This window comes from Canis aureus, chromosome 38 (assembly GCF_053574225.1).
Source record: "Canis aureus isolate CA01 chromosome 38, VMU_Caureus_v.1.0, whole genome shotgun sequence".
In the NCBI taxonomy this organism is placed as follows: Eukaryota; Metazoa; Chordata; class Mammalia; order Carnivora; family Canidae; genus Canis; species Canis aureus.
This window is the reverse complement of record NC_135648.1, coordinates 7361775-7613548: the sequence shown is the minus strand read 5'-3', so window position 1 is coordinate 7613548 and position 251774 is coordinate 7361775. Positions and strand designations below refer to the sequence as shown.

The 251774-nt window shown below is 41.4% G+C and overlaps 5 long non-coding RNA genes across 10 annotated transcripts; 3 read left to right on the top strand and 2 right to left on the bottom strand.

Moving 5' to 3' along the window:
- Positions 1–32938: 32938 nt before the first annotated feature.
- On the bottom strand, positions 32939–163334 carry LOC144307076 (uncharacterized). Of its 3 annotated transcripts, none has more exons than XR_013374048.1 (6): positions 163189–163334; positions 155878–155943; positions 154163–154276; positions 106825–107005; positions 72394–72534; positions 32939–33100 (listed from the first exon to the last, which is right to left on the bottom strand). It is a non-coding gene; the product is annotated as an uncharacterized LOC144307076 (long non-coding RNA). The 3 variants fall into 3 exon arrangements; XR_013374049.1 differs by lacking the exon at positions 32939–33100 and adding an exon at positions 47005–47134; XR_013374050.1 differs by lacking the exons at positions 32939–33100; positions 72394–72534 and adding exons at positions 85612–85965; positions 92047–92204.
- LOC144307077 (uncharacterized) lies at positions 81500–98624 on the top strand. Of its 2 annotated transcripts, XR_013374051.1 has the most exons (5): positions 81500–81610; positions 81970–82120; positions 85154–85297; positions 94497–94669; positions 98343–98624. It is a non-coding gene; the product is annotated as an uncharacterized LOC144307077 (long non-coding RNA). The 2 variants fall into 2 exon arrangements; XR_013374052.1 differs by lacking the exon at positions 81970–82120.
- Positions 92270–93316, bottom strand: LOC144307074 (uncharacterized). Of its 2 annotated transcripts, XR_013374046.1 has the most exons (3): positions 93237–93316; positions 92810–92933; positions 92270–92575 (listed from the first exon to the last, which is right to left on the bottom strand). It is a non-coding gene; the product is annotated as an uncharacterized LOC144307074 (long non-coding RNA). The 2 variants fall into 2 exon arrangements; XR_013374045.1 differs by lacking the exon at positions 93237–93316 and having other exon boundaries at positions 92810–93228.
- Positions 163335–163497: 163 nt separating the features above from the next.
- Positions 163498–181836, top strand: LOC144307075 (uncharacterized). Its single transcript, XR_013374047.1, has 3 exons — positions 163498–163767; positions 164365–164533; positions 181191–181836. It is a non-coding gene; the product is annotated as an uncharacterized LOC144307075 (long non-coding RNA).
- Positions 181837–186597: 4761 nt separating this feature from the next.
- LOC144307078 (uncharacterized) lies at positions 186598–212777 on the top strand. Of its 2 annotated transcripts, none has more exons than XR_013374054.1 (3): positions 186598–186802; positions 203583–203746; positions 211060–212777. It is a non-coding gene; the product is annotated as an uncharacterized LOC144307078 (long non-coding RNA). The 2 variants fall into 2 exon arrangements; XR_013374053.1 differs by lacking the exon at positions 186598–186802 and adding an exon at positions 192544–192754.
- The last annotated feature ends 38997 nt before the right edge of the window (positions 212778–251774 follow it).

The following is a 251774-nucleotide window of genomic DNA, read 5'->3' as shown; positions in this document are numbered from 1 at the left end:
AGCTGCTGGCATTTCTATGTCAGCCACAGAAGCTGTGATGAGGAGAGCAAGGAAATGCATGGAAAAGGACAGGTGATTCCTGCACAGCTCCCTCCGGAGATCTGCAGGCAGCATTTCCCCCAGGAATGTTCCTCTCTAGAACTCCATCATGTGAGCATCACTTGCCTGTCCACTGGGTCATAAGCCTTCCTTCTGCAGGCTCAGGTAAGTCTACAAGACCCCCAGACAGACCTTCTGTCCCCTCAATGGAACCCGCCAGGGTATGTGTGTGTTGTGAGCAACCTTGTCCATTGCATGGACCTGGCACAGGCACAAGCCAGCTCCATTCCAAGACCATGTGACACTGGCAGGGTTACTCACTTGGTTGCCCTCCAGCAGGGGCATCTGGGGACACCTCCCTAGAGTGACTACAGCGTTTATCACTGGAATGACTCAGCCCAAGCCTCCCTCTCCCTGAAAAGGGAATCTGAGGCCAGGGCCAGGGGCGGGAATGTCGATTAGACCCATCTATGGCTGCAAGAGCAGGGACTGCCCCTCACCTGGAAAGCATGAAGGACAGGGTGAGTAAAGGTCAGGTCAGTGGCTCAGAAACTCAGAGTGAAACATGAGTTTATTCCAGAAGCATGGGTGACAGGTGGGGCTTTGTGTCCAGAACCCCAAGGAGGATTCTGCTCAGTCACCTAATGACAAGATTTCATTTCAGATTTCCATTCGTTCCATCTTGCTGATTTCACTTCCTGCTTTATCTTGTTTCCGTCATGTCAATTACTTAACCTCAGATGAGAGGAGTTGCTAGAGCACAGTCTCGGGTGGGTGCTGTCTGGTTTCCCAGGCCATGACAAGACACAGCTTCCTTCGTCTGAGCAAGGTTGTATTTTGTCCAGATCACAGAGCTGAACCTGCACAGTCCCTTCTGTTTCTGTCATTTATGAGTTTAGGTCTCCTCCCACCAACGTGGTCCTCCAAGAACCAGCCTCCTCTTAAGGCTCTAACCCGCTGTGGCATTCAGCGCAAGGATGAGCACATGGTGGACACTTGCTCAACACTTGTTGCTCAGTTTTTCTCAATCCAAAATGCTCCAGGGAAAAGGAGTCTTGCAGCCCCACCAGTTGCCAAATCCAAAATCTAAACTTATTTACAAGGAGGTTTTTAAGAACAAAACTGAAGCCCTCATTGTGCACACCATCTCTAATGCAGTTCCAGAACAACCTCTGTAGTCTCACTGGCCATGTTCCACCTGTGGGCCTCCCGGTTAGCTATGAGGTGCTCTCCTCATGTCACCACTAAAGCTGTTCCTAGAGGTCTACGATAAAAACCACTGCTATTTGTGTGACACTTAGTCACTTCTAAAGTGACTTCACAGGCACTGTTACTTAGTGCATCGCCATCTGTGGCAGCATACCTGTACCTCTCGAATCTTCCATTGTGAAGAACACACTTGGCTCAGAGACCCGACGCTGCCCTGGAAGCCACGACATGTTCGCAGTGTGGTCTGATGGCCTGTTCAGCTTCTCCAGCTCCAGCCCTATTTTATCCCACAGGTGTTTCTCCTCCTAAATGTTGTTCCTCCTGTGATCCTGTCTTCACAGATGCTTCTTGAAGGACCCCCTCTCTCCAGCCTGGCTCTCATGGTCCTTTTCCTGGGCTTCCAGAGCAACCCAGATCTCTCTCTCCACCAAAGGGCTGCCCACACTGCTTTGTGCTGACTCTATGGGTCTCCTCCTTGGGCCTGAACCACTAGCCAGGACGTAAGGAGATGAAAGCCAGCAGAGTGGGTCACTACTGCAGGAAGCTGGGGAAGGTCAAAGGGCTTGCCTGGTGCAGGTACAGTCAGCTGCGTCTTGAAGGAAGGGTAGACTCCAGATAAAGAGAACATGGTGGCCAGCATGTGACACAGAGGTGAACAGCATGGAGAAAAAATGATGATCTCTGGGAGCCTGATGAATATCAGTATGGCTGGAATGGAAGTGCAGAGACATGGCAGCTGGATTGCAAATGGCAACCTGAAGAGTTTTGACTTTATCCTGTACATAACAGTCCTCAAGCCAGTGGGGGGTCCTCTGAAACCACTCTGAAGAGCACTGTCCATTACTCACCGCTAGCCATACATGGTTAAATACATTTTAGTCTAAAGTAATTTAAATTTAAAACAAACTAAAAATACACTACCTCAATCACACACGGCACATTTTAAGGGCTCAGTAGCTCCACGTGGGTATGGGGGCATGAGCCCATGGTTGCCCCATATAGAACAGCACAAAGAGGAGTCTGGGCAGGGAGGGATAAAGCATAAGGAAGGTAAGAAAGCTAGAGGCCAGAGATGTCAGGAAATTGTCACACAGCTGACAGTGGAAGAGCTGGACTTGAAGCCTGAATTTTGTCACTTTTCACCAAAATGATCTCTAGATTTTTGTCTTTTCTCAACTTCCTGGAGCCAGTTGGTAAGGAATTTCATTTATGGCCAGATCCCAGCCCAGTGCTGCATGAGAGGGGATTCCATGGATGATCCGGGGCTACACTGAGATAACATGGGTATGAATCCCATTCTTTGTTCGGTCACTGCAGAACTCGGTGAATTGCATCATCCCCTTCATGCCTCAATTTCCTCACTGCTTAGTGGAGAGGATGCATTAATTTACATCTACAAACATAATATTAATATTAATTTACATCTACAAACAAAATATTGAGAAAATCTAGAAATCAATTAAGCAATATGATTTTTTTTTTCCTAGAGAACATTTTTCTTTATTTCTTTTCTGTAATTTAAAAATACCACATGATGAATGTAAATAGTTTTTTTTGGGGGGGGAAGTGCTGAAAAGAAGATGTAGAAACAAAAGCACATTAAAAAATGATAGTCGTTTACTTACACACATGAGTCTAAGTTTAAGAACAGTGGTCGTCAACCTGAGCTGTGTATTGGAATTTCTTGGGAACTTTTTAGTTTTGGTGCCCTGAAACCCCAGACTAATGAAATCAGGATGTCTGGAGGGGAGACCTGCACATGAATCATTTTTAAAACTCTCCACATGATTCCAAGGTGCAACTATGATTGAGAAGTACAGTTTTAGCTCACCAGGTTAAAGAATATATACCCCAGGCATGGATAGAAAAGACACAGATCACAGGTTGTCCATTCATATTGAGAAAAGAGCCATTTTCACAAATGGCTAGCACTTGTGCAAAGTCACACACAGATATCAGCCATTGGAAAGGTCAAGGTGGAAGAGGACTTTGGCTGCCTCCATTTTGACCTCAAACATTTTAGTTGGGTTCTGGTTTCCAGCTTGTCTCTGGGCTCAGGAGGAAGACCCTGTGGGCAGAGCATCTCCTGATGGGAACCCAAACTGTCCCCTCAATCGGCAGGGTTGGCCCTGAGCCAGCAAGACTCCACTCACCCGGGATTCACCCCCAGACAATGATTTAACCTTCACCGCCTACCTGCACATGTGCACCCACCTCTGCCCCACGTTTTCCTTCCATAAACCTAGAACTATTTTTGGAAATTTGGGGAAGTCTTTGAGATGCTAGTCCACTGTTTTCCCAGTGTTGGCCTCACTGAAATAAATCCCTTTCTTGCCTCACCTCTGTTGTCTCTCTGCCCTTGGGTTTTGTCAGTGGCAAGTGGCCAGACCTGGGCTGTTTGGGAGCATGGAACCAGCTGTTCTTGCTTTGCTTGTATCCCTGTGCACTGGCTACAAAGATAATGCTGTTTGGTAAGGAATTTGGAAGTTGCAGCAACTAAGCTAAGATCTCACTTATTTGGGGGATTCCATGGGGACAAGGTGACTGGCATAGTGCTTGTCCTTTGTGCTTTCCTCCTGCCTGTCCTGTTGGAGGTGATATACACACTTCTAAAGCAGGGCAAGAGGCCAGTTTTGTGTTCGCATAAGGAAATGATGTAATGTTACATATCTAATGTCCCTCTCAACTTCAAACCCACTCCCAACAGGTAACCACTGAATATTGCAGATGTAATACTTGTGCTTATACAATTTATATCTATATCTATATCTATATCTATATCTATATCTATATCTATATCTATAGACACACACACACACACACGTACACACATACACACCCTGCACACCCTTGGAACTTCTCCTAAATAATTAATCGTGGATACTCTTCCATAGCAAGACTTTAAATTTCTCTCATTGTCTAATAGATATCTAGCATTTCCTAGTTCCAGTCTATAATGAAATTTTTGGATGTTCACCAGTTGGTAGTAAGGTTTGTCCTCACCATTTTCTATTTCACATTACACTGCAATAAACTCATTTGTATGTTTCTCTTTAGCTTTTGCACAAATGTAGAGGATAAATTCCTAAAAGAATGATTGCTTAGTTTGCCAAATTGCCCTCCAAAAGAGGCTGTGGTGATTTACATTTTCTTCCAATAATGCAAAGAAGTGATGGGCTCCCCACCACACCCTTCTCAACACTGGACTTTATTATTATTTTTTAAGGCTCACCTAATGGATATTTAAAAGTGCTTTGCAAATGATTAAATGCTAGGCAAGTACCAGGTCTTATGACCAGTAACCTTTTCTGAAGCCCCATATCGAAAGTAGCTGTCCAAACCCCAGTGGGGCAGTACCCTCCAAAGGGTCCTATTCTATAAACTGTCATTTTCTGGAAATAATGTTTCTAGGTTTGGGATCCTAATTTCTTAAGCCAAAATGTCAGTCTTCCAGGATGATGGGGTAGTAACTATGAGTGGGAGGGGCCCTCAGGCAAAGGCAGTGATCACTAGTCACAGAGCTTTTCCGTCCAATAATCCAATACCACAGTAGACAGGCCACTGGTGCCAACCAAAATTTTATTGAGCCACTTAGCCGGGAATAATTTGTGAGGGCCTCTCTTCTGCTCTGTCTTCTTCAAAATCTCCATTCCATCTATTTTCTCTCTTTTCATTTTTTAGAAGACTTTATTATTTATTTATTTATTTATTTATTTGACAAAGAGAGATTGAGAGAGAGAGAGACAGACAGGCAGCATGAGCCAGTGGGTGAGGCAGGGAAAGGCAGGGGAAGAGGGAGAACCAGGGTCCCCGCTGAGCAAGGAGCCTGATGTGGGACTCAATCCTAGAACCCTGAAGGTACACACTTAACTGATTGAACCACCCAGGCACCCTTCTCTTCTCATTTTTACCAGTTATTTTGGGTGCTGTCAACTGGAGGCCTTTGCATTTACAAACTCACTGTTTTTAAAGCTTAACCCAGTGGACTAAAGGACTGTCTCCTGTTGACTTCTGCTCAAGAAGAAAGGAAATCTGACCCTAAGCTTCTTTTTCTGTACTACAGGATGCATTCATCCTAACACCACCACCTGGTGAGCTCTTAATTCTCCTTCAAGAACTTGAGAACCATCTTTTAAGTCCATTCCTCTGTGGAGTCTTACCTGATTATTACAGGATTCATCACTCTTGCCTCTGCCTTCCACAAACTCTGTATACATAAACCACATCTTCTTTATCCATTCATCTTTCGTTGGACACCAAGGCTCCTTCCACATATTACTCAGCTATTAGAAATGACAAATACCCACCATTTGCTTCAACGTGGATGGAACTGGAGGGTATTATGCTGAGTGAAGTAAGTCAGTCGGAGAAGGACAAACATTATATGTTCTCATTCATTTAGGGAATATAAATAATAGTGAAAGGGAATATAAGGGAAGGGAGAAGAAATGTGTGGGAAATATCAGAAAGGGAGACAGAACATAAAGACTGCTAACTCTGGGAAACGAACTAGGGGTGGTAGAAGGGGAGGAGGGCGGGGGGTGGGAGTGAATGGGTGACGGGCACTGGGGGTTATTCTGTATGTTAGTAAATTGAACACCAATAAAAAATAAATTAAAAAAAATAAATAAATAAAAAAAACTCTGTTTACACTTCCAGGCAATTATGTGTAGCCCAACCATTTACTCATGTGCATCTTTCCCCACCCTCATCTCCCAATTAAGAATCCCTCAGCTGGACCTAGGTCTTATTTATCTTTGTATCTCTAGTTGATAGTACCTGGCAAGTTTTTCCAAATAGATTTTTTCTCATTTTTGAATCCCTGCCTGGGTTGGACATAACAAAACAAATAATAACACTCATGGGACATGTGACATAAACACTAGTGCTCCCCATGTATCCCACAAGCTCCTCCATACTTTCCAGCCTCCGTTGCATTTGTGATGGGATCATGTGACTGATTCTGGTTTATGGGGTGGCGGGGAGAGTGAGTGAAGTAATGCGTGGTGTCTGCTCTCTGGGGCAGTAAAAAGGGGACGTGAGCTCCATGCATGCTCTCTCTTCTGCCACGATGGCTGGAAGCAAAGAACTCAAAGACAGCAAAGTTGAAAGCTGGAAACAACTCAAATCTCACCGCTATTAGAAAGTAGCCCCCAAGCACAGCACACTGACCTCTATCAGACTATACTGAAAGTGAGCAACAAATCTTTGGGGTCTGGAGGTTTGTTGCCACAGCAAAACTTAGCAGACCCTGACTAATATAGCGTATGAGTTTCACAAGGTGCAAATGTAGGTAGGAGAGAAGCTCGTGGAATAGATGCTATCATTTGATAGTGAAACCTTTTTATAACCTAGAGCAAGTCAGGATTTGTGCCTGGACTTGATGATTGCAAATACAAGCCATTTTCTAAGAGAACAAAAACATCCTCATTATATTGATGGAGAATACAAGGCACAGAGAAGTGAAAGTATTGGCTTCTGGAATTTTGAGTGAAATTAGCATTATCTAAATTTCATCTAAGGTATTTCTGATCACTCTTCCTGACTGGAATTTCCCCTCCCCCAATATTTGTGTCCACGGGGATTAGTATTCTAGGAATAAGATTGGCCTATTTAGAAATGGGACAGACTTTGCATGTCTAACACTAATTCCACTGAAGAATATCTGTTTTGAAGCAACATGGTGGTAAAAAGGTTGATACTAAGTTTAAATTTTATTTCCAGGCAGACATTCTGAGCCCTGGGGGAAAGATTGCAGCTGCCCTGTGGCCCAGATAATGCAATATCAGGGTGAGCAAGGACATCTTAGAACATTCTGATCTCCTCCCCTGAGACCAATTAAAATCTGTAGGCATCTTTCTTGTTGACCAGACTGACTTACTAATTGAAACAGAATTGTAATATTTTCATCAACTTTCTCTTATCCCTCTCTGCCTTGCCAGCAGAGAGAAAGTTTGATGATCATAGATCTTCAAGCTTATGAGGCCCAGGGAACAGATCTATTCTCACCTTAAACCACTATACCACCATTATACATTGAACAAGATCCTAACAAGGGTGGTGCAAGATTATCCCCAAATATTGGATAAGGAGAAGCTAAACACCAAGACATCACCTTCAGGATGCCCGATGAACAACAAATCTGTCATTTAGCAGCTGCTATTCCAATAAACCAGCTTGTGACCTCAGCCTTCTTAATTAACTACCCCTCTGCCTGACTGGAAAAGCTTCTAGTAACAAAAGACAAAATGCTTGCTAAAATCCAACAATATATCTTTCCTAACAAGCAAGAAGGTATTCTTCTGAACGTGCAAATGGCCTAGTTAACCTTAATCTACATGGAAGATTCACATCACTATTATTTACTAAGGAAATATGAATTAAATCCACAATGAGATTATTCCAAACAGCATCCAAGCCTCTGAAAATGGGCTACACATTTTAGATTGTGTGAGATTTTTCCACTTCAGTATGAAGATCTCCATGTTAGTTAATTCCATGGAATCATTTCTTTATTATCTGAATGGCCTCAGAAGTTAGCCATTTGGGGCAGGATTCATTATAGCAGAGAGGAAGCTTTGGTAGACAAGTATCAAGGGAGAAAAAAGTAAAACCTCTCTGTGACAAAGATTTCAGCCTTAGGACCTGTTTCTGAGTTTTCTAAATGGAAATCTGAAGCAGGGGCTTGGTTGGGAACAGCTATTTTAGCCTTGATGATGCCTCTTACCACAATGTAGGGAGACAAAACTGTATCAAAATAAAGACTGTAGGGGAGGAAAACATTTATATTACTCTTCAAATTTCTTCCAGCTGGTTTAGGAGTTAAACTGACATGAGTCATATTAACAGGAAAAAATAAGTTTCATTACGTGTGCACAGAGGCCATACAACGAAATGAGACCCAAAGAAATGACCTAAGTAGACAGTTTTTATACATTTGAAAGAGAAAGAGAGAGAATAAATTTATGAGAAACTGACATGCTTGAGAGCTCTAATTAGTAAGGGATTCTAAGCAGAATTTGGGCTGAGGTAGTAGATTAGTAAAAAGTATCCAAGTTTGCTTCTATAGCTTTCTCACCCTTAAAATTTCTATCTCTGGTAATAAGGATGTCGTTTTACTTCTTAGTACAGGAAGGGCATCCTTCATGTGGGAGATCCGTTTCCTGCTTTCAAGAGGTAAAGGAGGGCCTGGGTGTTCTTGTATCAACCATTTCACAAATAGCTTCAATTCAAAATAACCAATATGCCATTGTGGCATATTTTGGGACAGTCTGCTCTGGTCCCCTACATGATCATGGAGGAAGGACAGAGATGAAGAAGGGTACATGTACCTAAAGTTCTCGGAGAGAGTAGAGTTGGAGCTACCTAGAGATGAGATCTCCTATGCAGGCTCATCAACTGTCATGATGATCCAACCCAGCTTTAAAGTTTAAGAACCTAAAATTTTTTTTAATAATAAATTTATTTTTTAATTGGTGTTCAATTTACCAACATACAGAATAACACCCAGTGCTCATCCCGTCAAGTGCCCCCCTCAGTGCCCATCACCCATTCACCCCCACCCCCTGCCCTCCTCCCCTTCCATCACCCCTAGTTCGTTTCCCAGAGTTAGGAGTCTTTATAAGAACCTAAAATTTTTTATCTGGAATCTGTTCCTCATTCCACCATTGGATTACCTGGTGACCTTGGGATGCTAAACTAGCTTCTCCCAGTCTCAGCTTCCTCACAAACATCTTGCCCTAAACACCCTTAGGTCTTCTGTGGCAACAAATCCCTTTGGTGATGAAAAACTGAATGTTTCCCTTTAAATTTGAGAATAAGCCAAGAGTGCCTGCTCTCATCACTTCTATTCAATATTGTACTAGAAGTCCTAGCCAGTTTAATAAGGGGAGAAAGATAAATAAAGACATACTGTGAAATAAAGAAGAAAAAAATCACTTGTATTGCAGACAACCCAATATCTGTAGGGATAATCATGAAGAATCCAACCTATATGATTATTGATCTTCAACAAAGGTGCAAATTGACAATTTTTACAACAAATGATGCTGGAACACTTGAATATCTATATATGAAAATAATAAACCTTGACCTTTACCTCAATAATATACAAAAATCAACTCAAAATGGATCACAGATCTAAACATAATGTTGAAGCTATAAAAATTCTAGAAGAAATAGAGGAAAAAATCTTTGTGTACTCAGATTAGTCAAAAATTTCTTAAATAGGATATATAAAGCATACACATGATAACTGAACTTTGTCAAAAATCAAACACTTTGCTTTTCAAAAACACTGTTAACAAAATGAAAAGGCAACCAACAGACTGAGAAAAATACTTTCAAAACATGTATCTAATTTAAATCTGGTACCCAGGGATACCTGGGTGGGTCAGTGGTTGAGCATCTGCCTTCGGTTCAGGGTGTGATCCTGGGTCTGAGAATTGAGTCCCACATCGGGCTCCATATGAGGAGCCTGCTTCTCCCTCTATGTCTCTGCCTCTCTCTCTTTCTCTCTCTCTCTCTCTGTGTGTGTGTCTCATGTATAAATTCTTTAAAAATCACTAAAAAAAATATCTGGTGTCCAGCATATTGAACTCTTACAATTCAATAGTAAAATGACAACCCAATTAAAAAGTTGGCAAAAGATTTGAACAGGCACTTCACCAAGGAAGATATATTAATGGCAAAGTACATGGAAGATTCACATCACTATTATTTACTAAGGAAATATGAATTAAATCCACAATGAGATACCATTTAATTCTCATTAAAATCGCTAAAATTAAGTGTTGATGAGGCTGTGGAAAAACTGGAACTCTCTCTGCTGATGGGAATGCAAACGGTATAGCCACTTGGGGAATACACACATGTCATACGACCACGCTTCTCCTTATAGGCATTTATCCAAAAGTAATGAAAATGTATGTTTGTAAAAAGATTCTTATGTGAATGTACATGGCAGCATTATTTAGAATATCCAGAACTGTGAAGAATCCAAATATCCATCAACCAGAGAATGTTAATACAAACCGGTATATCCACACAATGGAATACATCTTAGCATTAGAATGTAACAAACTACTGATGGATATAACAACATGGATGGATTTTAAAAGAACTGGTGCTAAGTGAAAAAAGGCAGTCATAAAGATTGCATACTATATAATTTCATTTACATGAAATTCTAAAAAGAAAGTATAGTGATAAGAAAGAGGTATTTCTGTGGTTGCTAGAAATTTAAGTAATTGTATTGACTGCAAAAGGGCACAAAAGTTCTGTTTGGGATGATAGAAATGGATGCTTATGGTGCTTTCATAATTGTATACTTTTGTTAAATCTCACTGAATTGTCACTCAAAATTGGTAAATTATATGTAGATTATTTCTCAAAGCTGATTTTATATATATATATCTACATATACATATATTAAATTATAATATATAATAATATATATTATTTTAAATGACCATATTTAGTATAAAAAGATTATAGACCAACACTGACAGGAGATAAAAATTCTTATAAAGAGACTCAGGATTCTAGTTTCTCCTTATGTCCCTGGTATTCTTCCTTCTGCCTCTCTGGGATGGTAAGAAGGTGAAAGACATGGCCTCTTTAAGGCACACCAGACTCTTCCAACATAAGTCTTGTATAATACAAGCTGTCATTATTATTGCACAGATCTACAGATGGACCTAAACCCTGTGCCCTCAGGCAAGGAATCTGGAAGCATTGCTGCCAACTCAAACAGTTTATCAAAATATTTTTCTGTTGAGAAATCGAGCAGCCAATCCAGGACTCTTGGCTGGCAAGGGAATCATCTTGGCTAAAGCACTCCAGCGCTTCTGCTGAAGCAAAAGCCCATGGGCTTACTAACGACTATGATGCAACAAAACTTGTATTGCAGGGTAGAAGGGCAAGAAACGGGGGCATTTTCTTCTGCCATGGATCTGTTTACTTTGCATTTGTTGAATCAAATAATTATTGAGAATATAGTACATGCCTACTACTGTGGAAGACACCAAGGAGAAAGGACAGGGAACAGACACTTATTGGTCTGTATGACATGTTACATCTTCAAGGTGTGTACATTTATACTTAACTTCTTATAAATTGATAACTTCAAATACATACATCAGAAAGTAAGAAAGAATGAAAATAAATGAGTTAAGTACATGACTCAAGATGTTGGAAAAATAAATAAAATACCCTGAAGGAAACAGTAGGGAAGAATTTGTATAGATAAAAGTAATTAATGAGTTAGAGAAAAAACAAAAAACAAAAACAGAAAACTAGTAGGACCAACAAACAGATTCAAAAGTTGGATCTTAGAAAAAAGTAAACAAACAATAAACCAAAGAGCAAAAGCAAAAAACTAGGTCAATTACTAGATTGCCTGATCAAGAAAAAAGTTGGATAGCTTATAAAAAAACAAAAAAAGAAAGAAAAAAAGAAAAACTAGTTTGTGGGAAATAACTACAAGAACTGAAGAAAACAAAATAATCACAAAAGACTCTTGCTCAGTTCCATGTAAATAAATTCAAATTTTAAAACTTCTAAATTCATTATAAAACATGAATACAATATTGGTAGCAAAAACCAACAGTACACAAAAAAATAACATTTATTAATTTAGACACTTATTCATTTAGATGAAAAAATCCCAAATAAAATATTAGTGACAACAAAAGCAAATTAGTGGAACATTAAGAATCATATACCATTAACAAGAATCATATACCATTAACTTCCTGTATATACTCCAGGAAGTAAAACTATTCTGGGATAGTTTAATATGGGAAAATATATCAAGAAAATTTATCTTAATTGTATATTGAAAGAGAAAAGTGAAATAATCATCTCAGATGTTAAAAAGATATTTGACATTACTCATATAATTGAATTGATAAAAAGCACTCAAGAAAAGAATAAAAAAAGACACATACTATACATATACATGTGTACATATGTCAGGAAAAAAATGTATATATGTGGACTGGGAGTCACATCCTTGGCTCACCTGGTTCTCAAGTTTTCAGGTGTAGAGTGAATCTCGCCACTGGTTTTCCTCAGTCTCCAGCTTGCAGATTCCATAATTACATGAGGTAATTCCTCAAAATAAGTCTTCTTTTAGAAACAGAACCATCCTACTGTTACTATGGAGAATGCTAGCCAATACAGATTTATAAAATAAGCCCAATAGCCAGCACCATACTTAATGGGAAAACACCACACATATTCTCCTTGATACCAGGGATAAAAGAGATACCAGTATTGTGGAAGCAGACTCAATGGAAGCAGACAAGAGAAGGGTAAAAAAATGAAAAGATAAAGCTATTTGTATATCTAGAAAATCCAAGAGAATCAACTGAAAAAGGATCATATATATGAGAGAATTCAGTGAGGTTATGGAGGACAAAATTAATTTGCAGAATTCAATGAAACATGCAAACACCAACAAATTAGAGAATGGAAGATCCCATTTATACTAGCAACAACACGTAATAAAATATCTAGAAATAAGTGTCATAAGAAATGTGCAAGGGCTACACTATCTATAAAGCACTTTTAAAACAGCCTCTAATGACCAGAGACACAAAACATGTGACTAGGCAAACCATGTTTTTAGGAAAACAGGAAAACACATCATCAAAAATATATCAATTTCCCTACGTCGATTTAAAGTTGTGATGTCATGGTCTCTGTATTGGTAAAGCTGCGGGGAAACGCTCACTCACACACTCCTTCATTGCTGGCAGCAGTTTCAATTAGTATAATCTCATAGAAGGCAATTTGGCTAATGGTGCTTACCATATTGGAAGTAAATACACTCTTTGGATGTGGGGACCTGTCCAATTGGTGTTACAGATATAGTCATGCAAAATAACATAGGTGCAAAGTCATTCATTCCATCACTGTTCTTAATAACAGCAAAACACAGGAAATAGCCTACCAGTCCGTCAGGGGGATGCATTCATACAACGGAATAGAGTGCACGGGTAAAATTCAATACAGAGAAAAGAAAAGAAAGCTCCAAGTATGTGGGATAGAAATAAGGTCAAGGCTAGTACTGAGAAAGAAAATAAAGACAAAACAACGGCCAGAGTAAGTTATTGTTCATGTAAAAGTTTGTAGGTCTAAGGAATTAAATATTCATATTTACCTGGATATGCAGAGAAAATCCCAGGGCAGATACACAAAAAGAAATTAGTAACAGTTGTGCTGTTCTGAGGACAGGAGAGGACACTGGGGAAGATAAGGCATGGGAGTGAAAGGGAAAATGTTAAGAATATGCATTTTGATCATTTGAATGTTTGGTCCATATGAGACCAGTATGATTCAAAATGCCCAAATCAAATTTTTAATAAAGATAAACAGATGAAATAAAATACAATAAAAGTTAAATTTTCAAAAGATTTTATTTATTAAAGATAAACAGATGAAATAAAATACAATAAAAGTTAAATTTTTAAAAGATTTTATTTATTAAAGATAAACAGACGAAATAAAATACAATAAAAGTTAAATTTTTAAAAGATTTTATTTATTTATTTGAGAGAGAAAGAGAGCACAAGCTGGGGGAGGGCAAGGGAGAGAGAGAAGCAGACTCCTCACTGAGTCCGGAGCCCAGCTCACTGCTTGACGTGGGGCTTGGTATGGGGCTCAATCCCAGGACCCCAAGATCATGACCTGAGCCAAAGTCAGATGCATAACTGACAGAGCCACCCGAGCGCCCCCAATTTTAAACTTTTTAAATAAATTCAAAGGGGAAAAAAATCTGATTAATAAAATATTAACAATTATTGACTAAGTGCTTCATATGTGCTGTGCCCCGTTTGGGGCACGTTACATGCAAGTATGAGATGGGTACTCTTACTATCTCTATGCACAGAAGTGCTCCTATTAGCCTCATTTACAGATGAGGAAGCCAATGTAGACAGACATGTTACATGTTCAAAGTCACAACCAGGCAGTTTTCAGAAACCTGCAGTTTTAACTGCTTAGCTAGGCCACTTCCTGATATATACCATGATGGTACAGCCAAACAGACGCACACCACCACACCAGGACACCTGAGGTTCGATACTTTCCTGCTTACTAGCTGATAACTTTGAAAGTCACTCAGCATATAAAGTTTGGGGCACCTGGATGGCTCAGGTCATGATCCAGAGTCCTGGGATCGAGCCTCGTGTCTGGTTCCTTGCTCAGCAGAGAGCCTGCTTCTCCCTCATCCTCTGCCCCCTCCCCTGCTCCTTCTCTCTCTCTCAATCTCTCTAATAAATAAATAAAATCTTAAAAAAGAAAAAGATTTGATACATTTTTTAAATGGTAATGATTATACCTACCCCGCCTCTAAAGTTGCCAAGAGCGTATGTGTTTTCATGCGATGGGAAAGCAGATGGAAAGATCCAGAATTTAAATATGCTACAGGACATAGATCAGAAAAGTTGCAAGAATCCATCTTTCAGACAAGAGGGGGAAAAAAAAGTTAAGAAGCAATCCTGTTTTCCCACTGATTTCCTGTGTAACTCTTGGGGAGATGTTGCACTGGGAGACATTCTAGACCCTGGCTGTAATGAGATGACATTTAAGGAAAGAAATGATGTATACTGCCAAGAAAAAATGGTAACTTTCTAAGAAAATATCAACAGTCACATCCAAAATAGTAACAACTTTAAAAATAGTGTGACACAGGAGGAGCCAGAACTCGGCTCGCGGGGACGGCAGAACAGCTGGGAGCAGAGAACAGCCCAAGCTGTGGGGGTGACAGGGGCCCTTTCTGGTGATCCTTCTAAAATGGATCCCCTTGGGCTGCCATTAAGTGAGTTTCCAATAAGTGGGAGCTCTGGCTTCTTGGGAGGTAGGAGGCATAGTAAGGAGAAAGCTCTCCTTGGGGATCTAGCACAGTGATTTTACACTGAAATTTAGCTTTGAAAAAACAAAATGCCTTTAGGGAGCCTGGATGACTCAGTCCATTAAGTCTCAGCCATCGACTCAGGTTGTGATCTCGGGGTTCTGGGATCGAGCCCCACCTCCAGCTCCCCCCTCAGTGGGGAGTCTGCTTCTCCCTCTCCCTCTCCCTTTGCCTCTCCCCGCCCCACCCCCATTCATGCATTCTCTCTCACACAAATAAATAAAATCTTTAAAAATTAATAATAATAAAGTGCCTTTGACACTGTGTGCAGGTGCCAGTGTGACATACTGCTTACACCGGAAGTCTGGGGCGGGTGGCTGGGGGCAAAGAGACCTCAGATTTACCCACTACCTCCTACTCCATCACGTTCAAAGTGAGCTCAGTGGTGGTTATTTTGGCCAGAGATTACCAGAACAGCTCCCTCAGGACCCATGATACCCCTCCAGAATACTCATGCTCGGGGTGCCATCCACAGAACCCCCTCTCCCACCCCCACCAAGTAATAATGCTACTCACAGTTGGCTTTGGTTATCTTAATGCTTCGGGTGAAAGCGTTGGGGGTTTACTTCATCTACATCATATGCACACATAGTCCCAACACTAAAACCGGACAAGTATTGATTTAAATATATTTGCCAGTCATTAATTAGATTTGGGATGTATAAGTATTGGTACTCCTTTACCATCGTGTAAGGCTTCCAGAGATTTCCCCTCTGATCCTCACAACAATGCTGTGAGTGAAACCAGCTGAGTCCATCCTGAGGATAGACGCAAAAGCCTGGAGAGGTCCATGTCATCTCCCAGGACAGATAAGGAATTAGAAACAGAGCCCAGACAGTGTCTAGGTTAGGACTCCCACTACCACCCTCTTCTCTTGTGTCAACAGAGGTCTTTCAATTCTCAAGATTCTGGAAGCTGGAAGGTTTGTTAACTTAGGCTCAAAGTTGTCCCTGTGGTGAGACAGCCCTAGGGTGCCAGAGCACCCTGCACCCTTCACCAACAGGGAGCTCCCTTAGGGCAAGACAGGCCCACAACCAGGAATGGGTACATGATATCCATCTCTTGGTGTGTTAAAGTGGCAGAAGTTTACACAGTTTGGGGATCTACGGGGGGGGGGGGTAGTTCTGCATCTCCCTTCTCTCTCCTGATTATTGACATCCTATTACTCCTTGATATTACTCCTTGAAGGGAGTTCTGCATCTCCCTTCTCTCTCCTGATTATTGACATCCTATTACTCCTTTCAGCAAATTAAGATGAAAACCACTTTGCTGCCCCAAATTCCTCATTGTACTCTAATTTGAATGTTGGCTATTTTTATTTCGTAGTCATTGATTCAAAAGCCTGCCTATAAGCCGCAGTGACCATATATAAAATCAAATTGGCCAATGAAATCATCATAGACAATGGCAGCGCCGTGGCAGAGAAGATTGCACGTCTGCTCCTATCTGGCTTGACAGCCACTGAAGGACCCTGCTCTTCAAGGGAATCATGTTTCATCACATGAAGATGCAGACTGCCCCACCACCACCACCACCGCCACCACACACACACAAGCACACTCACCACCTTGGGAACAATCTGGAGTCAGTCATTTAACAAATATTTGCAGAAGACTTTCTAGATGCCAGGCTTTATTCTCGATATTGGGACACAGCAAGTGACAACACAAACAAAAACCCCTACGATCTTGGTGCTTACATTTTAATGGGGAGATTTAGAAAGAAACAAATTTAAAAGCTAAAAATAGACTTACCTGCTGTCATTCCCCCAAATCATACCTTCTAACCCCTCTGGGTCTCCAGTTTCTAGAACTATATTTCTTCCTTGGTCTTGGTTTACTTAGCAGTTAGCTCTATTAAGTCACCTTGTATGTCACTATTCTCCAAACACTGAGTTGGCCCCAGTTTGGTCATTTCCAAGAGATGGTGCATTCCCTTGAATCCCATAACATGGAACCCTCCCTCAGGGATACTCAGTGAGACATCTTGGGAATTGTGCTCAGATGCCCCATTGCCTTCCCCCATTAGCTGGATTGTGAGTGAAGATGGCTCCGATGTACCCAGGACACCTGACTGGCTGTATAGTTGCTGCTCAATGCTCCTTTCCACCTTTGGTCAGAACCTAAGTCTTGTCAGGCCTTAGGTCTTTGCAGTGGGAACATCTCTAATAAAAAGTCGGTCAGGAATTGATAAACCAGGGAAAGGACTTAGAATTTCCACAGTGGGACCTACAACTCCATTCTGAAATCGACTACCTACGATGGGTGGGGTTGGCAACTTAGCATCACCTTGGGCTTTGGTTTTCTTTGAGGCCAGAGCTCACCTTCTGTTCACTTCACCCCGGCCTCTCTGGAATACCCCTCTGCAGTCACTCATGTTCTCTCTCTGACTTTCCAGGCTTTCAGTGTCCCTGCCCTTCCCCTTCTAACATTATCCTTTCTCCTCAACCCAGCTCTTCCGGGCCACCGCCCAGCACACCCACACGTGGCAAGAGTTATATGCTCCAGTTATCCCCACACACAGGGAAGAAAGTAGAGGCTTAAAGAGGCAGAAGAGCATCCTACTGGTTATAAAATGGATTGGAAACAGGAAAGAACCCAAATTCGTGTCTCCAGCCTGGGTTTCTTTCCTTTGTTCTGGTCCACATTCCTGAGGACCCGTAGGAACTTCCTAGTGACCTAACCTTATTAGGAGCAAAAGTGTCAAAACGTCTTCTTTCCTTAATCTTTCCCTTTTCATCTGCTGTGACTAGGGCATTCTCTCTTTCTCTCTCTCTCTCACCTTCACAGTCCCCACCTCTCTCTCTCACCTTCACAGTCCCCACCTCTCTCTCTCTCACACACACACAAAACTTCAGAATGATGGGGAGGTAGGAAGGCTGAGATATGGAAATTAATGCATTGCAGATCTCCATCTTCTGATGAGGCAGCCGGAGGGGCAGCTACAGATGCACTTTTGCTGGCTAGAAAGATATTTGACTTCTTGGGCCCCTCCAAAACCTGAGTGTGAGCACTCCTTTAGATAATGTCTACAAGGATTGCCGAGGTCTTCAAAGGTCAGCATTACACCGCACTGCATGACTTTAACAAGGAGACCAGCAACAGCTTACACCTTGACAGCCAAGAAATTTTTCATCTTGGCCAGTAGTCAAAAAGGGAGGAGAGTGGAAGACGAAAATCATCCTGAGGTCCACCTCGCTCTGCATATGCGTACTGATGTTAAATGCGTCAGATTGGTTTCAACAGCAGCTTATGTGTTAACATTTGCGAAAGCTACTGCAACCGTGGAGATTTGCAGGCATCAAAGAGCAGGCTGCAGTGAGCTGTCCTGAACCCAACTAAATTATTGATTACTGAATTTTCAAGAACAATTCACCTTTGGAGCACGAGGCTCCTATGCAACAGCTGGAGGAAATAACCCAAACGATTGAACAGAACCCACCTAAAAAAAAAAAAGTGTCCTGCAAAAGGACAGCTTAATAAAATGCATGTGTTCAATTGATCCTGGGGAGAAATTATTTTGCTCTGGCAAATTACATTTATATCCAAACATCATCTTTTCAAATAGAATTGTGTTCTCAGCCCAGCATCACTGGGGAAGGCAGACAGTGTCCTGAATGTTCAACAATATACCATACAGATTCCTTTTATTAAAGTCTCATTTCACTGGGATAGCTCCTTTGAGAGAGATGTGCAAAATAACACTAGGAAATCAGTGAACCAACACCACATAATTATATCACGCATATTAAATATTCCTGCTTACGCATTCACTACGCATTTGGCCTGCACTTAATGCACCAGGAAAGCAAGGACGTCAGTGGCTCAGCAGCTTGAGAGAGTTCTGGGTTGTTTTTTTTTTTTCTTTTTCCTGCTTCCTCCTTTCTTGCTGTTTAAATCACATAAAAGAGGGAGCAAATCAAAGTTCTTCCATCCTCATCGCCTGCCTGCAATGCCGCCACTTCAAAAGTGCATTATTGGGTCTTTTCCTGGACAGAGCCATGATTAAATTGATGAGAAAGAACAGCTAAGTCACCAAGCCCAGACTTTGCTCATTACCTTTCACCCTCTCTACCCCAATCCCAGCACCAAGAGTGCCTCAGGCATGTGCTGGGCTCCTTTAGGTCCTGCTTGATTACTCTGGAAACAGGAAGATAGTGCCAGCTGAAATTTCAGACAATAGTAGGATTTCTTATTTCAACGTTAAAAGGGAAATGGTTGCCTATTATGGTAAGACAACCACATACAGTTTGTCTTAAAAATGATGGCAGACGAGAAGCCTGAGCACATAATTTTATACAATTATGGTGAGATTTAGTATAAACCAAAAATATTGATCCCAAATTCTTGTAGCTGATGAGATGTTCATGCTTTCATTCATTTAAATATATTTAAGGAAAGCTACTTTGTACAGTGCTCTGTGCCACGTACACTGGAGATTTGGAGATTTGACTTCGAAAGAGATCCTGCCCATAAGAGTCTGGTAGTCAATTACCAGACAGAAGAGCCGTGTATGGATGACCCTGACAGCAGATAGCCACCAGCGGGGACGTACAGCACAGTGGGAGTCCAAGAGAGGGAGAGGTTCCCTTGGCTCGGTGATCAAAGGAAGGCTTGAAGAAAATGCTTTCTGACCTGGGCCTTGAAGCACTAGTGGAATTGCACACATGGAAGATGCAAGGAGGAAGAAAAGAAAATTCAGGCAGAAGGAGTCCTACATGCGAAGACCAAGCTGGGGTGATGAGTCAGGAGCAGTCAGCAGAGTTCAGGGGAGGAATAAGTGCCTGAAGTGAAGTAGCAGATGAATACTGGATCCAGGAGGTTTCAAAATGCCCAACAAAATGGCTACAATGATGCTGGCAAGGCTGCAGAGAAAGGGGAACCCTCGTACTATTATTGGTGGGAATGCAAACTGGTGCAGCCACTCTGGAAAACAGTAGGGAGGTTACTCAAAAAGTTTAAAATAGAGCTACCCTATGACCCAGCAATTGCACTAATGGGTATTCACCCCAAAGACACAAATGTAGTGATCTGAAGGGGCACCTGCACCGCAAAGTTTATAGTGGCAGTGTCCACAATAGTCACATATGGAAAGAGCCCAGATGTTGTCCAACAACAGATGAATGGATAAAGATTATATATATATATATACACACACACATACATGCAAGGGACTACTACTCAGCCATCAAAAAGATGAAATCTTGCCATTTGCAACGATGGAAATAGAGGATATTATGCTAAGTGAAATAAGTCAATCAGAGAAAGACAATTATCATATGATCTCACCCATATGTGGGATTTAAGAAACAAAACAGAGGATCATAGGGGAAGAGAGGGGAAAAAATAAAACAAAACGAAATCAGAGAAGGAGATAAACCATAAGAGACTCTTAACTCTAGGAAACAAACTGAGGGTTTGCTGGAGGGAAGGTGGGTGAGGGGATGGGGTAGCTGGGTGATGGGCATTAAGGACACATGATGTAATGAGCACTGTGTGTTATATAAGACTGAGGAATCACTGACCTCTACCTCTGAAACTAATAATACGTTATATGTGAATTAATTGAACTTAAATAAAAATTTCAAAAAACAACACAATAAAATAAAATTTGAATAAAAATTTCAAAAAAATACAATAAAATAAAAAAGCCAAAGTGCCTGACAATTCCAAAAACAAAACCTAGGGGCAGTCCTTATCCAGCAGTTGTCCTGCTTGGTGTCATGTGACCCTGTTATTCTGCCTGGAGGTGACCCCTTTGCCTGGAGAGCATCTCCTGTCTGCATTCCTATGACTGGCTGCCTTCTGTTGCCCTGGAGCTTCTGCTTGCCTGTGGGGAGCCTTGTTTGGCCGGGGTAGCATGCCTTCCATGACAGAGTTAACACCCCACTCAGCCAGCCCCTCCTCCCCTGTCTGTCTCAGCATCCCTGTGTTCCATTCCAAAATTCCTACAGCACAGATATGAGGGACTTGCCTCAGTCAGGCGTACATTCCCAGCTTCTTCATTTGTGACTGGAGAGGACAGCAACCCTGCAACAAGTTCAGAGGCCCGGGTCTACTCGGGCCTTCAGCTACTGCTCATGGTACAGGTCACTCCCAGAGACAAGTGACAGCAGAGGTTACTTTTACCTCGAGTAAGTATATTATGTTTCTTCCATGTCACAAATGTCTACCAAGATTTAAGACGATAAGGAAATGCGCAATGCACTTTAGAAATTATGCCAGAAGTGGTAAAAAATAGGAAAGTGTTAACGCTTACAGGGACCACCTGCAGTTCTATGGAAGATTCCTGCAAGGGGAACAGCTCATAAGGCAGCAACTGCTAATGAATGAGATGTGTCACTCTCTCAGAACGACATGCCCTGTCTGAGATCCATCAAGCAATAATCTACCTCAGTGCTCTGCACCCTCGAATCCCCGGCAGTATGTCAACCAGGAAAACACGATCTTCTATGTGTGAAAACCATCTGTAGCATGTAGAACACACTGTAAGTTCCCACTTACATAAATTTATCAGGATCACTACAAACACATTCACTGGCCAAGGGCAGAGTTTTATGTTTATAGGATACATGGTCTGATACAAAGGACCAGTAGAGATGGGAATCTTCCAGATAATGGCTTTAGAAAGACCTGCACATAGATATTTTAAAACCTTTTCCTAAAACGCTACCACAAAGTCCTCTCCTTATGCACAGTGTCTGATTATTTTAATATATTAGTATTGGCTGTAAGCTCCTTTCCCTGGGCAAGGGCACACAGCTCCAGATTGCTGCGCTCTCGGCTTGCTATCCTTTTCATATGACGAGTTTGTCCCAGCGGTTAATTGATTAACAAGACATACTGACTCCTCAGTGCCCGTCACCTGGTTACCCCACGCCCCCGCCCACCTCCCCTTCCACATCTCTTTGTTTCCCAGAGTTAGGAGTTTCTCACGGTTTGTCATACTGTTTTACACACTTATCACACACATACACACACCCAGACGCCAAATGGCCAGGATTCAAGCTTTTCATTCCTCAGTGAAGTAGATGCCCAATTTTTTTAATAATAAATTTATTTTTTATTGGTGTTCAATTTGCCAACATACAGAATAACACCCAGTGCTCATCCTATGAAGTGCCCACCTCAGTGCCCGCCACCCAGTCACCCCCAGCCCCTGTCCTCCTCCCCTTCCACCACCCCTAGTTCGTTCCCCAGAGTTAGGAGCCTTCCATGTTCTGTCTCCCTTTCTGGTATTTCCCACTCATTTTTTTCTCCTTTCCCCTTTATTCCCTTTCACTATTATTTATATTCCCCAAATGAATGAGAACATATAATGTTTGTCCTTCTCCGATTGACTTAGTTTTTAAAAAGATTTTATCTATTTATGGGAGAGAGAGAGAGAGAGAGAGAGCAAGAATAAGGGGAGGAGCAGAGGGAGAAGCAGACTTCTCACTGAGCGGGGAGCCTGATACAGGACTTGAACCCAGGACTCTGTGATCATGACCTGAGCCAAAGGCAGATGCTTCACCGACTGAACCTCCCGGGCATCCCCTGTGCCCAATTTTTATAGCTGTTATTTCACTGCTGTATTTGACTCCTCTTTTTTTAATTCTTTTTTTTTTATTTAAATTCAATTTGCCAACATATAGCATAACACCCAGTGCTCATCCCATTGTGTGCCCTCCTCAGTGCCTGTCACCTGGTTACCCCATGCCCCCACCCACCTCCCCTTCCACATCCCTTTGTTTCCCAGAGTTAAGAGTCTCTCACGGTTTGTCTCCCACTCTAATTTTTCCCACTCAGTTCCCCTCCTTTAATAGCCACAAACTTAAATATGATTCACACTTACTCATCAATAATTTGATGTGTTGTTAGCCTGATCTTACGTGATTCTTGAGACACTTTAGAAATTCTCTCTCCTTCCTTGTATATGGTCTTCCACATCCCAACTCTATAAAAGTACTAAGATTTCCCACTTTTTCAAAGGGAGGAATAAGACAAGTGAATCAACCTAGGAAGATGGGCCATGGGCCACATGCACACACACTAGCATGCCCAGCCTCATCAGCCTCGGACATCAAATAAGCTCACTTACCGAGGGCACTCCAGGTCATTGTAAGAGTCCCAGCTGCTCCTGCTCCAGCCTTTCCATCAAGCTGCCACACTGTTCCCCCACCACCGAAGTCCCTGGGGAAGATGCCACTTCTCTGGTCATCACCTCTGCTCCCACAGACGCTGTCCTCTCCCCCGTCACTCCATTTTCGACATTGAACAAGTGCTTCCCTTAATGTTCTCTGCAATAGAACTTTTTGAAAAGGTTTTACTAAATGTCCAGGAATAAAGAAATGAACATAGCCCGGCAAACTGAGGTTTGCAAGGATGTGCATATCTTACTGTGCCCAGAGCCAACAGGTCTAGAGCCTGGGAAATCCTGACTTCCTGTGGACCTCCCACTCAATCTGCACGTAACATTCCTCCAGTGTTCCATGCTGGGCTGCCTCGAGCCTCAGGCCTGCTCCTTCAGCCAATGGGATGCTCTCCCTCCTATTCCCTCCCCTGGTTAACTCTGGGTTAATCTTTCCTATGTCTTAAGTGACCTTTTTTCCAGGAAACTGCCATGATGAGCCTCTCACCACACAGACAACAGTGGCCTTTTTACATTCATCACTTAGTGTGTCCTTTTATTTCATAGACATGTTTTATTTTTCATATTTAAAAATCTCTTTGTTACCCAAAAGAAGGGAAAGTAGAGTCTCAAAGAAATACTTGCACACCCATGTTCATAGCCGCATTATTCACAACAGCCGAAAGGCAGAAGCAACCTAGGTGTCCCTGGATAGATGAACAGAGAAACAAAACGTGGTCTGCACATACAATGGAATATTATTTACCCTTAAAAAATGAAGGAGATTCAGACACATGGTACAATATGGTTGAACCTTGAGGTCATTATCTGAAGCGAAATAAGCCAGTCACGAAAAGACAAATACTGTGAGTGTATTCACAGGATATGCACAAGGTGGGTAATCAAATTTATAGAGACAGAGTGTAGAACAGTGGCTTTCAGGGTCTAGAGGGGAGGGAGAGATAAGGAGTTACTACTTATTGGGCACAGAGTGTCAGTCTGGGAAGATGAAAAAGTTTTGGGATGGATGATGGTGACAAGTGCCCAATGGGAATGGACCTTCCACCACTGGAATATACACTTAAAGTGAGTCAAACAGTGACTTTGATGTCATGTGTTTTTCACCATGATTGGTTGATTAATTAATTAATTTTAGAGACTTCATTTAATACTTATCTCTCCCTCTAGATCATAAGCTCTTTGAAGATGGGGACTATGTCTGCTTTTTCATTGCTGTATTTTGTGCCTACCATACTGTAATCAATATGTATTTTTTGGAAATTAGATAAATGAGGGAATGATTGGGCTAAGTCATCCCACCTTTACAAGGATCCAAATGTGTCTGTGTTCCAGAGTTCACACCACCTACTGAGACTACCAACCCCACACAGAAAAAATATCCACTGTGTAATCTCCAGCACTCAAATTTCCATTTCTTGCCTCAATAGCTGTTCATTGTCAGGACTCGTAATGATGCACATACCTTCCTTCCCTGACCTGTCCAGGGAATCCCTAGGAAGTGTAGCCTCCTTCTCTGGACTCAGAAGGATAATCTTATTAGAATATGAGATCAAAACATTAGTACATTTCCCCAAATTTTAATCATTTCATTTGAAAATAGCCCTACAGGGGCACCTGGGTGGCTCAGTGGTTGGGCACCTGCCTTCGGCCCAGGTCGTGATCCCGGGATCCAGAATCAAGTCCCACATGGGGCTCCCTGTGGGATAGCCTGCTTCTCCTTCTGCCTGTGTCTCTGCCTCTCTCTCTGTGTGTGTCTCTCATGAATAAATAAATAAATCTTAAAAAAAAAGAAAAGAAAAGAACCCTACAATTAGGACAAAAATTTCCTATGGGGATAGCAGTGCTGAACTTTCCTACAGTATCAAGTGTGAACAGTGTGGGACAAATCATTTCTGCAATTTCAATGCTTACTTAGCTGTCAGTCATTGCTCACGCCAAAACCTACAACTCCGTAAGAACGTGTTACAGATTTTAGCACAGGGTACCCTAAACTCACACAAAGCCAAAAATATTTATATCCCCCGTTCCTCTCCTCTAAAAAATTCTAGAACATTAAAAAAAATTAATATAAGGGAAGACTCCTAACTCTGGGAAACGAACTAAGGGTGGTGGAAGGGGAAGTGGGCGGGGGATGGGGGTGACTGGGTGACGGGCACTGAGGGGGCACTTGATGGGATGAGCACTGGATGTTATTCTATATATTGGCAAATTGAACACCAATAAAAAATAAATTTATTTAAAAAAATGAATATAGCCCTGACCCAACTCTGTATTACAATTTACATGACCAAGCAAGACACTTATTTTTTACACCTTTTTATTCAGGTTAATGACACTTTTGAACGTTGACTCAAAACTTGCTTAAAAACTGATAATCAAATGGCATATTCTAATTGATCCTTCTAGAAGAAAGAGATAGTCTTTCTTTAAAAAATATTGGTATTTCCAATTTTAATTAGGTATAAATAGATAGCAAGTTTAAATGGCAGGTTGTATAGTTTTTACCCATCATGGTTGCAAAAATCTTTTGATTTGACTTTTAACTAAGACACGCATTCCTTATACATATGCCGGGTAAGGGAAGATGTTCACTTTTTACCAAATCCCTACTCTTTTAAATATCTATTCAGTTCTTATAGAAAGTATCCGCTCATATCAATTTTATTATAGGTATTATATATTTATTAAAAATTTCTTTAATATCTTTTTCCAATATTTAGTAATACCTCTTTCAAATCTGAATTTTTATAGTGAAAGGAATCAGCAACCAAGAACAGGATATTGCCCACCTCGTGTTAGAGCTTATGGTAACATTTTGAAAGCCTGTATCTTGAATCTATAAACTTGGAAGTTTTCTTGTTTCATTTCCTCCTTGAAAGGAAATACATGCATTGTCTTACTGCAGACATAAAACCAGAGGAGACAAATCCATCTCTTACTCCCACAACTCTCCCAGACTCTGAGTTCCCTCTGAATCATACTCTGAGACCATCCCCAACAGGAGTGACCTAAGCAAACCCTGCCCATCTGTCATCATCACACACCCCACAATGACACCAAGACTGTAAAAATTTAATCTTGTGCAAACTAGAACCCTCAACATTAGAAGCCACTGAAATATAAAACTAAATCTTTTACTGTTTTTGAAAATACTCCAGGTAAATGGCATTACTTCTCCCGTGGCCTGATGATGCCTCTTGTTGCATTTTCCCCACACTGTGGTTCACATGTGGAAGGAGTATAGCCAGCACACCTGTGTGAATTGGGGACTGCTAACAATGGAGCTGGTGAGAGCTGTTCTTTTACAGCAAGCATCCCCAAAACTCAGAGAGCCATTTAGTGAGGTGATACTGCATGGAGGTGAAGTTCTCATTCTGGAACCAGCCAGGGATCTGTCCAGCTACTCCACTTACTAAGCACATGACCTTAAGCAAGTAACAGTAGTGCCCCCTTCTTCATGGTTTCACTTCCTGCAGTTTGTTACCTAGAGCCCAGAAACAGATGATCCTCCTGACACATCGTCAGGTCGATAGTAACCTACCACTACATCCCAATGCCTACATCATTCCCCTCACTTATCAAGTTGGTCTTTTATCATCTCACAGCATCACAAGAGGAAGAGTGATTTTAGTATATTAAGATATTCTGAGAGACAGCATGAGGGAGAGAGAGATCACAGTACATTGTTGTAATTGTTCTATTTTATTATTATTGTAGTTAATCTCTTACTGTGCCTAATTTATAAATGAAGCTTTATCATAGGTATGCATGTATAGGAAAGAATAGTATAAATAGGGTTCTGTAGTATCCAGTTTCAGGAATCCACTGCGCGTCTTCATATAACCCCCATAGAAGAGGGAGGGCTGCTATCTATGGTATATTTCCACCTCTGTTCCTTTATCTATAAATTGGGGATGATTGTTGTCTCCACCTCAGACAATTGTGAGAACAAAACAAATAGCGCTTGTAAAATGCTCACCATTTTACCTAGATACACTAAGCAATAAATGATAGTTCATTACTAGGATAATTCAATAAATGTGTTAACAATAAATGTTAGCTCACATCATTATTTACTTCTTCCTAGAATTGATTTCTAGCTCCCAAGCTTTTCAAGGACCTTGGCTTGAACCTAATCTTTTAAATTACACCTCACTGCCTCCTCTTGTCCTCAGTTACCACTGGAAAAGAAAATGTCCCCTCCTTATGTTCAACTAGTTCATTTTGGGATCTATGACAAATTGAGAGGAGGAAGCCAGGTGAGGGCTACTTCACAAATGGGAAGGCCATTCTCTCACTGGTTTACTCTACCTGAGGGGAAAAAAAATTCACCTGAAAAATGAAGGGGGAGAAAGGATCTCCTTCAATATTTGCGTGTTTTATTTTACTTAGTGAATATTAAGATTCCTTATACTGGCTTCTTTTCAATGCAGGCAAGTCATGTGTGCATATGTGTGACCCTAAGCCCACTAAGTGGCTAATAAATTGATCCACTGATAGTTTACCCAAAGAGTTCTTTCAAGGAAGAGAAGACTCTGGGCAGTTTCCTTCTTCCTAACACAACTCAATCTTACTTAGTTTTATTTGGGGTTCCCGGCATAGGGCACACAAAGGAAATGAAGCAGAAGTGGGACTTCTCAAAGCTTACTTTTTTGTCATTGAACTACTGAGGCATCAGAAGGTGAATATGGCCATTAGCTTCGCCAGATTAGAGCTTATGTTCAATTCACCATCGACTATAGAAATTGCAGTGAAGCTCCAAATAAGGCAAAGAAAAGGCACTGAAAGTAAATTCAGCGAGAGGAAGTTCCATTTCACTTTATCATCCTTTTCCAAAAGAAAAACCCTTGGGAATGGGGTGTGGAGTGAAAATAGGTGTAAGGGCACACAAGTCCCACGTGATTTTCCCAGCACACCAACCTAAGCAGGTGGAGTATTCTGAGGAGGGCTGAAGTGACAGATGGTCCAACTATAGCCATTTGCACTATGAAGCATGCTGGCAAGTCCTTCCTACAGTCTTCCATGTCAACACTTGTCTCCTCTCAGTAACTGCTCCAGCGTGCTACCTGTGGGGCAAGGAGAGCACTCACACATGAAGGCTCTTCTGCTATGAGGCATTGCCTTCCACCGTCCAGAAGCTGTGCCTTGGGTTTAGGGTGCAAAAGGCCACTAACAATCCTCCTCTCTGCTCAAGACCTGGAACACAGACTTGGAGTGGAGCTGGGAATGATGGCAAGTGGCATGTCCCATTCTCTTTTCTGCCTTTCTGGGGGGTTTTCTGAGAAATAGGAAATGCACGGATATAAGCTTGCAGTCACAGACTGACAGGGAGAAAAGTATGGGATGGGTTGCAGGGGATGGGTTCACTATCTTTGAGGGGCTAGCAGACAGATTTCTGAATAGTACTCATTTACTTGAGGCCTCTGCTCATCACCTACTCAGTACCTATACTATCATTCTCATCACCACCTGACATAATCATGCCTTCACTTGCTTACCTGGCAACTCCAGTCAGAGTGTAGCGCGTCCCCCCCGCCCCCCACTGAGAACCAAGGCTGCTTTGTTCACTGCTTTATCGCAGCACCTAAGACAAATCCTGGATCGTAGCTGGTGTTGAGTGGATAACTACAGAGTGCATGAGTCAGTCTATTGCAGCTGTTACATAGTTTGCATACTAGGCTCCTGGAAACAGAAAAGGATGCCAGACATCAACTTCAGAATCTCATTTCCATTAATGAGAAAACTGAGGATCAGATTTGATTTGCTCTAAATCTCACTGAGCCCAGAAAAGCAAACTGAGGCTCAGCGGACCACTGACCTACCTTTGTGAACATAGACAATTGGGCTGAAAACAATGATATATGACAGGGTGATGGAGAGAAATTGGACAGACTTTCCTGGACAATCCTGGGACATTGCCCAAATGCAAAGGGGACCACTGACCCCAGAGAAAGGGAATGAGTGAGGATGAACAGGTGTCTGTGCCCTGTGTCATACAGGCTGCACACCCAGGGATGGCATGCAGTACAGCAGATGGCTACCCTGAGACATCAGAGCTGCTGCAGCCACACAAGGTGAGTGCCCGTGAGGACCATCGTAGTAAGTGGAATTCCAGAACTCCACTTGCCAGAATGCAAAAAGGAGGAACGAAACTTGGATTTAGGTGGTGTGCTTCCCCAACTGAAAAATGAGCCACGAAGAAGAGGTCTCAAGTTGGTCTCATTGCCTAAGGACATATGATGGAGATTGTGTCTTAGCCTTCAACAACCACACAACCATATTGTCAAGGACTGTCTTACATCCACATATAAGAGAATATGGTTGCTGTGTAAGCAGGAGTGTCCCACACTCAATTCACCCAGTTCAGAACTAAGTAGGTCCATAAAATTCTGGGGCTTTGTCAGTAGGACCCTTTATCACCCTTCAAGTTAGCACTTTTAAGCAAGTATGGCAATATTTTGGCTTCCAACTAATCACTTATTTTTTATATTCCATTTTCAGCATAAAGACCTGAAAAAATAATAAGCTTAATTTTGGAAATATTTACTTATATTTAAAGGTTTATTTATTTATTTTAGAGAGAGAGAGTGCACAAGCAAGGGGAAGGAACAGAGGGAGAGGGAGAGAATCGTCCATCAGACTCTCCACTGAGTGTAGAGCCTGACTCAGGGCTTGATCCTAAGACCCTGAGATCATGACCCGAGCTTAAATCCAGAGTTGGCTGTTTAATCGATTGAGTCACCCAGGCTCTCCTGGAAATATTTTTTAAATGTCAGGGAGGATCAAGGTGTTTTATAGACAATTGGCTAAATTGTCTAAGGGTATTCATATTAATTGGGGTAGAAATGAAGACATGAAAGTCACAAGAAGGGTGCCAAGAACTGAACTATGAAGAATACCAACATTTGAGAGACAAAGAATGGAAGGAAACCAAGGAATTGCCAGAAGAAAACAAAAGCATGATGTTTTTCTGGATGAGTTGGAAAGAATGTTTTAAGAAGGGACTGGCCAATAGTGACTCCTATTTGCGAATGTATTATTCAACAAATATTTATTGAATATCTACTATGTGCAGAGATTGTTCTAAGCACCAAGAATTCAACTGAGAATAAAACAGATAAAGTCCTTTCTCTCATAAAGTTTATGACCCTGTGCAAATTCACACAGATCAAGTCAGATAAGGAAGGAATGAAAATCATCATCAAGTGTAGCCATCAGCTAGGTGGTCACTAGGGAATTCCACACAGGCATGGAGGAACGGATGCAGACAGAGGGGTTTCAGAATTTACACAAACTGAGGCAACAATCAGACTGGACTGTTCCTGCTAGCTGTTAAGAATAACTAGGGCAGAGAGTGGAGAAAGAGCCAGCAGGGAAAGGAACCAAAGACCCAGGAAAAAAGATAAAAACACACAGAACAAATCTATAAACACACACATGGGTAAATATAGCTTGTTGTGGCGCAAATTCTACTCCAAGAATAGGAAGGAGGTTGAATTTGGCACACACTCTCTGAGTGCCTTATTACATGTTGGGCACTCTGCTAGATTCTGGAGGATACTCCTTGATTTTAAGGATCTCTCAGTCTAGTACAACAATGGAAAGAGACTAAATAAAATGATCGTTATTATGTGCTGAGTGAGAGGCTGTTCTAAGCACTTACAGGCCTTATCTCATGTGATCTTCCTAGCAAACCATGAAGGAAGGATGATTACTGTCCCCCCTTTGACAGATAATGCCACTGAGGGACATAAAGGTGAAGCACCTGATCCGAGAGACAGCCAGGTAAATAATGGAGTCAGGAATGGAATAAGACAGTCTGAGTCCAGAACCAGAGCACTCACCAATGGAAGCTAATCATCCTTGCTTTTGCTTGTCACACATGCAACATTTCCCCTGATCTAATGTCTGTTTTCAGGTTAGGGGGCTACTTGTCAAAACCTAGGCCCTCCGAGTCAAGCTGCTAATGCATCAGGAATGTGAGTTCAAAATGAATATTTGTCCTATTTTAGCAAACTCAGCATGGCAAATGAATTACCTGTTCAGGAAGATGAGCACACAGTCTGCTGGGGATTATTGTTTGACCCAAAGAGCTGGGACCTAACCAATTAATCTGTTTCCAAAACTGTGATGATCATGGAAGGTTCTAATCATTCTTTCAAACAGAAGATCTCTCAAGACCTTTAGAACACTGTGACTCTCGCTCCACCTGACTCAACCCATATGAAAATAGTGGGTTATAGAGAGACCCAGTGAAGTAAGCAATAGTAAACATATGGGAATGGGAAAAGTGGAGTGGAAGACTTTAAGGCTGTTTTATTCCCCAGAGAACATCAAGTTTAAGAAGAAAATGGAAATACAGTCCCGGAGGACACAAACTATTACACTCAATCAAGAAATATCCCAAATGCTTAAATGAGCAAGCCTAAGTATAATAATATATTCCATTCAAACAACCCCAATAAATCAGACTAGCAATTTAAAAAAATTTTTTTAAAGAATTCTAAAGTTAATTTAAGAAAAAAAGAAAACTTAAAAATAAAATAAAATAATGCTAGAGCGGAGATGGTACTAGAGAAAGAGACACTGTCCTACCAGACAAGAAGCTTGTTATAATCAAGCTACAATAGCTGAAATTTTGGGGTTCCGGGACAGAACTAAGCTTATAGATCAACAGAAGAGGAAACAGTCCTGAGAAAGACACCAGCGTATGGAGGAATTTTGCATGTTTTTATGGTGTCATTTTGAATCAGTAGAGAAATGAAAAATTTTCCAATATGGTATGAGGACAGCTAGCTAGCAGTTTGAATAAAATTTAATTTAGATTCTTACCATGGGTATTATTCCAAAATAAATTCAGGATGGATTAATTATTTAAATGTAAATCAAATGCATAAAAACACTAGAAGAAAATTTACGTGGAAATTTTTACAATTCTGATGTGAAGAATTTTCTAATCATGTCATCAGAGTGAGAAACCATGAAGGATAAATTTGAACGTCTAAGAATTCAAAACATTTGTATGGCAAAACCCCTTTGTCACCGACATCAGAAGAAAAAAAAATTAATAAAACATATGGCACAGCCTCTTTGACAGGATACTGAGAGAAAAAAAAAAAAAAAGATGTTCATGCTTCTCTGGAATAAAATGCAGTTTCAAGAAACACTTCTTGAGGACACACTCGGTCAGGTGCTCTTACGTGCCAAGGACACAGCTAAGCAGGGAGATGAGTTTCCTGCTCTCACTGAGCTTATGATCCAGTGATGAGTGAGGCAGATAGGAAAAAAAAGTCTTTAATGTCACCCAGAGATGAGCAGTATGATTAAAATGAAGCCCAATGCTGCCTGAGAGATTAGTGGGGGCCGGTGAGGAGCAGGGGGTCAGGGAAGGTCATTTTGAATAGGTAATCATTAACTGAGGTCCAAAGGACAGCAAAGAGCAGCAGAAATTTGGGGCAAAGGTTTTCCAAGTGGGGGAGCAGCCAGTGCAAGGCATGATGTGAAGGAGGAAGAACTAGGCCTGTATGAGGGGGTGAGAGAAAGCCAGGTGGGAGCCTGGTAGGAGTAGAGGCTGAGGACTGGGTTCAGGCTGCAGGTCATATTTTTGTAAGTGGTGTTACCTTTTATTTTACATGTAAAGGAAATCATTGGACCTTTCAAGTAGGGCATTGACTTCTGGCTCCTGGAAGGAGGATGCGGCCGCCTTCAATTGCTTTGAGATTTCCAACGGTCTACCGTAGCCACGGCACGTGGTGAGGTCCTAGGTATGTTCTCCCCAAAATCAAATCACAACATAGGAAGAATCTATTCAAAACAGTAGAATGGAAATGCCAGTATCCAGAAGGTTCCACGAGGTATCATAACATAAAGAATCGCAGAGCTCTTAACCAATTCTGAGGTACATCTACTATCTTCAGCCATTTGCTCTTTCTTCCACTTCATCTTTTTATTTTTTATGCTTTGCCAGCCCAGTGCACTTGAAGGCCAATTTTATATACACTTTCTATTTCGAAATCTGAGCTCTTTTTGAAATCTCACTGCTTTACACGAAAGTACGCGGCTTTTTTTTTTTTAATTTAAGTTGTCATGAATATGTGAAAATTTACCACAAACTGAGATTTTTTTCATTTCTCCAATTAACCAAGAAAAATAATGTGCCTCTTGGAAAGAGTTCACATGTGACTGGGAAAGAGACTTATATAGAAATGGACATAAATGTCAGTGTTTGTGTGTGCACACATGAATGTAGGTGGGGGGAGTGGAGATGTGCAGAGGACCACGACACACACCACCGGTGACAGACACCTACAGCTAGCCCAAACTCAAATCCAGTTCCTCATGACCCAGCTGTGACTCCATCCTCCCTTTTCTCCCACTCAAGAAAGTAGTTCTGAGGCACCTGGGTGGGACTGTCAGTTAGCATCCAACTCTTGGTTTCAGCTCAGGTCATGATCTCAGGGTCATGAGATCAAGCCCCAAGTCAGGCTCTGTGCTTATTGGGAAGTCGGCTTGAAGATTATCTTACTCTACCCTCCCCCCATGCAAGCTCTCTCTCTCTCTCTCTCAGAAAAAGAAAAAAAAAGAAAGAAAGAAGTTCTGTGAATTGAGGGAGATTAAGAAGGCAGATGAATGTGTTGAAAACTCAGCAGAAGAAATGAGCCCACTCTGCTGTTTGCCTTGAATCAAATCATGATAGAATTCATTTCAAAATTCCAAAGGGACATGAAATTGTTTTTTCCAGCAAGCAAAAGCCCAAAGGACAGAAACCCCTGAAATATGCTGTGTGATAGTAAAACAAAAGTTACTACAAACTGTATAAATAATTAATAGAAACAACAGGTAGCAATAAATGATAATTTAGGAAACTCATCATTCGATGAATTGATTTTAGGCAAATAGGTCTGCTCCACTCAGGTGTGCTTCTTACTGTTTGAAATCTCATCCTAAGCATTTACGGAGCCTTACGTCTTGTACTGAGAGTCGAGAGAATGTAAAGTTGTCAGACCTGAGACAGAAAGAGAGTGGGCACATCTCTTCCTAAGTTTCTGGAGCCCACAAAGGGAGCATTGCTCCCAGAGCCTACACCTGGAGCAGCTGCCTCTCCACACAAGCTCAGACATTTGTTTTGCTTAAAGTCTAAAAAAAAGTACAATTTTGCAAAATCATGGTTTTTTGCTTATTTGAAATGATATCACAGCAAGGCTATTGTATTGTTACAGAAGCTCAGAATATATAAAGAAAGTAGAATGTTAGAAAAAAATAACAAAAATCACATTTTAGTTTTTAACATCTTCATTCTTTTTTTTTTAAGATTTATTTATTTATTTATTTATGCATGAGAGACACAGACTGAAAGAGAGAGGCAGAGACAGAGGCAGAGGCAGAATCAGGGAACCCAATGTGGGACTCGATCCCGCATCCGCATCCGGGGATCACGACCTGAGCCGAAGGCAGACAATCAACCACTGAGTCACCCAGGGTTCCCAACATCTTCATTCTTTTTTTTTCTTTTTTTTTTTTTTTGTAGTTAAATCAAAGTAAAAAAAATTTTTTTTAATTTTTTTTTAATTTTTTTTTTCATTCTTAAGTGAAACACTCGTTCTGGGAGCTGATTTTTTTCTATTATTTCTAAAACTTTTTAAAGGAGTTGTCTCCATTCCACTGTGCCACATTCACTTGACAAACCCTGAGTATCTGCCATGTGTCAGCTAAGTTTGACCCCATCAAAGGCTCAGAATTCCTGCTTCCTTGGGGTCTGTTAGCACTAAGACCAAGTACAATGTCAGTGTAATTACCACCAGGATGAATGTTCTCCAGACAGGACACAGAGGATTAATAGAGCCTACCCTCTCTCTCATGGTACCTTTATCTCCTTTCCTCTCAAAATAAAAAGTGAAAGTCATCTTCAGTTAAACTTGATCGCCATGATTATACTGATTCCAGTTAAGTGAGCTACAATGCAGGAAATGATGCTTATGACTAGAACATCCGACCTCATGGGTGCTGATGTATAATTCAATAAACTCATAAGCATAGAAGTAAAATAATCAAACCTATTAAACCACCCATCAGGCCTGCTGACACTGTCAATCACATACACAAAACATTCACACCACACATTCAAATACACTTGTGTATGTAATTGAAGAGAAGCAGAATATGCCACCCCAAAATCTACCTTTTGGCATAAGGATTATTTAGGGCTGGTTATCTTTAAGAAATAACAGACACAGGAGAAACTCTGAAAAATGAATGCCTTTCCGTGAAACATTTACATTTATGAAGGAAATCTCCATTTGTAAGGACCTCTTCCTTACAAGGAAGAGGTTCCAAGAAGAGGAGGTTAAGTACATCTCTAGAAACTCTTAGCAATGAAGAATGTGAGGACTTAAATCTTTGAAACAGTCTTACCCCAGTTGACTATGCTTTTCCTGGCTACCTCCCCTAGCTGGCCTGCCCCCACCAACATCTTCTCTTGTCTTTAGCTGGCCATCATACATAAGGTGATGGCCAGGGCTATTTCAGGGTGTTACTCCATTTTCCTGGGGCTCTCCATACATACAGAAGGTGGACATGATATTAGACTTCTGTCCATTTTTCTCCTGTTAATCTGTCTTTTTATTACAGAGGAGGGTCTCAGCAAAGAATCTAGAAGGGTAGAGGGAAAATTTCCTTCTCTACAATATACATCAACACACAGACACAGGCACATCACACTCACATTCATACACCAGCTCACATATCTATACCAAAAACCTCCCATGCTCATTTCCTACCTGACAAAGGAAAAACAAAAATATCTAGATGTGGAGGTAGAGTTTCTTATTACTGGAACTGCAAGCATGTCCTTTTCTTCCTATTGCTAATCTCCCCATCCATCCTAAAGATTTGCAGAAGTACAGAATGAGACACATCCCAAAGGCAGGGGGTGGGTGGGGAGCAGGGATGCATTTGCTTGCTCCAGGCAGAGCACCTCTGTGAAAGAATTTCAATGTGAAATGAAGATTCTCACAAATGTATCCTCAGAAAATCAGACCTTTAAGAACTGAGAGATTGATTTCCATTAAATGTATGCTTTACGGAAGACTGAGACTTATCTCCTGACAGATGAACATCTGTCAAGAATCTCTCTCCATCCTTAAACCGACAAATTGACTGCTTCAAGTCTGGCTGGACTTTGCCCTCTCTGCATTCTTTGCCTTTAAATATAGCGCCAACCCCAAGCTTCCCCACAGCCTCACTTGTAGCTTGCTCCAGTGCGCATTTACTGAATTATAATTCCTCCACTATTCCCAAAGAAACCCAATTTTTGGTCATTTGAGCTGGCCTCACGTTACCTCTGTATTGAGGTTGATACTTTCTTCGTCTGCAAAAAAAAAAACCTCACCCTGAGAACCGTACTGATGTCATCTTTGATTTCTGTAACACTTCTCTTTTGAAAAATCAAAGCTTTCACACTGAACCAGCTAGTTTGTTCACTACACTTCAGTATTATTGCTTGACTTTTATAGAAAGCAAACACTAAAATGTCACTTGCAGGTGATGGGGATGAGCAGTGAACTCCGGTCTCCTAGCTGCTAGTGCTCTTTCTGGAGATTCTATAGTGACTATAGCCAAGGGCCTCCAGACAAAAAGAAAGAAAAGGGAGAAAAGAGAGGGATGATCTAAGCGAGAGTCCCTATCATAATCAGATGATGTTGAGTCTCCTCTTGGAAGAAAAATTGATGAAAAATCTGTCATCCCAAAGGCTTATTTCTGAATCTGAACAGTTCTTCAAGTATGAAAATCTCTGTGGTTCCAAACATTAACATCATTTGCCCAAAATATGTAAGAAAAATAACAGGACCCATAGCCCAGTTGCAGGGTAACATAAGGATGGGGACTCTGCTCAGGGAGGGAAAATCCCAAATAGTAGTATCTGGAAGAGTGAGTGGCAAAACCCAGGGATGAGCTCCAATATGCCCATCCTTATTATTGTTCTTCCCACCCACACTACGCACTGCCTCTTCTGATACTGCAAGTCTACTTTACTGTACTTTATGGTCAGCATTTGAGAAGCCCCTGCCCTATGCCTAGATAAAAATTAATTCAGAAGTATTTAGTGAGCACCTACTGTGTACACCTCACTATTCCAGGTATCAAGGGAGAGTGTCAAAGATAAAAGGAGATCATCCCTAACCCCAAGGAATATGTAAGCTGGCTGAAAAGACAACACTATACCATTAGCCAATCTAAGTTGTACATTCAGGAAGAGAAAAGGGAAATCCAGAAGTACCAAAGAAGTCATGAAATGCTTCATGAAAGAATAGAACTGAATTGGACCCTGATACCTCATTCTTACTCCTAAAACTCTAAAATTAAGCCTGGGTCCCCCACCTGCAGGGGCAGCACACAATGGTGGAGTGGGTGGTTTGTGGGCTTCCTCTTCTGTGCCTGGCTTAAATCCTGAATCTGCATATAACTATGTTTGTGGCTTCAGGAAAGTCATTTAACTCCCCGAGTCCTAGTCAACTCATCCATAAAATGAGACTACAGGGCTAATGTGTGTCAAGGCTGCATTAGTGTCCGCCACATAGCAGGTGCTCAACCATGGTAATTATCAATATCCGGAGTTACTTCAATATGCTGAGAGGCAAAACGTTTCCTATGTTAGCTGCAATCATCAAAATTTACCAAATACCTTCAAGCTTTATGTTTAGGGCCGTAATTCCCATGGTTTGCCACACATTTGGAACACCTGTGGATCTTTACACTCATAACTGGGTCCCACCTCATATGGTCCGACTAAGTGGATCTGGGGTGCAATTTAGGCATTGAGATTTTTAAAAGCTCTCCAAGTCCCGTGATGCTAATGTGCAACCAAGTTTGGAACCACCATGTTATGGTGGAAATCGGCTTCCTATTCCACTGGAGGCCCCCAGCGCAGCAGACCAAGAATCAGGCATGGGAAGCACTTCTTTACATGGGTACTTTTTTTCATTCTATTACTCAGAGAAACAGGACCAATAGCATAAATAGATCCTACCCACCTATATAAACTATGATCCAATGAAGGTCAATGGTTATTAGTTCTGATCCCTTAGAGAGAACACACATACATACCCCCAAACAAAAGCGAACCAGAGAGAGAGCATTTCTAGCTTCACCTCTTCACTTTAAAGACAAGGAAATTGAAGCCCAGAGGGACAGTGACTTGCCCAAAGTCACAGAGCAAATGGCAGTTCTAGGACTAGCTCACAGGACTTCAGAAGTTGACCATAAAACCCATATGATGGTTTGCCAGTTGTATTATCCGGCCTGGGGTCCTGGGTGCCCCAGACATTCTGAAAGTTGTTCTGGCTCTTGCTATACCCTGTGAGATGAGCTGCTGATGGCAAAGGCCAGGACTCTTGATGTCCTTCCAAATAGTAGAGCCAGCCCTCCAGGGAGCGATGGTTCATCGTGGGCCTGGATGTACATATTTTGAAAGGGAAAGCAAAATAAATGGGAGGCAGATCCATGAGCTAATTGCTTTGAGATCATTATAATCAATATCAGTTGCCCCAGGCCAAGGCTGCCTTTGGCTTGTCAGGCTGCTGACATTTTGTGCTCGGTCAGCCGGCTCCTCACTTCAAAGTGATAACATTATTGATTTGCCTCCTGTCCCATTAAAGCCTCCCTCTCACCTCCCAAGGGATAGATGATGCCCATGCTTGTGATTTGCTCAGCCACACACTCCTTAGCAGGAAAGGCTACATGATGAGAGGCTCACCTTTGTGATTTCACACCCCAAGATTCTATCCACAGCCTAAAAGTGCCCTTTCACACAAATCATACTGCCTGATTTCCCTAAATGCCCTTTTCATCCCTCTCTACATGTCAACCGTTTAAACACATTCCCTGACACATTCTCTGCCTCTTCCCTGATGATGCTCAGCTCCGAGCTTGCACTGAAGGTGAGCGGCGTGCCAGTTGCTCTCGCCCCTGTGCCAGGGGGGTGTCGGGAAGATCCTGGGCCTTGTGGTCAGACGGAGCTGGGTTCAAATCACTGCTTCACCATTTACCAGTGCTATGACCTTGAACAGTTTACCTAAACCCCATTCTGGACCTTCAAATCCTCATCTTCGAGAGGGCGATTAATAATATCCACCCCATCACTTTGCTGAGCTTGAACATGAGATCATCTATAGGAAGCAAGCACTGAGCTTGGTGACCCATAAGCAAGTCTTATCTGTTCCTTCTTCTCCTGCTCCTTCCTGATAGACTGTGACCACCTTCAGGCAAGGCCCCTCTTTGCTCATCTCTGTGTGGCCCTAGCACCATATATGGCATGGGGGAGCCACAGTGGATGTTTGTAGAACTGGGGACAGCAACGCAGATAAACTTTTCTGGATGATGACACTGCCTCCCGGAGTGATTAAGTGGCCCTTGCTGGTGATAGAAATGAGTATGCTATGTTCCAGCACGTTAATCTTTCTCTCAGTCTTGGTGCTGTTAATTCCGGAACAGTCTGAACACAACAACCGTGCCGACTTAGTGTGGTGCTTGTTGCACAACTTTCCCTCAATTAACTGGTCTTTGATTAATGGGTACCACAGACTCCTACCATCGTCTACACCAGCCCCGCTTTGCTTGCTGCAGCTGCCCCCCTCCTTCCCCACATAGCCACTCCTGGGTACCAAGCAGACGCTGCTCAGAGCAGAGGTGCTGACACAGACGCAGCCCGGGTTACCCCCAAGTTACCTGCACCTGGGACCCAGGGCTCTGCTTCCAGCTGCATTCCAGCTTCTGCACAAATAACACTTCACAAGCCAAAATGCTTTCACGGGCTCCAATTTTTGAGACTAATTCTCTCTTCTGAATTCTTGTTCTGTATCTCAGCCCAGGGGGCAGACCCTTTCACCCAAGGGCAGATCCAGACGCTACCTGCCCATTGGTCTGAATTTCTGTCTCCCACCTGAGTTCTCATGATTAGCTCCACTCACCTGCTGGGGTCCCTGGTACTGCGCCATCTGGAAGTACCTGCTGCGGTCATTATTGACAGAACTGCTCAGAGGGCTCATTTGCCCGCTTAGACTCTTCACCTCTACCATCAACCAGGTATGCCCCTTACGTCCTGCCTGGGTCCCGGCTCTTCACCTGTGCAGACCCTTGGCGCACACACTGCAATGACTTTCCTTCCCCAATACTATTCTTATTTCTCAATTTACCTTTATCTTACAAATCCCTCTTACCACATCACCGGCTACAAAATACACACTTGTCCTTTCATGTCAATTTAGCAACAGTGACATTTCTTTTGTTTCTTTTCTGATAACATATATTTAACAAATAAAGATCATGTAATAAAAGTAAAAATACCAACGTAAAAAGCAAAAGTCCTCCTTTAAGCCCTGCAAAATCCCACTAACCTGCTGACAGATAACCATGGTCAGAAATGCCATGTGAATACAATGGCTGAATAACATTTCTATTTTTTTTTTCTCCAGACTTCCGAATTTGCTCCCCCTTGGCCACTGCTAGACCAGGTGTACAAACATGGGTGTGAACACACATTTAATTGCTTGATATGGGAAAGGCCACAGCAAGACGACAAGGTTCCTCAGGCTTCCTATTTCTGGTTTCCTTGGTTTCACTGGTCCTTGGTACCTAACATTTGGTAATACTGTGTCTTCAGTGTGTCCAAAACTGGCATTCCTATAGCTGAAGCCTGGTGCTAGAGCAGGTGGGGTTCTCCAGGGCAGAAACACACCCCAGGTTCAGCAGCATCCTTAAACACAGGCCCTAAAGCCTGGCCTCAAATGTATTTTAGCAGGTGGTGCAATTCTGAGCAATATTCTTAGTGTCCACACTGTACCTTATCACCTTCCTTTATGAACCAGGAATGGTTTGATTAGGAAGAAGGTAGGACCCTTCCTCCTTCACCTGGGGGAAAAAAAAAAAAAAACAACCAAGAGTAATTCAAGATCTCTGCTGTGGAGTACTGTGGCAAAGACCCTTGCCTGCAGCAGAAGAGATTTTGATAGCTCACATCAAGGCTAAAATAATTTCTGTCCAAGAGGTCCCAAACATCCCTCTCTGCCACATTCTCTTTAAACCCAGAGATTCTGTTCTAGCAGCTACAGTTAGCAGCAAATGCACTGCAGTCAAGGGAAACAAAGAGACCTTTACAAGTCTCACATCCTTATCCAATCTAAGGATCTTGGTCCCTTGATCAGCCATTTGGGCTCCCCTTGCCATTTTGCTCATGCTAACTGGATTTGCGATGTCTCGATTCTTTCTTTGCAAAAACAGCAGTTACCCTGGACCAGGCACTGTCCTAAGCACCTTTCACTCAGTAATTCATGTAATCTGTACCAAGTCCTGTGACATAAGGGCTAGGATCTGTACCCAAAAGTGGAAGCCTGGAGGCAAGTTTGATAGGACAGTTCACGCAAGCTGGCACAGCTAGCAAAATCATATTTGAACCCAGGCGGTCTGAGGCCAGCACCCATGTAGTGGACCAACTGTGCCAGAGCAGCTGTCAAAGCCCAAGCTCTAGAAAGCCATCTCTATTCTCTGGGACAAACATCATCTTGCGCGTGGCAGGCAACTACTGAAGAGCAAAGGAATCTTCTGAATATGTAGACTCACTGACGTGCAACCCAAGGGTCATGCCTCCCTCTGACCAAAAAAAAAAAACAAGAATGAATGCCTCTGGCCTGAACCTGAAGTTTTAAGCCATTTGAGATACCCGATAGTCTAGAAAGAATGTTCATCAGAGCTAAGACAAAGAAATATAAGGCTAATACAATTTCGACCCACTTGTTTATGACTTAAGTGAAGTTGTTTCAATCCACTTGTTTATGACAAGGAAAAATATAATGTGATGTTTAGAAGTAAAGTTGTTTTGATATAAAGATGAAGTAAGTTGTGTCAGGGTAGCATCATCTCCTGCTGTCACCAATAAGAACTCAGAAGCTCAGCCATTGAGGGGTCCCACTGAGGGCTCAGCAATAAAAACATGAAGAAGCAACTACAACAAGGGGATATTTAGACTATAAATACTGAGAGTTTGTGAGGACTGTCTGACAGTGTTCCATCTGGGCAAGCCTGTATTTTGTTGATCGAAAATAGCTCTCTGAAGACCTTGGGGGCAATTAGCTCTTGCAGTGCTGAAGGCAACTCTTTTATGAAGATCATCTTGCCTGGCAACACCAGCACCCTCGTTCCTCAGCAACACATTCTAGCAACACAGGACTTTTACTTTTGTGCTGGCAACTTTCCATTGGCTGAGCCACGCCTCCGAGTACCAACTCCTATAAAGGTACACATCAACTCATTTGGACTTTACTCCTTTCACTCTCCTTTCCTGAACAACAGTATGATCAATAATATGATCAATCGCTCACTATTTGGGATGTATTATTTCTTCATTGGCTTGCTCAGAGACACTTTCCTGCTATGGGCTTGTGAAATTCCCACCATGCACCTATGTTAAATAAACTATTGGCAAAGGCTATCTCAATCTCTGAGCATTAATTTGCCCCAAAACGTAACAGTCTCCACCCAAATCAAAGACCACTGTGTGAACCTCGTTAAGAAGCCAAAGTGCAGACCTCATCCTGGAGGGACACGTCGCAGAGTACAAATGAAATCACTATGATTTGAACACGCAGCTCAAAGGGTGAGACCAACAAGGAAATAAGAATAAAACAATTTGTTTTGAGGACCTACTATGTGTTGGGCTCTTCGCTTACATTATTTTTTAATCCACATGACACAGAGAGATCATCAATGTTCCCATTGTAAAGATAAGGAAAGCTGAGACAAAGACCTTCCAAGTCACGGAGGTAGTACTGGTAGTGCAACTAATCCTATTAAAGTCTATTTAAATCCAAACAATTTTAAATAAACATTGGATAATTACATAAGTGGTGTCAGGCAGACTGGGACAATCCAAAAAGAATGAGCTACACTTTAGTCTCACCCCCAGCCCAGCAGCTGGAAAGCAGGCCCACAGAGACTCTACATGGGAGTCATCGGAAAGCACCCAACGAGGAAGCAGGACCTGGGAGGGTCCCGGCAACTACAAGAAGCTGAGATTGGCAGCATTCTGCAGCCACTTAGTGGCTTTGTTTGTGTTGGTTACCAAAGGCTTCTGTATGTTCTGAATTTCTCCTCAGTTGCCTGTCAGTGGCAGGGGCTCTGTTTTCTTCATTGGGTCCCCACGATGTCTAAAAAAGTGTGTCGTATCATAGCCAGTAGGATTGGAAATGGCATTAGGAATGTGACGAAGATAAATGCTGTGAAAAAAAAAGAAGAAGCTAACGTACCTTCAGCCTCTTAGCTCAGTACCTGGCGAGTTTTATATCATTTGATCCTCAATGAGTGGATGAGGCTGATAATATAATTACACTGATCTTAGAGATGAGGGAACTGAGGTAGAGAATATAAGTGATTGCCGGCAAAATGGACAACTATTACGTTGTACAGCAGGAATTGTGAAAGTAGATCTGCCCAATGTCAAAATCCATACCCAACCAACACGGGCCCTGCACTGCATCACAGTAGTCATTGAAAAAGGCGTCTATTAAGATGAACATTCCGTATGGTCTTATTTCAGCATGAAGAGTTGTGGACTTCAATAGAGTAATAGTACCGATCTTGAATTTTTAGCATCTTATACCTTCCACAGCACTCTTATAAATTCCTTGTCTTTTAAGGTGACAGTACTGTCCATCCGTAGGGTAGCTCTTTCTCTCGGTGCTGAATCTGTTTATTATCTAACCACTTGTTTCCTATCAATCATTCCTTTCTGTGTGTCAACTCTTTACCTTGTGTTCTGTTTCGTTATTTAAACTTTCTTGGTATTCCCTATTTCCCATATCATTTAGAACAGTATCTGGCACATAGTAAATACACAATAAATATTTGAAATGTGTCTTGCACACAGTAGACATTCAATACATTTTCATGGAATTAAATATATTCTCCTCACTCAATACTCTCACGTTTGCACACAGGAGACTCTATGCTGGAACTAACCTATTTTCTAAATGAGAAATCTGAGACTCGGCCACTGGAAATGTATGGCCTTGGACCACACAGCCACTTCGTAATTTTGTAAGAACCTAAATGTCACATCCTGACTCCCAGTCCAGTGCTCTTTCCTTCCCTTATTCCACTAGATCACATGGTATGAATAGTAGCAGGGTGATACAACTGGAGTTGACATCTTTAATCTGTCTTGAAGTTGAATCATCAAGCCTGGGAACAAAAATACAGCGCAAGAATCCAAGAAGGCTTCCAGTAACACCCTCAGCCAAGGAGCCAGGAAGTGGAGGCTGAGGATCAGGGAGGGCTAGGAGAACTTTGAAGGTCTCTCAAAGCAACTCTGTGCTTCTGGCTTTGCTTTTTACAGTGATTTGCAGAGCAGCTTTTAGAATGAAAATGGCCTGAGGGCTTGTTCCTGGAGGCCAAAAAGGAAGACAGGGCTGTAGTGCTTACTTTGCAGCCTGATTTAGGAGTAGGGGAGAATTTGGCAGGGGCCAGAGGGTAAAGGAACCACAAAAATGGGTGGAAATAAGGTGAATTGCAAAGGCTCATAACAACATCAGAAGTTGTCCTAGACACCTGCACCCCGATGTTTCTAGCAGCAATGGCCACAATAGCCAAACTGTGGAAGGAGCCTCGGTGTCCATCGACAGATGAATGGATAAAGAAGATGTGGTCTATGTATACACTGGAATATTACTCAGCCATTAGAAATGACAAATACCCACCATTTGCTTCGACGTGGATGGAACTAGAGGGTATTATGCTGAGTGAAATAAGTCAATCAGAGAAGGACAAACATTATATGGTCTCAAAAAAAATGAGTGGGAAATACCAGAAAGGGAGACAGAACGTGAGAGACTCCTAACTCTGGGAAACGAACTAGGGGTGGTGGAAGGGGAGGCAGGTGGTGGGTGGGGGTGACGGGCACTGAAGGGGGCACTTGATGGGATGAGCACTGGGTGTTATTCTATATGTTGGCAAATTGAACATCAATAAAAAATAAATTAAAAAAAAAAAAGAAGTCCTAGAAACTTAATGGTAGAGACCTTTGGAGTTTCCTCATGGGGAGCACATCCCCAGCGAGGGAGCACTGCGTGCCAGGCACCCTGTGCGACAGGCACACTGCTTCCCCCATAGCCATTTAGAAAATATCTAACGGTCCATGAACATTGAGCTAAGTTTTTCATACTTCAGAGAGGTCGAGGAGATACGGCAAGGGTTTGAGAGTGCAGAGGAGAAAAGATCATACTCCCTCTATCCTTCAGAATTCTTGGCTGAGACCGCCTGCAATAAAAGATAGCTTATAACAAGATTAAACAAACGGAAGCTTATTAACATTGTTTTTTAAAAAGGAAATCGAGGTCCAAAATGGAGTTAATTGTCCCCAGGGCCCCAAACCCAGACTTGATTTAAGTTCCAACCTCTCCCAGAAATGTGACTTTTAGACAATCTAAAACTTCCTAATCAGCACTAGCAAAGTGATTTACAGAAGACCTCTGCTCATCCCTTCTCCCAAAAAGAATGCCTGAAACAATCTTTCTTGCTAATAGCTATCTTGCCCTTCTCTCCTTCTCTGTATAAAACACTTCTGTTTCGTACAACTCCTTGGAGTGAATGTCAAGTTACTAGAATGTTGCCTAATTCGTGAATCTTTGGATAAAGCCAATTAGATGTTCAAATTTACTTAGTTGAATTTTTGTTCCTAAACAACATGTACACTTGAGTAGCTCGCTGAGATGGCCAAAGCTACCTACCACCCTACAGCCATCTTCAGCTATAAGCAAAAGAAAGGTGTCCAGGGGTAAGGAGAGGCTCCCTATAGGATGGTACCAGGAAAAGCACAATAAACAAGGATAACGTTTATTATGCAGATTTAATTCTACCCCTCTCCTTGGATGAACATTTCTTGTGATTTGGATTTAGAGTCATTCTCTCCTCTTGAACAGAGGGACCCGCCCTTACAAATGGAGATTTCCTTTAGAAATGTAAATTTCTCTCACAAAAGGGTAACTTCCCTTCTATTTTCTGAACTTCCCCTGGGTCTGCTGTTTCTCAAAATTATCAGCTCAAAAGACATATTTCAGGTGGTGTGTTCTGCTACCCTTACAAAAGCGTTCCTGTTCTTTAGTCCTAAGGAGTAAGAGACCTGGGCTACATCCTTGGGTGGGGTCGGGATGGAGGTAAGTGATGGGAGGGGAGATTCACAGGAAGAGAGGCAGGGCATCCAATTTGGGTAAATTGGTTTTTCCTAGGGTCTAATGCATCAGATCATTAAGTGAAAAGGTATTTTAAGTGACACCTATGGGGAGTATTTTCAGTGCGATCAAACAATATAATAAACCATTAAACAGTGGCACAGTGACTTTCTAAACCGGGACTTCAAAGGATTAACATAATAGAAGCAGAATTAAAACAAATGAGGCTCATCTTGCTTTCTTTCCCGAACACAACTAGAGAAATTAAATACAAAGGCAGTATGATAAACAATTATACAAAAACAGGTGGAGGCACTTAGAGATCATTCATCGTCTCTCTGAAATTCTCTTTGGGACTCCCACTGATGTAGGCAGGCAGGCACCTAGAGAATGTCCCACAGGACTAGCCAAGAGGGCCCTTGCTTTCAGGAAGGATGGAAATCAGACTCAAGCCAGCAGGAGGTGAAAGCAGATTTTATTGAAGATATATATAGGCAGAGAGCGAGATACAGAGTGTCCTGGAGATGGGAAGGAAAAGAGCACGTGTCTCCTCTGCTTGGCGTCTGGTGTTTTTACTGGTGATTGTGGCCTGGTGCACATGTCCTCTCAGGCATCCAGGAACTAACTGGTCAGAACAAAGACAGTGTCCAGGTGTCCTTCATAAGTCATTTGTTCCCTGGGGCCAGGGGTCTTGGCATCAAGGTGCTTGGAGTCAGTGGTTTTGGAAGACCTTTATGACACTCCACCCCATCACTCATCACTCCTTAGATGCTAGCTATTGTGCTGGAAGATATCATTTTCTCTTTGTCACTTACCAGGACAACATATGCTATCTGCATGCCAAGGCATGTGTAGAGTTGAAGAGGGGGTGGTTTGCAGGTTTGGGCAAGAATAGAAGCTGGAGCAAAGGGGTAAAACAGCTATTTTTATGGGGTCTCTTTGGTTTCGCTCTCTCAATCACAACGCTGTACTATTCTGATCTATTTGACCCTAGTATCTCTCCCCCTTTAATCTTCTTCTGCTGAATTCTTTCTGATTCCTCTCTGCCCTCCTGGACATATCTGGGTTCTCCTAGAGCTAAAACTTCAGTTCTTTTTCTCCTGCGACAGAGGTGACATGGCATCTTGGAACATCATGTCTTGTAGCTCCCAAAGCCTGGCATTACCACTGGCCAGCTGGTGGGCCCGGCCAAACCAGTTAATCTCTCTGAATCTCCAACGTCTCATCTTTAAAAATAAGTCACACAATATCTGCCTCAGAAGGTTTTTAATAATGATTAAATAGAGAGATGGCTTCTAACATTCCTGCCACCAGGTGGGTGCTTCACAAAACCAAGGTGTACCTAGCAGCATTGTCTTACTTTATCTCAAACTCTGCTAACTTCAAATAGACTTTTCTGTCTTTAACTGCTTGCCACAGCACAGTACTATATTTGTATTTCTGTTGTGCTAGAAGACACATAGCCTAAAACTTGCCTTTTTCACCATTTTTAAGCGTACGGTTCAGTAGTGCTAACTACTCACATTGTTGAGCTAAGTCCAGGATCTGTTTTGTCTTACAAAACTGAAACTATACTTGTGAGATAACTGCTCATTTTGCCCTCCCCCCAGCCCATGGCAACCACCATTCTATTTCCTGTCTCTATGAATTTGACTATTCTCAGCACTTCATAGAAGTTAAATCATACAGTATTTGTCTTTTTGTCCCTGGCTTCTTTCACTTAACGTAACGTCCTCAAGGTTCATCCATGCATGGTACGTGCAGAATTTAGTTTTTTCTTAGGAATGAATAATATTTCATTTTATTGTATACCCCATTTGTCTATCCATGTATATCCACCCACCAACATTTGAGCTGCTTCTATCGCCTGGCTGGTAGGGAGAATGCTGCAATGAACATGGGTGTACAAGAATCTCTTCCAGACCCTGTTTTCAGTTTGGTGGTGGGGCGGGGGGGAGCAGGCATATGCCCAAACATGGTATTGTTGGATTGAAATGGGGTTTTGAGCGGGGGAGAGGAGAGCTTAGTTCAGGTCTCACAGAGTGGAAGAATGAATCTCCCAAACAAAGGAGAGGGAGTAAAGCAATAGAAGTTTACTAAGCAAAGATACAGAGAAAGCTCTTAGAAGTGAGAGGGGTCTGGACAGGGTTGCCACGGAGGGCTTTTTTGGCTGGCCTTTTATAGAAAACCTGACTGGGAGGGGTGAGGGCCTTGAGATTTCTGTTGTCATCTTGAGTGAACAACAAGACTTGATTACTTGATAGCTAAGGAAGATACTCCTTAGTATTTTGGAGCCAGGGGGCCAGATTTACTGCCTTATCTCTGTTGCATCTCAGTGACCTTGGGATTTATGGGAGCCTGACCTTGGGGCCTCTCAATGTCCTTGGGACTTGTGAGAACCCAGAGATTTGTGGGACCCCAACTCTGGGCCTTTCCCTTATCCTTCCCTGCCTAGCCTCATTTTTCCCTAACTCAGGATCATATGGCAATTCTATTTTTAATTTTTTGAGGAATTGCCATGCTGTTTTCCATAGTAGCTGGACCATTTTACCTTCTCACCAATGGTGCAAGGGTTCCAATGTTTCAACAGCCTTGCCAACACTTGTTAATTTCTGGGTTTTTTTTTTTTTTCTTTCTGAGTTTTGATCATAAATAGCTGCCCTAATTGGCATGAGGCAATATATCATAGTGGCTTTGATTTGCATTTCCCTCATGATTAATAGTATTGAGCAGCATTTCTTATAGTTGTTGACCATTACCATATTTTCATCTTTATTAAGTTTCATAACATCACTTTGTTTTTTTTTTTTGTTTTTTTTTTAATTTATTTTTTATTGGTGTTCAATTTACTAACATACAGAATAACACCCAGTGCCCGTCACCCATTCACTCCCACCCCCCGCCCTCCTCCCCTTCCACCACCCCTAGTTCGTTTCCCAGAGTTAGCAGTCTTTACGTTCTGTCTCCCTTTCTGATATTTCCCACACATTTCTTCTCCCTTCCCTTATATTCCCTTTCACTATTATTTATATTCCCCAAATGAATGAGAACATATAATGTTTGTCCTTCTCCGACTGACTTACATCACTTTGAATATACTTAAAAATACATGCACTTTTATTCCTCGAACTTCCTTTCCCAAATTTCCTGTTCTTTGTAAATTTCCCATTTATCCAGACTAGAAATATCATCTTAATCATTTACTATCCCGAATGACTCTACAAGCCCTCACATTCTTTTCTTTGTAATGATTCTTACTTTCACACAATTCCTTCCACTTCTGCATGACTTTCCTCATCAGGAACCTACTGTGCTTAGTACAATGTTGTCATGCACATGGTGACTTCCTTTTCTCCATTAGCTCCTATCCATCATGAGCACCGTTGACAAATTAATTCACTTTTAAAATACCACATTTATTTTATAATTACTTTGATCGAGATTTAGTAAAAATTGTCTACTATCCACTCCAGAGGTTCTTGGAATTTGTCTCCCATAGAATGTTTTCCCTTATTTGGCAGAAATATTCTGCTGATAAAATTTAATAATGGCAGTCATTTCCCAAATCACAAAAAAGTTAAGTTGACGATTAAGAATTTTTTTTCAATTTTTAACTTTTCTCCTACTTTTGCTTTTTTAGTTTTCCATGCTTGCCACTAATTGACGGGCAGATGACAGGACAATGAAAAAAAATAGTCCATAATTACAATTAATAGAAAAGCTCAGAAATCATGAACTTTATCTATTTGGGCAACTGAAGCTTTTCTTCATTGTCATTGTAGCTACTTGGTTTATTAGTCAGTATATAGACGTGGTTTCCTACTCGCGAAAAAAAACGGTGTTGGGAAAATTTGACAGCCACATGAAACAGAACGAAAGTGGGCCACTATCTTACACCAAGCACAAAACTAACTCAAAATAGATTAAAAACTTGAATATAAGACCTGAAACCATTAAACTTCTAGAAGAAAACATAGGTGGTATGCTCCTTGGCATCTGTCTTGGTAATGATTTTTTTGGATTTGATACCAAAACCAAAGGCAATAGAAACAAAAATAAACAAGTGGGACTATATCAAACTGAAAACCTTGTAAGGGGCGTGTGGGTGGCTTAGTCAGTTAAACATCTGACTCTTGGGCAGCCAGGGTGGCTCAGTGGTTTAGCGCCACCTTCGGCCCAGGTCATGATCCTGGACCCCAGGATCGAGTCCCACATCAGGCTCTCTGCATGAAGCCTGCTTCTCCCTCTGCCTGTGTCTCTGCCTCTCTCTTTCTCTCTCTGTGTCTCTCATGAATGAATGAATGAAATGTTAAAAGAAAAATCTGACTCTTGATTTCGGCTCAGGTCATGATCTCAGGGTCCTGAGATCAAGCCCGTAGTCAGGCTCCTAGCTCTGCACGAAGTCTGATTGGGATTCTCTCTCTCCTGCCCCTCCCTTCTGCTTGCATGCTCTATATAAATAAATAAATAAATAAATAAATAAATAAATAAATAAATAAATAAATACACAAATATATAAAATCTTTTTAAAATCCCTGAAAACCTTCTGCAGAGCAAAGGAAACCATCAACCAAACAAAAAGGCAACCTAATAAATGGAAGAAAATATTTACAAGTCATTTATCTGATAAGAGGTTAATATCCAAAATACATAAAAAGCTTATACAACTTGATAGCAAACACACAATACAATTTAAAAATGGGCAAAGGATCTGAATAGACCTTTTTCTAAAGAAGACATACAGATGACCAATAGGTACATGAAAAGATGCTCAACAACACTATTCATCAGGAAAATGCAAATCAAAACCTCAATGAGATATCACTTCACACTTATGAGAATTGTCATCATCAAAAAGACTAGAAATAACAAGTGTTGAGGAGGATGTGGAGAAAAGGTAACCCTCATACACTGTTAGTAAGAATGTAAATTCATGCAGCCACTGTGGATAGCAATATGGAGATTCCTGAAAAATTAAAAACATAATTGCATCTGATCCAGCAATTCCACCTCTGGATATTTATCAAAAGAATATGAATACACTAACACAAAAAGATATATGCATCCTCATGTCCATTGCAACATTATTTATAATTTTAACATTATAATTTATAATGTTCTTGGTATTTATAATAGCCAAGACATGGAAAGTGTCCATTGATGGATACATGGATAAAGACAATATGATCTATATGTCTATCTATCTGTCCATCTACCTACCTATCTATAAAGGAAAATTATTCAGTCACAAAAGCAAGAATTAAATCTTGCTGTTTACAACAATATGAATGTACCTTGAGGGTATTATGCAAAGTGAAATAAGTCAGATAAATAAGAAAGACAAATTCATAGCACATGATTTCACTTACATATGGAATCTAAAAACAAGCAAGCAAACAAAACCAGTCCATAGATACAAAGAATAGATCGGTGGTTGCCAGAGGCGAGGGGTGGAGGGAGGTGATATGGGTGAAGGGAGTCAAAAGGTACAAACTTCTAGTTATAAAACAAATAAATAATTCTTGGGGATGCAATGTCCAGCATGGCAACATAGTTAATAATATTGTGTTGAATGTTTGAACATTGCTAAAAGAGAGTATTCTAAAAGCTCTCATTACAAGAAAAATATCTATAACTATGTACAGTAATGGACGTTAACTATATTTATTGCAAAGATCATTTTGCAATATATACAAATATCAAAGCATTATGTTGTACACTTGAAACTAACATTATATGTCAATTATACCTCAATAAAAATAAAATAAAAAGCATTAGATACAAATAAGAAAAAGAAATTGCTAAATGTCTCCCAGGATCTATTCAAACTCTCTTCCCTTTAGCAATAGAATCACCTGAATTTTAGTATGGTACAAGTTAGCCCAAATAAATACAGGATTTGCTAGCTATCCTTGCAATTAGGTGTGGCCATACGATGTAGTTCTGGCCAATAAGTGGAAATGATGTTTACAACTTCCAGATTATATCTTTAAAAAGAAACTTTTCTTGGGGTGCCTGGGTGGCTCAGTCGGTTAAGCATCTGCCTTTGGCTCAGTTCATGATCCCAGGTCCTGAGATCGAGCCCTGAATTGGGTTTATCCGGTCTCCTTCTGCCCCCACTGCGCTCCTGCGCTCTCCCTCTCTCTCTCAAAATAAGTACATAAAATCTTTAAAAAGAAAAAAAAAAAAAAACTTCTAAATGTCACATGTGTAGCAACCAACTTTGACCCAGAACCACCTTTTACTTTAAGTCTTTCAGTGACTTTGTGGTAAAAAATATCCTACCAACTCTGGACAACTCCCCTTTGCACTGTTAAATGAGAAAGAAACAAAAATTTTGTTATATTGAAATTATTGTAACTTTGGATTTTCTTGATGTAGAAACTTAACCCCCCTCCCCCACAAAAAAGTCTCAGGCATTATATTTAGGGTTAGATATTTTATATGATTTCCTAAAAGATGTGTAAAGAATTAGAGAAGGTTTTGCAATGGCTGGCAAGATCCTGGGAGAAGCCTGTTTTGATTTAGTGAGTTTGTATCTCAAATAAAATAAAGCAGTTTACACAATAGTTACTGCAGCCCATCCCCCATTTATCTGCCGATCTTGAGGTAAATTAAACAGCTGCTAACCCCACCCTCCTGATGCCACAGCCTCTAAGGAGGTGGGCCAGTCTTTAGGCAGCTCGGCATGGCTGTTCAGGTACAGAGACAGGCACAGGTATGGACTAGGAAAAGGAGCAGCCCTGGACAACTGGGATGGCCTTACAGTCACATTGTTTGCATGAAGACCCCCACTAATCTATTGTTTTAATTTTCTCCCTGAATAAAGATCATTACAAGAGGACCCAGGGCATTTACATTGTCCAAATAAAGCCATAAACACTTCATCCACTTACAACCATATTTATCTGGGGAAAAAAAAAAAAAAGATCATCAATTTTATGAGATTTTCCTACCCTGTAATGAAAGAATGGAGTAAAGTAATGATAGACCTTTATTCTTTCTTTCTTTCTTTGTTCTTTCTTTCTTTTCTTTCTTTCTTTCTTTTTCTTTCTTCCTTTTGTCTTTCTTTTTTCCTTCTTTTGTTCCCTTCTTCCTTTCTTGCATTTTTTTCCATTTGTGAATGATATAAAGAATGAATAATTCGGGTAAAATATGTAAGCGCAGAAATTAACCCTTACATACACAGTCAAGTAGTATTTGACAAGGGAGGTGAGAATACTCAATACCGAAAGATATTCAATAAATGATGTTGGGAGAACTGGATAATCACATGCAGAAGAATGACCTCCATCTTATATCACTCACAGCATCTTATAACACTTGAAATTTATTTGAAGGCTTAAACATAATACTTTAGGCCATGTATCTCCAACAAGAACATATAGGGGAAATAAAGCTCCTTGATATTGGCCTTGGCAATGATTTTTTTTTGGATATTACACCAAAAGCACAAGGAATAAAAACAAAACTAACAAGCTTCTGTGCAGGAAAGAAATGATCAACAAAACGAAAAGACAGCCTACCGAATACAAGAAAATATTTGCAAATCACATATCTGATAAGGAATTAATATCCAAATATATAAGGAGCTGATACAACCTAATATTTTTTTTTAAATCCAATTAAAAAATGGGCAGTGGAACTGAATTTCCAAAGAAGACATACAAATGGCCAACAGGTACATGAAAAAGTGCTCAACATCACTAGTCATCAGGAAAATGCAAAATAAAATCATAATGAGGTATCACCTCATAGCTGTTAGAATGGCTATCATCAAAAGGCAAAGGATATCAAGTTGGCAAGGATGTGGAGAGAAAAGAACCCTTTGGAGGGAATGTAAATTTGTACAGACATTGTGGAAAAGAGTATGGCAATTCCTCAAAAAATTAAAAATAGGATTTCAAATGATCCAGTTAATCCCACTTCTGGATATCTTATCCAAAGGAAATGAAACAGGGTATCACTGAGATATCTGACTCCCATGCTTATTGCAGTATTATTCACAATAGCCAAGATAAGGAAACAATCTAGCAACATAAGTGGCTGTCTTAGATGAATGGATAAAGAAGATGTGATGTACATAATGATGAAAAAGAAGGCATTTGCAACAACATAGATGGACCTCGAGGAACTGTGCTAAGTAAATTATAAGTCAGACAGACAAAGACAAATACTGTATGATTTTACTTTTATGTGAAATCAAAAATGCCAAACTCATGGCAACAGAGAGCAGAATGGTGATTGCCAAGGGCTAGGAGAGTGGGGTCATGTGGTGATGCTAGTCAAAGAGTACAAACTCCCCCTTATAAGATGAGTAAGTTCTGGGGATCTGATATAGAGCACAGTGATTATGTTAACAAGCCTATATTATGTACTTAAAATTTGGTGAAAGAATAGACGTTAAATTCTCACTACCAAAGGAATAGTAATTATGTGAAGTGATAGGAGTGTCACCTTGTTACCTAACCCTACTGTAATAATTTTACATTTACAATTTACAATTTAGTTATAAATAAGTGTATCAAATCAATACATTGTACACTTTAAACTCACACAGTGTTATATGTCAATTATATCTCAATAAAACTGGGGGGGGGGGAACCTGTTTATTTCTATATTTCATCTAACAAGATGCAGCTATCCTGACAAGGGAAGAAATTCCCAACTTCTCCCCAAAACAAGGGGATACAAAGTCCGAACTGACTCTGTATCCAACACCAGCTACACTTTGCTCAAATGCTCCCAGTGTCTATTGCTTAAAGTTAAAATTGTAAAGTTGACTTTGAACGACTTGTGTATAAAACAAAAAAAGAGGGGGCACTTAGGTGGCTCAGTGGTTGAGCATCTGCCTTCGGCTCAGGTCATGATCCCAGGGTCCTGGGATCCAGTCCCACATTGGGCTCCCTATGAGGAGCCTGCATCTCCCTCTGCCTGTGTCTCTGCCTCTCCCTGTCTCTCCTGAAAAATTTTTTTTAAAAAATCTTTAAAAAAATGAGAAGAAAATGATTAGCCTATATAAATATACATATTGTAAGAGAAATATGCAAAGTTACCAGAGTCCCCATCTATAATTGGTCAGAATACCCTCCATAATTGATATCTATGGCTTTCTTCTTCCACTAGTCATCCCACATTTCTACCTCCTTCAGCCAGAACTTCCCATGGGTCACGACCTCTTTTAGAGTGAGATCCTGGTTTGTTCATCTGGCTTCGGGGGAGTTGAAGGACTTTAGGGCTAAAGAAATTAACTAGCTGTGTAGGCCAGTCTCAGATGGGTGATCCATACAGACGCTGATATTGCCCAAGGAAAGACAGACATTGATGAGGAACAAGCACTGAATCCAGGAAAGTGAGACAATGTCTCAGCCTGGACCGAGGCCTATGAGGGCTACGTAGGAGGGCCACACTCTACCACAAAGAGAACTCTGATGTACAATTTAACTGCAGCCAAAATACACGCCAGACACTTTTTCTCCACCCTCCATCCCCATAATCAGGATGGAGCATGTAAGGAACAAAACAGCTGCTCAGAATTTTAGGGATTTACCAAAAAGAACAAATGTCTCCTATAGTGTGGGCTGTGTCATGCCATTCTTCAATGAGCTGAGATAAGTGATTCATGGATTTGAATCACCCATGACATCTGTCACATGGAGTCTCTAAAGCTGATGTGGATTTGCAGTGAGGCGTGCCCTGCTCTGTTTAGGTCTCTGTGTGTGAGGGTGCGTGTGTGGAGGGGGGAGAGACTCATATCATTATACATTAAGGAGTTTGATGCTTTTTAATTTTAAATAGTTGGAAATGAAAAAAAGTGCCAAATGAACCTGAATGCTCAGATTTAGCTGTCCTTTCTATCTTTCTAGAAAAGAGATATTAATAAACTCTGACTCCTGAGCCACCCTCTGGACTTTTACAGAGGCCCAAGGCATACTTCAAGTGGATATGGGGCAGGATCTTCACAATTTAAAGCCAGAATAAAAATATATTTCATTCACTTTGCCTAGGACATGTATTTCAGTTCCCTAGGCCTTGGAATTCATGTCATATAGAATCCCCTAGAAACAGCTGGGTTGTTGTGATAAATGGATGGACATATGCAAAATCCTCTGATAGCAGGCTCTGTAAGTATTGGCTTCTTTCCCTTCTTTCCATCGTCCTTATCAGTAGGAGCAAAGCCTATTCTTTTTTTTTTTTAATTTGTATTTAAATTCAATTTAGTTAAAACATAGTGTATTATTACTTTCAGAGGTAGAGTTCAATGATTCATCAGTTGCATATAGCACCCAGGGCTTATAACATCAGGTGCTCTCCTTAATGCCGATCATCCAGTTACCCGGTTCCCCCACCCCTCCAGCCACCCCAATTTGTTTCCTAGAGTTAAGAGTATAAAGCCTATTCTTTTTTCCATAAAACCCCAAGGGCAATGCATTAGAAAAGCCCCCCAAAATTATAAATTGTGTCACTGTATCATCCTACTCAAAAGCATCCAAGCCATCAACAGGACAAGGTTGGGTTCAAGTATCAGCTCCCCACTTACTGGAAGTGGGACTTTTGGCAAAAATCCATGTGCACAGTCTCAGTTTCCTCCTCTGAAGAATGAGATAATAATGACAGATGGTCATCAAAGGAAAGTTTCAATAAAAGAATACATATAAAGTACTTAGCACTGTTCCTGGCATGTAGTAGTGTACACTCAGAAGCCGTCAGCTAGAAGGTCTGCCTTTTAATGACCTTCACTTTCATCCTAATTTGCACAAAACAAAGCAAAAGACAGAGAAATCAAAACAGTTTGGGAGACCTTGCTTTTGTCTTAATAACAGAAAAGCTGGTCTAAGTCCTTAATTCCATTCTAAGTTCCCTTGACATCTGTGTCTCCCACCACCTGCCCTGACTTCACCTGGAGATTTTGCTCTCTGTGTTCCACACCATCTTAGAGAGTACAAATATCACAATCACATGATAGTGAATGGGTAGGTGTAGGGGAGGAGCTCCCTGAGAGATGCCCATACACACATGTACATGCACATACACACAGCCACACCCACACCCACCTTTACAAAACCAGAGCAGAGGGCCCAGAAGCCCATTAAAGATAAAAATGTTTGTTTTCCACATTTGGCTCAATTCTAATGAAAACATCTGGGTGTCACAGTGATGGTAGGAGCAAATCTGGGTAGCTACAGAAAGCACCTCCAGACCAGCCAGGAAGCCAGAGCCCTACGGATGCATGAGGAACCAGTTCTGGAGGTGTTAGCACCAGGGAGATGGGTGTCACCTCCTACATCTCTGAGATTCTGCAAGAGTATAATTTGGAGGGTTATAGGTCTTCTTGGGTTTTTTTTTGGGGGGGGGGAGGCGCAAATCTACTTATTAGTTTTTGAAATAAAGTAGTCCTTACGTCTGTGTCTATATTTGTCTGTGTGTAGTTGTGTGGGGTGGTAGTAAAGATGGGATCAGAATCACTTTGAAGACTTTGTCAGAATAAATAGATAAACATTCCCCTACCAGCTCCTAAAATGCCAAGGTTTCGATTCATCTGTTGTTGAAGGTCTTTTGATGAAGAGTCTCAGGTAATTCTGACACGCACACACTCCAGCTGAGATGATCAGTAGCAAAGTATCAGCAAGGGCATGTTTATTTACTCCCAAACAGTTTATTTAAAAGTAGAAAGATAAAGCAATCCAGAACCCTTCCATGCAGGGTAAGGGCATTCAGTTCACAAGGGGCATCCATGTTTCCTGTTCATATTTTTCTCCCAAAGCCTACTCGATGCCTTCCCTTCCCTTTTTCCCCTTGTTCTCCTTTTCCCTATTCCTCTGTCTGTTACCCATTTCCTTTCTCCACTTCGCTTCTTCCTATTAGTCCCTGTGGACACTTGCATTAGGGAAGTCTACATTTGCCACTGGCTTATTTTTTTTTAAGACTTTATTCATTTATTTAAGAGAGGGAGAGGGAGAGAGAGAGCACAGCAGAGGGAGCAACAGAGGGAGAAGGAGAGACAGACTCCCTGCTGAGCAAGAGCCCAACATGCGCCTCAGTATAGGACCCTGGAGATCATGACCTAAGCCGAAGGCAGATGCTTAACCAACTGAACCACCCAGGACACCCAACCACTGGCTGATTTAAATACCTTCCCACTAGGTGCATCTCTGGACCCTCAGGTAGCACCTTCGCTGTGATGCTGTTAACCTGTCTGTGTTCCCCACAGTGGGTCAGGGAGGGGGCTGACCTGAGCCTGCTCTCTCATCTTTGGTGACACATTGTCCTGTCTGGGCTGTTCCCTACCATTTCCAGGCTTCCCTCACTCACTGCTGGTCTCCTTTCTGGGTGCTCCTGCTTGCCCAGGCACCCCTGCGGAGCACAGCAGTTCTCAAACTTCCTCAGATTCCCCCAGAAGGCTTGTTAGAGCAGTCTCCTGGGGCTCCCTCCCTCCAACTTCCTGATTTGTAAGACTGGGTGGGGTCCTAAGAATTTGCTTTTTTCTCATAATTTCCCAGTCACTGTTGGTTCAGGCACCACACTTTCAGAACCACTGGTGAACAGAAGAAGAGAACATAAGCACCAAAGTCACTTGACTTCCATTATGAATTTAGCCACTGACGGCTGAGTCACCCAGGCAACTTATTTGCTTTCATAGAGGCTCTGTATCCTCAGCTGTAATAATATGATAATAACCTCACAGAACTATTTTAAGGAGTAAACAAGATATTGTCTTTCTGGCTTTCTGTGTGAGAAGCAAAATTTATTAAATGGGATCTGAGACATTGAGCTTCCTTCTAGCCATGATGAGCCAATGCAGGTAACACCAGTCCCCAGCACCAATGCTGTATGGTGGTTAGGGATGTGAGTAACCACTTAAATGCACAAAGTCTCAGTATTTGCCCACCTTCCCCTGACACTCCGGCTCCCTGCCAACGTGTAGTCCAAACAGAGAAGGGAAGAAAGTCACTTTCATCTTCCTGGTCCTCTTTCCCCTCCCTCTCTCCCTCACTCATGACGTTCAATCTGGAATCCTGTAGCTAATTCCAAGGAGCACATTTTGTCCTTAGAAGGAATGTACAGGGCTTGCATTCCTGTGCTCAGAAGAGAGTGTGGTCTAATGGGTAGGAAGTGGGAGCGGTAGGGTGGTGGGTTCTATTTAAAGCCTCCCCACTGAGTCACTGAGGCATCCAAGAGACATGGTTTCACTTCTGGGCCTTCGGTTTCCTCTTGGTAGAGGGAGGAGTGATATCCCCTTCTTAGCAGGGTGCTTCTGAGGGCAGAGAAGTCCGTGTTTGAAAGCACTTGGAGCTGCGGAGTTATGTGGTCATATCAAATGTGGACTCTCTGGAGGCACCTAATTCCTCCACCTTCTCACTACAGAATGCTTATGTCCAGATAGTCAGGCATGTCAAGACTCTATCCTGAGTCACCTGAAGGCCTGTAGCTTGGAAATATTCAAGATAATGAGAATTCTGTAAGCACTCCTGCTGAGTCAGCATGCCCCTTCCCTGAGGTTTGGGGCAAGCAAAAGCAGGGAGCAGAGGGACCCCTGGCCCAGGACCCTGATTGAAACATGTCTGGGCCCAACTATGTCTGTTCCATCTTTGGAACCTTGGACCAGAGCCCTCACCACTCTGAGTCTCGAACTCTGGTGATCCCTGACACCCCACCCCTTCTGACCCTTTGACATCCCCAAGGTTCTATAACTCAGAGCCATGAGGTCTTATCCAGGGTGACGGAGAAGTTGAGGGAGACCGTGGAGAATAGCTCTTGGTTTCCATGAAGAAACAACACAAGGCATGCATGCAGTCTTTGCCTTCCCCTGGAGAGGTTGCCTATACTGTCCATTCACTAGTTCACTCAGGTTTCTTGAGTCCTTGTTTGCCTTGGGCTGGGAAGAGGGACCAGACAAAGGTCCTGCCTTCAAAGTGCCCCCTCCAGCAAGAGCAGCAGGTCCTGGAAAATGACCGCACAAGAGCACAGTTAACATCATCCAAAGGCTTAGAAAGGCCTTTAAAGAACAGAGGGAAGAAAAAGGAAATAAGGAGTCATAAGCCACAGGAAAAGCAAAAGGTAGAGAAAAGGCTATTGACTCTTCCTGCCAGATACCAAGCTGGTTGCTTTATATACATGAATTTATTTATCTTTTCATCCATCTTATGTGGTAGATTTTTTTTTTTTGCACAATTTAAAGTTAAGAGAAAGTGGGCATAATAAATTCCCTGATGTTCCCAGATCTAGTACTTGGTGCTTTACATCCTGTATTAACACTACAATGCTCCCTCCTTAAAAACATGACACTTGATCCGGCCTTAAACAATCACTAAGGTTTCCCCCAACAGAGAACAACCACAGTTACTCAGGTAGAGGGAGCTAAAGGAACGAAATTATGGCTATCAAACTGAATCAGAGACCACCGCTTAAGGGCAGGGATGCAGGCAGGTGGGAAGTGGGAGCCACCTCGTGTGTCCCATAAGCAGCTCCAGGCAGTGACGAGCCGTGGAAATAGGGAACGTGATCTGATTTTGCCCTTTACAGCTGCTGCTTTGATAGCCCTGTGAAGGATGATGGAAAAGTCAGATTCCCAGGCACTGATGAAATGCTATGGGTGGGGGGATGAGGGACCAGTAAAGAGATGATGACAGGAGCGCAGCAGAGAGACATGGAAGGCTGGAGCCATATCTGTGACATTTCATTAACTAACAGGGATGCATAGAATCCCAGGGGGTGTGTACTTGGAATTCTGAGAGTTTCCAGGAGACCTGCCTGAGACTCCAACCAGGATCCTTGGGACCACTTAGTAGGTATGCATTTAAATGAGATCAGTCCTTAAAGGTTTGCACATTCCTAAGAGGATGTTTCAGAAACAGACTGGGTCCTCAAAGCTTCAAGGCTCATGGGGATTCGGGTCTCCTTTGGGAAAGACAGAGGGAACCTGGATTCAAATTTCTCTGGACTCTGCCAAATATACATCCTTTAAATAGAAGGAAGAGCTGGTCTTGACTGAGCAGGCCTTTGATGCTCTATTGTCCAGAAAAAGAGCGGAGTTCTCAGGCACCAACTGTACTTGCCTGACCCGGGAAGAGAACCAGATACTCCAGATACTGGTCCTGTTAGACTGGATGGTCTGAGGCCGAGGACTCAAGATAACTGGGGCCACAGCAGCCCTCAGAGAAGACAGGGCTTGAGTCCAGCCAACCCAGAGGAGCCGGGGGGAGCTGCCGGGGTGACAGGGAATAGCACAGTGACGGAGCATGGCAGCAGAGAAGTGACTTCACAGAGCCATCACATGAGAGATAAACACAGGTCATGCTGAGGCCTCGAGGGGCCCAGCCAGAGGCCAAGAGGATGTGGGAAAAGTGATACGTGTGCACCCACTTGTGAGTAACTGCGTTAACAGTAAAAGGGGTCACTAAATGGAAATGATGACATTTCTAGTTCTAGTTCTAGGGCCTGGTTTCATCTTTATGTTGACCAAACATTCACTTGTCTTCTTCATCTCTCACCCCGTCTGTCTTCTCTTCCATGCACAGCTCTCTAAGGGCTCGAGGGTGACAGGGACCACACAGCTCTCTAAGGCCTGGAGGGTGACAGGGACCACGCACAGCTCTGTAAGGCCTGGAGGGTGACAGGGACCACGCACAGCTCTCTAAGACCTAGAGGGTGACAGGGACCACGCACAGCTCTCTAAGACCTAGAGGGTGACAGGGACCACGCACAGCTCTCTAAGGCCTAGAGGGTGAGAGGGACCATGCACAGCTCTCTAAGGCTTAGAGGGTGACAGGGACCACGCACAGGTCTCTAAGGGCTAGAGGCACTGAGGAGATCCCATCCCAGAGCTGGCCTGGCACCAGTTGCCTTCCCATCCCATGTCCCTTCCAAGACAGAGGCCAGGAGATGCTGGGGCTGGACTCGCAGACTGCCCTGCACGGTCCCTTCTAGTTAACACAATCTCTCACTTGTTTCCTTCTCTCAGCCCCCTACTCTTCTGTCCATTTATTTTCATCTTTTTCTTTCCCCTTTCTCTGTTTTCTCTTGCTTCTAAAATCTAGCTCGTGTGAGTAACGTTCATATGGTTATGAATACAGTCGGTTCTTTGTCATCTGTGATAATGAGAGGCGGGTCATGTGGATAACCCCAAACTGCAAACACTATTCATATACACGACTGAGGAACATTCCAGTCTGACTAACAATCTAATATTTGGTTTGGGCTGCACTCACTGGGTATCCATTAGCTCGTTAGCAGGAAGGGCATAGAGAGGTTAACCGGGCAAGCCCCGGGAAGGGCGACAGTACAGACACTGGCCAGGTCTCCTCCACTGAGCAATCGCCTGTGTGCACATCAGACTTTGTTGGTTTGTGTGATGAACGCTGCAGTGGCCTGTGTGGAGAGTGTGGCTGGGGACAGGGTACAGGCTGTCATAGGAGAAGGTGATCCTTTGCCAGAGGTTTGAAGAGACTAAGCCTCCAGACTAAGCCTCCAGAGACCAAGTAGGGTCAGCCGCTCAGTTCCAGGGTGGCTCAGCCTGCAGGGACAGGGCAGGGACAGGGCAAGGACTCCTCTCCAGATTCTGCTGTCAGTTTGATTCCCTGTGGGTGGCCCTGCATTAAGGAAATCAGCCCTCTTGGACATTTACAATACCAGACAGGACCCCATAGGAAATGTAAATTAGCTATACTCTAACACTCAGAGATGAGCACCATTAACGTTTTACTTATTTTTATTCTCTTTTCTAAGGTGACAAATGATGATTAGATAGATGGATAGATAGATGGATGGATGGTTGGATGGATGGATAGATGATAGATGTAGATGGTAGACAGATGTTCCACATAATGCTTTATATTTTACATTTTCTTTATACAATCTTGTAAGCATTTTTATATCATTTGATTTTTCTAATGTCTATTACATCTAATTTAATGCATACTGAATAATTTATAATTTATTATAATTTATAATATATATTTTATATATTATATACATTATTTTTATATATTATATATAAATATATATTTATATATTATTTTATATATGATAATATATTATATTATTATATATATAATAATTTATTAAATTTCTATATTATTGAGGGGCACCTGGGTGGCTCAGTGGTTGAGTGTCTGCCTTTGGCTCAGGTTGTAATCCCAGGATCCTGGGATCAAATGCTGTATCAGGCTTCCCGCCTGAAGCCTGCTTCTCCCTCTGCCTGTGTCTCTGCCATTCTCTCTGTGTCTCTCATGAATAAACAAAATCTTAAAATAAGTAAATAAATTTCTCCATTATTGAGATATTGTTTCCAATTCTTTGCTTATTGTACATGATATGGCAAAGAAAATCCTCCTGCATGCATATTTCTTCGAATTGCTGAGTTGATCCTTAGCAGAGATTCCTTTAAAAATGACTTTACGTGTAAAGGGGAACAAAGAGTTTTAAGGCTCTTGAATCAATTATCAAAAATTTTTCTAGCTCTTTTTCATGGCTTCGCAGAGGTGGTGGGCTGCTTTGGGATGAAGCTGAGCATCTGTTTCCCAGCCACGGGCTGCCGGGAATTCAGTGCAGTGGATGATGTTTGCAAACTTCTTATCTTTTATGAGGAGCAGAAGTTGCTGCTGATACTCTGGGTGAAGAATGGAAGGGTTATGTGGTGTGAATTCCTGTTGGGAACGACAAGCCAGGTTCCCCATGAAGCAGGGTGTCTCCACCCATGGCCATATCCATCTGCTACTGAGTGATGGGCATTCCTGTTACAGACCAAGGAGGACTGGAGAACGAATGCACACATCTGTGGATGCCCATCTGAGGGTTCTCAATTTCTTGTAAAAACAAGGAGGGGAAGGATATCCCTGGACTCACTCATAGGACTGCACCTCGTCATCTGGGGCCCAGAAGAGCTCGTAGAATGCACAGACCAGTCTCTCTGAAGAAGACACTGCCTCCCAGTATGTTGTGAGAAAGCCCCAAAACAAGGAAGATAGGACACCTAGGACCAATTAGCCCAAATTCTGCATCTTGTTACTCGAGGGTCCACACAAATGTGGGTGTATTGCTCCAAACAGTGTACTAAGAAGAATAAGGAAGGGCTGCAGGTTATGAAACTTTTGACCAAAAGAATGAAGGGGCCAAAGAAAAATGCCAGGAACAGATAACAAGAGATGGAGCCTATCCTCTCTGAGGGCTTCTGCCTCTGAGTCCAGTCAAAAAGGGGATGTTTTAAGTCTGAATGAGAATGGCCATCAGAGCTGCCGCCCACGAGTTCCCCCTGCTGCTGGCGCCTCCAGTCTCCCTCCCTCGACGGCTGCCATGGCTGAAGGGGAGGCTAAAGGAGATAAAGCCAAGGTGAAGGATGAGCCACAGAGAAGATCTGCAAGGTTATCTGCTAAACCTGCTCCTCCAAAGCCAGAGCCCAAGCCTAAAAAGGCCGCTGCAAAGAAGGGAGAGAAGGTACCCAAAGGGAAAAAAGGGAAAGCTGATGCTGGCAAGGATGGAAATAACCTGCAGAAAATGGAAAGGCCTAAACAGACCAGGCACAGAAAGCTGAAGGTGCTGGAGATGCCAAGTGAAGTGTGTGCATTTTTGATAACTGTGTACTTCTGGTGACTGTACAGTTTGAAATACTATTTTTTTTATCAAGTTTTATAAAAATGCAGAATTTTGTTTTACTTTTTTTTTTTTTTAAGCTATGTTGTTAACACACGGAACACTTCATTGTTGTTTTGGGGGAAGGGCATGTCACTAATAGAATATCTCCGAAGCTAGATTGATAACAAGAGGGAAAAACACCTTCCCCTTCTAGTTTTAAGAAACTTCCTCTTGGCTCCCAGGAGGAGGGATTCCTCGATGTTGACACACATGAGCCACCTTGGTGGTGTGGAAAAACTAAAATTCATTTTTTTATGTACTCTTCTCCCTCTCTGCCTTCAACATAGACTTGACTCCCTTAACCCAGAGACCTGTTGGAACCTGACTCCATGAAATGGTTCCCAGTATGTCAGGAAATCTGGACTTTACAGTGTCACCATTGAGATGGCGTCCCTCAAAAGAGTTCCTTTTTTTAGCTTGTGGATCTTCAGATTGATAATTCTGCCATTTTCATTTCATTTCCTGAAACTCCGGGTCTGCTTGTGAAAAGTTGTTAAACAACATGCTAAATGTGAACTGTCAACCCTCACTCTAAACTTGCCCTGTTCAGAGCATCACATGAAGACTTCATGGGGTTTTATAGTGGCTTTCTGATTTTGGTAGTCCATTGAAGAAGGGAGTTTGAAAGTTGTTGTATACTGTTAACAATTGGCCGCCCAAGTCCTGCCTGAAATACCATGATTGTTTATGAAAAGTATCTTTAATAAGGCTGGATACAGTTTGGCTTGGAAAAAGAGAGAGAGAGAGAGAGAGAGAGAGAGAATGACCATCAAAAAAGAGAGAAAAGTTTTCTAAGTAAGTGGCAACAATTTATTGGGGGTATAAGTATTGGACACTTGCCAACATTAAACATTCTGTTTCATGAGTAGAATTTAACATAGGTAAAAATGTGATTAAATATAATGACTTTTTTTGTTTTTTTTGTTTTGTTTTTAATTGTATTTATTTATTCATGAGAGACACAAGGAGAGAGAGAGACAGAGACATAGGCAGAGGGAGAAGCAGGGTCCCTCCCTGCAGGGAGCCCGATGTGGGGCTCAATCCCAGGACCCCGAGATCACAACTTGAGCCAATGGTAGATGCTCAATGACTGATTCACCCAGGTGTCCCAATAATTCAATGTTTTAATTAGGATTTCTTTGAATTTATTTTGAGAACATTTTTCCCATGCTTATAGAACTCTCAGTTTATAATGCTGCCCATTTTTCTATTGGTGATTCTTATTTACATGAGCTGTTCTTTTTTTTATGAGCTATTCTTAGGAACTTTATGTGAGCTGTATATTTATACATATGTATGTACATTTGTATATTAATCCTGGGCTATGTGCACTGCAAATTTTTTTCTCCATTTGTTTTTGGCCTTTTGATTTTGATGATGATTTTATTATTTAAAATTTTTAATTTAATTGTCCTCAAATCTTTGCCTTTACTTTGTGACTTCCTCCATGCTTTTATGTTTATAATTCCCTCTCCACTTTAAAGACTAGAGAATATATATTCATATTTCCTACATGCTTTGCTTTATTTCTTATATTTAATTTTATGATTCATGTTTATTTTTTGTATATAGTATGAAGTAAGGAATTTACTGGAGATCATTCTCCAAACTCTTTCTTGACTAATCCATTGGTTTATGATGTTTCCTTATCACATATTACACTGCCATACATGCAGTACACACCTTGATGTATCACCCAGACTCCCTCCCCCCTCAGGAATGAAAGACTCACTCCTCCAGCTGCAGAAGACAGCCCTTCCCCCAGCTAAGGAGAATTCTGATGGCCCTATCAGCCCCTCCCCATGTGGCTGAAGCCTGTGTTGGGATTGAATCAAAGCTCAATTTCTCCCTTTGCCTGATTTCACTTCCATTCCCTACTTGCTTCCATGATGATCCTAAGAACACTCCCTATCCCACATCCTGCAACCTAATCATCATCCCAGAGTCCCAGGAACACAGCCTGTGACACACATACATAGCGGCCCACAATCTATAACCCTAAACTTCTGAAAACTGAAAGCTGTTTATCATGAGTTTGGAGCCAACATTCATTTGGGAGAAAAATATGATCTATATCAGTAGGAGGCCGTTTATAGTTTTGATGTATCCTGCCCAGTTTTGTTACAGAAATATCAGTGTATTTGATTATGGAGTAACTGGTCCAGACTCCACTGAAGGTATTCAGTATTATTTAGGATACAACCAAATTACCTTTTAAATTCCAAAATGTTAAATTCCAAAACACATCTGGCCCCAAGAGTTTCAGCTAAGGCACTTGGACCAATACTGAGTGTATTTTGAAACTTACCTAATGCAGGTGTCCTTTTAATTCTAATATCATCATTAAACATGGTGAAATCTAATAATTAAAGTCTCTCCTTCAGCACTGCTATTCTTTTACAAAATAATTTTGTTATTCCCACCCATTTTACTCTCTGAAATTAACTTCAGAATCATTTACCAAATGACTCTTCAGACTGAGATTTTCACTGCAATAACATTAAGCCTAAAAATTCATCTGAGGAGTAATATCTTTAAAGTACTTAACCATCCCATGGAAGAACATGAGAAACCTATCCCTTTGTTTAGGCTTACTTTTATATCTTTAGCTGGATTTAGGTGGATTTTTAAATTCCTTCAGATAAACTCCACATATATTTTGTTGAGTTATGGCCATGAATTAGCATTAATCGTCATTCTGAAAGACACTAAGCCATTTTTTCTCCATTAATTCTCCTCATTGTTTCTTATTTGTTCATAGAAAACAAAAATTTCTTCGAACTTTTACTCTCTATTGCCTCCCTGAATCGACTGAATGGTCATGTTTCCCCCACAAATTCATATAGTGTTCAAACCTTCCCCCTCCACATGATGGTATTTGAAGCGGGGCTTTGGGAGGTAAGTCTTGAGAGCAGAACCTTCATGATTAGTGGGATTAGTGCCCTTATAAAAGGTATCTAGAGAGCTTTCTTGCCCCATTTTACCTTATAAAGGAAATCCGGAGAGCTCTCTTGTCCCTTTTTACCACGTGAGGGCATAGGGAGAAGGCAGCTGCTCATGAACCAGGATGTGGGCCCCCACCAGGCACTGGATCTGCTGGCATCTTCATCTCAGACTTGATGGCCTCCAGAACCATGATAAATCACTGTGTGTTGTTTAAGCTCCAGTCTGTGGTATTTTGCTCTACTAGCCAGAAGGGACCAAAACATTTCCTTTCTGAAATTACTTTAATTCTAAGAAATTTTCAAGTGGATTTCCTTGAATTTTTCCTCTATATACTTACGTCGTCTGCAAATAATGATAATTTTGTTCTCTCCCATTGAATATTCATGCACCCTCTTTCCATTTTCTGCATGTTGTGCTGGACATTCTGTTCATAACAATCTGAAATAATGATGGCAGGGGCAGGAATTCTGGTCAGCTTTCCAATCTTAATTGGAATTGTCCCTAGTGCTTCACTATTAAACATCACACTGGCTGATACTTCATGACACTTATTCTTAATCATCTACAGAAATATGTTCTCAGCTTTCTAAGAGTTTCTTTTTCTTCCATGAGAAATAGGTTACATTGTATCCTACATTTTTATATCTGCTGAAATTACTATATTTGTCTCTTTTGAAATACTGCTATGAAATAATATATTGATCAATTTCCTACTGGTGAACCATTCTTGAATTTAGGATAGACTATTTTACTGTAGTGGGTGAGTTGCACCAATTCTTTACAGAAATATGGATTTTCACATACATTTTTATAACTGAGATCAGCTGTGAGGCAGTAGAATCACCACGTGGGAAACAATTTAAAGATGAAGATCACAGGACTCAGAAGCCATAACCAAAAAGATAAATTTGTCTTTTGAATAATTTTAATTCTCTAATAGAAAACATGCCCCTCAGCCAAAAGACAATAGAAATTTGTTAAAAACAGCGAATTGGAGATCAATTCCATTATTTTCAAAGTGCTCAAGCAATCTATCACAAGAAGGAGAAGAAATCCAGTAGTAAAAAGAATAGTTGCAAACAGGTAGTTCACAGGGGGTAGAAGAAAAACTGTAAGTGGACAATATAATTTGAAACAATTCCCAAACTCTTTGATAATTAAAGAAATACAACTTAAAACTAAAACAGATAGCATTTTAAGTCTATTAATATAGCAAAATTCCAAACATTTGATGAAGACACCCGGTCCTGGCAAGGATGTGGGAAACCAGGTACTCGTATTCCTTATTGTTTCTAGGGAAGGGCTTGGCAATAGGTACCCAATTAAAAATCCATGTATATTAGATCCCAGCAACTCTGCTACTAAATATTTACCACATAGAGGTATTCACAAAGTATATGTAGAAAGTGCAAAAGTAAACCAAAACAACCAATATATTTACCAATCAGTCTTAATTTTGAGACATATCTTTTTGAGGCGCCTGGGTGGCTCAGTCGGTTAAGTGTCTGCCTTCCGCTCAAGTCATGATCTCAGGGTCCTGAGAACGGAGTCACTCCTGTTCCCTGCTAAATGGGGAATCTGCTTCCCTCTCCCTCTGCCCACCCCCAACTTGTGCACTCTCTCTCTCTCTCTCTCTCTCTCTAATGAATGAATAAAATCTTCAAAGAAAAACACACACACACACACATATCCTTTTGATGGGATAGTATGTTGCCATTAGGGAAAAAAATAGATTTCTGTGTACAATATATAGAAAGTTTGCAGTATAACTTATTGAACGAGAGAAAGCAACTTGAAGAAGAATGAGCATATTCTGGCCACATTTTTACACTTATTGAAGATGGATAGGTAAAGATAGATACTGGTATATGCATCTTTTTTGTTGTTCACACCAGAAGATATCTTTGGGGACAAAACTTGAATAAGATGGTGGCGAGAGAAGGGGGATACGGATGCTTTTTACTGTGTACTCTCTACACTGTTGGAATCTTCCACATTTCTTCTATTAAAGTGTAATATGAGCAAACATTTTTCTAAGACTTTCAAAACGCATTTTCTTTTATATATTTTTCTATATTAAATTGATAATAAGAATTTAATATTATTCGGCCCCATCCTTAAGGACTCTGATCCAATGGGGAAGAGTGGGACCCACAAATCTGAAATTTTTGCACATATTCCCAATACATTTAATGTAGGTAGCTGAGAAATATACTGAAAATCTCAGTTCTGTAGCTATGCTACTTCATTTTACCTCATTCAGATATTGATACCAAGGTTAAGTTATCGTAATAAATTATTTGCATGGCACTGAGGACCATATGGAAGTGTTGAATCACTATAATTTACACCTGAAACTAATATAACACTATATTAACTATACAGCAATTAAAATGAGAAACTTAATAAAAATTAGCATAAATAAATGATTTGTATAGCTGTCCATGATTTTCTATTATCTGAAAAGTTTTTTTTTATTTTAAAAATTTTTTAATTGGAATTCGATTTGCCAACATATGGTATAACACCCAGTGCTCACCCATCAAGTGCCCCCCTCAGTGCCCATCACCCAGTCACCCCATTCTCCCACCTCCCATTACACTACCCCTTGTTCATTTCCCAGAGTTAGGAGTCTCTCATGTTTTGTCATCCTCTCTGATTTTTCCCACTCATTATCTGAAAAGTTATATAGCATCAGAATTATCAATGCCTGGACAACTGGGGGGGAAAATTGCCAATAAGACAAGTGTCTTTCTGGAAATAAGTCTTTGATACCTTATTTATTTTCTCCAAAGCTAATTTTTCTATTCAATCTTCTATTTATTTTTTAAATCACATCAAGTCAATTATATTTTCAGTCCAAATTATTCAGATTTTCAAATTTATTGCCTTAGAATTATGCAAATAAATCTCTAATAGTTTTCCTCTCTACCATGTCTATTTTATAGCCCTTTCTTATTTCTCAATTTTATTTTTGAATACTCTCTCACTTTCTCCTGATTATCCTTATTTTTTTTTAGATTTTTAAAATTTATTTATTCATGAGAAACACAAAGAGAGAAAGAGAGGCAGAGACACAGGCAGAGGGAAAAGCAGGCTCCATGCAGGGAGCCCAATGTGGGACTCGATCCGGGGTCTCTAGGATCAGGCCCTGGACTGAAGGCAGCGCTAAACCGCTGAGCCACCCGGGCTGCGGTTATCCTTATCCTTATCCTTATTCTATTTTTATAAATCTTATCCTAAATCTATTCTATAAATATTCTTAAAGACGTGCCCCTTGAACTTTCTAATCAACACTAATTATTCTATTTCCATTCTCTAATTCTTTACTGTCTGCTTTTATTCTTATTTATTTCCCCTATTTTACTCAAATTTGTTTTGTTGCTTTTGAAACATAAAACTAGGGGCACCTGGGTGGATCAGTAGGTTGTGCAACTGACTTTCGGTTCTGGCTGGGGTCCTGATCTTGGGGGTCATGAGATCACCACTCCCCCCACCCCCCAGCCCTTGCCCCAGGCTCCCAGCTCTGAGTGGAGTCTGCTTGAGATTCTTTCTCTCTCCTCCTCTACTCCTCCCCCTGCTTGTGCTCTCTTTCTCTTTTTGCTTACTCTCACTCTCAAATAAATAAATAAATAAATAATCTTTGAAACATAAAACTGTCACTCCTAATAAATCACAAAAGTACATAAATTACTTGTTTTGTCTATAGATATACTGTTCACTTCATATGATAATTTTCTAAATAACTTTCCCAGTATCAGTTCACGATCTGTAGTGAAAATTTTATTTTCCCTTTTCGCTCAGTAGTTGTTTAAGAAATTTTAAGAAAATTATCACATGGTTAAATGCGTTTGCTTGTTTTAGTTATTTAAACCTGATGAAGAGCCAAAGTTATCAGAAAATGTAATTATGCTCTATCTGTATTTTCAAATCTGTTGAGGTTTTCTTTGTATCCCTAAAAATCCTGTATTTATTTTGTGAACATTCTACATGTATATTCTATTTTCAGTAGATATACATTAATTCATTTTTATTAAATAATACTTACTATTTAATCCTGCCAAATTATATTATCTAACTTAAGTCCTTGATTTTCAGTCCCCTAATCTTTCAAAATATGAGAGGCACATGGTAAATTTTCCTACAAGTTTACATCTGTTTATTTCTGTATCCTTTTATTATATGTGTATTTTTTATTTTTGAACTCAATTTTACAGTCTTTAACTTATTAAAATATATGTGTGGCATGTTTCAGCTGCTTTATTTTAGTTCATGAAGTCATTCATCAAATATTCATTTAATGCTCACCTGTTCAGTAACAGTTGACAGAGCCCCTTGATACAGTTCTGGCCAGTAAAATGAAGCACGATTCTGCTGGAGCATCTGATTCTCCACTTTCTCCTTCTTCTGGCCTGGATGTGGTCAACCAGCTGGAGCCACAGCAGTTTCCTTGTGAACAGGAGGGCAGGATCAAGACTTGTAGATATATCTCTAAAGATGATTTATTTCCCAAAACAACACCAACAACTAACTACCTCTGGAATCTTTATTATAAGAGAAAAAGTAATCCCTATTGTTGAATATACTGTTTATTGGTTATGGTGTGTTTATAGTTGAATACATTCCTAACTAATATATCTTTATATCTACTTCAAATTTTTCAAAGACATATGTGAAACTACAATTTTTTAATTATAAAGGCAGTACACTGCAATAATTCTCTATGCGATAAAACAAATTAGGATATTACTAATTATCTGCATTCTCCAACCTTTATAAATGTAATTTGTGAAACCAAAATTTCATTTTGGTTGAATTTGTTTATATCATGTTACTTTTGCACTGAATTTTGGAATCATAATTGTAACAATTATTTAGAATTAACATTTTTTTTCTCAATGTTATCAGTTTACACTATGGTTCTTTAATGGTTGAATTTGTCCATTCACGGGTAAGAGTGTTTGACTCATCTTCGGAGCAGCTGTCATGTTTTCGAGCACACATCCACAAGAGTGCTATTTTTCTCCGAAATCCTTCCATGATTAAAAATGCCTTTCTTTGGCCTTTAAGCATGAACATTTCAGACAACAACCTTTTGTATTACTGTAAGAACTCTTGGGTTAACATTTTTCATCAAAACTCTGCCTTTTTAAAACTTTCTTATAAAGTTTTATAAAATATTAGGAAGAATAGCCTAAGGGCAGCACAAATTTTCTTCTTTGTTAAACTACATGTTTTTCAATTCTTTTAAAAAAAAAAAAAGAGTTGCAAGAATATGCTAGTCTATCAATAGTTTATCCTGAAAGATGGTGTAAGCTCCTTGGATCACAATCCACATTTGTGAAGTGCTGCTAATGCTGCTGATAATGGTGATCGTTTTAGATCAGTCAAGTTTTCGTCTATGTATCTTTCCTTATTCTTTCTTTTGTTTTGGTCTCTCTCTTCTGAATGTTGCTTGCCTAAAATTGGTTTTCTGTTCTCTATAGCAAATTCCTCTCTCTAATTTTTTAAGATCTTTTTTCAGCATCTATAGCCAGATATATTTGTCTACAACATATCTCCACATCACCATTGTCTCTATATCACTGACTTGACTTGATTCTCTGCATTACCTATTCTACTTACTACTTTCAAGGCATATTTTGATTCTTCTGTTGCATTTTTAGGTTCCCAGAATTCTCTTCCTGCCCCTGTCAGATCCTTTTTCATGTCTGCTGGCATTCCCGAAGCCACTTTTATCTCATCTCTCAACTCTTGCTTCACAAGCTCACGCTTTCTCCAATTTGTTGAGAACGTAAAGAGAATGTGGTCTAGGTGACTTTTCTTCTCTTCTGCGTATGTTTTTTCTCATGTGGTATTATCCTTGGACAGTATAGATTTATGAACAACTGCACTATTTTTTATAGGCTTCATGTTATCTTTTTGTTTGTTCATCCTTGACTAATGGAACTTGAGGATTTATTTTGCCACCTGAGTATTCCTTAATGGGTTGTTCTTAACAGACATTAGCAAATAATTGACTGATAATCTTCTTTTCTGGTTGTGATAACTTGGCATCTGAATTATCATAGTTGCTTTGATGGAAAAGTGGAGTAAGGTGAATCAAGTACAGTTTTCTTGCTGCCACACTACCAGACACTTTGCCTTTTTCTAAAAAGGGAAACCCCATGGTTCATGGATGCAAATAAAAGATTGCAAAACCATGTTTCTTTAAATCACCTAAAAGTGATTAAAGGGAAGCCAGTAAATTTGATTGCTGGTACACTATACCCAATCTGCAGTAGGGAAGCTATACAGGAGAGTGGTTCAAGTAGGTTTAGGGGCTTCTTGGGTTTCTGCCTCTTATCCACTTCCACACAGTGAGACCACAGGAGACCCACATGTGTGAATCTCAGTTCTCTCATGTGTAAAACCATGCTAATTATACCACCTCATAGGGTTATTGGGAAATTAGGTAGAGTACTATATGTTGTATGCCTCATATTATTAACGTATGTTAGGCATCGTTGATGCAGAAACCAGTATATGACAAGTATTCAAGAAAGTATAACAACTACAAATATTTTGTTAGTTGTACAATATTTTGTAAGACCTGATATTTTTTATTTTATTTTATTTTTTTATTTTTATTTATTCTTAAGTAAACCTTCTGTACTAATTTCTTGCAAGTGCCCCGTAATCAAATTCCAAAATGAACACAATGGCACTTTTTAAAAACAATTTAATTAGCTTTATTCACATAAAAAAATGCAGGATCACAGGCCCATTGCCAGCCACTAGTCAATCTGAGCAAGCTAACAAGAATATGGAACCATTTCAAGAACCCTTGGATTTACTTATTAAGAACACATTCGATTTTTGACTCAATTTTACATACTGGTAAGTAGCTTAAAAGATTCATGATAAAGTCTTTTGACAGACAAAGAAAGGCTAAATGTTACCCAGAATTTTATTTCATTTTTATCAGGTGGAAATGCTTTCCCTGTTGACATTTTTGCCAACTTAAGTTCGCAGAAAGAATGTTTTCAGTTAGTTACAAATATCAAAATGGATGGTCACCTCAGAGGGAGGGAAATGGGGAACCAGAGACCCAGGGGGCCTATGAACAACTGCAGGAAGCAGCACTTCCTTCTCTTTGGCCAGCCCTCCACATAAACCTGATGGAAGATACAAATAAAATTTGGATATTCTTCTTCAGATTGAAAAATTAGAGACACTTAATAACTGCCTGCTTTATAATTAAATTGATTTCTTTAAAACTTTGTGGGAAATACTTATATTGAAAATCCTCTTCCTTAGGCGTTTCATAGCTTCATGAATTACTGTTGGACAAGACTTGGAGGGGATGGAATGGCTTGAAGCCTTCCACTGGGGTTGAACAGCCCCTGGAGACCACAGGAGGGGTCGTGTTCTGACGCCTCAGGTGTTATCCTGAATTGAGGGGAGCTGCAGAATCAAAATCCTTTTACATCTTTCTGCTCAAGAGAGCCACCTACTGTGTTGCTTTTACATTGTCCATGTCCACCCTAGGTAAAAACAATATTATTTGGGGGAGAAATTACATTTTTAATGATTCAAACATTTTAATGGCTTTTTTCATTCTCACAATAGAAATGTATCCATGACTTTAGGAAAGTGGTTCCTTCTCCCTGAAGTGTAACAAATTCTCAAAGAAGAGTATTTGACTAGATATGTAAAATGTCAGAAAGCACTAGTAATTAAAATCTAGCCAAGATAAAGAAAAAAAAGTCTTCCCAATGATGGGGTGAGTTAACTACTGGGGAGAAGGAGGAGATGAAGCACACCTAACTTGAGCCACATCCTTGTATTTCCCAATTGGCTGTACCTGTAAATGTGTAACATTTATCCTGCTCTTTGGAAGATGGCATGGGATGTTTGATGACCACCCTCCAGGTATCTGAAACCCTACATTGTAGGGTCATGTCAAACCAGCCACCACAAACTATGTGACTTTACACAAATCCATTTATTTCTTGAAACCTCAGGTTAAGCATCTTAAATATGAGGGCAATAACTAAATCAGAGGCCCAGGAGCATTTGTTTAAATAAATATGGCCAGAACCCAAGCATATGAAAAGATATAAAATTGGAGCACTACTGAGGAACCCTAACGCTCTGTGGGACTCTGTTTGCAAACTAGGAGACCAACTGATTTTGTAGACATTCTGTAGCACCAAAGCTCTATGGTTCTAAATGGAATATGTTAACCACAACAACAACCAGAGTCCTGTGTCTCCATCTGTACAAGGTGTTTGTGAAGTCCAGCACAATGGAAATTGATCCACATTATGTCATTTTAAAGATGAAGAAAAGAAAATAACAGGGAAAAAATTAGGTCCACTCTAATTAAGAGTCAAAGAGGAAGAAGGTGGTTAGTATTTTTGGTTTTTTTCCAGAGTTCCAGCCTCTCCTTTGAACTGGCCATGCAGGACACTGAGCCCCTTCCAAGGAAAAGAGATGGAATGTGCCAGAGCACTCACTAACATGAATGTTCTTCCACTTGAAGTCTGTAAGATCGACTTGTACTGACACTGGAGAGAAAAACTGCGTAGTATGAGCCCTTTGTCCTCATAACAGGTTTGTCCTATTTCTTGCTTTGTGAACTAACATAAATCGAACAGAGCAATGCACTCAAACCACACTGGACTTGATAATATAAAGGAAGAATCAATGGGGAGTAAGTGTGCAGCCTACTTTACAAAGTCAACAGATCATAGAAGCACTGTCATCCCTCACACTTCCTCCCCCAGATGTGGCCTCCCAGCCTCTTTTCTTCTTGGGACATGCAGGGAATTTTACAGTAGTTCATGACTTGTGGTCACTTAGGGATTTGGAACTTTTTTATGGAACCCTTATTTTTAACCATTCAGGTTCCATCCCCTTTCTTTAGTTAGTCTTGATGTATAGCTGTTTCCATATTTATCCTTCACATGCCCAAATTCCCTAAATATTCAGAGATACAGCCAACTCTCAATAGATGCCTGTTTGATAATAGATGTATTTTCTATATTATCTCCTGTTGTATAATAGATCACTCCCAAACTTAGTGGCTTTAACAATAAATATATGTTATCTCACAGAGTTTCTGTAGATCGTTACCTTGGAAGCTGGGTGATTTCAGCTGGAGGTCTTCCATGAGGCTGTGGTCAAGATGTTGGCCCAGGGTACAGTCACTTGAACCCTCATCTGAGTCTACAGAATCCCCTTGCAAAATGACTCACTCACAGGACTGTCATAAAGAGTCCTAGATTCCTAATTGCTGTTGAAGGGAAGTCTTAATTACTCCACGCCAACCTTTCAATAGCACTGCTTGAGTGTCCTCACAACATGGTGGCCGATATCCCCTGGCATGAGTGATCCAAGTGACAGAGATCAAGAAGGAAGACATCATGCCTTTTATGATCTAGTCTCTTAAGACATACATCATCACTTCTAGAAAACTCTCTTCATTTAGAAATGCTGAAGCCATGTCCAAGGGGTGAGGATGGGAGGGGGTGACATTCAGTCTCCACCTGTCTAAGAGAGGAATATCGAGCAACATGTGAACATATTTTAAAACTTCCAAAATCTCTTTAGGATAGTTCAGGATAGAAATGATTCAAAAATGAATCATAAGGGTAGCAATTCAAATGACAAAAGAATTCTCTGAAGGACTCTGTAAGTTGGCAGCAACAAAGTACACGTAAGTATTGGTTTTCAGATCATTGCTTACTTGACAATGAGATTGGGAACCAAAGGATCTTTAATTGAAATGTTAGCATTAGAAGAAACTTTGTAATAATCTTGTAAACTAATGGAAAAATTATTTAATTCACAGAGATTTTCAGGAACACACCTGATGTTTATAAGAAATACACCTTACAATTTTTCTGCTATGATGATGAAAGGAAGTCAAAGGTGTTAATGTAAGATGCTGATGAAGATGTTAATGCTTCTAATATAACTGGTGGTGAAAGGAATGCATAGATGGCTGCAATAATCCCTTCTTTGAGACTATTTTTGTTATTTTTGCCGTATTGTATAATAAAATTCTGGAGAGAAATACAATGGCAAACACTGTACAGTTTTCATTGCACGTGTCAGGGATATGGGGTGGAGGAGACCAAAGTTTCATATTAGTTTACAAGACCAACAGTTAATTCCTGTCAAAAGTAAATAAGTAAAATTCCATCAAATGAGATCTTTTTGGCACAGAGGCAAACAATCAACTTGTGTTATTTTTTTTTCACTTTTCCAACAGTGTGTTTCATCAACATACAACTATAGTGCCCTCTTTCTCTCCTCACACCAAAAATAAAAATAATTACAATTACAATAAAAGGCTTTTTTGGCAAAGCCAAAGACGTTTACACTTATGAAACAAACTATTTTTAAGTTCCACTGATAGACTTGTGGACAAACTGCCCGAATAAATACTGCTCTTCCTTAGCCAATGACTGGGTGTGATGGATTAAATACCAAACAAGAAAAAGTAACAAGTCTCCATGACACTCTCCATGTTTTCTGGCATTTCTCTCTTCGTGGGGATTGTTCATCTCCCCCGTCTTGAACTGTCTGGCTATGAGCTCTGTATTTCCGCCCTGAGTGACACTTTTGCCATCTGTACCTGTTTGCCTCCTACTGAAATGCACCAAGTGTGTTCCAGACACCAGTGAATCTTTTGCCTCAGACAGGTTTTGATTTACTTAGCACCTATCAGCTAAGAAGGCTTCAGTGTCTAGAGTTGTGTGACTGTAGAGAGTTTTAAGAATGGAAGAGGTTCTTTTATAAAGTCAGTTCTCTCCTGTTATCTCTGCAGCCTTGCTCTCCCAAGTGAGGCCCATGAGCTAGACAGCTCAAATGACCCAAATCTCTGATGCCACTGCAGACCCGTGGAATCAGAATCAGGGCTTCTTAAGAAGATCCCCCTTAGGTGATTCCTATATGTACGTAAGTTTGGGAAGCAGTGCCCAAACCATTTCAAACTCAAAAACATTTACATTCCACATAAATGAGAAAGCTTTACACATAGACTAGACCATCAGATGGTTTTCCTTGTTGGGTCATACTGGGAAGCTCACCATAGACTCAGGCTGCAGAAAAGAAATTACAAGATGTTAATGTTCACATGAGGGTGGCTTCCCTCCATGTGTGGTGGGAAACTGAGCTATGCAACCGGACCATCAGGCCCAGCCAAGCCAGTGTTGTAGCCAAGAACTCCTAGCAGAGGTTTGCAAACAAAATCCTTCAGACAGATGAATTCTGGCTGAAGGGAAAAGCACGAGGCCACAGCATACACCCAGTTTATGGGAAAGGAGACCAAATTCAGACACATTTAGCTCTGTTAGCTTTCCTGGGTTCCCCCAACTTCTTATTTCTCCATTGAGTTATTCACAAACAGGATGACCATTTACAAATCTATGTACAAAGGGCCAGTGCTTCACTGCTGAAAAGGAGCAAAGGCATAGCTACTGCCATCCCCAAACCAAAAAGCTCCATTTGGAACTGAATCAGAAGCAGAGCTATACACTCACATCTGCAAAGAGCAAACACTCGTAACATTGAAATATTTGAAAAGCCACCATAATTACTGGCTAACAAGAAAAGCATAATACAGATTCCAACTAGCTCTCAGTAGATCTCAGCCCCTTACTTTCTTATTCAATATTCCATGACACCAACAAGGCCTGAGAGGGTAGCATTACCCTCTCCGTTTTACAGGTAAGGAAGGAGGTACTGAGCGGAGAAGTAAATCTCCCATTGTGACAGCTACCAAGTCCCAGAACCATAACTACATCCGGGCTCTGTGATTCCAACGCAGTGTTGTGTCCTCTCTACACACTTCTACACACCACTTGAGAGATTATCGAAGGCTTATCCCAACTACTCCTAAGCAACTAGTCACTCTTCCTTGTGATGGAATTGCAGAGTGATTTGGAAACTGCAATAAATAAAGCCCCACCCCTTCCCCAAGTCACTACTCAGAGGTCACTTCTATTCTTAAGTAAATTAAAAATAATCAACTTTGAGATAATAGGAATGTAGCCACTAGTCTTCCTCAAATCAGCCAGACATGAAAGACTTCATGCTTCATGCTTCCTATTTAAGCCGTCATTTCCTAAAGCCTTTGGAGTTGGGTTTAACTATTCTAGAGTCATTTTTTATTCAGTTTTGCAAATGTGGCTCACAGGATTGTGTGTTTCTTCAAAGGCAATGTATAGAACCCACCCAAACTCTAGTCTGCTTGAGATTCTCCCCCAGAGAATGCATCGTTGCAAGAAAACTGGAGCTGATGTCCATGGTCTTCCCAGGGCAGTCTCTGAAACACAGTGGCCAAATGGAATTAGGCAAAATTTATGGGATAAGACCCACTTAAATCTTACAAACTGGTATTGTGCTCTTAACTATGCCAGGCACAGTGCTAGGCCTCCGGGACCCCAAACTGAGTAAGAATATAAGCATGAAATGGCATAATGTGAGTTGGATGGTATGATTGAAGTACATGGATATTAGTGGTAAAGGTGTGAATGGTGATCAGTAAGTCACATTGAGGGAGGGCAGGTAAATGGTTGAGCCGAACCTTGAAAAGTGAGTAAAGGTGGGGAGGGTATTATACAATCTATACCAGGACTGACAACTACAGGTAAACCCAACACCAACCCCATTACTGTGCCCAGCACAGACATCATCAAATTATCATAGGCTTCTTTCCTTATCAACCAAGACATGGTGGTCTCAAAATCCTAATGCTGGTATTTTAGAGAACACTCCCAGTCTGTCCAAATGTCTACAAGTTCTTTGCCATCTGACCTCGATCCGTGGCATCTTCTTCAGGCATCTTTGTTTTCAGCAAACCAATTGTATTGACTTACTCCCATAATGTTTCAAGAGAGCTTAAATAGACCTATGTTTGGAGGAACACTTCTCCATTTTTAATGTTTCCTTCCAAGTGGAGAGAACTCCACTCTGGTAAAACTTCTGGTCTCTCTCTGCCAGTTTTATTTATCCTGTCCCAGTAAAGGAGGATTAAATTAGCTGATTATTAAATTTGTGAAGAATAAACTAGACAAGCACAGTTCATCTCCTCCCATTTTCCTTTTGGAGGGATGAGTTCTCAGTATCTCCATTCCTTATGATTTTTTCTGGGCAAGGTTTTTGTCTTGTAAGTAAGGCCTCCCTCACTGAGGTGGGATGTCCATCAATAGGGCTATAGTTATACTGCATAGTTACATTAAACCACATTTTCCAGGAAAATGAGACAAGGAAATAGAGTTATATCTCAGAAGATTGTATATAATATAGAGATTTTTTAAAAAGTCACTGGGAGAGTAAGACGGAGCTCCTTTCTGCATTCTAGAGTTATGTACTTCATTCCAAAAGCATTATGAAACTGTTTACTCCAGAGAACCATGGTCAGGCTAGAGTTAAGTCTGAAAGAACTTTGCATCTTAAGGAAGGACTAGTCCATCACTCAATCTAGGGCATTAGTGTTCAACAGAAGGAAGAGAGACAGCACACCTCGAAGGTCAGTTACTGCTTGAGGCTGAGCCTTACCCTCTTGGCTGGGGACATTGATATTTTTTTACCACAGGAATGCCATAATAGGCATACAATTTCTGCCAGCTTCATACATTAGGGCAGAAATGTGTAGATTGTTTTCATAATGGCCCATAATAAATCATGTCTCCCTATATCCATGCCTCTTTGCATCATAAGTTTGTCACTCTGACCATCAAGAGATGGTCATTTCCTTACCCTTTGAATTTGACCTAGCAACTTGCATTAACCAGCAGAATGCTGCAGACTTAATACGTATGACATTTGCCGATGAGACTTATGAGGACTGGCACCTGTTTTTTACCCTCTTGAAATTCCCATCACTAGCCCAGGAGAGACTACTGCATGATGAGAACCATCTAGAACGACAGTGAAGATGACAACCAGTGTCAAGGCTCCAGATAGATGAGTGAACCATCTTAACTCCTCTGAGCCTGGTTAAGTTGCCAGGTGATTACAGCCATATGGGTGACCCCAGGTAAAACCAGCAGAATAACCACTCAGCTGAGTTCAATAACCCAAAGAGTCATGAGAAATAATAAGTCATTGTTTTAAGTCATCCCATAATTTGGGATGGTCTGTGCCCCTGCGAAGGCCAGTTGGTATAAAGAGTGTGTTTCTCTGTGGATCTAAAGGCTTTCTGAAGAATCTGTCCCCTTATCCAACATAGAATTCCAGTATCTTTATCTTCAACCCCCTATAAATGCCACAGACTTCTTCTTTTATTAGACAATGACTTTGTCTCCCTCTATTCCCCTAGGCTTCTTTACTGGAGCCTACTTAATTTTGCATCAAGAATTTTTAGGAGAAGCTACAGTTGGCTAAGTTCATTTCCCTTTTTTATTGTCCTCTTAATTAAAGGCATATCCCCTCTCTGAGATTCATACTCCACCACCTAAAATCTCTTTTCCTCTTCTCATATTGTCCAGAGTAATTGAACTGCAATGGAAGAGGACATACATTTCTTGCAAGAGGAAATTTTTTTTTTTTTGACAAATCCTTATCTTACCAATGACACATGCCACTTTGGCTGTTCCTAGCTAGGCACAGGGACTAACTATTGTTAATTAGAGATAGGCCAGCCTCGAAGGGATTTGACTCTGGTTCCAATTTGAAATGGGGCTTGTGTGTTTGGATGTGGATTTGGATTTAGACTGTACTGCAACTTTCCTTTGCACATTAACTTAAAGCTCTTTTTCTTAAACCCAGCCAAAATGTTGCACTCCTTCTTATGCATGGGAGCACACATAGCAAAAAAGACAAACTTTTAAGTGTAGATAAAGGCTTTGAGTTGATATCTCCCAGCTGAAGGAAAATTGAAGATTCCTATTTGGAATTGCTCTGCCTTTCTAGAGCCTTAGTAGAACCAAACCTATGTTGTTTTTGTTCTGCGATGTTCAACGGTCCAACTATATTTTCATGGATTCAATAGATTATTTTGGAAGTCTTACAAACTGCTATCAACTGACTGTTTACTATGTGTATTTGCTTATCTAAATCAATCAGAAGGGTAGAGGTATTATCTCTATTTTGCAGATCAGATATATGAAGAGAGAGAAGTTAAGAAATTAACCGTGTCATGCTGAAATGCTATACTTGGTCTTAGTTCCTTAAAGAGCAAACCACATAACACAAGTAATCCATGAAAAGTTCTTCTACCATAAATACTTACATATTAACTATGTTATTCTGAAATAAACTGCAACTATCTAGCCCTACCTTACACACATCACAACTGATGCATGAATCCTAGAATCTTAGAGTTCAGAGATCTTGTCCAATTCCTTTATATTACATATAATGAGACTAAAGCTCAGCGGGATGAGGTGGGCACTTGACGGGATGGGCACTGGGTGTTATTCTGTATGTTGACAAATTGAACACCAATAAAAAATAAATTTATTAAAAAAAAATAAAGCTCAGTGGGAAAAAAGTGTGACCAGCTCAAAGTCACACAGTGGGCACTGGAAAACCTGATTTACAAGCAGTTGGGGTTTGCACATTAAGGCATGTGGTGCACAACAGTAAATGAGGTTGTCCCTTGGAAAAGATTGGCTTGATCCCCTATGAGGTTCACACTGAGAATGGCATTTATCTTGCTGAATACTACTTCATCCATGACATGGCCCCCATCTTATAGACTGTGAGATTCATATTTATTTTTATGCAAGCTGGGGGTCTAGTTCTAAGAGATGGAATCACATTAACCTAACTCACAGACTGAAATAACAAACCAGAGTGTAGATTAATTTACACCAAGGAATACCTTTATCCCTCCTCTGCCAAACACACTGTATGACAGTTAAAATATTAAAATATCTTTCTGAGACACATAGTCATTCTCAAAAGCAGGACAAACATATTCATGGGAGAAAAGTAGAAGAGAATACCCAGAGATAAGTAGAAGTGGAAGCCACCTACAAATCTCCAAGACCAAAAGCAGGAAGAGGCAGCTGGGAGTTCATTGCTTTCAGCCTAACACAGAGGTCCTCAACGTCACCACCATTGACATTTGAGGCCAGATAATTCTTAGGGTTATGGGGTCCTGTGCATTGTAGGATGTTTAACAGCATCCTTGCTCTCCACCCCCAGCACCACCCTCCCTCTTTACCTCCCACCAGTCCCACTACATAAGCAAAAATGTCTCTCATGGCCAAAATTGCTCCCGTCTGAGTACCACGGAGACTCACCTACCACTGAGGTCATCTAAATATTACAAACGGCTAGGCTCCAGAGCCAGACTCACTTTATAAAACCAAGGGTTGAGGTAGAGTATCCTCACTTTTGAACAGAAGCAACCAAACTGCTATCACCATCTGTCTGGCCAGCTGTTGTCACAACACACTCGGGACAGGATGGATAGAGACAGCCATCTCACCAGAGACCCAGCTAAGTCTTCCACTGGCACAAAGCACCAGATCGGTGACTCTCTCACATCCCCATGAGCCACTTAATGCCTCCAGTTTTTATGAGGCCCTATGTCACTTTCATCTCCTCTGGATTAACATCAATAACCTTGAACCCAAACCCCCAAACCAATGATCTCTGCATCATAACAAACTGCCCAAAGCCCACTCAGACTATGATTTTAAAGCCCAAACTATATTGTACTCATTATGGCATCATTAGCTCACCTGAGAATCTGGTACAGATTAGGTGTCAAATAAAATGTTTGTTCATGGACGAAGGGATGAATGGCCTAGTCTGAAGTGAGCACCTATAATGTATGAGGTTCTGAGCAAGGTTTATTAGATTATGAGCTTTGACACCATATACAAACCTGGATTTAGACCCTGATATGCTTCTCACTATTTGTGGTACCTTGGGACTATGACTTAAATTTCTCTGAACTCTAATTTCTTTTGTAGTAAACAGGAATAACAATGACACTTAGCACGTTGCCTGACACACAGTATGCCTTTCATTTTATTTTCTTATCCACTAGAACATATAATGATATTTAATTCTGACATCCTGTAAATTGAATCTTTCATTAGCATTTTTATTTTAGGTATCAGAGGGAGTAAGTGATTTGCCCAGGGGCACAATGCTATCAGCGAAAGGATTAGGATTCACAGCTGGCCATTCTGACAGGCTGCATCCTGGGATCTTCACAACACCACCCTATTCAGTAAACTCCTAGAGTCATTTTCAAGTAAGCAACAGATTACCTTGGACTGCTAATTGTTTGAGTCAGGGTGCTTTTTATTTACTTTCTGGAAAACTTCACTTTACTTACCCCATGTCTGGGAGGATGCAGAGAGAGCATCTCCTTCTTGAGCAGACATCATGCCTCCAAGCTCTACAGTCTAACTGGCACTATCACCTAGGGGCTCCTACCCTTCTAGAACCAGGATTGGGAGGTATTGTTTTATTTGTTAAAGTCAATGAGGTTTTATTTCTTATTTGTGCAAAACTTTTATTTTGATTTCCATGTCAGAATTTCTCTGTTTTAAAGATTTTATTTATTTATTCCTGAGAGACACAGAGAGAAAGGCAGAAATATAGATAGAGAGACAGGCAAGCTTCCCACAGGGAACCCGATGCAGGACCCAGTCCCTGGACCTGAGATCATACCCTGAACCAAAAAAGATGCTCGACTGCTGGGACCCAGGTGTCCCAGAGTTTCTCTGTTTTAATGAAATTCAGAGTTAGTTTGGATTTGGGATTCACTGCATCCAGTTATTTGAATTGACTGAACTCATCCAGAGTTGGCTCCATCCATCTCCCAAATTCACGATGTCAGCTCCATCAGGATGTTAAGAAGCTGAATGGTTTTCATACAGCAATAAATTCCAGCACCACCAATATAGATTTGAATGTCTGGGAAGAGATGGGATTGAGTAATTGTAAGATCTTGACTCTCGGCGTTCTTATTTCAACACTCTCAATAAGAAAATGTCACTTCACCAAATAAAAAAAGGTAACCTAATAATGTTTACATCAAACACAGCTCATCCATGATTCCTGGCAAGCTTTTTCATTGGCAAGAGAGCCCAGCGATACGGAACTCCTTGGAGCGGTGAATCTGAGTTTCAAACTCTGCAATAATAAACACCTACAAAGAAAGTCATGCCCACAAAAGAGCCCATGATGCTGTCATGGGTTCCCAAGAGAGGGAACCAGGACTGAACCAGGGCCCCAGCTGTCCTCTGCTTTCCCCTAGTCCCTTGCATTTCTTTCTTAATCCCACCATTTCTTCTGATTCAAAGGAAGCATATAACCCAAAGGCTCTCTTGTTTCTTTTTCATTGGGACAAAAGTTTCTTACGAATGCCCCCCAGTACAATTCCTCATTGCTCTTCTTTTCTAAGAGTTACTGCTCTTCTCCTCACCTTTACCAGAGGATCAAAAGTGATGCAGCCAAAGCCTGTCCTCCTCCCACTTAGACTCTCCCCAGACTTGAACCTGCGAGGCCCTGTTCATGCTCTCAGGCAAAGCACTGCTACAGATACAAGTGACAGCTGGCTCGTAAGACCTCACAAACAAGTTTTTTTTGGGGGGGGGTCTTGCTAACATGCATTGAAACAAATAAGGCAGAGCAATTATCACAGTGGTGATGAGGGTAAGCTCCTTCTGAAGATGTATGTTATTTTTATAAGTGAAGCAAACTCAAATGTATTGGTATTTTGGGGGGCTTGGGGGGGTTGGTTTTTTTTGGGGGGGTTGTTTGGTGTTTATTTGTTTGTTTTCTTGAGAGACAGCATGTGAGCAGGAAGGAGCAGAGGGAGAAAGAGAATCTTAACCAGGCTCCACACTGGGCAGGGCTCAATCTCATGATCTTGAGACCTTGATCAGAGCTGAAATCAAGAGTCAGGTGTCTAACTGACTGAGCCACCCAGATGCCCCTCCAGTATTTTTTCTGATTTGGGTTTTTCCAAATGACTTTGTGCTCTGCATGTATTCAGGAGGTGGCTCTCACATGGAGAATACGTTTAGAAGCCAATATACTATAGTCGTCACCATTCTTGACTTCCCTGGGAGAATTTTTACATCTACCTAGCACATAGGTGATGAGCATTTCCCTTCATCAAGACCCCTTGGCCTTTTGTCACTACTGATGCCCTCATCTGAATTGGAATGGCCAAGTTCATGGAGCAGATGAAGGGAGCCACTCAAATAGCTTTAGGCCCTAAACAGTAAGGTTTAGCCTTCTTTCTCATAGCTGTGCTTTGTAGGAAAAAAAAAAGAAAAAGAGTCTAAAATGTTTCTTATGAAAGCTACTATAGCCTGAATTATGCCCCCTTAAAATTCAAATGTCAAAGCTCTGCCCCCCAATGTGATGGTATATAAAGACAATAAGGGTTAGATGAAGTCATGAGGACAGGACCCCACCCCCAGTCCAGTTAGATTTGGGCCCTTATAAGAAGAGGAAGAGACACTAGGGCTCTCCCTTTTCCTGCTATCCCAGGGCACAGTGAGAAAGTGGCTGCCTATAGGCCAGGAAAAGGGGCCTCACCAGAAACCTTCCATGCCAGCACCTTGATTTTTAGCCTGTAGTACTGTGAGAAATAAATGTCTGCTGTTTAAGCCACCTGGGCTATGGTATTGTTGTGGCACTCCAAGCATACCAAGATGGAAGCAGATGGAAATCATCACTTATGCAAAAGTAGCCTTGATTTCCTAATCGTAAAATAGCCCTGAAAAGTCAGGAGGCTGGAGAAAGATGAAAAGAAAGACTGAGCATGCTGAGTTCTTCAGAGCCAACTATTAGGCTTCAGCAGGCCCCTGGCCCATGAACACCGCCCATGGGAAGAGTGGAAACATGCTGGGGTGGGGTGGGGGTAAGGGGGGCGTGCTCAGGGAAACTGATCAGGAAGGTGGTACCTCAATTCCTTGGGAGTCTCTGGAGAAAGCTGATCTTTTTAATGTACCAACGAACAAACAAACAAACAACAAAAGCTAACCCATTGAAGACCCAACTATCTCAGGTTCTGCAGGAAGGGCTTATTTTTGTTTCCAGGGAATTGTTTTCTTACTGTGGAGGCTTTGCTGCCTCCTGCCCAAGAAGTGGTTTTGTTTTCTCTATAGGCATTTACCAGTCTCTTTTGTTGCAGGAAATAGAGAGCCACACAGGCCATCTCAGATAATAGGGTTTTACTGCAAGGCACAGAGAGCATTAAGGAAGGAAATAAACTCGGGAAAATGGAGAATGGACCCCTCCCCCTTTGACAGTAGGATCTCCCCAATCTCCTCATTGGGAAGATTCCACCCTCCCAGCTATTTCTCCTGTCCCTTCCTCTATGCACCATCCGCCTCATGCTTTACCCTCTCTCCACCTCAATAAATATTTCAGAATGAGTGAATGAATGAATGAATGAATGAATGAATGAAATGCCCATCCTTTCTATTCCTTCCTAATGTGGCCTTAGTCACAGCTTTAGCTTTAGAACCCATTTTGTCATCATTGCTTTGTGAAACATGTGTGTGTGCGCGTGAATGTGTCTGCATGTGCATGTGTTGTTTTAACTACAATTCTGTCTCCTACCTTCATCTAATTTTCCAAATTAAATTCCAGAAGCCAAGAGAGAAAAAACAATTGACCTTGCAAATCACTATTATCACTGCTTCTACAGAGATTTTTCATACCAGGTCACTCTTGTCTGGTCAGTTGGTTGGTTGGTTGGTTGGTTTGGTTTGGTTTCCAGATGGTAGGGGAAGAAAGAAGCAAGATCCTGGGGCTTAGAACATATCTACATTGGGGCGCTCACCACTAAGATTTCATGATTTAGCAAATAAAATTGCAGGATGCCATATTTGGATATACTTATTCTAAAAATCACTTATTGTTTACCTGAAATACAAATTTAACTGGCTGTTATGTATTTTATCTACTCCCCACCAAACCAGTTTGAATGAGGCACCTTCCCAAAGATGAGATCGCTGGGTGGCCTGAGTGATGTGCCCAGTCCCCCATCCTTTAATGGAAATCTGTCTAAAATACATATGTGATCAATGGGAGGACTGAGTGACTCAGTTGGTTAAGCATCCAACTCTTTATTTCAGCTTAGGTCATGATCTCAGGGTCCTGAGATGGAGCCCCACATCAGGCTCCCAGCCAAGCATGGAGTCAGCTTCGGATTTTCTCTCTCCCTCTCCCTCTCCCTCTGCCCCTCCCCCTGCTTGCTCTCTCTCTCAAAAAATAAAATTAAATAAAATACATACACGATCACTGTTTGAACAGACAAAAGGCATGAAGTATACAATTAACCATTTCCTGATAATACGGGGTCATCATTGCATCAGTTTTGGGTGTGTGTTCAAGGCCTCTTGTTGCATGTACTGTTAGCCTCTGCACTGGAACTTTCATTTGGGAGGGCCTATTTTTTCAGATGTATGCTAGCTATGTTCTCGCTGTCAGTGGTCACAGCTTGCTGCTGGTAGTATGTTTGCCTCTTTTGCTTTCAAATATAGAGAGGTTTTTTTTTCTTTTGGTAATTATTACATTTATTATATTTTTTATATATTTGGTACTATAGTACTATTTATGTACTTAAAATACGAATACATAGAGACTCTGAGTGAGGGCATTAGGAATTTTATGAGATTCCATATTAATATTGCACTTCACAGTTTCAAAACTTGTGAGTTCTAATACTTAGATTTTATAGCATTGGCTCCTCAGAAATAGATTTGCTCCATTTAGAGAAGGAAGACTGCACTTATTTATTGTTGCTGAGTGGTGTTCCAGATTCTCTGCTTTATGTGACATACAACTTAGCAGTGTGTTTCAGATGCATGACATTGAGGTAGCTAAATCCCCAGTAAAAGAGGTTATTACCCTATTTTTAAAATATAACATTATGTAATCCTTGATTCCCCAGGCTGTTCCTGAGTGGGGAAAGATGACCAGGGTTAAAGATACCAATTAAAAGCATAGCTTTTTTTTTTTTTAATTTCTGAGCTTCCACTATTGCAATTGCTGACACCTCAAAACTGCACCTGACCAAGCTCCACACAGGGTGCTCCTCCTCTTATAAGCCCTGCTCCATCAATGGTACCACCATCACCATTGCTCAAGCCAGAAACCTGAAGGTCCTGCTAGACCTCCCTCCTCTCTTAAAATGAATAAGTCATGAAACTGGCCAATTTTGCCTTCTGACTACATTAATCTTTTCATTCTTTCCATTCGCACTCACCTGTCCCTGTCCCTTTTTAAATCTGCTGGGACTATGGAAATAGCCTTCTATTTACTTCCTTCTTTTAATTTAGGGCCTTCTGCCCCCACAAATCAATTGTGCACACCATCATTGGAACATTCTTACAAGATAAACCAACCCATGTCACTGCTCTACCTAATTCCCCACTGGCTCTGGGAACCAGACCCTTCCACACTCGTGGCCTTCATCTCCCACCTTAGTCTTCTGACCTTGAACTTTATACTCTCTGAAAACTGCTTGTGTTCTCTCTCCCATGCAGCACTATTTCACACCTCAGTAGCTTTGCTAATACTGTGTTCTCTGCCAGAAACACTCTTAGCAACTCTACCGCCTAGCCAGCTCCCACTAATGCCTTTCTAAACTCAATCGTTCTCAGCTTCATCCTCTCCTGACCCCAACCTCAAGCTGGGTTTACATGCTTCTCCTTTGTGTCCCCACAACATCCGGGATAGCTCCTTCTTATAACACTGCACAACATCAAAATTTTTCATGTGAACTTATCTTGAGCTAGACTATGAGCCTCCTGAGGGTAAGGATATTCCTCATTTCCTCTGTCCTAAATGCTTGAAACAGCACCTTTCACACAGGAGACGATGATGGTCAGTGGATCTGCCCATGGAGACAGAAACATCTAACATGTTCTTGAGAGCCCTTCAGCTCTCCTCTCCTCTCCTCTCCTCTCTTCTCCTCTCCTCTCCTCTCCTCTCCTCTCCTCATGAATCTCTGCTGGACATCTGGCAGCCCTGCTCTCCAGCTGCTCCTGCCTCTGCTGATGCCAACAGTGATAGGTCAGGGCAATTCCAGCTACAACTCATGCTGTAGCCATTAGGTATTACTCTTTCCCTCATGGCATTACATTTCTTCTAAGGCACCCAACCATGGAGGCTTAGTGTTGCCATTTCTTATAGTCCCTATGATGTAATAAAATTTATTTTGTTATAACCCAGCTCCCTATTATCCAAAATTAGAAAGTATTCCCTGAGGAGTAACTTGAAGAACAATGTGAATGACATCCTCCAGTGCCTCCCTTCTCACCCCTGATCACCTCTTGCTCCTTGTGGGTGCCTGTCCTGCCCAACTGGAACAGAACTGACATGATAGAGCTCAGTTTTACCATCTTAGTTTGTGCCAACACTCAGATACCTTGTATAAAGTTTGAACTTCACCCTTCTGGGTCCCTTAATTCCAGTACCTTAAAATGTCAACTATGGCTTTTCCCTTAGAGCTCCGCTAATTTTCGTGCAAATAAGATGCATCTAGACTTCTCTCTTAGGTGATCAGTTCTCTGCAGGGGATTGCCCCCCAATCCCTGACCCCTGCCTAATTTTCTGACCTTCCATACTTTTACTTAGAAATGGCCTCTTCTACTGGAATAAAGCAGATGCCCCTTCAAGGTGGATCAGACCCTCTCCTGAACTGTGAGGCCCCTGAGGCATTATTCCCAGCTCTGCTGACAGAATGTGTCAATATTCTCAATCAATGACAGTTGGGTTATAGAATAACTCTAGAGCTTTGCACAAAATCTGGGTTTTCCCCACTCATGGACTGTACAAGTGTCTGAAGATCTTATATTCCGCAGTGAAGTGTAATTATACAAACAAGCTCCCTGATGACACTGGAAACAGAGTTTGAAAACTTAAAAACCCACAACTCCTTAAGTGTATTCTTCAAAGTCAGATGATTTATATGTCAATCATGTATAAGGTTTGTGTTTTAGTTTCCCAGTGCAATCTCAAACGTCTTACCCTTTGGTGACTTTTCTCTTCTTACACATCTATGCAGGCCTCTTTTTCCTGGATACAATGCATAATGGCACTTACAAGAAATCGTTGGTCTCTTTCTTCAAAGTAGAACACAATGAAGTTCGTGGCAGATAGTGATTCATGGTTAGATTAATTAGAAACTAAATGAAGGAGACCAGAGTATTTAGTTATCTATTAATGCATAACAAACTACCTCAACACTTAGTAGCTTAATACGACAACCATTTTATTATGTCTCTCAATTTCGTGGGTCAGGAATTCACACAAGGCTCAGCGGCATAATTCTTAGGTTCTTTATGGCATAAAGCAAGTACACTTGGGGGTTGTCCACAGGCAGATGGGCTAGTCTGGAGAGTCAGCTTCGTTCACAGATCTGGTACCATGACAGATGCCTGGGAGGCTACACTCAGCTGGGACTGCCAAGGGGAGGATGTACACCGGGTCATTCCAAGACGGTCACCTCAGAAAAATCGGACTTCCTGTGGGGCTAGCTTCCCACTGAGCAACTGCTCTGAAAGACAGAAGGTGGAAGTTCACAGTCTGTTGAGGCCACAGAGTGTCACTTCCACCATTGCCGATTGGTCAAGCAGTCCTGGAGCTCACATAGGAGGGGACGTAGACCTGACCCTTCAATAGAAGAAACAGAAGAGAATTTGCAGCCATTCTTTGATGTACCTCCAAGAATGGCTCCTGAGAGAGTGGCAGAGAGAACATAACCTCATTCATTGCCTCAGCAAATACTTACGGGGTGCCCACCACTGAGCACAAGATGATATGCTGGGCTCTAGAACAAGTCTGTGAGCTAACTCGTGGGTCGCAGACCAGGACAGCTCTCAGACCAGGACAGCTCCCAGACACTGACAACAGATCTGCAGTGTTTGTTTTTAAATACTTGAATTAATCATCAAGGCTTAAAAATCTGTGGGTGTCACATAAAATCTGAGTTCTCAACTTTAAGGGATGAAAAATTAATCTTGCCAGCACCTGGCTGGAACTGCCAAAGAGCCACATGCAGCTTGAGGGGCCTGGCCTCAGGCACAAAGGAGCACGTGGCTACAGGGAGTTCCAGGCCTCACCACCCCACCCCCCGCCCCCAGTAATGTTCCTTCTGGCTGCTTGTGGGCCCTTCAGCCCACCGCTCCCCCCTCCACTGGCAGAAATATGGATAAAACCTTGTCCCTGTCAGCTGTCACCAAAGCCATAGCTTTTGGAACAATGGCTGAACTGGCCACAATGGCCACAGCTTCTAGAATCATTTACCATTCCGTGACACCATTCTCTAAGACAGAATTCTTTTTTTTTTTTTTTAATTTGAGAGGGAGAGAGAGATAATGACAGAGATAATGAGCGAGAGCATGAGCTGGGTGCAGAGAGAGAAGCAGTCTTCTCATTGAGCAGGGAGCCCGATGTGGGGCTCTGTCCCAGGACCCTGGGATCGTGACCTGAGCCAAAAGCAGACACCCAACTGACTGGGCCACCCAGGCACCACTCTAAGACAGAAATTTTAGAAGTGACATATGGGCAGCAAAAATGGTGTAAGAAATAGTTTTAAGGGCAGCCCGGGTGGCTCAGCAGTTTAGCGCCGCGTTCAACCCAGGGCCTGATCCTGGAGTCCCGGGATCGAGTCCCACTTCGGGCTCCCTGCATGGAGCCTGCTTCTCCCTCTGCCTGTGTCTCTGCCTCTCTCTTTCTCTCTCTCTCTCTCTCTCTCTGTGTGTCTCATGAATAAATAAATAAAATCTTTTTAAAAAAAAGAAAATTAACTTAAAAAAGAAATAGTTTTAAGTGACATAAAAATGCATTTTTATTTTAGCAGACTTGTTTTTAATTCCATGTACCTGAAGAAAAAATATTACCAGCACATCAAACCACGTGATGGACACTAATGATACAAATTTCATATTTTGAAAAAAAGCTTATGAAACATTTCTTGCATATAAAAATGTCTACTACATGTAAGATACAAAGAATAATCTAATAAACGTGCACACACTCACCAAACAGCACAGAAACAGAATGTTATGAATGACCAGTCGTGCTCCTATACCTCTTTCCCTGATCATGGCTTTTTTTCCCAAAGTAGCCAAATTTTAGGTTTTTGTTAGTGTCCCTCCATTGTTTTCCTTCACAGGTTCACTATACCTATATGCATCTTGAAATAACATGTTTAATTTTGAAAGTTTCAGAATTATAGAAATGGAAATGTCCACATGTATTTGTGACTTGCTTTTTTTTTTTTTTTTTTGCTCCTGGTTACATTTGTGAGATTTGTCCATTTTGAAGCCTATGGATGTCATTCATTCATTTTTATTGTGTTAAGTAGTCCACTGTATGATATATTGCAACTCATATAGTCATCCCTCTATTAATGGTCAATGAAATTATACATTTTGGCTGTAATGAATAATGTCATTATGAACATTCCCCTACAGGTGCACAAGTGCAGCAGTTTCTTTAGGGTACATGCCTGAAAAGGAAATATCTGGATCTTAGAAGATGCTCCTCCTTATCAAGTATCCCAAATATAGTATTGCTAAATCACTTCACCAAGTGGCTTAACCCTGCTCTCAGCCATGCATGAAAACACCTGCTACTCTACATCTTGGTCAGTACTCAGTATCACTCGACTTTTTAGCATGTACCTCTCTGGGGTATCAAGTGATATTACATTATAATTTTAATTTGAATCTCTCTCATTACCAATGAGGTTGGGTATTTTTTGTCTGTTTATTCTAAATTCTGTTTCCTTGTAAAATATCTATTCATATCTTTTCTATTGGGATAGTTTTCTTTTTTTATTGAAGTGTAGGAATTCTTTATGCATAAAACACTAGGTACATTTGTGGGGAGTTTTTTGCTTTATTAGTAGTGTGTTTTACTGGAAAGTTTTCATCTTAGTACAGTTAGATTTGTCAAATTTTTCATCAATGTTTTGTAGTTTTTAATTGTCGGCTTACCCTGAATCAATAAATACATAAGACAAAAATTTCCCTAAATATTTAAGGTTTTGTTTCTCACACTTAAATCTTTAGTCTTCCTGGAAATTATTTTTATATATTGTATAATGTAGGTACCCAATTTCACTTAATATGGATAATCAATTTTCCCAGCACTATGCCTATTTCTAGCCCAATATGCAAGCTTTATCTGACACCAAGTTTTATATGTGCAAAGGTAGGTTTCCTAGCTCCTGAATTTATTTTAGTCGTCTAGTTTTTTTTTTTTTTTAATCTCTGTACTGCTGGTACATGGCCAATTAATATAGCTTCAAAAATATCACATAAAGAATATTTCCCTACCCTGTTTTTCTTCAAGAATGTTCTTTTTGGCCATTTGCTTTTTATTGTGAATGGTATGCTCTTTTTCTTTTTAACTGTATATTCAAAATGCATATTGCTGACATTTATTTATTAAATTTATTTTTAAAATTGACATCCAATTTTTAAAATACTTAAATCCAGCAACCTAGCTATACTTCTTATTAATTCTGATAGTTTGTCTATAGACCATCTGAGATTTTTGGGGGTAGGACAAAAATACTGCCTTCAACTGATGATGGTTATGTTCCAGAAGTATCCTTTTCTTGTTTCTGATTTTAAGGAGAATGCTTCTAATTAATTACCATTAAGTATGATGTAGCTGAAGGTCTTTTGGTCAATACCTTTTATGAGGTTAAGGAATTTTCTTCATATTCTTAGTTTGCTAAGAGTTTTTTTTTCCATGAACAAGTGTTATCTTTTATTCCATGTGTTTTCTTCATCTAAAAAGATCAGCATATGGTTTCCACGTTATAGCAAATTTGCATTCCTTGGAATAATTCAATATGATTATGATATTCTGATATTTGTAGAATTACCTTTTCTGTACACTGTTTGCTGAAATACTTTGCCAAGGATTTCTACATCCATATTTATGATTTAGATTGGATGGTGATTTTCCCTTTCTATACAGTCATCATCTGGTTTTGGAATTACAAAATGAGTTGGGGCATTTCCTGTTTTTTGCTATTATCTGGAAGAATTTAAATAATATTTAAATTACCTTGAGTAACTTGATAGGATGAGCATTGGGTGCTATACTATATGTTGGCAAATCGAAATTCAATAGTATATATATATATATATATATATATATATATATAATAAAATATGTAATATAATAAAATAAAACCTAAAAATTAATAAATATAGGTATATAATAAAATATATATATTAACATAAAATAAAACCTAAAAAAAAAAGTAAATAAATTACCTCAAGTATTAGAAAGACTAGTCTGAAATGTCATTAAAATGTTGTATTTTGGGGCACCTGAGTGGCTCAGCTGGTTAAGCATCTGCCACTGGCTTGGGTCATGATCCCCAGGTCCTGGGATCAAATCCTGCTCAGCGGGGAGCCTGCTTCTCCCTCTCCCACTTTCCCCACTTGTGATTCTCTCTCTCTCTCTCTCTCTCTCTCTTTCTCTCTCAATGTCAAATACATAAATTAAATCTCTTGGGGAAAAAAAGATGTTGTATTTTATTTAGGGGAAGATTTTGATATTTATTCATTCAAAAATTTTGACAATTATAGCACCATTCAGGATTTCTGTGTCTGCCTGAGTTAATTCTGGTAATTTATATTTTATAGCAATTTGTCCATCAGAGAAGAGGTCTAGGCTAAAGACCTATCTATCTTTTTATCTCCTGCATCAAGAGCCAACACCAATTGAATAAAGGTGCTAAAATAAAATGTAATGAACCAGTGATACAAAATGATCAGTCACCTGCCATGCTCCCAGACATACTAATTCATGGGCTTCTCAGGGGACACGCCAATGAATCTTGAACACAGCATAGTGAGGGCCAAAGCCTGCCTTGGTCAGTGGCTCATTTTAAGTCCTTAACTCAGCACTAAAAATTTTAACTGGAAATTGAAGCTAATAATCCTGATAAACTGCTCACTTCACTGTGTAAGTGTGCAGATGTAAGGTGATAACACACACACACACACACTGCATTTTGGAATACAATCACTCAAAATTACTAAATGCAGAGGAATTAATGTACAAACCAAGTCCCTTTCATCCCATCTTTAGGTTTCTGGTTCACATACAAAGGGGTTTGCAAACTCTATTAATGTCTCACAAAATGTAGCCACTGGCATGATGCCCACCTTAGCTATTCTCTACTGATCATTGCTTCCAATACACAGTGTATTTCAAAGAGTCAGACAGATTATGCAAGGTCAGACACAGTGCTGGGCCATCCTTCCTGGTGTCTCATGTGGCTGAAGCCGTATTCTATGTGGTCATAGGTTTACTAAACAGCTGTGCTGGAGGAGAAAGAGCTTGAACTTTGGAGTCTGGAGACCCAAATGTAACTCCAACTCTTCTACTTCCTAGCAAGGGACCATAGACAATTCACAGAGCTCTTATGGGCCTCCTTCCCTGTATAACAAGAATGAAATCATCTCCCTCACAGTATAATGAGATTGAAGATTCTCACCTCCTTTGTTGTAAATATGAAGACTAAAAGAGATATTTGTACACATGTTCTTAAAACTGCTATGCACAATATAAAATAATCTTTTTTTCCCTAATGATAATCGAATAATATGAATGAAAAGCAGGATTGTATAATGGGCAAAGACTGAATCTTACAACAAGAAAATATAGGTTTGAATACTTAGTGCTGCCTCATTTAAGATGTGTGCTTTTAATCAAGGTACCCTTTACTTTGAGAAGTAAATGGGAGCTTATACATAAAGTGTTGGCAAAGAGAAATAAATAAACAATATTTTATTTTATCATCCCACCCCCGACCACTACACATTTGAATTTGACCAAAGAAAAATACACATATTTATCTTTTAACTTGTTCTGTTAATTTGTTCAATTGGTTCCAAACTGATTTTGAAAAAATCCCAGCCTGATGGAAGAAAAAACACATACGGCTTTGGAGTTCTAAGAATGTGTGGGTGAGACCAGTTGACCTCTTTGGATTAATGCTTGAACTCCACATGTGAAGTCTTTGCTCTGTGTCTGAGCAAGATCTCTCAGTAATTTAAAGACGTTTATCTCCCCAAGATTAGTTAATGGAGGATGGACTTGGGAAAGCCCGGTGATAAAATTTCTTCCTCAGATTTACCTGATGTTGAGCTTGAGAGGGGGCTTCCTCCAGAAGCCATTAGGGAAACCTCATCCATAACTAAAACCAAAACACCCTCCACTGTGGATTTGCAGATTCACTGAATGGAGCAGTTAGAAATTAACTTGTTCGGCTTCTCTCTTGCCTTTAGCCATCCACACCCAGAAAGAAAAACACCATCCAGCAGAAGCTCAGTGCTGAGGTGTCAGAATCAGTAACTACTCTTCAGAGAATTCAACTGAGTCATTTGGAGATGATGGTTGACTAGAGATATTTTATCACTTTCTGACATTTTAAGTTAAATCTCCTTTAGAGAAATTGTGGAGTTTGAAGTTGCTTAGCAAAAGTCTGCTAATTCTCTGTATTGTATTATCAGCAATTTGAGGACAGGGATCAAGTCTCCTCATTTATTTTTAATCCCTGGGGTGGCACTGACACACAGAATTGCTGCTCAATAAACATTTCTTGAATGTTATTCTTCTCTCTGAACTCAATTTGCATTGTGTGGACTTTGGCACCTGCCCCCCACTTGGCCTCCTATTCTTTTCCCATTTACTACCTCCTTTCACTAAAAATGACTAAGGCATTCTTCCAAGACCTGGCTCAAACTCATTTCTAGCAGAAAGTCATCTGAGATTAACCATACCTTCCGTGATCCCCTCCCCCACATTTGGCATTCCTTCAGCCTCAGAGGGTTTAGGCTGCATATTGGTTGCTTTATACAGGTCTTCCAACTGACTTATTTATAATATCTGTTCCTTTCCAGTTACAGAAAGATGAATACCTGGAATTGTGTTAGGCATTTATCACCTTCTCAAAAAATGTGCATTAAAAATGGAATGCATAGAGAGAAAGAAGAAAGAACAAAAAAATAAGAAAGGTAGAGGAGTATTCCTAATGTATGAATGCCTAATATACACTGCTTCTGTAAATGCAGCATCATGGCAAATCAGATGAATAAAATAATTGCCATTGGATTATTCTTCAATAAGATAAAAACAGAACACAGAAAACCAAGAGAAACCATAAAATACAGAGAATGAAGCACATATTGTTTGCCTCTTTACTCAGTTTAACTTCTCATTGTTATAGGGATTTCACAAAGGTGACCACCTTCCAGATATTTTTTATATTTGTCAAACCATCATTTGTTCTTGTAAAGAAAATCTACTTTATTATCCCCCTTAAATGCATCCGGAAGTACAAATTGAGTCAACAAGCAAGGGAGTTGGGATTAAAATCTGATACAATCATTAGCAGGTGTCTTAGTCAGTTCTGCAGGATGAAAATCCAAGACCAAGATGCCAGTAGACTTGGTTCTTAGTGAAGATCCTCTTCCTGGCTTGTAGAGAGCTGTCTTTTCACTACATCCTTACATGGCACAGAGACTGAGCTCCAGTCTCTTCCTGTTTTTGCAAGGACACTAATTCCATCATGGGGGCTCCACCTTCATGACCTCATCTAAATTTAATCACCTTCCAAAGGCTCTACTTCCTCACACTATCACATTCAGGGTTGGGTCTTCAAATATATGAGTTTTAGAGAGACACAAATATTTGTGAATATAGAATATTCACAAATGTTCTATAACACCAGAAATCTTCAGTTGGTCCAGAGGCCATGTGAGGGTGATGTGGCAATGATGTCTGCCATGAGGGTATTCACCAGCACTAATTCATGCAGACGATGATGGCTGGCTGGAAACAGGCTGTTCTTTCCTCACCACACTGGATTCTTCTTGAAGCCGGGTGCTCTGTAGAAGAGAAAATGTTCCTCTTCATTTGTTTTTTCACTGAACAATTATTTATTACTTATTGAATCTCCAGTATGTGTCAGGTGCTCTTCTAGGTACCTGTGTTGGTCCCTCTGGGAGCTTATGTTCTAGCTGGGAAAGTCAAGCGATATAGTAATAAACAAATGGGCAAGATCATTTCACAATGATATATATAATGAAGGGTAGTGTGATAGGTCATTATTCGACTCAACATACGTGACTGTCTGCTCCTTTGCTAAGGTTCCTAGATAGGTTCTCCAAGTTTGTCCTCAGATGATTTTATTTTTGTCAATGTCAGGAGAATCTCACCTTTTCTTTCTGCCATCTTCATCCTTTTCCTTCCAGCTCACATTTATTGAAGCACTGGGTTAAAATGCTTCGCTATTCAGTATCTTACTTAATCCTGATGACAGCACCATGAGTTTAATATCATGAGTACAACCATTTTACAGATGAGAAATCCGGGGCAGAGAATGTTTTAGCAACTTGCCTAAGGCCATACAGCAAATAAGTGGTGAAGCCAGGGTATAAATGTGTGTCCTCTGATTCCAGAGCCCTTAGCAAAGTCAATCTGTCATCATTTTCCCCAAGGCAGAGTTAGCCCTTCCAACAAAAGGAAGCACCAAACAGATGTCCTCCATCTCCCCAAAGGATAGAAGAAGGATTTGTATTACAGCCAAGGGATATAAACTAGACATGGTAAAGAATATCCAGCCATAAAAGCTAAAAACTTCCTAGAGAAGTTTAGGAAACTTTTTCCTCTGGAGATTTAAAATGGGGGTTGCCGAAGTACTACCCATGGGTGAAATCCAGCTACCTGGTTTCATAAATAGTGTCAGTGGCACACAGCCACACTCTTTCATTTACATATTGTCTATGGCTGCTTTCACATTACAAGGATAGAATGGAGGAGTTGTGACAAAGACCATATGGCCCACAAAGCCTAAAATTTTTATTATCTGGTCCTTTATAGAAAATATTTGCTGACTCTGATCTAGAATAGCAGGATGGATTTTGCCTGGGTTGGCTTAAGTATGGTTCTTCCTAAAGCCAAAGAATGGTCTTGTTGAAACTCTAATGTCCTTCTCAGCTCTAGGACTAAAGATGTATTTCTGTGGTCCAAACAGGCCATTCCTAATTGGTGGCACTCTTCTAGCCACTTTTTCCAGCTGCCTTCCAGCTCTGATTTGGCTATGTCCTTATATTGCGTTTAAAGTATATGTAGCTGGGATGGCTGGGCGGCTCAGTCAGTTAAGCATCCAACTCTCGATTTCAGCCAAGGTCAAGTCACAGTCTCGAGGTCCTGAGATTCAGGCCCATGTCTTGCTCTGTGCTCGTGGGACAGTCTGCTGGATATTTTCTGTCTGCCCTTCCCACTCACTTTCTCTCTCTCTCAAATAAATAAATAAATCTTTAAAAATAAAATAAAATAAAGTGTATGTAGCTGACAGAAGTTTCCCAAATTACACTGTAGACTACCATAAGCACAGCTGAATTGTGGTGGGGCCTGGAGGGCACCAGTAATAAATTCAACCCCCCAAAGGAATTTAGTGTGGCACTTGCACTGATGTTAACTCTGCTTCAGTTGCCATTTGGATTGGGTGTGAAGGGATGACAGGTGTCTGTTGTCCCATCACAATAGTGATTAATATTCTTGCTATGATCTCCATTATTACAAATAAGGATATAACTTATTTAATTTTATCTTGGATAAAAGAAAAACTGGTTGTTAAGAACATCAAGTATTAATTGCTAAAGAAGTCTTATTGATCAAACCGGAGGAGCAGAACTGAGCCATTAGTGAATTCCTTTGGAAAAATACTACACACATACACACATACACACACACACACACACACACACACACACACCCTGGGACAAATGTGCTAACTGCAAACATTTTCCATTCCAAAGAACTTCATGAGCATTTTCCCAATTCAGTTCAATATTAGATGACACTCTTTTTTTTTTTTTTTTTTTTTTTTAACCACCCCTGAGAAACTGGCCTGGGAGCCTTCTTCTCACAAACTGTTGTAATCTTAAACAAGTGACTTCATCTCTCTGAGCCTCATTTTCTTCTGTGAGATGTGGCCATAAGAATGGATGCTCTTTTCCTACACACAGAAGAGCCAGCATGCTTGTGAGCCTTAAATGCCCTCCATCCACCCCAGCTGGCTCCCTCCAAGCCACGTCTCAGCACAGTGCAGTGAAAAGACATGAACTTGGGAGCTGGCCAGACTTAGGTCCAAACTTGAAAAGCACATTTTTATTTAGCAGTTTGGGCCTCATGCCCCTCATTGAAATGGCAATCCATATCCCCTACCTTCTGCCGAAGACCCTCTATTACTCAGCCTTGTGCACCACACCCTGCATTTGATTATCTTCCACAATCAAATCAGAAAATTAATATTCCTGGTTCCTCTCATTGCCCTCAAGGAGGTGTGTATTCCCAGGTCCCCCCAGGGTGGTCTGCACTGTGAGCTGTGTGTCTGTATGGACTCCTCTCATAGGCAATGACTTCCTTGAAGTCAAGTGCTGTACCTTAGGTCAAGCACTATGGGGACTTCCGCATCAAAAACACTCCCTGAGAAAAGCCCATTGACATCTTTCCAACCAACTTGGGCTCAACCTCAAAGTCCCAATTACAATTTCAAAGGGTCTGCCCAAGCCAGTCTCTGCTGATCTCTCCAAGCCCCATTGTAGGCCATTTGTTTCCCTTCTTTTAGGTTCTCTGAGGCAGGTTCCATCCCCTTGTTTTCTTTATACATATGGTTCCCTCTGCCAGGAAGCTTCTTTATACACAGCTTCCAGCAGCTGGCCCTTTGCAGACCTGAGCTCCTGTCCATTTATTCATTCATTTAGCAAATATTGCTGATTACTTTGTGATCAGTGTCTAGACTCTAGACAAAACTCCCTGCCCAGCTGGAGCCTCTACTCTAGTGGGAGCCAATAAACAATAAACCAATAAATACAGACCATATTGGATGGTGATACATGCCAAGGAATAAGATATGAGAGGGAGAACTCTAGGCCAGGATATAATTTTATAGGAGGGGGTTGGAGAGACCCTACTCAAAGAACAATGGATGAGCAAGATATATAGGAGGAGTAGAAATAAGCCATGTGGGGGTTTGTGGAAGGATCAGTGAGTGCAAAGGCCCTGAGTCATAATGGACCTGTTGGCAGATGGAGGAAGAGAGGAGTAGGAGATGAAGGCCCCCAAAGCAGAGGTCCAGCTCTTACAGGGTCTTGTCAGCCACCATGAGGACTCTGGCTTTTATTCTGAGCGGAATGAGCATTTTAAGTAAAAGGATCCAACTTCCATTTGGAAAGGGCCAGCTGGGTTGTTGTGTTGAGATTGGGTTGCAGAGGAACAGGTGCTAGGAGCTTTCTCCCCTAACAAGGTGAGAAATGATATTGGCTTGGACCAGGGAGATAGAAATTAAAAGTAATCAGCAAATGGTTGGGTTCTGGATATACTTTAAGGGTAAAATCTATAGGATTGACAGATGTGCCAGAAATGCCAAATAACAGTAAGAAAAGATTCCAAGATGATGCCAAGGTTTTGACAGGAGCCACAGGAAGAATGCATTTGCTCTTTGCTAAGATGGGCAGCTGAGGGAGGAAAGGTCCGGGTGAGGTTGGGAAATGATTCTGGTTTAGGATATGCTAAATTACAGATTTCTAGTTGACAGTCAAGTGGAAGAGCCAGTGTACATCTTGATATACAAATTAGGGGTTCAGGGAAGAAGGGTAAGGTGGTTGCTGGGGTGTGCCAGTCTTTAGAAGTCAAGAACAGGAGATTGGATCACTAAGGAGAAGGAAAAAGAGAAGTGTGTTACGTAGGAGGAAAACCAAGAGAGTGGCTTCCTAGAGGCCAAGTGAAGACAGCATTTCAAGAGGGAGGGACTGATCAGCTGTCAAAGGTTAGTGATAGAACAAGCAAGACAGGGATTGAAAATTGACCAACAGGCTTAGCAAAATGGGGGTCCCTAGTAGCCATGCCAATGATATTTTCTCAGAGCAGCCACCTGAACGAACTCCTTCTTCTACTCTCTCCCTCACAACACTGTATTATTGCTCCAGGGTCCTCCTCATGGTTTCTAATTAGTTATATATTGTGTGTCAGTATCTTTTTTTCTTTGATTCACTCACAATATTGATTAGAAGCTCCAAGAGGGCAGGAACAGTGCCCGTTGATCATCAGTCAATGCCACACTCTGCTGGACATATAGTAAGCACACAAGAAAAATTTGTAAAAGAATGAATAAATGAATAGACAAAAGGTAAGCATTTGGGGCACCTGGATGGCTCAGCTGGTTAAGCATCTGACTCTTGATTTTGGCTCAGGTCATAGTCTCAGGGTCATGAGATCGAGCCCTGAATCTGGCTCTGTGCTTAGCGGGGAGTCTGCTGGAGAGTCTCTCTCTTTCCCTTTGCTCCTCCTCCAGATCTCTCTCTCTCTCTTTCTCTCTCTCAAATAAATAATCTTAAAAAAAAAAAAAAGGCAAACATTTCTGCTACATCATGCCCATTTCACCATTTCACTCTAGAGTAATTTCAGTTTTCCCCTATCCAAAATATTCCCCACTGGCCTAGGGCAACCTCAGATTCTATCAATAAATTTTAACACTCTGAATGCCATTTAATCCCTCCTACATACACGGATGGGGACATAGCTATTATTGGTCATTTTGCCAGAGTGTGATTGCAGTTTTCTGGTTGTTTCTGGCTCATGGTTTCAGAGCAGGAATGGGAATGGAGTCCACTCAGCATGAGGCTGCTTCCTGGAAAAAGACTCAAAGGGAAAGCAGCAGAGATAACAATAAACTACTCAAAGGTCCATCTAGGGCATGTCTTACTTTATAAAACTGAACAGAAAATGTCCAGTGAAAGTTGACTCGTGCCTTTAGGCAGCTCCAAATTCAACCAAACGCCAGGTGACACTGAGTAGTCATTTCTCCAACCTAGGTTTTGATATCAGCTATAAAAATTATGGAGTTGGCCTTGATAATCTAACAAGACCCTGCTGCTTTTAAAGCCAAGGCTTCTGTGACTCAGGGTTGACGTCTGTGACTAGGGGACAACTTCTGTAACTAGGTAGGGCTGGGCGGGGGGGCTTGCTCTATTTCCATTTCAGCTGACTAATGGAAATAGAGCAAATAGCCACACAGATACGTGGTGGGGGGAGGAGGGTCACAACAGCCCCAGGAAGTACTAGCCAAGCATCTTAGCACAGCAAAAAAATAATTTCTTAAATTTATTTAAGTACTAACAAAAAATTTCAATGGCTCTGGTTTGCCTCTGGACAAAGCACTCTAAGAGTGATCACATTCTCCATACATGTCAAAGGTCATAAAATCCATTCTTAGTGTTGCCTTTGGCTGACACTGAGTATACAAAATTGAGTTTGGTCTAGTCCCCATGGTGATAACCTCCTTTAGCCACCTTGCTGGTATCTATAGTATAGACTGAACTATAGGCAGTTTTTCCCATAGTGGAGACTGGCTTGTACTGGACCACATTTATGTACATGTACAATTATCTATGGCAAGATATTCATGAGCCAGTGGACAGGGTGGAGTCTATGACCTCACTCCGGATCTGTGTTTGGTGGAGATTGAGTACAAATAAACAGATAAACAAGCGAGCAAACACGACCACGAAAGAGAATGAAGTCAACTGGATCAGCAACAGAATCCAGCCTGTCGCTCAGCTTCGTTAGCACAGCCCAAGGGCAGAGGAGGAATCATGTTTTTGGATGGCAAGAGTGAGATAAGAAATTTGAGGATCACCTGCTGCTGCTGTCAGGCCTCCCATAAGTAACAGGAGCCCTGGCCCTGGGCACCCAATGTGAATGTGTTTCAGGTGGTGCGAGTGTGTGCATGTGTTCAAAGTACTTGTGGACGGTACACTTAATACGGTGCTTTTCTGTCCAGGAAAACTATATCCCCACCAGAGCCTGAATTATTAAAACCTTGAAGTTCCCCACATCTGCTACGAGCCTCATATCACAATTTCCGCTTGCTCTTGGGTGCCACCCTCTGCATCTGAGGTTACAAGCATGCCCAAGCCCTCCACTGCCAAGCCTGGAGTTGGCTTTGCCATCCTTACAGCCAAGACCCAGGGAGCACGATTCAGAGAGGAGCCAGCACACACTGCAGGGCAGTGAGCTGGCCGGGCTGTGGGGGGGTCTCAACGCTGGATATCCAAGCCTCTCACCCGAGTGTAACCAGAGCCCTTCAGAGAGAAGCCAGCCTGAGGTGCTCCAGCAGCTGAGAAATTTCTCCCGTGGCCTATTATATTCGAAGTTCCTCTTGCTCAGACCACCACCATTTAGATGGAAACTGAGTTAGGTCCAAACAGGATGAACCAAACTTCTGTTCAAGCAAAAAAGTTGGCCCAGGGCTGCAGAGCTTTAAACGGACCATGAATAATGCTTTATTGCCTCAGCACCAGGGTGAACTCACCCCCCACACTCAGCCTCACCTTTCACGGTGTTATTTTTAGAGATCTCATTACACCCCAGCTTAAACTAAAAATATGTTTCCCAGGAATAGCAAAAGCTAGTTTTAATTGTGCGCAGTGACACAAATGCCCATGGACTCTGATTACATATGATGTTTCATGTATTTGATACCTCCTTTAGGAGCAAGGGGGGATTGATTTATTTCTTTTTTTTTTCTTTTTTTTTTTTTTTTTCAGAACAGTGACTAGATTGGCTTTGGGGGCTCTTGGGCTCAATTAGCTTTTTCTGGGCTAGAGTTGTTTCCACCGGTTGATGCTTTGGTTTCACACCATTTGGTGTGACTTGCACAAAACTAGAGGTTCCAGGAAGCCCTGTTCGTGAGAAGCTCACCTCCAAGATCTGATCCAGAAACTGACACAGCCTTCCCTGCCCACTGTCCCAGCGCTTGGACATGGAGGTCAAGCCGGAGAGGAGCTTTGGGATCTGGCAGATTGGCAGCTGGATCTCTAGGCTGCCTCTCTACCTCTGCAACTTTGGGCAAGTTATTAATCTTCCTGAGTCTGCTTCCTCACTGAAAATGAGAATAATAAATGTTGTATGGATAAAATGAAATAATTTATGTACACAGCAGGAGCCTAATAAATTATCACATTACTTTTTTATTTAACTAACTCATACACTTGTCAGGCCAGTAGGAGCATTTGTTGAATGCTAACAAAGGCCACACCGGGGATACACCATGTGGCGATGTCAGACCCTGACACGTGGATGTGGACGCAAATGGCTCTGCGCAGGGCGGGGGGGGGATGCCACATTGGACTCAAGACACCAGCCTGGACTCTGGGGCTCCCAGCAAAGAAGTACTTTATCTTGGGGAGAGAAAGTCTTGTGAACACAAGCTGGGCCTTGGAGGATTCCTAGAACAGTAGGGCTCTCTCCCCTGGCACACCTAGGGGTTAAGGACGAGAGGCACCCAAGAGGGAAGCCAGCTCTGTCCTCCAATTACCAGCACCACTCGGGCAAGTTGCTGAAGTTTTTCTCCTTAGTTTCTGTATCTGTAAGATGGAGCTCATGACAATACCTGCCTCACAATGTGGCTGCGAGGATTAAATGAGCTAGCCCACTTAGTGCACATGTCTTTAGCGTGTTGTCTCCAAGTAAGAGGAACGCACAGGACAATGAAAGGAGCACCACGTCCTACTTGGGCCAAACCATGGAGTACATCATTAGGAAAGTCAGACTCTTGTGCATCCTCACAGAGTTAGGCTCTGCATTCCCTTGTGATGTCCTCTAGATCTTCAACAGTATGCATTCAACCTTTCCCCCCAGCTGATAGGTTCCCTAAAATCAGGAAGTTCCGTCGTCCCCACTCAGAGAAACTCCACCTTCTGTCCTCAAGGGGATCATTTTCCGTTCCTGTTTTCAGACTCCTCTGGTTTCCTCAACATCACCGGACCATTCTTGACATTGTGATAAACCTCACAATTTCATGATGCCAATGAGATCATTCAGTCTGGTGAGAGGGAGGCAGGTTTGCAGAATTGCTCTCTAAGGAGAAGTCCACAGGCCCCATCTCACCTATGTAGATTCTCAAATCCCAATACCTTACCCAGAAAGTAGCTTGTTCATACTGGACCTAACAGCCACGTTCTACATCATGGCAGCAGGGAGGGACTGATGGATGCCAAGTCATGGAGGACCACAGAGACACAGGGTTTCTGAAAGAGTCAACACGTGTTTAAAAGGGGATTACAGTGGGGTGGGGCACCTGGGGGGCTCAGTCAGTTAAGCAGCTGGCTCTGGATTTTAGCTCAGGTCATGATCTCAGGGTTTGGGGATCAAGCCCCCCATCAGCCTCCGTGCTCAGCAAAGAGTCTGCTTAAGGATTCTCTTCTTCCCTCTCCCTCTGCCCCTCCTGCCGCTTGCACATGCTCTCTCTCTCTCTCTCTCTCAAATGAATAAGTAAATCTTTTTAAAAAAATAAATAAAATGGGATCACAGTGAATATGAATACTTTTTATAATGGATCTGCTACTGCAAGATTCTCTCATGATCTTTTGATTCTCTCAAATGATATTATCATTTGGGTTCTTTCCAGAGCATATGCCAGTATCCAATACCAGGAACCTTTTATAGCTCCCCCCCCCTTTTTTTTTCTAGAGAGGTTTCAAAGAATCACAAGCGCCCATCTCACTGATGTGTGAAGGAACAATGGTTTTGCACACCGATGTGAATAAAGAACAGAAATAAGTAAGAAAATGAGAAAGCAAGATGACACATGGCCCCACGTCCAGGACTTGAGTGATGTTACCCTGTGAAGATCGCAGATTCCCTGGGTGTTGTTCTCAGATAATAGTTCTACTCTTTCTCCCCAAATCTAGAAGCACATGTAAGACCCCAAGCAAAACCAGCAAATGCTTCTGGGGTGTTGTTTGCCCTTTATAGGTCTCTTCTACCACAGTCTGTCCCTGCCACATTGACCTTCCAACCAGAGGGCTCTGCCCCCAGCTGCTTACTGTGAGGGGCAGTAAACCCAGCCACAGGGAAGACTCTGCCCAAGTACCATGTCACAAGTCTACTTTTAGGTTCTTCTGCAATGTGGTGGCCCATGTGCCCTGGCCTCCTGAGACCACTCAGGAGTGTCTGAGGATAACAGAGATGGCCCAGAGTAGCAGCCAGGCAGCTGAGGCAGAGAAAGTTCAACTGCCCCATCTCCACCCAGGAGGAGGCCTGCTGCCCAGAAGCAGCCTGGCTGGACAGCTGATCCTTGCTAATCCCTACACTGTAGAGACAAACTGGTTGATTTTCATCTATCTATGACTTCGTGTTGTTCTTCACATCACCTGCTTTATTTTCAAGCCTGTCAACAGTCTTCTCAAAAGGTTGTACCCACAAACAAAGGCCTGGGCAGCTCCAGGAAGCACCACAGCAGACACAGGCCCAGAGGGCAGAAGGGAAGGAGAGTGGGAAGGGCAGCCACCCCACACCTGGGAGATCAAGTCAGGAAACCAGGGCTTCTTGTTTTCTTGAGTTTTTCTCTACTCAAAGCAAAAATGAGGCATAGGTTTTTACACTGTGACCCCTTCTGGTAAGGCTTGAAAGCTGGCTATAAATCCAAGATGGACCACACACTTACTAAACTATATTTATCAAGTTTCTTAATAAAGCAAAAGACTCAGAAATGTTTAGGAGTCCACTTTTTTTTTTCTGACAGAGACAGAAGCCAGCAACAAGCAGTTTACTGTTGTTGTTCAGTTGCCAAGTGGGTGATTCAGTTAAAATAGGATCTGCCTCACATCTGTTTATATGAACCCACAAGGTTGCTATTTGTAAAGGGGCCCTACTTGTCTGACCTGGGTTGTTGCTACACTTTGTTTTGCAAGATTGTTCCATGGTATCTAAAAGAAGACTCACAGTCCCATCATCAAGGGTGACATTTGCTCACATGCCTTGCTCCCCTTGATACCATCGCATTTTCATGACAAATACCGGATGGGCAGACCGAGGCCGCCTCTGAAGATGGCTGTTGTGCCAACTACTTTTTCTAAACTGACCAGTTAATTTGATTTAACAATTGAGTTCAAGATCATTAATGTCAGAATGTTAGCATGAAGCGGGTTTTAGGGATTGCATAGGACAGTTTCCTCATATTCAGTTGAGGAAAATGAGGACTGATGAGCTTTTTTGGGGGGATGAGCTAGGACTCAAAGGCAGGATTACCAGTTGATCACACAACCCAAGGAGGTATCTGGCATCTTGAGATATGGCCTGCTTCGGAAACTTCACATTTGACTAGTTGAATGTGTTACACAGTGTGGGGGAGAGGAAAACCTGGGTGTCCCCAGTGATATGAGCAGAATTCTGGGTCCTCATTGTCTACGGGGGTCCTCTTGAAGCTGGGAAGTAGCATCCAGAATTTCTTTCAGCCATAAGCCAAGTGGAGAATTCAGGAAGACTACAGAGGTGAAACATCAGGATAGTCCAGGGACTCACAAGTGATACAAAAGCAAATGGGCAAAGGGCCCTTTCTGGCAAGTTCTAAAGTGCTCTCAGGTATTTTAGTGTGACAAGATGTTAAATTGGAAGTTTTAATTGGGTATCAAGACATAAATATGGGGCATAAAACTATCCAAAAGGCCACTCAATAGCCACCTCACATTTCCCTGACCCTCTCTTTAGAGAAAGCTGTGCCCTGAGTGCCACCCATCCCTCAAAGTCTTTTCATGAAATCTCAAGGGAAAACTTAATTTGTTAGAGGCCACCTCATAATTAAGGGTATAACATGAACTGGCACCTTTCTCTCAACCAACAACCCTTAAAACGTGAGGGATGGCTGGCAGGGGAGAGGTGACAGCACTAGGCAGCTTGCTCTCTTTGGGTTTGGCAGAGGGTTTCCAAGGACTCATTGTGGGCCATGTGGGGAAGCCGGCACAGGGGATGTCAGCAGAGAAGTCAGCAGGGGACTTTCTGGTCTCCAGGGGCAGATGGGGAGGGGGGAGTCTGTGGCCACTGCAATGGAGAGCTTTAGAGGGTGAGAAGATCTGGAGGTAAAAGGCCACCAGTGAGCGGGGAAGGCTTACAAGGAAACTTAAGAGAAGCCACCAGCCTTCAACTCTCTGTAGGCTTGGAAAGCTCAGAGCCAGCTGTCTGCAGTTGGGCTCCCTTGGAGCAGAGTCTACCACAGGAATTCTTGTGAGAGGGTTACAGAGGAACAGCTGTCAGGGCAAGGGGAGCTGAGGAATCAGGATAGGATGGGGCAAGCACAAAACAAGGATAAGGTCTCCGTGAGAAGCTAGCTCCTCACTGGCCCCACAGGGAGCACTAGTCTGTCCTGTGGAAAGGGGCCAGGCTTTACCTCCATGTCACTTGGTCATTGGCTGCTGCTCATAATGTAGAGGGAGGGGGGAAGCCAAGGGGTAGGAAGGGTTGGGGAGATGCAGAGTCATCACCGAGGAAGGTGGCTTTATCTGACCAAGGGCAAATTCTTCCAAAAGTGGGGAGGAGGCAACTGTGGGCCATTAACCTCTGATACTCATAGCACCTGGGTACGGACCCTGGAAGGAGCATTAGCAACATTCCTTCTGCCCACTTCGTGCCCATCACCTCAGAACTTTGTGGTTCTCCTTACTCTTTCCATCCCTCAGGGGTCAGAGACAGCTAGTAAGTGAGACAGGGAGGAGGGAGACAGAGAGGAGTGGACCTTCTCTACACAAGTGTGTATACACATACACACACACACACACACACACACATATCCCTTTCCAAAGACAAAAGACCCACCTATAACAGAGAGCTGGAGGAGAAGTCATAACTTTGAGCAAAATCAAAAGTTTTGATTACTGCATAAGACTGAACATTTCAAAATGCTTCATGGTCATAGGACATACATCTAGACAAGGGCACCTGCCACAGCTCAATGAGTGTTCCCAGAACCACCTTTGTAACAATCCCCAAGGTGAAGAAATGGAATCTCCAGCCACCAAGAGGCTCCCTCCCAGTCCCTGTTCTCTTCTTTCTACCATAAGGGTAACACCATCATGATAATTTTCCAACAGTAGAGATGACTTCTGCCATCTTGACAAAACCTGGGATCCCAACCTATCTGGAGCTTAAGTTTATTTTTTTTAAGATTTTATTTATTTATTCACGAGAGACACAAAGAGAGAGGTAGAGACACAGGCAGAGGGAGACACAGGCTCCCTAAGGGGAGCCCAATGGAGGACTCGATCCCAGGACCCTGGGATCATGACCTGAGCCGATGGCAGATGCTCAACCACTGAGACACCCAGGTCCCCTGGAGCCTGAGTTTATAACTAATGTTGTCACTCACAAACAGATCTTGAAACTCTAACTTCGATGCCTACTATCGTGGAACTAAGGAAGGTAGTTTTCATAATAAAAATGGATTAGAACCAGATTTTTATCTCCTTGCTTATTGTGGAGGGAATGGGGGGAAAACGAGGGTTTCTTGTCGTGTTTCTTCCCACCCCACCTCCACCTGCCTTCCACTCCCCCAAAGGAACACACAAGAAAATCTCATTCGTAAAGGTCCGCTCAACGCCAGCCAGGGACAGAGGGCGTGTGTTTCGGATGTGCGTAAGGTCCCATTGTAGGAAGCGGGGGCCTAGGGGAAGGATGATGTGGGCCTTTGAGATCACTGGTCCCCAGAGGGGCCTCTGGAAGACTAGCCAAGCCTTTTGTTGCTTTTTCCCACATTTTTGTCCAGTCAGTTGTTTTTCTGAGAGAGTGGGGGATGTTAGGAAGTCAGGCCACTGCGGAAAGCCTTTGTTTAGGAGAATTTTCACCAAACGTATCATTTTCTAATTGGGGCTATTTGCTGTGGCCCTTTTGCCTGACTGTCTGCATTGAGTGAAGGTTATAATTATAAACAGAGTAGCATTTCCATTGAAAACCCGTCATGTGGTTTCCCTGACTCATCCTAACAAACCATGAACCCCTCAAAAGTAAAGGGATTTTTTTTCCCTAAAGAAAGTACTAGGACGATGACCTCAGTTGACATTGTGGAATGATTAAATGCACTTGTCGTCCAATATTTTAAAATATCGCATAAAAAAGGCAGGAGAAGAGGTGAAGCCAAATGGTGTTTGTGTATATGCTATGAATACAACATGGATATTTACTGGAGACCTTTATTTTTTTAATGATGCCAACATTGGACTGCCATATGGCGGTACCAGAATTACTCAAATACTTTTCTCAAAGGAGACTAATTTTCATGCAAATGTAATTTCACTTCTAGACAAACTAAGAAGGACAAAGAGGAATGAATTAAATAAAAGGATACTTGGCAATTCTGCTTACATGATATGGGGGAGTGGCCGATAGAGTTATTACTTGGGGACAGAGTAGCTTCTCCTGCCTTGCTCAAGTGAAAGTGAAGGATCTCAAAAGATTGAGCAGGATCCCACAGCCTGTACGGTTAGTGAAATTCCCACTCAGAGCAGCCTCCCTGCAGATGGGGCGAGGTTTCACTTAGAGGAACTGCAGGCTGCCTTCCATTCATTAAAGATTCCATCACGTCTGGGGGGAAGAAAGACATCTCCAACCACTTAGGCCTTGAGGACATTCTAAGTAGTCCAGACTCCAGGAAGGTCAGACTGGGGAGGAACCTCCAGGGAGACCCACATGGGCACATTTCAGAAGGAAGGGGGCACTCTCCAGAGAGAGCACCAGGAGGACAGGGGTAAGCCTGGGCAAGTTGGGCAAGTCACCTGGCATCTTTCTATTTCTATTTCTTTTTAAGATTTTATTGATTTATTTGAGAGAGAGAAAGAGAGCAAGAGCACAAGCAGGGGAGTAATGGCAGAGGCAGCGGCAGAGGGAGAGGGAGAAGCAGGCTCCCCACTGAGCAGGAAGCCCAATGCAGGGCTCCATCCCAGGACCCTGGGATCATGACCTGAGCTGAAGGCAGATGCTTAACCAACTGAGCCACCCAGCTGGCCGATGCCCCACCTGGCATCTTTCTAAAAATACTTGCTCTTGGGTCTAATCACAGGCCGACTGAATCCGAATCTGCAGGCTGGAGCCACGACCCTGTAACTCTGATGCATGTCCACACTTGGAGAGTGGTGCTTCCAGTGGAAAGCCTTCCTTTCAGAGTTGATGACAGTAAGATTCAAGAAAATGAATTCCTTGTTGGGAACCACCAAGGGGCTAGTGACAAGAGTGTCTACGTGGAACGTTTAGTGTTCTTCCCATGTTGTGTCCGCAGCACCACGTTGCCTTCTGGAAAGGCCCATCACTTTGCCATGTGACCCAGAGTCTCACCTCCCTGACCCTCATTTGTTCTCATCTGTAAATTAAAGAGTGATAAGAAATACCAAAGGAGGACTTTAAAAAAGATAAAGAAGTGCTTTTTAGGAATCCAAGAAAGAGAAGAGCAATTAAAAAAAAAAAAAAACCAACTATCCATTAGTGGGCAAGAGACTTTAGAACACTCAGCCCTCTCAAGAGAAATGGGAGCAGTACTTCAGCCTGGGATGGGACAGGGCTTGGGGCCACCTGAATTTGTCCTTTAGCTGTTACTCACTGGCTCGCCCTTTCTTACCCTCACCCTCAGACTACTTTAGTTTTATCTAGTTTAATAATTTTTTAGGTGGGAAAGGGCAGAGGGAGAGAGAGAGAGAGAGAGAGAGAGAGAATCTTAAGCAGACTTCCTGTTCAGTGCAGAGCCCGACATGGGACTTTAATCCCACGACCCTGAGATTAGGACATGAGCCAAAATCAAGAGTTAAATGCTTAACCAAATGAGCCACCCTGGTGCCCCAATGTAGTTTAATAATTTAGTGATGGTTAAAGCTGCTGTCATTACACTGCCAGCCGAGTCTCTCCCACTTCATGTGCGAGCCTCTCCCTGAAATGAAGATCAGTCTAAATTCTTCAGAAAACCACCAGCTCCTCACATGGTACCCACAGAAGATGGACTCATGGGTGGTCACAGAAGCACGGCACTGGAAGATACCCCAGAGGGCCTTTCATTCCACAGGTAACAATATTTATCCAGTGCCCACGACATGCCAGTCACTCTTCTAGGCTCCAGGGTTATACTAGTGTGCAAGAAAAAAAAATCACCCCTGTCCTCTTGATGCTCAGTTTCTATCAGGTAAGAGTAAATTTATAAATAAGTGTCTGAGCTCAGGCTTCTATAACAGAATACCACGGACTAGGTGGTTTCAACAAGACATTGACTTCTCACAGTTCTGGAGGCTGGGAGTCCAAGATCAAAGGGCCTCAGTTTGGTTCTGGGTGAGAACTCGCTTCCTGCCTTGTGGGGTCTCGCATCGCCTTTGATTGGTACAAGCATGTGGAGAGAGAGTGAGACAGAAAGAGACCAGACACTAGGTCTCGCTTCCTCTTCTTACGAGGGCACAAATTCCATCCCGAGGGCTCATTCCTCCCGACCTCTTCTGAACCTAGTTGCCTTCCAAAGGCCCCAACTCCAAATACCATCACACTGGGGTGAAGGCTTCCACAAATGAACATGTAGGGGACACAAATATTCAACCCCAAACAGCAAGAGGGGAATCTGAGGTGATTCTAGATTCTAGATTGGGATGATGAGGGAGCCCCACTGTGGGCTGGGCACAAATGGAAGGGGTGGGACAGCGGGCCGAGGGTTGGCCACAGAGAGAGCCAGGAGAGGGTTGGAGCTTCATAGACCAAGGAGACAAGGAGACGAGCAGGGGTTGGTTCTGCTGAGCAGGTGATGCCCCAGGACAGTCTTGAAGTGGGAGGTGGCCGGGGTCTGACTCATGTTTAACAATAACCAAAAACACACCATAAAGGGATGAGCATGGAAGCAGAGAACCAATCAGAGCTTCTGGGGGAAGGGTGTTGGTGGCTTAGACGGGCAGAGGCCACAGCTGCAGGATGCACTCAGGTCACAGGTTCTCACCTGTGGGGCAGCAAGCATAACCTTCTTCTATACCTGATGGTTTGCACCAGTTCCAAGTTGAGGATGCATTTGCATTTCCCTGGGGATGGAGAGTCACAAAAACTCCACCTATCCCAGTCCTCTCATCCCCTTGTTGTCCAGATCGGGGAAACTGAATCCGGTAGGGTAGGCACCTCCGCAGGTGAAAGAGACCTTGGAAGAAATAGGAGCAGGGGTCCCCACGCTTCTCCATGCTGGGGAGATTCATGGTGACACAGCTTGGACCGCAGCAGGTCCTGCTCAGGTGGGCAGAGCACCCTCCAAATGTTCCCCGGGGCCAAGTAATAATACAAAAGGGGGTCACAGCAGTGGGGGAGACGTAGCTAGGGAGACAGGACCCACAGTTCCTACGTAAAGGCAGAGCCACTACTTAGCTTCAACCCAGGGCGGTGGCGGGGTGGGGGGGTTCGCCCTGCCGGAATGCACACAAGCAAGGCCCAATCCAATTGGCTCTTTGTGAAAAAGCCAGAGGATGCCGCTCCCCTCTGGCCTGAAATCCCCAACTTTTTATATTTTGGCACAAATTCAAATTCCTTGAAGGAAAGCGAAAGGGAAGGAAGAGAGGGCGGGTGGGAGGGCAGGAGGGAAGGTGGGAGGAGAGGAGGGAAGAGGGAGAAACAAGACCTCTGAAGCGGGTCGGCCACCTGTGTGCTTGGGGACCTGGCCAGCCCACAGCCTCGGGGGGGGGGGGGATGATTAGGCCAACAGGGGCTTAGCGCTCCCCACCACCCACATTGAGGAGCCCAGGCCCACCCTCCTCCCAGGGGCAGCTTGACTCCTCTGTACTCGGAGGAAGTCCCCTTGGACAGTGGAGAGCTGGACACTCTGCACCAGTTGTGAAGGTTGTGAAAATGACCTGCTCCGGGAGCCTGATCTGTGTTAGGGGGGGCTGCAGCTCGGAACCCCCAAGGGGGAGGCAGGTGAAGTCAAGGGGTAGCAATGCAGAGCAGGGTGGGGATGCTTGCTCCCCGGCACCTCCCTTGTAGCACACCTCTGCCTGGGAACCCCACCTTCCAGGAGCCCACCGTCCCCCCACCCCACTGCTAATATTTTGAATCCCTTTGGGCCAACGCCAGGCCTCTGGTTCAATGCTGGGGCGCAAAGCAGACCCCCTACCTCTTATCCAAGGAAGAGCTGGCACAAAGCCCTCTTCCAGTCTTGCCATCCATGGGCAGCACCCACTTTTGCGCCTCTGCTTCGGCTTTCTCACCATCAGCGGCAGGGGGAGCTAACCCCGCGGCAGAGCCAGGGAGCAAACAGCCCAAATTCAAGGGGCAACTCTGGGCTGCCAAGAGCAATTTCCCCCTGTAACCTGTCAGGTGCAGACAAGCTGCATGAAGCTCATGTAACATTTTCACCATATGCCGTTTGGAAATAACCCTGTTCCGCAGAGAAAACCTTCAAAAGACTTTTTCTTTGTAAACAGACCTAATATAAAGACATGCTAAGTCCCGGAGCCCAGAGGCTGTCAAAGGTTTTACATACAACCAGTTTTGTCTTATCTCCTGGGCACCGTGGGGTCGAACATGAGCTATAGCTAAGCGCTAAATTTATTAGACATATGTCAGCATCTGTCTGAAGGCCTCCCTGCCACTTGGGCCACTCTGGTTTGGGGAAAGACTGAGTATCGTCTGGAATGTCTGAGCATATTGGGAAGGACTGGGTTACATGGGTTTTGATTTCTCTGCTTTCACCGAGTCAGAAGTAAGGAAGGCACACAAGTACAGATATTGATCACCCGGAAACTGTTTCGAAACATAACTCACACACACATACGCATACGTGCGTGCGTGCACAGGCGCAGACACACTCACAGAAAAAGTCCAGGTGAATAAACATCACAATGTTTGCAGTAGTTATCTTCACGTGGTGCAATAAAGGATGATCTCTTTTATTTTTGTGTATGACTTTATTTTCTAAATGTTCTATGACAAATGTTTATTATTTTGGTCATAAGAAGAAAAATTGATTAATAAAAACTCTGAAAAAACCAAGCCTACACAATGAACTAGTTTGCTAAGTTTATCGTAACAAAATACAACAACTAGGCAGCTCAAAGCAGCAGAAATTTATCCTCTCCCAGTTCTGGAGGCCATTGGTTTGAAATCAAGGCATCGGTAAGGTCGGTTCCTTTTAGAGCTTCTAAGAGAGAATCTATTGGTGCCTCTCTCTTGGCTTCTGGTGGTTGCTGGCAGTCCTTGATGTTTGTTTCTTGACTTATAGACACGTCACTCCAATTTCTGCCTCTGCCTCCACAGGTGTGCTCCCTATATGCACGTCTGGGCCTCCACATGGCCTTCTTATGAGGTCACCCATCTTTGAATTTGGGGCCCAGTCTTGGATTTTGGGACATCCACCCTAATTTTAACTGTTTATACCTGCCAAGACCTTACAGGATATGACGAGACCCTAGTTGGACATGAATTTGAGGGGACACTATTCAACCCAGTATCCATAACAATGAAGGGATTAATCCCCCTGAAGACATTTAGGTGACCATTGACCCTATGAAGCCTTCACTCCCGAGAAGGGGTGCTTTAGCCACCAGGTTTACATGGCCAGCCTCTCCCTCAGCCTCTGTTTGGGTTGAGGAGTGGGGCCAGAGCTAGAGGACAGGCATGTGCCCACAACACAGGCCAGAACACAACGTCTGCAACCTGTCAGACCCACACGGACCATTGAGTCCTGGTGGGACTGCCGGTAACAATGGAAAGCCTGGGCGACGCGGTTCCTGGAGGGCCGCATCTCACTCAGCATGTAGTACACCTTGTAATGTGTGTAGATGCTATTAGGATTAGTGATTTACAAAGTCCTTTCAAAGCATCACTATCATGTATTTTCTCTGTTAGTGGATACGGAAAGTAGAACAGCTGTCGTGTGAGTCTGTGAAATATTTGATGATAAAATGATTTATCGTAACTCAAAAAGGCTGGGAATCCCTATCCCACACTTTTATCTATAATAGGCTGTCTGTAGGAGGAGAGGTCTCACCATGATGTTTTGTGTATTTTGTTAACAGGTACTATGCCCAGTCCTTCATAACCATTTTTCTCATAATCGTCAAAACAATCCCAGGAGGCATTCACCCCAGTTTTTCAGATGGGAAGACAGGCTCAGAGAGACACACAATTGTAGGGAGCCCCCAAATCACACAGCTGGAAATAGAAGAGGTGGGATAGGAGTCTGGAGGTAAAACATGCACTCTAGGGTGGTATGACTCTTCCAGAAACTCCGCTCGGTGTGTCTCCCCTTAGCAATGGAGAAACCAGCTTCTCTGGGACCACAATGTGGTTCCCCACAGATTGTCTCTCCCAGAGGAACATATTAGGGGTGTGGCCTCTGGGAGGGATCCTTAGTAAATGCCTTGCTTTTCAGTGCTCAGGCATTGCTGAGAACACAGTCCACCGCAGCTTTCTGTGCTCGGCGCATGGAGCCTAGTGAGACAATCCTTCAGAGCTCAGTAACCAGAAAAGGTTGGCTTCCTCAGAAGAACTGATACATTTTCTTCTTAGGGACAAAGCAAATAGGGTTTGCATTTGCTGTATTCAATGCCCGTCCACTCAATTGCGGTAACTTGTGGTATCTGCCCCTGCCAGCTCTATTTTCTGGGGTCCCTCCAGTAGGCCAAGCCCCACATAACCTAGTGGGTGCCCCAGAGCCTCACACTGCTGACTCCAGTCCTCAAACTCCTTGCCTTTCTCTATTCTCCCCTCTTGAAGATTCCTCTGGCTCAGGTACTGTCTTAGATCCCTGTCTTCAAGTGAGTTAATTAAACAGGCAAAAAATTAACTGCCAAATGAATTCATGAGTTATGCCCAGCAGGTAATCTATAGCTCAACCTAAAAAGGAAAAACCGCTAGTTTCAACAAAGGCTCAAGATTTCTTTAAAAATACACCTAATTTATGGGGCGTCTGGGTGGCTTGGTCAGTTGAGCATCCAAATTTTATTTTCAGCTCAGGCTATGATCTCAGGGTTGTGGGATCCATGCTCAGTGGGGAGTCTGCTTTCAGATTCTCTCTCTCCTCCTACCTCTACCCCTCCTTCACATTCTCTCTCTCTAAAATAGTAATTAACCTTTAAAAAGTGTACCTAATTTATGTAAGAAAAACTAGAGCAAGGCTACCGATTAATTAAACTTAATTTGAAATTAAGGGGGCTAACCCCTCCAAGCTCTGCAACTTCTCGGACCTAAGCCAGACTCCCAAGCAGTTGTTAATATAAAGTTTTGGTCCTTAGTTCAGTAGAAATAAAGATGTTCTAAAATGCAAGGCCAAATAAAGGTGTAGAAAACCTTAAGAATCTGATTTTTTAAAAGATTTTATTTATTCATGAGAGAGGCAAAGACATAGGCAGAGGGAAAAGCGGGCTCCCTCCTGGGAGGCCGATGTAGGACTTGATCCCTGTACCCGGGATCACACCCTGAGTTGAAGGCAGACACTCAACCGCTGAGCCACTAAAGCGTCCAAGAATCTGATTTCTTTTCTTTTTTTTTTTATTTATGATAGTCACAGAGAGAGAGAGAGAGAGAGAGAGGCAGAGACACAGGCAGAGGGAGAAGCAGGCTCCATGCACAGGGAGCCTGATGTGGGATTCGATCCCGGGTCTCCAGGATCGCGCCCTGGGCCAAAGGCAGGCGCCAAACTGCTGCGCCACCCAGGGATCCCAAGAATCTGATTTCAATTCCAATTCAACTATGGTATATTGACCATCTTCTGAATGGGCTCAAGTGTTCAGGTTATTTTAGTTAATCTTCCAGCTACTTTGTGATCTTTTTTCCCAAAGCTCTTCTGTCAAGGCCAAACCTATCTGGAGTAGAGAAGAGGAAAACAGCATCTGCTCTGCTCCAGAAATGTGACCTTCTGCCCTGGGACCAGAAGGAAGAATTGGTCATGCCGAAGCAAACATCCACAGCACCCTGCCACATGGCCTGATCCCTAGACTGGAACACAAAGCCTCATGTTAGCCTCAGCCTTCCCGTGAGTCAACACCTAGCCTGGCATAGTTAGCACTGCCCGACATTGAAGCAAGATCCTCAGAAGACTACCTGCTGTGAGCTGAGGTCCAGGACAGTGACATGACCCAGCAAGAGACCGCTGGGCAGCTGAGTAGGCACCTTGCAACTAGCTACCCAGGTACAGAAGTGCCTGGAAGCATCAGATAGAGACTCCACAGCATAGGTATTGGGAAGCAGCCAATCCATCTGTGTCTCATGGACATCTGAGCCAACCCAGGACAGCCATTAGCATGAACCCTACTTTCATGAACATTATTCTTGCCAACTGGCTCCACCAATGTTGACCCTTCCTAAGAAGGAAAATTATCACACATGCCCCTGTAAGGACACAAGGGGCAGATACAAAGTTCCTGATGTTAGACAGCCTCTACAACCAGAGTCAAGAGTCCTTAAGTCTCCTATCACATTGTACCAGACATATGCTCTCGCACATAAGGCAACAGTTGCATACCATTCGTTCGCATGGACATGGCAAAACTATGCAAGATGCCATCTTGCCACTCTTTGGCTCAAAATTCACTGCTTTATGAGGCAAGATTTACAACACGATTAGAATGTACAAAGCTTCATTCTTCGGAAGTCATAATTTCAGTGAAAACACTAGGAAATGGAGGCAAACAAGCATCCATTGGAATAGGTTTTGTAAGATGTGGGAACAAAGACATAAAATTAATTTGTATCATTTGGTTGTCTAACTTAGGAGAAATGAGAAGAGTCATTAAAATTTTTCCTAGGAAAATATATTTGTACTTGATCCCAGAATTCAAAGAAATTCTTACAATAATTTAACCAAAGTTTTTAAGCCTGGGCCCTGGTGGCCCTTGAAATTCCATCTAGGTGCGTTGTGATGGAAAGAGAAGTCATATATTTCCCCAGAAACTAAAGGGGCTGAACCACTGCTCTAGGGCTCAATGCCCTTAGTTGATGGATAAAAACCTGACACCCCAAATGAATTCACATTACAATAGTTACAGAATTTTGGCCCGACCCGCTTACTTTCCATTGTGGTCTCACAGTAGCGTTGTTATTTCAAGAAAAGTTTGGTTTCATTCTTCTGCATGTGGATGTCCAATTTTCCCAGCACCATTTATTGAAGAGACTGTCTTTCTTCCAATGGATAGTCTTTCCTCCTTTATCGAATATTAGTTGCCCATAAAGTTCAGGGTCCACTTCTGGATTCTCTATTTTGTTCCACTGATCTATGTGTCTGTTTTTGTGCCAGTACCACACTGTCTTGATGACCACAGCTTTGTAGTACAACCTGAAATCTGGCATTGTGATGCCCCCAGATATGGTTTTCTTTTTTAAAATTCCCCTGGCTATTCGGGGTCTTTTCTGATTCCACACAAATCTTAAAATAATTTGTTCTAACTCTCTGAAGAAAGTCCATGGTATTTTGATAGGGATTGCATTAAACGTGTATATTGCCCTGGGTAACATTGACATTTTCACAATATTAATTCTGCCAATCCATGAGCATGGAATATTTTTCCATCTCTTTGTGTCTTCCTCAATTTCTTTCAGAAGTGTTCTATAGTTTTGAGGGTATAGATCCTTTACATCTTTGGTTAGGTTTATTCCTAGGTATCTTATGCTTTTGGGTGCAATTGTAAATGGGATTGACTCCTTAATTTCTCTTTCTTCAGTCTCATTGTTAGTGTATAGAAATGCCACTGACTTCTGGGCATTGATTTTGTATCCTGCCACGCTACCGAATTGTTGTATGAGTTCTAGCAATCTTGGGGTGGAGACTTTTGGGTTTTCTATGTAGAGTATCATGTCATCTGCGAAGAGGGAGAGTTTGACTTCTTCTTTGCCAATTTGAATGCCTTTAATGTCTTTTTGTTGTCTGATTGCTGAGGCTAGGACTTCCAGTACTATGTTGAACAGCAGTGGTGAGAGTGGACATCCCTGTCTTGTTCCTGATCTTAGGGGAAAGGCTCCTAGTGCTTCCCCACTCTCTTTCACCATACACAAAGATAAACTCAAAATGGATGAAAGATCTAAATGTGAGACAAGATTCCATCAAAATCCTAGAGAAGAACACAGGCAACACCCTTTTTGAACTCGGCCATAGTAACTTCTTGCAAGATACATCCACGAAGACAAAAGAAACAAAAGCAAAAATGAACTATTGGGACTTCATCAAGATAAGAAGCTTTTGCACAGCAAAGGATACAGTCAACAAAACTCAAAGACAACCTACAGAATGGGAGAAGATATTTGCAAATGACATATCAGATAAAGGGCTAGTTTCCAAGATCTATAAAGAACTTATTAAACTCAACACCAAAGAAACAAACAACCCAATCATGAAATGGGCAAAAGACATGAACAGAAATCTCACAGAGGAAGACATAGACATGGCCAACATGCATATGAGAAAATGTTCTGCATCACTTGCCATCAGGGAAATACAAATCAAAACTACAATGAGATACCACCTCACACCAGTGAGAATGGGGAAAATTAACAAGGCAGGAAACAACAAATGTTGGAGAGGATGCGGAGAAAAGGGAACCCTCTTACACTGTTGGTGGGAATGTGAACTGGTGCAGCCACTCTGGAAAACTGTGTGGAGGTTCCTCAAACAGTTAAAAATATACCTGCCCTATGACCCAGCAATTGCACTGTTGGGGATTTACCCCAAAGATACAAATGCAATGAAACGCTGGGACACCTGCACCCCGATGTTTATAGCAGCAATGGCCACGATAGCCAAACTGTGGAAGGAGCCTCGGTGTCCAACGAAAGATGAATGGATAAAGAAGATGTGGTTTATGTATACAATGGAATATTACTCAGCCATTAGAAATGACAAATACCCACCATTTGCTTCAACGTGGATGGAACTGGAGGGTATTATGCTGAGTGAAGTAAGTCAGTCGGAGAAGGACAAACATTGTATGTTCTCATTCATTTGGGGAATATAAATAATAGTGAAAGGGAATAGAAGGGAAGGGAGAAGAAATGTGTGGGAAATATCAGAAAGGGAGACAGAACGTAAAGACTGCTAACTCTGGGAAACGAACTAGGGGTGGTGGAAGGGGAGGAGGGCGGGGGGTGGGAGTGAATGGGTGACGGGCACTGGGTGTTATTCTGTATGTTAGTAAATTGAACACCAATAAAAAATAAATTAAAAAAAAAAAAAAAAAAGAAAAGTTTGGGGCTTCTATGAAGGGTTAGCCAGACCTCTCTATCTGACATGTCCCAGCAAGAATCCAGATTAATCTCCCATCAGCCTGGGACACAGAGGGACCTGGGAAAGCAGGCTTGCTTAAAGGGAATGGACAGCATCATGCAACCAAATTAGTCATTATGTAAGCCTTTAAGTCTAATTCCACAGTTTCTTAACACTTGGGGAATTCTTCAAAGAGGCTAGAAAATTGGCAGTGCATCATTTGCCCTCATGGGCATTTTTATTAAATTATAAGAGGATGCATATTCTTATATTGAAACCAGCACAAGGAAACAGCCCTATACTGCTTGGCTTTCTGCTCAAAACTCACTTTCAATTATCATGGTCAGTACTGAATTGTCTCACCCCCCCCTTTAGCATCACAGCTTCTAAGAAATACAAAGTACAAAAAGCAAAAGCAATTATTACACCATCACCCAAAACATAAATCAATAGTAACAAATGATCTCCTACTCTTATGTTGTTGCCGGCCCCTGTCTAGACCAGGGTCCAACTTGGTCTTTCTCCCTTTTGTTTTATAATGTTACTACTGCAATAAAACCAACCTTGTAATTAATCCAAGAGTGGGGGTCTTCATTCACATCTGCTAGCCTGTACCATTCCCAGGTCCTCGAGGTGAAAGGGTCTCCCCAGAAACTCTTTCCCATGCCCCCTGCCCCTAAGCCAGGCTGACTTCTAAAATATGATTGTCTGAATGTGTGGATCACCATATCAGAATGTTTAAAAGTCTATGATTCTAATGGTAACAAAGACTACTAACATTCATTGTCCTGAACTCTTTATTAAGAAATGTGCTGAGCAAAAAAAAAAAAAAAAGAAAAAGAAATGTGCTGAGCACATTTATAAAAATCTCAGTTCATCCTAACAGTTTACAATGTAGGTGATTTTTTAATTCTCATTTTACATGGGAGGATACCGACTTTTACAAACTCAAAGATCATGGCCTACAATAGCAGATTTCGAATTTGAGCTGCCCTTCAGAGGCCCTTCTCTTCACATCCTACCTATATCTTATACAATTACCATGAACTTCTAGGCTAGTAGTTGTACTCAGATGTGGTCCTTATTGGTAATGAGTTTTCTAATTGGGAAAATAGACAAACACAGATATATTACCAGGATATATATGAATTTAGCCATCAGTTTCAGGAGACTTTAACTTGTTATAAGTCCATATTTTAAAGCCATTGTTGAGAATTTACTAAGTGCTTAATAAAGCCACGTCCCTCGGTATTTTTGGTTTTTGTACTATCTCCAATACTTCACTTCAAGGATGATTTCATATATCAGATGGAAGGAAACTAAAGAATAAAAAGGTTAAGTGACTTGCCTAAGGCCATATAAGTAGTGATCCAGGTCAGGATTTGCTAGTTCCCACACCTTCCATATTCTCACTGCACCTCCTATACCCCTAGTTGTTCTCTTGTTTTATGTATGCGAAGTGAGCAGTGCTAACTGCCCACCAGTCTCCATTAGTGGGACCCAAATTCAGGTGGGTCTGCATGCATGTGATCACTTCGGTGGGCAGCATGTAATGTTTGGAGCCAGGGAGCCTGGGTGTGGCAGTCAATACTAAAATGTCTCTCTTTCAGGTAGTTGGTTGTGGCACAAACACAGCGATCTAGCTGACTCTGAAGCAAACCCCTGGTCTTATGATGGTACATGCAATCCAAATGAGTAACTTGTAGAAACTTTAGAAACTCAAATCTTTCAAGACCATAGTGTTGTTAATCACATGAAAAACTATGGAACAGTGAAAAAAATATAGGCTTTGAAGTCACATAGACCTAGCGGTGTCCCGGTTTAATAACCAGATCTCCACTGGTAGGGAGGAAGCTCTGATGTGTAACATTTGTCATGTCATTCTATAGTATAAGTACTCCCATCATGGCTCATTTCAAGATGTCAAGATGATGCCACTGAACACAGAGTTGGTCAAAGATGGCAATAATTGGCTCTCAAGAGCTGATGCCAGCCAGCTCCAACACCCCATTGCCAGGAGACCTTCTACTAACCCCAGCTCATAACTTCCCAGTATAAGATTTGAGGCAAGCCACTGAGCCTTTCTGAATATCAATTTCTACTTGTATATAGTGGGGAAGATAATACTAGAAAAATAATGGCACAACTAAAGGACTACTAGCAGGAGAACTGGATCACTTCTCACTTTCTGAAGAAGCTGCACACACAAAGCATTCTGACCAAGAGAGGCAAAGAAACACTTTACTATAAGTACAACTTATGCCTCTGAATTCAATTAGGAAGAATTTGATAAGCTGCATTGTATCCTGTGGTCAAGGTTGGCATTCTACTCCATCCCACCCCATTCCAGCACATCCTATCCTGCTATCTTTAGCCCAAGCCACATCTTAGGACCTGCTCACCCTCTGCCAACCCCTTAAAGGAGAGCAACTAAAAAGTGGTGAATCACCCCAAGATGTGTGGCCAGGCCTGCCCTGGGGCAGCAAGACATAGGCCAGCCAGGTGGCATGAGAACAAGAGAGGGGTAAGAGAACAGCAAGGTAACCAGGCCCCATTGCTTGGCATCTTTTTGCCTCCCCTTCCTGCCACCTAGAAGGGGAAGCAGAGGAGACCACCACATTTAATCAACTTCCACAGGCAATGACTCATGTCCTGGCACCAGGGACCTCTCAGCACTCAGCTCATTTAGATTAGCACCCAGGAGAGGGGATGTTCTGCTTGGCCCCACATGTAGGCTTCGTGGTTGCTGGGGAGATTAGATGACATGAAGTGAAGCACAAGGCTTGGGCCAGAGTGATGCTGCCCAGCTTCATTATCCAGCTTCTCCTCACCTGAGAGACTCTGAATGAACTCTGGCTGTTAAGAATCAAAGGAAAGGGGCAACCCAGGTGGCTCAGCAGCTGAGTGCTGCCTTCGGCCCTGGAGACCCAGGATCAAGTCCCACATTGGGCTCCCTGCATGGAGCCTGCTTCTCCCTCTGCCTGTGTCTGTGCCTGTGTGTGTGTGTGTGTGTGTGTGTGTGTGTCTGTGTGAATAAATAAATAAAATCTTTTAAAAAAATGAATGAAAGGAAAGAAAAGAAGTTATGTCTAGGGGTACCTGGGTGGCTCAGTTAGTCAAGCATCTGCCTTTGGCTCAGGTCATGATCCTGTGGTCCTGGGATTGAGCCCCACATCGGGCTCCCTGCTCAGTGGGGACCCTGCTTTTCCCCCTCTCTGCAGCTCCCCCAGCTCATGTGCTCTCTCTCTCTCTCTGTTAAATAAATAAATAAAATCTTAAAAAAAGAAGAAGAAGAAGTTCTGTCTATTTGTGGCTGCATAGAATCCTTATAATCAGGATTCCTTCACATGGAGCCTACCATCAAATAAGGAGGTTGATTTATTAATTTGAAGACTATTCCAAAGGATGTATGTACTATGTGCTCAGCAGACAGATGGAAAGGCGCACCTAGCAAGGGCGATATTGTTGGGACAAGCAGCTCAATCCAGAGTTGCCCATTCTCAAGTGAAAATGCATCCTGATGTTTTTAAGTTTTTACATGGTTGTATAAAATTCAGTCACATGGCTTCATACAAATGACTCTGACTTTTAAATAGGAGTCACATTAGTTCAGAGTAAATGAACTGTATTAAATTAAACACAGTGTAAAATTACGTTCATTCTGTATCGAGAAGCCATGAGTATGGGAATGTTTTTAACTCTGATTTTTGCCTTAACCTTGCTTTCCAGCATCTGTAGTTTCTTATGCCATGGGTCTCCCTCTCATGACTTTGGTGATGCAAATGTATGCTGAGATCCAGCAACAGAAAGGAGTTTTCTGGATTTGTGTGTGTTAGCTCTAATTCGTCGAGTGCCAGTTCTGTCAAATGGACCTGCGACAGTGTGGCTCACTGAGGAGCATTTGGGGAATCTTCCTGACCTCCTTCCATGCTCCCTAAGCCCCGATGATTTTGTGTCCTTTTAATTTCCACCAAGAGTGGCGGGGGGAAAAGATAATCTGCCTGCCTAAAATACATCCAAAATGTCTAGACAAGAAACCTAAATTGGATATATCTCCCTCGGCACAAAGAACTAATGTCACAGCCAAAGGAAATAAGATTGTGACCGGGCTGAGGGGGGCAGGAAAAGTGGGGAGGGCCTAAGATGGGCTACTCTTCTAAGGTCTTAGGGTCCCCGATAAGGATCCTTTTTCTGTCGATGACATGGTCCCACACTGAAGCGTGTTGTCTCAGAGGCCAGCAGATTTTAGCAATCTAAGGAATTCTAAGTGAATTGCCTGGAAATAACAAATTGAAATAACTAAAAAGCCACCCACCTTTTCTGGACTAAAGACCCTACATGTGTGCAGACACTAGGGAATTACAAACAGGGTGCAGTGAGTGTTATACAACATACAAGCTTTCCCACAGCCTAGCCAGAAAGCAAGGTTCCCAGGCTGTAAAATCACTCAGGCTCTGGGTCAAGTTTCTAAAGATGCACTGTCCAATGTAGTTGCTAGCTACATGTGGCCATTTACATTTAAATTTAAATAAATTAAAAGTAAGTGAAATGAAAAATTCAGTTCCTCTGTTGCACTAGCACATTTCAAGCACCCAATAACCACATGAAGCTAGTGGCTACCATCTTGAAGAGTACAGATATAAACACTTCTATCATCACAAAAGTTCTATTGGATCACACTGGTCTAAACATACATAAAAGTCCAAGAAATCTCTGATCCTTTATGGGAAGCATTTTCCAGGCTAAAACCCCCTACTCAGGTTTTCAAATAATTCATCAAAGCAAATAAAGATAAACAGGATTTGTTCTTCCTTTGTGGCCAACCTGGAACTATTTTAGGAAATAAAGGGGGGAAAAGTCTTAATTTATTAATTCCATGCAATTTCCTTTTGTTAAATGGAAAAAAGTAAGGAAACCCACATATCATATAAATAATCAAGCATACAACACTACAAAACTTTGGCTAGCAACTCCTTTCTCTATAATAATATAAATTTACACATAAATTACCTCAAGGAGGTAACTCTTTAAAATCTGATTTCAACCACTCTCAAAAGACAATTAAGAAAAAACGAGTGCTGTGTTAATTGCTTATCACCAACAGAGATCCCAGTGGAGCCTTGCTGGGCTCCTTAGGCCAGTCTGAGTACAGAATGTACTCGAAAGTACTATTTTAGAACGCTTCATATATATATATTTGTATGCAGGTATGCTCCTGTGTGTGCATAAAAATTCTGCTTTTCACAAACAGACTGTCCCCTTTTCAGTGGAGTTTGGTTACTTTGTTATTCCATCATTATTACATTTCTTTAAGAGAAGAAGACTACAGCCAGGGCAGATTTTCTCCTGGCCAGTCTGCAGGGTGAGGTAGCTTCCTTCTCTGGCGATTGGCATCCTGCACCTCTGCTCTGGGCTTTTTAAGGATGCCAGGTTGGCTGGAGTCAAAAGTACGTAACAACTCTTGTGAGCATCTGATTGGGCTCTTGGTGCCAAGTGGAGACACAGAAGGCCCACCACACCCTTTGTGAGGGCAGTTTTATTGTGATGTGTGGTAGCCCTGGGGTTGCTCTCCAAATGATTTCAACTCTCTGTCTTCCAGACATGTGGATTACACACAGGGCCCCTTAGGACTCTGCAAGACCCAAATCATAAATCCTGTGGCTACTTCCAACCAATGACTGGTGAAGAAAGGTGTCACGTGACCACATTGGACCAGAGCACTTGATAGATTAAGCAAGACCCTTCAGAGGTCTCTTTTCCTCTGTCACAGAGATTTTTAAGATTTTAGACAGTGACTTTTCTGTTAACCTGAGCCCTAGAGGATAATAAAGCAGAATAAAAAAATCTTGCTCAAACACAGTTGACACATGTATGAGTCAAAAATAAACTTCTGTTGTTTTAAGACAGTGAGCTTTTGAGCTGTTACCACTGCATGATGGAGCCCAACTGGGCTGATACATGAGATAAGCAAGAGTAGGGGGTGGGAGGTGCAGACAGACACTGTTTCTAATGTGGAGTTATATAGCAGAGGGTGTTCCTAACTCTGTCAACAACAGGCTCATGTCCATTGCTGAGCAAATGCCACTAGACCAGTACTGAGTTGGGGGTGTAGTGTCTGGTAGGTGGGCCCTCTGCCCTCAAGGAACTCATGATTTAGTATAGAGACAGAAGTCTAAAAAAACTCTTATTTTAAGAGGATGAATCTTCTTCTATCCATATAAACAAAATGCTATAGCAGCTCAGAATAGATTTCAACAATTCATCTTACAAAATTCAAAGAAGGTTGCCATTACAGATAAACTTCCCTAAGAAGCAGACTCTGAGACAGAGATCTACATGCAGAACTTGACTGGGGGAGTGCTTTGGGGGTCAATACCAGTGGTGGAATGGAAGAGAATACACTTGTAACAGTACTCTAGTTGGACAGGAAGATGAAGGAACCACGTAATGTAGTTACAGTGACCAAGGCAGGGGCAAAGATAAAGAACATTCGTGTAGCAAATGATGAAGAGTTCACGAAGGTGAAGTCTGAATTGGTTCTTTGGATTCAACTGGAAGGATGTCATTCTTTTCCAAAGAGCAGGGAATGAGGCTAAGAAACAATTGAGTGGTGAGGAAGGGTTCACATGGGTTTCCTAAACTTTCCCATATCATGGTATGCCCAGGAATTCTCTATTTTGCATGACACACCGGTGTACGTAAACACAGGCCATGCTTGTAGTCAGGTGTGATGATCCCGGGGGGCCCCCTGGCCACATTGAGGGTTGAGGACACCAGTACGGGGGGCTCCTGAAACACTGTGCTTTGGTATGCCTGGTAAACCACCGGCATGCCAAGGCACAACAGGCAGGCAGCTCTGCATCATTATAGGCAGATCTGTCATTTGAGATGACTAGTTGTGCCAGAAAGACCAAAGAACAAGGGATAGAGGAGTTAGCAGGCTAAGTGAAGTGATCTTTGTTTTCCCCAAGATTAAGAAGACTATGCACCTACTTGGCAATAGAAGAAGCTGATAGAGGGAACAATCATAGGAGAGCAAAAAACACCTGAAAGAACAAAACCTATCCAGGTTTAAGAGGAAAAGCGAGGGCATTTGTAGGGTGGCTGTTTTAAAGAGAAAGTCTTTCCATAAAATTGAATGAAAATATGAAAGAGTTAATGATTTTGGGGTGGGGGAAAGCTTTAGTACAGGAATGAAGGAAAATTAGGGAGTTACAAGCAGTTTGTTGTGAGAAAGGGATGTTTGGGGAGGAGAAACAAAAGACCCAAATAGTGATCTGTTCACAAAGCACCTTGCATGCAGAGCTGAAATATCCGGGTCCTATGAGCAGAAAGGGGAGCTCCAGAAGCATCCCAAGGAGGATTTGTAGTTAGATAAGTAAGTGTCATAGTCAGTTTGGGCTGCTCCCACAAAGTAGCATAGACTAAGCAGCTTATAAGCAACCAAAATTTGTTTCTCACAGTTCTGGAGGCCCCGAAGTCCAAGATCATGGTGCCAGCATGGGGCCTCTGCTGGGGTGGAGACTGCAGTCTTCCCGCTGTGTCCTCATATGGCAGGAAGAGGGCTAAAGAGCTCTCTGGGGTCCTCAGAGCAAGGGCACCTAAATCCCATTTCTGAGGACTCCAGCCCTACTACTTAATTACCTCTCAAAGACCCCATTTCCAAATACCATCACTTTGGGGGGAGGAATTTCAATATATTACTGGTGGGAGGCGGGCCCACAAGCTCAGCCCACAACCCTAAGCCTGGTGTGAAGAGGAGATTCAAGACAAGAGAGGCAATGAGAAGATCAGCAGGAGGCGGCAAGTACACTCCAAGTGAGAAATGAGAGCCGAAGGCATTGGTGGTGGGAACCGAAGGGACAATTATGGGTTTAGAAGGTATTTGGCAGAATGAAAGGACAGCAAGCAGAGAGACAATTGAATTGGACCATGAACACCACAGTATGAGCACACCGACCCAGACATACTATACTAGAGTAACTATAATATGCTGTCTTGATACTATATTAACCTAACAATATATCACCAGAAAGGTACATACTGTTAAGATTTAAGTATATATAATTATCGGCAATTCTGAGACTCAGGGGAGATCACAAAGAAACAGGACAAGACCCTATATAGCTCATTCCACAGTCACTATCTCTTGCATTTGAAACTCCTTCCTTTTCATATCCTCATGGAGCTCCCACCTCTTTAAATTTAACTGTTATCAAAAAAAATAATGACTGTTACAATTGGTGCATTCCTATGCACACAATTCCTATGCATTCTCTTTCACAGCTAGAGGAAAGGATGCACAAATTGTTTGGTTTTTCTGTTTTTTGTTTTTTTTACCAAAGGATGTTTTTCAACCAACAGTTACTTTATTAAAAGGAAAGAAAAAAGGTAATGAGGTTAAAATCCCATTGGTTTTTTAAAGCAACTGGAAATAATCAATGTGCATCTGCAACCTGTTTCTAAATGGTCTTGGAGAATTCTCTTTTGAAGTGTCCTGCTGTGACCCAGGCCATCCTAATAGAAGAAACGGGTTTGGATCCATGCCTGATAGGAACTTATCACAGACTGAATGAGCAAATGAATAGGCAGTTGTTTGCAGCCCTTTTGAAACTGTCAGCTGTGCTCCTCAAGGAATAAGTGAGCAGAAGTAGAGACCAAAAATTTCGAGGCTGCTCTGATCTTTAGTTTTAAGAGGAAGCCGATTTGCAAGCTCAGCCCTGCATGCTGTGATGGTGTGCTTGGCAGGGCTATTCACGTTGATACCGCATTGATCTTTAGATTAAAGCTGGAGCCACTCATTTTTGTTACCTTTTCTCTTTGGGATTGCAGAAACTTCAATCACAATGCCTCGCCTTCTCTTCCAAGTTTTTAACAGAATTAGTTGATTTAGCACTGCGTACCTCCTAGCAAGGAGGGCTATTTAGGCTGCCCTTGCAAGATGGCAGGTATATCCGCTCATCATGGAGGTAGATGTAAGAAGACAGCCTAACTTACAAAAGCTGCCATCGCTCACAGAACCTCCAGCTCTGCTCAGGACAGATTCCCTATTCCAGACAGGCTCCTACCACCTTCTGGGACCAGCCAGGCATTTGTCCATTTGTCTAGGGGCTTGGGAGTTCATGGGGCCTCTGAACACTTGAAGTTTACCCAGCACCATTTCTGACACAGAGAAGACCCTAAAATGTATTTATCCCCTTGCCTCTCTCTTTCAGGATAGAAGGATTAGGCACCAGACCCGCCAAGGTCTGTCCCCTAAAAACATCTGTCAACCAAGCCTCCTTATCACCTGGAGCCTGAGAGAGAACAAGTTCCAACCATGCTCCACTGGATTAGCAAAAGCCATCTTTATACCACTTCATGCTCAAAGTCCATCATAACCATTATATTCGCCATCATCATCATCATCATCATCATCGCCACCATCCTCACCAGCATCACCATCCAAAGAATTTCTATCTTTATCTTTTTATTTCTATAGTTCTGTTGGTTTTTTTTTAAGGTTTTATTTATTTATTCATGAGAGACACAGAGAGAGAGAAGCAGAGGGAGAAGCAGGCTCCGTGCAAGGAGCCTGATGTGGGACTCGGTCCCTGGACTCCAGGATCACACCCTGGGCCAAAGGCAGGCGCTAAACCGCTGAGCCACCCAAGTATCCCCTATAGTTCTGTTTTTTTAATGATTTCAGGCCCTTGTATCCTGGGGATGGAGCCTCAGGAGAGGAGATGTAATATCTGAAATCTCACACTGACTGAATGTAATACAAGGTCAGGTTCAGAAACTCCATTCTTCTGCTCAAGGTAAGATATTTTGTAAATGCCTTAAATTTTGCAAAGCATTTTCACTCATGTTGTCTATTTGATCCTCACCAAAACCCTCTGAGATGTACAGAGCACAAAATGCTAATCCCACTCTACAGGCAAGGGAATGAAACCTGAAGAGTTAAAAAAACCTTTGCCCAGATTCACAGAATCCCACCTAGAACTCAGACCCCAGCCAGATCCTGGCTTCTTTCTGTGTGCCAGGCTGGAATGGACAGAAAAGAGAGGGAGCGGTGTCCCACTTCTCTTGACAAGTCCAGCTCTGCACCCCTGCCTCTGCACACATGTCAATGTCCCAGCAATTTTCTCCAACCCTCTCTTGCATGTCCTCCTGGAGCCCAAGTGTATAGGAGCCCTCACCAGGAGAAATATTCCAGTTCCTTCTCTTCCAGTTTCCCAACTCAATCTTCCCATTCTCCATTTCAAAGAGCCCTTTGCAATAAGGCCTTTCAATCTTTTTATTAGGCTGTTCTAAAGCCTCTCTTTACATCTTTTTTCTTTCATATTTCCTTAAATGAGAAACTCACTAAGAAGTGAATTCTGGGGTCACCCAAAGGTTACGAGGGAGAGGGTAGGGGTGTGATCAGTTCCAAATCCCAGCCTGCAATAAACTAATCAGGTTATACTCATATTCAGAGGGGCCCCCTCCACTTAATTAAAGATTGGCTATGCAGCACCTAACCGCCCATAGAAACACAGCCCACTGCTATTGTGGAGAAGCAAAAATAATTATTTAGAAGCAGAAATGAATTCCTTACATCTATCTGAACCCCCGTTGGTTTACAACCATAAGGTAATTTGCTTCAACTAACTTAATTTCTGTTCCCTGTTCAATTCCCTTGTGCCTTTTAACTAATGTTTTAATTCTCTTTTGCACTCTCTGCGCCACCAAATCAAAGCAAAATTTATCTCTCTTTCATTTGCCAAAGCCAAGCAAATTTGGAAGGGAAAAAAAATTACTAATAAAGGACAAAGAAAATGTATTTTTCATTTCAGTGAATCAGAACAGAGTACAAAGAAGCTTAATCATTATATTAAATCAAAGGAATGTAAATCACATTATTCATATTCATAAATTGCTGACAACATGTGGCCTTTGAAAAGCTTGGGATGAGAAGCCTCTTGGTGGAAGGGGGAGGGAGGGACATACTTTGGAAGTGAGGAACATTTAGAGCCAGGATTAGTTCTGTCCCTGTATCAGTTCCTTTTTCCTCACAAGGCAGCCATTTTACAATTAAATCCCAGCCTGGCTCTCCATGCTTTTGGCATCTAGCCTCTCACAAATTGAAGACCAAACGATGATTTGAGTCCTGAGCATTCAGCTGGTCTGGACAAAATTCTAATTATGGGTGACCACATTGTGTCGTCTTGATGACCAAGCTGGATAGAACTTCACGGTTGCTCTCCATGGCTCAAAGATTTTTTGTTTCATGCCAGTTACTATGAGATGAATCAATAGTAATAAGGATAAATCATGTTTAACAAAACATTATACATATATGTTGGCAGATTGAACACCAATAAAAAATTTACAAAAATAAATAAATAAAAATAAAACATTATACATTTCTAAAGGCTTCCATAAACATCCCTTTGCCACACTGGCTCAAGAGGAGGCTGTGGGTGCAGAGGCTAAGGCCAAACTGCCAGCCTTGGCTCCTCCCTCTCTGCTGAGAGATGTTAGGTCAAGTGTTTAACTTCCTTGTACTTAGTTCTCTCACCTGTAATACGGGAATGATGATAGCACCTAACTCACTGTGTTTATAGTTAAGTGAGAAAATGCACATAAAGCTCTTCGGGTGCTCAGTAAAGATTGTCTACTATAGAGTCAATTATTGTTATTCACAGTAGTTATGGTCTATGAACTCATCTCAAAAAATGAATTCACAAACACTGACACATTGCTCCTAGGTGGGTTTCTACCTCTGGTAACATTTTCATCAATCAGTCAATACACAATCACATGTTATCAGTATTTCTGTTTAGAGACATCTTGCTTAATATATATTGTTGAACTCCTGGCCACCAAAACTATAACTCAGGCCTGAACAAAGCCTATCAAAAACACCTATATTCAGGGATGCCTGGCTGGCTCAATCAGTAGAGCGTGTGACTTTTGCTCTCAGGTGAGTTCAAGCCTCACACTGGGTGAAGAGACTAGAGACTACTTTAAAAAAAAAATTTTAAACACCCATTTTCTCCATCAGGCACATCACAGCCTTCTTACACTTTGCATCACGGAAAAGCGCTTGAGCACTATATTTTGAGCCCATTTTAAAAGTAAAATCACCAACAAAAAGCACAAACATGAAAAAATGTGACACTAAATAGATAACAGAAAGGATATTTGCTTACAGTATGATCTGAAACAAAAAAGTAGCATGTCACCTTGCTTGCCCTCATCTTAGGAACATGTGCATCAGGGACTTACATATTTCACTGCTCTGCACATATCTGTGAATGACCAGGAAAGCACAGCAGGTATTGATTCGAAGAGCTACAAAGAAATTTTAGTGAGTAGGCAAATTTGCAAATATGGGATCATGAATAAGAAGATCACCGGCATTATGATTAATCACCCAATGAAGTAAACAAAGTAGTTATTATTTACCTTTTAAAGTTCAGTATGGTTGGGGCACCTGGGTGGTTCAGTCAGTTAAGCATCTGCCTTTGGCTCAGGTCATGATCCCAGGGATCCTTTGGGATCCCTGCTCAGCGAGGAGTCTGCTTCTCCTTCAGCTATTCCCCCTCCCCCTACTGGTGCACGTGTGCATGTGCTCTCTCTCTATCTCAAATAAATAAGTAAAATCTTTCAAAAAAATTTTCCAAGTTCAATATGGTTCTTAGGAAACAGAATATGACTTATATTGCGATCCATATGCTGTGGTGTGGACAAACAATAAACAATAGATCTAATAAGATACATGAAAACAATAGAGAAAACTTTGCTTTTTTTAATCATCCAAAGGAGAGTGGTGGGGTGAGGGGGTCAAGAAGGATTTTCCATCCTAGAGGAATAGAAAATGAAAAGCAGATAATAGATAATATTAAAAACCTCAGGAGAAATGCTTCATGCTATTTTTAGTCTCTGTTTTGATAGCATATTTTAAAAGGTCAACCATGATACAGAGTATGCATCATTTATGTGAGAAGGACAAAAAGTAAATTGGACTGGAGAAGGAAGTAGTTCAAAACTGTTTTTTTTAAATGGCATGTTCACATCAGCAAAGGGCAATGACATGTATTTTGGGGTGGGCCACTTGCTTCAAAACTGGCAGTGAAAGACACTTCTTTATAAGAGCTAGAGCATGATATGCAACTGAGAAATAAAATGAGTTGCTGCTATTTTTGATAAAAAGAAATAATGTATTTATTTATTTATTTATTTATTTATTTATTTATTTGAGAGAGAGAGAGCGCGCGCACTAGCCAGGGGTGGGTGACAGAGAGAGAGGGAGAAGCAGGCTCCCCCTGAGCAGGGAACCCAACATGGGACTTGATCCCAGGACCCCGGGATCATGATCTGAGCCAAAGGCAGATGCTTAACCAATTGAGCCACCCAGGTGCTGCAAGAAATAATATTTTTGATAAAAAAAATAATAATTGGCCAAAAAATGGCAAGAAAAATAGAAGATGGAATTAGCATGGCTTTGTCAAGAGTAAATTATCAGTGGATTTCTGGGGAAGATTGCAAAGTTGAAGGATCCTACCTCACCTGTCCCCTGGATACTTCAAAAATACCTGCATCAGGGGAAATAACCCAGAAAATGACCTGAAGACTGGAAAAATAGACTGCACAACTAAATGTAAAGAAGAGGCAACATCAAAGAGCAGAGACATAGTCAGGAGGCAAATGGATCCACAGGAGTGTCCACAGGAGGCAGGGACACCATGGATGGAGGGGAGAGAGGAGTTATCCACACCAGGGGCCCTAGGCATGGAGGACCCACACCGGAAAGACAAACTTCCAAAATATTTGGCTTTGAAAACAAGAGGTCCTTAACTTCACAAATTCTTACAATCAATATGTCTTACCACCTGGAACTTTGAAAATCAGTGGGCTTAGATCTGAGAGAGCCAGGGGGGTGATAGGAAACTGAGTCCCCATCCTTAAAGGGACAGTGTAATAAACAGCCCCACTGAGATACAGCATAGAAGCAGCAGTTTGAAAAATGCCTGCAGAGTATATGGGAGGGAAATTTGCTTACTAATCTCAGAGCATGTGCTGGAGGGGCAGGGATCTTTGGGAGACTTCTCCAAGGGCAAAAGAGAAATGGCAAAAGGGTGCCATTTCTCTCCCCTGCCTCCTAGCCTAGATACATGGACAGCCTGGGGCGGGGGAGGGAGGGAACTAGTACAGCATCAAGACTCTTCACCCAACTTAGTAGTGTGCCCTGCCCCTCACTCCTCTGTGGACTAGCCCCCTCCAGCCTGACTTGGCAGGGGATTTCCCAGGCCGATGCAGGTTCCCTATCCCAGAGGATCATTGCAGAACTTGCTGGTCCTGCACACCCACCCTCACACATCCATGCCTTTGGCAGTTATCCATCCAAAGCAGTGCCACAAGTGTAGTGGTGTGCAAGCAGACCCAATCCAAAATGACCCCACCCTAGGAAGAAGGGAAGAAAACCATACACACCAGTTCAACTGCGGTCCCAGCAGGACTGAGGGCAGACATCTGGTCTGATTGCACACCCCATCCACCAACAAAAGTTCTCAGAGGACAAGACAGGGAGAGTGCCCTGCAGTTTAGTGCTACTGGAACTCTGGCAAACACTTGATCTAACCCAATTCAAGGCCAAAGCAGTCCAAGACTGCCCCACCAACAACCCAGGGACTAAACCTTGTCACAACAGGCACAGAGAGACATTGCAGATGACTGGACTGAAGGCAAATGTAGCTCAGCCACAACACAACTGGATAGCTGCATGGGAAAGAATGAAACGGGACCACTTCCTTACACTAGACACAAAAATAAACTTAAAATAGATTAATGACTTAAACATAAGACCTGAAACCTTAAAAATCCTAGGAGAAAGCACACAAGCAGCAATTTCTCTGACATCAGCCATAGCAATTTTTGTAGGCATGTTTCTTAAGGGAAACAAAAATAAAAATAAGCTATTGGGATTACATCAAAATAAAAAGCTTCTGCACAGCAAATGAATCAATTTACCAAACAAAAAGACAATGCACAGAATGGGAGAAGATATTTGCAAATGGCATATCCAATAAGGGTTTAGTATCCACAATATATAAAGAACTAAAACAACTCAACAACAAAACCCAAATAATTCAATTTAAAAATGATCAGAGGACATGAACAGACTTTCCTCAAAGAAGACATTCAGATGTCCAACAGACACACAAAAAGATGCTCAACATCACTCATCATCAGGGAAATGCAAATCAAATCCACAATGAGATATCACGTCACACCTGTCAGAATGACTACAATCAAAAATACAAGAAACAAGTGTTGATAAGGATGTGTATAAAAAGAACCTTTCTGCATGTTGGCAAGAATGGAAACTGGCGTAGCCTCTGTGGAAAATAGTATGGAAGTTCCTCAAGAAATTAAAAATAAAATTAGATGTGATCCAGCAATTTCACTACTGGGTATTTACCCAAAGAATATGAGAACACTAATTTGAAAAGGTATATGCACCCCTTATATTTATTACAGCGTTATTTATAATAGCCAAATTATGGAAGAAACCCAAGTGTCCAGCCATAGATAAATGCATAAAGAATATGTGAGAGATAGATAAACAGATATAGAGATATCTGCTTGAATATTACTCAGCCATAAAAAGGAATGGCATCTTGCTATTTGCAACAACATGAATAGATCTACAGGGTATAATGGTAGGTGAAATAAGTCAGAGAAGACAAATACCATATGATCTCATTTGTATATAAAATTTAAGAAACGAAATAAATAGGGATGCCTGGGTGGCTCAGCGGTTGAGTGTCTGCCTTTGGCTCAGGGCATGATCCTGGAGACCCGGGATTGAGTCCCATATCAGGCTTTCTTTTTTTTTTTTTTAATGATTTTATTTATTTATTCATGAGAGACAATGAGAGAGAGACAGAGACACAAGCAGAGGGAGAAGAGGCTCCATGCAAGGAGCCCGACGTGGGACTCGATCCCGGATTCCGAGATCATGCCCTGAGCCAAAGGCAGACGCTCAACCGCTGAGCCACCCAGGTGTCCCCCATATCAGGCTTTCTGAATGGAGCCTGCTTCTCCCTCTGCCTATGTCTCTGCCTCTGTGTGTGTGTGTCTCTCATGAATAAATAAATAAAACCTCTTTTAAAAAAAAGAAAAGAAAGAAGAAAAAAAAAGAAATGAAATAAAAAAGAGACCAACAACAACAACAAAAAATACTCTTAAATGTAGAGAACAAACTGGTGGGTGCCAAAGCAGAGATGGGTGGGGGTATAGAGGAAAGTAGGTGAAGACAATTAAGAATACACTTATGATGAGCACTGAGTAATGTATAGAATTGTTAAACCACTTTATTCTACACTTGAAGGTAATATAACACTGTTAATTACACTGAAATTAAAATAAATCTTCAGATAATGTCATTACCTTCTAGAAATAATGGCAGGAATTATATATGGGGGTGGAGCCACAGATGAATTGTGTGTAGACTTTAAAAACTTTACTGAGAAAAGGACCCAGAAATAGAAGAACACAGAAAACAATCGTAGGACTCAAGGCATTATTGTAAGGAAGACACTGTCACCTCCAGTATCTAGATCAAGAACAGAAATTTTCAACCTCTGCATAAGACCTCCATGTACCTCATTCTAATCCCAGCCTCTGCACCAGGAAATAATTCTGATTTGCATGGTAATCAGCACTTTGTATTTCTCGATATAGTCACATGTCTTAGTTTCCTAGAGCTGCCATAACAAATTACTGCAAAGTGGGTACCTTAAAATAACAGAAATTTGTTCTCTCACAGTTTTAGAGTCCAGTTTAAAATCAAGATGTTGGTAGACTTGATTCCCTCTGAAGACCCTAAGAGGGAATTTATTCTAGGCCTCTCTCCTAGCCTCCTGTGGCTGCTGGCAATCCTTGGCATTCCTTGACTTGTGTCTGCCCTCCCATCTTGCCTCTGTCTTCACATGGCCTTTTCTTCTGTGTCTATGTGTCTAAAATTTCCCTCTCCTTTCTCTTATAAGGATACCAGTCACTAGTTTAAGACCTACTCTGAATCCCAAATATTCTCATCCCAAGATCCTAACTTATCTGCAAAGACCCTGTTTTCAAACAATGTCACATCCACAGTTACTAGGGATGCGGATTTGAATATGTCTTTGGGGACTACTACTCGACCACTATACCATGTGTGTATCCCTAGTCTCAATCTTTTCATATTGCTTGTTTTTTATTTTTAATCTTTGTCTTTTAATTTGCAAGCCTCCCTCCATATCCCTTTTTTTCCTTTATAATTTATGTGTTGAAAGCCCAGGCCATTTAACCTGTAGTTCCCACAGTCTAGATATAGCTGATTGTACACTCAAATAAAGACCCTCTATTTGACCAAACTTGAGAAAGGCTGTTCTGAGCCCTCTTTTTGACTATACCTCATCCTTGGACTCTGTCATTAGCCTGCCTGGGCCAGCTGTAGCAAGAATCCCTCCACTCTTGATATCTGACCACCCTGGCCTGTCCTCAGCCAGAATCCTGTTAACTCAGGTTAGCAAGAATCTTCCAACCCTCCACCTGATGATGTCTCCTCCTAATAAATTTCCATATACCAATCCCTTTACCCTATTCCTTGGCTATGAATCCCCACTTGTTCTAGTATTTGGAATCCTGCTCAGTTCTATACTGAAGTCTCTTTTCCCCTATTGTAATAGTTTTGAATAAAATCCATTTTTACTGCTTTAACGTGTGTCCAGCTCTAGTTCTCTTTGATAGCTCACAGCTTGCCATTCAGCATTTCCTCTGTCCTTTCCATTTCCTACAAATGTGCAACTGGATCTAGACACTGGACCAAACTCAGGTTCAATTCCTTTGACGAAAGTACAGGTGGTGGTGGTGGTGCATTTTCATCAAGTCTATTATGTCTGTTTTCTCTTTTCCTTCTAAGGCAACAGCCATTGGTGTTCAATGACTACACCCCACAAGGGTGATATTCTATCATTATCCTCTTCCTTTATTCAGCAAAATGATTCTATAATAATACACTTCTATATTAGTTATTAGCTCTTTGGTTATTAGTATTATGTTTCATATAGTAAAAGTATGAAAAAATGCTTCATTCTTTCCCTTATTAGATTTAAAGATTCTTATTTATTTATTTGAGATAAAGAGAGAGAACGAGTAGAGGAGCAGAGGAAGAGGGAGAAGCAGGCTCCCCTTGAGCAGGGATCCTGACATGGGCCTTGATCCTAGGACCCTGGTATCATGACCTGAGGCAAAAGCAGAGGCTTAACCAACTGAGCCACCCAGGCACCTCTCTCTTGTCAGATTTAAAGGCAACACGTGTGTTTATATATTTATATTCATGCACCAATACTGGTACTTCTAATATATAGTTCACAGGGTTTTTTATTAACTTTATGTATTATATGTGTTCCCTTTCTTCCAAACCAAGACACTTGGTTTTCAACGATATTAAGAGGTGATAGAATTAGAGTAGCCCACATATACTTTTGTGCTTTATCATGTGTTAACTACTGAAGAGTCCCAATAAAACCATTCTAAGTTAAAACTTCTTTTGCATTTGCTTTCTCCAAACTTCCCCCATTTTATTTCTATTTTACTATGTCTATATATCTAGCCATTACATATTATGCTCTCTCCCTTCTTAAAGCTAAATTACCTTTAGTCTACAGTCTATAAGTAAATATATATTTAAATCTCACCACCAGTGATTACTAGTAATGTGTTTGCAGTCATTTTATATATTGAAAGTTTGTTTTCTAGCAGATTTCCCAAGAATACTAGAAAAGAACATATTCCCTGAGTCCTTACATGATGGTAACGCTTGTTCTATGTCTTTTTATGTACTCAAATCAGTTTTAATTGATATAAACAATTTGGCTCATATTTTCTTTCTTTGATTATTAGATTAAATATATCACTCCATTTTCTTCTGGCAAAAGGTGCTGCTGTTGAAATTCTGATAATAATCTAACTTTTTCCTCATAAATCACTATATTTTTTTGTCAAGACTGCAGAAGGAAATTTTTGGCTTGTTTTATCATCACCTCAAGCAGTTTTAGTAGAATATGTCTTGATATGTGTATCCCTCTGAGTTGATATTATAAGGTATTATGCTTTTTCAATATGTAGTTCAAAACTAGCTCTCTTTTTTTTTAATTTCAGGCAAGTTTCTTCACCTACAGCTTAACATTTGCTATATTCTCTTGTTTTGGTTTTCTTTTTAAAGAGGTCTAATTATCCATATGTTGGATCCTCTTTGCCTATCTTCAGTATTTGCCATTTCACAGAATCTTTTTTACCAGTTGCTGTTTCTTCTTTATTTTTATTTTTTTTCTGTTTTTCAGTTTCCATTTATCTTAAGGCACAATTTTTTGCATTTCTTCTATTCTAGTCTTCTTTTCTGACATTATGATTCTTTCATTTCTAATGCTTTCCTGACTTCTAAAATCATGTTCTGAATTCTGGTTCTAATTTGTGTTGCTTTATCATATTTTGTATCAATTTCTTAATGTCACTAAGCTTGTTTTGAAATAGGAAGTTACAATTTTTATCTGTTTTGTAAATATAACTTTCATATATCCTTTCATTGTGTTTAGGGATGTTATTCTGCTTTTGCTCCTTTTTGCTCATAGTAACTTCCTTTGAGATTTGGTCAGCAGTTTAGCGCCACCTGCAGCCCGGGGTTTGATCCTGGGGACCCTGGATCGAGTCCCACGTCGGGCTCCCTGCATGGAGCCTGCTTCTCCCTCTGCCTGTGCCTCTGACCCTCTCTCTCTCTCTGTCTCTATGAATAAACAAATAAATAAATAAAATCTTTTAAAAAAGAGAGAATTGGTCTTGATATTTCCCTATTGTTCACTTTAATTTGAAGTTAGCTTCTTGAACTTTAAAAAGAGGTGTGGGGGGATCCCTGGGTGGCGCAGTGGTTTAGCGCCTGCCTTTGGCCCAGGGCGGGATCCTGGAGACCCGGGATCAAATCCCACGTCAGGCTCCCGGTGCATGGAGCCTGCTTCTCCCTCTGCCTATGTCTCTGCCTCTCTCTCTCTCTCTGTGTGTGTGACTATCATAAATAAATTTAAAAAGAATTAAAAAAAATTAAAAAGAGGTGTGGGGATCCCTGGGTGGTGCAGCGGTTTGGCGCCTGCCTTTGGCCCAGGGCCGATCCTGGAGACCCCGGATCAAGTCCCACATCAGGCTCCCAGTGCATGGAGCCTGCTTCTCCCTCTGCCTGTGTCTCTGCCTCTCTCTCTCTCTGTGACTATCATAAATAATAAATAAAAATTAAAAAAAAAAAGAGGTGTGGTTCAGGATAGCTTTTCTAACTTAAGAGTTTCCTTTTCTGTTGTTTTGAGGTAATATGAAGCTTGCTATTTGAGACTTCCTTGCTGTAATTTCCCTTTCCCCCTTTTCATCGGTACATTCTGTTTCTTGTTTCTACTGCCCTTATCTCAGGTAAGTTTAATCCCATCCCCATTGTTTTCTCCTTCCACATGAGGTGCTACCCTGAAAAAGATGACGTTTCAAAAATTCACAGAGCCTAGACTCTTCCACACCTTGGAGACTTCATTATATCCCACTGACATAAGGTCCCAAAAGTTGCCCAAAATTTACTTGCTGTTCTCAAACTAGACTCTGAAATTTTTAGTGAATATTTATTGCCTACTTTGGGTTTTCTTCTTCCCAGATTTAGTAAATGCTGCATTGCTTTCCTCTGCTTCCTCCTGAACAGACATTGATTCCATGTAGGTTTTGAGCCTGTTGCTGGTTTCTCTCTACCCAGCTGAATTTGGGGGTTCCAGAGGACACCCTGTTAGTTTTATTTTAAATGTTGTATATAGGATTTTGGTTTTATTATCTATTTTCTCTGTGTTAAGGAAGAAATTCAAAAACTATGCTGCTGCTTCTGTCTTCCCAGAATGCCTTTGATAATGAATATGTATCTTGATTGATGCAAAGAATCTGGGCCATGACTACAAAGATCCAAGGTGTATAAATTTCAGATGAAAAAAAAATTCAGATGATGTTTACAATACCCCCTACAAAGAGACGACTACATGTATAGGGTAAGGAGAGCAACTATATGAGTGTCTACAGACCCAGAAACCACCATCCTACACTACAAAAGCTCAGCCTCATAAAATTGAGAAAAATCTAGGGTCAGTGTTGGCACAGGTTTCTTAAACACACGCACATCCACACACACATGCATACAGACATTTGATCTCTTGACTGCTGGTCTAACCATGGGAGATCATGCATCAGAAAACCACGCCAAAACAAAAAGGGATGATATTGATCAATTTGGTCCTAGTGCACATTCACAGGTACTTTTTACATATTCTGAGTACTGGCAAAAGAAAATCAAGGTATTCAATGAAAGGCAGCCTTTCACCTAAATCTAAATGTGTTTTATAGTTAGGTTTTGGTGTTAAAAATATTCAATCTGATATATTTAAAAATAGGAAAACTAGAATAGCAAAAAGATTTATTTAAAAACTACCACAAGAAAACAAGATAAAAAGATATCCCTACAAACTCTCAAATATAATTGATGTGGAGACAAACCACCAATTGCTCCCAAATCCTCATGGTGTCAGCACTCAGGCAAGATAAAGTGGAGGGAATGTAATGAGGTTCTAAATAGCCTTGAAAACAGAACTCAAAACCACCCCAGGGTCCTCACCAGAAAACCTCCCATGGTGGGCCCATCTGAGAACAGCCGTCAAACTAGAAGGGATCTCTGAAGTATCTAAACCACTATGGAAACTCTAACAGCAAAAGCAGCCAGTTTCTTCAACATCAATGACAAGAAAAAAAATGAGTGAGAGAGGAAATCTATAAAGTAAAAGACATTTAAAGAGATATATAGATGACATAGTTGGAACCTTTCTTGGAATCCAATTCAAATAAACAAACAATTTAAAAGACACTCGGTGAAATATGAACAATGAATGCATATTTAATTATATTAAAGAATGACTATTGATTTATTTTGTGTCGTAATAATGTTGTGGTTATGCTTTTTAAAGTAGGCCTCATTTTCCAGAGATGCATATGAAATATTTACAGATGAAATGCATGATATTTGAGATTTACTTCAAAATCATCCTGTTGGTGGGGATGGGTGGGTATAGATGAAGGAAGATTGTCCAGTAATGATCACTTTTGAAGTTGGTACATTGACTTTATTTATTTTTTTTAAAGATTTTATTTATTTATTCATGATAGTCACAGAGAGAGAGAGAAAGAGAGGCAGAGACACAGGCAGAGGGAGAAGCGGGCTCCATGCAGGGAGCCCGACGTGGGACTCGATCCCGGGTCTCCAGGATCGCGCCCTGGGCCAAAGGCAGGCGCCAAACCGCTGCTCCACCCAGGGATCCCTACATTGACTTTATTATAATAATCTCCCTGCTTCTGTATATGTTTTAAATTTTCCATGATGTAAAATTCAAAGAGGTTTCATAGAAAAAAAGTATTTTTGGGGTACCTGGGTGGTACAGTCAGTTAAACATAGGACTCTCGGTTTTGGCTTAGGGTCATGATCTTGGTGTTGGGCTCTGTGCTCAGTGCGGAGTCTGCTTAAGACTCTCTCTCCCTCTCCTCTGCCCCTCCATACCCTTTAAAATAAATAAATAAATCTTTAAAAAATATTTTTAAATGATACTTATGATGAAAGCAGCAAGGTGTTACATCGATTGAGGGGAATGCATGTCTTCCAGGAAGAAGGAAGATAGGAGAGTCTCAAATACAGGCATTGCTTAGAAAGCCATATGGACCATGTAGGGTTCCTAGGGATGCTAACTAATTTTTTTATCTTGTAGAGCCTAAGTCTAAAAAGAAGGAAAAGTGGATGAAGATTATATTCAAGGAGGCAACTATTGAAATAGTTTTAAGCACTGTTAGATCCTACAGATAGATTCAAAGAGAAATGGAAAAGTACCACTCAGTTGTTCTAACAGAACAGCAATTTTTAAGGATAAAAGATGGCATGTGTTTTTTTAGCCACATACAAAGTGAGGCAGTTCAAATTGACCCTATTGATGCTGAAAACCTCAATTCAAGAGAGGTATCAGAAAGCACTAGAATTTTTTTTCAAGACAGGTTTGTTATGGGTGAAAATGAGAGAGGACAAGCTATACAGTATGAATGAACTCTGCATGTGTCCCTCATAAAAGAGCATGAAGGAGTCAAGGTAGCTCTCAGATGGGGAGCAGAAGGTCTTATCTGGGCCCTTTCCTTTTTTCCATTTCCTCAATCTGCATCTTCATGTTTCTGAGGCTTGGTTTTCCATTCTACTATGTATGATGTGTTGGGTCCAGGATTCGGTGTAGGGATTTATGTAAGGAAGTGTGCTTTCTCAACTATAAAGCCAGCACTTTCCATCAACAAAAGGCCTGCAGTACCTGGCACGTAGGGGTGATTAATAAATTGCCACCAGTACTGGAGCTCTGGGTCACTATAGTTTAAAGGCAAATATGAGACAACCCCTGGCAGCAGGATCTTCTGTATTACACTTCAAACGCTCCTTCCACACTAAAGACTCAGCAATTTTTACTCAGCATTGTGAAGGCCAAGAAGAAATCAGGTTATAAATCAGCCTTTGGACTTTTCTGGCTTTATTTTGACTCTTGTTTGAAATATTGCTTTAAAAAAGAAAGACCAGGTCCTGTAGTCTTAATATAAAAGCAGATTAAAATCCCAGTTCCATCATTTACAAGTTTGATGACCTTGGGCAAATGACCTGACCTCTCAAAACCTTGGCGTACAAACCTGAATAACATGGATACTGATACCTCCCCCTTTGGACTGTTGTAAGGATTAAATCCAATAAAATACTGTATACGAAGGTTTTAACCCGTCCTGGAAAACAATAAATAGTGACAATAATAATGATACAGTTAATGTGGCATTATAATTTTATTATTATTATTATTATTATTATTATTATTATTATTATTGCCAACCATGCCAGGCAATTTATCTGAGCTCTTGTTTTCTCAGATTTGTCACAGTCAGTGCTCCCGTCAAGCAATCTATTTACATTGTAAATGTTTTTATTAACATTTATTATTTGACCATTTGTAAGCTGCCTCTACCCAATAATTAGTATCTCCCTTGGCGATAGTTTGAGAATTAGATATAAGATTTACACAGATAAGAGCCTGTCTGTGAATAGCAACAAAGAGACAGATGCCTCTCCTTTCTCGGGCTTGGGATGCAGAAACATCACAAGATACTTCGCACACACTTAAAATTGAGGAAAGCAGTTGGTTTCCATGTTGCATATCACTTCCTTCTTGACATTTCCCTCTGCCACTCCTCACCGTGTAGCCAAGAAGCCAGGCGACTCATAGACTGGCTTCTCGAGAACTGAACTACATTGAGGCCTCCCCTCATGTTTATGTAAAAACTCAGGGCTGGCTTTCAGACCCCTAAAGCACTCTGCCACGGTGCACACAGCCTCAGATTTTCAAACTGCAGGCTAGGAGCTGGAATATGATGAGAAGGAGTTGAGGTGGGGTGGATGGGGTATCTCCTGTTCCCCCAGGGATTCAGTTCAGAGGGAGAGGGTGAGACAGGGCACCTCACTCCTAATTTCTGCAAGGCCCTCATGACCCCTCTCATTTTTCCTCGGCGCAGCCACTTCCAATCTGCAGCCTGGTGCCTCTCACATCTCCCTGGAGGGAACCTATGGAGCAGAACGACTCTCTAATAAACAGGACCATCGAAATTTCATATGCTCGGTTCGTTTATTTATTACAAAACGGAGTAGGGCAAAAGATAGCCATTTTCTCTTCTGATTATTATTTTCTTTGTTACCTTTTACAAGCAAACCAACAATGCTCAGCAAAACTCATCTCCTTACAAATGTTCGTATCCTGAAATCAACTTTTGGTGCTTATTCCTAATACTGTACAATTTAGTGGTTTCAGGGAGTCAGAGGCTCCAGCCTTGCCATTTGCTTACATCAGGGTTAGAGTTACATGACCCCAATTCATCTAGGCTAAATCACCCATTCCATCACACTGGATGCTCAAGGAGAAAGTCCTATGGGAGAGGGTTGTCGAAGAAATAACACTTGTCTTGCCTCTACTACAGTAATGTCTGGTGAGCTGATTTGTTTGCATGTGCCAGGCCCTTGAGACACTAGAACTGCATTGCTTTATGCACAGACTTTATGCAATGACTCTCAGCCACACTGAGGTTGTCAGGCAAGGGAAGTAACGTGTGGCTGGAACAGTTTATATCAACCCCCTTGTATTCTTCATCTCCCCAAGCCAACCCATCCCTACCCCCAACACACAGGAGACAATTCGTAATTCTCACTCTAGTCCCAGCTGGATCATGGATTCCACAATCCTCTCTCACATGCCTTGCAGACATAATGTAACTGGCAAGCTATTTACCCCTTCTAGACAGACAAGGCTGTGGGTGAGGCAAACTGTCTTCTTATATGGAAGTGAGAACTTCAGCATGACGCCAGCAGACCACGATGGAGTAAGAGGGATAAGGATGACTTTACTCAGCAGGCCAGATCCTGACCCAGAACAAATTCCTCTCCAAGAGAGCTATTGCCTCTTCCTTACCCTTCCAACTGGAGAGTAAACCAAAACAGCCTATTAACTTGCTAGCAAGCCTACTGATTTGCTGGTAGCATATGGACAACCTCCTACTCCAAATACCCTAGCCACATGAGACACTTTTGTTGAGACAACCATTACTCACTTGGTTGCGTCTTTCATTTTCCTGTAATGAAATGAATATGTTCTCCACTTAATCAGGACATTCCTAAATTTCATTTTTCAAGTCTACAACTCTAAGGGTGTCAGTAAAGTTAATAGAAAATAGAATTGTCATATTGTCATTTTAAAACAGCATGTCAGAAAGGAAGCATCTACCAGGCACAAGATGGGGACTCTAGATTACCAGTGGATTTCTGATCCTACAACTTCAAAAGTGACCATGCCCAAATCCAGGCATGCCTGCTCTCAACCCTAATTGTGATCATTGTCCCTACTATAATTATGTAACTTCATTTCGTATTAAGTACATTTAAGAAACATGAGTCAAAAAGGAAAAAGTATTTCTATGTAAGTGTCATTGACGGGGTGCCTGGGTGGTTCAGTCACTTAAGCATCTGACTCTTGATTTCGGCTCAGGTCATGATCTCAGGGTTGTGAGATTGAGCTGGGAGTACAGCTTGCTTAAGATTCTCTCTCTCCCTTTCCATCACCCGCCCTCTCGCTCCCCCCCCCCCAAAAAAAATTGAACATCTTATGGAAAATCAATAAGCATGACTCTCTAAAGCAGTACTATCCAGTAAAAATATAATGCAAAACACATATGTAACTTTCCATTTTCTAGTCATCACATCTACTATCATTTCAACCTGTAATATATAAAATTATTAATGAGATATTTTGTATTCTTCTTCTGTGCTATCTTAGAAATCCAAGTATATTTTAGACTTCTGGCACATGCTACTCCTGACCAGCCATGTATCCAGTGTCCGATAATCATAAATGACAAGTGACTACCATATTGGACAGTGCAAGTCTAAAGAATTGCAATTCATTTAACAGACCCAACTATTATAGACTAAGGGAAACTTTAGATAGATAGTTATTGAACTCAGCTTGTGCTGGGTCTATAAGTTCTCCCTCCATATTGAAGACACTGAAATTAGAAATTACAATGCTTCACTGTGAATATGATTAATGCAAGAAGAAAAACCAGAACTCAAATCAGAGAAAACATACTACAGGGAGAGTCCTTTTCTCTCCATCAAAAAAACATGACAAAGAATGTAGGTTTTAAACAAAATGCTTTACATATACATATAGATTTTTCTCTTTAATGATTATCTATGTTAACCTACTTTTAAAGAAATTAAGGGCAGCCCGGGTGGCTCAGCGGTTTAGCATCGCCTTCAGCCCAGGTCATGATCCTGGAGACCTGGGATCGAGTCCCACGTCAGGGTCCCTGTATGGAGCCTGCGTCTCCCTCTGCCTGTGTCTCTGCCTCTCTCTCTCTCTCTGTGTGTGTCTCTCATGAATAAATAAAAATCTTTCAAACAAATGAAATTTAAAAATTAAGACTTTTGGGGCACCTGGGTGGCTCAGTTAAGTGTTTGACTCTTGATTTCCGTTCAGGTCCTGATCTCAAAGAGACAGTGGGATGAGCTCCACCTCCCACTCAGCACTGAGCGAGGACTCTGCTTGAGATTCTCTCCTTCTCCCTCTGCCCCTCACCCTGCTTATGCTCACTCTTGCTCTCTCTCCCTCTTTCTAATAAATAAATAAGTCTTTTAAAAAAATTAATACTTCTATTAACAGGTGCTTGCCATTTGATTTTTCTTGTTGTTTCAAAACAAAACCAAGTTGTACATTTTTATTACAAATTAAAAAGGGGGGGGTCTCAAAAATCTCAATGTGGCCAAATATGAAAGAATTTTAAAACTGTCAAGGGCTAAGAGTGGGGGACCTGTTAAAGGTGTATTGAGAGAAATCAGGCTTTTTTTTTTTTTTAATTAAAGCACATTTGTCATTACGAACAAGAAAAGTCTTTAGGTAAAAACAATTTTTAAAACCCCATGCTGCATCAATAATGCAGCTAGTTCTAGTTATCTGATCAGGGGGTGGTAAAAAGTAAGCATTTAAGGCCTCCAGGGCCAACTTTTGCTGGTCTCTTACAGTTGGGATTTCGCATTCACTTCTTCACATGAGATCACTACACCTGGTGATGGTGGAGGAGATTAGAGTCCATGCTTCAGGCCCAGCCTGCTTACTCAGCCCCACTAAGGTGGAATTCTCAGCTGGTGGACCAACTGTTTTGTTTCTTCGCGGTTGAGTGGTTTGGGGTTTTCTGGGCATCTGGGCAGCTGAGCATCCACGTAGAGGTGGCTGCTGACCTTGGGCCTCCTCTCTTTCAATTTCTTTACCTTCAGTGTGAGGACCATCTCTCCTCCAATATTGTGGGAAGGGGGCCATGGGGCTGTCTGCAGCTGCAGCTGCTATACCTCCCCCCCGCCCGGGGTGCGATGATGACTGGCCCCTCACCGCGAGGCTGCTCAGGGCTTTCGGATCCCCTTCTACTTTTTTACTTAAGCAAAAAATACTGGTAGCAATCGCCTTTGATAAAGGGCTTCCATTGTACCAGAAGTCATTCGAACTAATTCATTTCAACGGAATTCAACAGATGTTTACTGAGCATCCCCTCTTTGTCCTCACTGACCCCGAGGATGACACGGGGAGTAGGAACCAGGAGAAAAAGAATAAAAATAAATGTAACAGAACAAAGAAGAAAAATGTCAGAGAAGAGATCAGGTTTCATTAGAGAATCAAAAAGATAATCCATGAAAAAAAAATGACATTTGAGATAAGCCCAGAAGGCCGAGGAGATTTTCAATCACAAAGGAAGAAGGAGGTATTTCGTGAACCGATTTTGGCCTTTTTCTGATAGGCAGTTTTCCTCTCGATAATGTCAGTGCTTACGGTCACACAGATCAAATGGTTCAAAAGTTCTCATGGAAAAGATGTAGGGATTTTATCTGATGATACATTCACCAAGAGCAAGGGAAATATGAGGTCAAGTGTAGGAGGAAACCAAGGGCCCAAGAGCAGTCAAGGGATTGCGAGCAAAGAGTCGAAGGAAGTAAGCCACCCTACAGGATGTAAGAATTTACGAGATGATGGTTCTAGATTGTGGGCAAAGAGGCAAAGGGAGTTAGCCGCCCTACAGGATGTAAGAGTTTACGAGATGATGGTTCTAGCAACTGGATAAAATTAGATCAGAACAAGGAGACGCTAAGGGCACAAATATAGGCTGGCGGTGTTCAGGTTGGGGCCAGTACCAACTTAAGGTTCATCCCCACTTGCAAACCCTACCAGTCTGGGCAAATCACTTAGCCCTCTGAGCCTCAGTTTCCCATTATCACAGGAGTGCCATTAGGATCACGTGAGACAAAGGACGGAAAAGTCCTTAGCCCACTGTGAACATTACTCAGATTTTAGGTGTGAGATATTGCTATGATTAACATTACCATCAGGAAGGTGCTGTTTATCCCAAGGTGGGGTAATAAGATCCTGGAATGGCGTGAAGGCAGTAAAGCACTGACAAGAAGAAACAGACACAAAAGATAATGAAGGAGACCCCAGTGACCCCAAAGTGGGTCATTGATCGGATTGGTGGAGGCTGGGGCCACAGAGCCTAAGTAGGATAAGAAAAAAAATCATTTCCCATTAATGCCAACCAAGGAAAGGAACCTCAACTTAGGCATTTGTGGCATCAACACAGCAGGCTTTTTTACTGAAGCTACCACTTGGCTTGCATTTCCTACCCCATTCTATGTCCCAGTACCCCCAGCTTCCACCGGAGATTAGAGGTTTTCTTTTTCTCTCTCTCTACCCTGAAATTGAACCACAGGACATAGAGAAGCATGTGGTTTGGTGGGCTAAAAGTTCTTGTCATTTATCAACTCCTGCTTTCAAGGACAGAAATGACAAATGGAATGCGGAGGCGCTGTTACTTGTACAGATAAAATATGCTCTAAAAATTGATAGGATGCACACCCACCATTCTCCTCATTGCTGGCCACTAATATATCAACTGTCACCAAGTGATAACAGCCCACAACCGCCAGTGGCTAGGTATTGATTTCTCCTGTACTCAACAGCAACTGAAGGTAGGCACACACGCATGTGTACGTGCGCACTCACACACACAGATGATACTTCCAAGCTTACGGCCAAGTAAATTAAATATGTCTCTCTCAGGAAACATATTTTCATTTTCTAAGACAAGATTTTTTCACCCTTTAATAAGAAGCAACTGTTAAATAAAACTTTATTAAATTGCTTATAAGGAGATGTAACCACCCCAATCCCACCCTTACTCATACAAAAAAAAACAAAAAATCTAGATCAGCACTAATCCTATGGCTTCTCTCAGTTCCCTTCATGCCATGAGTAAGGCAAGTTCCATAAGTAGAACAGGTAAACCGTTCACAGGATGGTAAAGATACCAAGAAACAAGCATCATATCCTCTGCACATCCAATTGTACTTACCTTTCAAGGTTGTCCGTTGTTTTGAATTATGTTGTCCAACTTTCTTCCATTAGAGTGGATAATGGAGCATGAACTCTATTTGGCAAGATCTGTGATCCAGGAGTAGGCCAGGCCCTAGCAAAATTATGAAGTAGGAAAAATTATATTTTTAATATATTGGATCTCTCTTTTGAACATCTTCCTTACCTGGCTACTGCGTCCTCCCTCTCCCCCTCTGATCCCTCTTTCAGATCTTCTCTCTCCAATGATATCCCACAATCTAGATCTTTCTTGTACGATCTTGGGTTATTCACATTAACATATCCTGTACTCTATTCCTTAAAAGACACAGTCTCTATGTTAAAAAGAGTTTCCTTGGTGGTAATGTAAGGCCTGTGGCTAGCCAACGAGATTTTTTATATCCTTCAAATCACACGGTACAGTGCAGGTAAAGAAAAATATTTCGGAGTGCTTGGGGAAGCACAAACAGACCCATAAGTCAAAGGAATTATTAGTGTCATAATTATTTCTCTTCCTGCATTAAGGATCAATGGTGTGTTGGAGCTGGCTTGTGCTGGCATGCAAGAAGAGACTGTGCAAAACTCTTCCCCCAAGTCCACATCCAGTGACATCATGCTGATATTTTGAAATCAACCATGGCAAGAGCATTTACACCATGGTAATTGGCAAATGGTACAATCAGGCCTTCCTTCTGTACCCCCAGAGAACCAAGTTACCTGGGTATCCCTGCATAAGATCAACTGGCTCCCCCATGCCATTCCTGCTCACTGGTAATGCTAGCACCTACACTACCTGACATATGGAATATGAAATACTTTAGTTAAATGAAAATACACAGACACACTCCAACTCTACACGTGTGTATACACACACACACACACACACACATACACACACACCTGAATCTAAGTGTTCAGTACTCAGAACACTGACTATATCTGAGGAATAATAAAGGACAATTTTATTTTCTATTTTAGAATATTCACTTGGTTTACTGCCAAAGGCCTGGAATTCTTGGAGAAGCAAGTATTAACAACTGTCAGGATAAGAAGCTATTTAAATATTGCAGAAAGGCATATTATGGTTCTTTCCAGTTTTAATAACCTCTTAGGAAAAAAACTAATTTTTGAAATTGCAAGTTGTCCAAATAAGTCCTTTTAGCTTCTCAAGTTGTACCAATAAGGTTAATGGACGCCTTGCCTAGCTGTATCCCATCCCTGCTTTCAACTCAAGAATCACAGCCTCTCTCCTCCACCCCTCACCTTCTGCCCATTGCTCCACTGAGCTCCAAGAAAACACTCTGAAAAGTCCCATGACCCTCCAAATATCCAGGCCACTTCTTGGTCCTTTTAGGCCCTCTGTGGCACTTGGCACCACTGTCTGCTCCACTTGGCCTCATCCTGGCCATGTCTATTTCCTATGGTCACCATTGTGCATCAGGACCCCTCGCTGGAATTCATCGAGGCCACTGTCTGCTTCACAGTTCCTGGCTCTCATTTTCCCTGACTCTTTGACTCTTGTCCCTCGGGTGTGCACCCACACTTTGGCTGCCATTCCTCCACTTTGCTCAGAGGATTGTCGGATGCCTGGCACACAGAAGGCTACTATTAGATATGCATTCATAAATCAACATGTATTTCATAGCCCACACACACACAAGTGCACACACACATAGCATTATCCCTCCATAAGGACACACTCCTTAGCACACTCACCTATATGTAGACTCTCCCCCTTCCTTCTAGCACATCTGGCTCCTACTGCAATGCTCGTCTTGGACTCTAGGGGGCAAACTGTGCATCAGTCCAAGCTTGATGTTGGAAAAGTCCTTCCTAAAATTCTCCCCTCCCTTTAATTGCCTTGAGCTGCTCACCTGCAGTCTAGGGAATAGGCCTCTTCCCTCTGCCTTTCTCCTAAAGGCACAGTCTTTGTCCTCTAGTCTCTCTTATAGAATCATCTCAGAGAATCCCATGGCTTCAGCTTTCATCTCAACATGCTCATAATTCCCAAATGCAAATCTGGGGAACTGAATTAAATCTTTATTTGTAGATTCTACAGACTCCCAAACCTTGGTAAGTCCTACACCACACTTTTTTATCTTCTCCCTCAAACGCACCAGCTTCACTATTAATGGCGCCCCCAACTCCTAATTAGTCCAAAGACTAATTGGTCCCCCTCCCACAATTTCCATTCCCTCACTAACTCTCGTCCACTCGGCCTTTAGAGAGCTTTCTCCACTCGTTTCTCTGCATCACCACCACCTGCTGCCATAGTTCAGGCATGGGGTATTTTGCAGGAGACCCATCACAGTGAACTGCTAACAGACCACCCCACAGGGTGACTTTCTTCCCCAATTCTCCTTTGAATTCACTTGGTTAGACATGTCTTTCTGATGTCACTCTTTGGTATTTCCCATTGCCATGTGCAACAACATAGCAGTGTCTGTCTAAAGTGATTAGCAGATTGCCTACATCACAATCCCCTGGGAAGCTGGCTCATATTAAAGATTTTTTGAACCCCACTTCAAACCAACTGACTATGACTAAATCTGTGGGTCCCAGAAAGCTGTACATCCAGTCAGCTCTGTGGATGAGGCTTCAACCCGTGGAGAGCCACTGCCCTGCAGCCTCCTCCATAGGACATGTAAGGACTCTTACATCTAGCCCCTGCCCACCTTTTAAATCTTATTTTCACCAGCTCCTTTGCTCCATGCCTTTATGCAATCTGTTCCCTCTGCCTAGAATGTCCTTTGGCCTTTTGCTGCCGAATCTCACTCAAGTTTAGCGCAGGTTCACCTCTGCTGTGACATCTGTGATGCCCATGGTTATAAGCAATTCCTAGCTCCTCAGTAATTCTCCTTCTCCTTGATTATACCTTTATGACAGGGTATCTCACTGCATGAATGTAAGATTTTCATATCAATTTCCTCGTTAGGTCAAGTACTTCTTAAAGACAAGAACCAGGTTTTATTTATCTTTTCACCCCCCAGTTTCTGACACATCCTGAGTAGTCAGTAAAATGATTTTTGAATACATGACTGAATAAACAAATCTTGCCTTCTGCCTCCACGATACAAACATCGGACCATGCATAAAGCAGCATTTAGGAGAAAAACATTTAAATCTAACCATAATGGTGCTGACAGATCCCTGATGAACCTGAGGACCAAGAGGACATGAAGTTTATTCCCAAAACCCAGAGAACATCACAAGGAGACAGGTATATCTAGATCGCTCCTCCCAGCCAAGGGCATGGACATAGATTTGGCCAGTTTGTTTAATAGAGCCAATCATAGAAAAGGCAACAGTTAAGACCTAATTCCCAGACAGAGGGGGAACTAAAGATACCTTTTAAAAAGGTGAGTGGCAGGAACATGGCAGGGACGCCAAAAAAACAAGGCTCTGGATGGGTTTTGCCATCTGTCATGTATCTGACAATTGATGGCGCTGTTTGTATAACCCCAGGTTCATGATTTGAAGGTCACATGATTCCTCCTTTCCAGGAGTTTCCAGTATAGATAGAATACCTAAGTGTAGCACATGGCAACAGCCCAAGGATAAAAACAAAGTAGCGTGGTGGAAACTGCGAATCAAGCTAATATGAAACAAAGTCCACAGCTGCAGAGGGAATACCAGGGAAAGGAAGAGATCAGATTATTTGTAATCGCAGAAGGCTGGCACCGGAAGAGGCTAGCGAGACCATGCCACGCAGCACTCTTATTTTATAAAGGAAAACGAAAGGCAGACTTCAATAACCTTTTCCAAAGCCATTCAAATAATTTATCTAACCAGGAAAGCTTCCGGGTAAAAGTGAGATAAGGTTGGAGAAAGAGAAGGAGAGCTTTGCACAGGGGTGTTTGGGAGGAGGAAATAGCAGGAGGATGGGGAGAAAGAAAGAGGCTTTGGGGAAGGATAAGAGGCAAATGAGTCAGGTCGTGAGAGACAAATGTGGAAAGTGCTGGGTGAAGCAGACCATAGCTCCCAAACATCCAGTGTGCTATGCCAAGCAGCGGGTGGGGCAAGGGAGAAGGGTTCAGTCTGGGAGAAGATGTTTGTCCCTGGAGAACATTTTTAATCACCCTCCCCTCCCCATCTCACCCCACCACATCCCCGCCTGAGCAATACACCCAATGCTTTGCATATAAGTAGTGTCCGCCACATGCCCAGTATGGGCTGACTTACTACTGAGCCCCCTCATACTTCAAGCTTTCTCCTCCTTACTCCTCTGCCACAAATGCAGTTATGCACATGCTCTCCCTGCAGCTCTAATCTGCTGACCTTCTCCCGTCAAGGAACTTCTAATTTCAGCTACTTCTCCTTCATGCTTTGCTTTTATTTCTTTTCTCTGATTTGATACATATGCAAGTAATCTGTAGGTCAGGCCCTAAGATTCTAGGCCTATTTGTTACTCATACTGTCAAATCTTGGAAGCTGACCCATGATCAAGGATCATGGAATCCCTTGCATGTCTGGTGGACACTTAACCTGCCATCATATAGTCTTTCCTGATGCCCATCTTGGCCCATTGCCCTCCAACCAGATAAATGTGTGTAAACGTATGTGGGGTGGCTGGAGGTGAATCTCAGGGGGTTGAACTAATTATGTCCTTAGTTCATAACACATTCACATCCTCAGTTTGAGAAAATCCTTTATTTACTTTTCCTTTTTATTTCTGTTCTCCATTCCCACCCCCTGCATAAGCAATGGTATCTATGTGTTTAGTTTCTACCATTTTATTTGTAAGTGTCCTTGTAAAAACATATTGTTATTTTGTACATCTATTTTTAATTCATGTAAGTGGTATTTCATATTTTTTCACTCAACACTATACTTTTAAGATGCATGCATGTTGCTATGTGTGCTCCTAATTGTGGCACTGTGGGTGTCAAGGAACACCAGAGCTGGAGAGAAAAAGTGGTAAAGGTGAATTCTGTTCTAGAGCTATCACAAAGGGAAAAGAGAGACCTCAGAATACAATTGGGTTCAAGTCCAAATACAATAAGGACAAGTGAGGACTCATATCAGAGGAGAAGTGTAGGGATCAGGGGATGGAAAATCCCTAAGAGGAAATATCAGAGACAGGGGGATTCTGGTTAAACCGACTTAACAGGATTCTTGCTGGAGGCAGGCAGGGTGATAAGATATCGAGGATGAGGGATCCCTGGGTGGCACAATGGTTTGGCGCCTGCCTTTGGCCCAGGGCGCGATCCTGGAGACCCGGGATCGAGTCCCAGGTCGGGCTCCAGGTGCATGGAGTCTGCTTCTCCCTCTGCCTCTCTCTCTCTCTCTCTCTGTGTGTGTGTGTGTGTGTGTGAGAGAGAGAGAGAGAGAGAGAGAGAGAGAGAGAGAGAAACTATCATAAATAAATAAAAATTTAAAAAAAAGATATCGAGGATGAGGAAGGACAAATTATGTCAGATATTGAGGGTAGGGGACTAAGTGGGCCAAGGACAGGGGTCAAGGGTGGGGTTTGGGAGTCTAGAGGACTAGATTTGGGTCCAGGAGAGTTCTTATTATAAGCTACAACATGCCCACACCATCTCAGGCCCCTCAGCCCTTCCACCCTGCACCACCCTCACACACACACAATGCTCTTGAGAATGTCATGACACGTATTTCCTTATGGATCTGGGTGAGATTCTTTTAGGGACATATTCCACAAATTAAATTAAGCTCTGTAAGACAGATGATATGGAGATACAGGAATATATAGGTATAGATGTAGATGGGTAAGTGTACATGTGTAGGGGTACCTGTGTAGGTGTAGATGGGTAGGTGTAGACATGTGGGTGTGAATGTGTAGGTGTACATGTGTAAGTATAGATGGGTAGGTGTAGATGTGTATGTGTGGAGGTATTGGTATACATGGGTAGGTGTAGATGTGGTATAAATGGGTAGGTATGGATGTGAAGGTGTGGATGGGTAGGTGTAGATGTGTAGGTATATATGTATAGATGTAGATGGGTAGGCATAGATGGGTAGGTGTAGATATAGGTATGAGTAGATTTAGATTACAAAGATAAATATAGATATATTTAATCTATACCTTTTTTTGACTAAGAATATGCTATGCCAGATAGAACCACCCCCTACTTCCTCCACAGCCCTTACAAATTTCTAGCATAGCACTTGCTAGAGCACCCAGAAAGGAAGGGGCCCCAGTTCACATATCTCATACTCAAATCATAACCAGATTTCAAAATTAAAACAACCTCTCTACAAAGTTTTCCTTGACTCCACCAGCTAAAAACACTGGTGTCCAAATTCTCAGTACCTGTTTCTTGTGGTCTGATAACCCAAATCTCTCTAAGGACACTAACCTCCCCTCCAAGCTCTAAATGCCTGAACCAGGATTCCACCGTGAGTCGTCTTGATTACTTGGCTTGGAGATCCTAACAGAACTGAGATTGATTCTCTCCTCTGTCATTTACAAGCTGTGTGGCCTTTGGGCAAGTTCATTAAACTCTTAGCCTTAGCTTCCTCCTGTTGATGCTGCCTGTCTTAAAAGATTATGGAAAAACTAAATGAGAAGTTACAAATAAAATACATAAGCCAGTGCCTAATACATAATCCTAGCCCAATAAGTGTTGTCCTCATTATTACCAGGCACCTGGACAGAACATGGCACAGTCCCTTAAACACTGGGCACTCAGTAATTGTGCAGTGAATGAACGAGCCTCAGAAAGGCTGACTGCCTTGCCCACGGCCATCTGGCTAGTAAGAGTCAAGGATCTACTTGAACCCAAACCTTCTCTATGGCCTATCTTCTCTAAAACTCTGCTAGTTGAGATTTTCAGAAAAATAGGTATAAGACTTAAACAGTGAGATAAGAAGGATTGGGGGAATCGCCATCACCTCAGTTAGAGAAGTAGGAATCAAAAGTATGGTAAAGGCCTGTGTCTATTCTCTATCTCCTGACACCCCAGCTTGGTGGTGGTGGTGGTGGTGGGAAAGCTCTGTGAGATGAAATACACATAAAGTACTTGGATCTGTGCCAACACATGCCAAGTATATGAATTTCGGTGATTATTATTACCCCCTTGGCCCACAGGCACAGAGTTTTGGCATCTTCCCACATAAAGCAACCACTTCCTTAGCCTGAAGAAAAATCTCAATTTGAACAATTTTCCAACCCTTCTCAAATGAGGCTGTTCAGATTCAGTAAAACACAATCTTTGTGACCTAAAGAACTCTTGGAAGCTGATTAAAATGTTCCAAAGTCTTCACGAACATCAAATGGCTTTTTGCAGTCAATATTTTCGTGCTCTGGAGTGAAAGAATTGCAATTATGAAGATCAAACGTAAGAAGTCAAGAAATCTGTCTAACTGAACAGGAAGACCAGCACATTGGTCAGTTCACTGTCCCACAGGCCCTGGTCCGAGGGAGAGGCATCTGGAGACCAGGCAGGATTTACCCAGAGCCACCAAATCATGGATCGAAGTCAAGAAAGGAAAAGAAATATAATATCCAAAGAAAGTTTGAAATGATAGTGTGAATAAGAGTGTGTCTCCAAAAGCAAAAGTCTAGGTGACCAGGAGTATGTTTCCATACTGGGTTCAATGAGGGTCAAGCAATTTGGAAGGAAAGGCCCCAAATTGAGCCCAACAATCAAGGGCTGCCTTTAAGTGAAGAAGTCCTACAAAGGAGAAGCTAGGAATATTGATCTTCTTAAATCCTTGGCAATGCAGGCTCTGTTTCTTGTGATGGCCAGGATCCCAAAAACTATCCACCCAGACTGCTGAAAGCTAGCTAGGAGATATGAGTGACAGTGAAGGGGACACTCAGTGTCACATTGAATGCACACAAGGCCAAGTGTATGTTTGACTTGACTGCATGGAGCTTCTTGGGGTGCCTATATCCCATGGGGTGAGGCCAGCAATGGTGTGACTAAGTCACACAGCAAGGGCCTGTGGGATATTCCAGCAAATTGGCTGAAAAGGGGAGACCTAGAGTATCACAAGGCACGCAGTAAGCACAGATGTCTCTGGAACCCTGAGCTGTTGAACTCTACTCATTACAAAACAGATCAGATGTTGTCTATTCCTTGCATGATTTTGTTGCAGTTGCCCCGGGAGGCCCACCAGGACCCACAGACTCAGGTCATAGCCCCAAGGATGTTTTAGCTTCTCCAGTAAAGTCTGCTCCCCACCATGCAGGGATGGCCCTGCCTGCACTGCCAAGAGACCTAAATCATAATGAAGGTTAATTTTGCATGGGATGGTAAGGCCAGGCCTGGGAGAAAGGGCTCTGCATAGCTCCATGAAACAGTGTTCACACTTGACAAAGGCAAACCTGACTGTGATGGGGAGAAAGGAGTCCCTTCTCATGAGCTGTCACCACCCACTGCAACAGAACCACCTGCCAGGCTGCCTGGGTCCTGGGCACCAGGAGGCCCAAACAAAGAATCCTGTTTCTCTACTCCTTTACCTCATGTATACCCAGTGTATGTTTATCTCAGAGGCTTCATTCAGGGGGAGCCCACCAGCCCCACCTCCTACAGGAAGGGGGTGCACCTCACCAGTCCATTCATCTTAACGCAATGCCTGAAGTCAGCCACAGAAGGACTTAGATTGCAGTTGAGCACCAAGTAATCGATCGAATCGTTGGTGATAAATCCAATCCAGGCACCTTACTTAATGACTGAGAGCAGTTAAAGATACCCAGTGGCACTGCCTGGTCATGGCTGTTTTATTCTCAACTATATGCATTTGTGCTCAAAGTAGGGGAGGCTTGGGGCCCCATGGCTGACCTATAAGCAGAAAAAAAATTTTTTTTGAACACAAACAGTGAAATTTTGCTCAGTTCTCCAGGGAAATGTTCATCTCAGCTTCTTGCTGCAGTCAGACTTTTTGCCTAGATTGGGGGATTGTTCTCAGAAATAAACGATGAATTTGCCTTGAGCTGGATCAGGAAGCAGGGCTGTGATTCATTGGGTGAAATGCAGGTCACCCTTCTGTAAGAGCATCAGTGCCAGTTATTCTCAGCCTATATGAAGACTGCATTGTGGGCGTCATGCCAGATCTTACCCCATTTTGTTCCCCACTCTTCATTTGCCTGCTTTGTTCATCCAAAGGATTCGACGATACCCAGTGAGTTGTAAGCAGCATATTTGGGGAAGGAGGAGCTCATCCTACTGTAATGGCAGGTGCCTCGATGACTAGCTGGTTCTGAGTCAATGACATCACTGTCATCCAGGGAGTGAAAGAAAGCACAACTTCCTCGTCACTGCAAGACTCATAATGCACATGCCCAAAGTCCCATTGCCTTCTCTGGTTCTGGTTATTATTCCCTCACAAAAGGCAGAGCTGTGGCCTGCTCTAACCCAGAGCTGATGAGAGAGATGGAGGCACCACCACCCCTCATTCCCACCCTCCTTAGCCCGCACCCCCAAACAGAGGGTGTGAAGTCTGGAAAACAGCTGGCACATGGGATTCACTACAGAGCCATACTCTATTTGCAAGAAGCAGGACAGTGTGACATGAATGAGGACAGGAGTAGATTAGAACTGCCTCAGCCTTGAGAGACTGGAATCACCAGCCAGAACAATCAACAACACACTTGAATTTGGGGACCCTACATATGGCCCAGGAAATACTCTAAAGCAGGTAATCTAGATGATCGGGGACACACTGCCTGTGCAGAATCATGCTGAGGTCCCAATCTGCCTTTTGGGTCTTGGTAACCCTGAGCAAGATGCACAGCATCTGAGCCCTGGTCTCCTCATCTGTAAAATGGGATCCATTCATTTAGTAATTTATGAAATGTTTTCTCACTGCCTCCTGGCTCCAGGCACTTATTATCCGCACATAGTCAGAAGAGACAAAGCTCCAGCCCTCTCACGGCCCATGGTCTACTGGGGGAAATAGGTAATAAACAAAGAAAACACAGAGATCCATGCCAAGTAGTGTTATGTTCTATGAAGAAAGACAAAGCAAGTTTAGAGGAGAGGCAGTGGTAAGGGTGATTCTTTACAGAGTGTTCCAAGACGACCTCTCCAACAATATTACATGGATGTGCGGGACAAAAGTGCTTTGGGGAGAAGGAAAAGCCAAGAGCCCAGGACCTGAAGACAGACATGAGGCTGGCTGGTTCAGAAATAGAAAGCTCAGTAATACCTTCTTCACTAGGCTCTTCTGGAAGTTGAATGAGGTTAGTAGTGTCGTTACTTCATATGAACATACATATGATTTCATTTTTCTTAGGAGCTTGGGCAGATGACTCAAAGCAGAGCAAGGAGAAAGGAGAAGAAGACAGGCCACAGCCTTATGCATATCCACATAAGACGGGAGACCTGGTGTGAAGCCAGTGGGATACAGGCAGTGGCCCAAGTTTCTGCTCCAGGCTCTGCTACTTCCAATGCTGTGACTTCAGGTAAGTCACAGTTTTGTGGGATCTCAGTCTACACATCTAATAAAGCAGAAGGACCACACATGTATTAAATACTGATGTTCATCTTCACTGATCAGTAACCTATTTCTCACTGGAACTAGTCATGTACTTCTTTTAGTCCTCACAACACTGCTGCGAGATAAGTCTCATTTTACAGATACTCTGAGGTTCAGAACAATTAAGTAACTTTCCCAAGGACACGCAGGGATATAAAAGAGAAAACAGAATATTCGAGCTCCAAAAATTGGAAATTATTTAATCTCATTATCCTCCCTTTTTTAAAATGTTTTATTTAAATTAAATTTAGTTAACATAAACTGTATTATTAGTTTCAGGAATAGAATTTAGTGATTCATCAGTTGCATGTAATATCCAGCGCTGATTACTTCAAGTGCCCTCCTTAATACCCATCACCCAGTGACCCCATCCCCCCACCCACCTCCCCTCCAACAACCCTCGTTTGTTTTCCAGAGTTAAGAGTCTCTTATGGTTTGCCTCCCTCTCTCTTTTTATCTTATTTTATTTTTCCTTCCCTTCCTTTATTTTCATCTGTTTTGTTTCTTAAATTCCACATGAGTGAAATCATATGGTCTTTGTCTTTCTCTGACTTATTTTTATTTTGCTTAACATAACACCCTGTAGCTCCATTTATGTCATTGCAAATGGCAAGAGTTCATCCTTTCTGATGGCTGAGTAATATTCCATCATATATAAATATAAATATATATAAATATATGTATATGTATATACCACATCTTCTTTATCCATTCATCTGTTGATGGACATTCGAGCTTTTACCATAGTTTGGCTCCTGTTGACATTGCTGCTACAATCATGGGGAGCATGTGCCCCTTCCAATCACTATGGTTGTATCCTCTGGATAAATCCCTACTAGTGCAATTGTTGGGTCATAGGGTAGCTCTATTTTTAACTTCTTGAGGAGCTTTCATACTGTTTTCCAGAGTGGCTACACCAGTTTGCATTCCCACCAACAGTATAAAAGGGTTCCCCTTTCTCCACATCCTCACCAACATCTGTTGTTTCCTGTGTTGCTTATTTTAGCCATTCAGACTGGTGCGAAGTGGTAACTCATTGTGGTTTTGATTTCTATTTCCTTAATGCTGAGTGATGTTGAGCATTTTTTCATGTGTCTGTTAGCCAGTTGTATGTCTTCTTTGGAGAAATGTCTGTTCATGTCTTCTGTCCATTTCTTCACTAGATTTTTTGTTTTTTTAGGTATTGAGTTTGATAGGTTCCTTATAGACTTCATTATTCTCAAATCTAACATCAATGTAATCCTTTCTTCAAATGAAATGTTTCCTGAAAGCACACTGAATAATGTGATACAGATTTAGAGGTTTTGTTGTGCTGGGGGAAGGGGTCCAGCCTTGCCTATGAGATATCCACCTTCATCTTCCAGCAGATCTCGATGCTTAAGTTCTTGTGGGCTATGATTGGAAAACTCATGTAATTTGATCCTTCCTTTGCCACAAAACACTGGAGCCCAGGGACATGGTCACTACAACAGAGCTTCAGGGAAAAGGAAGGAACAGAAAGAGAGACCAACTAAATTGGTCAAATGATGTGCATGCAAAAAAGAAAGGTTAAAAACCACCCTCACAGGTTTTCCCCCTCACAGTAAGGAATGGGGAGACAAACTGTATCCAAAGAGCAGAGCTGGGGATGGTGAGCAGTGTGAGTGGGTGAACTCAGTGCCTGCCACCTTGCTCAGCCTACCACATTTAAAACATGTCTGCCATGAGTCATCCCACTTAAGATACCAGGTTGATGGATCTCAATGCAAGGCTGATGCAGGAAGAAAGTTCACAGCAAACAAGTAAGTGTGCCATTTGTAACAATGATTTGCATGCATAGAGTACTGTGCTGTTTACAAAGCACTTTTCATGATCTCATTTGCATTCAAAGGCTTGCTGGTCAGGGTGCCCTGGGCAGGGATGATGATGCCCTGGAGAAATGTCATACTTAGTCTGTGAGAGATGCAGGGCACATCCCCAGAAACACCCTGAAACAATGAATCCAGTCCAGGCAGGGTGGGCTTGGGGACACTCACCTGGCTGCAATGAGGATCTAGTGAATATGTCCATCAGTTGCTCATCTCCATTCTCACAGTTTGAGGCTTAATCCTGGACTCCAGCCAGGCAGCTCAAATCTTTGGTCCCTGGGCCTCAGGCAGCAGTGAGCTCAAACAATTTTACAATCTAAGGAGTTCAAAGTAGTTATGCTACCTGGAAGGAGACAGGTAGGTGTAGGCCATGAGAGGAGAGGGTGGTCTTGCCATAGGCATTGGGACCACTGTTGGGGTGTAGATAAAAGAGCAGTCTCCTGACCCACTGACAGTGTCACAGACAAATTCAGAGAGGGACTCCAGCCCCAGCGGGAACAGGTGGGCAAAGAGATGTCAAACTATATAGAACACAGTCTATAGAAAAGACTGACAGGTAAAGCGTACAGATGACCTGCCATCTTGGTTCTTCCTGGCCTCACCCTTGATGCTGTTGTTACCCTTCCTGCCCTGGACAGAGTAGGCTGGTGACAGAGACAGGGGGAACCTGCAGTGTCTCCCTGGAGAGGGCACGGGCAACAGCCAGTACCAGGACAAGAAGCACTCACAACTTGCTTTTGGTTTCTGCCTACAAAGTTCTCAGACTCCCGGGGTCTCAGACAGATGGCCCTGCTGGCCACATTTGCAGCCTCCTCCAAGCATCCCCGTGCTGGTCCGAGGGCCTTGGCTCCCCATCTGAAACGTGGCTCTAATTGCTTCACCACTCCACAACATCCTTTCCCTTCCTGCTGCTGATTAATTTTACTCATTTTCCTCCCTTGGCAACTCAGCTATTGTAAGAATACTCTGGAGCGTTCCATCTGTCTTGGGTTTGTGGTAAATAATAAGCTGGCTCTTCAGACATTCTCATCACCTTCTGATCTCAAGGACCTTCTTTTGAATTCCAATGTGGAGTGGAGAAATGAGGACTTATCTCAGGGACACAGGGCCCTGGAGTTAAGGACAGAGATGCAAGGTCACTTTGCAAGGGAGCCAGTGACTACTGGTTAAACCTTATCTCCATACTCAGAAGCAACAATCTCTTCTCCCTTTGGGTGGGCAAATCATGAAGTAAAGTGGACCTCAACCCTGGATACTAATTAGAATTATCTGGTATGGTTTTTTTAAAAAACAATGTCCAGACCCCACACCCTTCTTGACCAATTCAATTTGAATAGCTGGGACTTGGGCCCCTGTGTTCATACTTTTAAAAAAACTCTCCAGATCATTATAATGGATAGGAAATTACCTATTGACAAATCAACTCTTCAAGGAATCCCACTCATCCCAGCCTATGTGTTATTTCCTTCCCATCCCTCCATTAATTATTGAATTTACAATTACACAGTACAATACAAAGCATGTCCACATATGTATTTCACTATGCAAATCAGGTGATCCTCCATCACACCTGTGAAGGGAAGGGACTGAGTCCTATTCAGCTTAGCTCTACCATCTTGCCCAATATCTAGCATGAGATGGATATTCAATGTCTTTTGAATAATTCTATAAGATCGTTTTAACTTTATGATCACACTTTAATTATTTATTATCATGATTGTATGGTTGAGAAAACTGAGGCCAAGTGAAGAGAGATGTCTTTGCCCAAGATTGTACAGCCAGTAAGAGCAGAGGTCGGGAATGGCACTGAGATATTTTGAGTCTGGCATGATTTCCAAAGTGGGCCCTCTCTTTATTCTTTGCCCAGGTCTGCCCATGGCCTGCCATTAACCTTAACACTGTCCTTCAGGAATAGGAATGTTGTTAAGCTCCAGGTCACAGCTCAGAGAAGCACCAAGGGCACTGGCCACAGTCAAGGAGCAGAGCTGGGGTGCCCCAGACAGAACAAAGAGCCCCCGAGTCTAGCCTCAGGGCTGCGGTTAGATAGGAAAGAAAGCAGAATGAGTAAATCTGGATCCTATACTTGACCACAACCATCTAGGTTGCGGATAACGAGGGTTGCAGCAGTGATGGCAAGAATGAGGTGCTGAATCATTGCCCTTCCATCGATAACTCAAGGTCTCTGCTCTGTGATGGCAAGCAGAGTCCCCCAACAGGCAGGCTTATTGAAGAAGCTCCACAGAAGGAGAGTTATAGCCCATGGATCCCCTAATGTCCTCAATTTCCCCTTTGAAAAGTGAACACTGGCACTTTGATAGGGCCCTGCTTTGAAAGATGGTAAAGTGTTCTGGGAGAAAGTGGGGGATAGTGCAGTGGTTCCCAATATATGGCCCTTGGACCAACAGCATCAATATACCCCAGATGTGCCCAGCAATCTGTTTTATCAAGTCCTAAAACATTATACTGAGTGAAATAAAGAAAACACAAAAGACTATGTAATCTATGGTTTCATTTATATGAATTTCTAGAAAACCAAAACTATACAAACAGAAAGAAGATCAGTGGTTTCTTGGAGCCAGGCACCAGGAGAGGCATTAACTCCAAAGACATCCACAAGATCTCTGGACTGAGGAAAATAGTCCATATCTTCATTGTGTTGGTGTTTACAAATTAGTATATGATTCCAAAATCCATCAAATGTATATTTAACATGGGTGAATTTTACTGTGTATAAATAATGCATAAAACATCATACCTAATGACATCATATATGACATAAAAAACATAATATTTAAAAGGCTGGCCAAATCAACCCTAGAGTGGGACATTGATATTGAAGATGATGTGAACAGGCTGGTCAGGATGACCTCTAACCGGGAGCCAAATTCCAAAGCCTGGGTTACATGTCCTGCTGCTCCCACCCCAGTTCTGAAAGTTAGTTTAAATATGAACAATAAAAACAGAAAAGATTTCAAATTCAAAATTACACATATCAATGAATATTTGTAAGTCTGCTTTGGGTTAGTCCCTACTGTGTGTGTGTGTGTGTGTGTGTGTGTGTGTGTGTGTGTGTGTGTGAATCCTAGCCATTGGTCTTTTCTGAATGATCTGCTTCTAGCTCTGGAAGTGGGGATGACTTTAATTCAAAATATTTGAGTAAGTGCTATTGTGCTTTAACTTCAGAAGAGTTATTGGTGGAAATGTTCTTTAGGTATCAACCAAAGACACTCTAAAAAGGGACCTTGCCTTCTTCACTTTTGCTCCCTCTGCATTCAGCAAAGTCCTTATCACTCTGGAGGTTTTTAGTAAATGTTTAATAAATAAATAAAAACCTATCTAAACACCTAATGACACAGGAAAGGCAATTGGGTCTAAAGACAACCTGTGCCTGGACCTATTTCCAATGCAATTATTTATTCATTCTTTCAACAAGCCTCCCCAGTAAACAGACGAGGTGCTGAGGTTACATACATTCATAAGACAAGGCTTTCACTCTTACTGAACCCACACTTAGCACCCACATGGGATTCCCTAGGCTGAGCATCCTAACAAAAGGTATGAGGAGAATGACTCCAGTGAATGGTCCTGAGGCATCCAGCTCTATAGCAACATACTGCCATTTCCTTCCAGAGAGAGCTTTCCAAGCATTTCCTTTTCCTCTCTCAAAATTAGATTGCCTTCTGATGCCCTCATAAAGCCAATGACTCTAGTAAAACTGGAAAAAGAAAAAAAGAGAGAAAGAAAGAAAGAAAGGAAAGAAAGAAAGAAAGAAAGGAAAGAAAGAAAGAAAGAAAGAAAGAAAGAAAGAAAGAAAGAAAGAAAGAAAGAACAAGGAACAAGGAGCTATCCAAATCAATAAAGTTTCTCCCCCCTGAGAATCTAAATGCCTCTCCAAAATACTGCAAGGAAACTGCAGGCATAGAGAAAATAGATTCTATTTCTTGGTCTAAGAAGTGTCACTCTGGAATCCACTGCCTTGGTGAGATAAGCTCTGCATTGGCGAGGGACTGGAGCGTGCCAGGAAATTGAGGACGGAAGGGTATTTTCCCAAGCTGTATTAACACTTCTTCTCTTGCTTTGCAGAGATTAGAACTTTTATCACTAGCTCACACACCTAAAAAAATGTATTAAGCTGTAGTTTTTTAGGACAGAATGGACCCAAATTGTTCCCTTTCTCAGGATGCAGTGAGATGATGCGGATGAACACTGACAAGGAATCCAAACCCCACTAAACCAAAGCTCTCCCACGTTCCGATGGGGGCATCTTCTCACGATGAGCAAAACTCTGGCTCAGGATGGATTTATAGAAATGTCCATTTTTAGGAATGGAATCAACGGGTCCCCTTTGCCCCTGGCTGACCGGCCTCTGGGCAGAAGAGAAGCAGCAGTAGTCAAGACAATGCCAACTGAAAAAGGGCAGTCCCGGAAGTTAGAGCATGCTGCTACAGGAGGGAAGAAGGGGATCCAGAATCCCAGGAGGCAGGACACAGGGGCAGACAGGAGTCAGAGATGCTAGCTGCTGGCAAAAGGAATGAAAAGCCAGGCCAAGATGCTGTGAACAAGGACACAGTGATTCTGAGGCAGTCCCTCTAACTAGGGCCTGGGCTCACAGCCATTCTCTTCCCTAGGCCACCTCCCCCTCACCCGCCTGACCTGGAGCATCTGTGCTCTCACCCAAGCAGGGGAGAGTCCCAGGGGCTATCAGCCTGAATCTTTGGGTTCTGTGTGATGATACAGCAAGGCCCTCCTGAGCAGGGACAATGTCCTAGTGTTTTCTGTTTCCCCAGCTCCCGGCCTGCTAGGGAAGGAGGGACCCAACTGCCATTTCAAGTGCCCCCATAACACCCATGCTGGTGCATAGACAGGTAAGGATGCTAGACAAGGTATCTGCCTGCTGGCCCAAGCCTTGGCAGAGATCTCCAACTGCCAGTTACCCATCTACTGCCTGCTTGAACTTCTGTGAATTAGAGACCTTGTTTAGGGCTGAAACAAATTAAGTAGACTTTAACTATCTACGAGAAACAATTAAGTATCCCAGAACAGCACCAAGTTTGGGGATCTGATTAGAAAAGGGGCCTGCCATCTTTTCCTAGAATTAGCAGTTTTCCAAGCAAGAAACAAACAAAAAATCATGGTCAGGGTTGACTCAGTCCACAGGGGCAATTCCTACTAAGTGTGGGTCACTATGCCAGGGACAGGGGAATTACAAAGGAAAGGGGGTGCCTTGGAGTTTGACTAGTCTCAGAGTTAGTCCAGAGCAAGGAGATATTACCCCAGGCCGGGGAATCAAGAGGGTCTCCCTGGGGAAAATGAGATTTAGAATGAGTTTTTCAGGATGAGCAGAGATCTGGCCAGTAGACAGGAAGGAAGGGAAAGTGTAGATGTGGGAAGCCATGAGAGCCAAGGCACACCTAGGGGAACTACAGACAGAAGTTGGGAAAGTTGGAAGAATGTCCAAATGTGGCAGCCTTGAAGGTCAGTCTGAGGAATTCGGACAGAGAGCTACGTGCCAGCTAATACCAAACGAGAGCCAGACAAGTCCAAACACTATCGCCATCTGCATTTCTGTAAGCGTTTCTGTCCCTACATTGATAATGTGACAATTTCCAGGTTTCAGAGAGCTATTAGAGTCTTCAGTTCTCCAAGACCTAGAAAGCACACCTCTCATTGTAGAAGTCAACCTCCTCCCTTTCTTGAAGGTTTTGAGAGGTATCAGCAACCAGAGAAAAGGCAAATTCCTAGAAATAAGCATCTCTTTGGACACATTGGAACAAAAAAGAAAATGCTAAGAAAGGAGAAGGAAGAAACCTGTATCAAAAGAAGGAAAACAACATTACAAATTCAAATGGCATATAAAAAGATATCTACCACTCAAAGACAACAGGACAAAAGTATGACCACAATTGAGTAACTATTGAAACAGGCCAGAGCTGAAGGGGCCACAGTTGTCACGAGATAGCATTAGAAGGTGAAGGAAAATGTATTCCTTTCCCATGACTTCCATAACAAATTATCACAAATTTGGTGGCTTAAAACAACAAAAATGTATTCTTTGAGAGTTCTGGAGGCCAGAAGTCCAAAATCAAGGCATCAGCAGGGCCCATGACCCTCTGAAGACTATGGGGTTGGGGTTTCTTCCTCATCATTTCCAGTTAGGGTGACCCTGGTGTTCCTTGGCCTGTGGCTGCCGGACACCAGGCTCTACGTCCATCTTCATGTAGGCTTCTCCAATGTGCCTACATCTCCTCTTCTGTATCTTTTAAGGACATTGGTCATTGAACTTAAGATCCATCTAAATAACCCAGAATGATCTCTCCAGATCCTTTACTGAATTACATTTGCAACAATTCTTTCTCCAAATAAGATCATATTCACAAGTTCTTCATTCTAGGGGTTAGGACATAGACATATCTTCTGGAAAACCGTCATTCAACTCACTACAAAAAATATACTTCAGTTCTTCTCCATTTTCTGGGTTTCAACTAGATTGTACTTGGCTTTGTTTCCATTAATAGAAGAGAAAAATGAATAAGAAATACAATCTTTTCTTATTGGCAGGCTCCTGATTGCCAGGGAACCTGCTAAACCTCCTGAAAGATATATCAAAAATGGTTACCCTTCTAGCTCAGATAAATTGTTGCACTCGTGATGTCCAACAGGATCTTGGGAATGGGCTGTAAAGTGTACGCTTAGCTTAAAAGTTTACAACCAGGATTTCTAGTCTGCTTCTTACCCCCCTTCACAGCATTCAACATGCTTTGTGATCCAAATGCCTCTTCCTCCTAACTACCCATTACAGCTGTTATCCAAAAGGGCAGAAAGTGGGCATGCTTGTATTTCCTGCCAGGGTTTCTAGTTCCTGCTGACATCCTCAAAAGGCAGTTTTTAAACTTTCATCAAACACAGTGGCCTCCAAATACCAGATTGCAGAGCAGTGCTGGTGTGGCTTCCTAAGAATCACCAGAGAAGGTTGTTAAAAATTCACATTCTCAAGTCTACTGGAGATTTTTATTAAGGTGTGGAGTAGAGCCTATGACTTTATATTTTTAACAGCTTCCTCAGGTGATTTGGACGGGTACAATGTTGACATACTTTGACAGTATACAGATATTACCTAAATCCTATGAAATGAATGCAGTGGGTCTCACGGGCCTTCAGTCCCCGTATCCCCCTTGCTTGTTCCAGCACACTGGCCTCTTATTGTCTCCACACATTTCCTCTGGCTCCTTCATCTCTGCTGTTCCCTCGGCCTGGGACAGTCCTCCCTAGCTATCTGTATTTCTTACTCCTTCACTATTTCAGACCTCTGCTCCAGTGTCACCTCCTAAGACACCCTACTCTGACTACTCTATACAGCAAAATGTACACTCAAATGCACATTCATCACTCCCTAACCAATTACCCTACTTTATTTGTCAGAGTAATAATTAGTACCTGTAAGTTTATATGTGTATTTATTTGTACTTTTCTGTCTCACAAGAAATGTAAACTCTGGGGATCCCTGGGTGGCTCAGCAGTTTGGCGTCTGCCTTCGGCCCAGGGCATAATCCTGGAGACCCAGGATCAAGTCCTGCGTCGGAATCCCTGCATGGAGCCTGCTTCTCCCTCTGCCTGTGTCTCTGCCTCTCTCTCTGTGTCTCTCATGAATAAATAAATAAAATCTTAAAAAAAAAAAAAAAGAAATGTAAACTCCCTGAAAGCAGAAATATTGTTCACTTATTAGTTTTTCTTTGCTGTTTATATGCTGTCCTGGTGTCTACAACAGCACCTAGAAGGTATTGTATTCAATAAATATTAATGGATTAATAAACAGAAGAATGCATCTCTATCTACCACAAACAGTTGGTAAGAAGCCCAACTTCTTAAAATATCTTCAGAAATTTAGATAAGATAGAATGCCTTAGAGGGCTTCTAGCTTAAGAAAGGAGAGAGAGAGAAAAGACAAGCTAATGCTCTGTATTCTTAACCTTAAAGAGTGGGTCCCTCAATTCTGGTTGAGTTATTAAACCTTCATCAGCAGAGTGAAAATGAAAGAACTCAGCTCTGAGATTCTGGAATTTCTCAGCATATCCTGGGGGAAGTTGCTGTTCACGCAAGAGGGGCCAAAAATGAAAACCAGAGAAGTAGACAAGGGAAACATGTCCATTCTCCAAAACTATCCTCTCTGCCCTCCTGAAGCATCCAGAACATTGGGGAAGGAGGCAGCCATATTCAGTCCTGAGATCCTGGGGCCAGTTCCAAGCCTAGAGGAAAGATTGGTCCAGCTTTCAAAACATGGAGCCAAGAGAACCACAAAAGCAGCACCCAGAGATGATGGGATGACAGAATCAAAGAGATGCACAGATTAAGTAAAGTGTAACTCAAAGGGACTAGACGCAGAGAGAAGACCAGGCTCCAGGCTACACAAATAAAGGAATGAGGGAGAATAAGCCAGTTCAACAATGTGGAGATAAGTAAGAGTCAAAAAGGTCCCCATGGGGCCCTGAAAGTTAGAGACAGGGACATTTCAGATAGGAAGAAGGTTGTTAAAGCACTGAGCCACTTTGGACAATATTGGCCATTGCCAAAACACAGCCATGACATGTTGGTAGACAATCAGAAGACTTCTACAACAATCTCACTTAAAGAAAATATTTTTGGCAAAAAAAGTGGGAATCAAAATGAAGGAAAAGTTTGGAAAAAAATAATAATTCTAACAATTCTAAATGATACATATAAATCCATTAAATCCAAAAATGTAAATGGTATTATAAATTGCATTAATTGAAGACCACTGGGTGGCTCAGCAGTTGAGTGTCTGCCTTCAGCTCAGATGGTGATCCTGGGGTCTGGGGATGGAGTTCCACATCTGGCTCCCTATGAGGAGTCTGCTTCTCCCTCCACCTATGTCTTGCCTCCTTTCTCTCTCATGAATAAAATCCTTAAAAAAAATAAATTGCATTAATTGTAAATGGACCAAATTCTCAAGAGAGATGCTGTTAGACTGTAATTAAAAAAAAAAAAAACTCAGGTTCTATTTACAAGAGACCCATCAAAATACTAAATAAAATTTGAAAGTAAAGGATAGAAGAAGATACTTTAGAGTTATTAAAACCTAAAAAATGCAATGAAACGCTGGGACACCTGCACCCCGATGTTTCTAGCAGCAATGGCCACGATAGCCAAACTGTGGAAGGAGCCTCGGTGTCCAACGAAAGATGAATGGATAAAGAAGATGTGGTTTATGTATACAATGGAATATTACTCAGCTATTAGAAATGACAAATACCCACCATTTGCTTCAACGTGGATGGAACTGGAGGGTATTATGCTGAGTGAAGTAAGTCAGTCGGAGAAGGACAAACATTATATGTTCTCATTCATTTGGGGAATATAAATAATAGTGAAAGGGAAAATAAGGGAAGGGAGAAGAAATGTGTGGGAAATATCAGAAAGGGAGACAGAACATAAAGACTGCTAACTCTGGGAAACGAACTAGGGGTGGTAGAAGGGGAGGAGGGCGGGGGGTGGGAGTGAATGGGTGACGGGCACTGGGTGTTATTCTGTATGTTAGTAAATTGAACACCAATAAAAAAATAAAATAAAATAAAATAAAATAAAATAAAAAAAAAAAAAAAAAAAATAAAACCTAAAAAATGCTGGGAAACTATTGTCCTTAGACATAAGACAACATCAGTGACAAAATAGGTTACTTCAAAATGAAAAAATGTTCTATTCATAAAAAAGATAATTCTCTTTCTTTTCCCCAAAGCAGGCCACCCCCAAACAAGATTTCAAGGCTAAAGATTATTGAATCTTCCCCTAAATTAACTGAATTCAATTATTTGGGTTTATGTTGACACAGACTGTAGTATTTTTTAAAAAATAAATTGACTACTTTTACCATAAAATTTTACATAATCTTCATATAAACAAAATGCTCTAGTAGTTGATAAAATAATCCTGACCTATTTCCACCACTAACCTTCTATCTTTAAGAAGCTAAAAACTCAACAAGATCGGGATCTCTGGGTGGCGCAGTGGTTTAGCGCCTGCCTTTGGCCCAGGGCACGATCCTGGAGACCCGGGATCGAATCCCACATCAGGCTCCCGGTGCGTGGAGCCTGCTTCTCCCTCTGCCTGTGTCTCTGCCTCTCTCTCTCTCTCTCTCTCTCTCTGTGACTATCATAAATAAATAAAAATTAAAAAAAAAACTCAACAAGATCTACAAACAAGGAGCTAAAAACTGCTCTCAGACCAAAAATATTTCCTATTCTGGCTACTGAGTAATTGTAATACAACAGAATCGGCATTTCAAGCTATTAACTATCTTCAGTCAGACCCAAAAAATGCATTGTATAGATATAAAATATTATTAACAATTCTGTGGATTTGTACAAGTATACGTGAGAAAAACAGACACAGTCAAATTTATCAGGACCCAGGAGAACAATTAGATCCAGAGAAATCAATACAGTATAATTTTCTCTTGTAGAGTTTTTTCATACACACTGCATTAGAGTGGTTTTTACCAAATTAAAATTTCCAAAATAGATGACAGTATATAGTACAAATTATAAAAACCACTGGTGTAATGGAAAGACATTTCATGATAACAAATTAAACCACTCAATCATGAGGCTGGTAATAAAGACAGAGAGGCCGGGCAACAAGGCAGATGGTCAAAAGATAGTTACATGGGATCTGAAATGAGAGGTACTTCCTAACAGCACTGGCTAGAGAAGACTTCACAGTGACTGGCTCATTTACCAGCATGCGAGGAGCTTCTAGAGGGGCTTCAGCACTTCTGTCCGGTAGAATTTCCAAAGCAACCTGGATTTGTAGAGTAGCTTTATTTTCCATGATGAGATTCCTTAGACATGTAACTAAATATAATTTCATTTTTATAGTTTTGTGAGACTTTTTGTTAAACAATTCACAAATCAAAAAAAGCAAAAATAAATAAATAAAACTCTGGCCAACCACAGAATCTATGTTTTATTTCACAGCCTATGGTTATTTTAAATCATAGCAAAAGGTATCAATGGCACATCTGAAGACTTAGATCTCTGGATAACTTTCAATACTCCCTGTAGAAATACAGCCACTACATTGCTATAGATTCACCAGACATGAAAGTTGGAAAATTCTCTAATGCTTACCCTGATCCTCCTTTACATTATCCAAGGCACCTAAGAGCCAATCCCTTTTTAAGTATGCTTTCTTTTTAGGGGTGCCCGGGTGGCTCAGTTGGTTAAGTGTCCAACTCTTGACTTCAGCTCAGATCATGATCTCAGAGTCGTGGGATTGAGCCCCAAGTCGGGATCTACTTGTCCCTCTCCCATTGCTCATGTCACATATGCATGGGTGTGCTCTTTCTCTCAAATGAACAAATAAAATCTTTTTAACATACGCTGCCAACAAATAGTATCTTGAAAATTTTAGCTATGTATTAGAATTTTTAAACTGATTAAAATTCTCACAGATGAGTCTTTCTTGGGTTCACATAAGTTTTCTAACTTTCTATATATAATGGTTGGAAGCAATGGGTTTTTCTGGTTTTACCAACCTCTAGCTGTAAGTCAGTTTTTGGATCACTTCCCTAAGCATCAGCTACCTCAGGTATAAAAAAATAGGAGGGGGAGCATGAATAATAGTCCCACAATTCAAAAGTGAGAACTGAAGGAAATCATCCACTGAAAATACGCAAGACAGTTCCTACAACACTAAGTTCTTCATGCATGTCACTGTCACTGTCAGCCACCACCACCAGCAGCACATCAGCCCTGCACCAAGCTGGTACCACCCCTCTGCATCAAGCCCTCACCGCCCCCACATCTTACCCAGGTCCCCTTGGTCTCTTCTTCTGCAGGTTGAATCATAACACCTTCTCTCAAATGTCCTCAAATATTTTAGCTCCTCCACTTCTCGAGTGGCATTTGTTCATTGCACATGTGTTTTAGAGAGAAAAATAACCATATTATCTTGTGCCGAGTCTTCCAGGCAATGCCGAGTCTGCACTTCCTCTTATATTTCATTTCAGGGCCATCCCCGATCCATAATTCTAATGGAGTCATAAATAAAACATCTTGTATGGGTTACACCTGATGTTAGATGACTTTAGATTATCCCCTGAAAATCTGTGTATAAATTACTTAATTTTCAAATGGCAGTTATAGTTTAAATATACCAAGACAGGTGATATTTAATGTACCCTACAGTAAATTACTTTGCAGAGCAAAGCATTCATCTTTAATATGATCATTCATTCCTTAATCTGTTTTGTAAGCTGAATTTTTTATTTATCATATTTGCTTAAAGCATGACCTCTCTGTAGATTTTATCACTTAATTGTATATTGTGCCTGTATTGTAAAGCGTATTTACTTTTAAATCTGCCTTAATGCCTTCTCTCTCCCTCCAGCTGTTGGCATCTCCATCTTGGACCAGTGGGGTTACTAGAAAGACAATTGAGACCATTGGCATTTCAGATACTAAACCTACAATAGAAACCAGTAGAACAGATGATTTAAGAGGTTTAGACTAAGTCTCTGCTGATAAAAGCCAAGCTTTCAGAGAATTCCAATTCAGTCTTCAAAACACATTTCTTGGGCGAGAGCCAGCACTATAATTGTGTTTAAGAGTATGATGATTGTGCCATTTCCATCTATTCTGCATAAATTTAAATAACGAATGCAAGTGGCCCTAACCCCACATATGTAACAATTAGCTCAATTAATTAGTACAAATGTATTCCAACTCTGTATTCCAGGCATGACAGACATGAAATGTCTAACAGGGTATGAAATCAACCAATTTACCTCCCAGATAATATTCCACAAAGACATACTGTGTGAGATTGTCTTCTATTCCTAGACACTGAAGAGTCAAAATAAATAATCTAACACTTAAGAGAAGACTACTCTGGCCAGAGAGTTGAGACTTTGAAAGCATGCCCAATGCAGCAGCAGCAGATTGGGGGCGCATGTATTCGGGTAAGGGGTGGTAGGATTGCTGGTTTAAGTAGCAGAAAGAAGGTGGTTCTGTAGGGGTGTAGAATCCAGTATTTCCATGAGCTCAAGAGTATGCAACCACAGACCAGCTTGATAAAAGACTCTACATGCATTAAGTTCTAACTGTGTGTGAAGCAGTTTGCAAAACACCAAGCCTGCCTTATCATCCCTGCTAATGCTCACACACTACCTCGGGAGTAAGCACACAAATCTCCACCGCTCAGAGGAAGGAACTGATAGGCCAGCTTGCCCAGTCCTAGGCTCCTTCACTTCCAACACAGTGCCTGGCACCCAGCTGGCACTCATTCTTTTGAATTTCAGGTTTAGCCTGTTTGTGAAAAAGTATCCACACGGACCTGAGTGAGTGGTCAGCATTTTCCCAGGAGGCAGGAAGCTCTTTTAAGAGTAAGGAGTATGCCGTAGAGATGCATCACACAGAGTGGCTGAAAACTAGCATGGGCTCTGAGGCTGTCTGGCTAAAAGCCTTGGCCACCTCTTCTTGGTTGTGTGGTCTTGGGCAAGTGACTCCTCCACACTTTCTTGCCTCATTTCCTTCACGGTAATAGTGACCAGGTTTGTTTTGAGAATGAAATAGAACAGTAGTACCCAGCTCTTAACATGTGTTCAGAAAAATATTTGAGTATAGCTTTTCCCAGAGAGAAGATCAAGGTCAAAGTAAAGTCGACTTCCAAAAACTTTCTCAGTTTCGAATGAAAGTTTTGATCTAGTGTCTCTTTAGCTACCAATGGAAAGGACTAAAATTGGGAATTTCGCTTGGAAAATGGAAGAGCAGACAGTAGAGAAATGTTGGTGCTGGCGTGGTGGGTGCTTGCTCCCCTCCAATGTGCCCTGAGAGTGGCACTCTTGCGCTTGTCTGCATCGCACACTTACCCAGTTGAGGGGCGCCGCAGGTGTCCCCCACATTCGTGTTCTTGGTGATGTTTACAGTATCCAGCATGGAGCCCACTGGAACAGGCTCACAAATGTTTCACTTATTTGTTCAGCCAACAAACATCTTTTAACATAGCCAACATGTGTGTCAGGCCCTGGGCTAGGTGTGGGAAGTAATACAGTGAGCATGCGGACATAATTATACATATTGAAGGCATGTCAGGAGACTGGCAGTAATGTAGGATGGCTCTCACACTCTCCTTCCTCTATCCTACTTCAGAGCTTGACTATCACACACACACACACACACACACACACACACACACACTACCATCACCACCACTACTGCTACCACCACCAGGAAGCCTTCCTGGCTTGATGCTCAGCTAGTCCTTGGCACAGTCCTCCTCGTTAGCAAAGAGCCCTACATAGGCCAGTTTCCAGAGACCTTCCCCACCCTGGACATCCGACCAGGCTCTTCCGGCTCCACCCTGGATATCCACTAGAGTTTTCCTTCATCCCTGCCCTCGGCACCTACCTGCGTCCCTCTTCATGAAAGTCTATTCCTTCCCTCACCCTGCCAGGTCAGCTAAGTCCCTTCCACTCCTGCTGTAGTCCTTAGTGAAGTTCAATCTCTCTCCCTTGCCTTTTCTACCAAGAGTCCAAACCATTTAACTTTAGCATCACCTTGGCCATGTGTGCCCAGGCCCTGAGCGGGGTCTTGAAGATACATAAAGCATAGGGCTTGACTCCAGCCTGTGTCTGGAGACAACTGAGGTTCTCAGGCTGAAAGCCCTGGTGGATCCACCACTTCTCAGTTGTGTGGTTGTAAGCAAGTGACTTATTTCCTGCAGGATGTAGCCCAGCCTTCATGAAGTGACTTGAGTGGTCAAAGCCAGAAGCCATGTGTTTGCCACCAGTGCTCCATGTTGGACCATTCTACTGGAGAAGAGCATTCTGGAATCATCAGCCCAACACACTGCTCTGAGTCCCAAGTCAACCTAGTTCCAAGAGGAAGTAAGACAATTCAATGGAAGAATCCAGGATGTGATTTTCCTTATCCTTCATGCTTTCACATTATAACATTGAATGTGCCAACTTTGACCCAAAAGTCTGAGGTTTGACTCCAGAACTTAATTTATATAGCAGCTGTTCATATCCAAAGTAACCCAGCAAAGGTGCTTCAGATGCTGTGAAACATGGAATATTTACTATTTTTATAGTTAGTCGCCACCCTATACACTCTAACAGTCAACTCTCCTAGGTTCTAAAAGTGATTTCCTTTTTCAAATGGAGAAAGCCAAATATCCAAAAATTCACTATTTTCAGTGACTCTTTTCCCTTTTCAAAAACTGTTCCATTTGACCAGCAAAGGAGGGAGTGGAAGCTAGAAGTTGGGTGAGTGTGGCATCCATGGTGTGGCTGCCACTCCCCTGGTGCCATCCTCCCTCTCCAGGGCACAGCTGTTACGAACTCTGCACGATGAATCCCATTACCTTATAGGGCAAGAATTCAGCTTTACAAAATAAATTTCACATCAATTCTCATTCATCCCTGCACAGGATGGAGCTTCTATTATATCCAGAGGCCTGAGGACAGGAGACAGAAGGGAGGGTACAGAAAAATGTGCACTGGATCATAGCCAATGCCCAGAGGCTACAAAACCCTCCACCCCTGGAAATCTGGTGGGGGGGGGGCCTCTGGCTCCATGGGCAAGGGGAGAGTGGTTTGATTCTTGCCTTGGCCTTGGTGCCCTGCAGCAGGGACAGTGAGGGGGGCTGGGAGGAGAAGGAGGCTCAAGGGAGTGCCAGGCAAGGCCATTCTCCATCAGGGATCAGATATCCACCTGGCAAGGCATCTAGCCCCCACAACCTTTTCCTGTTACATCCACCTTGGCTTGACCCACCTTCACCTCCCAAGAAACTTGGGTCAATGCTCCCTTTGGATAAACATCAACTACCCTGGCCTCCTACCCCAGCGTGTCCAGGGAGACATCCCCTGGCTTTCTACTCTATTTCCACTCCTAGGTGAAATTTCAACCACAGGCTGTGTTGCAGGAAAACATAGACTTCATCAGTAGAGACTCTGCAGCTGAGAATCCCTAGTGTCTCAGGGTGAGCAGCCCTGGCAGAGCCACCTGGATGTTGAGCAGTCCACCAGGCTCTGGTCCCACCTGCAACATTCCCCCTTTGCTGATACAAGTGCTGGGTCAGACCCCAACACTGATTGGTCTATGTGATATTGGATATTTCATCCAGGAGCTTAGGATCCTCCTCTTGAATCAGAAACTCATTTTCTAATTGGCTTTTTCCCCTGACAGTGGCCTACAACTTCATCCCTTCTGAATATTTGGGCTGTGGCCAGTGTTCTGAGTGTCCAGGGACTTACCTTTGTGTCTCTGCTAAAAAGGAGGCCCCTCCTTGTACACAGATGTCCAGCCTGGTATTCTGGGAGTGTCAGAAACTCAACACAAGTGGAATTCTGTATCTGCTTGTTCCTAATTATTCAGCTTTTTTGAGCCTCTGTCTCCTCATCTGTAAGGTAGGGATAATGTCACTTTATAGGGCTACTTGGTAATCAAAAGCAAGACTATGTGGGAAAGCAGAGAGCACAGTCCAGACATGCCACAGATATCTAGTAAATGCTACTTGACTCAGAACCCTTTTCCTGGCCATCAATGAGCATCCTCCAGAGTGTGATCGGAGAACCCCCGATGGAGGACGTCGTGGGGACACTGGCAGGCTCTCCAGTGTCATCGGTTTACACACATCAGGCTGTGAGCAGGTTCACAAATTTCCCTGGGACATTATGTTCCCATCTTTCTGCATCCTTCTTGCTCATTTTACATAATATCATATGTTTAAGAGAAAAGCACTTGGTGAAAATTTTTATTAAATTTACTTTTCTTATGACTCAGCTCAGGAGGATCACGAGTAAGAAAGAATTGTTTTATTGGAGGTTTTATGACTTTAGTCTCCAACATTCGTAATAGCCTTATTACATATTATAGACACCTTCCATTTACAAGGAAAGATAACCTGGTTGACAACAGAGGCTTTACTTGATTACCCATTTGCCTCACATATGCATGTGAACATATATTTATTTTTATAAAATAATGTCTGTGTTTATGACGTTATGCCTTAAATATATGTGAATCTTTCATTCAAGATGAAAGTCACATGTTTGCAATGGTTTGAAAACCAAGATGCTTGCCTTTTGAGGGCTGCGTTCCCGCCATACTGGGGTTGAGGGGACTGTTGGGGGCTCCATCCCAAGCTGACTCTGCTTCTGGATCCCCTGGAAGATTGAACCCCGAAGTCTGCCACCTGCAGCTCATGATGAATTGGGGCCTTGGCATGTCAATCCTGCCGTGGTCAGCACTTTGGAGACTTTTGACTGCTTGCTTCATGGTTACATTCAAAAATCACTAAGATGAAAAAAAAAATCACTAAGATGGGATAAGAATGACCTGGACCCCTGAACCAGCAGGTTATCCAAGATCCCCAAGTGATTTTGCCCACATGGGGGGAGATGGGAATAAAGTGGCCCTTAGAGTAGACCCTTTAGGGCCAGCTCCTGGGTTTCCTCCCTCCTGTTCCAGAGCCCTCACAGAAAAGGCTCTTCATAAAGTGGCATTTAAAATATGTATAGGATTTGGATGATTGCAATGAGCAGGAAAAACACTCCATGCTGAGGTTTCAAAAACACAAGTTAATAATTCAATGCCCGATAATTAATTTACATGTTCACCTTTACCGCCTGACAAAGACCTAGAAGGCAGGTCCTAGAGGGGAGAGGAGACTCTATATCCTACAGGTCTTCTCTGCTCCCCAAAGCACCCAGCTCAAGGTTGGACACACAGTGAGTTCCTCATAAATATTATTAATTACTGTTCTGCATTTCACTCTGTGGGACACATATACACGCAGAAGGTGGGAATTTTGTGGTTAGCCATAAAGAGTGCTTTGTTGTTATGTCAAATAAGCATTTGAGCACACTGAAATATAAGATCAAATTATGCCTTAATCGCTGCCTGTTCTCAGACAGAAAGCCAACCAAAAAAGGGAATGATTCATCTTAAATCCACAATCAAAGAGACAGGATTTTTCTATTTTCCAAGCTCTACTCCGGAACTACAGTCCAGGATGGATGAGCATATTCAGACTGGATATAAACGAAATTGAAGGACATTGGCCACCAGAATTGAGTCTGGTGAACTGTATCTGGAAGAAATTGCTGTCTGGGGTGGTGTGTGTGTGAGGGGGCATCCCATGTTCTTAGGGTTGGGGTCATTTTCCATTGCAATCAGATTTCATTTCTCGTCTGGCATGCATTGTTCCTCACACATGGTGCCCCTTTCTCCTTGCAAGGGTGAATTCTCAAAGCACACCATAAATTAATAATATCTGCCCTTCGTTGAGTATTTCACTATGTGCCTGTCATGATTCTTAAATTTTAAGTGCATTTCCTTGTGTAAGCTTGTCAGCGGTCTTCTAATGCAGATAACATTAGATCCAGTTTGTAGATTCAGAAACTAAGGCATAGTGAAGACAAGCCATTTGCCCAGTTTACCCTTTGTAACCAACTCACTAGGCTCCTTCTACCTCTGCCTGCATGGACACAGCCAGAGTACTGGCAAGCCAGTGCAAAAAAAAAAAAAAAAATCTTTAACTTTATCTCCCTCGATTTCTCTATTCTCATGAGAATTTGTACAGGAAGTATGGAGTTAGAGAATTAAGCCTGGGTCTGATCCCCAAGCAGTGAGCAGCTAGCTGGCTCACTAGAGCTCCTTGACCTTTCCAGTGTTCTCTGCAGGTAAAGGCTGGGCTCTTCCCATTTAACGCAGAAATTCTCCAACTGTAGTCTCAGGACTACCAGCAGCTGCATCACCTGGGAAATATTACAAATACACATTCATAGGCCCCGCCCAGACCTACAGAATCTGAAACTGGGGGAGTAGAGCCCAGTAGCCTGTTTTTAAAGCCTTGCAGGTAATTCTGATGCATGCCAAGCTTGCAGAACCTCCGGTTTAGCATAATAGCAACCAGACCCAGAAAAAGGTTAGCCAGTGAAAATACTTGTGATTTTCATATTTGGAATCACAATATCCTAATATAAAATTGAAAGGGAATTTGGAGGCTTTCTAACTCAAGCCACTCACTTCACAACGTGGGAAAACTAAAGTTCAGAGAGGTAGAAACTGTTATTCCTTGTCACATAGCAGGATTGTGCCAGAACCTGAACCCGGACCCCCTGCTCCTGATTCTGAGTCATCTTCTGCAATCCTACTTCCCTTCCAGTTTCCAAATATACCCGCAACAACTGTTACTTCTCCTAAGTCTGTGTTTAGACATTGTCTAATAGTCTGTGAGCAGATAAAAGAAAAAATCTTTCTTCTGATTCTGAACATAAAGTACACTTTCTTTCTTTATATTTCTATTCTGCATCAATATTTATATACCCACAATTTTTAAAGCAATTTATCAAACATTTTATTCAAATTAGTATAATAATTTTACTTACTCTTTTATCTCATGGCTGGGCTAGAATTGAAGTTGTTACACTTTTAGGTTTTTATTATACATTTGCATAATTTTTTCTGAAAAACTGAGAACTGTGTTTCTTTATCTCTCAGCAGATAATCATCTCAGATTGCTCTAATCATGATGTGCTCAGCGACGCTGTTTGACTATCTCTGCTGAGCTGTGGGAAGCCATTTTTCTAAAACTCTTCATCCTTATAATCAAATCTACTTTTTCCCCACCCCCATATAGCAAGCCAGATGGCCAAACAAAAATTCAGTCCGAGTCACTGGTCTGTGAAAATAACTAGGTAACTGTCATTCAAGGGAATGAGTAGTTGTCAGAATTTTAATATTTCCATTTAAATATTTAGGATTTCATTGGTGAGTTATTTGCTGAGTTGCTTGCAGTTAGTATCCTTACTTGTTATCTTCTTCCTATGTGTTGGAGAAACCAGCTTGTTAAGAAGTAATCTTGACCACAGTCAATGCTAAAAATGCTCTGGACACCCAGAGCTGGGTGCCCTCCCACTCAAGTAGGAGATGTGGTCATGGCTCTTCAGTAGGGTCACCAGAGGTTTATCTTCACAGAGGCCACCAGCTTTTCTCTTCAACCTATTTTAAACTGTCTTCATTTCAAAAATGCAATTAAGTACTTGCCATCCAAATTTTAAGAAGGCATCATGAATAATCTCAGAGAGTTAAAATAATGTTATGAATCTACGCTGTAGGAGCTCGTGATCCAAAACCGGTAGCAACGATGTGGACATCAGCTGGAGTCAGAGAAAATGCATTGAGCTGTTTTGCGTACTAGAGAATTGCCTGGCTGCTATCAGAACACATCACTCTTGCTTTGGAAAAATAACCTGACGGAGTACCCTTTTGTGTGAGAGTTTACATCTTCCTTTAGACCATGAACTGGAAGCAGTAATGAAGGAAGAGGTAAGAAAGGGGTTAAACTCTCCTGCTTGTGGAAATTTGGAGTTTCAGGGCCCTTCAGGAGCAGGAGAAAATGTGAAGGAGGGAAGGAGAGAGGAGAGATAGAAGAAGAATCTAGGAGTTGGGAGGGAGGGAGAAGAGGCCCACCTAGGAACTGAGGTTTTACCAGCCACACAGCCCCTGGTCCTGTGCTATTGATTGTCCAGGGATGAGACCAGCATGGGGGCTCAGTGGGAGAGCACAAGGGTGTGGCATAGAAAGCTCTTGTGCTAAAAAGCAAGGCTGGTCACTCCTATTATGAGCCTGGAGTTTTCTGACACTGAATTCACATGAAGTCCTTAGGACAAGTAAGAAGAGAAATAATTCCTAGAGCCAGTTCAAAGGACACTGTGATCAAGAACAATCTGTGAATTAAAACCCCTAGAATGTCATACCAGTGTAAAGCCAGTGAGCTTAAAACCTGGTCATATGAAGAATACCCAAGGAACTTTTAAAAATACAAAATGCTGAGTCCAACACAGACATTACTGGGCTGGGATTGATTACAAGGCTACATGTTTTAGAAGAGGATTCTGATACACATCTAGTGATCTGTACCAAGCAATTTAAAAAACATATTAAAATTTTGAAATTTTTGAAATTGTTGAGGCCTTTGGTCAAAAACCGTGGTAAATCCTGACTCCTCTTCTTCATTTGGTTGGCCACCCTTCTGCATCCAGTCTTCTCAAATGCTTTCCATCTACTGATTAATTCAGAAGGGGGAAAGTATTTGTGGAGAAGATCCCGCATCTTCCCCAAATTGCCGCTGAGAAAAAGAAAAGAAGAAATATACCATCAGAACAGAAACAAAAATGTCTTTATTTTAAAGAAGGAAGAATCAAGGATCAGGTGAATTATTAACAATCAAACGTGGAAGCCAAGACTTCACTCCATCAAGGGATCATGCTGTGGGCCACAAATTGGTGCCCTGATCCCCTGCTGAGAGCATTGTTCTGGGAGACCAACCCATGAATCAAATATATCAATATCTCTTACGAACCATGCAAGGAATGTCAGGGTAAATGTGCCATCCATGACCAGTGCCCAAAAAGGGCCCTGTCTTCCCCCGTAGCCTGAGCCTGACTCATACTGGGTGACTTGAGAATTGGGGTTTTGAGTAATGAGTCAACAGGCTCCAGATGCCCACGTGTTATTTCCATTGTAAGATGGGACACTCATCATTAGACTATCTTCTAAAAGAACTGTGCTGGTCAGTTGTTCATTTTGGTATCTATGATCTAAATCAAGATCATTTTTAGAAAGTGTATAAGCGGCCTATTAAAAAGTCAACCTCCGAAGTCATAATAGATAAGACTTCCGGTATCAAACAGGTGCTCAGAAAATCAATCTATGGCAAGAGCAAACGAACTGAAAAAACAGTTTTAATCACCCTAGGCTATTTTTATTCAATGCACTGCTGCAATATGACACTGAAAATGAGATTTGCTTTTTTCTTTGAAGAAGACAACAGATGCCACAAACACCAGGCAAAAGGAGGAAACAAACTCACCAGGTCATTGTATCATTGGTCTTATCAATTATTCATCATTGTCAATGCATGTTGATTAAACAGACACAGTTTGATTAGCACAGCATGAAGAACTGGTTTCTTATTTCTTAGCCTTCTGTGTCTGGGTTTGGGGTCTTTCACCATGGATGACCCTTTTCTACTAGAAAAATGCTCACAGTTCTGCTCACTTCTCCCTTGCTCAAAACTTCCCATAGTTTCTCCTTAAGGCCCAGAACCTGTGTCCTGATATGCAAGGTCCTCCATCCTTCTCTAACCCTACTCCCCATTTCTGCTTCCTGCACTGAGTTCTAGCTTCTTGGATCTACTCACTCCTGCCCACTCAAACACCAGCACTTCTCCCTTGACCCTTTGCTTTTTTTTTCCTAAGCCTGGGACACCTACTGCCCCAACCCTCAATACACCTCACCCACTTCAAATGCTACTTTCTCCACTGTGTCTTCGGTTCTGTTCCCACTCTGCCAATGTAGACAAAAAACTAAATACCCACCTTGTTCTTGATCTCTGCTTCTTATATGACACATCCCTTTTCCACCGTTTATTTTTATCCTGTTTCACTTACTAGACAATGGTCTGCAGGAGACTGGTTGTGCTGGTTTTATCTTTGTGTCCTATGTCTTCTGTGCTTCTTGGCCCTTAGTGTAGTCCAGTATGCATTTGTAGATAGGAGGAAAGGAAGAAGAAAGAGAAGGAAGGAGGGAAGTATAGGAGGATGACAGGAAGGGAATGGGGAGGAAGGATTTTAGTTCACACTAGTGTAATTGGCATTTAGGAAAGTTGTATATGTGTCTAGAACTTCCTGTATCTATGGTCTCACCTTCTATTCTTTTCTCAGTCACCTATATCTGGGCTCTGTCCTCACCCCTCCACTGAACTGGTCTTCTTAAAGTCTCCCACAAATCCCCTCTCACCAAGTCTGGCCCTCACTTCTCAGGCCCACCTTATTTCACTGACTTGTGACACTTAACACCTCCATCATGCTTTTCTTGAACATTTTGGAAATCCACATGTGATGCTTATGATACTATCACTTTTGCTTTTCCCTGGATCTCTTATCCTTGCATCTCTGGCTCCTGCATTGCACTTATTTCCTCCAGCTATTCTTAAATATTGGTGATTTTCATTATTCCTCATCTTGCCTTTCTCTTTTCGTGCTACCTACACACTCTCTGGTTAAACTTATCCATCTTCCTGGCTTCAAATTATTTCCTACCTGTTGATAATCCCCAATCTATACTCCTTGGCTTCCTCCCCTCCTGAATTCCATCCAGAATGATGTGGGCAACCTCCACTAGCCTCAGCAGCCATCATAAATTCAACATGTCAGAACCAGAACATTCTAGAGTCCCCCCAACAGGCTTATTCTTCATCCTGTATGTTTATGTCAATCAATAATGCCATGCACTTGATCAGCCCCCAAGGCCAGAAATAAAAGAACCTTTCTAAAGCCCCCTCTACTTACTACATCCAATTAGTCACTGAAGTTCCTTAATGTTTTTTGTATCCTCATACCACCATCTTCCTTGGTGCAGAGCATTATTCTTTGGTTTCTGGGTCACCACAAAAGCCTCCTGAAAGGCAGCTTCCCTGTCTTTGGTCTTTGTTTATAATCATCTTCTAAACTTTAGCCAACTCAACTATACCTTCCTAAAATATAAAATATGTTCACTTCACACTCTACTTAGAATCCTTCAGTAGAAGACCATTGTCTTCAGGACAAAACCCAAACTCATTAACTTCATGTGTGTAAGTCAATCTTACCCTCTCTTTGCTGGTCCATGCAATTACCAATAACCATGGCGGCTCATGTAGAAATCATTGTCAGGGAGCAGGATCAGGGCCTGATGATTCTCTCTGCCCTCCTCTCAGAACTCTTATGTAAAACCTAATTAAAAGGTGTTATTTTATCTTTCCTGACAAATAACAAACTACCTTTCTCATAGGAAGGAAGGCTGTTCTTCCAGTTAGTGTGACTCTAAGCCCACCTGCCTTCTTATTTACTCTTTTATTTTGGACTTTGAATGCCAGGAGTTGAGTTAATTGTATTCCTCCCATCTCTCAACCCCTCCCTCTTGTGAAACAATAAACCTTGATTTATTATTCTAAGATCTTGAAAGTCCCCTTAGTCTGACCTAAGTTATAAGACTCCTATCACCAGCTATAAGCAGCCCTATGAGTGAATTTCCCCTCAAATTGGTCCCCAACAATTCCACTTTAACTTTACCTCCAGCAGAAGGAAGGGAGAGAAGATTTTCATTCATTCAACCCCAACTGCAGGACTTTCACAACCCAGCACCATCCAGTCCTCCAGGCTCACCTCCACCACTCCCCTCCACATGCCCCATGTATTAGAACTACCTGCAGTGTTCCCCAATGCTGTGTTCGCTACTGCCTCTGCACCTGCACACATGCTATCATATTCAGCTTAGATGATCTTCTCCACATTTATCCTTGCCTCTCCCTTTCCTATTCCATTACTCCCCACTCCTTGTATATCTTGTACTCATTAAATCTTGGAATCTTTATTAGACTTGGTTTTCCTCTTCCAGTAGGCTGGCCTTCCTCTCTATTCTCACACTGACTGAACATACTCTATCATAGCATTTACATTCTGTAGTGCCACTGTGGGATGTTTATCTCTCTCAGCCATGAGACAGAAAGCTCCTTGAAATTGAGAATAATGTTGTATGTTTCTTTTTGACTCCAGGATCAGAACCATTGTTCATTAAAGTCTTTTGATAGATGACTGATAGATAGATGATAGATAGATAGATAGATAGATAGATAGATAGATAGATGATAGGTAGAGTGAGTCTTTCATCAGAAAGAGTAGTATTTCTTCAAACATGTTTGATGTTGTTTCTTATCCAAGTAGAGTAGCATATGTCACTAGGAAGCAACTTCATTCACTGTATGGAGCAGACACTCTCAGGTTTTTTCTTGGCATATTTGCAAATGTGACTCTGAGGAAAATAAAACCCAGTAGCTGGGGCAGGTGTGTGTGTGTGTGTGTGTGTGTGTGTGTGTGAGAGAGAGAGAGAGAGAGAGAGAGAGAGAGAAAGAGAGAGAGACAGAGACAGACAGATTGGAATGGAAGTGGGCAGAAGGATGGATCATGGGGAAGTAGGCCTTAGAAGAAGAGTGTTAGATGGATGAGAACTTTCACTGGTAATCAAAAATCTTAACCAGCTAAGCGAATTCTTTTATCAGATCAAAAAGCACAATAGAATCCATTTGGTTAGCACCTTTGTTGTTGGGCCTCTCCTTCTAGCTGGCCAGTCCAATTTTTACCACTTTCCATCTCAGAAGATAACACCAATATTCTTCATTCAACAGCACCTCCCTCTGTTGGATGTTCTGCCAAAAAATATAGATTTTTCTGAAGAAAAAATAAAATTATCAAAAAGGAGAAGCAAAGAGCTTTGAGATTCATTTGGACTCTATGTTCGTTTTCTTTGGATCCAGTGTTTAGCTTCTATAGGAATTCTGGCTCAATGGCTAATGCCGACTCTCACAGATGATATAAATAAGACATTAGAAAAATCAGATTAGATCCATGTGCTGGAACTGAATAGAAATCCCCAATATACCAGAACAGTGACTTTTGAATATGCTTTTTTTACCAACACACACACACACACACACACACACACATAAACACACACACAAACCCAAACTGAAACAAGTTTCACAAAGCAAGACACGGTGTCCCAAATGTCTTAGTACAGTTTTAAGTTGTAATAACCTGGGAAGGATAAGCTCAACAAACTTAGAATAGCATCATTTGACTATTTATTTAGATTTATTGTGTTTTTATTTGGTTTATGACCTTTGAAAGATACATCTTTAATTTTTTTCAGTCGATGTATGCCATCTGCCATCAGAGGTACTGAAACAAAAAATTAAAATTAAAAATGCGATTTGAGGCAGGGCAAGACGGTGGAGGAGTAGGGTCCTCAACTCACCTGGCCCCACCAACTTACCTAGATAACTTTCAAACCATCCTGAAAACCTACAAATTCGACCTGAGATTTAAAGAGAAACAGCTGGAATGCTACAGAGGGAATTTCGCTTCTAACACGGTAGGAAGGCAGAAAAAAAAAATAAAATAAAAAAGTATCCAGTGTGGGGTGGGGGCGCAAGGAGCTGGGCTAACCAGGGGAGCCAGTGCCTCTGGGACAGGAGAGCCCAGCCCTGGAGAAGTGGGAACTTTAAAAAATCTGCACCGGAGGGGCAAGATGGTGGAAGAGTAGGGTCCCCAAATCACCTGTCCCCACCAAATTACCTAGATAACCTTCAAATCATCCTGAAAATCTACGAATTCGGCCTGAGAATTAAAGAGAGACACCTGGAATGCTACAGTGAGAAGAGCTCGCGCTTCTATCAAGGTAGGAAGACGGGGAAAAAGAAATAAAGGAACAAAAGGCCTCCAAGGGGGAGGGGCCCAGCGAGGAGCCGGGCTGAGGCCGGGGCCAGTGTCCCCAGGACAGGAGAGCCCCGTCCCGGAGACGCAGGAGCTGCACCGACCTTCCCGGGGGAAAGGGGCTCGCGGGGAGGTGGAGCAGGACCCAGGAGGGCGGGGATGCCCTCGGGCTCCCGGGGACACTAACAGACACCAGCACGCCGGGGGAGTGCGCCGAGCTCCCTAAGGGCTGCAGCGCGCACGGCGGGGACCCGGCGGGACCCGGAGCAGCTCGGGGGGCTCGGGGGCGGCTCCGCGGAGGGGGCTGCGGGGCGGGAGCAGCGCCGGGGGCTCGGGCGGAGGAAGAGGTTCCGCGGAGGGGGCTGCAGGGCGGGAGCGGCTCGGAGGGGCTCGGGGGCGGCTCCGCGGAGGGGGCTGCGGGGCAGGAGCGCGAATCCAACAGCACAGGAGCCAGGAGCACAGGGCGCCGGGACACAGCCCAGGATCCGGCCTCCCCCGGGACAGGCAGAGGCCGGGAGGGCCCAGGACAGCAAGGACGCTCCTGCCCCGAGCTGAGCAGATCAGCGGCCCCGCCCCGGAGCCTCCAGGTCCTGCAAACTGAGAGCTCCGTAGTTACTGCGGGGGCTGAATCCAGGTTTCCAGAGCAGCCACTGGGGTTGTTCCTCCAGGGGCCTAACGGGGTAAACAACCCCCACTGAGCCCTGCACCAGGCAGGAGGCAGAACAGCTCCCCCAAGTGCTAACACCTGAAAATCAGCACAACAGGCCCCTCCCCCAGAACACCAGCTAGACAGACAAGTTCCAGGGGAAGTCAAGGGACTTAAAGTATACAGAATCAGAAGATACTCCCCCGTGGGATTTTTTTCTTTTTGATTTCTGATTGCTTCCCCCACCCCTTTTTTTTTTCACCTTTCTTTTTCTTTCTCTTTTTCTTCTTTTTTCGTTTTTTTCTTCCTTTTTCTTTTTTCTTTTTCTCTTTTCTTTCCTTCTCTCTCTCTCTTTTTCTTCTTTTCCCAATACAACTTGTTTTTGGCTACTCTGCACTGAGCAAAATGACTAGAAGGAAAACCTCACCTCAAAAGAAAGAATCAGAAACAGTCGTCTCTCCCACAGAGTTACAAAATCTGGATTACAATTCAATGTCAGAAAGCCAATTCAGAAGCACTATTATACAGCTACTGGTGGCTCTAGAAAAAAGCATAAAGGACTCAAGAGACTTCATGACTGCGGAATTTAGATCCAATCAGGCAGAAATTAAAAATCAATTGAATGAGATGCAATCCAAACTAGAAGTCCTAACGATGAGGGTTAACGAGGTGGAAGAACAAGTGAGTGACATAGAAGACAAGTTGATGGCAAAGAGGGAAACTGAGGAAAAAAGAGACAGACAATTAAAAGACCAGGAAGACAGATTAAGGGAAATAAACGATAGCCTGAGGAAGAAAAACCTACGTTTAATTGGGGTTCCCGAGGGCGCCGAAAGGGCCAGAGGGCCAGAATATGGATTTGAACAAATCATAGCTGAAAACTTTCCTAATCTGGGAAGGGAAATAGGCATTCAGATCCAGGAAATAGAGAGATCTCCCCCTAAAATCAATAAAAACCGTTCAACACCTCAACATTTAATAGTGAAGCTTGCAAATTCCAAAGATAAAGAGAAGATCCTTAAAGCAGCAAGAGACAAGAAATCCCTGACTTTTATGGGGAGGAATATTAGGGTAACAGCAGACCTCTCCACCAAGACCTGGCAGGCCAGAAAGGGCTGGCAGGATATATTCAGGGTCCTAAATGAGAAGAACATGCAACCAAGAATACTTTATCCAGCAAGGCTCTCATTCAACATGGAAGGAGAGATAAAGAGCTTCCAAGACAGGCAGGAACTGAAAGAATATGTGACCTCCAAACCAGCTCTGCAAGAAATTTTAAGGGGGACTCTTAAAATTCCCCTTTAAGAAGAAGTTCAGTGGAACAATCCACAAAAAACAAGGACTGAATAGATATCATGATGACACTAAACTCATATCTGTCAATAGTAACTCTGAACGTAAACGGGCTTAATGACCCCATCAAAAGGTGCAGGGTTTCATACTGGATAAAAAAGCAGGACCCATCTATTTGCTGTCTACAAGAGACTCATTTTAGACAGAAGGACACCTACAGCCTGAAAATAAAAGGTTGGAGAACCATTTACCATTCAAATGGTCCTCAAAAGAAAGCAGGGGTAGCCATCCTTATATCAGATAAACTAAAATTTACCCCGAAGACTGTAGTGAGAGATGAAGAGAGATACTATCTCATACTTAAAGGATCTATCCAACAAGAGGACTTAACAATCCTCAATATATATGCCCCGAATGTGGGAGCTGCCAAATATTTAAACCAATTAATAACCAAAGTGAAGAAATACTTAGATAATAATACACTTATACTTGGTGACTTCAATCTAGCTCTTTCTACCCTCGATAGGTCTTCTAAGCACAACATCTCCAAAGAAACAAGAGCTTTAAATGATACACTGGACCAGATGGATTTCACAGATATCTACAGAACTTTACATCCAAACTCAACTGAATACACATTCTTCTCAAGTGCACATGGAACTTTCTCCAGAATAGACCACATACTGGGTCACAAATCGGGTCTGAACCGATACCAAAAGATTGGGATCGTCCCCTGCATATTCTCAGACCATAATGCCTTGAAATTAGAACTAAATCACAACAAGAAGTTTGGAAGGACCTCAAACACGTGGAGGTTAAGGACCATCCTGCTAAAAGATGAAAGGGTCAACCAGGAAATTAAGGAAGAATTAAAAACATTCATGGAAACTAATGAGAATGAAGATACAACCATCCAAAATCTTTGGGATGCAGCAAAAGCAGTCCTAAGGGGGAAATACATCGCAATACAAGCATCCATTCAAAAACTGGAAAGAACTCAAATACAAAAGCTAACCTTACACATAAAGGAGCTAGAGAAAAAACAGCAGATGGACCCTACGCCCAGCAGAAGAAGAGAGTTAATTAAAATTCGAGCAGAACTCAACAAAATTGAGACCAGAAGAACTGTGGAACAGATCAACGGAACCAGGAGTTGGTTCTTTGAAAGAATTAATAAGATAGATAAACCATTAGCCAACCTTATTAAAAAGAAGAGAGAGAAGACTCAAATTAATAAAATCATGAATGAGAAAGGAGAGATCATTAACAACACTAAAAAATAGAAACGATTTTAAAAACATATTATGAACAGCTATACGCCAATAAATTAGGCAATCTAGAAGAAATGGATGCATTCCTGGAAAGCCACAAACTACGAAAACTGGAACAGGAAGAAATAGAAAACCTGAACAGGCCAATAACCAGGGAGGAAGTTGAAGCAGTCATCAAAAACCTCCCAAGACACAAGAGTCCAGGGCCAGATGGCTTCCCAGGGGAATTCTATCAGATGTTTAAAGAAGAAATCATACCTATTCTACTAAAACTGTTTGGAAAGATGGAAAGATATGGAGCACTTCCAAATTCATTCTATGAGGCCAGCATCAGCTTAATTCCAAAACCAGACAAAGACCCCACCAAAAAGGAAAATTACAGACCAATATCCCTGATGAACATGGATGCAAAAATTCTCGACAAGATACTAGCCAATAGGATCCAACAGAACATTAAGAAAATTATTCACCATGACCAAGTAGGATTTATCCCTGGGACACAAAGCTGGTTCAACACCCATAAAACAATCAATGTGATTCATCATATCAGCAAGAGAAAAACCAAGAACCATATGATCCTCTCATTAGATGCAGAGAAAGCATTTGACAAAATACAGCATCCATTGCTGATCAAAACTCTTCAGAGTGTAGGGATAGAGGGAACATTCCTCGACATCTTAAAAACCATCTACGAAAAGCCCATACCAAATATCATTCTCAATGGGGAAGCACTGGGAGCCTTTCCCCTAACATCAAGAACAAGACAGGGATGTCCACTCTCACCACTGCTATTGAACCTAGTACTGGAAGTCCTAGCCTCAGTAATCAGACAACAAAAAGACATTAAAGGCATTCAAATTGGCAAAGAAGAAGTCAAACTCTCCCTCTTCGCCGATGACATGATACTCTACATAGAAAACCCAAAAGCCTCCACCCCAAGATTGCTAGAACTCATACAGCAATTCAGCAGTGTGGTGGGATACAAAATCAATGCCCAGAAGTCAGTGGCATTTCTATACACTAATAATGAGACTGAAGAAAGAGAAATTAAGGAGTCAGTCTCATTTATAATTGCACCCAAAAGCATAAGATACCTAGGAATAAACCTAACCAAAGAGGTAAAGGATCTAAATCCTAAAAACTACAGAACACTTCTGAAAGAAATTGAGGAAGACACAAAGAGATGGAAAAATATTCCATGCTCATGGATTGGCAGAATTAATATTGTGAAAATATCTATACTACCCAGGGCAATTTACACGTTTAATGCAATCCCTATTAAAATACTATGGATTTTCTTCACAGAGTAGGAACAAATTATTTTAAGATTTGTGTGGAATCAGAAAAGACCCCGAATAGCCAGGGGAATTTTAAAAAAGAAAACCATATCTGGGGGCATCACAATGCCAGATTTCAGGTTGTGCTACAAAGCTGTGGTCATCAAGACAGTGTGGTACTGGCACAAAAACAGACACATAGATCAATGGAACAGAATAGAGAACCCAGAAGTGGACCCTGAACTTTATGGTCAACTAATATTCGATAAAGGAGGAAAGACTATCCATTGGAAGAAAGACAGTCTCTTCAATAAATGGTGCTGGGAAAATTGGACATCCACATGCAGAAGAATGAAACTAGACCACTCTCTTGCACCAGACACAAAGATAAACTCAAAATGGATGAAAGATCAAAATGTGAGACAAGATTTCCATCAAAATCCTAGAGGAGAACACAGGCAACACCCTTTTTGAACTTGGCCACAGTAACTTCTTGCAAGATACATCCAGGAAGGCAAAAGAAACAAAAGCAAAAATGAACTATTGGGACTTCATCAAGATAAGAAGCTTTTGCACAGCAAAGGATACAGTCAACAAAACTCAAAGACAACCTACAGAATGGGAGAAGATATTTGCAAATGACATATCAGATAAAGGGCTAGTTTCCAAGATCTATAAATAACTTCTTAAACTCAACACCAAAGAAACAAAAAATCCAATCATGAAATGGGCAAAAGACATGAAGAGAAATCTCACAGAGGAAGACATAGACATGGGCAATATGCACATGAGAAAATGCTCTGCATCACTTGCCATCAGGGAAATACAAATCAAAACCACAATGAGATATCACCTCACACCAGTGAGAATGGGGAAAATTAACAAGGCAGGAAACAACAAATGTTGGAGAGGATGCGGAGAAAAGGGAACCCTCCTGCACTGTTGATGGGAATGTGAACTGGTGCAGCCACTCTGGAAAACTGTGTGGAGGTTCCTCAAAGAGTTAAAAATAGACCTGCCCTATGACCCAGCAATTGCACTACTGTTGGGGATTTACCCCAAAGATACAAATGCAATGAAACGCCGGGACACCTGCACCCCGATGTTTCTAGCAGCAATGTCCATAATAGCCAAACTGTGGAAAGAGCCTCCAGTGTCCATAAAAAGATGAGTGTATAAACAAGATGTGGTCTATGTATACAATGGAATATTACTCAGCCATTAGAAATGACAAATACCCACCATTTGCTTCAATGTGGATGGAACTGGAGGGTATTATGCTGAGTGAAGTAAGTCAATCGGAGAAGGACAAACAGTGTATGTTCTCATTCATTTGGGGAATATAAACAATAGTGAAAGGGAATATAAGGGAAAGGAGAAGAAATGTGTGGGAGGTGTCAGAGGGGAGACAGAACATAAAGACTCCTAACTCTGGGAAACGAACTAGGGGTGGTGGAAGGGGAGGAGGGCGGGGAGTGGGGGTGAGTGGGTGACGGGCACTGAGGGGGACACTTAATGGGATGAGCACTGGGTGTTATTCTGTATGTTGGTAAATTGAACACCAATAAAAATTATTTTATTAATAAAATACTAAAAAAAAAAAAGAAATGACAAATAACCACCATTTGCTTCAATGTGGATGGAACTGGAGGGTATTATGCTGAGTGAAATAAGTCCATTGGAGAAGGACAAACATTATCTGGTTTCATTCATATGAGGAATATAAAAAACAGTGAAAGGGATCATAGTGGAAAGGAGAGAAAATGAGTGGGAAGTATCAGAGAGGGTGACAACATGAGAGACTCCTAACTGGGAAATAAACAAGGGGTAGTGGAAGGGGAGGTGGGAAGGAGGATAGGGTGACTGGGTGACAGGCACTGAGGTGGGCGCTTGACAGGATGAGCACTGAGTGTTATGCTATATGTTGGCAAATAGAACTCCAATAAAAAATATGCATATATATATACTTTTGAAAATACATCTAAAACTGAACAAAGACTTTTGGGACATTATCCACTTTTAATATTCTGCATTCTCTAATGTTTTCCAATCTGTTCAGCTTTATTCTTCTCTATTTTAGTAATTCTGTGCTGTTTTATTCTATCTGTCTTTTCAAAATGCTGATCTCACCCCCAATAAATTCATTTCATGATCCACTAGCAAAAATCACGATAGAGTGAAGGAAACATCAGTCCTTCCTTGATTCAAGAGCTCAGTCATCCTGGCCTTGGGTGAGATGGGAACCCATTGATTTTCTAGATGACCTGGTGAGTGAAAGTCAGGAAAGCAAGGGTGGGATGAGGTGTGTGGAGCTCCTTGCTGAAGAAAACAATCCTATCACTCAGTGCTGACAATCCCCCACAGCTGTGTGTGTCATTGCAGGAAGTCATCATTTTAACAAGGTCTGAAAGCAATGGATTCTTGGGATGAATGACTCTGTGACATAATGGAACATTTTCTGCACCCAAGGAACATCTGAAAATATTTTACTTGTTAACAGTGAATCTCGTCCCCTGCCAACCTTCTCTGCTCCCCATTTCCCATCCTTGGTAACAGCATAATGGTCTTAATGAAAAACACTCAGAGTGGAAATGACAAGCTTTTATGACAGCAGTCACCGAGTTTAGAAGCCCAGAACAGAGGAGAAATAAAATCACATCCTTTGTGACGTATTCTCAGGATAAAGATGCCTGGTTCTGATCACTGTAGTCATACTAACAACCCCAGCATATGACACAATAAGGCTACTTATGTTTCACTCACATTCAACTATTTCCAGGCTTAATTCCTTAGTTCTGGTCACATCTACTTTACCTTTCACTTATATTAAACTGAAAGTGTCTCAAGGGTTCTGTCTATCTCTCATACATCTCACTGTATTTTAGTGTTTTCAGCTACAAGTGAGCAGATAATTAAATAATAAATGTTGACACATTAATGACATTGTCATGATCTCAAATAGCATAATGATGTTCCCAGGACCAATTACCTCGGGGCACAATGATCTCATCAAGAATCCCAGTGTTTCTATTTCTCTGCTCTGCCATTCTCAGTGTAGAGCTCTTCATCCTGAGTCCTATGGCTTCATGGGCTCACGATGGCTTCCAAAGCCTACTGCTCCCCACATCACATCCTCACATTGGCACCATTCTGAGTCAAAAGACAGGGAAGGGAATTTCTCCTCACACTTCCTGTTCTCAGAAGCTCCCCAGCAGACTTCTCCTCAGGACCCACTGGCCAGGATTAGATGCCATGTTCATGCACCAGTTATAAGGGAAGCTGAAGAATGTGAGTTCTGGCATTTTCAATTTTTATAGTGGTAGACAGTCTTTACCAGGAAGGAAAACATACAACACTTAGTGTTCTGCACTCAGTATTGCCCACTGCATTTTTAAACTGATCACTCTATGATTGCTCTCTAAGTGAGAGTGAACACACAGATTTGGTTTCATCACTATATGAATAGGTTAACTTAGATCTAGTGAAGGGTAATCCACTTCCCCGCCTAGGGAGAGGCCATTTCACATTATGCTGGTTACTGTCCACAGGGATCCTGCACCAGAAGGTACACAGAAGGATCAATACAAAGCCACTCCCCAAACTGTGAAAACAGTCATAACAACAGCTCTCTGTTGCTAGGTCAGTTGGGCAGCAATTGTTTTTCAACCAATAATGTAGATTTCCCATTTCTGTTAATCTCCCTATTTTACATGTGAGGACACTGACAATAGAGAGATGTCTCTAGATCCCTGATACCGCATCTCCAATTAATTCTGCATCTAAGAATCAGAGTAACTTTTCATAAAAAACATTTTCATCATGAGATCCAAACAAAAGATATATTGTTAACTTATCTTGACAAAAGCTCAATGGTAGGGATGAGGTGATAGGATGGGAAGAAATAACATCTTTAAATGGAGGAAGGGGGTATACCTGTGTGACACAGTTGGTTAAGCAGCCAACTCTTGATTTTGGCTCAGATCATGATCTCAGGGTCCTGGGATTGAGCCCTACATTGGGCTCTGCACTCAGCATGGAGTCTGCTTGAGATTCTCTCTCCCTCTCTCTGTGCCCCTCCTGCTTGTGTGCTTGATTTCTCTCTTCTCTTGTTCTCTCTCTCAAATAAATAAATCTTTTAAAATAATATATAAATAACCATGTGTGCACATATATGAACTCTCATGTGTGGATGCATGCTAAACTTCTATATCATGTTTAGCTCTTATCTCCAAATTTAGATTCACAATTTTATTTGATGAAATTATCTATCGATGTCTATTACTTATCATTGGTCTATGTGTGTTGATCTTGTATTTTAGTGTAGAAAACACCCATACTTCTTGACCCATCCTGACACCTGGCAACTAATAGGTGCTTAAAGAATATACTGAACATGTAAGTTCCTTGAGGGCACAGCATGTACTATGTTAGGTTGTGATTCTCCTTTAGTTTCTATTCTAGAATAAAGTAAAAAGAAAAGATATGGATAATGGAAAGTTCCTGCCTTCTTGAAAGTAATCTCAGAAAGGTATTTAAAAACAATTTTTAGAAAATTTACTTCAGACATAAGGATTCTATGAGAGCCATGGAACAGCAGAACACATTCAGGTGTCAGTGAGTCTGGCCCAGCCAGATGGTTGAACTTTGAGATGGAAGAGTGGAAAGGAGGCTCTCTGGGTTTTTTTTTTTCCTTTTAGCCTGAATCCCACTCACCCAGTCTGCTTCATGCACAGTACTGGCAGATCTTCTTTCACTTACCACCTCCCTCCCCAACTCTAAACTTCACCTATTGCTTGCATTCCTTCTCTTCAACTAAACTAGATTGACTGAAGCTCCCTCTGGACACTCTAATGGACCATGGGGATTGTCCCCTCATGGCCCACCTTTGAAGCCTAATTCACACCTGGTAAACAAGTTTGCACTTTGTCCTAATTTTCTCTCCCACCCAGCACCCCATCCATATCAGTTACATTCTGCTTAGATTCCTGCACTTCTCTGACAGGTACTACTCCAGTCCTAATGTGTGACAATCAGGCTTCACCTCAGTCTTCTCAGCCTAAGCATAACAGAGCAGAGGCTGCCATGTGTGAAGTTTCTTCTTGTGGTTCACAGCCATTTCTTCCATTGGATCATAAGGATTCATTGTTTGTTATATCCAGTTGGTATTTCTCAGCAGATCATGGATCTTCCCTGGAGCACACAGCTGGATTTCAGTGTCTTCTTTGCCTGTGCTTCACCTTGGTTTTCAAATCCTTTGCTTTTGTTCACTTTGCACTGCCTGCCCCAGGACATTACATCGCAGCCATCCCATAAGCTCAATTGCAGAAAGGGTTCTTTTTTAAATTATTTCTTATTGGAGTATAATTCACATACAATATTATATTGATTTCAGGTGTACAACATATTAAATTGACAATTCTATGCATTATGCAACACTTACCATAGTATGTCACCAAACATTATTATACTATTGATTATATTTCTTATGCTATACTTTTCATCTCATTTGACTTATTTATTTTATAAGTGAGAGTTTGCGCCTCTTCATCGCCTTCCCCTATTTTGCCCACTCTGCCTTCTGGCAACCACCAGTTTGTCCTCTGTACTTAAGAGTCTGTTTGCTTGTTTGTTCATTTATTTTATTTTTTAGATTCCACATATACATGAGATCATATAGTATTTGTCTCAGAAAGTATTTCTTTTGTGCTAGTATTATTATTGACTTCAAGGTCTCAGTTATATATCCATTCTTGCCCCGGCCCAAAAGGTTTTCTCATAATGGTGTCACTCCACCTCCTTTTCCTGATTTGTACTGATTGTGTGATCAGACCTGATTTCATAGTCCAAGATTATATTAACTTTGAGCAGCAAGACATGGTTATAGGCATAAATCTACTTATCACAGCTACTTAGTACATTAACTCTTATCTGGTTTTCCACCAAAGGCAACTTGCCAGGAAATATAGCTGCATTTTGAAGTCTTATCATTACTAATCAGGGTAATACCTTAAGAATGCATCTATTTTGTTGTTGTTATTCAATTATAAGCTCCTTGGGGGCAGAAAAGTAATATAATATCCATAAGTTTATCCCTAGAACACAGCTCAGCATCTGGCATGTACATAAAATATAATTGTTGAATTTAATTAAATTGGGTCAGACTTTAAACTTTTCAAATAATTTTTCATTCAAATCACAGAGGTAACAATTTCCACTTCTGGCAATGGCAGACTAAGCAAAAAGAATTATAGGTGTCCTTCTGAAAACAACTATTAACAACAGTTTTAAAATATTTCTTTGAACAAGACAGATATAAGTGCAGTGAAATTGTGGGGACACTATCTGGAAGAAGATGGAAGACCAGAGAGATAAGTCTTTCATTGGGACCACTCTTCACCTCAGGCATCTACCAATTGTGAAACTGTGGTTGAGAACCCTAGAAAAGCTTCCAAAAGATCCTGTGGGGACAAGTAAGTAAAGTTTATGGTCTTCTAATAAAGACGAGGTCTGGTAAACCTCACAAGATTAGAGGTGGGACCCAAAGAATCATATCCAAGGAAAAACTTATGAATACAAAACATAAAAAGACTTTGTACTAGATATCAGCATACAGGAAGTTTATTCATAAGTTTTCTCAGACCAACGCCTATGGGGAATGGAAAGAAGCACGCTGAACAGAGGGAGAAGTAGGGCTATGATGGAATCTCAGTGAAGGCTTCAGGAAATTACCACAGGAAGCTCTGAAACTTGGGCAACCTTGTAGAGTTTTCCCATACTGAAAGAAGGGAGCTAGACCTTTACACCCTACATTTACTAGTAATTGGATACAAGCCTCCTTTGGGAAGAGGGTATAACCTTAAACAAAATGCTTCTCCTTAGCTGTGGATGTACTTGAGAGAACTAACAGCTGAGGGCTGACTGCAAGCATCCTTTCTAACAAGTAGGGAAATAAGTCCTTCAGTCAAGAAAGTAGATCTGGACAATGTAACAAGCAACCACTGCAGGGACATAAACCCAGCTTTGAATAATCTCAATTCCTGACTGGATTAAGGTGACCTGTGTATTCCTAGACTAGTTGCCTGATAGAGCAAATGTAAATCCTTTCTGCAGGAAAATAACCTAATCAAGGAACTAAAACTATCTCTATTAATATATAATAACTGGCACAGTGAAAAAAAAACAAGGCATACTAGGAGATATGCCCATAAAACTGAAAACCAAGAGAAACAGAAACAAACTAAAATAGAGCAACAGACACCCAGATAAAAAAGATATCAAACATGAACCTTCAGATAATTACATTTAATAAGTTAAAGAAATAGACAATAAAAGAATTTAAGTATAGAACTAAAAAGTAAATTATTAACCCACTGAGCCACCAAATGAAAATTTTTGAACTTAAAATGTAATAACTGAAGTTATAGGCTTAAATAGCAGTTTAGACACAACTGAAGAAAGAGATAGAGGACTAGAAAATAAAAATATCCAGGCTAAAGCATAAAGAGAGACAAAAAGATAGAAAATATAGATAAAGGAGAAGGAAGTAAACAGGATACTAGAGAAAAAATGTGTAATTAGAATTTCAGAGGGGAGAGAATGCTGTAAAGAAATATTTGGAGATAAGAGATGAGAATTTTCCAAAACTTATGTAAGAGTTCAAACCATAGATTTAATCAACTCAGTGAACAAGAAGCACAATAAAACAAAGAAAAACACTTCCAGGCCCATCAAAGTAAAATTACTGGGGGTGGGGGAGACAAAGACAAAAATCATAAAAGAAGCCAAGGAATAGATTCTTTGCCATCAGAAGGACAGTAAGTTTGGTAGCTAATTTCTCAGTAAAAACTATGAAAGTCAGAAAATAATATATAAATATCTTCAAAGTCTTGAAAGAAAATAAATACCAGGTGGTTCAGTCAGTTTAGTGTGTGACTCTTGATTTCAGCTCAGGTCATGATCTCAGGGTTATGAGATCAAGCCCCCTGTGGGGTTGCATACTAGGCATGGAGCCTGCTTTAGACTCTCTTTCTCCCTCTCCCTCTGCTCCTCCCTCTCCTGCTCACAAGCACATGTGCACATGCAATTTCTCTCTAAAAGAAAGAAGAAAGAAAAGAAAGAAAGAAGAAAGAAAGAAAGAAAGAAAGAAAGAAAGAAAGAAAGAAAGAAAGAAAGAAAGAGAAAAACTGCTAAGCTGCAAATCTATATCTACCAAAAATATCTCCCAAAAATAATATTGAATAAAAACATGCCAAGACAAACACTTGAGAGAATTGATCATTAGTGGACTAGTTCTAATGAAAATTTTATAAAGGTTCATGAAGAAGAAAAATATTCCTAGATAGAAGCCTGGATATACAAGAAAAAATACATAGCAACGGAAAGGGAAATTATATGTTGATCTAAATAAATACTGACTGTATAAAGTGGTAATAAAATATAGTCTATGGGTTTTTAAATAGAGACAATTAAAACATGCAAAAATAATGGCCTATAAATTTTGAGGGGATAAACAGAATTGAAGTATTTTAAAGTCCTTAAATTATCCAAGAAGAAGTAAAAATACTAATTGATTTTGAACCTTTATAAGTATTTATGTTATAATTAATCAAGAATTTTAAAAATATATATCTCGCAAGCTAATTATTTCTCGGAGAACAATATGGAAACATTCTACACTTATTAATTGTGTGAAAGAAAGGGACTAGGGGATCCCTGGGTGGCGCAGTGGTTTGGCACCTGCCTTTGGCCCAGGGCACGATCCTGGAGACCCGGGATCGAATCCCACGTCGGGTTCCCGGTGCATGGAGCCTGCTTCTCCCTCTGCCTGTGTCTCTGCCTCTCTCTCTCTCTCTCTGACCATCATAAATAAATAAAAAAAAAAAGAAAGAGACTACCAGAGACTCCCTAGATTCATGAATATGAAATCAAATATTAAAAGTTGGGAAATACAGAAGGCATGCCAAGTGATCCCATCAGAATCCTTGGAGGCAATGAGAGAGCATTTTGTACCTTTATCTATAGTAGGTCTCTAAATTGTGTAATTTAAAATCTCTATACATTTGGAAAGAATTCCAAGCTTCCAAGCTTTCTCATTTAGTGTATTCCATTAATTAAAAGAGACTAGAGGATAAAGGAGGAAATTATTTTAGGGTGTCATAGGCTGAACTGTGTTTTCCAAAATTCATGTATTGAGATCCTAATCCTTATTACCCCAGACTGTGGCAGTATTTGGAGACAGATCCTCTAAAGTCATTAAATTCAGATTAAGTTCAAATAAGATCATATAAGTGGCCCTAATCCAATATGCCTGATGTCCTTATAAGAGGAGATTAGGACACACACTGAGAGAAGACCATGTGAGGACACAGAAGATAGCCATCTTCAAACCAAGAAAAGAGTCTTTAAGAGAAGCCAACTCTGCCAACACCTTGATCTCAGACTTCTAGCCTCTGAAACCATGAGAAAAGAGTTTTCTGTTGTTGAAACTACCCAGTCTGTGGTACTAGGTTATGGCAGCCCTAACAAACTAATGCACTGGTTAAAAAGCCAGTGTTTTCTTGCTGCAGGAAATAAACTACAGAAGGGATTCATAAGAAAGAATCTTTATTAAGGAAAATGAAATCATTTCCAGATCAAGGATGACTCAGTTCCTTCCCTCCTACCATGTTTTCTCCCCATCTTTTCTGCATATTGGCAGATCCAGGACCTAGAGCTGTCATTCCTTTAGCTCTGTACGCACCCTATCACAGGCGGTTCCTACACCCGGTGCTCATGCAGAAGGTTTTACACGACTGACAACTCCCCTCCAAATACCCACAGTTAAATTCAAATAGTGTTAATAACCTCTGATAGAAACTTTTATTATATAGAAAGAAGGAAGAAACATGAGATGCTTGAGTGGCTCAGTTGGTTGAGCATTAACTCTTGATTTCAACTCAGGTCATGATCTCAGGACTGTGGATCAAGTCCTGAGTTGAGCTGCTTGCTGGGTATGGAGCCTGCTTGAGATTCTCTCTGCCCTCTCTCTCTGCCCCTCCTTTCCTCCCCCCAAAAGAAGAAAGAAACAAAGGGTGGAAGGAAGGGAGGGAGGGGACAGAACGGACCAGCTGAGACACTCAAGATCCCACCACACCTTAGCCCCTTTCTAGTCAAGCAACTATTCACTCATTTGCATCCATCTTTACTATTATTAACACTTTTATACATATGCTTTTATATTTGCATTGACATCTTCTCAGCCCCAGCTCTGACACTGATCCTCCCTTCCCACCCCAGGTGCCATCTTGGAACCAAACTTTACCCCCTTAACCCTGTGGGAATTTCATTCGTCTTTATGACTTTTCTGTAAATAGTCTCTTCTCATATTACTGAAAACTCCTTTAAAATAGCTTTGGAATGGATAATTGAGTCCTCCATGTGCAGCTGAAACCCAGAATATAAAGACAACGACCCTTCATGATTAGGCAAGGCTCTATGTCACCTAAACATACGTAAGCAAATACATAGACTACCTCCTGTAGGGTTTGTAAGAAATTAGAGCTGGAACCACAGGATGGACAACTAGACCACTTAGGGAACACTGAGCTCACAGGCACTCATGCATGCTCAGTGTTAGGAGAAGAATCCATCTCAAATTGTATGACTTGCAATAGGTGACAGGGTCTCTGTGTTGGAATCTCAGTAAATTTTCTTTTTGGCTTCAAATTGAGCTAGCGGTTGCTTTCTGTACTTATAATTACATATTAGGGAATGTAGTCAATATTTTAATTCTTAGTTGTAATAAGGCTAGCTGGAATTCTGTAAGCCACTGACTTACTGCTACCCCAAATACAGACCACCTGTCTGCAAGCATTAGTGTACAAGCTCAAGCTTGGTACCTGATTGTTATCCTGACTCAGCTCAGGGCATCTGAGTGGCTCAGTCAGTGAGTTAAGTGTCTAACTCCTTATTTCGTCTCAGGTCATGATCTCAGTTTCCTGGGTGAGGCTTCATGCCCAGCTCAGTGGGGAATCTGTTTGAGATCCTTCTCTTCCTCTCTCTCTGCTCCTCCCCTGCTGCCCTCTCATTCTCTTTCCCTAAAATAAATAAATAAATCTTTTTTTTTAAGGCACTTTTACTTACTAGAACCTGTCCTCCATAGGAAAATCTTCATGGAAAATAAAAAAGATACCTTTGTAATGCTTGCCTTGGTATGTCTACAACCAAGATTAACAAATATAATTGAGAAATCATAGAAGATGAGGGGGCTTGGCCTGAGGTTTCCTTTGGGCAAATAAAAAAAATTTAAGGCAAAAATGTTTCAAATTAAAAAAATAATAATAAAAAAATTCTACTTTAATGAAAAACTCTTACCCACATAAAAACAACCTCCAGGGGCTTTCTCAAAAACTGTTAAGATAAAATATATCCCACATCTTACTCTTCACAAAAAGGCTTATTATGTTCTCCCCCATTAACTTTCTCCTCGGGGTATTTCTGATGTCTGCAAAACATATTACAGCCATTTCCTGCTGAACAGTTTCACCATGCTGTCACTGAATTAAATTCAAGAAATGACTAAAACTGTGAACAAGCATAGGAGTACTTAAACGAGGGACCCATTAAATAATAGATACGAAGGTAAATATAAGTATCTACTTGGTCCTGTTAAGCAGCAAGCCCAAAACGAGGCTGAACATGGATCCAGGGTGCCAGTGAGAATCTCTCTGTAGAGGAATTGGTGCCTGGCTGACCACATCCTACATGAGCCTTTCCCTTGCCAAGTGTTGCTGCACCATGCATCCTCAGCCATCTCTTCTCAATTAGTCTTTTAACTAACTCCCTTTCTCAAAATGCTGATAATCTCTGATCTCTAAAAGGTAGGTTCTCCAAGCAAAGGGAGAGAGGTCATGGTGATTTCTATCTCAGGGCTTCACCTTATTTGTACCTGAATTCCATATTCTAATTTGACCAGAGATATAATGGGTCTGTCTCTAGGGGAGGAAAGAGGGAGAAGGTGTGGGCTAGGTAATCAAGGGTGGCTATAGGTTCTGTTTCCTCCACCACCTATGGTGATTGCCCTGCCACCAGGCCTCAACTACACGCTTTAAGTGTCAGTTCTACATTACTTGACCTCTTGTACTTAGAAACAGTATTACCTCAAAAACAGGCCCCCTGTAATTAAGAATCCAAATCAGGTTCTTTGAAAAGCCATAATTTAAAAGTCACCTTCTTCTTAAAAAAAAGAATACGACGACAACAATGATGATGATGAAAGAATAATTTATGAAAGCATTATGATCAAAAATTGGAAGGAAAAATCACCCATAATCTCACCATCCTACCATGGAGTCACATGGGGAGGAAGGGCTGGGAGCAGCAAGGACTCCAGCCTGGCTTCCCACCAGCACTCAGATGGTCCCTCTTCAGGGACCAAGATCATAAGCCAGGAGTGCCCAGGACCAGGCCTACTTAGTACTCCCATGCAAGGAGCAAAGGACAGATGTTCCTCTGTTGAGACAGAGTGCAGAGCTTCCAGAGGCTGATTCTCAGACAAGACTGAGTATTTTTTCCAGGTTTTCAAATACTTTTCATTGCACTTAAAATTCATCTAAGGGATATACAGAGAAACAACTGATTTGATGCTACTAATATATTTGGGCATCCCTTTACTTTCGTACCTGAGATCCAGTTCATTTTTTTCTCCAAGTCCAACACCTGGCTTTGGCAAAATTTTGATTTGTTCTTTTCTACCTTTTACTGAAGCATGAGTGTTTTTAGCCTATCGGTTTAAGCTGCTCCTTTAAAGATTTTATTTATTTATTTATTTATTTATTTATTTATTTATGAAAGAGAGAGTTGGTGGCTGGCAGAGGGAGGGAGAAAATCTCAAGCAGACGACATGCTGAGCACAGAGCCCAATGCAGGGCTCAATCTCATGACTCTAAGATCATGACCTGAGCCAATATCAAGAGTCAGATGCTAAACCAACTGCACCACCCAGGCACCCCTAAGTTACTCTTTTAGTTTTCTTTCCATGAATATGTTTTGTACTACTGTGCTGTTTTTTTTCTCAATGTCACTGTTTACATCCATCATCATCTTCCCATCCTCCCCTCTGGTAAGCAGCTAATAGATACAGGACAAGTTACCCAGACCCAGGACTGAAGAGTAGTCTCCTCCAGAGTGCAGCTACAGGCTGAATGTCCAGAGAAATGTCACCACAGAGGCCAGGGGAGGGAAAGGACAGAACAAAAACAAGTGCTTATGTGTCCAAGACCCCAGGTGTCTCCCATGTCCATAAAGTCACAGTCACACCTTCTCCCACACACCCAGATGCCATCTCCATGTGGACCAATGAAAGGGACAAGACTGTGATACTGTATCCCAAAGAGGCTGAGCCAGGGTAACCAGATGAAAAGACATTTCAGTTTCCCCTTGAACCACCAGGGTAGAGGGTAGAGGGAAGGTGGGCACAGCAGGATGAGCAGTCCCGAAGAAAATTAGGTTAGTTACAGGAAAGCAAAAAAACAAAGTTACATCTCCTTTGTGCATCGGAATGCATTATAAGTAAAATGTCTACCTCTCTTTATACTGTTCCAGTGATCGTCCCCAGGCATAAAACAACTTTTCCATGTTTTGGGTTCTTTCTTCAGAGTAAATTCCCAGAAGGACTGTAGTTGGGTCGAAGGTTTCAAGTATCTGGATGTATTCTGCTAGATTGCTCTCCAAAAGAAATAGAGCAATTTTGACTCTTCAAGCAATGTGTGTGAGGTTAACTTGTCCTCTCTGTCTTACTTTCCAGGAATTCCCTTACATTTCCAAGAAAGCAACTGAACATGGAATGACCAGGAGGGTCAGGAAAACACACCCTGAATCACACTGCCTTCTGAGTTCAGAGTTGAGCCCTATTAGTAGTGACAACCTGGGTTCAGATTGCCTAGGCTACAGGCCCACCAAGCTCACCTCCAAGGCTATAGGCCCACCAAGCCCACCTCCAAGGTATTTGGGAAGTACTGTTCTTTCTCCTCTATAAATGGGGATGGAAATACCTACTCCATGGGTCATTTGTGGGATTTAGCAAAATACACTTGGAAAAGCACACGTTAACCAAACCTAGTAAATGCTCAATAAATGTTCACCATTTTATTTTTAGAATATAAACTCCTTCATGCTTCATCCGTCTTTGTTCCCTGAGGACTAGTAAAATGCCAAGCCCATGGCAATGTTTAATAAACATCTGTTGAACAAATGCCGAATGAATATGTGCACATATTTTCAAGCTCAAACACACTTGCTGACAGGGCAGGAAGAACAGCACAGGCAAATGGTGTGAAGCCTCAAGCAGCAAGTGCCAGGAGCGCCTCCATCCTCGTGGATGTGACAGAGAGCAGCCTCCATAAGATGCTAATAAACCAATGAGCTAGTGCTGCAGAGGAGTGATGGATGGGAGTGAGGAGAATGGTACACAGGCGGTCAGGACAAAGGTTCCGAGATGCACTACGTGGGGAGATTAAATCAAGAATGGAGACAGGAATTATAGAGGAGAAAGTGCACATGGTTCTGTGGCTAACGTGGGCAGAGAAGAGGATTTTTAGACAGCTAACTGGTCAAATAGTAATATGTTCCTCAAGAACCTCAAGAACATCAAGAACCTCAGCGTGTGAACACTCGAACAGCAGAAACCAGCCTGCCAGAGGCTGAGGATGGAGGTGAGGTATCTCTGGAGGGAGATGAAGACCTTTGAGAAACTCTCACTGAGGAAACCCAGGACATAATTTTTCTAATTTTCACTGTCTGCTTGTGTGTCTCTAGGCATCAGCTTGAGGAAAATAAAAATGTCATCCTAGGCAGACAGTGGTCCGTACTGACCAGGTGTTACTAGGCCCTGTCCTTTTCCCTCATCAAAAGTGTAAACATCTCCTCATGGGGACACTTGGGGGGATTATTATCCCAAACTCATTCTCATTTCTAAGGTCTTCTCTAGCTCCTGGACTGTGAGTCTTTCCACTTTTGTCATTAGCCACAGGTGGTGCTCACCCATGTCTACCTGACATGATACCTTCTTTTCCATCAGAGTCTAGAAAGTCAGTGAACACCACTGAAGGCCAAACAGTTCCTTCCAAAGATATCCAGATCCTTATCTCTGAAAGCTGTGAATGTTACAAATTAAAAGAGACTTTGCAAATGGAGTATGTTAAGGGTCTTGATGGGAAGAGTCTCCTGAATTGTCCAAGTGGACCTAGATAGAATCACAAATGTCCTTAGAAGAGGGAGGCTGGGGGAGATTTAACAATCAAAGAGCAGAAGGCCGTGTGATGATGGAGACAGAGCCTGGGGTGAAGTGGCCACCAGCCAAGCTATGCCAACAGCCACCAAAAGCTGGAAGAGACAGAAACAACTTCTCCCCCTTAGAGTCTCCAGAAAGAATCAGCCCTTGTCTATACCTTGATTTTTACCCCACAAAATCGTTCAGGACTTCTGGCCTCCAAACTGTAGGAGAATAAATTTTTGTTATTTTAAGCCACCAAGCTTGTGTTAGTTTGTTACAACAGCCCAAGAAAATGAATACAGAGGCCAAGCCATCCCGTCCCTTCTGGCACACTCTGCTCCTTCCAGCTCCCTCCAGCCTTACCCACTAGAAAGTGTCCATCCACAAAGTACATCTCTGCAGGATACCATGATACTGCCGAGCTTGGGCTGTACCTTGTGCCTCACAAGAGAAGTCTGGACCTAGCCTTCTCCTAGAAGGTGGGCCCATAAACACTTGCCTCAAGTCCCCCCCCCACCCCGGGAAAACTTGCCTCCTTTCTGCTGGGAGAGTGTTTGCCCCTTGGATACTCATTGCTGACCCACCCCAAGGCTATCAGAAGTGGGTCCTGTCCTCCTAGCAGGTGCGGAGGTGGGCCTCCATTTCCACCTCAGCCTCCCCACAAGCGAAAGCTGCCAGGTGACAGGGAGCCTCCCTGATTCACCTGTCAAAAAGCACTCCTCCCAAAACACACAATACTTTTCCTGAGATGACACAATCTAATCCCGAATCTACAGTCTAGAGACCTGTGGCCCTTGTTTGGCCAGAATGTTGCTGGAACACAATGTTATGTTTTGCTTAATTTCTTTAATTAGTTACCAATCATTAAATATCCAAATCTCCCACCTGTTTCGAACGTTCAGAAGAGGTACATCACTGAGGCTGGATTTCCTCCAGCACCACCTGGAACCAAGCTCGCTGCTCCTCCAGAGCAAGCATATGTGAGACCACCTGAAGGAGGGAACTGGCTCTAGCATCACTCTTTAGGCTCAACAGACCCTCCCATGTTGTCCTACACAGGGTCCAGTTTTGTCCTTCTAAAGCCTGGCAATGTTGTGCCAAATCTCACCAGCTCTTTCTGGTTGCTAGTGTTGCCTAAGGCAGATGACATAGTCTCCCATCACATCCTCCAGGGCCTGGGCCTCCCTCTACTGTGTGTAACAAGGAAAGGGAGTTGGGGAAAGGAAGACTTGGCCAAGTAGGATTTCTCTGGTCAATAAGCTCAACACAGAAAATAACCCAAGAGACAGGAAGTGGGGGAAAAGCACACATTCAGCAGATGTCAAAGACCACTGCTGCTTCCAGCTTTAGAAATATCTCTGTTCCTTCTCATGAATGTTCAGTGCCAAAGGCAGTAGAGTCTGCATCATTCCCAACACTCAAAAGGGCTTCCAGGGACCCTCATGGTGATGAAGCAGAGGCTCCAACAAAATCTTCCAGTTCCAGGCTTCCTCTATGGGGTTATCTCTGCCTGCAGCTTCTGGGTTCAGTGGTGCTCTGGTCCCAGCCCGGGAACAGAGCTGCTTGGCTGGTCACAGCCCAGGCGCCCCAAGGAAACCTAGCAGTGGTAAAAATTAAATTTCACTAAAGCTTTCTCTTTAAAGTTTTGTTACTTTGGCATATTAAAATATGATATCCTGTTTTTTATTTGGATTTCTATGGCAGGCAGCAAATTTTAACATTGTAATAAGCCTTTTCTATTTCTTTCAAAAATTTCCCTATTTGCAGCTTTCATACATTTTACTATCATACACTTTCTTTTCTTTTAATAATAAATTTATTTTTTATTGGAGTTCAATTTGCCAGCATACAGAATAATACCCAGTGCTCATCCCGTCAAGTGCCCCCTCAGTGCCCATCACCCATTTACACCCACCCACCCCCCCGCCCTCCTCCCCTTCCACCACCCCTAGTTCGTTTCCCAGAGTTAGGAGTCTTTATGTTCTGTCTCCCTTTCTGATATTTCCCACACATTTCTTCTGCCTTCCCTTCTATTCCCTTTCACTATTATTTATATTCCCCAAATGAATGAGAACATATAATGTTTGTCCTTCTCCGATTGACTTATTTCACATACCCAAAAGCCTCCACCTCAAGATTGCTAGAACTCATACAGTAATTTGGCAGCGTGGCAGGATACAAAATCAATGCCCAGAAGTCAGTGGCATTTTTATACACTAACAATGAGACTGAAGAAAGAGAAATTAAGGAGTCAATCCCATTTACAATTGCACCCAAAAGCATAAGATACCTGGGAATATCATACACTTTCTTTGGAGTTATGAAAGCTCTTTATAATTAAGCATACTCTGCTGTATTTATCATAACTTTTCCACTTTAAATTTTGTGCATACCGTTTATGACATTCAGGGCCATTTAATTTAATTTCTTAATTAAAGCTCTATCAAATTTTTCACCTGTGATTTTTCAATAGCCTTTATGCTGCAAGTTACTTTTTTATTGTTGTTCCAAGAGAAGATACATATTAATTTATTGTTTCTCCTAGATACTTATGGTTACATTTTATCCATAATTTCTATAATTCATCTGGAATTCAAAGTGAAGTATGTTATGAGATTAAATATCGAATTTAATTTTTCCAAATGCTGATTATCCACACATCCACAGCTATTGAAAAGCTATTCTCCTCCCCCTATTTGTTTCAAAAACTCAACAAATACTTTTTCCTTTATTTATTTATTTAAATTATTTTTTAATTTTATTTTTTACATTTTATTTATTTATTTTATTTTTTACATTTTATTTATTTATTTAAATTATTTTATTTTTTACATTTTATTTAATTTAAATTATTTGATTTTTTAAAAAATTATTTTATTTTTTACATTTATTTATTTATTTATTTATTTATTTATTTATTTATTTATTTATTTATTTATTTATGTGAGAGAGGGAGAGCAAGGGGAGGAACAGAGGGGGAGGGAAGGAATCCCAAGAACCCCAAGCAGACTGCCAGCTGAGCACAGAGCCTGATGTGGGGCTCGATCTCACAAGCCTGAGATTATGACCTAAGCTAAAACCAAGAGTCAGAAACTCAACTGACCAAGCCACCCAGGTGCCTCTTTTGTTGTTTTTAATTGAAGTATGGTTGACATATAATATTGAATTAGTTTCAGGTGTGCAACATAATGATTTACAATTTATACATTACCCAATGGTCACCACAATAGGTATATTACAGTATTATTGACTATCAATATGTATTTTTTAGTAAAAAATGTGTATGTTTAGTAATTATAAATATGTGTTTTATAATAAAAATGTATATACATGTATATAAAAATGTACATAAATATGTATTTTTTACTATAAACCAGGTACGGTGCTAAGTGTAGACTATATAAGTTTGACCAACTTGGACATGGCCATTAGTCTCATGGAGCGGACAGATATTACACACACAATTATAATTATGCTGTAGATCTTATGAGGACATGAGCAAAGGGAATCTTATTTATTCCAGATAGTCAGTGAGGGCATCTCAGCAGCAATGATATTTGAAATGTTTCTTGTATTAAGTTTTTATGTATACCAGTATATAATCTAGAGCCATACTAACTTCTTAAAAATCAATTTATCAATTCTTACACCTCCTCTACATCAGTATAATTATAATGGCTTAATAATATATGTTAACATCTGACACAGCGAGTTTGCCTCCAAGATTCTTCCTCTTTCAAAGTGTTTTGTTTCATTTTGCCACTCTTAACTGCAGCATTTTAACAAATTTTATTTATTTTGTTTGGGTTTTTTGTGGGGGTTTTTTGTTTTGTTAATTTTATTTAAATCAATTAATTAACATATCATGTATTATTGGTTTCAGAGGCAGAGGTCAGTGACTCCTCAGTCTTATATGATACCCAGTGTTCATTTCATCACAGAAAATCACATCTTAGGTTAGTCATTGTCACTTTACTTTTATTAGGATTTTGTTAAATATATTCATTTATTTGATGAAAACATTGTCATCTTTATAACCCTTTAGTTTTCCTACCCAATGGTCTGATATTTCTATTCCTTTATACAAATTTTTTTCTTAGTATGGATCATAACATTTTATAATTGTGTTCATATAGAGCCACTTACTTCTCATTAGGATTTTTCCTGTGCATTTCTGTTTGGGTTGCTATCCAAAATGGGGGAGGTGATGTCAAGCTAAAAGGAGTGTTTCGGCATTGCCCAGTCTGCTGACCTCACCTGCATTTCACATATTGTCAGCTCGGGTATTATAGATGCATTCCATGCAATTTGTTCTGCATTGCATTTTTCCATTAGGATAATTTAGGATAAGGGTCTGTACACATCGCAATTACCAAGGCTTCTTTAAAAGAATCTGCTGACAAATGGAAGTTTTAACCATCTACTGTAAAATACATGATGTAGATACATGGGCTCTCATAAATCATTTTCTATATTTAAATATTAATCTTGAAACAATATTTACATATTCCCTCCTGCAGCTTATGAGACTCTATTGGGGAGAAAAGAGAAACCCTCCATATGTTTCTAAGCGTTGAAATATTAACAGATTTCTCAACTACTCTTGTCCATTTGGAAAGTAAAATAGCAGAGCCAAGCAGAGAAATAAAAGAATCAAAACGCCTGACTCTTGGGCTTATAAGAATGCATACACTTTTTTCTTCAGAACTCTAAAAAAAAAAAAAAAACTCTCTCAGAGGCAGGCTCTCCTTGGAGGAAACTTTCCTTCCCTCCATGCCTCTCATTGTGCTGCTAATTCCCAAATGCACACCCAGTCCTAAGCACATGCACACATACCCCTACCTGCCAGATTCCAAAGTGGCTCCTCTTACTGATCCCCCTTTGTCCCAGAATGACATCACATCAACCCAATACCCAAACCAGAGCTGAGTGTCAACCTTGACACCACTTTTCCTCTCAATCCTCACTTCCAATCAGCCATCCATCCCTATCAGGATGGAGGAGATCCACAAGGGCACCCTCTGGGGGATCTCCTAATCCCTCCTCCTGCCACATTTCCACTTCCTGGTTAATCTCCAAACGTCTCCCTTTTACACTTCAGCAAGAAAGACATATTTTCCCCCACATAATAATCTCACTCCTGAAAAGTTTCTGTACTCTTGCCAAAGGATTTAACCTAATCTTTTCACTTTAATTTAATTACTGGTGGTTTCCTTTTTTTAATTTTAGATGGAATTTTACAAGATTTATCAGGAAAAACAGCAGTCCCTAAGCTTCTCCACTATTCCTGTTCCCTCGATGCTCAATGACCATCACCTTCCAACCTTCTTAGCTACTTTGGTATTTACAAGATACCAACTGTATACTTACATTACTCTCAACACAATACTGACATTACTTGATTTTTCAGACTTAGGCATTTTTGAGTGCCTATAGGGGAAAGTAAAGATTTAGCTGCCTTCTGTCTCAAACTCACATAGACACATACACACACACAAACTTTCCCTCCGTCAACCTCTGAAACAATTATATCAAAGGTGGGATTGAATTCATAATTAACATGATACTATGGAAGGCTGAATAATGGCCTTCAAAGATAATCAGGTCCTAATCCCTGAAATTCTACATGTACCCTTTATGGCAAAAGAAACTTTGCCAATGCAATTAAATTAAGCATTGTGAGGTAAAGAGATTATTCTGGATTCACCAGGTAGGTGCTAGAAGCAATCACAAGTATCTTTATAAGACAGAGATTCTACTTGTTACTCATTATTTCCAAATTCTCCACATCAATATAAATCTAGTCTCATATTATTCATCACATTCACCATTGAGTTCATCTTCTTATAGGCTTTGCTCATAAGCCCTCCTTCACTTTGCTCAGTCCTGAGTGCCTCTCTCCAGGTCCACCACAGAGCAGATATCCCAAGGTCATCTTTCATCATCATCCAAGGAGATCTGGTCTCCTCCTTCCTGTCCTGGATCCCCTGCTTCCTGGATCCCACTTCTCTGTCCCTCACCTGGGATTATTCCCTTACTCATTCCACTCATTCTCTGAGGAAATAAAACTTCTGAGATCCTGTCTGTCTGAAATATTGCATTTAAGTCTCACACTTGATTTCTATTCTGAGTATAGAATGATAGGTTGGACATCATAAAATTTTGAAGACATTCTTCCTTTGTTTTCTATCCTTTATTTTTGCTCTTGAGAAGTTGCAAACCATTTTGGTTTCTGATCTTCTGGAAGAGAACCTCTTTCCTCTCTAGGGATGGTCTCAGTAGCTTCTCTCTCCCCTCAGGGTTCTGAAATTTGACATTCACGTGCATTGTAACGGGTCTTATTTGATCCACATCCACTGTGCTGGGCATCCTCTGATTCTTCCAGTCTAAGTTCATATTCTTTCATTCCAGGAAATTGTCCTGAATTAGTCCTTTGATCATTTCTTTCAATTTTCCGTGTCCTAAAATAATAAATAGTTTTAAAAATTGGACCTCCTAATCTGGATCTCTAGTCTTCTTACTTCTTACTATTCTTATTCTATTCTCAACTTCTCTCTTTTTTTTTATTCTTATTCTACTTCTAGAACATTACCTCACTTGGTCTTCCAGGTCTTTTATTGGGTTTTTTAGATCTTCTATAATTATTTTCATTTCAAAGAGTTCTTCCTGATCATAATAATATATCTTTCTTTTGTATATTCATCTTTGTTTTAGAGATGAAATGTCATTTATTTCTCTAAGAATATAGTTCTTATTTGATTTTTTCTTTTATTTAAATTCAATTTGCCAATATACAGTGTAGCACCCCGTGCTCATCTCATCATGTGCCCTCCTTAATGCCCATCACCCAGTTATCCCATCCCCCTACCAATCTGCCCTTCTCCAATCCTTTGTTTCCCAGAGTTAAGAGTCTCTCATGGTTTGTCTTTCTCTCTAATTTTTTGTCATTCAATTTTCCCTCAAGAATATACGTTTTAGGGCAGCCCAGGTGGCTCAGTGGTTTAGCGCCACCTTCAGCCGAAGGCATGATCCTGGAGACCCGGGATCAAGTCCCACGCCAGACTCCCTGCATGGAGCCTGCTTTTCCCTCTGCCTGTGTCTCTGCCTCTCTCTGTGTGTCTCTCATGAATAAATAAATAAAATCTTTAAATATATATATATACTTTTTAAAAAAGTATTCTACTTTTCCACATTTTCTCTTTTCTTCTGAAGTTGCACCCCACCCTGCATTTTGGATTCTGACTTTTATGTCAGAAGCTCTCCTCAAATGTGTTGATGGTTGGTCATGTCTTCATTTTTAAGGCAGCATTAAAAATTTAATTGGAAGTTTGTGCGTGGGTAGGAGGTTTATCACCTAGTAGGCTTCACCACAATGCAATATGACAAGGGCTGAGCTATTCCCTTATAGATCCCTAAATAGCCTTATTTGTAGTACTTTTCTATTTTCCAGAAATAACTTTTTAAATTTCCTGCCTGAAGGTTGAGGGTGAGAGATAAGTATAAACACAACTGTGACCATATCAGAAGGCAAGTGCGGGAAAAAGAAAGAGGGTATGGATCTCACTGTTCAGAATATCAACCTTCAGTTAATTACTCTGTTTTCATTAAAACCCCCAAATAGTACTTTGCCTTTTGTTCCTAAGCACAGAGTCCCACTGGCTTAACATCTTCAAAGAGTTAAATACCAATCTTATGCAGGAGGGTCCTAGTGATATTTCTAAGAAAATTTTAGTATGGTTCTCTCTTACTACTCTTTGATGAGTCCTGTTGTTATTTGGGGAAAATTCAAGTTGCAAAGCACAGCCTCCCAACCTGGTCTCTGATAATCTTTTCACCATTATATCTCAACAAATGTTGTTCCTCCTCTTTTCACCCTATCATTCCATTCTCCCTCTGTTGTATGCTCCATGTACACTCGGCTTATTTCAATTGCCTGCCTAGTTCTCATTTTTCCAGACCTACTCAATTGCCATGTCTTCTGCCAATGACCATTATTTTCACCCTTCTTTTACATGACTAAGTCCTGCTTATCCTTTAGAAGTCAACCTGTATCTCACTTCCTATGAGGCATTTTCTTTGAGCCAGATAAACTGAGTTGTGACACCACATCATGTGTTTCCTCTAGCTCCCTGTTCCCTTGTCTTCACAGACTTCACCACACTATGTTATCTTTGCTTATAAATTTGATCTTCCATTTGAGTAAAGTTCTCTACATGCAGGGACCATGCACTGATTATGGTACCCAGTACACAGAAATGTTTTTTTTTTTTCACAGAATGTTTTAACAAGTATTAGTTAGATGAACTGATTAAGAAAAAGAAGGAGGACGGATGGAAGAAAGGAAGAGAAAAAGGAGGAAACACTTGGGATCCTCTCTTTTCACCTTCCCAAATCCTTACTTAGAATTACAATAAATCTGAAACATTATAAGTTGTGTATTATTACTTTTCCCTTGTATATTAAACTAATGCATGTGTAAATATGTTATACTGATATAATTAATTTGTTCCTCCCCCAGAGGCCCTTGCACCAGGTCTTTTTCTCCTAAACACCATGAAAATATACCTTCCCTCACCAGTTACATGGAATAGCTCTTAGACAGGTGTCACAGAGACCTTCTAAGTGAAATTTCCAGCCTAATTGGATGGTAGTGGAGCCTTCTCAGAGATACACTGGAATGTTGAGTCTGGCCCTGTTCAAACACTGGCAACCATACTGAGAAGAGCCCAGCTGCAAATTAGATGATCTAATAAGGTCTTTTTCATCTGTAGAATCTCCGATTACAGGCGTGTCGTTTCTATTCCCATTCCAGAGTAGATGCATTACTTTCTAAAGACTGAAAGAGTCTGGTTTCATTGTTTATGAGGCCAGAACTATGGAATTCAGAGAAGTTCAAGTTTAATGACACACTTGACATACCACATTTAGGGTATCCAGAGAAACAAACTGGGTTGCAATGTCTGACTGTGTAACGTTAACAACTAACTAACACCCATCTGAAGAAACACCCTTCAACGGATGCTTGCAACGCAGCTTTGAAATGCCTACGTGTCCTGAGAGTCTCATAAGAACTTCACCCTTAACTACTACCTTTCACCTCAATAGGCCAAAGAATTTGCAGATGTTATCTCAGAAGAGAATTTCTCATGTTCCTTTAAAATAAAGAGATTATGTTCAAATAACTTGTCCAGTCACCCTCAAAGCAAAGGTAGGGGTAGGACAATGGGAGTGGGTGATGTGACCCCGGATCTGGAATTCTCATGGAAGCAAGATAGTGTTCTATCCCACTATCAGAGTTGTATCATGTGGTATCAAGTCTAAACTTCAGAAATCCCATAGCTTGAGCATTTATACTAAGGTTCTTTGTGCATCAGTGTTTCCCACTCAATCATGCTACTTTCCAGTTGTGCAGCAAAGGGTTACCATAGCCATCTGTCTTCAGAAAGGCCTTCCTGCAAGGTTGGCCTTTTAGCTAATATCTGGTAACTTGACTTTTAGGAGGGTTCCCACCACCCTAACTTGTAAGTGGCTCACAGGGCCTATATATACCCCTTGTACAAACAATATAATTTGTGCCAAACATCTGCTGTCATAGAGGTCTGGAATTTTGGTATTTCCTTGACAAAAGGTGCCTATAAGATAATTCTCCCCACCCCCCAAAAAAAACTCTGGGCACCATGTCTCTAACAAGCTTCCCAACCAACAGCATTTCACATATGTTGTCATGACTCGTTGCTGGGGGAATAAGCATGTCTTGTGTGATTTCACTGGGAGAGGACTCTTGAAAGCTTGCATCTGGTTTCCTCTGGATTTCATTCATGCACCTTTTCCCTTTGCTGATTTTGTTTCTGATACTTTTGCTGAAAAAACTCAACAGCTGTGAGTACAACTGTATGATTAGTCCTGTGGACCATCCTAGCAAAGTCACAGAACCTGGGGTGGTCTTAGGGACACTTGGCACACCACTGTAGTCACAAAATTCTGCGATTAGAAGGCAGTATTATCAATCTCATTGTGTTTAACATTGAAGTCCCTTGTTTACATTACTGGATAGTGGGTCCCTCGAATGTGCATACTCATTTTTCTCCATAACTCCCAATAGAAACACACTGTAATTCTCATTACTTTTTGGTCTTGATGCCATGTGTTACTTTCTCCTATAAAGCCTCCTTCCAGAAGTTGCTTGTGTAACTACAAGCTGAATGCATGACTCACCAGCGCTCTGGCAGTACTTTAAATACATTGCATAGTAGTACTACTCCTTTTCTGGAATATTCCTTGTTTTCTTACATGAACTGAAAACTTTGACTTTTTCTTTGGTTTTAATACAAGATGATGCAAATCCTACTTGCATTCTCACATGCAAAATTTGTTTGTGGTTACTCTTGCCTGTGCTCTCATTGACCCCAATCACTTCAAAGGCACTTGGTTTTCAAGACAAGATACTTTGAAAAGAAGATACTTTGTGTCCTTGGCAGGAAAGTTACAAGGCGAAAGTTTCTGCTTGTTATGCTAATCTTATCTGATTGGATTTATTTTTAGAAAGTAGAGAAAAAGATATGAGAGCTACAAATTCTAGGGCAAGACCACTTACTTAGCATTTGACACAAACTCCAGATCCCACTTTAGGGGATGTGATCAGATCACTGGTATACTTCACTGAGCTGGAGTCAGCCCACATAATTAATATATGGCATGATGTATAATAAAAAAGTGTCTGGCTTTTTCTGAAAGCACATAAAATCACACCAATAAAGATTTTAGGAATTACTGGCCAATAGTAGAAACCTAAGAACCAAGAACCTGTTAGATCAACACGAGGCAATTTATTCCCATAAATCTTGCCAGTCAAGCTTAAAGATAGCAGTCTGAATAGGAAAGATTGTAAACCCTGCACCAAATGGAAATCAAGCTTCAAGAAATTCTAACCCTCCTGCCTAAATCCTTGAAAATTTATGCCAACTCCCAGTTGGCAGAATGAGCCTATCTCTCCAATAGACTTGCATGCCCAATGACATGCCCAGCTTGGGCACAACATGAGTAATTGTTACCCATCATCTGGCCACTGAATTCAAATCCCAAATTGAATAATTAGCAGTGTGACATTGACCAAGTAACTTATATACATTGGGCCTCCATTTCCTCATTTGTAAAATGCTCATGATTATAGCATCTACCTTATAATATTGTTATGAAGATTAAATGAGTCTATAAATATCTAATACTTAAATCACTGCCTGGTACCTTGTAAGCCCAGTAACTTGTAGCTTGAGGTCACAGCTTTCTTTCCACAAAAAAAGAAATTTCTTTATCCAAAGTTGGCAAAGGGCTGTATGACCCAATCACTTTACTATGGTTGAGTCATTAAAAGAATAAAATATTTGACATTGAACCTTCAAGAAGTGAAAAACAAGAACCAACCCAAGTTAAAGTGAGAGAGTAAGAATTATAGCTAGTTCACAATGTGGATCTCTCCTTTATTGAAGGCAAAAAAATGGCAGCATTTTTAAAGATTTTACATAACTCTTGAAAGTCTAAAATGTTCTGATTATTTTTCCTAAGCCTAAGACTAGCCAAGTATGAAATTTCCTGGAAGCTTCTTCTTAGTTTTCTTTTGTCCACCCCACCCCACTCCAATGCCTGGGAACAAATCAGCATCCAGCCACCATGGTCATCTTGATGCAATACATTTACTCACTCAATTGAATAATTAAGAGCCATTAAGTCCTGCAAATGTTTTCTTGAAGCCCAACATCTGGGTATTTGGTAACATCTAGATACTAGGTGTTGTGAAAACCCAAACAGTGCTGCCTTTGAGAATATGCCAGATGGAGCTCAAGTTCCCAAGAGAGTGTAAGAAATAGTAAATGCATTCACCAAGGTTTTGAGAGGATTTCAACCACATGAAGTGCAAAATGTTTTGATTATCATTAGATTAGTCATAGGGTTTATTTAAACACATATTTGGGTGCAGTTTACTATTTTAGCTAGAAGAATTACCTGAGACTTAGAACATAAATCTCTGAAACTGAACATAGAAAATAATATAAATTCTCTTTATTGGACTGGCAAAAGGCCCACCTTTCGTGATCTTTTGTTTGTTTGTTTCTTAAAGAAAGACTCTCTTTGATTTTGCTTCAAACTTTTATAGTTTGTTGACATAGTATTAACTTCAACTCAAATCTTACTTGGACTGAAATTTCCAAAAATCATTTGCAGATGAGAATCACACTAAGAATTATAACATTCCAGTGACCCATTGACCACTTTTCTCCAAAGAGATTTTTAGTGAAATGTTTGAATAGACATATTGGTGGGGGGAAGGAAGAAGTATCTCTAACATGCATTTAGTCATCTCTTCATTCCCATTAATTTTGCCAGAAATTTTATATTCCCTGAAATCTAATTTAAAAAACATTTATGGGTCTAGAGATCTAACAGTCAGATGCATTGCTCTTTTATTGGGTATTTTTATGTTAGGAAGGCAGAGGAATATCTATCTTGCATATATTAGGGATCAAATATGAAGCTAAAACAGGCAGCATGAAGCAATAAAAATACCATTGCCTTTAAGGTTTCTATAGTCTATTAAGAAATATAATATATAGCACATGCATGTGTGTATGCACATATACACAAACATAGTGGACAATATCAAAGATTAGAACTTGAGAATATAAACTGGATTGATGGACATTTATATAAGCAGCTAACATCTACAAAAGAAGGAAGAGATCAGAGAGAATGAAAAGGAAGTAGCATTTATTGAGCAACTATACAGTGTAATGACTATAATTCCAAATGCTTTTTCTCCCACAGTCCTCACATCAATCTTGCATAGTCAGTAGTGTTTTAGAGATGAGAAGCGTAGACCTCAACCAAGGTCAGTAGACTCTAAAATTCCAGTTTTTACTCAACATGACCCACTAACTCACCAGAACACACGCCATTAGTTTCTTTTCTTTTGAATGTTTTCCTCTATATCATGGAGATTTTCTAGTACATGGTGTATGCATAGATGCTATATACTTTATTTCCTCCCATACCATTAAACACCTTGAAGGTAAAGATTTCTCACTCTTTCATGGTGCCTATTATGCTCAGCATTCACTGGCAGAGGCAATCCATAAGTGACATCAAGGAAAGTAAAATTTTAATCAACCAACCCACTGGGAATGACTTTTGTCCCCACTAAAGTGGCTAACATTAACTGTTCAGTTTTCCCCATATAGGGAAACCCTGACTGACTATATAATAAACAAAATCTATGGAAACCCTCTGCCAAACAAAATTTTATGTTCAATTCCAATGTATAAAACAAACAGAGATGGCATTACTCTGGTGGAAGCAGGGCAGAGCTGACTGTCTCGACCTCAGCCCTGCCCTAAGCATATGACAATCCATGATGCACTGCCTCTGAACCTCTTGGATTCCACCAAGTTCATAAAGATCAATTTTAGAAACAATTAAACCAGAATACTTCAGCCAATAACCTCAATTTACCAGAGCAATATTCCCATCATTTGGTGTCAATAGGAAAGACTGTTTAAATAATAATAATGATGATGATGATGATAATGAGAGTAGGTCCCAGTCTCTTCTTCAACTACCTAATAAATGAGCATATGGCAGAGTGTGGATCTATGCTAGAAAGTTATTCCCACAGTTATTCCTTAAGAATCTGGAGAACAGGCTGCAGAGAAAATTTCCAAGCCACTCTGTATAAGCAGGAATATAAAAACACAACAGATGTTTTCCTCATCAAAATATTAATCTACAATATTCCACTTCAAGTGTAATGAAGCAGAACCGAGACCAGGAAGTTAGCTTTGTGGTTTGTATAATTATTCTGATTTGGGGTTTACAATTGCTTAGAAATCAGAACAGAAGAATGGGGAATGGGAAGTTATGGTGGGCTGAGTCCCACCTGGCAGGAAGTTTGAAAGCAGTCTACTTTACTCAAAGAAATATGCTAAGAACTCAAATCCACAGACATTGAAAGTAGGGGCCTCCTTGGTACATGGCTCTGATAGTTTCGAGTAATCTGCAAAAGTTTGCCCACAAAAGATTCACGATAAGTGAAAATAATTTGGATGCCTTAGGTTCCCCCAAATAATTAATACATTTTTTTCAGAGTAAAGTCCATAAATCTATCCTTTAAAAAACATTGAAAGACTTCATCCTGAGATCAGGCACTCAGTTCTCTACATAACATAAAATGTTAAAATACAAAAATAGTAACAATCCAAGAGAAAAAAAAATGGGATAGTAAGTAAGTATCAACTTTCTTGTCTATCTTTCCACTCCGACAAGCCCCTTAAGAACAGGAAATGTGTCATACTCATTTTTGCCTCACTAGAACCTATGAAGATCTTTGCAGAGCTTAATAAACATGTGCTGCTTACAGAGAAGAGAAAATGAAAGGTGTTCTTGAAGAAAGTACTTACTATGCACTTGCTGAGAAAGGGGGCATACCTATGGGGCATGACCATTTTTCTCGCACATGTTTGGATGACATCAGCTCATCACATCCACACGTATTTTTTCCCCATCCCAACACCAGCAACGGAATCATGTGGATGTGATGAGCTGATGTCATCCAAACATGTGGTGTTGGGATGGGGGAAGAGGGTCCTATTCTGAAGGGAAGAGTTTGTCACAGTTTCTGAGATCTGCCCACAGCATCACTTACTCTTTCCACTTACCCAAACAGGGGATTCCAGTTGTGTTGTAAAATACAGCACTGGCTTGAATCTGAAACATGTGGAGTAAGGACAAAAGCCAAAGTAATGTACAATATCGGCAAGAGAAAGATTGAAAAGCAATAACAACAACAACAAAAAATATCTACCACGAATTAGGAGATGTTGAGCCTCGGTGGAATGAAATCTCAGGCACTCCTTCCAAAAAATTAAAAAAAAAAAATCCTGAGGGCAGAAGTCAACAAACTTAGATTTCCTGAAAATGTCTAATCTGTCCGCTGTTCCACTAAATATCTAAGTTGTGATGCAAGCCGATAACACTTGGCACTCACAGGAGTTTTCCATCTTCACACTCTGTGTACAGAATCTCAGTAATTGATCTTGACAGCTCGGCTCCAAGGGGTGCTTGAGTGTCCACACACTTATCATGCGAGTTTACAGGCACCTGCTTCTTACCTCCATGGGTTCTCAGCACCCTTGGCTTCAATTCTCATGACAGAATTGAAGGCACAGTCCCATCTTCAATGTGTCCTTCTGGATCCCCTTCAGGACCACAGCTCCCTCGGAACTCACTGGAGCCAATTTTACTCAGGTCATTGAAATGTATCCCAGGGTCTAGTCTGAAAATGAGGAAGGTATGATGAGCCCCAGCTTCCTCTGGCATGAGGAGCGTGTCCCTTCGTGTTTCTGGAATGAGGTTGCAAGTTCCTGCCTTCCAAGATGTTTCCCACAGAATGAGAGAGAAATAAAATACAATCAAATACAAGAAAAGGCAATTTCACTACACCAAAGGAGAGAAAAGGAAACCCCTCCAAAGAAGAGCTGAAATACTACTCCCCTTCTGTCCCACCATTCTTTCTTCATGGCAAAAGCTAAACTCCAAAGAGGTGACCTCATTGGTCAAAGGCTAGACTGTCTCTCCATGTTTGGATATATGGTAAGTCAAATTTTACATGAGAGTCCACTGACATGAAGGAAGGATAAATATATACTGATATTAAAAACTACTGGAGTTTTCCCAATTGTAATACCTTCTAGCTCTGATAGAAACTGAGCCTGGTTGTACCACCTGCACTAACATCTAAACCAGCGTCTATGGAGCTTGGCGCCTGGCTCGGAGAATTGGCTGTGATGAGTCGCCCAGCAATGACTCATGCTGTCCAATTCCTGATGAGTTACTTGGAAATTTGGCAAGAAATGTCCCCTCTAAAAATATCTTAAAACACCTTTATGAACATCTAAGAAACGATAGTCACATACACAATGATGTGTGAAGATGCGGGGGGGGGCGGGGGGAATATCTTCTGAAAAATAACAGAAATCCCATAACACCACAGCATTGATAATCAAATGGTCTTAATTATTCCTGAAAATCATCCGAGTGATTTGAAGTTAAACAAATGTAAGGCTAATAAAACCCATAAAAGCCAAGGAGTTTTATTTAAGTGAAAATCTAAGGAACAGAAAAAGAAAGAGGAAATCTGATTTTATAAGCTCATCCATTCTACAAATACAGCTTCTTGTTTATAGTTTAATCTTAACAGCTCCTGACCATGGGTTTTAGGGACCACAGTTCAGCGATCCATGTACAATGGCTGTGAAATCTTCAAACAAGACATCAACCACTCAACATGTCATTCCCCAACTCTCTGAGACATCTCTGTCTTGGCATTCACTTATTTTATTAAGACAGAACTCTCTGAAAACCTCAGGGGAGTCTTCTCCATGTTTGAAAGGGCCTCCTTTAAGATATCAGATTTTCAAAAGCCTGTGTGCTCTGTTCATGTTCATCCCCACTGGTTCCTGATTTGGGGGAGTTTCCCTTCCAGCCCTCCCAGCCCTCAGTTGGAATGAAGCAGCAGGTATCATTGGAAGATGAGTCCAAAGAAAACTAAAGCCAAGGAAAGCCAGGACTCCCACATAAACTCCTCTGAATGACTGGTCGGTACAGAGATGTCTTTAACTGGCATCCACGTCCATGCAAAATCCAATCTAATGCAACAAAAGTATGCCAGCTTCAAGAAAGAAAACAGGAAGGGGTTTGTTTTGGGGAAAAAAGGATATTGGCAAGACTCAGGTGAAATGGTAAAATGCTAGTCAATAGGACCAAGATCCAGAGCAACACAGTCTTAATATGAAACTTGAGGCTGGGTAAGGAGCTAGCAGAAGCCCAGTGCCGCAGCATGGGAACCCACAGCCCAGTTTAGCAGGTTACGGCATCATGAGCAGCACTACCAGCGGTTCATCCCAGGCCACCAGAAATGCAGCACGACACCTGCCATGCTACAAGGCTGGTGGATCAGAGCTGAATGGCAGGCAAGTCTCCCAAGCCAGCCTGGCCAAAGCCCTAAGAAGCTCCAGGGAGAAGACATGAGTATCTGTCCTGGAGTAGGCTAGGGCAGGAGATGACACGCACAGTGTTCCCTTCCCCTTGCTGAGTCTGTGAGATAAATAACAGAGATGAGAATCAGGCTTCTTATGTCCTAGGCACGATTGCATTACTGACGCACAGATGTGAAACCCACAAACCCCATGCTATGACTCCTTTAGAAATGTACTATTAAGTCAGTATTTGATGTTTTTAATAGCTTGAAGGAATCTCTTCATCCTTTACATCTTAAACCCACTATTTAGTTTACTGTAAGATGTGAGGTGCTTTTCACATTTTAACATCTCTTAAACCAGGATTCATCTGATAATCAACAAAGTCCCACAACCACTCTTGGCCACATGGTCATCATGACAGAGATATCATCGCCTGCATGCACATGAACTTGGTTGTTTATTCCCGGAGCTTGTTTGGACAACTACATCGTTTGGACAACTACACATTTCAGCCAAGACAACATTTAAAGACCACTTGAAGGAGCAATATAATTTCTGGTTGCCACTGTCTTATAAGATCAAAAAAGTCCTTGTTTCAAAACATGCAGAAATGCTAGAAGGGACCCACAGGAAGACTGAAGAGACACTGTGAAGGGAGTTTTTTTTTTTTTTAAAGAAAGCTCCTGGTGGCACAGAGGACAGCAGCAAGTGGAAAAACATGGATGCTGATGACAGACCAGAAACAATTCAGAAAAATCAAGAGTCTGTATGAATAGATTTTAGGGTCACACTAACCAACTTCTTTTGCTTTTATTTTCCATTCTATTGGATGTACAAAATGATGTATAATTTTATAATTTTAAAATGTCTAAAACTAAAAGAATTCTTTTGGTAAGTTATAAACAAAAATTCTAAGTGATGGAAAGGCAGGGTCACTGTTTAATTCAAAGAAAATTTTCTCTATTAGCATTACACAAAACACAGTGGCTTATAGTCAAGAATTCAATGAAAAACAGCAGTAGTTATTTTCCTAGGCTTTACCTTTTTACTTGATCCTTTCAACAACTTTCTCTCACAACTGCCACCACATCCAGGGTGTTCCAACCCTGATTGGTGTTCCAACCCAGGAAGGGTTCCATTGGTGTTCCATTGGTGTTCCAACCCAGGAAGGTCAGTTGCTGCAGCAGAGAATGCTGGTACTGACTAACACCCCTGTTTCTCCTCTTTTCCCAGGGTACATAGCTAGGTTACAAATCCCATACGAGTGAGATGGTGGGTACAAGCTCTGACCAAGGGAACCTTGGTAGGAGTAATCATGCCATCTCCAGACCTGATCTCTGAAACCACTCATGCAATTCTCTCTGAACCCATTTTTTTAATTTAAATTCAATTTACTTAACATATCATATCATTAGTTTCAGACGTAGAATTCAGTGATTGAACAGTTGCATACAACACCCACTGCTCATTACATCATGTGCCCTCCCTAATGCCCATTACCCAGTTACCCCGTCCTCCCACCCACCTCCCTCCAGCAACCCTGTTTGTTTACTGTAGTTAAAAGAGTCTCTTCATAGACATGGCCAACATGCACATGAGAAAATGCTCTGCATCACTTGCCATCAGGGAAATACAAATCAAAACCACAATGAGATACCACCTCACACCAGTGAGAATGGGGAAAATTAACAAGGCAGGAAACAATAAATGTTGGAGAGGATGTGGAGAAAGGGGAACCCTCCTGCACTGTTGGTGGGAATGTGAAATGGTGCAGCCACTTCTGGAAAACTGTGGGAAGGTTCCTCAAAGAGTTAAAAATAGATCTGCCCTACGACCCAGCAATTGTACTTCTGGGTATTTACCCCAAAGATACAGATGCAGTGAAACGCCAGGACACCTGCACCCCGATGTTTATAGCAGCAATGTCCACAATAGCCAAACTGTGGAAGGAGCCTCAGTGTCCATCGAAAGATGATGGATAAAGAAGCTGTGGTCTATGTATACACTGGAATATTCCTCAGCCATTTGAAACGACAAATATCCACCATTTGCTTCAACGTGGATGGAACTGGAGGGTATGATGCTGAGTGAAATAAGTCAATCAGAGAAGGACAAACATATGGTCTCATTCATTTGGGGAATATAAAAAATAGTGAAAGGGAATAAAGGGGAAAGGAGAAAAATGAGTGGGAAATAGCAGGGAGGGAGACAGAACATGGAAGACTCCTAACTCTGGGAAACGAACTAGGGGTGGTGGAAGGGGAGGAGGGCGGGGGGTTGGGGTGACGGGCACTGAGGGGGGCACTTGATGGGATGAGCACTGGGTGTTATTCTGTATGTTGGCAAATTGAACACCAATAAAAAATAAATTTATAAAAAGAAAGAAAGAAAGAAAGAAAGAAAGAAAGAAAGAAAGAAAGAAAGAAAGAGAAAATAAATGGTATTTCATTAAAAAAAATAAAAATAAATAAGAGTCTCTTATAGTTTGCCTCCCTCTCCATTTTCAGCATATTTTATTTTTCCTTCCCTTCCCTTCCCCTGTGTTCATCTGTTTCATTTCTCAAATTCCACATATGAGTAAGATCATGTTAATTGTATTTCTCTGATTAACTTATTGCATTTAGCATAAAACCCTCTAGTTGCATCCACATTGTTGCATATGGTAAGATTTCATCTTCTGATGGCCAAGTAATATTCCATTGTATATATGTACACCACACTTCTTTTTTTTAAGATTTTATTCATTTATTCATGAGAGACACAGAGAGAACCCTACACTTCTTTATCCATTCATTTGTCGATGGACTTCTGGGCTCTTTCCATAGTGTGGCTATGGACATTGCTGCCATAAATATTGGGGTGCAGATGCCCCTTTGAATCACTACATTTGTATCTTTGGGGTAAATACCTAGTAGTACAATTGCTGGGTCATAGGGCAGCTTTATTTTCAACTTTTTTTTAATTTTTATTAATTTATGATAGTCACAGAGAGAGAGAGAGGCAGAGACATAGGCAGAGGGAGAAGCAGGCTCCATGCACTGGGAGCCCGATGTGGGATTTGATCCCAGGTCTCCAGGATCGTGCCCTGGGCCAAAGGCAGGCGCCAAACCGCTGCGCCACTCAGGGATCCCCTATTTTCAACTTTTTGAGGAAACTCCACACTGTTTTCCAGAGTGATTGTACCACCTTGCATTCCCACCAGCAGTGTAAGAGGGTTCCCCTTTTTCTGCATCCTCACCAACATCCCATAATACCATAGCATTAATAGTCAAATGGTCTTAATTAGTCCTGAAAACCATCTGAGTGATTTTAGCCATTCTGACCACTGTGAGGTGGTATCTCATTGTGGTTTTGATTTGATTTCCCCGATTCCTTGCACCCATGTTCTTCCCATGTTCATTCCTTGCACCCTCCTCACATTGGGCTAGAGATGGTCCTTTGGCAACTTTGGGAGCCATGATTAGACCCAGAGGAGCATGTATTCCTGAGCAACGAGGTGGAACAGAACTCCCATAGCCACCGATGCCTGCTAGACTCTGTTGGAAATGAAAGACCAGCTTTTATTGTATTGAACCAATGACATACGGTGGACGCTGTTACTGTTTGTTGTTACAGAGTTTTCTCATCCTGGCAAGCACATTCACACTTCAGGCTTTTATACCCGCTGCTTTTTCTTCTCCAACACATTCATTGGCTTAATCCCTTACCTCATTTAAGTTTATACTCAAATGTCACATCCTCAAAGACGCCATTCCTGAACTTCCTACTTGTCTAATCTATGCCACTTTATTTTTCTTTGTACCACTAATCACTATATGATATTATATATAGGTTTATTTATTTATTAATATTCTACAAGAACATTAAACTTTGTTTGGTTCAATGATGTTTCCCCGGTCCACCAACCCCATGCCTAGAAAAGTGCCCAGTACAAGGTAGGGTCTCCATAAATATTTGTTGAATTAATGAATGACTTAATTAGCTATAGGAGAGAAGTAAAACAGGTTAAATTATTATTCCCATTCTAGACAAAAAACTGAGTTATAAACAGAATGAGTGACACCCCAAGGTCAGAAGCAGTGGCCAAAAAATGCGATTAGTGAACTAATTGGTGAAGTTCCAATTAGAGAATCAAGGCAGGGCAAAAGGTAGAGATTTCAAATAAGAAACTAAGCATTTGTCAATAAACTTCAAAACTCAAGATGTGAAAATAATTGACCATATTTTTCCTGTCTTTCCATTCATCTTTGCCAATTATATTCTCCTGGTACTAGGAAACTGCTCCAAACAAGCTCACCATTCCAGGACCCCCTCAGCCTGCATTTCAGCAATACCACGACCAATTATATTTTCAGCTAGATGCACAGCTCTTTGGGGCTTCTTACACCCACACTGACTCTTTCCATCTCCTTCCCTCTATCCTAAGTGCACCCAGTCCTCACAACCTGTAGAAAATATCTCCCAGAAATAACTAATAAATAATCCCTTAACAAGAGGACCAAAATCTTAACCCTCCTAGAATTCAAAAATGCTGGGTTTAGAATTTATTATTTCTTTTCTTAGGCACAGAGAACAATTGAACACCACTTTCATACACTGTATCACTGCGTTTTTCTTATAGCTTACATGCTTTCTTTTAAGTACCAGTGCTGAACTCTGGTTTGGGAAAAATGCTGAAGTTGATAAACAACCATTTTTGTGCCTTTCTTTACCCCCTTCTTCACTGGCTAAAGTATCATGAAATTAGAGCTGTGCCTCCCTTTGGCCAGCCTTTGGAGACAGTATTGCATGTCCTGAACCAGCATTCCCCAAAATCTGTTCCCCAGAAGACTATTTGTGTGCAATTGCCCATTGTAAACAGTTTTATGCTCAAATAAGCTGGGGAAATCCTGTGTCTTATACACCAAGCTCACAGATTCACGTTGCATAAAAGTATATTAAGAGTTTCAAGAAGCACTAAGGTGTTTAATTTTAAGCCAGAATTTTCCAAAATAATTTCAATAAAGAATTTCTTTCTTTTTTCTCTTAATGCCTATTAAGACTTCCCACTGAATTAGTGTTCCTCGAAAGGTATTCTGAAAAATGTTACTCTAGGTCTTCATGATGTATCACATACAACCTCCTGACTACCACTGCTACCGAAGCCAAACAATGTTGAAAAAAAAAAGTCAACTTACAATTAAAATAATTTACACTAATCATCAAACATCTGCATATGTGGCTCTGGGGCTGCTGCAGTTCTGACTCAGACTGGTTCTCAAACTGTCCTTGAAGGCTCTATCTCCTCCTGCCCATCCCCTTGGCATTTGCTCAGCTTCCTTTGGCCAGATCCAGCCGTCCTTGCTAAAGAGTCATGTAATGACTCTGATCCGAAGAGACCCAGCTTTCTGAATTCTTTTGTTCTTCTCTCCATGCTTCAACCTTTCTCCCAGGCATTCTGCTCCACGTTCCAAATGTTCCCTGTGATTTAAACAATTGCCTCATGAACTATGATTAATTCGATGATGAGAAGCGTCAGAGTAAATGAGAGGCCAGGAAGGCAGTCACTTGTGGCTCCCAGTCCACTGCAATTACCTCTAGAAATGAAGGAGAGAGGTGATCTGGAGAATCCAAAACAGTCTCCGGCTGGAACCTCCAGAACTACATTAGGTAAGTTGGTGGACCACCCCACGCCACCCCCTGCCTCGTGGCCATTCCAGTCTAAAGGCCATAATGGAATCTAGTAATCTTCAGGATCTCATCCACTCAACTACTCAGGCCAACTGATTTCATAAGAGGCAACAGCAAAGGGAAGAGACAACTTCTGCTTTTGCCCATCAGGGCAAATGCTGACTGACCAATCCCCAAAAGAAGTTTCTAGGGGCTTCTAGATAGAGAAAAAGCCTCTGTGGAATCACAAAATAGAAATAGGAGGGGGCTGGTGTACTGAGAGAGCTTCACCTTTGGAATAAGTGCCGGGCACCTGCCCTAGACTCATATTCTTTGGGGAATGCCAACTTGGACAGCATGAACACAAGCTTCCAAGCATTACACCCTGGGAGTAGGCACAGCTCCAAGGACATGAGAGATAAAAGCCACACGAACTTATCTTGCTGCTAGTTCTATTTCCAATCATTTTTGAGGATGGATCGATGTTCATCTTCAACCCGTTTAAGGGTTTGTAACATGGCTGGTTTCAGGATGGCTGAGTCACATTTTATGACAGCATGGAGAATGCTGTGGTATGTCGTACTCTTCAGAGGACACCCTGAGGCTGAAGTTAACAACATAGGTCTGACACTAGTTAGACATGGAGGACAGTTAGGTCACAGTGTTCAGCACCTCCAGAAAGCTCCCCGTGTCTAACAAATGGTACTCAACAAAGTAAATAGGAGGGATTCAAGACATTAGTGTAGAAATAGTTTAAAATAGTATATAATAATACAGCAATATTTTTGCATGTGTAATAAGAAAGACAAACTATTTCAGAGAACTTGCAGATCTATGAAAATAATAGCAAATGAGAGGAAACATGAAAAAGAAACATTACAGGGTACCTGGGTGGCTCAGTTGGCTAAACATCTGCCTTGGGCTCAGGACATGGTGTTGGGGTCCTGGGATGGAGTCTCACATCAGGCTCCCTACTCAGCGGGGAGCCTGCTTCTCCCTCTCCCCCTGCTCATGTTCTCTCTCTCTCTATCTCTCTCTGTCAAATAAATAGAATCTTAAAAAAGAAAAAGAAACATTGCAAATCTTCATTCTTTCCATCCAGCCCTCCGAAACAAAAGAGAACAAAAAAGTAAGAGAGTTAAGAACCCTTTGAACATAATCTCTTTCTTTGAATTTGTGCTATTATTTATACCTGGCCCTTCAATTTAAAAAATCCAATATTTTAATTGGCCCAAACTGTTCCCTCTCTCATAAACATGGATAGAAACAATTTTATTTGCTTCCATTTTTATCTAAAGTTAAATAAAATCCTCTACCAATCATTCATACCCATAGCTTACACTGAAAATGCTTCCATTGAAAGATTCTTGTGTACAGAAAATTCTATCATGCATTGTCCCCACCACCAACAGAGCTAAATAAATCAATGAGTGATCCACACTTCTGAAGGTCATTTCGTGTCCCTGATACTGCTCCTGATTCTTTAGATATTCCTTCTGTTCTCCTTCCCTGCCCCTAGACTTCTTTGTCTAGAACAAGAAAAATAGAGAGGAGAGAAATCCAGAAAGTAAGGAAGTTTCAAACGGGCGTAAACCTGCAATCTCACTCGATTTGAAATTAATTAAAGGGAAAGTAAAACTTTTTAGAATTTTTACTCTTTTTAGAATATTACTGAGTTTTACTCAAAACATGGAGATTTTGTTTGTTAGCTTTTTTAAATGTCATTGTATATGACCTTTGGCTCATGTGAAAACATCACAACATCTGTTTGAGAAGTAGCAACTCAAGTGTTTTCCTGACCAGCAAGATGTGTGCTTTTTCCTCCTCCCCAGAGCAAACACATATATTGATATTGATCTGCTGTCAAAAGGTGATTCCTGTACAAAATTAGTCTGCAAATCATCTTGCACCTAACTAGATGTCTTCGAGTACAAACATGAGGTGATTCATCTTTTCAAAACAGAATCTAACTGGCAAAAATGTTGTATTGCTTTAATTTTGCCTTTGGATTTGGGAGGAAAGAAAAGCAACTCAGCTATTACGGAATGAACTACTTCGTCTTCAACATTGAGTCTGACTTGACCAGGAGAGCACATAAACACTCTGCTTGCTTTAAGAACAACAGCTGGTTGACTCTCCGATTACAGTCAGCAAATTTTCTAGCTGTGTCAGAGCCTGCCTGAAATTGCAACCAGGGAAGCAAAGATATTCCTTAGGCAGGTGGGACTTCTCAAATCAGCTGGCAGCTCAGGAAACTCAGGAGTTCAAGTCCCTAGGCAGCCAAAACTCGTCATATGGCCCAGATCAGCCTCTTCTCCCTATTTGAGATTCATCCATCTGAGAAACGTAATTACTCTTCATTGCCATCAGCATCTTCATCATCACTGTCATGATCATCACCCGAAAGAATTAATCAAACTCCACCTGCATAAGATACAGTACCTGGTGCAGTACAAACACGGGGGGAGCAATCTCTCCTCCCCAGATCTCCCACTGTGCCTCTTCCTGAATCTTTTTGCCACCCTATTTTAGAATTAATGGTGCAAGTTTGTGCTGGCATGTACTCCTGCAGTCTGTGAGCCTCTGCCCTGGAGACTTATTCATTCTTCTTTACTCACCACACTGCCCTGTACAGTGATGCATAACCCAAAAGAAAATTTCTCTTTTTTAAAAGACTTATTTAGCCATTGAGAGGTAGAGAAAGTGCAGGGAGTGTCAGAGGAAGAGGGAAAGAGAATCCTCCAGTAGACTCCATGCTGAGTGCAAACTCCAACACAGGCCTGGATCCCAGGACTTAGAGATCATGATATAAGCTGAAATCAAGAGTCAGACACTCAATCCACTGAGCCACCCAGGCATCTGCTTAAAGGAAGATTCTAAACAGAATTCAGGTGGAACCTAACCAAAAGTCGTCATCCAACATGAAGCTACAAAATGATCATTTATCAGAAGATACTTTGACACATTTACACATTTAAAAAAATTACACAGATTAAAATATATGAGCAAATCTCTGTTATCTTTATTAATGAGAAAAGAGAGAATGAAGTAGTTAATCCAAAGCAGAACTTAATCAAGACATCATGAGTATTTGCCTTTGGGAAGTGACGTGATTTTTATACAGTGATTCAATATGTGCTTACATCCCACTAAAACTAGTTTGCATTCCTTAAGTACTCCGAGGAAAGTCATGGGGAGTATAATTCATCATGTCCTGGGTGGCAAGGGAGACTCAGTGAGAAATGAATTAAACAGGGCCAATGAACCACAGTATGATAAATTGTTGGAGATGGGGGGTGAGGTGAGATCTGTGTAAGGGTACCTAAGTGTGTGTGTGTGTGTGTGTGTGTGTATTTGTGTACCTGCATATGTTTAGCCAGACTTCACTGTATTTACCCTAGGATCAAAGCTGCTACACAAGTGTGTTTGATAATCATCTTTTAAAAGAAACTCTTTCACATGGAGCTTATTTAGTTCACTTCATTTATCAACACTTGTATATCACTCCCTATGTGTCAAGTTTTGCTCTAAGCCAGAGGCCAGCAAACTGTGGCCACATCCAAGCTGCTGCCCATTTTCATAAGTAAAGTTTTATTGGAGCACAATCACAAGGTTCAAGACAATAGAAAATGTGGATACTGGTCTCTATCTCCAGTCCCTGGCAAAGAGCTCCTAAAACCCTTGTATTTCCTAAATGATAAGAACACTAGGAACATTTCTTTCTCTAATATTTGATCATTGACCCCATCCCTGACATGGGCTCTCAAAAGGCTTATAAATTCCTAAGCAATAAGAGCACAAGGAGCATCTTTTGTTCCAATGAGGTGGCTCCTGGAAGGTTCCTGGATCAGGGACGGTCACCAGAAGCACAAAGCCATGATTAGAAGCTTGGAATTCTCAGCTCCACTTCTCCAAACAGGGAAGAAGGGCTAGAAACAGAGTGAGGAAGCCTCCATAAAAATCCTAATAGCATGGATATTGGGATCTTCCAAGCTGGTGAACAGATGGAGGTGTAGGGAGGGTGATGTGCCCAGAGATGGCATGAAAGCCCCGTACCCCTTCCCACACAACTTACCCTATGCATCTCCTCCATTTGGATGTTCATCTGTGTTCTTTATCATATTTTTTAAATAAATAAACTGGTAAACATTAAATTACAGTTTTCCTGGGTTCTATGAGCCATTCTAGCAATCAAACCTGAGGAAGAAACACTCGTAAAACAATCAATGTGATTCATCATATCAGCAAGAGAAAAACCAAGAACCATATGATCCTCTCATTAGATGCAGAGAAACCATTTGACAAAATACAGCATCCATTCCTGATCAAAACTCTTCAGAGTGTAGGGATAGAGGGAACATTCCTCGACATCTTAAAAGCCATCTACGAAAAGCCCACAGCAAATATCATTCTCAATGGGGAAACACTGGCAGCCTTTCCCCTAAGATCAGGAACAAGACAGGGATGTCCACTCTCACCACTGCTATTCAACATAGTATTGGAAGTCCTAGCCTCAGCAATCAGACAACAAAAAGAAATAAGGGCATTCAAATTGGCAAAGAAGAAGTGAAACTCTCCCTCTTCGCCGATGACATGATACTCTACCTAGAAAACCCAAAAGTCTCCACCCCAAGATTGCTAGAACTCATACAGCAATTTGGTAGCATGGCAGGATACAAAATCAATGCCCAGAAATCAATGGCATTTCTACACTAACAATGAGACTGAAGAAAGAGAAATTAAGGAGTCAATCCCATTTACAATTGCACCCAAAAGCATAAGATACCTAGGAATAAACCTAACCAAAGATGTAAAGGATCTATACCCTCAAAACTATAGAACACTTCTGAAAGAAATTGAGGAAGACACAAAGAGATGGAAAAATATTCCATGCTCATGGATTGGCAGAATTAATATTGTGAAAATGTCAGTGTTACCCAGGGCAATTTACACGTTTAATGCAATCCCTATCAAAATACCATGGACTTTCTTCAGAGAGTTAGAACAAATTATTTTAAGATTTGTGTGGAATCAGAAAAGACCCCGAATAGCCAGGGGAATTTTAAAAAAGAAAACCATATCTGAGGGCATCACAATGCCAGATTTCAGGTTGTACTACAAAGCTGTGGTCATCAAGACAGTGTGGTACTGGCACAAAAACAGACACATAGATTAATGGAACAGAATAGAGAACCCAGAAGTGGACCCTGAACTTTATGGTCAACTAATATTCGATAAAGGAGGAAAGACTATCCATTGGAAGAAAGACAGTCTCTTCAATAAATGGTGCTGGGAAAATTGGACATCCATATGCAGAAGAATGAAACTAGACCACTCTCTTTCACCAGACACAAAAATAAACTCAAAATGGATGAAAGATCTAAATGTGAGACAAGATTCCATCAAAATCCTAGAGGAGAACACAGGCAACACCCTTATTGAACTCGGCCACAGTAACTTCTTGTAAGATACATCCAGGAAGGCAAAAGAAACAAAAGCAAAAATGAACTATTGGGACTTCATCAAGATAAGAAGCTTTTGCACAGCAAAGGATACAGTCAACAAAACTCAAAGACAACCTACAGAATGGGAGAAGATATTTGCAAATGACGTATCAGATAAAGGGCTAGTTTCCAAGATCTATAAATAACTTATTAACAGCAAAGAAACAAACAATCCAATCATGAAATGGGCAAAAGACATGAAGAGAAATCTCACAGAGGAAGACATAGACATGGCCAACATGCACATGAGAAAATGCTTTGCATCACTTGCCATCAGGGAAATACAAATCAAAACCACAATGAGATCCCACCTCACACCAGTGAGAATGGGGAAAATTAACAAGGCAGGAAACAACAAATGTTGGAGAGGATGCGGAGAAAAGGGAACCCTCTTACACTGTTGGTGGGAATGCAAACTGGTGCAGCCACTCTGGAAAACTGTGAGGAAGTTCCTCAAAGAGTTAAAAATAGACCTGCCCTATGACCCAGCAATTGCACTACTGTTGGGGATTTACCCCAAAGATTCAGATGCAATGAAATGCCGGGACACCTGCACCCCGATGTTTATAGCAGCAATGTCCATAATAGCCAAACTGTGGAAAGAGCCTCAGTGTCCATAAAAAGATGAATGGATAAAGAAGATGTGGTCTATGTATACAATGGAATATTACTCAGCCATTAGAAACGACAAATACTCACCATTTGCTTCAACGTGGATGGAACTGGAGGGTATTATGCTGAGTGAAGTAAGTCAATCGGAGAAGGACAAACAATGTATGTTCCCATTCATTTGGGGAATATAAATAATAGTGAAAGGGAATATAAGGGAAGAGAGAAGAAATGTGCGGGAAATATCAGAAAGGGAGACAGAACATAAAGACTCCTAACTCTGGGAAACTAACTAGGGGTGGTAGAAGGCGAGGATGGCGGGGGATGGGGGTGAGTGGGTGACGGGCACTGAGGGGGACACTTGACGGGATGAGCACTGGGTGTTATTCTGTATGTTGGTAAATTGAACACCAATAAAAAATTAATTTATTAAAACAAAACTGAGGAGGAGGTCTTGGGAACCTCAGACTTAGACGCACTCAGTCAGAAACATAGGTGACAACCATATCTTGCAAATGGCATCTGAGGTGAAGGGGGACAGCTTGTGGGACTGAACTCTTGATCTGTGGGTTATAATGCTATTCTTAGTAGACAGTGTCAGAACAGAGTTAAATTGTAGGACACCCAGCTGGTGTCATGGAGAATTGCTTGGTGTAGGAGAAAAGCCCACACATTTGGCAACCAGAAGTGTCAGAAGTGAAGTATTGTGTGTGAGTAGTAAAGGAGACACATAAGAGGTGGAAAATTGAATTTTTCAAATACATACACATTTATTTACATAATGTTTATGGCTGCTTTCATACTAAAATAGTTGTGACAGAAACCATATGGCCCACAAAGCCCAACATATTTACTATCTGGCACCTTCCAGAAAAAGTTTGCCAACATCTGTCCTAAGTGCTTTACAATTACTAACTCATTTAATGTTTATAACAACACTATAAAATAGATACTATTATTGGAAGAAATCATCCTTTCACACCAGCAAATTAAAAACCTTTCAATGAGGCTTTCACTAGCTTCATAAGGGCATGGAATTAGAATAGAGTTGAAGAATCTACAACATCCAGGATTTCTGCATCCAAACCACTGTGTAGATAATGAACTCAGAAAAGAAATAGAGGGGGGAAAAAACCAACCTCCTATCAGTAAGGAAGGTGAAATTATATGATACCCAGGATAGTTTTGAATGAATGCTTTGTAAAAAGCATTGAAGAAAGGTACAAAACAACTATAGGATGAAAATGGGACATGGAAGCAGTGTCAAGGGCCAAAAGAAAGTCAGGGAAAAGGAAGATAGGAAAAGGAAGTTGATCATTTATTTTATTGATTTTTTGAAAAACAATTTTATAAACAAAGAAAATAAATATTTGAGATGATAATCCAACAAGTCTTTCCATTAAAAAAATTTTTAAAAGACTAGAATCTACACACTGAAAGGGCCCACCAGTCACAAGGAAAGTCGACCCAGAATTTTCAACTGTGAGACACGCATTCATTAAACATTAGACCTGAAAGGGCCTCCTGCCAAAAAGAGGAAATAACTTTGACAGCCAAAAAAAAAAAAATTAGATTGGCACCAAACTTCACAAAAACAACTTACAAAGCAAGACAACAGCAGAACAATATTTTTAGGAAACTTTGAGAAAGTGTAAATGAGGACATAATGCCCAAACCAGCTGATTTTCAAGTTTCAAGGCCAAGGAAAAGGGTTTGAATGTGCCAGAACTAAGGAAATACTCTATACACATGCCTTTTCTAAGAAATCTGGTAGAAGATAAGCTTCCTCTAATCCCAAAATGATGGAGCAGACTTCTTAAAGGACTAGTGGTGAGCATTCTGCATAATCAACTGTAAAGGTAGGAATAGAAAGAGAGCGAGTCATGGGCTCAGTCATAATATGCAAATCCTAGATGTGCTGACAACATCAAAAGAAGGCAAGTAAAAGGTAGGAGAAAAGAGAAAAGGGCATAGGATCATTAACTGTTGCATAGGTAATAGGTGGGAGTCGACTTTCACCACTTAAAACTGACAAATACTAAAAGTTAAATAAAAATAAAAGGGATTTAAGAGCACTATAAAATGTATTAACACTAAACCACTAGAATAAAAATAAGAACCTTTCCTCAATACCAAAATAAAATTTTTTTTAAAACCCAAAGAGGGTATACAAACAGAGAAACAGTAAATGTAGAATAACACACATAATAATCAGAACATAATATATGTATAAAATATATCAGGGTAGAATTGTGATGGAACATCGCCATCATATCAATAAATGTAAGTGGGATTAAATTACCTATTAATTAAAAAAGGTTTTTAAATTGGCATATAAAGCAAACTCTAACTTTATGCTATATACAAGAGACACATTTAAAACGCTGTAATTGAAAATGGCCAGAAATTTCCAGGTAAAAAAAAGGATGAAGTTGCAATTCCCCCCTTTTTTTTTTCCAGGTAAAAAAAGGCAGAGGTTGCAATTCCCTTTTTTTTTTTTTTTTTTTTTGAGGGGTGAGGAGCACAAGTGCAAGCAGTAGCAGGGGTAGGGGCAGAAGAAGAGGGAGTGTGAAAATCTTAAGCAGGCTCCACACCCTGTGCAGAGCCTGATCTGGGGGACTCGATCTCACTAGCCTGAGATCATGACCTGAGCTGAAATCAAGAGTCAGAGGCATAACCAACTGAGCTACCCCGGCACCCCAAGAGCAGAGGTCATGATCCTGACAGAATGCATTCCATGAGAAAAAGAATGTTTTTTTCTAACTTTCTAAAAGTGTTTTATAATGTCTTATGTAATGTTAATGCTCTATAATGTTAAAATGTTTTCTGTAACGTTGAAAGCCACATTCCACCGTGAAATTAAAGTTGTTAATATCTAGGCACCCAATAATCCAATAGTCACCTATATAAAATAAAAATTATGAGAGATGCAAGGGGAAATAAATGGAAACACTCTGAAACATCATTCTCAGTGTATGCAGATCAAATAGATCAAAATGTTAAGGTTATAAAATATGTGAACAACATAAGGCAGATCTTTTAGACATATATTGAACACTTTATTTTGATAATAAAGAGTATACCTCTGCTCACGTGTACCTGAAACAAAAATTAATCATATACTTTAATTCAAAGAAAATTCAGCAGGTTCCACACAGCAGAAATATTGCAAAACAGTACTCTCTGGTCACAATGCAAAAAAGGTAGACGATAATATTAATATCCACAAAAACGCCTTACAATCTGGAAATTAAAAGATCTTCTAGCAAATAATTCTTGGAAAAAGAGAAAATATAAACAGAAACTATAGAATTTCTGAAAAATTATTATTATGGAAACACTACATATCAAAGTAGAAATACATTAAAGGAGTGAACAGAAGAAATGCATAGCTAAACATCAATAGCAATAAAAAAAAGAACAATAAGTTAAAACTAGAAAAAGAACAGGTAAACCAAAAGAAAAAATAATTAAAAGTAATAAATATGAAAGCAAAGATTAATGAGTTACATATAGTTAATAATGAGATATTATAAGCTTTATACCAGAAAAATAAGAATTTAGATAAAATGGATAAATTCCTTAAAAAGTCCAACTCATAAGAACTAATACAAGAAAAAAAAAGAAAGAAAATTTAACTAGTCACACATCAACTTTTTAAAATGAACCTATAAATTGAAAATCTTTCCCAAAAAATCTAGGCCCGGGGCACTTGGGTGGCTCAGTCAGTTAAGCATCTGGCTCTTGGTTTCGACTCAGGTCATGATCTCAGGGTTGTGAGACTGAGCCCCAAGTCAAACTCCACACTCAGCACAGAGTCTGAGAGTCTTTCCCCCTTCTCTTTCTAAAATAAAATAAATAAACAAAATCTTAAAAAAAAAAAAAATCTAGGCCCAGAAGTCTTCAACAATGAATCCATCCAAACATTTGAAAAGAAGTAACAAAAATCATATTAAAAATATCTCAGAGAATAAAAAAGGAAAGGATACTGTACTAATTTTATGAGGCCAGCATAATGTCAATAACAAAACGTAACAAGGATATTTCAAAAAAGAAATGTGTCTTCCATTGTGCTATTGTAAAGCATATTTCCATATAATGCCCCCTACATGTGCTCGTACAGTAATGTCGCTTTGCCATAAGAGTTATTTTTCTGGGGAGTGTTTCTTTTAGTTCCCTTAACAAGGTAGAAGTCAAACATTTTGAGAGTTACTAATTTAAGTGTCTCATCCACCAACTATAATTAAATAAATGGAAGACCCTTGGATTGCTTTATTTCAAAAAACTCTGAGGCTCTCTCTCCAGCAAGAAAAGATACCACAATTAATTAGCATATCACTGTACCTCTGGTTGCAAGTAACAGAAAACCTGAGCAAACTAGTTTAATCAATATATCAACATGAAAAATTGCTTCATGTTAATGAAAAGTGCTGACTTCAGGTGAAACTAATCCAGCAACAACTGCACAGCGTTGCCAATCTTTTTTTGTCTAAATTCTGCCTTCTACTAGGCCAACTTAATCCTGATCTTGGCTTTCCTTGTGATCCCACAATGGCAGCCAGAGGTCCATGCTTCCTCATTCATATTCATCAGGTTAAAACTGCATCATCTTTATCCCAGCATTTCCATCTGTGGTCCTGAGACCCACTACGCTTGAACTATACACAGCACATACTCTGAACCAATGCAACATAATAAAGAATGCTTAGCCTAGGTCACATACCACACACCTGGAGCAATATGTGGGATTAGCTATCCCAGAACCACATAGGTAGGGCTGTTAGGATGGAGATGTTTGGAGTCGATACTGAAAAGGCAACCTACAAATGTCTTCTAAGATTAGCAATGACTCCAGAGGCATAGAACAGACAGTGGCAATAATATACCAGATATTTGTCTTCCCTACTCCAAAAGTTTCACCTCAGACCCCAATGTGAGGGAAAGGAGAAGGTGAGCAAGGACTGAAGAGAAATCACCGTCCCCAAGGAGAATTGGAGCAAGGGAGAAATTTACCTCATGTTTCAAAGACATTGTTTTGGAAAGTATGAGAACTGCTCCATCCCTTAACTACCATAGGTGACCACAACTAAATCACTATACCCCAAGGAGTTCTCTCCCCTAGTGATGGGAACCTAAAGTCCCACTCCACCTCCAAAAGCAGTAGATAGCAGACATTTTGTCCATACGGCAGAAACAACCAAGAGGAAATGCCTGGCAGACAATAAGCAAACCTGGCCCACACTGGAAGAGCTGCAGTTGTCTGGGAACCCAACTGAGCAGGCTAACGTTGCTCTCCAGGGGACAGCAAGGGAGGAAAAAACGGGAGAAAACAAGGACCAAGAGAAATACAAAGAGATGGAGAAAGGGCAAGGAGGCAAGACAGAGCCGGGGCATGATGGGTTCTTTAGACAGAAGAATACTTTTGGGGGCAAAGAAGTGATGGAGCATTTCATCTGACCACAAGACAGACACCACTTTCATTTCTTCTTCTTCCAGGTTCATGACCCCTGGCAGGACTTCTTAGAAACCACAGAGACCTACAGGGCAGAGATTTCAGTATCTAGCACATTTTCTTCCCCTAACTCTAAGGCAGACCCATTCTCCCAGAAAACAAATTGCAGATAAAGAACCCCCTGCATACCCAAGACATGCATCCAAAGAGAATAGGACATTGCTGAGCATTCAGTCTTGTGCTCCATGATCAGGGTGGGGGGAGGCCAGGAAGTATGCTCACCTGTGACAAAGACTCCCTAATGTTCTGCAGGCTGTCTTCTATCTGCGTGCCATTCTTCCCCCCACCCCCCACACCAGTCCCCTACTTCCTCCCCATCCACTCCACCCTCTCCACCCTGCCTCATGTCCTGGGATCTTGACCTGTACAGATGGCATCAATAGGCTTTCCAGACTCCTGGTTGAGTCCCATCAATGGAAATGCAAGCATGGAATAGGAGGGAGGTGGGGAGAGACAGGGTCAGTGCACCTGTGGAGTCCTGCAGTGTCCTGACTGATTCCTAAGAAGAAAGCCCCATGCTCAGATAGCACAGCCTTTGCCACACAATTTTCTCTCTGGGTTCCAGGAACTCATCCTCTCTTCATCTCCTTGGATCTCTGCTCATTCACTGCATCCTCCATCCCTTCCCCTGAGGATGTGCTTTTTCATGCTCTGCCTTTTGCTTTGGAAAGAACTCATTGATCCAACGCTCTGTGGATACCTGCCATCGCCTCACATTCTGCTCTCAAGTTTCTGACTCTCCAGGAAACAAACTCTCAAAAAAGAACAGTGGTAGCCTGGAGGCCAGGACCATGCTGCAATCAAAGAGCAAGGTCATAACAGTAAGGACATGTCCCTAATTGTCACTCCAGGATATTCCAAATTGGAAAATAAAAACGAACACTGGTGTCCATCTTTGTTGGACATAGAAAACCAAGACTGAATGTCTTTTTTTATTTCAATACCGAATCTGTACAATAAATGTTTGTGTTTCAGAAGCTTTTTTTTTCCAAATGCTTGGAAAATAACCTTCCTCCCCAATAAGCATTTGAAATCGTTAATGAAATTTTGTTTATTTTCTTATTTTTTCCCTTTGTTTCTATTCTTTTAAGTCATTAAAAAAAAATCCTCCCCTGCTTGACTATCCTATTAAGGCTCAACTCCTCTGCAAGAGTGTCCAAGAGGAAAGAAAATGCTTACCACCAGTCCTTTGGGTAGTGTGGCTTTGACCTCGAGGTTCAAGAGGGCTCAGATGACATAGTCCAACTGTATCTGTACTGCTTTCTCATTTAAATCCTGATTTCCATCCCCTTCTGAACAAGCCTGTTTTAACTCCCTGCACTGACATCTCCAACAGGAAACAAAAAGAAAATGTATAAAACAAATGTATAAATCAAATCAGTTCTTTGATACAATCTAAAGTGACCATACACTTCAACTGAATTCAGAAAAATGCTTAATTTTGGAGTCAGAAGACCCAGGTTCAAATTCTGACCCTTCATAGTCGTAACACTTAAATTCTTGGATACTCATATTAGTCATCTGTAAAGTGAATATGATAAAATGTTCTCATCTGCACAGTGTTGTTGTGAAATGTAAATAAGGGAACTGACATACAAGCATATAAAAATCTAATATGCAGGCAAGTTTATGTTTTTAAAATAATCTCTGACAATGGATGAGAGAAATAGGCAAAGGGGAAGAAGCACTGAGTAATATATAGACCGTTCAATCACTATACTGTATACCTGAAACTAATATCACACTGCATGCTAAGTATATTGGAATTAAAATTAAGGAAATATACAGATTTTCAACCAAATTAAAAATTCTATGAAAACTATAAAAGAAGACACAAGTAAATGAAAACACAAGTTATTGGTAGATAATAAAACTCAGTATTATAAAAAAAACTCTGAAAAAAGTGAAATCTAGACAATTTTGTCCAAAATTATTCTTCAAATATTAATTAAGGGCTTGGCAGTGACTCAGAAGATGTATAGAACTTAGAATCTGCCTCTAGAGTTTGCAAGATAATTAGGGAGACAAGCTGAACACACCTTTAAAATTATTAAAGAGCACTAGCAAGTATATTAAGGGGCACGTGGGTGGTGAAGCATCAGGCTCTCGGTTTCCACTCAGGTCGTGATCTCAGGGTCGTGAGATCAAGCCCCACATCGGGCTCTGTGCTTAGTGTGGAGTCTTGTTAAGATTCTCTCTCCTTCTCCCTCTGCCGCTCCTGCTTGTGTGCTCTCGCTCTGTCTCTCTCAAATAAATAAATAAATCTTTCAAAAAATTAAGTCTTTCGTGATTAGGGTTCAGAGAAGAAAAAGAGTAATGTGGATTCACTGGTATTATCAGAGAAGTCTTCATAGAGGAATTTTGAGTGTAATAATAGTAGGAGTTAGCATTTATTGAGTACTTCCTACATTTTAGGGATGATTTTAGGCTTTCTTTACATATTAACTTGTCTAAGCCTTGTAACAACCACATGAGATAGTGAGTACAATTTTTCCCATTTATAGAGGAGAAAAGTAGGATTCACAGAGTCTAAGCAACTTTCTCAGTGTATACAATTAAGTAAGCAGAAGACCTAGTAATATTCAATCCTGGGCAGTCTGACCCCAGAGGCCAGGCTTTGAACTTCTCTATGCTACTGAATCCATATGAGGGCACCTGCTAATGCCACCACACAACCACTCTGCATATGCCACTGAATAATTTGCCATCTGGCCACTTCATTTTGGCTCCTTCCTATTCAGTAACTAATTGAGAATTAGAAGATGTTTTACTGCAGGCCCTCAGGTGACTTGCTATGTCATCCTGGGAAAGCCAATATTTGTTGCCACATCTTTCTTATGAATAAGGTTAAAAGAATGATACTTTGACAAATGTACCTCCACACTTTATAAGCTATTCAGAATTTTTAAAATGTGAAAATAAAAGGGAGAGTCTACTGAAAAATATGAAATACTTAGGGGTGCTTGAGCGGCTCAGTGGGTTAAGTGTCGGACTCTTGATTTTGACTCAGGTCATGATCTCAGTATTGTGAGATCGAGCCCTGAGTCAGGCTCCATGCCCAGAAGAAAGAAATACAGAAAAGAAAGAAAGAGAAAGAAGAAAGAAAAAGAAAGAAAGAAGAAAGAAAAAGAAAGAAGAAAGAAAGAAAGAAAGAAAGAAAGAAAGAAAGAAAGAAAGAAGAAAGAAAGAAAGAAAGAAAGAAAGAAAGAAAGAAAGAAAGAAAGAAGAAAGAAAGAAATCTAAATGATGACATTATCATCATTTTTATTTATTCTTTTACTTATTTATTTATTTTGTATTATTGTTCTATCCAAACCCATTGCCAGAAGGTATGTATGTAACCACAGTCTAGGATGATAAAAGGGGAGTGGGCAGAAGCATGTGGCTGGATCAGCATAGCCCATTACCTCTGCCAGATGAGCCACGGTGATGACATGTCCTGCAGGAGACAGGATGGTAGCTGTGCCATTTGAGGGGCTGCACACATGCAGAAGAAGGAGAGAAAAGACTTTGGGAACCTATCTTGTTTCTGCTTGTGTCCCACTTGTAATATTCTGCACTGCTTTATGTCTTACTTTTAAATTTCTCTGAATACATATTCCTTTGATATGTCCAAGCAAGACACAGAGCTCTTACATAAAGGAAGAAATAGGAATATGGACAAGCAGTATGGAGATGTATTTATTTCTTCTTTTAAAGATATACTTCTGGGATGCCTGGGTGGCCCAGTGGTTTAGTGCCTGCCTTCGGCCCAGGGCATGATCCTGGAGTCCCAGGATCGAGTCCTACATCAGGCTCCCTGCATGGAGCCTGCTTCTCCCTCTGCCTATGTCTCTGCCCCCGTGTGTGTGTGTGTGTATGTGTGTGTGTGTCTCATGAATAAATAAATAAAATCTTTCTTAAAAAAGATATATTTCTATCCTGACAGCAGATAGAAGCCCTAAAGGAGCATTGAGTAGAATTTTTAAAAGGCACTTCCACTGATTCAGTCAATACTAACTTCATGATGAAGCCTGAGCAAACTTAGATGAACGAGCCCACAGTTAAGTGACAGAAATCAATCAGACTCTGCTGCTGCCAAATTCACAAGATGATAATGTCACTGACTAAGAAGTGAAGACTGTCCCTTGGACCAAGTTGTGGGAGCCTTAAGATACATAACATGGAAGGATTTAGGGCAGTTATCCATTTGATAACCAGCAAAGGTCAAGGGGATAGAATTCACATCTCCTGGTGTTTTCCATGTCTGATGAATTAAAGAGAAATTTTACTTGGCTAAAAAGAAGGAATAAAACCATAGATGTGACAGAAATATTGACAAATATTTATGCATTCATTATTTCATTCACCCATAAATCATTCAATGATTGTCAAATAATTGACTACATGTCAAGTGCTCAAAGCCTGGACTAGGTGCTGTGGATACAAAGATAAGGAAGCATAGTCCCTAATAAAAGTTCATAATCTACTGGCAGAAACATATATACACAGATAAACATAATGTGATGAGCTTATGTTTGATTATAGAGATGAGCACAAGGTACCACAGGAGCCTCTACAGGGACATGGGGGCTGCAGGAACACTTCCTGGAGAAATGACACCTCAGCTGGGAGTTCAAGTGCCAGCAGCGGTTGTCCAGATAAGGGCCAGGAAGATTTCCCATGAAGAAGACTTACTTGAGCTCACTGAAAATGACCTAGAGAACAGTTTGCATATTCTCCACAGGCAGCTGCAGACAGCTCCTCCCTGTCCTATGATATAAAATGCAAGGCAGGAAATAGGGAAGAAGAATGTGGAGAGGCAGGTAGGGATCAGAGAAGAGCCAGCTTTCTTGGGACAAGGAGCTTATAGTTTATCCCACTGGCTGGTGGTTTTCAAACATTAGCATGCTTCAGAATTCCCTGACAGGTTTAAGAACACACACACACACACACACACACACACAC